Source organism: Aythya marila (genome assembly GCF_965140915.1).
Source record: "Aythya marila genome assembly, chromosome: 4".
NCBI lineage: Eukaryota > Metazoa > Chordata > Aves > Anseriformes > Anatidae > Aythya > Aythya marila.
In genome coordinates this window covers 53,036,135-53,315,843 of record NC_139045.1, presented here as the reverse complement: position 1 = coordinate 53,315,843, position 279,709 = coordinate 53,036,135, and the positions used below count along the sequence as shown (strand labels likewise).

Sequence of the window (279,709 nt, the reverse complement as noted above, 5' to 3'; positions counted from 1 at the left end):
TACTGTTCTACTAAAAAGTTCCTGTTGAAACCATTTGATTATAATGGGTTACTAGTTTCTATGACAATCGTATAAAGCTAAGCAGGTGTTACAGTGTGGTTTTATTTAAATGTACGCTGCCATGCTGCAGTGGTATTTCTAATGCCACATTTTGTCCAAATACGTTGTCGTCTCTGTCAAGGTTAGCAAAATATAGGTGAATACAAATCCATTTTACATATCTTCAGAGGGCTACACCAGTTTTCATTGTATTTTACAGATATTAGTACTTTTCTGCTATTTATGTACTTTAAATGTTAGAGGGTCAAAATAATCTTTCGGCTTAGCATCTCTCACCTGCAAATATAGCAGGGGTGTTATATTTACTTTAATACATGTATAAACTATGCAGAATTTTTTAATAAAATGTAATATATTTTATAAGCTAATAAGACTGAATGGGTAATTAAAGGTTTCTAGTGTACATTACTATAACTTGCAAATATGGAGACATTTTGGTAATCTTTCTTACTAAAGATGTGAATGTTTAATGTACTTTCACTGTTTCTACTTTGGTAGTCCGATGGGAATTCAGTAATGACATTTTGTCATGTCAAACTGTGAACATAAATTTGTACTGTACAGTCCTCATACTATATTTAGTATAAAATACATATGTATTATACTTGTTAATAAAGCCATCAGAATATTATTTCTGGTCATGTCATCATCTACTATACCACAACAGATAGTTACACATGCACAACGTTCATTAATGTGTCAAAGGAAGTGTGTAAAATCGGTACTGAATAAAAATAACAAGAACCTACCCTTCCCCCCAAGAAAATCCCACCCTATGAGAGTCTGTAAAATGTGTTTAAACACATTAATTTCTAATCCAAGGAGCCTGCCATTAAGAAGGATGAGGTGATTACCACACTGAGGTGGGTTGGACCTGCTCAATGTCAGTGCCTTGCATAGGCCACCTGCAGCCCTTCTTCCTTGCAGACCCCTTTATGGGCCAAGGTGCCAGAAGGGGGCACACAGGGGACGGATGTTTGCAAATAATGTGCAGACAGGACCAAAGCATGATGGTTTTCTTCAGCACATGCGAAAGGCCCCCACATTGTGAACCTAGGTGTTAAAGCAGCCATTTGAAGGGAGAGGGAGAAATTTTGGAAGCTGTGGATGCAGATTTGAAAAAATAAATAAATTCTCTATGGGCAGCACTGAGCAGTGCTCATCCCTTATGCACGTGCCTTTAAGAAGAAGGACACAGCTCTTGCTGTAGCAGACTGCCTTAGAGCACCTTCCCCAAGGGCCTCTCAGTGAGGTTATCTGCAGGGCTCGTTTGGTTTCAACACCACTGTCTACCTCGTGGGGTACACCCAGCAAGACACTGTGAGAGGCTGCAGGAATGGCTTCAAGACACGCCTGCTCAGCCCATGAGTAGGAAGGTTTGTCATCAGCTGCTCTCTGTGGGGCTGCCCAGGCCCCCAGGAAACCCCCTGGCTCTCTGACGTGTCTGGGGATCAGAGGGCAGCTGGGATCTGCAGCTCTGGACCAGCGCCACGTCATGATCTCCAGCCTCAGGGGAGACTTAAGAATGCTTCTTAAGCTTGCTTTGAGGTTTACGCATCGCTGAAACAGTGCAAAGGTGACAGAGAAGAAGCCAGGAACTTGTCCAAGATATTAATGTGTGCCAAGCAATCTAAAAGCAGAAACAGATGCTTTCTTCTTCTAGTCAAAACTAACACAGCAGCTAATGATTTTAGCAAGCATGCAGGTTACATATTTGGTTAAAATCTTTCAGGAGATACTTCCAGCCATCAGGTAGTCTTGGAGGGGGTAGAAAGGGAAATCAAGGCACACATACCCCAAGTTGGAGCCCTGCACTGGATAAGAGGCTTCTAAATAAATATGTAAAAGAAGTATGGGTTTTTGTCTGACAAATTTACGATGAGCAGAATTGAATTTTCATCACTATGAAAGAGCATGGCTCTGGAAGGGCTTCCCAGGGTAGGACAGGGGTGATGACATGCATGTGCCTGCTCTAGAAGAATGGGCTCCTATTTTGTGTGAAGAGAACTGGCTTCCTCCCTCAGGGGTATGAGTGTATGATGGGCAACTGAGAAGTGGACCACTAAAACAGGGTTATGGGCCACCACAGCAGCTCCTAGGTGACAGTGGACAGCAAAGTTAGGTATGTTTTTTTGTTTGTTTGTTTGTTGACATTGGTTTGGTTTGGTTTTGGTTGTGGTGTTTGTTTGTTTGTTTGTTTTCCCAGTTAATTGGTGAACTCTATTTTCACATGACAAAATTGAGTACTCAAAAAATGAAATATTCTCAGTGTTGTCTCAAGTAATAAAAGGGATTGACGTTTTCAGTTTTGTGACAGCATTAAAAAATCATAATATAATGTTAATCAGCTTTAAAACCTTTTTTTTTTTTTTTTTCCTTTAGAAAGAGGCAGTTTCTTCCCAACAATGCCTCAGATCTCTGATATTTTCCTTGCATCACACATTTTGTTGGTGTTGCTAAAACAGGACAAAACCAGAGGGCAGTAGGGTATGTTATTTTATATGGAGACCATGTGTCATTTGTTTTACTGGCTAGAGATAAAGAGATTCTGTCATACTACTGGAGAGCCTTTGACCTACCAATGCAATGGAAGTATATACAGTGGTATAGACCAGAACAATGACTGTGACTCTCAAGCAAGCTAATTAAGACTTTACTCTGCACAGATGTGACTTTGTCTGACAAGTTTCTATTACTCCTGTGACAGATGCTTTGGATTTTGTGCCATTTAGCTGACAGAATCACAAACACTAAATATAAAACATCCCAGAGCTTAAAGTCTCTGAAGATGTTCAAAAAGGAAAAACTGACTAAACTTGGGGCTTTCTGCTTCTGGTCCCATGTGTTTCACCTCAGCAAAAGCAGAGCCAAGCGCAGGCCTGGCCTAGGCCACCAGGCTTTTTTTTCCCAGGGGGGCTATGGGACTACAGGCTGGAGGATGCCAGGAGTGGATTGTAACCTTCTTGTGAGCTGTGAGATCACTTCTGGCACAAAACTGAGGGCAGTCTGTGTCTTTTTAGAAACTCTGGTGGATGTCAAACACCAGCTAGAAGTTTTGACCCATCCTCATAAAGATCCGGTAGGCCATGAGACGCCAGGCTCATACCTTCTGGTGTACTTTGCTGTAGGAGCCTATCTCAGCTCCAAGTCTCTGGATGCTAAACAAATGTATAGCTGAATCTGTCTCTACAAAAATGTGTTTTCCTAGCAACTAGGGATTTTTAATATAACTGTTCCATTTTCTCTGAAGTTATTTAGTTTTTTTGTCCTTCTCTAAGTGTCATTGCGTCCCTTAACTTTCTCATCTCTGTTCTTTCAATAATTTATATTTTGCCACCAGAAAAAGAAAAATTGAGACATCTAATGATATTTGATTAGAGCGAATGGTTATCCAAAAGTACAGAAAGGATGGTATTTATTGCTCCCCAAAACTGCTTCAATTAGACAATGGAAAATAAATCCTGAGTCAATAGGATCAGATATTCAAGGAGTGTGTTATCACAAAGAAGTATGAGGTAATCATGATTTGGGAGCTTTCACACCTCACCTGCAATTTGATCAGAGGGCCGGGCAGAGTTTGTGATCTGCTCTGAATAAACCCGATGAATATATGCTCTCTACACCCTACTTATTAGGAGCAAGCTATGGAGCACGGGACTGAATCACCACCACTGACTCAGCAGGAGAGCTGCAACCAGGAAGATCATCTCCCGACCAGGGGAAATACCCTCTTGTCTGATGTATTCCACACACATCTCAAGGGGCTCCTGAGTTTTCTGGACCAACATGATCATTTGTTTCAGTTTTGCTAGCGAAAAATGTTGTGTGTATTTTTAGCTTGAAGTGGAAAAATGTGTTGTACGTATTCTAGTGTGAGTTTTGTTTTAGGAAATGGTCCGTGATAATTTAATCGGCCACTGGGTGTCACCCTTTATCTGAGGAAAATAGCAAAATTTACGATGAAGACATTGTACTTTAAGAAAATATTTCTCCACGCACATGTAAGAAATGAAGCTGCTACATCTGTCTCACCTTCCATCACAGAGTCTGATCCTATCACACAGAAACCTACTCAAAAATTCGAGATTGATTTTGTGTCTTTACAATGATTTTTAGCCATAGAAACACATTTAATGTATTCTCTACAGTTAAAATTCTGGTTTGGCAAAACATGAACAAAGTCAATACATGATGTTGCTTTCTTGTGTGCTTTCAGGCCTGTGATTGCAGTGACAGCAGTTCTCAAATTCTTAATGAATACAGACGTTAGTGTGACAATATTTCAAGATTTTAACCAGCTATTCATATCCTGTAAGTTTTGAAAACTCTCCAAGAAACAACTCTATGAACACGCCTTGCTTAATGAAACCTATGAAGGTTTATGTAGAACCTAATTTTCTACATTTGGTCAAAAAAAAACAAAAAAAAAAACTTTATGAATTCACTGAACAGAAACAAGAGCTTTAGGGAAGGGGGAAAATAGTTCCAACAGAGAAGTGATGAGAAACTCCATCAAATGCTAAATTAAAGAATAAAAAAACCCCAAAGTCTATTTTACATGGATACAGGGTATGCTACTGTGTGCAAATAACTAAAATTCTTGGTAAGAGTATGAAAGATTTGTGAGGTAGGAAGGACAGAGGATAAAGGGAACTCACAGGGTTAATAACTTGAAACAATATACTTAGCAAACCTGAGAAAACAAATAATTTCTTTCACTTTTACTTATAACTTCAGTTTCAGAACAGTCTAAAATACGAGGCAATCTTCACAGGCCCAGAATACCACACGCATTATTTAGTATGTTAAAAAAAAAAAAAAAAAAAAAACAGCTTGCTGACTGCATTACATTTATGGAGACCGGAAAGTCTGATTTGAGAAATCTTACTTCTTCTTTTCTCATTGTGTGGACAGGGCAATGTGTGCTCTTTGCAAGATTTCCACTAAATATGAATGCTAGTCATATCCTTAGACTTTAAAGGTTTGGAGGGGAGAGGAAGAAGCCTGCTATTAGGGAGGAGAAAGTTTTCTTGTAGCGTTCTCAGCTGCAAAGCTCAGAGGAGCCCTGGAGAGGTAGCAGCTATCAAGCCCCTCACCAGCTTAATGCATCGGCCTATATTCCTGAATGATTCCTTAAGTATCTGAGAGCTGTAGAGCATTTCAAACCTTAAATTATAGGCATACTTTGGCCATAGCTATTATAAAGCAGACACTAAAGTTTAGGTAGACAACTGCTTAATAGCAGACAGCAGTGTTATTGAGGAAGCAAATATTCTACACCAGGAATGATGTTGTACAGTCAGGGGAAACTTGCTAAGAAGGAAATGCAGCAACTCCAGCTGTGCCTTCTGGCTGCAGCTCCAGGCTGAACATCAGAGCTGTTGTGGAAAACGCCCTGCAGCCTGCCATCACAGGCCGACTGACACATGAGCTCTGCCATTCGTTTCCAGTGCCTGTTCCCTGGCTGCTGAGTGAGGTTTCCATGAAGCACAAGTGACTCAGAGGGCAGGGCGAAGCCTTGCTGACATGACCTCCTGCAGAGCCCTAAGCTCCCATTTGAGCATCTCCCCTGCTTGTAAATAGCCTGCTTGTCAAGCACGCCACATCCACCGGCTCCCACCAAAGTTCTGGGTGGTTAGCAGCCTGTGTTAGGGATCACATCCTCCTACAGGCTTACTCACTTCATATGCCACTCACGGTTGCGGTCAGAAGGCTTCTCATTTCCATCAGGTGGTGTGTATAATTACACAGCTCCTCGCCACCAGTGACACGACACAAGGAAGTATAATAACAGATTTAAAAAAAAAGAATGAGACATCTATTAGTTTATCAAATTAAATCCAAGTACAGCAAATAATTAGATGCCTCCTATCAGCAAGTATCATTAGTTTAATTAGATTGATTTTAGCAGAGAGGTTATTTCCCAGTGAAGCACACACTTTTTATCCTGAAAGGTGACTCTCAGTGCCTGGTGATGAAAGGGCAGGATAACAGAGTTCAGTGAAACTCTAGAGATAAAAGGGGATTTACCTCAAAACATCAGCCTCCTGAGTTTAAATACTTAATAGATGACCTAATTCAGTGACAGCCCTGGTAATGCAACTCTTTCACAACGGTTATGCAAGTTCTGCTTCCTATTTTCAGTAAGAGGGGCTTTTCTGCAATATTATCACATGGTACACATTCTGAATACCTACAAAACTACTCTGCGAAGTAGGTTACTTACTAGCTGATCCAGAGAGATAGTAATAAAATACATTTTATAATTTAACAGAAGAATTACAGTGGTGTAACTGAGATAATTTTTTTAATGAAATTGTCACAGATTGAGACATATTTTTTTTTTTTAACCCTTACAGTTGAAAGAGTTCATAATAAGAGAATATATTACTGAAGTACTTATATATAGCTATACTTCTGAAAACAAGCAGCCCAATACAGCTTGATATGAGCACAGCAGAAACAGTAATAGTATAACACAATAAAACCCATAAATTCAGATATTAGCTATTATTTTGAAAATAACCAATAGCAAATTTTATTAAATGATTGCTTGATGGGTAAATCTATGCAAGCGGCAATGTATGGTACAACAAAGTAAGAAGGATATTAAACACGGATTAATGGCTCCAACTTCCAGCTTTTACCCAGGGCAGTCTCTGTCTGTGATCAAGGGAAAGATTTCCCAGAAGTGAAAACAGGCTTGGAATAAGTTGCAGGGAGGTCTGAAGGTGTAGGAATACTGTACCCTTGGCATCTGTTATGCTAGAATACAGAAATTGACTTAAACAAGAGTTTTGTTCCTGTTTGTATTATTTAATTAAACCTAAGGAAGAAGACCCCTAACATCTTAACTCCAAAACATCCCTGCCAGAACAAAGACTAAGTACATGACTTTACAATCCCAATGACATTGAGCTTTTGTTACTTTCAAATATGGCTAGAATCAATGGGAAACATCCAAAGCAAAGGCAACACAAGCTTGGAAAAAAAAAAATTACTAGGAAAAAAAAAAAAGTGAAATTACTAGGAAAAATCCTCTCTCTTCCTCTAGTCGATGATGGGGAAATAAGAGGAAACTTCTGACTACTTTCACAGTTAAAATAAGCAGTAGTAATTTCCATATGCTTCACAACTACATTTTGCTACAAACTCAAAATATGGAACATTCTTTAACACAACTTAATGCAGGACAGTCAAGTCACTTAATCAGAGGCTGAGTTATACTATCAGTAGAAGTAACATCATCGTCCTCCTCATTTGCTTCAAATGACATTGGTAGGTTAATATTAATAGCTGCCCTCAGGTTAGCCCAGAAAAGGGCACGCTTGCTCCTCTCCTTTGGCCACTCCAGGTACGTTCTCTTTGCCATGAGAGCCTTCAGCTTGTGGTACCTCGCAGGGATAATATACGGAGGGATAGGCTCCAGCAAAATCAGGATCAAGCTGTTGCAGTTCTCGCTGAACAACTTGTGATGGGCAAAGTACAGCTCGTAGTGACACCACTCGCTCTGCACAAAGTTGGGAGACAACACAAAGATTGACTTGTAGCTCTTGTCTATGCAGTTAATGATATTCTCCACAATGCTCTTGCCGGGAACAAAGTTTCTCTCGTGCTGGCACAGCTGAACGCTGCCCTCCCCCTTCTCCAGGTTCGGGATCAGCTCGTTCTTCACCCACACGGAATCGCGCTCGCTGTAGGAAACGAAGGCGTGGAACTGCAGGACGCTTTCCCGCTCCTCGGGGCACTCGTGCCAAGCTCTGCGCTTCGTCTGCGTCCACTGCCACAGCATGCGCACGTACCACGGCACGTCCAGGTAGATGCACACAAAGGCCACCACCCCCACCAGCACCAGCGTCAGCAGCAGAGCCGTCACAAGCAACAGGGTCGTGTTGCAAGCCAGCTCCGTCAAGTGGAAGTCCTTCAGCTGCGTTCCCTTCAGCTCCTCGGGGTACTCGCACACGTATGCCTCCGGCCAGCCGGACAGCTTCCCCCCAGACTGCCTCTCAAGACGCATGAAGGCCTGCAGTTCACAGGAGCACTTGAACGGATTGTGCCCGGCTTCCAGCTCCCGCACCCTCTGGCAGCTCTCAAAGAAGTCGGCGGAAGGGGTGAGGATCGAGTTCATCTCCATATTCAGGATCTCCAGGGCCGAAAAGCCACCGCATCCCGGCAGGTCGGCCAGCCTGTTCGACGCCAGGTTCAGCTCTTTCAAGGACTTCAGCTCAGCAATCCCCTGGGGGATGCTGGGGATCTGGTTGTTGTGTAGGTCCAGTTTCTTGACATTGACCGGCAAGCACCCGAAGACGGACTCTGTCAGCTGGTTTGAGGACAGGTCCAGCTCCTTCAGAGACTTGGTCCATTGGCAGTGCTCCTCGGCTCCATCGTTACGCAGCAAGTTGCTGCTCACGTCCAGATACCTCAGTGATTTCATGTACTTGGTCATGGAGCTCACCTTGGAAAGGCTCTCAAATTTATTCCTCTTCAAAATAAGTAACTTCAACTCTGCCAGAGTACTACAATTCTGGAACAATTCATCTGTCAGGGCATTGCGAGAAAAATTTAAATATTGAAATGAGCTTGCTCTCTGCGGACAAAGCATGTGTGGCATATATGCATCACATATTGTCAAATTGGCAATATTCATCTCTGAAAACTCTCTGTATAGAATCTCCTGGTTGAAATAATAAACCTTATTACGAACATGCTCTAAAGTTAGCGCTTTCATGGAGACACCCAAAGACATTACTTGTTCCAGAGAGCTTAAGAAGGGTACAAATTTATATGCAGTCAACCCTCCTATTGGTCCCCGAAAAATCAAATTTCTCACAGTCAGATGCTCCACAGGTGAATACCAAATAAGCAGGAAAATTTGCAAAATGATAGGCCATTCTAAGTCCACAGTGTCAAGCATCAGAGCTGTTGTCTTGATTTTCTTCAGAAGCTTTAAAGTAGGAGAGGGGAAATCTTTGTAGCTCAAGGTATATCTTATATTAACTATTTTTAAGTTTTCTGAAGTGCTCATCCCATCATACAAGAGGGAAAAATTGAAGTTTTGGTTTGCTGAAAAAACAATGTGAAGGCTCTTTGTATTTAAGGCTGTTAGACTTTGAGGCTCGTACAGAGAAAAGTTTTCCAAGGTAAGGAAGACAGTGTTCAGCTGTAAATGTGTGATGTATCTGAAGTCTGACCTTCGTATCATCATGGCACTTAATCCTAGATATTCCAAATGAAACATGGTCCCAAATTCCTGACAGATGGGCAAGACAGTAAAATTATTGAAAGAAAGATCTAAATGTCTAAGACATGCAAGCGTTTGACAATAAACTTTCCAAATGTTATTATGAGATAGATCTAAGTATTCTAAATCTTGATTAAAAATGAAGACATTAAAGTCAAGCTCTGTAATTAGATTATGAGAAAGATTTAATACCTGAAGGTCAGAAAGAGAAATAAATTCAGAGTTACTAAGTTCAGAGATCCTATTATGTGATAAATCTAATACATGAGTATGGAGTGGAATGTTTTTTGGAACATCAGTTAGCAAAAGGCTTGAATAGTTTGCAATGAATTTGTTTTCCACAGTTGGCTGGACATTATTCCAAAGTGTGAGTGTAAAGACACAAGGAAAGACATAGATACTTGTAAGGGATCCCATTATGCCTTCTAGAATTATCTTGGTTCTTTAGAGAAACACAGAAGCATATCTTTGTTTTTTGTTCAATATGTCTCAGTGAGAAGTCCAGCCCTGTGAAAAGAAAACACATGGAATTTTCTGAATTTGATGAATTGTTGAATTTGTTGTTTATTATTAAAATAAAATTCAATACAAAAAATATGTAATAAATATATATTTTTACTTACTTTCTCTAAGTTATTACCAATCCCCGCCCAAAACTCCAGTTATTGATTTTGTCAGTTATGTAGAAAATAATTTGTATATAATGGGAAGAATACAATAAGAGGAATGTTTTAAAAAATGCAAAGATGTTAAGGAATTCAAATTTCTCAATCATCTTAAAAAAATGACACAGACATCAATGCATTTAGGAGTAAAAGAGAACACAACAAACCTCCCATCTGCTTTTTCCCTACGTCCCATGTCCAGACACATCTGGTGACAGAACTCCAAAAGGCCCATGGACCCTCACAGGAACCGGTGCAAAAGAAACCTTTTCCCTCAAGAGCTAAAGGATATTCTTTACACCATGATGAGATAGGATATGGCCATGCAACCCCTCCAAGTTCGCAGATCAAGGAAGTACAAAGACATAGGTGTCCATTTTTCAAGTAAGACAAGGAGCTTGAGGACCAGTTTTACTGTCTCGTTACTATTGTAATGCCAGTATGTACAAAAGCATGCTAACAGGAAAACCACAGCATAACTGGAGAATCCATATGAAGGAGCAGTACTCAATAGCTGAAAGAAAATACTTAACACTTCAAAGACTCCAAGATATTCTAGGTGTCCTAAGACATTTCCTCCATTTTCCAAAGTATCCCATAGTTGCCAACTTGACAAAGAACCTCCCCAGAAATGGTGAGGAGTGAGGAATCCAGTTCCAGAGATCAAAAAGCAGAATGACTAAATGTTTGAGCCTATCAACAGCCTACATAGACTCAGAACAGCACCTGCTCTACCATGAAAAACCATGCTTTGGGCAGTACTATTGTGTTATCTAGACAAGACAACATAGACACCACAGACAGGCAGCCGGATGTATGAATGACTCACCAATTCTTTTAGAAGACAAAGAGACCCATTTTTTTTCCTCTGCTGGTTGTGAAGTTGGGGTATTTGGGAAGGGGAGGAGGGGGAGGGATTCTTCCTCTGTGTAATCTTTTAGTAATAAAAAATAAAAGCCTATTTTCTGTCAGTTCTGGGTGATAATAAGTTAGTCCCTACTGATTTGATTGCCTGATATCAAAACTCTTTCCTTTCCCTTCTAAATCTTCTGCCAAGCTTAATCAATTTTTTTTTCCAAATAAATAAAACAAAAATATGTGTAATTAACATATAGAGCAATATAAGAATGAATCTTATATGCTTATATTAGCATATAAGAGCAATAAAAGCATGAATAATTAAAGTATAAAATTAGTTCTGGAGAATCAAACTGAGAAGTCAAATTCTATCTTTCAGAAAGTTGTACTAGGCAATCCAAGCACAGAACAGATCCTAAATGAAGCTGAGATGGTTGGTCAAAGTACAGTATCACTCGCAAGAAGAACCAAGATTACTTTAAAGAGTAGCTGACCCTGTTCTTCAGACATTATTCCAAGAAAACCCTCTTGAATCAAATAAAATTTGGGGAGATGGGAAGTCAGGAACAAAACAAGACTTTTTTTCCTGATGGAACAAAAAAATAAAATAATAATAATAATAATAATAATACATTCTCTGGTCCATGCTCGATTGCCAGATGAATTTTAGTTTACTATACACACCATGCTGTACAGTGCAAGGGACAATCCACCCTGTAGAGCAGTGAAGTGTGCCAAACTCAAAGAATAGAGTAGATCTATACAGTGAAGCAATATTAAGGATCAGCAGTAACCCATCCAACACTATTGTATGACAGTATTAAATCAGAGTTGGTTGAGAATGAAAATTGCCTTTTTTTTTTTTTTCCTTTCTTCTGTGTTGAAATTCAACATACAAATGAGCATTTCCACTGAAATTTTAAAATGCAAGAATATCTTCCCCTGGTGAAGAAAGACAACACCTGAGATCTGATGGACTCCAAAACAGCCATAACAAAAAATTTTGAATGTAAATAAAGTAGAAAATATTACCCACCTTTTGAGCATTGAATTCTCCTCCAAGTGAAGAACCAGCATAAGGCTTCGGCATACTCAGTTAACAACCTCAAGACAGATTTTCAAGCACATGTAATCTTCAAGCTAGAGAATCTTATACAAGATGTTAATTCCTTAACTACTGTGCCAGGAAGTAGAAAGAACAGTTTTCCATCTGTAAACTACATAATTCCAATAAAGAATAACATTTCCCTGCAATGCAGGTATTAACAGCACAATGAAAGGAAATTTTTAGCAGTTCAAACTCAAAGTACATTTACTTCTGCAATATTTACCTAACTGTATGGTTTAGGAACCTATCTGCAGTACAAGATGTTCCCCAAAAGCAAGAATATTTAAATAATTCTGCATTTCTAATTTCACGTCTGTTTCTGATGGTTACACAGATGTTCTGGAAGTTCATCAACTGCATCTCCTCTTTTGCACGCACAGAAAACAGGAAGCAGAACTTTCACAGCCAACTTCTCTTTGTATCAAAATCTCTTGCAGAGATCTACCCTCCTGAGTTAGTTTCCCCAACAAGCAGATTAGTTAATGTAGCACATTAATTAATCTAATTAACTAATACTAGATCCAAATCTAGTAATGGGGCAAACTGATGCAATTCAAAACATTTACAGGTCAGTCATCTTTACACTAGATATGGCTTGGATGGTTAAATCAGGGAAAACTCACATTGTACTTTAATTCAGAAAACTGGAAAAAAATAATAATCTAGAGATAGTATTTTCTATATGAAAGCTGCAGAGCAGCCATGAAGACTAAAGCCATAGAGGGCAATCTGGGAATGAAGGAATCCAATAAAGCAGTCATTCAATTAAAATTTTGAGCAGGAGCACGAGCCTAGTGAACAAATCAACAGAGCAGAGAGTCAGTGCACTTCAGAGGCACATGTAAATAACCAAAACCAACATCTCATTCCCATGAGCCTCCAAACTAACACAACATGCTTCAGTAAGATTAATCAGAAAGGAAGAAAGACGCCAAGATAAATAAATGAACAAAGGTTCGTTTATCTTAATAAATTTTAAGATTAAATTCATGACGTATGTAATGAATCCCTCGGGTATGAGCAAACTGGGGCATCTTGGATGACTCTGGACTCCATCAAAAGCTTACTCCCCACCACGAAACAGCACCTTGGAGGAGGCTTGAAGGCAAGAATGTATTTAGCTACAGAAAGAGGAGAAGTATGACAATTTATGTCAGTATGAAGTATGACAACTAGTTGTGCCAGGTATATCTGAACCTTGCATTATATTCCTCTAAAATTTTTCTTTTGCCTTTCCAGTTTTGCAAAGAAGAATGTAATATTTTTGCTTTGCTGGAAGAAGATTTCTGGCTTTCAATTTGAGATTGATGAGGAAGATAGTCTTGCTAAAACCTGCTGACAGCAAACCATTCTGCTTTCCTCAATGCAGTGATCTGAGTAACTCATTACAGATTGAGACACCTGTGACCATAGACAAGGCTGGAGATCATGAATGGTTCCATCTGATTGTCAGCTGATATTGTTTTTTCTTCATGTTAAAGGAGAGGTTCCCACTGAGAACATTAATCTATCAAAATGAATAGTCTAAGGCACTTGTTGACAGAACAATGGCAGTTTTCCTTCCAGTATAACTATGGAAAAATCTTTGCTGTGTTGACAAAATCAAATATACCATCAGCTTTCTTCAGAACTGACTCCAGCGCACATAGGATTGTCAAATGAAAAAGTACCCACACCTTTATTTATAATATGTTTAATTTCCTTACCACCCTTCTTTAGGAGATGTTAAAGTACATTCAAAATGCAGTTTTGTGCTGCGTAAAATACAATTTTGTACAATTGCACAATAAAGAAAATTTGGAACTACTGAAAATAAAACTGACACTCCTAAATACCTTTCTTAATTAATTAATTAATTAATCAGTTAATTAATTAATTAATTAGGGGCATTGCACAATGTTATTTTTACTAACCCATTCAGCAAAGGTTTGTTTGAGGGAGGTTTCAGTTTACTGATTAAGCCATTTTGCATGATAGCAAAAACTAAAAAGCAGTGTGTACCTGTTCACACATCCTGAATGTAGCAGGTAAAGACCATCCTTTCTGTCCTGAACATATCTATACTCATGCAGATACCTTGTTCCATTTGTTAAGATTATACTGCTGTATTTTGGGGTGGTTCGTTTCTGGCTTTGGTGAAGTTTTTTCTTTTTTCCTTTTTTTTTTTTTTTTTTTTTTTGTTTGGTTTTTGTAGCTTATTCTACCAATGAGCACTTACTTTCACAAACAGCCTTTCCTCCATGTATATCTCACACATCTGCCTCTATATTGTGTTTACTTACCTAGGGAGGAACTGCAACCACACTCAGCTGAATATCAGAAGCTATTTAGGATCAGTGCTGTCCTGAAGGATCAAAGCATTTCCCCAATAGGAACTGCTAAAGGGAACTTACATGTGCAAAACATTGAGTTAAAACAGCCAGAGCAGTTAGACTCATCCAAGCACTTACAAAAAATTAACAGTTACCAGAAATTGCAAGTGGCTAGGTCAGTATCTGGTCATACAGAGGACCTTAACTTCAATGGCAGCTCTGTCATTGTCACAACTTACTCCCATGGGTCAAGCAGGCAAAATGAATGCTAAATGCCACCACAAGTTAAACCGAGCAGAGATTTACCACATTTAATGCCTAAACCTATTTTGCTTGGGCAAAGACAGACACCAGGATTGAAGCATGGAAATCAAATACAGCTCTCAGCAGGGCAACCCCTGTGTGCATTGTGACTTCCATTCTGTCGTAGTTTGGTTTCCTTTATGCTACACACTACATAAATACATATATATATATATATATATATATATATATATATGCATGTGCTTTTCACTGCATTCTGCACATTTTCTAGGTTTTGGAGGGTGGTTAACACCCACATTATCAGTTTTGTATGTTGATATTGTTCTGTATGTGAAATAGCATTCCTGCTAGTCACTGAGATGACTAGTCAAAGGCCAGGAATATGCTGATATGGTATCTGACATCAGAATATATTTACATACACCCTTTTTTGACGCATGGGAGCTACCTTCCAGAATGCACATGCACAAGTGCCAGAAAAGAGGCTGACAAGGGATGTGAGGCTAACACATGGCCCCACGTATGGGAAAAAATCCTCCTTGGACTAAAACTGGTTTTATATAAAGTGTTCGGAGTATGACAGAGGCTAAACTAATTATTTTGAATATCCTGATATATCTCTTGAGAAATCTCTGCTAGGGAATCTGAGAAACTGGATGCAGTAATTCACAGCACATGTAGCCGTTTGGTCAATTATTTGGCACATAATGTAAACGTAGCTTATCCTTCTGACTTCATGAATAGAGGCTTGACCATTTGTCGCAAGACTTGGCAAATCTTTTCAGCCTCTAACTGGTTATTGCCTTTCTGATCAGAAACTCATAGCTGCACTGCAAAAGATGCTATTTCAGCTGAAATTGACAGCTTCTTAGAATCATGAAATCATAGAATCATCTAGGTTGGAAAAGACCTTCAAGATCACCAAGTCCAATCATCAACCTGACCACGGAGTCCCATCATGTCCCTAAACACCATGTCCACACACCTCTTAAGTACCTCCAGGGATGGGGACTGAAGCGTCTCCATGTAATTCTTGTAGTGAGGGGCCCAAAACCAAACACGCTGCTTGAGATGCAGTCTCACGCAACTGGACATGTCCCATGGGCCCAGCCTGTCCAAGTTCCTCGCAGAGCCCCCTATCCTCAGGCAGATCGACGCTGCCACCCAACTTGGTGTCGTCTGGGAGCTCAGAGAGGGTATGCTCAATCCCATCATTCAGAGCAGTGCCAGTCTACAGACACCAAAAGGCAAAGTAGCTCATCCTTCTTTTTATTCTTGAAGGATAAAATCCCCCTTCCTTCCCCAGTAAGTCCTGTTCTGTCACAGCCACGCCTGTTTCCTTGCACGGGATATTCACAGAGTTCTGTATCTGGGTCCCGTGCTTTATGTTTTTCAATCTGAAACTTAACCCAGGAACCATCTCAAACTCTGGACTTCTAGATACCTCAGGATATGCAATTTTCTTTCTTGCAACCTAATTTTCACAGAGGTCCTATGACCAGCATGTCTAAGCCTTATGATTAATGTAGTTATCTGAAGTCACCAACAATTCAGTCCCTCTTCTACAGGACTATACCAAGTGCTCCAGATTTTATTCCACTGAGAAATATTTACTACAATATTTCAAGCACAGTTTCAATAAACACGTTCAGGTTATATCTTGGTGTCAATCTCAAGTGACTTCTAGTGAACTGGGCTAAATTTTTCCTCTAGTAAGGCAGCATAGACAATTCTGTAGAAATAGTATTCTATAACACAAAGTGAAATATACTGACAACAAATAGAAATCATAAAATATTTATTGTTTCATTAAAAAAAAAAAATAAAAGAAGAAGAAACTGCATTAGAAAAGTTCTTAATCTCTTTCTCCACACCTTTGCCCCTCAGCCACTGGCAGGTTAATATTAATAGCTGCCCTCAGGTTAGCCCAGAAAAGGGCACGCTTGCTCCTCTCCTTTGGCCACTCCAGGTACGTTCTCTTTGCCATGAGAGCCTTCAGCTTGTGGTACCTCGCAGGGATAATATACGGAGGGATAGGCTCCAGCAAAATCAGGATCAAGCTGTTGCAGTTCTCACTGAACAACTTGTGATGGGCAAAGTACAGCTCGTAGTGACACCACTCGCTCTGCACAAAGTTGGGAGACAACACAAAGATTGACTTGTAGCTCTTGTCTATGCAGTTAATGATATTCTCCACAATGCTCTTGCCGGGAACAAAGTTTCTCTCGTGCTGGCACAGCTGGACGCTGCCCTCCCCCTTCTCCAGGTTCGGGATCAGCTCGTTCTTCACCCACACGGAATCGCGCTCGCTGTAGGAAACGAAGGCGTGGAACTGCAGGACGCTTTCCCGCTCCTCGGGGCACTCGTGCCAAGCTCTGCGCTTCGTCTGCGTCCACTGCCACAGCATGCGCACGTACCACGGCACGTCCAGGTAGATGCACACAAAGGCCACCACCCCCACCAGCACCAGCGTCAGCAGCAGAGCCGTCACAAGCAACAGGGTCGTGTTGCAAGCCAGCTCCGTCAAGTGGAAGTCCTTCAGCTGCGTTCCCTTCAGCTCCTCGGGGTACTCGCACACGTATGCCTCCGGCCAGCCGGACAGCTTCCCCCCAGACTGCCTCTCAAGACGCATGAAGGCCTGCAGTTCACAGGAGCACTTGAACGGATTGTGCCCGGCTTCCAGCTCCCGCACCCTCTGGCAGCTCTCAAAGAAGTCGGCGGAAGGGGTGAGGATCGAGTTCATCTCCATATTCAGGATCTCCAGGGCCGAAAAGCCACCGCACCCCGGCAGGTCGGCCAGCCTGTTCGACGCCAGGTTCAGCTCTTTCAAGGACTTCAGCTCAGCAATCCCCTGGGGGATGCTGGGGATCTGGTTGTTGTGTAGGTCCAGTTTCTTGACATTGACCGGCAAGCACCCGAAGACGGACTCTGTCAGCTGGTTTGAGGACAGGTCCAGCTCCTTCAGAGACTTGGTCCATTGGCAGTGCTCCTCGGCTCCATCGTTACGCAGCAAGTTGCTGCTCACGTCCAGATACCTCAGTGATTTCATGTACTTGGTCATGGAGCTCACCTTGGAAAGGCTCTCAAATTTATTCTTCTGTAAGATAAATATCTCCAGTTGAATTAATGTATCACAGTTTTGAAAAAGCAGATCGGTTAAATCATTGTTTATAAAATTTATGTATCTAAAGGGACTGTCAAATGAAGGACATAGCATATGTATCATCTCTGATCCTTCTACTGTCAAGGCTTCAATGTTCATGTCTGCAAATATCTGGTACAGGTCATTCTGTGAAAAGTACAGGTCTGTGACTAAAATGTTCTTCAGTGCCAGTGCTTTCATGGAAGTACCCGAATACCTGAAGTTATATTTTTTAATGTCCGACAATTGCGTAAAATTGTTGATATTGAAATATTCAATGGATGATTGCCATATAGTCTGAAGAAGTTCAAGAAAAATATTCCAGTCCACTGACACATTCGTCAGTGTCAGATTTTGTAGCCTGGAGCCTTTTCTGAAATCAGACAATAAAGTTATTAATTTTTTTACATTGCCATTTGTGATTTGTGACAATGACAGGCTTTCTGTAGTGTTTTCTATTACAACCCAATTGTAATCAACTTTGGACTGCTGATGATGTTCATGCAACAGTGGAAGGCTCATGATGGTTTTGTCAGAACCACCTTCTGGAAAATTATTAGATACAGGTGTAAAGAGTTCATCTTCCACAGACAGGCTGATATTGTTCCAAAAAGTTAATACAAACAGACACTCATAAACAAAAAAGTGCTGGAGATATCTCATTTTCTTTGTCATATTGGTTTATGGTTCCTTGCCAATGCTCAATATTTATCCATCCCTCTTCGTTCTTATCCTGTAACAACAACAAGAAAAACATATCGTATCATTAAGCGTCTATCCAACAGCCATCAAAGACCAACTTTTTTAAGGTTCATACTTTCTGCCTCTCCCTTTGACTCGGAAAGCAATTATTATAAACCTATTATCATTCAGGAGAGGAGTTCCTGAATTGTTTACTTAATTTTATTATTTAAATAAGTGTATTAAATTTTATTAAATAATTATTTAATTACGACATTCCTTCATTATTTAATTATTATTTGATGGTGTATTTTCATGCTTTATGATAGGATAAGCAGGCAAAAAAACAGGAACCATATCTCTCTCCTGTTCCACAGCAGTGTTTTGATTGGGTTAAACAGCAGACACGATGAGAACACTGGGTAAGGTGATATTTGTTTTTATTTTATTTTTGAATTAAAACAGACAGCACCTTCAGTATTGAATGCCAAACACTGGGGTTATTGTCCTGGCAAAGACATAAACCACTCTCTCTTTATTTCTGTACAACACTGGTGAGAAAGTCCATCTTAGCTGAGGTCTGAATATGGAACTAACTCCAATGGAACTAATCTATTTTTCTGGATTAGCATACTATTGTGATATATGGAGTAATAATTCGTGTCAAGAAAATGGTTGATATTAATAAAGAAGGGGGAGATGTGGGAGTGTGGCCATGGGGGTCAGCAAGCCCCGTGGTTGATGATAACATCAGACTCTTATTGATGAGGCCATCAGGAATGTAAAAGAGCTTAGAGGGAACAAAGAAGGGTGATTCAGGAGATTCCATGCAGTCTCGGGTTCCTTCTTCTCCAGCTGTTAAGGCATGGAAGTTTCTGGGTGTTTGCTGTTGTTGTTATATGCAAAGTTGTTTGACCAATTAAAAGTTGTTTTTGAAAAGGACTGCTGTGGGGAGAAGGGTAGAAGAGGGGAGCCTGTCTTCGAGACGAAAAGGCAGCACGATATAATGAAGTTATGGCATCAATAAGGAAGTAGAAAGAAGGAATGAAAAAGAACAGGCTAGCAGAACAGGGACCAGGACAAGAACAGGCACATTGATCGCCTCATGAAGATAGGTATGGCCAGACTCAGCAAACCGCTCAGAGAAGCTCGCACAGAAAGTCGCTGGAAATGGCACACCAGAGCTAGAGAGAAGCTCAAGCTGAGAGAAGCGGAGCTGTGCACACAGCTGCCCCTCGCTGGTAAGCAGCTGCACATTATGGGGAACCATATGTCCTTAGAAACAAACTGTCCTGGTAACCTTACAGCTTATTCTCCTTATTAACAATCAGACAGTTTATGATCCTGAAACATGGGACCAAATTGAGGTCAAGGTGTGGGACTCTGCTACTAAAAACGACAAGGTTGTGGTGGGACTGCTCAGCACCTGGCGAGCAATCTCTGAGGCCTTAAAGAGCCCTGTGGGACCACAGTCAGAAACGCGTGGCTTGCCAGACAGTGAGGGAGCTGCGGGCTCCTTTACTGATCCCACTGCTATGCCATCAGCCTCTCTGCTGCTACAGCCATCGAAGGCCTTTGCTGCTACGCCCTCTGGTGACCTGGACGTGCCTTTTGACCCAGGCCATATTGGCCTTGAAATGGAGCCAGATCTGTTTCCCTTCGATCTGGGAAGAATAGGATACATAAGGCCTGAAGGCCGAGTTGCTTAACAACTTAAAGCAAGACATATTGTTCGCATGAGTAGCCATGGAACTCTCCGGAGTTTGTAATCAAGAAAAGGAATGGAAAATGAAGACTGCTATAAGTCATGGAAGATATGGTAGCACTTCAGCCAGGCCAACTATGCTCCCCCAGTCATGGACATTACCTTTTCTGATTGTACATATGTAAAGCCGTACTCAGGTTTAGTATGTAAAAGCAATGTTCTGTATATTTAGAAGGTTCGATGTTTGTGTGTGTGTGTTGGTAGAGCATAGACTCCCCGCGCACCCAGCACTGTTTACTTGCCTTTTATAAATATTACTAAATTCAGATTGAGTTGAGACTTCATTTATAACACTATCGTGTATTAACATTTCAGTCAGTCTGGAATCAGAGGAAATAATCTTAAAAATTACTTTTTCACTTTAAAGCTTATTCTATACATCATACTTCATTTCGTAGCTACACGTGAAAACAAGTTATCCAAAAAAGAAAGGGAAAGATGGGAGAGACAGCACAAAACAGAACATGGGCAATTCATACTCTCTACTGTCGTGCTGATAAGCCTTATGGTGGTACTCTACGATACTTTGTTTCTGTCAATATAAACAAGAGAATTCACATCTAGTTTGCAAGTGACACTTTGTACCATTGTTACACACAAGCCACACTATTGTCTGTTCCTGACTGAAGAGGTAAAATCTTGTGGTAAGCCCTCGCTTCTATCAAATGTTCACTCTTGTTTTAGAATATTTAACCAGCTGAATGTAACACAGGCATTATTCTGTTGAATACAGAATCAGATGCACATTTAGTTAATGTAAAAAACAGCCATAAATTAGTCACCAACAACAGGCTCTATCTCCTTCATTAAATGACAGTATACTGGCTGCTGGCATAGTGTGAGTCCTCCTGTTCTGCGTACATACTATAAAGATTAAGCATATGTTAAAAAGCAGAAGAAGCATTTTAACATAAATTGCATGCCACTAGTCCTCACTTACCACTCTAGTGCAATCACTTGAAGATGAATATATTCCCCAAATGTCTTGATAAAACTAGCCAAATTAAGTCATATAATGAAGTTGTTTCCTTCCATTTTTTAAAATATATTTAACTATTTACTAAAAGGCAATATTTTTTTTTCTTCTGAAGCCTACCAAGCACCTATTAGGAAGATGATTGCACTCAGAGTGATAACAGACTTCAGTGAAATCCAAGGTGAGTAGAAGTGTTCTATCTCTGTTTATTGCTCATTTTCTGTACTAATTTTTCTGTTACAAAACCATTTGCAACATTTCTGCAGTCAGAAAATACAAGCAAAATGAATTACTGAAAAGTGAAAGAGAAAGAAAACTAGTAAACACAAGTGCTAAATTCAGTGAAGCCAATTAGGAACTCGTGAAACTCATACAATGTCCTACCTCACAGACAGACATACACACACATTTACAATGTTCTTTCATCCTTGAGTAGCAACTTCCTATTGAAATACTGATTAATTACTGTAAGATCTATTTTATAGTCAAAATTACCAGTCATGACAAGGAAAAACAAACCCCCAACTATTGAGCTTCATCTATTATGATTCCTACAAAGACAATGCCTTTACTCTATCACAAGCTCCCTTAAAAAGAACATGTGAATCCTAATGAATACATCTACACATTAATCAACCTAAAAGACACCAGAACTTCCAGCATGCCCTGATACTTACATTCTCATTGTAACACCTAAAAATAAGCTTATTGTTTAGAAATACGAGCATGTGTTCTGCTATCACCTACCTTAATGGGATACTTCAGATTGTCTTGCTAAGTCACGGAGCTTTATCCTCATTTGTGAGGCACACTTCTGAGAACTGAGGTTTTACTTCATGACCTCCTACAGCAGCTCTCCTCAGTGATTCATAAGAAGTTTTGTTATGCTTCCTGTGCCGACAGCAATTTTTTTTTTTTTTTTTCAACAAAGGAAGTCTGGTGACAGAAACGATGCGGCAACAAATCCTGGAACTGTAAGAGGGTATGCTTTGCCTGAAAACGAAGCAGCAAAAAGAGGAACAGGCGTGAAGGATCCGACAGTGACCAGAACCGCAAGCTGTTTGCCAAGAGCCGAACCACGGCTCCTCACAGGGCTGCGGGCAGCACCGCAGGCACTTACTGGAAGTTTGCGTACGCACCTCCCAGCTACTTTCGGCTGCATTTCCTAGATATGCAGCCAAGGTTCAGGGTGTCACCTGAAAGGCTAACTCCCAGCAGTGCAATCCTACAGCCGCATATTTCAGCCCCTTTCTGCCTCCTGAGACAAGTGGGGCTGTAAGGGGTTGGTAATGGTGGCTGGGGTGACTCTGCCTGCGGCGGGGCAGTGCTGCCGGCATAGCCTCCAGCCCTGGGCGCAACAGGCAGCTGCTTTGGAGGGACATGAGGGAGAAGGACTGAGGGAAGAGCCCTCCCTCCTCCCAGCGGCCCGGCATGGCACAGCACGGCACAGCAGAGCCGGCCCGTGGCCGCCCGGCCATCGCTTCCTCCTCCCCCCGCTGCTGCCGACGTGGCGGGGCGGGGAAGGAGCAGGGGGCGCGCCGGCAAGGGGACTGCTGAGCGGTAAGGAGCACGGCGATTTCTTGGGTTGTTTTGGTTTCCTGACACTTTCCCGCAGGCTCCTCACTCACAACTGAAGCCCGGAGGGGATTAAACCAGGAGAAGAAAAAAAAAAAAAAAAAAAGAGGAAGAAGAAGGGGGAAGCTGTGGGTTTGAGGGAGCGGCTGCTCCTGCCTCGCCCTGCCCATGGGGGAAAAGCGACCCGGCGGGGAGTGTGGCGTCGTGGGGATTGCCCCTGGGGGGCAAAAACAGACAAAAAAGAAGTTATCGAGTTATTCCTGAGTGAGGTGGTGCCAGTCGCTTTTGGGGCGGGATGAAACTCCACAGGCGGCCGCCGCACCTCAGAGGTGCTGGTGGTCGCCAGGCTGGTGGTCGCCTAGAGCTGGCCTCGATGCCTTCCTCTGGATCCCAAAGGGGAGATGACAGAGCTGTCATGGTCATGTCCTGTCAGTACAGCCCGCAGCGACGCCATGCCCTAGGGTCAAGCACAAGTGGATGACTTCTTGGTTTCTGACTGATTTTAGGAGTTTGCTGTTAGGTGTTGAGGTCCCCAAAGGCAGGCTCAGCAGAGGACTGCAGGGACTGCGGCAGTCCCCAGAGATGAACCAGTCTTCCCACTATCTGTGTGCACATGTGAGCCTTTAAAATTTATGGTGTTGTTGGGTATTTGATCATCCAGATCCAATCCCAATGCGAAACCGTGATATGTGTATCTACAGGTTTTACTGGGTTTAGTAGAGGATCCTCATAACTGACACAAATAGAAGCATTTTCTTGAGGTGATATTACCCATCACACAGAGTACTGTAAAATTCTAGCAATATTTGCCTACATTATTTGATGGTATTTGCTGTATTTGTAATAGGAAACTTCAAATGTTTGCAGCAAATGTAAATATTCTGACTTGTAAATGCATGTTTGCTAAAGATAATTAAGTTACAGCGTAAGCTAAAGTAATGTAAGTGGCATCAAGTATTTGTTTATTTATGCCTCTCATTCACTGATCCTAAACACTATTCTTGGTACTGTTCAAACAGCTGCTCTAATTCAAATTAGATAAACAGGCTGCTAAGGCCACAGATGTACATGGTTGTATAGACTTTAATAAAAGGTACTAGTAGAAGTACATGCTTGACAGGCAGGTGTCTTACTAATCCCAGTTATATTCTGCTTTTCACCCTCCTTTCTTGTTTGCCAGTCTCTTTTAGAACCTCAGTCGTTCCAATGGGTATGAAGTTGTGGACTGTTTTTAGTTCAAATGGGAGTCAGTGAAAAGACAGCATCAGCAGACAAGGTTGCTTGAGTTTATTTTCTGCCACTCAGGTCTGCATGTAGACAAGACCTTGCAATGACAGCCCTCTGTCAAGGTTTGATTTTCAAGTACAGTGCCAGGCATACCGTTATTGTCAACAAGTAAATAGTAGTAATCGCTACTAAAGTCCAGTGCTCTTGGACTCTGCCAGTGAAGCTTCCTAATCAGCTGCAGAGCTTACTCCATGGCCATTTCTTTCTCTGTGTGGGTCCTTCATGCAATGACTACAATGTTGTGGAAAATGCTTGGAAATCCATCAATAACTGTACGTCATGCAAGCTTGCCTTGGCTTCAGAATTGAACTTTAATCACACAGAACTGATGCCTGACATTATAGGAATAGGTGAGAGATGTTGTGCTCCCCAAACAGTAAGCTTTTGAGACAAGCAGTACAGACTCTATGTGAGCAGCAAATGTTTCCTATCTGTGAATTTGCTGTAGGGACCCTGGCCTGTTGTGTCTTCAAATTATGACCCATCTCCAATATATTAATATTACTGAAGCTTTTACTGGTGCTTTTTTCAGCTCCTTGGCATCTTCCTCTCTATCATTCAGAAGATGATAGGAACATGTGTAAGTGGAGGTGATGAAAATAAGAGCAAGAGCTGCTTGGCCATTATGTTCTAGAGCCATTGCAGCTCAGATTATCACATTTTCCAGTATCCTATCTGTACATCTAATAACGAACATAGGAATTAACCATGTGGAAGCTCTTATAGTTGACTTCTCCAGGCAAATGAACGTGCTTTCTCCCTCAACAAGAAGTATTTTGGAAAACAAAAGAAAAATGCTGCTCTTTGTATTAAAGTGCAGTCCTGCAAGGTGAATCAAGTATTCAAGGTATAATTGTGTCAGGGTCAACATGCTGTATGTACCACAGGGCTCCGTGCTTCAGGAGACCTTACATCAAGGCTACGTTGTTTTTCAGCAGTAGCTTTTGGGAAACACTCCGTATTTTATGATTATTCATCTAAAAAGACTACCTTGTTTTCTGTATTCAGAATTGAAAATGTCTGAAGACTTAGGTGATGGCATCCCACCTGAAGAAAAGCCTGAAGTAGTGGAAATGCCAAGCAATGATGTATTGCCTCACAAGTCGGTACCAGACCTTGTGGAGGCTGAGATCTTGCCTACATCTTCACACGAGGAACATGGACAGGCTGCTCAGAGTGCCAGTAATGGACAGAAAGGAGACATATTTATTAATGAAAATCCTTTGACTGAAAAAATAGCTGAAAATCTGCCTTCCAGTGGAGAGCTGGCTGAAGATATGCCCACTGAGTGCATTGAGACTGTAAGCCTTGATGCAGAACCTGAATCTGAAGAAACACCACCTGAACAAAGCAGTCCAGTGAGTAATATTTTCATTTCCATAAATTTCCTTCCCTCCCTGCTCTGTAAGAACAGAGTTTTGTAAAATTTGTATACTGCATTTTAGAAAAAACTAAGGAGTTACGTACAGAGAACCTGCATGGGAATAAAATCAGTTAGACTGCAGCACCAAGCCTTTGGAAACTAGGAACAGTTGAATTTCTCTATTTATATCCCTGCTGGAACATTTTCAGGTATCCACAAATTGGAAAAGGTTCAAATGCATTTGTTTAGTCTCTCTACCAGTAACAGGGCCCTGCCTTCAAGAGGTTACAGGGGATGTATACAGTGCAGAGCTGCTTGGGATACTTCAGCTTTTGTTCATGAGTTAACTGTGCAGAGGCAATAAGTTACATGCAGTTGAGACAACAGTTTCTTAGTATGATTTAAATATGGAGTAGTGATACTTGCTCAATTCCACACATTAATGGAAAAAGGTGGGCGGCACCTCTTCTGGCTGTGTTTTGATTGAACACAGTTGTTAGGAATTCCCTGTGCACACCTACTGGTTTACACCTATGAGGAGACTGAGGCAGAGAAGCCTCTAGCTCTGTCTCCCTATGGAACAAAAAAAAGGAGATGGATGCCTGCCTGTCCCAAAGAATAACCATAATACATTTGCATGGCTTTATAAGGTTAGGTGCCTGAAGAAATATTAGGACGTCCATAAGACATCTCTAGTTTTGTGTGCTTTCAGGAATAGGTGCTTTGAATTAAGCTTCCTATTGTGCACAGAGATTTAGATTTCACATAATACCCAACCTAGCACTGTCTGTAAGTGATTAGGATCCCATTAAGAATCTGTTGCTCTTTCAGGAATTAAAAAGACTTTAAAATTTGGCTTCTGGTGATCAAACTCTGAACATGGAGGCAATATAAATTGGGCATTGTAATAGAACTAGAGAAGTGCATGTCTGTCCAGGGACGGTATATGTGAAATAAGCTAGAATGACACTTCACTGTGACACCAAATTCTTAACTAATCCTTGGTACAGACACTCTTATTTCTTACTGCAGTTGTAGACGCATGTTCACTGCACAGTCAATTATTCCCAGTCAAATGTTTCAGTTCCTTAGCTAGAAGGTACCGTACAACAGCAGATCCTGCAGAACCCATTACACGACCTTTCAGCTCAAAGCCTGCGGGATTGGTTTAACCCACCACAGAAGACTCTGAGTTAGCCTGACTTTGTATTGAAATAGCCAAATTATCAGTGTCACAGATTTGGAGTGAGCTTGATGACTATGGTCTCTTCCTGGAGGGAAGAAAAGGTGAGGAAGGAATAGAAACAGTCCTGCAATGTAATAAGAATGATACCTTTATGCATGGACTACTTTGCTAAAAAAAAATTGAGCATCTGTTAGAGGAGCTAGCAGCAAAGTTTTTGTCAGTAGTCATTCAGGGCTATTTCTCTGTATATTTTGAATCTAAAGAATCATTCTTCAGAAGGTATCACTGTGATAACATGACTTTTAAACAGTAAAGTAATATATTTGTTCTTGTAGGCCACAGACTCCTCATCTAAAGCAAGTAGGTGGGGAGCTTGGGGTACCTGGGGCAAGTCTCTCCTGTCATCAGCTTCTGCCACAGTGGGTAAGTGCTTAGTCAGTAAGCGATATGGAAATAATTTTAATATGCTGTTAGACATGTTAATGTCGTATCTTAAAAATAACTTCTAAAGGCAAAACTGCTTGTCTTGATTAATAAGATTTGTAGGCAGTTTTCTCGTGATAAGCTTGGCAAGCTGATAGTGTGCCATGATTTATTTTTTTTTTTTTTTTAATAGGATGAAGGACTTTCCTAAACTGTCAGGGCATGTAAATACTTCTCCAGGTCAAATTATGGACAATGTAATAGGTTAGTTTGTAAAGTGAGTGACTTATTATTGTGTCTGCCTCACAGAAAGGGTGCATAGTATGATGCAGTGACTACCAGTTGTGGGTTTTGAAGCCAAAGCCTTCCATCCCCAAATCACGCACATGCATGTTTGTGGTATATGCATTATGACTTCTAACTGCACAATATGAATTCATTTCTCATAAATTACTCTGGCTTTCACTGACACACAGTGAAGCTGGTAATCTTATCACACCAGAGTTCAGGGAGTGAAACAGCACATCAAAACATAGACCCTGTATTCCCTCTCCCTATATGCTCATTTCCAACAGTATGTCAGCCCAAGATATACTCACGAAGACTTCAGGTAAAACTTAATCATTATACCCATTAAAAACTCACATAGACAAGAAGTGAAGCATGCAATAGATAGTTAGCAGCAGGAAATTGTTTCTCACAAAACAGCTACTAAGCTGTTAGCTAATGAGCTCTCATCAAGGATCCACAAAATACCTTCAAAGGATGAACTTCGGAATTAAAATTGATCGCTAGTTACTAAAAATAATGAATTTAATGGAGTTATGGGGTTTGTGATCCCATATAAGGTTAAATAATTCTCCTCCTGATCCTTTTTTGTTTAATGGGCAACAAATTATTTCTGTCTATCCCTCAGAGAAGGAGGGAACTTCCCTATCATCTCTTCTTTCAGTAACACCCACACTCAGGAGTTCATAATTATCTTTTCCGTCAGACAGTCCACCAGTTAACATGTCTAATAAACTTCGAATGGGTTTCTAAGATGTCTTTAAACTGATGTAAATAAAGGCTCCTGCTGAAAGGGGCAGGCCTGCCCTGCACTACCAATGTATTTTTCCTTCTCCTGTGCTAACGATAGCCTTTATGTAGCAGTGCATAGAGCTGGATTCTGGGACTGATTTTGAAAGTACCAATGAAGTGAGAGCGGGTTCTTCACCTGGATTAATTTGTAAATTCCATAATGTGGTTCACATTTTAATCACCTAAATGCTACTGCTAGTGTGAGGGAAATGACGAGAACATACAGATGGGGACAAGGACAGCATAACTAGCTGTGGAACTGCGTAAGTGTTGGCAGTTTCTATTAAACCATAAAGTTCAGTGCTTCTCTTTCAGACTTGTAGAAGAGCCTGTGTGTTGAAAACCTTGCTTATTTTGTTCCCAGCAGCATTAGTAGGTGTAATAAAAGATGCTGCTGTCACAGATTTCTATGGGCCTTGCCTCTCACACATTCTCAACATAACAGTATAGCTACAACGGCATTCTGAAAAGAATTTGGCCTAGTGTAAATAACAAAAGAGGTCAAGTTATGTGCATGAAAGTAATTCCGCAGTTGATCAGTTGAAATTGTAATGGTGATGGATTAGTTCAGTTCATTTTTATAGCTGCAGTAACGGGTTTCTTGGAAAACAGCTCTTTTAGGTGTTTCACTTTCGCCTATGAGATAGCCCCATTTATAATCTGATCAGGTTTTGCAGTAAGTAGTAGTATATCAGATGGAAATTCTAACATTCCTTGTAAGTTCTAATACTATTTACTACCAAACAGACATTGTTTTTGCAGGCTTTCAGTGGCAATCCCACTTACTGTCTTCTGTTTCTTAGCAGTCTCGGCTTCACAGAGCAATCAGTTAATATCACAAAGCGTATACTTTTTCTGTGGAGCAGCATGGATATTTTCTTGCAAAACTGACACAAGCTTGCCTGAAAGTGATGAATACTGTTGGAAAACAGTATTGTTGGGAGACAAACAATAATGTGCATTATATCTCTTCCATCCCTTCTTATTGCCTAATAAGTAAACAAGACATACTATTTACAGCTGTTTGCTGCTTCTGTCTATGAAAGCTGCTGCCAGCATTGTATATCTGTGAATTTCCATGGGCTATTTTATGATATGATCTTTTTTTATAGGCTGTATAAATATTGGTTCATATACATTTAAATCTCGTGCTTCATTGACATTAAATACCACCTGACTCTATCAGCATTGTTGCTGATTTTCAGTGAGTATAAATATGCAAACAATTTTGCTGTCTAGGCAGTCTGACTTGATAAGACTGTGTGACGTCTATTTAAAATAGGCGTATGATCACCATGTATATATTTGCAGCATTGATGTTATTTTAAAATGAGCGCGGTTGGAACAGTTCAAGTTGCAAAGGAGCATCCACAAGCAGAAAACAAAACAAAAACAAAATTTTTAGCTGTCAATTATTGCAGTTGGGAAAGAGTGTAAAAACCAATGTCTATATGTACAGCAGCACTTCTGCTGTTTTTTCTGGAATTTACAACTTAGAGAAACTTTCTGACCCTGGAGTCAGGGTAAGATTGAGTTCCCATATTCTGATCTAATAACTGTGGATTTAGCTTTTCTGTATGAATTTATTAAATAAAATAGGCATTGAATGAAGCAGAAAACAACTGACATTCAACTATCCTATAGTCAGATATACTAGGTCTCTCTGGTTTTCCTTATAAGATATTCTAAGGCTGATGTGGATACTAAGTCTTAATTAATAGCATTTGAATTTATTGCTTGGGTTGCTAAATCAAACATTTTAATACTGTTCACATAACCCAAGATAACTTAAAACGCTACATACGTAATCTTAGATTTGCTCTAGGAAATCAATACAGCAAGTAATAGTGTATATTCCTGATATGGAGGGCTTATTTCCAAGTAGTATGTTATGGAAATTCATGCTTGATCCTGTAAAGTATTTTCTGCCTGCTACTGTAATAGACAGGGTGTTGGGCTGGGTATGCCATATATCTGATTCAGTAAGAAACAGAGGAAAAAAGCTATTGGGAATTTCTGTAAGCTTCCTTCTTTTTATTAAATATTTATTATTCCCCTCAAAGTTACTCTATTTAATATCTGAGCAATTCAACTAATATCAGAGCAGCTTCATCTCCTGTTCTACATCAGAAAATGGATTTGCCATGATGCAGTCCATTTAATATTGCTTATTGCTTTAGTGCATGGTATAATGGTATAAGTAAAGCTGCTTTTCTGGAATTAGACTTATCAGCAACACCTTCAGTATGTGATTTTTCTGTCTCTGTCATTGTTTCTGTATAGCACAGCTGCTTGTCTTGTGAAACACGACAAATATTTACTGTTCCTTTTTTTTCCAGAATTATACAATGTAAAAATAGCAGAAACAATCTGTGATGGACTAGAAAACATATTAAAGGCCTAACCAAATACATTCAGCTTTTACCAAATACTTTCCTTTCTCTTTAAGTCTAAGCTGAAACGGTTGTTCAAGGATCCTAGTTGCATTATTCATCAAACCCTGATTTAGAGCTTCCAAACAGATTAGCATTTTTATTGCATGTCTATATGTTTAGCATTGCTGATTTTAGTTTCCAGCAATAGTTTCCGTATAATTTTATCTTATCTCTCTGTAACTAACTTCATGTGTCGCTATTGATTGCTTTGGTGATAGTTTGTCTTCAGGACAAAATGTCTGTTGTCTTTAAAGTGACTGACGTTTTTTGGATCAAAGCCCCTTTCCCTGGCATTTCTGCCTGTGAAAGGCTGATGTGATGCTCCTCCACACAACTGATAACACAGTGCCTTTGGGAGAAGCAGCAAGCACTGCCTGAACCATGCTCAGTGTCTGACACTAGGTGTCACGCTAAGAAAGTTATTGAATCTGCCTTGTTACTGAGGTGAAGGGGGTTGTTTTCTTCTTGAAGAAAGAAGAAGTTTGTAAGAAGTTTGGCTTTCCCCTTTGTGAAACCACAGTGGAGCAGATCCACTGAAATAGTTGCTGGGATGATAGAAAGGGAGAAGTAAGCTCAGTGTGATCTGGAGATAGAACTTGTAGTTATTGTCATCTTTTTACCCTCTTTCTTTTAAATTAAATTGTTTCCTAAATCAGCAATTATACAGTCCAGTGTTTTAGTAACAGTGCTGACAAAACTCTACCATGGGGTCCCTCCTGCAAGCTAAGCCCATCTGATGGCTGGCAGCCACTGAAATGTGCAGTCCTGCACCTCTGTTCTCCTTGCATGTTCTTCTTTGTCCATGTGCCAGCACTCATGCTTTTCTGAGCACCTGGTAATCCGGTTCAGGAAGCTAAATCGGCATACAAATAACCCCAGAGGAAAGAAAAATCAATTTTCTGCCTCTTTAGTTCCTTGAACCAATTTGCTATGGAATGAGGTAAGTGCCAGGGCAAGCAGAAGAACAGACAGGAGCAGGAGCTCCCTCACCAGCACCAGGAAGCCATTAGGTCAGCCTAGCAGTGACATCAAACCCTGAGCCCCAAGGCTTAACTGGGGCAAAATGTATTCTCAGTCTGTTTTTGAAGCTTGTGACTTTTTTTTTTTTTAAAGAACAGCTTGAATGGTTGAAAACTTACCTGTTTGTTTGTTTGTTTTTTCCAACTAAGTGAATCTGCTGGTTTAATGAAAGCTGTTATCTTCCTACAAGCCTTGTCTTTCACATGGTAGATTCTTTTATGTGGATGAATTATGCCTTTCATGTATTTGCAGAAGTTAGAGCACTCAACAGGCTGCATTTCCAAGGAAAGCCTGTTGTAGATCAGCCTGTTCTATGATTCGGTGTCATGTTGTACGCATACGCTTCACTCCACACAAGTTTGCGTGTTTTGTTCTTTGAAACTCCAGTGCCCTTGATTAGGCTGTCATGTATCATTACCTCTAATTCAACAGAAATAATAAAAATAGAGCCCAGCTAGTTAATTCACATGGTCTGAAACTCGTATTATAAAGCTGCATAATGCACCTCTTTCATGCGTTGCTTTAATTATATTCTGTTTTCTTGGTAATTTTGTGTTTATGTACATTTCTCATCTAGCTCATCACCAAGTAGAACCACACACAGAAATACCCGACACCCATAGTTTTCCCCATATGCTGAAAATTTGGTTTTCCTGTCTTGTGTATGAGGGAAGGAAATGTCACTTTGTTCCTGAACTTGGATATGTGTATTAGTCAGCATTGCATAGCTTAAATTTAAGCCTGTGCTGAGCAGAAATGCAAATGCTTCAGATAATGTCAAACTGAAGCATTGGAATGATGTGAATGTCACTTCCATTCTCTACAGATTCTGTTCCCCTGTTATGAAATAAAGAGTTACATAAAAAACAAAGGCTTAATGTTATGCCTTCCTTTTCTGCGGTCATAAAAAAGGACAGTTAATCTCTTCCGAAGACGTTTTTTTTTTTCATTGCACAATTCAATTTTTCAATTGATTCAAGGAAAACTATTTTTGTGCCTGAAACCACATGGTGGTCACTCAGCTATTTTGTAGATGGCACATTACAGCTGCAGTAGCAGCAAACCCCTTTTACAGATCTTCCTTTTTAAGAATCCTGAGTGCAAGTAACAAATGGGAGGAACTGTCGACATGCTTTTGGGGACTGTAGTCCCATTTGCTTTCTTTGTCTTTTAATGTGGGCTTATGATGTACCAGAGGTTGAGAACCAATAAAGTGTTGTAACAGCCTTTATGCCTATTGCTACTTTATTAAAGCATTTTATCAATTCAGGTAAAGAGATCTGAAACTAGTCTCATTTATGGGCTTAATTGGAATTATTTCTGATTTACAGACTGGATGGTATAAGTATGGTAAGAATCTAAGCAGTGTATTTGTTTTAGCTGCAGGAAAAGTAAATTTGCTAAAGCCCTGAAGTGAATGGAGTGCCAGTTGTGAAGCCGGAAAGTGAGCACAGTGTGCTCCCACTTCTTTAATGCATATGAGCAGAGTCCAGCTGCCTTTTCCACATACCTATATGCATACAGTGGGGTGATGCCTTCCAACAGTGTTCAGGTTCCTCAGTTTCCCTGTCAGTTTCAGATGCTAACTGAAGGCCTTAATCTTCAGCTTGAACTGGGAGAAGCTTCGTTCATTTTAGTAGGTTAAATTTCTATCAGTAGTTCATCAGGGACACCCCCAGTGGTACTATACAGGTTACAGACTGAGGTAGCCAGAAACAAAATTGCAAACTCATCCTCCCTACCTGTACCACGGAAGAATGGAGTCCAGTTGCCTGGGAGTGCGAGATTGACAAGGCATGGAGTTTCTTGCAGGAATGGCTGAGGTTTCAGATGTGCGGAACCACCCTCCAGAGAGGTTTGTCTGCCTCTTGCAGCTCTGCAGGGAACCCAAAGCTGCTCAGCCGGGAGGCGGAAGATGAGAGTGTCTGAAGTGAGGTGGGATGTGTCTGACTAAAGCATTTGTGATCGCTGCGATTTGGCCTTGGGCAGATCAGGCGAGCTCAAAGGTAGGCCATGATTTTAGGCAGTGCTCACAAAAGCTGCCTTTTCAAATGAAAGATTCCACCCAGGAAGCTAAACAACAATATTCTGCTGAAATTACCAGCCAATACAACGAAAAAAAAAAAAAAAAAAAAACAGTCAGCATGTAGGCAAGAAAAACAAAACCAAAAGCACAGAAAAACAAACTTAATGAAGCGTGTGGTTTTCTTCTTAAGCAAGCACCCATAGCTCTTTCACCTCTGCTGTTCAGATGACTAAGTGGGGGCATCTGAGGTGCTCCTAAGTTGACGGTATCAGTTCAGTTGGTACCACACCCAGTGTAAGAAAAACAGTGCGATGTTATCTAAAATGTGGCCTTATCTCCCACAACCACTTTTATTTCTGTGCTTTTGGAAATCAAAAATTATTATTTTCATTTCCAGCGCAGCATGTAGCTGTGCAGCATTTGTGCAAGTATGTCTATCTAACAGTGCTGCATTGTTTTACTTGCGATATTCTGATGTTTTGTTGTTGCAGTGAAAGATACGTGCTATGCAGCTTCCTTCAGCAAAAACACTCCCGGCTGACCTGAAATATTTTCTTGTCATTCTTGTGCATGTAACCCCAGCCTTGAAAATGCTGCCTAAGACTGTAAATAGTAGTACAGCTCCTATGTGAATGCAAATCTTCTTGGAGGTGTAAGCTCATCTGCAAATCCATGACAGCCAAATCACAGAATGTTAAAAAAAAAAAAAAAAAAAAAAAAAAAAAAGAAAAGAAAAGAAAACCAATGTATATTTATAGAGAGAAAAAAAATGAAGAACTAATCTGAAAATCATTAACTTTTTCACAAACACTTTAAAGGAAATTTTAGCCTAATAGTCATAGCTAAATTTTTATATGATTAAAGGACAATATTTTGTTATCAAGTCAAAATCTTTAAGCAGTTTATGTCAATGGAAAGAATGGAATGCTTTTTCTCATTTAACAAAATGTGAGCAGGGGAAATGGAAAGGAATGTGACACCAAGTATCTTTTACTTGGTATTTAAAGATAGTTTACAAGTATCTTTACAAGTATCTTTACAAAGATACTTTACAAGTATCCTTAAAGCACAATTAATAATTATTTAAGTGAGTCTCAGGAAACTGATGAGTAAATAAGTGACTGAAGAATCTATTCATGCAGATATTTTCACTGAGCCAATTAAAATGTGCAGGAGGTTGGGATTAGACAAAGTAGTACTCCATTCTCCAGTATCTGCACTGAAGCAGACCTTACAAGGGGCACATTATTCAACAATGATTTATATTGCTGTGGCAGATAGCCTAGCATGCCCTACGTGGTTGTAAGACATGAGATGAAATAGGCAAAGGCCGTATTTTCTTTAGACAGGTAAGAGCATTTATGTGCCTTGTTTCTCTGTTTCAGTGTAAAACATCAGGGCTCCATGTAATTTATACTCTCATATGGAAAATCACTTGTTTCTGCTGGTCTGTTCCTTAGGGAACATCTGTTCTTTACTTTGTGTTTTCCTGCAGATACTCCAATTTTCTTGTATGTCATCTTTCAGTAGTGCTGCTTCACATATGGTTTCTGGAGTATATTTATTATCAAATCTGTAGAGCACCTGATACACAACCCATCTGGAAATCCCAGAATCATAAATTTAAGCTTTCCTTCTTTCTACTCCTTTCCAAATAGTTTTGATGCATCTTTTTAATCAGATTTTCAAGAAGCATATCTGTATGACTGTTGTCGTGGTTTAACCCGGCTGGCAGCTAAACACCACGCAGCCGTTCGCTCACCCTCCCCCCTCCCTCTCTGGGACGGGGGAGAGAAATGGAAAGTGAAGCCCGTGAGTTGAGATAAAGACAGTTTAATAAGACAGGAAAATAATAATAATAATAATAATGATGATGATACAATGGTGATAATACGAAAGTAATAATAGTATGTACAAACAAGTGATGCACAATGCAATTGCTCACCACCCGCTGACCGATGCCCAGCCTAACCCCGAGCAGTCCGGCCCCCTCCCCCCGGCTAGCCACCCCTATATATTGTTTAGCATGACGTCAGATGGTATGGAATACCCCTTTGGCTAGTTTGGGTCACCTGTCCTGGGTCTGTCCCCTCCCAGCTCTTACTGCACCCCCCAGCCTGCCCGTTGGCAGGACAGAGCAAAGGCTGAGATGTCCTTGGCTTAGTATAAGCACTGCTCTGCAACAATTAAAGCATCGGGGTGTTATCAGCACTCTTCTCATTCTAAGCCAAAACACAGCATTCCACCAGCTACTAGGAAGAAAATTAATTCTGTGCTAACTGAAACCAGGACAACTGTATATACACATACATCTATACATGTGTATATACATATATGAATATTTATATAGATTATAAAATAGTTCAGTTGGAAGAGACATTCAAAGATCCAGTCCAGCTGCCTGACCACTGGCAAATGATAGGCTGTTTTGCTGTAATTAGCCCAAAAAGATGTTTTGAACTTTTATAATAGGAAGTGCATGCAATTGTAAGAAAGGTTGGGGAACATGTGATGAATTGTTACACTTGACTTCCTTCCTTAGATGTCTAAGTGTCTGCCTAAGCATCTGTATTAACAGCTTTACTGAAATTATTTATGTAGTTACCATTCAGTTTAAGGTAGAGAGGCAAAGAAGTGCTGGATCATCATTAATACTTCTAAGTAGTTAGGACAGGTAACTAAAGTACTCTGTTGCCCTACTGCTGGAAATGATTGACTTTACAAGCGATGCAGTAGCTGTGTACCATGCAAGACCTGGGAAAATAGGGGCACTGAAGCCATTTCATTGTGTTATGGAATAAACAGGAGGGCTTGCCTGGCTCATTGGTTACTGACTGCAGTCAGCTGATGTGCAGAAGCTTCCAGCTAAGGCAGGTGTGCTAGCTGGATCGTTTGTGATGAGATAAGCACATCATGAGCATGACTGCGTAGGGTTATATCCAGAAGCAGAATAGGCAGATCATTTCAGGGTAGTCTTTTTTTAAGGCAGCATTTTTCAACTACAGCTGATGCAGATGAGGAAGCTACTGCCTCCTTTTGCTGACCACCTGCCAATCTCACTCTATCCTATAGTGGGATATTAGCAGTCCATGTAATCTGCTCTAGAAAATTCTGTGTAAAAAAGCATGCCAAAATGATTCAGATAAAAACACTAAAGACATACGTATGTTCTTTACATAAAACTAGGCCATTTTAGTAGAACAGAGTTAAGTAGTCACTACATGTGTATCTGCACAGAGGGCACAATCTCTGCAGGAGATTGTCCACCAGTGGAAGAATAATTCTTTGTCCTTTAACACCTACAGACTTTAAAAAGTGTATTTAAACATCAGTTTTGAGGATATAACTTTAAATTTGACTTTAAATGAGTAACTGAGAAACATAAGTCATGAAATATCTTTGAGAACTTGGGTCAATATTCCTAAAGTACTTAGTGAAGAATACTGAAGAACAGATTTCTCACCTCAACGCTGCAGTCATTCACAGTTCATCAAAAGGCAGATAAGGTTAATTGTTCTGGACCTCTGAAAATGAAATAATGCCAAACCCTATGGCATTATGAGGATTATCAGGTTCTCTTTAAACTTTCTAATAGAATATTCAGCATTTTGAAAAGTAGGGAACTAAATTAAACTTATTTGTGCCACTGAAACAAGTTTTACAACATTTTTGATCCAGTGTCATTTGTATTATATTTTAACTTTATTTTTTCTAGTCAGCTAATGTACTGGACTTAGTAGAACAAGTGAATCATTAACCTAGAAAATAAGTTAAGCAAGTGAGGTAGGTTTAATACTTACCCTGATTATCAGGTTTTTTGGTGATCATTCATGGAACATAAGGATACTACACACTGTTTGGAATAAGTTTTCAAATCACATAATCTAAAGTATGTTCTTGCTGCAGGTCATGGGATAACAGCAGTAAAGGAAAAAGCAGGAACTACCCTGGGAATTCATAATGCAAGTTCAGCATCTTCAGAAGCAGCAGAGCATCCTGCAGCTGAAACATCAATTATACGTAAGTTCAAGTTGACACTGCCAGATTAATACAATTCACAAATTTTAATATTTTGATCACAAGATCCAGTTTACTGTAATTTTTGACTCGTAGGGGTGAAAGAAAACTGTAGCTTGCTCTTTTTTTGTTGTTGTTAGAAGCAGAGGATTCTCTGGACCAAAGCTCTTCTGAGAATATTCCTTCTTCTCCTTCATCTGGATCCCGTGGGATGTTGTCAGCTATTACTAATGCTGTACAGAACACAGTGAGTCATTTTAGCAGGCCTCTCCTCTAGGTATTTTTTATCATTTTTAGGTGTAAATTCACTGCAGGTGACATTTAACGAGTGGAGTTTGTTGGGTTGTAGGTCTTTGTACAAACAATTCTGTTGTAAGTCTGTTTCAGGTTTCTTCCAGTGAAAGTGAAATCATTAGCCAATGAAAATTCTTCAGTGTAGCTGAAAAATTTTGAGTGATGAATAATTCTAGTATGAAGACACAGGAAAAACAACTGCATTTCTATAGACAGAATTATCATGTCAAAATTTTAGAAATCAAGTTAGATAAGGCAGCCTCATCCTTTTCATTATAGACTTTGGCTCCATATTTTTCTTACCTAAAATATGTTTCTACTGACTAGCTGCTACTTAAGATAAAACAAAAGTGGCATTGCTCTTAAAATTTTCATTGGCAACAGGTGTTACGTTTCTTCTCACGTGAGTCTTTCAATTAACTGCAAATATTTGTATGGTTAATTTTTTTCATTTTGAAAATGTATTCAGAACAAGGTAGCATAATTTTATGAGCATATAAATCTTAATGTTAGCTAAAGCAGAGAAAATCTAGGGAGCTGAATGTTCAAAGATGGTATCAGCAAAAGTAATACTCTTTATGGTTCATATTGGCATAAACTAGAAAGGAAATAACCATGTTTCGTTATTTTATACAGGGGAAAAGTGTATTATCTGGAGGCTTAGATGCTTTGGAATTCATTGGAAAGACAACCATGAATGTCCTTGCAGAAAGTGATCCTGGATTTAAGAGAACAAAAACACTGATGGAAAGAACAGTTTCTCTCTCTCAGGTTGGATTTATTTTAATACGGCTCTGTCAGTGTGGTTTCAGATTCTTTTTGCAGAATTTCATGTGCCTCAGGGAGAGGCTTTATTTATTGCAGTAGATATTGGCTAGGCTTACAAAAATAAATATTATGCTTTGTGTTTGCTACAGTTTCTTTTTCTTCACAGAACCACAAAAGATGATGTAAAATCATCCTTTCTGCTTAATTATGTGAGGAATAACTGATTTTGATGAGGTAATATATGTGGTAATAAATTATTATACTCTGGAGAACAATCAAATTGTTAGTGGTTTTGTAACAGCTGTAGATAGATGTCCTCCGGCACAAACATCCCTATACTAATTTCCCTGGAAATGAGTAATGCAGGAATATGACGTATGTTTCATTAGGAGTTAAAGCTGAGAAAAGTTATATCTTATGTCCTTTTAAACTAAATGTACCCTCGGAGAGGAGTCAAGTCAGGACTTGTATCTTTAAACGTTCAGAGATACGGTGATAATAGAACAGACATATAAGTGCTGCCAGTACAAAATTATTTTAGTTCTCCAGGCACTGAGGGGAGGGAAGCTGTGGAAATCAATATACGTGGGGAAAAAAAAAAAAAAAGTTTTAATTTTACTACACTTACCACCCAGTAGAAAGCAGTAAAGGATCTCTCCTTTGATGTGATGTTTCATCTTTAGTATCAGTCCTTGTAAATTGATGCAGACGATTGCTGTTGTGGTAGGCCAAAAGCAACTAACTCTTGTACAGAATGTTATTGGAATTACACATATTACATATGTCTGTTGCAGCAGCACTCTTATTTTAAAAAGTCGCTGTTGATAAAGTGGAAATGCATGCAGGCATAGCACACTGCAGTCTCAGCATCGTAGCTGAAGTCTGCACCGCAGTGTGGTGCTGAGTGTGTGGCCAATTCAGTAACGTTGGCTGTTGTACTAAGGCTTAAGCTTGTAGAGTGTGTTTTGTGGAAGGCATCCCAAAGCACTTCAACAGGGTAATAGCATTAGATCTGCAGTAATGAAAGTGGCTCCTGCTTTTTATAGAGACTGAAAAATTTGATCTATCTGGGAAAATTAGTGCAGATTGTAGGATTCATGTATTTAAACATAAGGCTGTTTATACAGGTGTATTTGATACCATATATGAAATGCTGTCTGTAGACATGTAAAACAATGGGACTTTGTTGTTGACTTAACCGAGGCATGCATTTGACTTCTTTTTATAGTTTCAACATATAAAATGATTTTATACACATCAAAATTAAGGAGACAAGTGGGATCGCAAATTACTCAAAATCAATCTTAAAGAATGCTTAAAATAAGCCTGATACAATGTAGGATAGATCTTTCAGAAGCAACAAAATTTAACATTAAAAATGATCAACTTCCAGTGCCCTAGCCATGCCCAGTGCTTTGTAATTTGCTGCTTTTCTCTACCTGTGGTGACTAAACTGGGCTTGGGCTCTGAGTTGGCCTGTAAGCAGTCTGAGCCATTCCTCCAACTATACACATAGTCAGGCACACAGGGTTAAAATGAGCCTCTGACAATACCTACCTAACAGTATGTGTGAATCCACCCATAACACCAGATGCAGAAAGTTGTATAAATCGGTTCTCAGGGGTCTCATAACATAGTGCTTCCTTTTAGGTGATTTGTACATAAAACTTTATGTGTGATTTTGAGGGTGGAGACTTTAAAAAATCTGTAACCATAAGAGATATGTAAAAAATGAATAACTGAAGACAATATCATAGAAATTTTTTGAATGATGGAATGGTGTAAGTGGTGTGAGTTTGCCTGTATTCAAAGGTTTGTATGTGATTTAAGATGCAGTTGAGGTGAATTTACCAGAATTTATGGTGGCAAATTCATGCAAGCGGCCTGGCCTTCCTGGAAATTCTGCTGTATAAGAAAACTATTCCGAAATATCCCAAAATATATGACATATACTTCTGCCTCACTCTTTGAAAAGACATACCTAATTAGTCAGATCTCTTTTGTCAGTCCTGCTGTCACATAAAACTGAATTCAGTATCTACTAAAAATATTTTATGTATGTAGGAAATATTTATGTAGGTGCATTACTTATGCAGGTAGGTAGGTAGGTCCTGAAAATAATATTCTTCCCATTTTGTGGCCTGTGGAATGGATTGCATGAGGCTTTAATGCTCTGTATGAAACAGTCCTTTTTATTTTTCTTCCATTGCAATTGGTGGCTAGATTTATGAGATAGTATTCATAGCTGATATTACTTCTGAAAACATAAGCAAGATTATTTGTTTGTTTATTGTTTAAAAAAAAAAAAAGAAAGAAAAAAGGTTAGTGATTACCATTGGGAAAAACATGCTCAGAATACTACTTAAATATTTTAGTAGAGAAGTTTATCAAAAAAAAAAAAAAAAAGTTAGGTATTTCAGCTCTGTAGGTATTATATTGTCCCAAATTTTATTACTATTTTCTAAACAAGCAGAAACAGAAGGGAATAAAATGTCATACCTGCAGCACCACCAATAAAACAACAGGAATGATGTATATTTTTGCAGCTGTTACGAGAAGCTAAAGAAAAAGAGAAACAGAGACGGGCCCAGCAAGTTACAGTTGAAAGGACAGCACATTATGGACTGCTTTTTGATGAGTTCCAGGGTTTGTCTCATCTTGAAGCTCTGGAAATCTTGTCAAATGAAAGTGAAACCCAGGTACAGTATGCAGACTGGATAAGTCACAATGGCTGGTAAAAAATTGTTCTTTACATTAATTTTGCTATGAAGTTGCATGTGAAAATGAACAATAGTGTTCCATCAGCTTCAGAGAAAGCTGGATTGGTCCCATGGGAAGTCTGTGGCTTCGGGAAATTCATCTCAGTACATTTAGAATTTAAATCAAAGGTTAGGTCAAAAGAAACAACTTCACAACTGAAAGTTATTTTTGTTAAGATCATGTATAGTGTATATCTTGCAGCTTGTAACACTGTGAAGATGTCTTTTCAGAATTTGCAAGGAGGTTCAAGTCTTTTGGTTTGTATCAGGCACTGATACTTATACTCAGGTATTTCAGACCTACTATACTTGGAAGCTAGTGAATTAAAATTAATTCCAGATTAATTATTCAAATCCTGTCTTCTTTTTGTGTTGGTTTCTAAACTTACAGAAGACTACCCCAGGAAGTATACTGAAAGTATACAAGTGCTGTCTCTCCAAAGAACATGCTAAAGCTGCTGATACCTATGTGATACATACATTTTTTAATTTCAGCTGTTGAATTAATGACACTGCTTTTAGAACAGTAGAACAGCAACAGTATATTACTAGAACTTTTGTAAATTTGCATCAGCGGTTTCATAATGAAACATTTTTCTGAATAAATTTCTTAAAATACATTTTCTTTCATTTTATTTTGGTAATTAACACTCCTTGCCCTCTGGGTTATTTTTAATAAAAAATAACCAACTTAATTTTTTAAGGTTTTATTTGCTCTCAATAGTAATAGGAGCTCGCTTTAATAGCAGATAGGTACTTACTCTCTATGTTTTTTTGTTTTCTGTAATTATGTCTAAAAGCAAAATTATACATTCTAAGCCTACAGATGAGGTTCAATAGTCTGCTTTTGCAAGAAAAAGAAAAAAAAATACAACACAGAAAAGAAATACAGAGAGAACAAGTTCAGGCTGTGTCTGTCAACACTATTTTTCTTTTACTGTGAAGTACTGCATGGTAAGACTTGTGCAAGTTGTAACTTTGAGGTTTCTGATAGTGCTGCATGTTATGTCTTAGATAACCCATAGATTACTTGTTGAAAGTCCTACTTTGTCAGCTATCTAGAAGATATAAGCACATTCGACTGAATGCAACTGTCTGGGTCTACAAGTCCAATTACCTGATATATATTCCAAAAAGTTTAGAGAATGTATTGAAATTGCACAGTACACACCATACCACGCACACTCATACCACACGCTCCCAGTACTTATAAGCTTGGGACCATAATAACTGCCTAAAAGCCACACTCTGATGGGCCCACAAGAAGAATGCAACAGAAACTGAAGGCATTGCTGATGTCCTTGGTCCTTCTGACAGTAGGGATTTAAAAATATATATATTTATTAACTTCTATTTTAAAAAATCACAGTTATCATATGAAATGGGCAATGCTATTGAGAGGGACACAAAAACCCTAGGTAGTCCATCTCATCTTGAGGTGGGTCTCCCAGCTTTATTTTGTATTTACTCTGAGCATATGAACTGGAGAAGCATTTTGTGTCTCTCACTGAGTCAGTCTGCACTTCTGTGAAGCAAGATAAAAAAATAAAATAAATAAACACCTTTAAACAAACCTTAAGTAAAATTTTGTAACAAGGAGACAGAAGACATTTCTTTTGGCTTCCATAGGTAAAGAGTGGGATCATGAGACTAACACAACAACTGTAGTGCAAACAGTGATTCAAATAAGCTGTTTCCATCTCTCTTGGGCATGCCACCCTGTTACATATGCAGGGACTTGCAGATAATCTGCAACTCACAGTTAGCTCAAAAGATGTCTCGATACATTCTTTGGAATGGGCAGATCAGTACACTGTCAATAAATTTTGGTGGGATTCTGAAGGAGGAAAATCAGGCTCCCACGAATGTTAAGCTAAGCATGAATTGTGTCTGCTCTTCTTGCATGCTGTCTTCATCCAAACAATCCCAACTGTTTATTACAGTTTGCAGATTTATAATTCAAAATGAACATTCTTGGAGAAGGTAGAGACCTGGTGATCTTACAAGGCTGGTGTAATTTTTGTGATACTTAATCAAATGTTGATGAGAACTAAAGACAAATCTACGTAATTTGGAAATGGAATTAGTGGAAGTTTCCGTTCTTAGCCTGTTTTGGTATCAGGCTCAAAATTAGCCATTTAACAAAGTCTGTTTCATTTTGGACTGCTTTATGTCCCTTCTTTTACAGATTCAGTCATATTTGGAAACACTTGATGGAGAGCAGTTGGAGACTGTGAAAAATGATTTAATTGCTATAAAAGAGATTTTCGTTCCAAAGGAATCAGATGATGAAGTTGTGCAGGCACAGAAAGGTAATCAGAAATACAGAGACTTAACTTGTGTTACTTCTGTATATAGCAATTTAAAAAATTAAAATCCAAACTGTAATTTCTGTTATCTTAATATTCCTTGTAAGAAACTCACTAAAATGCTTACACTTGAAGTTCTGTAACTTGAAAGAATGCTTAACTTTAGATTTATATTGTAATTGAAGTATGAGATAGAGAAAATACAAGACGCGTTATACTATTTTGCTATGTCATCAGTGAAAACAAAACAAAAATGAAAAGGGAAAATTACTTTCTGGATGATTGAGGTTTTGCTACGGTCTGTTTCTAAAGTTGTATAATTGGAAAATTTAGGAATATTTAACAATGCTTTTCTGTTTAGTAATTTCATCCTAACTTGCACCTTCTCTTGATAGATAGGGAAAAGATTGGAGTGTTACTAAGGGACTTGAAAAATCTTTAGTCTTTGAACAAAAGGCACTTTGAAACATAGTGGCAGTGCTGCCTTCTAGGTATTGCTTGGCAAGGTGTTGCATATGGAGTGTTAGAAAGAAGTCAATATAGCAGAACATGCCTTAACTATCACAGTGCGCAGCATTAAAGAGGGTGGGACCAGTGTGGTAGTCCATAAAATAGCTCACAAAATACATGGATCCTCTGGTTAGCAGGAAAATGGGTGTCTTAAAGCAATCACGACTCTTGGCATTCCCCTGAGTGGGCTCGGGTCAGGAAAAGTTACCATAATTTATACATCTGGGCCTGTGAGATCCATGCCAAACCTCTTCTAGCAAATAAAAAGAAGACTGAACACTGAACACTCGACTGAACACTGTCTCAAGCCATTAAACATAGTATTCAGAACCTTACTTTGAAAGATCTTTCTTCACATCCTTTTGATCTTCTCAGGAGTGCTTTGCCTATATTCTGCAAGATGCTGATGTTTGATTTTTCTAACCTTCGGAAAAGTTAGAGAAATTGTGTTAACATCCATGTATTCCAACTGGAAAGTATTTCCTCATCAGACTGCGTTCTTTCAAGCAGTGCTTGCTCAGTATGCCTGATGTCTCTCACAGGTAGCTTATTGCTTCTCAGGGGAATGAATAGCAAGTGTTCAGTGTAAAGTCTTAGTATGGTAGAGTTTTGTGCTGTGTTTTCCCTTGTTACTCTTGAAAACTCCACTTCTTTCTATGGGTTTGTGACAAATAGAAGTGGAGAAAGTGTTTTACCTGCTAAAGATTGAGGATTCATGAGATGTGTGTTGTACCTTAATTTATATGGAAAATAGCTTTTCTTTGAAACCAGCCTCCAGAAAAATCTCTGCTTCTTGCACAAAGTGATGTTTCCTCTGGTAGTTAGAAATTCAGTTTTTTTCAGTGAAGCACAGCTGCTGAACACTTCTTGAAACATTAACCGGCCTTCTAAATGTGCTGGAACCAAGACAATGAGCACCTTAAAAAAAAAAAAAAAAAGGACAAAGTGAGAGTTTGCTGCAGGTGTTCCCCTGCAAAAGTAAGTCAGTCAACAGTGAAACATACCCTCCTCTGTGTGACAACAGAAATAATAACCACGCACAAGATCTCTCCACATTACAGTTAAATGGGTGTTACTTCAGGCTGCGATTCAAAATGACTCACATCCTTTAGTGCAGTCAAACTCAAGATTTATTAGTACTTGAACTACAGATAAATTTCATATATTAGTACTAAGTTGGATAAGTTTTAGTTCCACTAGAGGACACAAAAATAATAGAAAAGTTAATCACCTTTCAAAGTAGCTTTCTGTTAGAATGGAGCTGACAGAATGTGGTCAGACTACTAAGTGGGGACTTGTGGCCTTTCTTCAGCCTCTCCCATAGCCAGTAGTACATGCAACACTGCCTGTACTGTAGAGAGAGTGCTCTCAACACCATGTAGTGCTTTTACACGTCTCCTCTAGGCAGTGTCCTAGTCACAAAAATATGTTGTCTTCATTAAGATCTGTCAGAGTGAGTGAAGGCTTCTTAGGAGCTTCATAAAACCTCCTGAGTCATGGAAAACAGACCTTTTCCTGAATTGTTAATGCACAGGAACTTCAGTGTTTTTAGTAAGAAGAGCAGATGAATAAAACCTCATAAAACTTACAGAATTCTAGTAATAGTCCCATACGTGACAGTTGTATGCCATTTTCAGATAAAAACAATACCCAGCACCTTTACATATAATGCTGCATGGAATTTGCATGTCTGTTTCCTCTGATGGAGCACAGTTTTAGTAAACTGTTTCGTATTTCGTTTGGACTTTTCCAGCCTTTACATAATTCAGGTTATGTTCTAGTGATACTCTATTGACTGCACTTCATGTTCTGGTCATATTTTACAATTCAGTTTAGCTTTTTGGAGTGCGTCAATATGTATCCTTCAGGGAGCACACTCAATCTTCTAATTTACACTAAGAATATGTGTTTAATGTTAGGGGAAATTTTAAATATAATTTGGCATCCAGCACCGATGAAAGACAGTACAGTTTAACAACAGGTTGGCTGATCAGGGTTAAGTGCAGCTCATGTCTTGTTCTAAAGAGAAGGCTTCATTCTAGGTTATGTTCTTAGCCCAGGCTAACTAAGGTCCTGTTAAGTACATTCGTAAGTTTTATACTTACAAAGTCAAGCCAGCAAGCCATATGTTCTTTTAATGGCATATTTTTATTATAGGAATGTATAATTTCACTTCAGCTGGCTCATCTAGCAAGAGGTAGCAGGCTATGTTAAAGCCTATGGAAGAATTTTGAGTTTTAGTCCTGCTTGCTAACTAGTTTATAGCTATAATGAACTCACCTTCCATAGGATTTTAATTTGTGCTTCTTATGTTGATAAAAGGTGCATGGTTTTTTTTTCTTTGTATGATGAAGCCATCCCCTTACAGAAGCCAGAGATTAATGGTGTTTGAAGATGTAAATACTGTTCACTGGATAGATAAAATTTAACAAAGAAGTTAATCACCACCTGTTGTCTAATTTGGTGCCAGTTTCTTTTGATCAAGGTCATGTTATTTATGTGGTGACATTTGTCAATGCTGTATATACTGAGCAGAACAAGAGACTAGCTGACAGGAAAACCAATACTTTACATTCAAATATTTGAAAAGGGTGGCTGCTTGTTTTATGTAAACTCTCAGATTCCATTCTTACCTTAGGCTCCCAGGATGTCGTTCAGAGGTGTTAGTGCTGCTTTCCATTTCTACAGTAAACACTTTCAGTCCTATGCAAGGTGATATTACTGCAGTTGTCTTTGGAGGACTGCTTTGGGAAAGGTTTGGGGCTAGGCTTTGTTTTTGACAACTTTGAAACTGGGGTTGGAGGTTTTTGTGTCTCTTTGCTAGGCTCAGTCCTATATGTGGAAAATCAGTATGAAAAGAAAGGGAAAGGCTATTTTCTGATGCAAGTAGGAGAAAGCCAAATGCATAGCCTTCTCTCTGGTGTTTTTCTCTTGCTTTGATTGTGCAATTCTTTCATGTAATTTTCAGTGCAGCTTCTTTTCCTTTCAGTTGATTATGAAATACTGAGAGGAGGATACCAGAAAAAAAATAGCTTTTCCTACATTTTGAAAGCCATTAACATCAAAGATTTTGTGTGCAAGCACATGAGGTTAAGGGAGAAAGTAACCAAACTGAGCATTGAATTGAATATGCCATTTATCAACAATTTTGCTAACACTGCAGTGATCCAGTGAACTGCCTAACAGTTTTCAGTGTGCTGTAGTTTAAAAAAACAGTTTGGCATTGTATTAAGAACAAGTGAATTCAGTGTATCCAAGACACAAAGTGAGAACATAGCAAGACATGAAATTCATTTTTGAAACTTTTATTCGCCTCAGTATGGGGACTTTAACTTTTTAGCATCAGCAAGCTAAAAAAAAATGGATTTTGCATATTCCATCAGGAAATGTTAATGAAGATTCCAAACTAATTCAATGCAGATGAACAGAACAACCAGATTAGAAACTTTTAGGAGCTTAGAGCATGTTAGAATATGGCATCTGCAGATACTCAAAGGAATGTATATAATGAAGGTGAAGATCAAATACTAGTGGTATTTACCTTGACCTTGTGTAATAAAAGCGCAGATTTAAGGCTCATTACTCCAAACAGAACAGAAAACATTCTTTATTTAAGCAAAGTTCAATCTTCAAATCAAAAGAATACATGCTTCTTAGATGTGGTTTGCAGACAGAACAATAGAGAACGTGTTTCCTCTGAAATTATATGAGGATCTGGCTCTGCTGCAGTTATTTTCTTTGTCATGAAAGAAGAGGTTAGTATCTCTTCTTTGGTTATTTAGTGGGTCATGTATTTTTGTCAGATAACTAGGGATCATGCAACTTCTCACCTTTTTGTCTCAGTGAAACTTAGTGGAGTTCAGAATGAAGTGGAAAGAATGGTCAAAGTGTCAAGCTAGGACATTTAGTTGTATAGTTATCTATACTGCCTTTACTCTTTCTCTTCTCTGAGCATACATCTCCCCCTCTTTTACTTCACCATCACTGGTTTTCAAGTGCTGGAGTGGTTTGGAAGCTATGTGACTAGATGTATTTGATTGTGTAGAGTTCTGTAGCGCTAGCACCCTAACAAAAATGTTGTGTTTTCTCTTGCAGCAGACATGGGAGAAGAGTTTGTGAGCATGCTTACTGAGCTGCTATTTGAATTACACGTGGCTGCTACTCCTGACAAACTCAACAAGGTTAGTGCCTGTTCTGGTCTGACACAGAGCAGAAGCTAGCTCAGATCAGACGGTTCAGAAAACACAGTACAGGAGGGTGGGACTAAAAGGATAAATATAGAGAAGTTGTCATAGGAGAGCTGAAATTAGGAAGGCAATCCAGTTGCAGTGTCTAGCTACTACACTTGGCCATATTAGAAAGTCTTGAACCGGGGTGTCTCAGCAGAACAGAGCTCAGCAGATCTGGTCTTACGTGTTAAGAATAGTGACAGCATTCATGTTCAGAATTACTTTTTCTTGTGCATAGTATTTCCAAGGGACTTCTCCAGATCTTTTCAGCCAGAAGGGAGGACTTGAATTTATCTCATCTAGCTTTAATCATTTAAAAGTTAGATGGCAAAAACATTGCTAGTCACATTTTTATTTTATTATCAGGCACTCTTAAAGGTGATTAACCTGTTGATCTTTGGCTCAGATGAATATTTATCTCCCTAGCATAGATAGACTACAGATAACCAGATTAGGCTTAGGTTTTAGCATGTTTTAATTCAACTTTACATTAAAAAAGAGAAACAATAAATTTCCTACTAACCATAACCATGTCTCTGAAGCTGTACACAATTTAAAGGTTTTTCCACTTTAATCTACTTTCTTGCCTGGGAAGGCAGGTGAAAATACAGTGATTTTCTAATTAGTTTTCCTTTAAACATTTAAGACAACTTTCTTACCTCTCCAATATTTTTTGCTTTCCAGTGTACCACCCTTTTAATTTTTAATTTGGGAAAGTTATTTCCATGTACATTCCTTTGAGTGCTACCTCATACAGCTGAAATCCTTGTAACTTTGGTATTAACAACTTGGTATATTAGTTGAAGAACGTCATACCTGGACAGGACTTATCCCTGGTTGATCCCTCTTTATGCAGTCAGAAATACCTCTCCCTACAGTTTCTTTAATATACACTTAACTAAATGCCACCCAAAGGCATGATATATTTAAAACTTCTGAATGAAAAAAAAGCAAGTAATTAAATGTACTATTAATTAACATTTTGGAATATCATTTTATATTCCCCATTTGAACTGTACTTCGGGGTTGGGTTTTTTGTTTGGCAGGCTAGGAAAAAAGCTCACGAGTGGCTGGATGAAGCCAGTTTTTCCACCTCAGTAGAAATAGAAGAGAAGATAAACGAAAAACCTGGAGAACCTGATGAAGAAAAGACTGAAAAAGGAGAAGATAAAATTGACAATGATAAAGCAGAAGTACATAAGAACAAAACTGTGGAGGTAAAATACCTTTTGGAGGATAAGTTTAATTAAGCAAATTTTCATACATTGTTAGATAATATTACTTCTTTATCTTCATGTGTTGGTATTATATGTTGTGCTTATTTGTTAAACTCATGGAGTTATTGAGAAAAATTAATATAAAACTACTCAATGTAAACCCAATAGGAAATTAACTTCCATAAATATTTTTAGTTAGTCTTTTCCTGTGAGTAAATATCAAAACATCAGGAACTCTGCTTATCCCTTCTTTTTCCCTATCTACATTTTTGTGTGTACACATGTTTATACACAACATACAGTGAACTGATGGATTCTGTGGTGTAATATCTTTAGGACTTCGAAGGTCATATGTCAACATTCCTTAGCATCTCTTTCTCCCGATGACAATACATGGGAAAATTTCTGCAACTTTATTTAAACTCTTGCATAGTTCAACTCACAAACAGACAAAGCAAATATTACTTTGGCAATTCACAAGTATTAATTCTCTTGATGGAAGATAGCACTGAAGGCTAAATGTATTTTGTCCATTTAGACAACCCCTCCTATTGATACGGTTAATTGTCATTGAATATTTTATGTGAAATTACAGCAATATTAAATGTGGTTTGGATCTTTGTCAAGTTTTTCTGAATTAATTTTAATTACCTGCCACGTTTCCTTACGCACAAAAAAAGTCCAAATAAGGAAATGGAGTTACATTTTATATATTAAAGATTTTTACGTGATAGTAAATTTCCAACTGGCACCAGCTTGTGAAAGTTGTGTTGCCAAAGTGCTAGGTAGAATTTTTTATCATATCTGATAAAAAACACTTTTTTTTATTGGGAGATTTATCCACTTCTAATCTGGAAATTCATCTGAGGAATGACTCAGTGCTTTTGGCTCCATATGGAAGCAATTATGACTTACTCTACAGTTAAGGGATCTTTGTTAGGAATAGACTTAAAAGCTCTATTTTCAAAAATCTGAGGGTCTGACAAAGCTCCCATACAAATAAATAGTAGATTTTTTCTTATTAATTTTCCAGGCTCAGCGTAACATCTGTATTTTATTACCAGTGGGTATTTCATTTTCCAGTATCATTTGTGAGGATAACTTTATGGTGCATGTGGTCCATATTTCTGTTTGAGGGCAGTGCGGGGAGAATTCTGTTTTACAAATTAGTTTATATTTATATATATATATATGTACATTTATGCATGTTGTTAATATTGATGATATTGTTCCCTGTTATTAATTTAATTTAAGGAAATCTACATGCTGTCCATTGAAAGTCTGGCTGAGGTAACGGCTCGTTGTATTGAACAGCTTCATAAAGTAGCAGAATTAATTCTACATGGACAGGAAGTAGAAAAAACAGCTCAAGATCAAGCAAAAGTACTGACAAAGTGAGTGTTATATATTTCATATATGAACATTTGACATTTGCTTGAAACTCAGGAAGTTCTGTTGTGTTTTTGGCATGTGAAGTCACAGTAGGTTCATGAGTTAGCAAACAACATTGTCTTTAGGGGTCCTGGTGCTGTATTTTCTCATATAATCAAGTCAGGTAGGCTACCTATAACTTTTCGACGTGGCTAGCATGTTTACAAAAACCTGTTTTGACCTGTTCAAATGCTAAAAGTTGTTGCTTTCCTAGCAAGTGAATGTATATGCTCATTTGGGATGTGTTTCCTGTCACCTCTGGAAAATATATTGTACTAGCATATACAGAATTTGCCTTTAGAGTGCATAATGCAGCCTTATTATCTGCCAGTAGAGTTTCATTATCTGGTGCTTATCTGCCAAAAATAAACAAAAATCAATCTGTGGTTCTAAACAGTAAGACCACTCTTGTCAGTAACTTTGTAGTAATACACAACATAACATACATAAATTTAAGAAGCCAGTTTACCCAGTGAGACTCAGAATTCAGATCTAAAGCTCTCTGTAGTAAGCAATTTTACTGGTTTCAGTGGGTTTTGCTTACTTCATAAAGATTTCACCATAAGATGTTGTAAGAAATTGAGTCCTAAGTAAGTAAAGCATGTAAGCAAATGTTTATCTTTAAGAATGGCAGTAACCCTAGCAAAGTCCATGGAAACACTTCAGTCCGAAGCAAAGTACTTGAATGAGTGTTTTGCAGAATTAGAGCAAAAGTCTGATGCACCTTGCAGGATGAGGTTCAATACAATTCACTTGTGAATATCTAGCAAAACAGTGAAAGACCTAGAAATAGAACTAGATCTCCTTGTTCTCTTGTGCTGTAACCACAAGGATACTTCCTCTTTTGGTACAGAATAGATGTTTTCTGTGCTCAGATAAGAAACTTCTCGCTATTCTCATTAAAGTTTGATTTTTTTCCAACAGCGTTTCTAGGAACTGTGTTGCAATTATCAGCAAAGTAATAATTAAAGTAAAGGTTTAGAATAAAAAAAAAAAGTCATGAAAAACAACAACAACAACAACAAACCACTAGTGTTTGGGTCAACATGACATCGTCCTGTAGTGTAGTCAGGACATTTTTCCATGGGGGAATATTTTTACCACTTTTACCATGAGTAAAATTTACGCCGAGATATTTTTAATATTACTAGAATCAAAATTGCCTTAAGAACATTGTTGGCTTCTGAGATGAAGTTGGTGCCTGACTTTTTATCCACTGCCAGGACAAGGATGTAATTTTATATTTGTCTCTCTTTTTTTAAACCAGTGTTACAAGTGCCATGTGCAATGAAGTTTCATCTTTATCGAAGAAGTTTTCTGATTCTTTAACAGCAGCTGGGGTAAGATAACAGCATTTTCTGTACCATTTGGGCTTTTATTAACATAGTTCACTTCTTAAAACAGAAATTATTATCCAAATCCTGTGGCTTTATATGAGATACCAGCAAAAAGGGCATTTCTTCCTTCAGATCATGAACACAGAGCATTCTCACAGCAGATTCCGTGCTGTAGAGAAAGTCTGCATAGATAGACTGCAGTGTGTCCCCAGCCTTCTGAAATTCGTCTTTCTAGACACCGTTCTCCCATTTTTCCTCATCACCTCTCAGCATTCATTTACTCTTATTGAAAGGGCCCCACATTTGAAGTCCCACCAATTGATGACATTTTATTCTACTTAGCCTATCCCTTTTGAATGCATTTGTGAAAAAGTCACTAACGGATAATACTTCCAGCACCTTAAGATGGTTTCATGAGCTGTCTTCTTAGCCTTTGCTAAATTTCCTGGCCCAGGGCCATTGTTTTTGCAAAAGGTTTAAGAGATTAGAAAATCTCTTTGGTCTTCTTTCTTAAAAAAAAAAAAAAACACACTGATTTATATCCCAAGATGGGCCATTTGGGAACATCCACTTATCTGTGAACATCTTTGCCAGAAATGTGATTTATTTCCCATTCCTATTCCCTTTCCTTTTACTAGCCTGAGGACATTAATCTGAAGACAAATGGGGAGATACTATGTAGGTGAGCAGTGAAGGCCTTTTCAGGGCCTGTAGTGCAGAAGGAGTTTCAAAAATGACTGACGTCTGAATATTCTGGCAGGATCCAGAGGCAAAAATTGTGCTGTTGCTGAAATTATTCATAATGTCAGAAAAGAGTTCTGGCTCTCCTGATTACTCCAGTAGAGGGTGAATATACATCAAAGGAAATTTCTTCAGTTCTCCCATGAGCTCTTCCAACACATCTCTGAAGAAGTTTTTTTCAGAGTTATTTGTAGAGAAGATGCCTTATTGGATTGCTTTTATTCTGAATAATTTACATTTTTTCCCGTTACTCTGAAAGAATCTGCTTATTTTGCAATTTGGGATTGTGTTTTAGCATATTTTTATGTGACACTTGCAATAAATACATGCACAGACACATAAAAGTAAATTGCACATGAAATATTAAGCTGGCACAACTCAGGAAAATGAAAACTAAAGCTTTCATAAGCATCGCACTAGGTTTTGGTCTTATAAACTCTGTACTCAGATTTTAGGACCAGACTGCTCTTGTGAACATTTGTGTGTAGAAACTGAGCATAAATACTGTTCTCAGTGCAAATATATTCTCTAGAAGAAAGTTTGAGTTGGGCTGCCTGATGGTCTTTTATGTGCTGTCCTATCCCTGTTAGCTTCTGGAAGAAGATGTGGGACTTCTGCTCATCGTGATCAGGCAGGTTAGCAAGGAGCACTAATCACACACAAGTCTTCACAAAGCTGCTTCTTCCTGCATGTCCCACTGGTTCAGTTTCCACCTTAAGCTGCCAGCAGCACTTGGTTTCACAAACATATTCCAGTATCTTGCAAAGTGCATTGACTCGTGTAAAACAGAAATAGTGTAGAACAAAAAATAGTGTTTTTTAAAACACATTGCTGCAGCTATTAGCTATATCCGTGTAATTCAGGTGTTAGTTAGAATGCTGGCTCTGCCCATAGTCTATAACATTGTCAGTGTTTCTAAGAGTGAGCAGTAATGCAGAAGTAAGAAATAGCAGTTTTGCTAGCTATGCAAGAGTTCTTTCAAACTTAAACTTACTATGTATACAGTCCATAGTATTTGATACTGCTCTCTGTCTGTTTCTGGACTTTATTGACAATGAACAAAACATTCTGTAATGAGTTTTCTAGTAAGTAACAGGAAAACTGCACTTTTTTTTTCTAACCATCTTCACTTTGTTCTGCCATCTCTGAGCTAAGATCCGGATGTATCGTGTTTCTTTAAATCTGTAATGTGAAAGCTACAATGCTCTAAGGGAACATCCTTCAGTTAAATTAATGGGTATTGTATTCCCTTTGTTCTGAAGAAGTCCACCACTGAGTATTAGAAGAAAACAACTCGCTTGAGATTAATATTGTTCTGAAAAACACAATACAAAGAATAGTGAGTAGAAAAATAAATAAAATTTGCCATTTTAAAAAGCAGAAGAGTTGATGAATCTGTTTTCCGGGGCTTTGATTTCTGTAGCCTCTAGTAACATCACTACCCATTGTACCCATTTTTATTCCTGTCTGGTGGTTGAGAAAAATGCTGTGCTTGCTGAGCTAGTTGCACATAGTTTCACTGATCAGCCTGTGTTGTCTAGCTCAATATACACTGCCTCTAGTTGAAGATCTGTTTCACGTGTTTTTCCTTCTGAAGGGGAACTAATCTGGGCCTTTTACATCTGCCTTTTCCTTAAACTTCTAAGAACATAATTATCTTTCCAATGTGTATTTCTCCTTGCTTCCTTGGAAATCAACCAGGGGTTAAAAAACTTTGAGGGGGTTGAAAAGGGCACAGGCAGACAAATGGGCAGACAATGTAATCACATCAATTTCATATCCATAAAAAACCAAGCCACTTGAAACTGTGTGGTACATGAATTAATGAAAAAGTAAAACCCTGGGTCTGCCTTAGTTCATTGTACTCGGTGATAGAAATACATGGGGTCTACTGAAGTGTGTATGAAATGTGGACGCAGTTATCAGGAATACTGTGATAAACAGCTTGAATAAGAACCAAGGTGAAACAAGGCCTGTCTAGAATTCATAAAACCACTGCTCAGATGCCAATATATTTCTGTTAAATGTCTCTTTTTTCCTGGCATTTCATTCTATTTTCTGGTTTACAGAGCAGTATGAAGGCAGAAGTTCTCAATCCCCTCATCGACAGTGTGCTGTTAGAGGTAAGCCTTCACCTTTTCCACATTAGGAAATACTGTAGGAAGATGAGTTTGAAATGAAATGGTCACATTTATGTCTGAAGAAAGAACTTTATAAAAAGTAATGGCGATATCATTCTGGCTGCTCAGTGCCAGTTCATAAACCTCTTGTTTTTTGTGTTCAGCCTCTCCCACAAATACTGTAGCAGTGATACTGCATTTGGAGAGGATTCTTACCACCTGTGACTGAAGTGAGACTGGCCAGCTCCTGAGTGTTACTGCTGCATTGGTCAGAGCACAACAGGCAATTAACAATGTGCTGCTTAGACCTTTTTTAATCTATGCACAAGTTGCCTGGGCTAAGTCTATTCTTACTTATTCTGTTACCTATTTCAAATCCTACAAGTATTTCTTACTCACAGATAGTTTCTGCCTATGTTTTTCTTTAAAGTTCGGGTTGAGGGAATGCTACGGTGTTTCCTGTCCACAGGCATTTAGATTTCAACAAAGATTCACAGTCTAGCTGCTGGCTTGGTCAGCACATGGACAACCATGCATCAACATCAAAATGTTCATGAGTGATTTCTTCTATTAAACATCACGATCTATTTTTCATCAGAAAAGCACAATGAGCAAAACGTGCCTCAGTTTTACTGAGGAGAGAAGAGGTCAAGAGGAAGTAATATGTTCATAAAGTACTACGTGTACTAAATGTGTACTATCTGCAGCATTAATCCTTTTAACTTAGCTGATGAGATCACATCTTTAAATAGACATATACATACAGTAGTAACTACAAATTGTAATTATGTATTTAGCAGCCATGATCCCTTAAAAATAAAGAAAAGGTTTAAAATAAGCATTTTTTTTCACTGGATTAACAGTAGCTTTAAGGAAAATAATGGAAAGTTGAATAGAGCTGTAAAGATTTCTGTACAGTTCCTTTTGTTACGGCATAAATTTGCTGTTGCAGCTGACACATCTTTGTATGGAATTGCAATGTCTGGGAATGTCCATAATTGTGGAATAAGCTATTTTGTAATTCTTAAACCTCATGATTTGTAAACAAATATGTACAGCCGAGGTTCACAGAGTATTAGAAATTCCATAAATAGTACAATGTTTTTAAACTCTTAGAATAATTCAAACTGTTAATTTCAGTGACACTTCCTCCTACACCAGATTCAAAATTAGTTCTCTTGATGGGAAGCCTGGCTGATTTGTATTACAAGAGTCAAACCTACTTCTGAACACAGTGGCATTTTATTCTACTCACATTACAAACAAAACTCTCCAAGACGCCAAACTGAAGGGAAATCAGATTTTTATGTAGGCTATGCTTATTCTCTGTAAACTCTTGTAATGCATTTTGTTATCTATGGATTGTAAAATCTTGTGTGAATACATATGCTAATATAGCGTGATGCAGATCTAAAAAAGGCTGTGTTTGTTAAAAAAGTACAATGCAATTCCTGAAATGCATGATAGCTATACTGATAAACCATGTGTTTTCTCTCCCCGTTAGGGTTGCAACAGTACTACTTATATCCAGGATGCTTTCCAGCTACTGCTTCCAGTTCTGCAAATTTCACATATCAAGACCAGTTGTCTGAAAGCACAAGAGTGACAGTTTCCCAGCAGTTGTGACCACTGGGCTTAAGATAAACCACAGACCTAATCCCTTTAATGTATGCAGATAGGAGAGATGGTATGAAAGACTTCTGGCTACTTAGAGTCCTCTGAAGACACTAAACGCGGTTTTGCACATACAATATTGAGCAACTTTTTAATACTCTTTCAGACTTTTTGACTCTAGAAGTATTTAGAAAAGTAATTTCTTTTCCGTTAGAGTATATCCTTTGCATTAATTTAAACAGAATCAATAGTTAGTTGATGTTAGTATTGACATAAAAACAGTTTCTAAATGTTTACCCTTTCAGTTGTAGACAGGGTGAAGCAAATTAGAATGTAGAGCTTTTTTAAACGTTTCAGCCCAAATGACCATTTTTATTCTTTGCTCCCTAACTGCCAGTTAAAAATGTATGTTTCAAAAGTTGGTTTCAGTATTTAATTTTAGCCAATAAGAACAAATTATCACGGTGTTGCAGTCATTAAATATTATTTACAACAGTAAATAATAACCTTGTAAAAATCAGTACCACTTACATAACACTTTGTGTTAAAGGAGTTGTACGGTAACAGGCATTAATTTTGCTGAATTAAAATTCTGGAGGCTATGCATACAGAGTTATCCTGAAAACAAATTGTCTGAGCCAGTTAGAGTACGGGTAAAGCTCTATATTTGCTGACCCATAATTTCATATTCATTTATGTCTATCTCTTAATTCCAACTGGCTGAACAACATTGCAGGCAAAGCAATTTTTCAAATATGCAAGGAACAGAAAACTTCTCTTCTTTTGTTTGTTCATGAAACACCCCCAAAATAATCTCATCTCAGATGTGTAACTAGAATTCCCCTTTGGGTTTTAACTTGGTGTTGAAACATTTTGAACCTTTTTATAAAATTGAGTTAATAACACCAGCAAGTCAGAAATACAGTTTTGGGCATAAAAAATGAAGTCGTGAAGAGACAATTGCTTTGGGTGGGGAGGTCATATGTCAGAACAATCACCTTTTCTCTGAGGCAGTGGCTAGACAAAATATAACTGAGCAGCAGGAATGACATTTCAGAATAACACTAACAACCGTGATAATTTGTCCATACCCTTATCTTAAAATCCTGAGCTGTGAATCTCAGAGTCTGTTTAGCCTAGCTTATCTTGAAGACAGGAAGAACCTCCCAGTATTTTATGTAGCCTGTTTTCGATTTTCATTGTTTAATACATTTCTCACAGCTATTTTTGTATTTTTTTTCCTCTTGATACACTCACAAATTGCATTTAAATGTTTTTAATTGTAGCTGACATCTGAATATGTTTAATCATAGAAGCATAGTTCATACATTGTAAAAATAATGGAATAGAACATGAGGAAATACTTTCCTGTCTGCTAGAAATGAAAAAACATGTATCTGCTTTGCATATGGTAACTTCTGGGGGTCCATAAGCAGTGACAGAAAGGTCTGTCTATATCACATGCTGTTGTGATCCCTGTTCTGCAGTCACATGCACTGTGACTTTCCAATCTTTTGGTATTTAAAGATGAAATTTTCACTATCACTGCAATACAGTTTGTTATTCAAAATGTATTTTCTTCCACCCTGTAATTTTAGAAATCAGAGATTTCTTTCTGGGCAAATAGAAAGGGTACAGTCTTCAAATCCACTTGCACGGAATGTTTAATAAAAGTACTGGGAACCAAAATAAGCAAGCCCCTTGGCAGCTGAAAAGGCAAAGAAAGCTTAGCATTCACTGGTATTTATGTCATATTGAACAGCTAACAGTACTACAACGTGGTAAAAAAAAAAAAAAAAAAAAAAAAAAACCACTAAAAATTGTAACTGGCAAGCAGACTCGCTAGCTGAAAGTACTACTTGACCAGGAGTCATTCCTCTATATACGCTTGGCCCAGAAGAACTCCTTAGTGTGGATTTCAGAAGAGTATGTGCTTTCTCCATGCACTTGGCCATGAGCAGTTTTCAGCTGTGGATCTGGACAGCAGTTTAAATATTCAGTGGCTTGTAAAAAGTCCTGTTTGTTTAAAGCTTTCTTTCTGTCGTTCTACACTGGCAAGCAGAATAATATATGTGGTTAAAACCTTGTTTGTTTTTCAAACAAAGACTGATAAGAAAGTCTAGTGCTTTCAACTATCAATCATTACACTTTGGAGTTATTTTTGCTTTAATTTGATCATAACTTGTTGTCAAGAAGCCTTTCTGCCCACATTGGAACAGAGCTTTACATCCATCAGGTACCTGTACGTGTGGTATTACTGCCCAGGGAATCATTCAAAGAACATAGCAATAGCTCTTTTGTATTGCTTCTATGCCAAGTTCATGTTTTCTGACGTATATGATTTTAGCAACTTTTTTCTTATGGATTTTTTTTTCTCTGAAATGTGGTGCAGAATATATAGTGTTAAACCTGTCAGAAAAAATGTGATAACTAACAGTGGTGCTTTTTAGCAGAGGCTGAACAATACAGTATTAGAAGCTTCAGGGGATTGTGTTTGAAATCATTGAGGCACATTCTTAAGACAAAGATTGCTTGTCTGACATATTCCTTAGGAGAGGTCTGTCTTGCTTAAATTATGTATGTATTGAGTAAGGTACCTTCCTTAAAGTAAAAGAAGTTATAAAAAAATAACGTGTAGAATTGAGTATTCACATCCATACAGTGTAGGAAGAGAAACAGGGACAAACGGGAGCACAGGGATACTCCATCTGATCTCAGATTTATCCCAGGAAAACTGAATGCGAAATCTAAATCAGTTTTAGGCAAACAATATTTCAGTAGAAAAGTACTGTGTAGATGTAACCAGAATATTTTGTTTACACTGGTTTGTATTTTTCCATCAATCAAATAAATCATTTGAGATATTGAACTGGGGCTGTGTGCTAAAAAATAATGTTATGAATAATGTGATGGGAGGATGCACTCAGTGAAGTCTTTCTGATTTTGTGATTTACATTTGGAATGAGTGATTTTATTGAGAGTCTGGCAAAGACAGATGCAAGCCTTAAACTTTTAAGGGAGACTGACTGTTCCTTCTTTCATCAACACCTTTTTCCAGGTCAGTGCACTGAGTGTGCTCTGGCATTTGTCAAACTACTAGGTTTTAGGTACTTATCTTAAAAAAATAACTTCAATTGTGAAATTCCCTGTAATCTCGAGCAGATCTCTTTTTCATAATGTTTTTCTCACTTTTGAGTACCTCTTTGTGTGCAGAGAAGAGAGCTTTGGCTGAGGCAGGCTTTTGAGCATGGAAAGTTGAGAAATGTGTCAAGGTGAAATGTAAAGCAGTGTCTGCACACCTACAGACTCACAGATAATCCGCCATCATACGTCACCAGCGAAGTAAACTATAAGACAGGTCACTTACTGTATTTATATATTAAAGATACTTGCTATTTTTTTTCCAAACAAAGCAAGCTGTAATTTGTTTGCTGCGTTTCAGGGTGTAGTCTATTCATGTGTAAACATCTCTTCCCTATGATTTGCTCCTACACTCCTGCATCCACTGCCTCAGACAGCTACACAAAAGAACTGTCTCTCCCGTTTCTTTCATGTTGCTTGGATCATCCATTGAAGCCATGAAGATCTTTCTCTAAGATGTGCCCTAAGCAGACAATACAAAATTACAGCCATCACAAGATGAGGTGTTTTTTAAGGATGTTTCCAGTGTCTCCCACCAGTTAGGATGCATAACAACTTCAATGAGTCTGAAACCCCACAGCATTTTGAGTGACAAATAGAGATTTTCACCTTTTTTTCTGAATCGCAGTAGTGGTTTTTAGCATACAAGCAGTCACCCTGCTCATAGGATTATCTTTGAGATGTTCCACTTCTATCTCGAATGACAGCCCTGTCCTTTCAGTTCGACTCAAAAGAGTGTAAAGAGTGGAAAATGACTTTCCCAAGTTCTTTTAAAAACCATCTCAGAGCAAGGCTTAACGTGACACCATTAGCCAGCCTGACCTACTTTGAGATTCCTGCAGTCTGACTGGAAAGCCCTCTGGCCTTTTTTTCTGGCTTGGGTCAACCTTTGTTGCTGAGACTATGAGGACACAAACAGCTGCTTTTATTGTGCAACCTGTGCATTTTCCAGGCTTGGATACCTGCCCCAGCATTCACAGCAGACAGTATTTCTAGAAGTGCATTGGTGATGGCGTGCAGCTTTGGAATTAAGAAAACAGAAAATAAAATGTCAAGAGTTGAGCTGTCTTAAACAGATAGGAGAGGCAAGATGATTTTTCAAAGGAATAAAAAAAAAACAGCAACAACATACTCTCTGGAAATAGGAACAATTTTCAAGGTTGGATTAAAGAAAAGACTTTTTCAAAGAAATTTTCAGCATTGTTCAAAATAAACAAGAGATGACATCTGATTAGTTCCAGCAGAACTGGAATAACAGCACTTCTGAAGTAAAAGACAAATCTGCATGAAGTTGAAGAAAGTGAGGCAAAGATAAGAACATTCAAAGAGATAAAACTGAGAGGAAAGGAGACAGCAAAATTGATCACACTAGGTCTGCAGAGCTCATTCTCCCTTTATTACCTGTACCCAACAGTCTCTGAGCACAGGCCTGCTAAGAACTTACAAGTCTCCCCACTTAAATCTCGTTTTCACGGCTTCTCTTACAGACTCTTGAGTCTGCTCTAGCAGACTCAGGAGCAAGCACCTGCCATTTGTTCTGCATTTCAGATATTTTACCCAGGGAGTGAAAGAATATTTCTTACACGACAGTACAATAATGCAGGAGTTAAAAAGTAATGAGAAGACAAACCCTTGTAAAAAGGAGACTTAACAGCAGGACCTTGCTGACAGGGAGGGGAAATGAAGGGGACTTGTATACATATATCCCAGCATCATGCTTCTTCATCAGTGATGTGAAGGAACCATCTTATCACTATGAGACTGACTGACCAGGGAGAGCTCTGCTACAAAGGACCTCAGGGCCATGGTGAGGAGCAATTCAGGCATGAGCCAGCAGCATGCCCGGGCAGAAAGCAGGCCGACAGCCTCCTCAGCTGCAGTAAAAGGAGCACTGCCAGGTGGATGAGAGAGTCGATTATCCACCTGGGCATGCAGGAGACCACGACTCCAGCACTGCATCTGGCTTGGGACTCCCCAGTACAAGAAACATGTCAGTGAACTGGGGTGAGCTCAGCAGAGGGGCACCAGGCTGGTGCTGGAGGAGCTGCCCCATGAGAGGCTGAGAGGCCGTGCTTCCCTGTGGCTTGGATCTTGCTTGCAGGACATGGTAAGCTCTACTCAACAGAGATTAAAGGCTTGTAAGAGCCTCTTGGTTCTACTTGTTGTTGGTGTTTTGCAGAGGTAACTCAGAAGATGCAAATTTCCAAGGTAGTGAGACCAAATACCTGGGAAGCTGGGGGATGACTGGGGGTTATAGTTACAGTTCAGCCATCCAAGGAAAAGAAAAGGGGGAGTTACAAGCAACAAGAGAAATAGAATTAAATTACGGGAGAAAGGAAATTAAATCGGGGTCACAAGGAGCAAGGCTGTCCCTGCTACCGAGATCCCTGGATTACTGAAGGGAACGAGTGATAGATAGTGCCATCATCTGAAGCATTTACACACTGGCTGAAATGGCCTTAGCAATTCTACAGTGGTTTGAGATAGGTATTTTGCTTCCATCTGTAAGGTGTGGTTTTACAGTAAGGTATGAAAAAAAATAATAATAAATAGTGTGAGAGGTTTATTTTATAGGATGCATTAAAAAGCCATTTCTGAAAAGCCTTACGTTATTACCATAGGCAAGTAATAAAGCCTCAAAAGCCCCCAAATCAAGAAAGACAGCATTTTCCTTGTCTGTTTGTTTGTTTTTTTATAAAAGATGGTAGCAAACAGTAGAAACAAATGCTTTCAATTTATCCAACTAAATTTTAAACATTCCATATGGTTTCAAATCACTCAGAAGCTAATGTTCACAACTATTCCTATTACATCTGAACTGCTTGGTGCAGTGTAATGACTGGATAAGCAATTTCAGAAAGCTTCAGGAGGGAAAAGCTATATAAATGTAAGGGATGGAGGTTATGAAGTATTAACATGATGCTAAATTGCTGCATATCATATTTGCAATGGGCAGTTTACAATCTGTTCATCCTGATGGATTTAGCACAAGGGAGTCTGAAGTCCTAGCTCTGCAATTTCTGTCTCTGCCTAGTAATTTATGGTCAGATTGTACCCACAAATAATGGGTTAGCACCGAATGAGTTTGGGACCCTGCTCAGCCCAAACAGCTCCACTACACTCAGAGGAGCAGCGATAAATGGAAAGTAAGGAAAAGTTCCAGGAGATAATGAGTCTGAATACTAATGACCTAAGCTAATACAAAAGATGGAAACTCAATTTATCAAAGAGTATAAAACCCATTTGGTGCCTTAATGAGTTATAAAAAAAATAATAACAATAATGATTTAGTGGATCGAAGCCAAATGTATAATTTTTTTCCACATTTTTCTTCTTTATCCACCAAGATGTTGCAGAATTTATGAGTGTCATTCTGGTTTACTGCAGAAATTAAAACATACTGCAGAATTCCCTCCTTCTCTATTCCTTTGGCCACTTTCCTCACCAGCCAGAAATTCTCTCTTAAGCATCTTAGTCACCTAGAGCATTAAAAAGGCTGAAAACTGTGTTCATTTCATGAAAATATAGGTTCATTTCTACCTTCAGTCAGGATTTTATCCTATGGAGAAGATAAATTTCTTCCCAGCTGGAAAAATAAATTATTGCGAGGATTATCTCACAGCCTTATGATTAAGCATTAAATCCTGAATGAACAGAAAATAGATGGGAAATCTATAATTTCCTACTGAAGTTGATTCTACAGCAAAATGTGTTTGTCCATTATTCATATTTTCTTAATACCAGGTAGTCCTGATAGATAAAATGAAGCTTCTCAACTAAACTGCACAGTTGGCATTCTTATGAGAAGACGGGATAACAGAGCTCCCCAGACTGGAAATGGATATGCTTTCTCCTGTGGTGTATTATGTTTCTCCTTTCATGCAGTTGGAACTGTACGTCATGTGGCGCCACCTGAAACAAGAGAAAACATGGCTATCAGAAATAAGAGAAGGTTAGGCAGCAGTATTTTCTACTTTACTTTAAATGTCATTGCAATGTAATTCACAAGTCTATGCTTCTTTTAACTTTTACAATAACTAATTTTCTTCTCCCATGGAAGGAAAAAAAAATAAAAAATAATTAAATAGTAGAAAAAACAGGATGTACCCCAGTTTGGAGCTAAAGGCCTGCAAATGATACCTGCCAATAGGGTGGTGCTGTAGGTACCTGCCCCACAAGACTGTGGTAAAGGAACCTGAGCAAGAAACATTGCACCTTGCTTTCGGGGAAGCTTGGCAGCACGCACCCCTCTAAAGCACTGGCCATGTGCACCCAGCTAAAGTGAGCCAGGAGGGATGTCCCTGAAGTGTCTCCAGCTGATTTCTGCAGTGTCTCCATCTCCACAGAGTTCTCAGGAACTCTCCTGTAAAGGTAGGCTGTGACCAATCTCTTTCTTTGAAATAACTGAGCAGGCTTCAGTCTCTTTTCTTCCCTCCCAGCAGCTGGATGAGGGGAGAGGAGTTTTGTGTGACACCTGCCTCCTTTCCACACTCTTACACTGTGTCAGCTCCTGGATGTCTCTTTGTGAACTGATCTATCTGCAGCAGAGAGTTCAGAAGTAAATTTGGGGTATTAAAAGGTCTTACTGCAGCTCAACCAAGATAAGCTAAATTATCTTAATGAAAGTTAAAAATAAAAAATAAAATAGAACAATCCAAACCACCAGCTGTAAGGAAGAATTTGCAAACCTGTGCCCAATTTCATTCATTTCATGTAGTACACTCATTTACAGCAGGATAAATTTGGAAATAATGAACTATACAATTCTGGGGGGAAAAAAGTACAGCATTTCTTTAGTCCTTATTCTCCCACTGAGTAAAAAAGCAAATGCAGCTTTCACCCATTCTGGTAGTTCGTGTAGCTGAGGGCCGAATAACAACATCTGTTTCCCTTCTCCTTTACATCATAAGAACTGGGATAAGAAGTGTTTCTTTGGCTGTGAAATCATACTGGAGGCAGCAGCTGCCAAAGCGAGCTAGAAAATGACAAGTGTAGGCAGGATACAATGCATCAAAAATTGATGCCAGCTAATGGAACAGAGGTTTTAAACAGCCTGTGCAGCACCCATTACAGTCCAGTTCTGCAAGCAGGCGGGAGTGCTTCCCTTCAAAACCCTCTGAGTGTCTGGTTTGGAATGAAACGAATCCTGGTATGCATTTTAAGCAGAGACCAATAATCGTGCCAAGTACCCTGGAACGTACTCAGCCATCTGATTCTGTGAGCTGTTTCCCAACTAAGGGGAGTTTTAGATTCAATGTGTGATTAAGACTTGAATCTATTATGGAAGCAGGAACAGTGGAGGAATTATCTTTTGTGATATTTTAAAAATAAATATATAATTGAGAGACTGCATGCAGTCCTCAAAAGAATTTAAAGCTGCATGCAAAACCCCTTTATTCATAGTTATCTACAGAAATTCATGAAAGCGTAAAAAATGACAGCTTATAAAAATGGCCAACTGTCAAATCCAGATGTGGCTGGCTGGAACTTCTGCCTTCAGCACCTTCACACCCAATGTTATTGTGACATTGACCACAGCGCATCTATCTATCACTTCAGAGAACCAACGTGATGTTTTCCAGAAAAAAGCATCAACAGGATAACTGGGAGGATCCCACAAATCTGAAATTGCAGCTACTGTTCTTTACAGACATATGATTTACAAAAACGCCCTAACTAATCTTGCTCTCGCTCCTGCGCACACTTGCTGTGTGCCTTTGCTAGAATGCTTTGAACTGTCGGTGCCACTGTTTCCCCTGCATAATTACTATCTTCTGCTGTTTGTGTGGGTGTCTCGCTTGAAGACACACCACAGAGGCGTTCTTTGAAATAGGAAAACATTTTTGTAATGCCATGATCACGTAAGGAAAAGCAAAAATATTTTTAGTTGCCCTTTCTGTTTATGCTACTAGATCCTGTACTGATGGTATTTGAGGCCTCTTCAGGACAGCAGAAGGGGTCTGAGCCCAAACCCAGGTAATTCCCTAGGTGGACCAGCACTGAATTGGCTATTAGCATGGTATTAGAGCAGACGTTGTACTACTAACTTTCTACATTGCAAGTGGAGGGCATCCTTAGAAAATGACAGCAGTAAGGAGACTTTGAACGTAGCTGGATAGGAATAAGGCTCATACACACAGTTACTTACTGAGCTCTTGTGCCGACCAGCCCACACGGGAGGTGGTGTGTCTGTGTGCTTTTAGACTGCAAGAGAGGAAAGGGAGGCATCAATTCTATTTTCTGCGAAAGAGGTTCTCATCCTTTCAGCCATACACGTTCTTCCCCAGTGCATCGTCCCTGTCAGTTACCTGTCATCTACCTTATGCTCCAATTTTATAATCCATTTCACCTGAAGATAAGATTGTGCCTTAAATTATGCATTCACTGAGAGGCCAACTTGTCTTGTTTAACTGTACAGCTACACTGCCACTCAGGAAGAAGTACAGAGCCGTGAAGCACCTTACGTATTCGAGGATCTGAAAGCTCTTCACAAAGAGAGATGGAGATGCCGATGGCAAAGGGAAGTGCACTAAAAATTGTTGGCAATTGCTGATGTGGAACTTTCATTAGCTTTTATGCAGCCTTTGACACCTCAACCACTTTTATTAAGAGAATTAATGGGAGGGAGGACATTAAGGTTATTTCATCTTGTCCTTGGGGAACTGACTGTCAAAAAGACTGATGTAGTAAATAAAGTGTTTGAGGTAACAGTGACCAATTTGTGGGAATTTGATCCAACAGCAGCTCAGAGCGTGACACTGGACAGTTTTTACTACCACAACAACAACAACAACAAGTCCACCACTGTAGGCTGTAAGACATGGAGTTTTCCCTCTCCCTTCTTTCTTTCCTTTTCTTCCTTTCTTTTTCTTTTTTTTTTCTTTTCTCTTTTTTCTTTCCCTTTTCCTTTTTTTTTTTTTTTTTTTTTTTGCTTCTCCTTTCTTTCTTTCTTTTCTTTCTTTTCCTTCTTCCTTCCTTCCTTCCTTCCTTCCTTCCTTCCTTCCTTCCTTCCTTCCTTCCTTCCTTCCTTCCTATTCCTCTGTTCTTTCTTTATTTTCCTTTTTCTTTCTCTTCCTTCTTTTTCTTTCTCTCTTGCTCTTATTTATTCTTCCTTCTTTTCTTTCCTTTATTTCCTTATAACATGGCAGCACTTCATCCCAAAGCTGTCAGTTCTGTGTCTGTCTCTAAGGTCCCCCAATAAGGCAGAACTCTGTTCTGTCCTTAGTCACCCATGAAATCTCTTAATGCTCCTTTTGATTTGGAGAACACAATGCTGCCTGGAAGGACAAAGGACAGAAATACTATAGGGGAGGGCTCACAGGTACTCTTCATGCCATAACACATGTGGTTATTACTCTGCCCTGATCACTGTAAGGCTGAAGTGCATCTGTGGTACAGAAAAGCCCAGCAAGTCCTGCACCAGTCTGCCTGGACTCCACACGGCCCCACCACAGGGGAAGGACAGACCACCACCAAGGGCAGAACTGGAGAGAAGTTGCTCCTTGGGACGTGCTTGCTTCAGCCTCAAAGGATAAGTTTAACCAAAACCTTTCCTACTTAACAGTGATTTCAGGGCTAACCATCAGCAAAATCATCTTGCTGAATGCCCTTTGGATAGTCTGTTTTAAAACAACATTAAAGGCATAAAGACATAGGGTTGTTTTAATGGGAATAGTGATTTGACACTTGCCCACTTTTATTCCTTACTGCAATAATTCTTTGCGTCCACTGTTTGAAGGAAGTGCCATTGAACCCAGTGCATTCAGAAATGTTAGCCTTCCTATGGTTTGCCATGCTATTTTCTTCAGGGAAAGGGAGCTGGTCGCCTAGCTTTCATACATAAATTCAGTATTTATTCTTCTGATCTGCTCTTCCAGATTTCTTGCTAGCAGTGCAGCTTCAAGTTTCTGTCTTTCCATTTATCACAAGGAGGATATTCGCTGCTGACGCTTCAGAAATATAAATAAATAAATAAAGCAGCAGACCCAGATATACATCTCACAGCATTTTAGAGCTGCTAAAAATAATAGTTGATGTAAGTAGAGCTCTATAAGTTAAAAGTACCGTTTGATGCAAGTAGTGCTTCATAAGTTAAAAGCACAACACAGTCTCTTTGTTTTAGCTGGGATAAACTGTGATTACCATGGTGCAATTAGTAATGAGGAGTCATGGGCAGAGACAAAAAAAAGTTGGGTCTCCAGAGCTTTATTCTAGCAGGCTGTCCCCTGAACAGCACTACCTCCTCACGCAAATATTTGCCCTGAATAAAATGTTCATGCTTTCTAACCAAATAAAAGCAGCCCTGAAATCTGCAGTAATTCTTATGTCACCGCTTGACAGCACTAAGGAAAAACATCTACAGCTGTCGTGCATAAACAGAGAACTGTCTTAAAGCAGCTGAGAGATTTGGCTCATTCATTTTTTCCAGGACAGTTGCTAATGTGGCTGTTTAATGAAAGATGGCAGAAACAGAGAGGGATTCTGAAGTTTAGCACTCACATGTAATAATCATATTTTCCCTGAAAATACACAGAGATATTCAAGTGACCTCTACTGAAAAGATTCTCCTTTGCCAAAGCTGTATGGGTACAGAAGATGGTGAATTTTTATTTGTGTGCCTGTTGGTGTATGTGTGCACAGAAATGCACGCACCATTACTTGCTGTTCGTTGGTTACTATCATACTGCCAGTCTTCGTTTTGTTTTTTAGGCATTCAGGAGAAGATCACCCTTATTTTTAGTTACTTTATGTAATATATGCTTGTCATGAACGAAGTTTAATGATGCTAACAGAGAGACCCACTCCTGCCTTCACTACATTTTGGATTAGGTCTTCTCCTACTAGGTTTAAAAGCAGTAAAGTCTAGTTTGTGGCTAACTATAGGCTACTTCTGATTGAAAAATCAATCATATTAAAAGTTCATTTCAGAACTCTCAGAGATACTGAGGTACAGGAAACTACAAAAAGTCCCCTCGTATTTCTCACCTTAAAAACTTACAGAATGCAATGTTGTTTGTTAAAAATAAGGATTGTTTATTTCTGAATCCTTAACAAACAAAATGAAGACTATTTCCTGACATAAAACAAAAAACTCAGCAGAAAGCAGCAATGTGTCATCAACTCTTTATCTGCCTCCATCTATTTGCAAGACAAATACTTTATAGCACAATGGCCAATGAGAGAGTAATGTGCCTTATGCTTTGCTCTCCTGTCTAGTCTGGATTTTAACTTGCTAATTTTCTGTGGCTACAAACAATGCTTTGGAGTCGTTCAGGCAATGTGTTGCCTATGAGCCCCAGGCTAAGGGATGTTGCTGAGGCCACCAGCAGGTTCTCCAGCTCATGGTGAGAAGAGCGAGCCTTCCTCTTCCTCCCTCTCGTAGCTGCTGTTACACCTACTGCACCGCTGCATAGCTAACCTCAGAAGAATCAGATAAACATTCTGTGCTGGGCTGTGGTTAATGTTTTCAACGAGCACAAATGAGGCTACCTGGAAATCAGGAAAAGCATGACTCAAAGACAAGTGGCTTGCCTGAAGCCCACCTCAACAGCCAAAGCATTTTCAAATGTGCTCCTCTACAAAGAAGAGGAAGAGATGTCCTGGTCAAGCCAAGAGAACTCAGCTGACAGCCTGGGCTGACTTAATACAGATGACCCTAGCACTCATGGCTCAAGTAGATCGCAGCCTCCTTCCACAGATGAAGTAACCCAAAGGTCCTCCAGCCAGCAAGCTGTCCTGTAGGCTGTCCCTGCAGCGCTGTCATCTGCTTAGCCACCCACAAGCACGGGTAGCAAGGAGCTGAATCTGACCCTTTTGGAGGAAGGGGGAAGTGTTTCTTTGCAGGAAATGAAGCAAGACTAAACAGAAAGTGCCTCTGTTGGTTCTGCAAAGTATTTAGCTTTGAGACAGTATTCCTGTGAGAAATATTATTCAAAACCCAGTTGCAATGAAAGGCAAGATCTAGATCTAAGTTCTTGTCTCTCCAGGCACAAGTTAGTCCTTCTCCAGCCCCACCCTTTAATAATCTTTCCACACAATGTTACGTAACATTAAAATACTATCAAGCATTAATCCCAAGCATCACATCCATTTCACCTCACTGCCAGCAGCGGTTCTGACAGAAGATTGTGTTATGCCCAGGAAAACAAGCCTGCTTCAGTGCAGCACAGCACTGGCACAAGATATTTGGGGTTTCTCAGGACACCTCATCTTTCACTGACAGGCCCAGAGTTTAAGCAAATGGATTACTTCATCCCAAAGTGTCCTGAATCACAGATATTACCTCACAAAGCAATCAAAAAATCCGCAAAGCTGCTCCATCTCTCCTTTTTACCCTTTAATACATAACATGCAATACAATAACAGCCAAAGGAGTACTAGCAGGTCAGTCTGAATGGTTACTCCCATTTCCAGGAACACTGAAGTTAAATTTGCATGGGAGTGGACCACAGCATTTTGCTTCCTGCTTCTAAAAGATGAGTTTTGGTGAAGCCAATATCCTGGACAGACACAGTTTGCTACTGGTCAACCATTATACAGGATAAATGAGGCAGTGAACACTACTGAGTACCCAACCCCTCAGTAATACATGCCATTGCAACCTCAGAAATGCCTATTTCTAACCCAAGAGTAAACGCTGCCTGTCTTCACAGGGAACAATTAAGGTGGGCAGGTACATGGCAGACGGGGGGGCCAGGAAGATACTACCTGCAAGATATTTCACACCTATCAGAAAAAGAAGAGGGCTTGTACTGAAGTGGATGGGAGAAGTCCCTGAAGAAAGGAAGGTGTCCTACAGAGAGGTTGATGGGGCTCTGAGAAAGCTCATGACATCCAAACGGCAAACAGATGAACATAGATGATCTGAGAACTGCTGTTGCCTATGTCACTGACTTCCCAAGTCAAGTTATCTTTCTCTGCCTCCTGATAGCCTTGTTTTAGGATGGTAACAATGCCAACTTTCCATCTTTGCAAGTCCTCGTAAGATCTATGAGTGGGTGCCATTAAAAAGCTGTCAGCATTTTTAATTATGACAATATGCTGTCCCGTAACACAGCTCGTCTCTCTCAGAAGCCAAACAATAGCCTAGCTCAATTATTAATTTATTGTGAAAGTACCTCACCTTTTGCCAACAACACTGTTCCAAATTGCTTCTTTAGCTCTGCTGTCAACACACAACCTCACTGTTTATGGGTCCATGTGAGGCACAAAAACCAAACCATACATCAACTTTTTAACATATTAAAAGGATAATATGATATGATACTGCATTTTCAATAAAACTCCATCCAGTTTAAATATATGTAGAGAAGGACTTCTTGTGTTTTCAGCCTAAAAAACTCACCATGTGCAATAATATGAATCTATGCAAATAGCCATAACCCCAAGTATGCAACTGAAAAATTATTGTGTTTTTTTCACTTATTTGAGTAATCTGCTTCAAGGCATTACAAGTATTGCCAGGAAGAGGTATCTCTTACTGTACATTTCTCTTCCAACTTGTTTCATTACATCTGGACTTCCTGAAACAATGACTGGAGTACAGTATGGCTGAAGAAAGCTAGAAGTGGCGTACTAGTTTTAGTTCCAAGCTGAAGCCAACTTCTTGTCACTTATTCTGGCTGGTGTAATAACAGAGCAATTATTTTCTTTTATTTTGTGAATTTTACCAGTCAACTATTTATTTCAAACACATGATTCTCTTCAGAGATCATCTGAAAATTGCTTCTTTCTTCTGCTCTTGTCAGAAACAAATGTCAGCACAATGCTGAAGTCTAGGACTTGCTGTTCTGCACCAGAAAAATAGTGTCAGAATTAGCAGGACTGCCTTCAGGGGCACACAGGGTGTAAAAGGCTAACAGATTAGTTTATAGGTCACTCTTGGTACCAGAAGGAAAATTGATTTTGTTTTCTTGCCATCTAGCTCTCACAAAACACATTTTCCAGTTTGTCATCTCATATGTTTGGCTAGAAGAAGTCGTAATTTATTTTGAGCAGATATTGCTTGTCCCTAATTCTGAAAATATGAGGCTAAACAAACAAACAAACAAACAAAAATCTGACAGTTGCAAGGTATTTACTTACCTTCTACAGCTGATGCACTCAGATGACCATGTTCTTGTTCAGGAATTATGGGCAGTATCTTCCTGGCCTGTGTGGTAAGTGGAACCTGTTGTTTGTTGGTCTTCACTAGGAAAAGGTAAAATATTTTTATCCACACTGCTAAAAAACAAATAGATCTGCAGAGGGTTACGCTTTGAATATGCAGGTTTGAAGATCACTGAGAGATATCTGAATGCGAGACAGAGGTGCACAGCCAGTTTTCAATGGGATTTCAGTGCCTATAGGTGCAGATACACATCAGGGAGTCCTGCAAGTACTAACCACGTTCTGGTCTTTCACTTCCTCTTGGCACTAGCCAGACTACAATACATTGATCCTAAGACTTCATGGAAAACAGCTTGAGGGTAGGCCACTAAATTGCTCTCAAAAAGTCTACTAGCAGTGAAAATGCAAAAGCATGCAAATATGGGGATAACTAAGGGTCTCCAGAACACGAAAAGCTACAGGTGGCCAGTTAAGCAGAACCAAGTGAAATTCAGAGCGTGAACTTCCCAATTCATTCTCACATAAGGATGGCCCAGACGGTGTGCCTCAGATAACTTGCCATACACACAGGGAGAGTAACTGGGGGTTGTACAGCACTTAACAGAGATGAGAGCATGCACTTCAGAAACAGGCAGAGATATGGCGATGCCGTTAGCACGCTGACACGCAGACATGGTGTCCTGCTGAGATACACGTTAGGAAACATAGAAGTAGAGATGCCAGGCTAATGACATTTTGATGCAATGCATTTTTCAAAGAACTACAGTAGAACACACAGCATTTCAACTCCAGATCCACCCTGTCCCTGACCATCCATAACTTCTGTTAACCTACAGATAGATTTCTCCTGAGTTCATAACAAGAGGAAGAACCGTGCCATTTATATTTAGCCGTATCCTTTCCCCACTTTCGATATCAACTTGGCTTCTCTCCTTTACAAATGCAGTTAACAAATGGGGTTTGGATCTTGGTGATTAAGCAGCTGAGTATGAAAGACAAAGTTAAAACAAAACTTGGGTAGGTTTAAAAATAGCAGTGGGTCATATTCCACCCTCAGGCTGAACCTGAAGAGAATGGGAACGAAGGCTGATATTCCCTTTGGAGCCCATGTGTAAGGCTGCTCTGCATGCATGCAAACGGAGCAGAGAAATTGCCCCTCATGTATCAGTGCTCTACTGAAAGCATACAGGGGCTATAAAAAGCTCCTTAAAATTACCTGTCTCCCATAGATTTTATTCTCCCTTCTGAAACAGCAAAAGACCCAAAGTGGTAATTAGGCTTCACATTTTTCTCTGGAAACATTGCATCTTAGAAACACGTACGTCTGTGTTGAATACTGAACACCGTGACAAGCTTTGCTGTTCTCAGCATTATTCATCTACGTTGCAGAGGCAGAGACAACTATACAGCTATGTCAAGAACTAACTAGGAAGGATCAGAATAAAATATGTGATGGTTCATTTAGCCGAGATTAAACAAATTTCTCCTTTCTTGGCTCTGCACATATTTGGTGCTGTAGAGGATGCGTCCTGCCTGTCCTCTTTGCTAAAAAGAGCAGGTGCCACAGAACACAAGGAGGACTGAGTCTGCATTCATTGAGATGCCAGCCCTGACACTGCTGAGACAGGGACTGGGCCTATTTCCAACCTGTCAACTAACCTGAAGCTGTAGCAGTACATCAAGATATGGCAGAATTTGGCCCACTTCTAATCTTCTAGGTCAGGAACTATTATTTTAATAGGGTAGCATAGAAAACAATATAGGAACTCAAATGACTGAGGGGAAATTTGTCTTATTGTTTCTTATGTGCAAATTATAGTTGTCAAGCGCACTTATATCAGATGCTATGGATGTCACAAAGTCTAAACAGTCCAGAAAACAACAGCAGGCCAGAAACCCTGAGGTTTTATTCTCTGAGTCTTGGTTGTCACCGTGATCCCATAACATTCTTCTTTCAGGATGAGTCATGAAGTTACCACCCAATTGCTTAGTGGCTGCAGGTCTTTTAGCAATTTAAAGCATGTGTTTTAACCAAGCTACCCCACTTTTCATGTTACTGGAAAGTCCAAAATTTCTGTATCTGAGAACTGTAGCTATTTCCCTTTGCTTCCAGCATCTAAGCTATTTTTCTACTTCTGCATTTCTCTTAGCCTGAACCAATTGAGTCAAACCAGATACTCAAATTTAACCTTTCCTCTAGGAGAAACACAAAACACCTTCGCAGTAGCAAAAGCCGTATCAACTGCTGACCATGTGTCCCAGCCCGACCCATGGGGATGGGTGTCTGCTGCTGTATCAGGAATGGCTGCTGGTCTGTGGGAAGACAACCATTGCTGCTGGGGGTCAAGGCCAAAACCCCAATTCAGGTCTTTGCTAACAGAGAACTCAGCAGGCCACAGAGTAGCCAGGTGCTCTGCATATTTGCTGACTCTGGGCTACATTCATTTTCATTAGAAAAAAGGTATAAGTAAGTCTAAGATTCCAGGTAAGTAGCATAGATATGAACATACAAAATTCATCTTGTAATTCACAGTCTATTGAAATCTTAATTAAATATGTTAGTGCTTCAACAAATACAGTCTACAGAATACTCGATACCATGAATAGGATATGTTCAAAATCTGTTCCAGCAAATGCAATATGAATATTAATTTGATACAGTTGAAAGCCAAGAGCATCATAAGATAATCAGAAGAAAACATACTCAAATACATCAGAATTAACTTTGCATTACTGTGAGCCAGACGAGTCAGGGAATCTTGTATTTGTATCCCAAAATGTAATGAACCAAATGATTACTTTGAGCCAATGGAGTATTACTGAAAACAAGAGAAGTAATACACAATTTCAGCAATATAGAAGGCATTATGTCAGAACTAAGGTTGCTCACATAGACTATAGAGTAGTAATATGATGATATTAACAATACGATTGCATGTCTGCACAGTCCCATTCTAGAATAGGAGTGGGAACAGGGTTTTTCTTTCCAACAGACCTTATGCTGCTTTCAAAACAGGACAAAAATAAATAAGGAAAGTAATTTTTATGCTACAGAAATAAGGTCTAGATGGGAATTTATAGTGGTAAACTTGTAGCGATATAAATTCACACTGCATCTTATAACCCACATACTTACATTAATGAAACTTCCAGTATGAAAAGGTCTGCTAGGCAGATTCACTCATAGCTACCAAAAGCACTCATTTATGCACTTTATTTTTCTTGTGCAATATTTTTCTTTTTTTTTGAACAGTGTAATGTATAGTTCATAGACGCTGGCCTGCTCCCAGCATCTGCCATGTTCCCAGGAGTTATTTTTTTTAGGATACAGTCATATAAGAATAGCTATACTTAATCAGTTCCTAGTAGTGGAAAGGGTATTTAAGTGGTTTAGGGAAAGTGGGTTAAGGAAAAGAGCAATGTAAATAGAGCTACCTTCCATTTCACTGGAACCAAGGCGATTTAAGCAGTGAGCTATGTGACAGTTTAGCAATTTCTATCAAAGCTCTTTTAAATCACTTTGGGGAATACTATCTAGTCCTTATAATTGCTATTATTAATTTATTAAGTTGTTCCAAAATCTCTTCAACTGGCTCTTCAGTTTGAGAAAAGAAAGTCTTGCAATAAAAGCCTCTGATGTGGAAATCTCCCTGACATTCTCTGTGATGAACACAAAGCAAGGAGTAGATTTTTCACCTTTGGTTTATTTTCCACAAACTACACTAGCAAGTCCTATTTGATATGAAAATCCTCTGTGTCTGGAAATACAGGTCAGCTGCTTAAAGAAGACATATTTCTTGCACTGATGAAAAAGCATCTTGTTCTCTTTCCCTTCTCTTGTGGCTGCACTAAAGGGCAACTGTGTTTTGTCAATCCAAACCACTCAAAGGACTATTTTACATAAATGTAATGGCAGAAACAGATCTAAAGTCTAGAAAACATGCACTGTACAGCTCTGTACATGCTCTCACACACTTTTTTTTTTTTAGCGTAACTGCACAGACATGATACAGTCAACGTTTATGACCAGAATGCTTTAAAGCTTCTCTATTTCCACTGTATGTGCCTAATCATTCATAGTACCGTGAATTTCTAAAGTTGGAAGGTTGTAATTTTAATCCTACCCTAGAGAATTTACTGTAGATTTCTCCTCCTCTCCTCCTTGGAAGAAAGGCCACTGGACTGGATGATGGTAATTTGTGGATGCAGAGACACTCACAGTTTCACAAGAGCAGCATACATGCTGTAAATTATCTATTTGTGGGACCACAGTGATATTGCGCCACTAATTTACTGAGCCTATGTAGGAAAACATTCTTATTCTCAAAGTGCAGGCTTCCTTCTTTTTCTCTCCTCAAACTTTCTGAACTTTGACTAACCTTTGGGAAATACCTTGTATATCTTTTCATCTATATGAGATACTGTCACACTGACTTACATATACAGTTATTTATCCTCATTGCAGTGTTTCCAGAATGGCTGTATTGTCTTCAGTGCACCTCAATGTCGTGTTCAGAGATTCCAAGCTGTACACTAATGATAATTACAATACTACCAATGGTTGTTGAATAAGTAATTGCTATTTATAATCTACTATCACAGTAGCAAATCTTAAACTTAGGAACTGGAAAAAAAAAAAAAAAAAAAAAAAAAAAAAAAAAAAGTAAACATTTTTCATATGGTCTTGATTCTACTTTTAATTCTATTAGTATAAATCAGGAAATTGACTGGATTGATTGGACCAATGATGTGTGAAATCAATGAATATCAGATTAGAATAAGGTCCATTATTGCAGTTACAACTAAGCATCTTTCTGGGTTAAACTGATAGGTTGAAGCAGGAGGAACACAGAAGTAAGAATAACAGACCAATATGTGATTCCTGTTCTCTTCAGCATAGTAAAACTAGATTTGAATTTCCATAAAACTTCATCATCAAAAATGCCTTTGGATATACAACATTAAAGATGTCATTGTGAACATGCTGATAAAATAGTTATGGTATTAGTGAAGCTACTAAAGACAAAAGGTGGCAGAGAGATAATTCCTTTCCTGGGGGATGAAAATAATGAGCTCATAAATATCTTAGACCTTAAATAAAATCTTAGAGGTAGCCAGCACTCTAAAACTGAGTAGCATAAATTGTACTCCCAGGAGAGTTCAGACAGACGGGGAGCTAGCTACTCACTCTTTTCTAGGTAAAATTGAAATGCTGTGAGTTATTGAATAGTAGATGGAAATTATCAAGCCTCCTCTAATTCTCAAGGAATTGACAAGACAAAAAGCAAGGTAACCAAACCTAGACAAATTTAAAACCATTTATTTCATTTGCTGGCTTTGTAGATATTCTTGTTTTGGAGGGAGATTTTTGTTGGTGGTGTTTTGTGTTTTTTTGTTTGTTTGTTTCTTTTGTTTTTTCCATTCAAAGCTATTATTCTTCATGTTCATGTTAATATTTAAAAAGCCAGAGCTCCCTTTGTGAAACCAGAACCCATGGCATTTATTGAAGCATATGACTTTTCCGGCAATATCAGTAACATTCAGAGCTGTATCTGATGATTTCCCCTCACACAAACATTTATGATCAAATTCTAATTTCTGCAACCAAAACTTGGAGTTTAGTCATGCCTCTTAATTTATCTGGGCTAGCCACATTATACTCTCAAAAGATCGCATTTTAATACCTACCTGAAACTATTAAATTGTACTTTGTTGGGATTTTTTTCTAGCAATATCCTACTGAATGCCAGCTGAGCCATTCCCTGAGTCCTCCTACAACTGTCCATTCCATTCTTTGCTAGCAGATTTTGTCAAGCCAAAAACACATAGAGCATACATAAATGTATGTACAGCTTTGTACACTTCTCTTACACACACAAAGCACTCACCTGCCAGAATTCAAATGTGGAACACAAGGTCACCAAAAAGTAAAAGAAGGTAAAAGAAAACAACAGCAAAGTCCTTAATGGAAAACATTTGGAAGACTGAGAGAAGCATTCCCACTTATATAAGTCTTTGTGGAGTTTCACTGTGAGAAATATTTATTTCCGATAGAAATATGTATCCATAACATAAGCCAGATCAAATTTGTGTAGGATCAAGGTAACGCTGAAACAAAACTGAAGCATCCTTTGACAGGAAAGTCTTAAAAGGACTTTCTTGAACTCCCCAGGCTTCACAAATTTGTTAGGTTTTTATTTTACTTGTATATTACTTACCAGGAAAAAGATGAATTTTAGTAGGAGAAATGGTTGTTGTTGCATGTCTGGAATCTTTTTTGCTTTGAATAGTATAAACTGCTGCTGCTCCTCTGTGTTTACAATCTGTTTTAAACAAAATGAGATATCCTCAGCTATAGAAATACATACAGCACTCATTAGAAGGAAAGCTGGTACAGCCCTTATGCCTAAATCGTTTAACACTTTCCCTGAAGAAACAGGAAGGTTTTGAAGTAAGGTCAGGAGGAAAACCTGGGGTCAGATGTTTTATATTTTCCCAAATGGCATTTTATGGCTCCATTTTTGCCCTTTTCAAATTATTCTTTCCTTCTCTATAGCATGTAACTCAAGCAGACTTTGGAAGATTATAAAAAAAGCAAACATGCATGCTCTGGTACAGGTTTGGAGTCATGCTTCTGACTGTGGAATAGCAAAGATGAAGTGTACTGGCTCCCTAGGAAGCCGACAGCTTCTTTGCAAGTGTGTAGTGTTTATCTTTGGGAGCACAGTACCAGAACAAGCTCTACACCACTGAGAGAAGATAGAGCTGGGTTGAACACCTCTGACTGCCCTCAGCACCCAGTGCTTTCCATCATCCTGCTGCTCTCTCCATGGCACTCTGCTACAGTGACAGCAGCTCAAGACTCAGCTTCTGACAGCAGACTTGCCCCACTTTTACACAACAGAACTGAGGTTTTTTTCTTTTGAGAATGCCAGGAAAAAAAAAATCATCTCTAAAAAATTCATTAAATTAGCATTATTTAGGTCATGATGTTTTTATGAATACCCAGGTGAGAGCTAATATGCTGAAGCCTTAAGTATGTGCTCTAACAGTTAATGTCAAAAGAAGCTCTAGAACTGGCTGTAAGACAAGAGTGGGAGAGTAAAGGCAAAAGGACTAATTTCTAATTTAGTTTCCTTGACATGGATCAGTTGTAACCTCCTCAAAGTTTATTTGGATATTTTATTTTATGCACTCTTGGAAATAACTTCATTAATGTTTCAGAGAGTCTCAGAGTCTGCCTAGCAGAAAGTCTTGGAAGGTCTCGAGAGGAAATGAATAATTCCATATTTCTTACCAGCTTTCACTAGTGCTCAGAAATAGAGAGGAAAACTACTAACTGAATTATGACTGTAAAAATTCTAAGCAGCTGTTTTAGGCACATAGTTTAGGCACATTATATTCTGTCAGATTCTTTAGGCACCATAGAAAAAAAAAAAAAAAAAAGCAGCATGTAGACTTTTTATTAATATATACATGCAAGAAATAAAACCCTTAAATCTAATTTTTATGTGCTTATCTTTTTGCCACTAAGATACTGCTGTTGTATATGATGTTATATATAGTAAATTTAAGTAATGAAAATACTATTCCTCTATGAACAGTAAACATATTCTAGAAGTAAATCAGAAATCAGAAGCCCAAAAAGGGCATCTTTTCCTCCCTGCTTGTGTCCACAACAATTCTGAAAAGCTTGCATTTAATAGAAAAACTATGTTTAAGGATAAAGGCAGTAAAATCGTTACTCATCACTACTAATGGTTCTGCATTAAAATGAGATGTTATGACTCAAAGCATAGAAAATCTCACTCGTGACATTTATGGAAGCTTTCAAATTGCAAGTGAAAGTCCTTCAAACTAGAGTAGTTAATGGCCCACTTATAAAGACCTATTTTACAGTTTGTGTGATCCTTATGTACATAAAATAGGACTCAGACTTTTGTTCTATCAATAAGTAAAAGATCATGCTATTCAATCAAGATACTCTGATAAGGAGTTTCTTTTCTTATTTGGAGGGGGTGCAACAGACATGTCATTTTAAGCAACTGTTTCGCTTAATTGATTAAAAATAAATGCATAAAATATTTACATTTTTAAAAATCACAGAAACATCTTGAGTGTAGGCATCCTTCTGCCTTCTGTTCAGTCATGACTAAATCTAAACTTTTATTGCTCTTTCATTACTAAACTACTTGTGGATACAATTAGGATGATCACGGGAATGGATGTAGCTTATCATTTTTTCATTACCCCTGTGATGAAGGTCTTTGTTCTGCAGCTCTGGACTACAAGGGGAATGGACAGCTGTCTGGTAATAGCAACTAAATGCTGGTTCTCCAGAGGCTTTCTACCCACTCAGGGCTGAAACGGGCAGAAAGTCTCAGGAAATTGCTGCGAAAAGCATCTGAAAGCTATTACCCCAGGTAGCAGGTTAAGTAACACTCGTTTCACATTGATGAAAGGGAGTTTGCTCCCTGTACCACCTACCTCTGACTTCTGATGAAAAATGAAGACCAGCAGCTGACAAGGTCAATTTTCTACACTGTTTTTGCACAGAGGACTTTATCTCGGTTGCTCAACAGTCTCATGCTTATGGTACTCCTACACGTTTATTGTTGCTTTCCCCATTGAATATTGCTAGAAGAAATACTGCAAACCCTGATTTCAGCCTCTATTCCAAGTGAATTGCATAGGAAGAGCCTGTTTTGGGTGGTGAATGCATTATGCACAAACAATTGTTTCAGTCTCTGAAGTAAGGACAAGTTCTTCCATAGCAAAGTTACTTTTTTATCACTTGGAGTAGTCAAACAGTGCTGTTTCAGAAATCACAACAATATTTTATTTGCTAAAATAACAGCACAGAAAAGAAATGTTATCTGAGCTTAATTCAGCTCTAGGACTAAGAAAGCACTGCTTGGTTGACCTGTGTGGTATTGCACCCCCACTGTGAATTCAGATGACCAGTTTTTGGGACAGACAGCTGAGTGTCTCTCTCATATCTAACCCCTGACTTTGCTTGACCATGACCTAGATGAATCATCTTCAGGAAGGAAAGGGTATTTCTATCTATTTCTATTGTCATTGGCATTTCTGCTTAAGATCTTCATCAAGGCTCAACTGTAATCACTTTATCTACTGAAATGACTCTGAAACCAGAAGTTCATTGGACTAAAGATCATAGGCCACCAAGCATCTGTCAAAAAAAAAAAAACATACTTCATTTACCACCAACAAGCTGGATTTGCATCCACAATTCCAAGGTGAAAGGGGATAGCATCAATCATCTGAGTATTCCAGTTCCTCTCTAAGAAACTCCTATCATATTACAATTAAAATACTGTTGTCTGAACCACATTAATAATCAACAGCTTCCTTATAGTAGATATTTCATTGTGTAGAAATTTAAATTCATGTAGATTAACTTTTTGTTACTTACAGTTTTGTCCATTTTCATAAACAATTTTGTAGATGACAATTGAAATAGTAAACACAATAATGACTAGAATCATACTGAGCCAAATGATCTTCACCATGCACATTGGATCTGTCCAGAAAAAGTAGGAGAGATTAAATAAAGCAGGAAAACACTGACAGAAAAGAAAAAAAAAATCAGAATAATTTGTCTTGATATTTTCTTTAACTATGCCTATCCCCACAGATGAAAATTTAAACAAAACATAAGGTTGTGCCTTTCTCTTTCAGCCTTCTTTGTTGTTTGCAACTGAGTTTTCCAACCAGAATTTAGTTTCATTTTCATTTGTATCTGTCTCTCCATGTCTGAAAAAGTTAAAAACTATACTAGTATCATAGAAAGGCCTACTTATTAAAAACAAACAAATAAACAAACAAACAAAAACCAAGACATAATCTGCCCTCTCTTAAAGAGGATTTTCCCTGGAATTATTTTACACTGCCTTAGCCAACTCAAAACCACTTATTCTTTTCCATCAAAGTTACAGCATAAAATGTATTTGCCATATAAAACTAAATGAATGTAATATACATGTAATTCACCAATTCCCTGATGGGAAGTGTTGCATATATGTACTGGAAGCCCTGATTGTGATCAGGCAATCTCCTGCAGCACAAAGTGAAACTTGAAAAGCTGACGGTTTGTCCTCTGGGAAAACTAAGCCTAGCTCAGTTGAATATTTCTCTTTTAAGTCAGGCTGAACATAGGATATTGCAGCTGGACATTAGGAAAAGTCAAACCTGTCTTCTGGTCCTTCTAGCTGCGAAGTTAACTGAAATTGTTTAATTTACCTCCAAGATAGCAGGGTATGCCATTAGGGGGGAGGGAAGAGGAAAAAAAAAAAAAAAGTAATTCTAGATTTTTTCAAATATGCATTTGGTAAGTCTGTCATTATTAAGTGGAGGAAAAAAAAAAAAAAAAAAAAAAAGCAAACCAAATGTACAGACACTTGTTTTGCTTTCTAGCTTCTAGGGAAAATAAAAGCAAAGCAAAACAGTTGACTATAACTGTCAGATGACTATTAAAGATGGTCTTTTTCGATGGGATGATTAAAATTGCATTGTTTTGCTGTGAAATACTTTCAAGTGGTTTCTGAGAGCAGAGAACTGCCTACTGGAGATTTTCTCAAACATTCAAATTGTTTCCGAGTTTGATTTCCCTTCTGACTCTCCTTTGTAACTTACATTCCACGTAAGACTCCAGCTGCAGTGAAATATTTATGCAGTCATTTTGGTCGTCAATCATGGCCACTAGACAGGAGTGATTTAGGTATTCCTCAGCTGCATTTCTTCCTCTGACTGTAGAGTTGGTGATGCGGATTTCCAGCATATAGAAGATACTATCCTCTACTTCTTCATTTGCATGAAGCATAGTGAAATTAAAATATTTGTAAAAATAAATAATATCTTCTGACTGTTCTTCCAATGAGCCTTTTTCTTTTGGAACTACAAATTAAAACAAAAACTGTTATATAATGACAGACAAAAAAAGACAACTCTTAGAAGGAGTGATAAATATTTTTTCTGTCTCGTTTGTGAAAACAAATAGTAATTTTTTACATTACTGACTATGATAAAAATGGACAAAAGGATAAAATGTAAAATCATTCTGAACAGATCTGAGGAGTATTGATTATCTACACAAAATATTTTTCCTTAGCAAATTATAGCCTTTTTTTTTTTTTTTTTTTTTTGCTTTACTACCAGCTTCAAAGCTTTTAAGATTTTTGTTGCATTGTCAGCTGTTGTCTAACACAGATAAAAATTGTGCTATGAAGAAAAACAACAACAGGAAAAGCTGTATGATGCTAGACATCTGAAGTGCACATCTAGCCTCTGTGCTATCACTTGCAGAAGGGTTTTGTTCCATTTCAAACCACAAGCTGTGAGACTCACAGAATGTTAACAAATACATGTGGGTGAGACTGTGTCAGTTGTGTTAGTCATATAGGTATAAATGAGAACAGAGATTGTCCACATACTTTTTGCTTTGGCATTTTCCACGCTTGGAAACACAGCTACTTTTTACTAAAGTGATGCAGTTTGGAAAGAATTGCATTTCTTATGCTCAGGGCTTGGCCTCTTGCCCCTGTTGCTGACAATGTTAGGAAAGCAAAATTCAGAAGCATCCTCTCCCCCAGATTTCCAGAGACAAGTGCATAAGGCACAGAAGGAATATGCTGCTACTGCTCTGAAAAGCTGTGGTGGTTGCTGAACTCTTTTTCATATTGCTGGGCCAGTCCTTACTCAGTACTGCCTTCCATAGAACAGGTAAAGTCATTTTGATGCTAAACAGTTGCGGATACCACAGGCAATAAGCAGAAAAAATGTTATCTTATTTCTTTTATTTCTTGTGTAGCTGCCACCTAGACTGTTAGCATCTTTGATTTAGTTCTTCAGATACTTGCTTTCATCATATCAGCCATCAACAAGCAGAGTTCCACAATGACTTTTAAAAGCAAATTCTTCAAGAAAACTCATCAAAAAGTACAACTCTTTATAAATAAATGAAATATTTTGGAAAACCCAGCAAGAGTTAAAGAACAAAGAGAGATATAAGAGTGCTCATAAAAAACAGATGACAGAGGTCAGATTTGCAACAGAAACATTCCAGGTGGCTGCTGGATAAGGCACTCTTTTCTCACAGCACCCTGCTTGCAGATCAATACAGATCCCCCTGAAGATAATGAACCCTCCCTCACACACATGGTTTTACATAAGATCCTCAAAGAGAACAAATTGGCATTTTGCTACCTATGTTTTTCTGCTGAGAATCTGGCATAAACTCTGCATTTTGTAGCAATGCAAAAAAAAAAAAAAAAAAAAAAAAGCTATTAAGGACAAAAAAAAATGTTCATAGAACTTAAAAAGCCCATAGAGAACCAGCACCGTGTTATAATTGTCTTTCGAATACCAAAAAAAAAAAAAAAAAAAAAAAAAACAAACACCAAAAAAAAACACCATGCATGTTGTAATTAACTACTTCCAAATGAAGTATTTTGCTTTTCCTACTTACTTTTTTTAGTTATCACTCCTGATCCTTGATGATCAACATCCACATCTCTGTTGGATTCACATTCCAAGTATTTAGTATGTGATTGTTGTTCCCTACTAGATGATTGGCAAATACATGGATTATTTTGGAAACTGGAATGATTTACAATGGTCTTCAGCAAGATAGTCTGGTTTTCTCTTCTTTGTTTCAGTGATCTTTTGCAAGAATTGTTAAAAGTGCAAAGTGGAAAAGTGGTGTTACTTAATGAACAGGTATCCATGCACGATACAACGATAGTGTTAGCTGAAAAACAAAGAGTATCATATCAGCAAAACCATCTCAAAGGACATAGACAAGTATGAGTGTTTATGTATCACGTAACATATCCTTTAACCATCATATAATGAGATGCACTTTCTTTCTTGAGAATTACAGCAGCATAGTGAATGCATCATGAACTGAGAGAAAGAAAGCAGAGAATATTCCTCTAGCCTACATGCTGGATTTTATTGCTGAACTACATGGAATATCTTCCAGTACCACCTTGCGTTTGTGGTCATCTCTAGTCTCATTCCTGTTTCAGAGTTGTTCAGATTTCATTGTACTTAAAGAGAAGATGAAACTGCTCATGTTTGAAAAGGGTAACACAGCCCTGGAATTGTGCAGTTGCCATACACCGGGGTGATCATGCTGCAAAAAAAAGCTATAATGAGGATGAAAACTTTCTTGTCAGTGACATTGAAACCTTACAGTGAAACTACAGAGAAATGCTGCTGGTCTGTCCAACCACACCCTTCCTGCTCTCTGATACTCAATCGTGAAACTTACTTATAACCAATTTTACTGTTAGTTGAGTTTCAGTATCAAATTACTGCAGCTGGAGCACATTAATGCAATTCTAGCAAATGACAAAAACCAAATAGTATTCATTATTAACGAGTGCTATTTTAGCTGTCCTCCACATTAGAGTAAGGCTTTATTGTATGAATCATGTATTTTTACTTGACTTAACCTTGAACTATTTTTTCAGCATGAAAGTAATTTAAGAGTAAAAAACTTCTGGGGCTCCAACATGAAATCTGTATTTATGAGCACAAATAATCAGGCTCATGTGTCGACGTGGCGCTATCCCATATTTTTCTGGCTGAGCTTCCAATTCTGGTGTTACCTTTGCATCTCTGAAAAGGAAATTTTGCATCTACCACTCATTATGAGTAATTGGGATAATATGTTCATAAATCCTTATGTAGAGGCAGGAACGCAGCCTTTGATTGCTCCAGTACTCAGCCGCAATCTGACAGTTTCAACAGCCATCTGTGCTCACATCGTAGCGGACTTGCCTCAGAAACAGTTCAGTGGGGGATTTTGGGCAGAATACGGAAATAAAATCTGAAATCCAGCACCACAGTCAGTTACTTTTGCTTTATTAACACCACGTTAGAATATCATAAACGCATAAAACGTAATACATTGAAATGTAAAATATAGCATGTGTAGGTAAGAGAAAAGCTAGGCTGTGATCTTCCCCTTAAGAAAGTCACAAGATTTTCCCGCAAGTGTTTTTGATCTGACCATCACAACCTGGAGCAGAGCAGGCTCTTGAGACCCAATTCTTCCAGCTGAAGGGGGTGTTTTGGGCAGCGATCCTTCGTGGAGATGAGCCAGCATCAGAAGAAAACTGCTTACTCTACCCTCCTGGCAAGGCATGGTGCATCTGGGCAACTAGTCTAAAACCACTGCTGCAGCTTTCAGGGTCAGCTAATGGCAATTCCCTGCTGTGCCCCTTTCACCAAGGAATTTGTACTGGCACTTGTGAATCCAGTGATTGTGCTGTGACAGTGGTCTATCAATGGTCACTCCGTTTTGCATTACATGCTCCACATGAGCAAACAGGCTCAAGAGCTGCCTAGCGTTGGTTGTAGGTATGTAAAAGGCATGTTAAACAAATGGAAAACCTTTAATGCTGTCCTGTAAGGGAGGGTATTACTCTCCTCTCAAAAGATCTTTACTGAGAAAGCCATTCAGTACCATTAAACCTCACATTCTCTCATCTCACAGGACTGTGGGCTTTCCAGGGAAGAATATGCATTGCTGAACAGTAAGCCAGGCTGCAAATAGGTGGGATTTTCCCAGTGGATTACGTGGCAGACAGACAGCTGTACCAGAGTTTTGCTGTTCAGTACAGGATTAGGAAACATCCCTTCCCAAATGTAAGCACCACTGGAAATGTGGAAAGGGTTTTGAGAAAAATGAATGCAGAAAACCTTACGAATTATGAGGATCACTGAGACAAAACCATGCAAAGCATCTCTAGGAAACTGCTTTATATTCAAAAATCTGTAACTCACATGCTTAATGTTAAGTGCTATGACTATGAAATTCCTTTACTAAACCTCTATTTACAAGTTGGGTTTGTTTGTTTGTTTTCTATAGAAAACCCAATTCAATTAAAATGAAATTATTCACAGAAAAAAAAAAAATAGAATTTAAAAGAAAAACAAATAACTTGTTTCCATTCAGAAAATCATAAGTATTTCACTTTTGGATTAGCTTAACTTTTTTTTTTTTTTTTGTATTTGATCTGTGATGCCCTGTTTTGAGTCAATTCAGCAGTGTCTAAAATTACATTTTTTATCACTTTCTTACAGAAATGGTAGCAATCCCATAATGTGGCAGATACAAAGCCTTCTATACAACTTTGGGAATGCGTAACTGAGATTATAGAAGATACAGCCTACCAAACTGTACAGGACTGGGACTGAGAGCCTCAGGCTCCAAGACAACAAGTTCCTGTTCTAAAGCACCATAGTTTAAAGTTTCAGAGACCAAAACTGGCTGGTTGCTTTACAGATTTAAAAGAAACTTTTCACTTTTGGCAACGCTGAACTGTGTTCTTTATGATAATTTTTTTTGTCTTATTTTTCTGCAAATTCCATTTCCCCAAAATTGCTGTAAAAAAAATAATAATAATAATAATAAAAAAATCTAAGATTCACTTATGTTATATTAAAAACCTGAAGCACCCACAGATTTAATGTGATTTTAGAAAATAGGATTAGGTCTCAACCACTTATTTAGGAAACACCTGTATCAGAAGGTGCAGTGGCTATGTTTCACATCTCAGAGATGATTTCTGACAGCAAATTTGTGTGGGGAAGTAATGTCCACAGCCTCATGTGGTAGACAGAAATCTGAAACAGCTACAGCAATGGAATTTTGTACATTTTAGGCTTGCTACAACATATGAATTAAAACCAGTTCCCAACAGAAGATTTTCAGTGAACCAGAAAATCCAATTCCTTGGAATTTCAAATTAAATTGCTCAGCATGTTTACTTCCTCACATAATTCAGACATTGTAATACAGTCCTATAGTTTTTAGAACATCCAAAATACGACAATGATCATGATTTTCCAAATATAATTCTGTGCTCTGTTCTGCTCGTATACAATTTACTTTAGACATAATGTGATTAAGACCATACATCAACATCAGACTTGCAAGGATCATGTTATTGCAGCATAAAGCAACTCCAAGGATAATCTGGGGCAAATATAATGGAAAAATGCAATTACTCTTTCATGTTTGACAGTAATATCAATGTTTTCTTCTGGTAATATTCATGCCATTGCTTATTTGTGTGGTCTGTGATAGCAAGTACTTTGGTTGCTTCTGAGTGGAAGTAAAACATTAGTTATTCCAACATCTTAAACTGTATGATTGTTTCTATAACATTTGAAACTTATGACATCTTATCAAGTGTGTTGGTTTATAATCTATAAATATCTATAAATTATCTAGTTAGTGTCACAATTACATTTTTTGGTGAATGAAAATAAAAATGTACATGGAAGTAACCTGGGCATGCTTTGATACTAATTTGTTTGCAGAAAATTATGCTTCATAAATAATTCAGTGATGTCTAGGAACACACCATTTGGCAAGGAGATTATTTTTTTTTATTAGATTTATCTTATACAAAAGCTTACTTAGGAACAGCTGTGACAAAACTGTTTTAATATTAATTTATTTATGAATTTTTAAGAAAGCACTGAATGCATTACTTATACATGTAGATTTTGCATTCATCCTAAATACAGCATTGACCTTTAGGGCCACCAATATGTATCTGGGATTTGGGTTAAAAGATTTGCTTCACTAAATTCACCTATTCGGCTCCAATATTTTTATCATGCTACAACTGCATATCTCTTGCATAAACACTATCTCACACCAGAAAGTAACTGTACAAAGATTTATAGGCATTTAAGTACAGGGATTTCAAAAAAGTTATTTTTTAAGACATGAGTAGCTGCTATGGAAGAACATAAGCATTTTAAATACTACCTTCATGCTGAAGATAGTAAAAGTACAGTTGCATGGAAATAGTTACAACGTTTTTGCTATGTACATAAATGAATGGCAAACTCCTTCCAAATTAACACATACAATTAAGTCTCTGGTTAAAAATCTAAAGAAAACAATCTCTATGTTTTACAAAGTCCATATAAGTCCATATGAGTCCATATCATAACTACCACTTTCAGGAAAGCACATGTCAACTTTTCAACTATAGAGTTTAGAATAAATAAAGGCTCTTTTAAAAGCTGATCACTCACCTTCATGGATTTTGAAAAATTCAGGTAAGCATAAAATAAACATGGTAAGTACTCCCAGTACTAATCTGAAGAGTTCTGATTTTCTCAAAATCAAGCACATGCCACTGAAGCGCGCCCATCTAGCATAGTGGTGGTAACTTCCTGGTTTAGCTTTTAACTTAGTGCAGGCTTTATGCAAAATAACATCTACCCATTTCCTTTTTCTCATACGACTTTTCTTTTCACTTCATCCTACGTTAAGTTGAAGAGAGGTAACTTCTGTTCTTACATTGGCATTCAAATGAATAAAATGAAGATAAAACTAATGTACCAGGATGAAAATGTGAGAAAAATGCACAAAAAGTATTTTATTCATTTGGGGCAATTTTGTTTTAGGAACATCACCCCCTAATGGCCACTTTCATATACCTTTTGAACAATAATGTAATCATCTTTGTGAAGGAATTTTATTCTCATTTGGCCAAGAAGATTCTTTAAAAAGTGAGTCAGAACCTCATTATAAAAATCAGTCAGAGCCAGATGAGTCAGATATGGAGATTTTATTGTTTTATTTATATACCTATGCCCTGGGGCTGGCATGTGTGCGTGTTATAATTTGACGTAATACAGTATCTTTAAGGCTTGCATAAACTATTAATTTGATCATTAAAATTATAATCTAGTAAATAAGCAATGTTTTAAGTACAAGGAACTGAGTGTGAGATGTTCATAGTACCACTCTGCTATATTCTCAAAAGACAATGGATGTGCCAATCTGTACTGTATCTTCAGTGTGTACGTTACTAATCTTTATATCACAGGAAGACTGGGAAGAGCCATTGCTATTTCTATACATAGTAGTCATAATTTTACAGCTAAACTTTCCAATTAGAAAAGTGAAGTCCACCATGATACTCCAGAAATTCTTTCTACAGATGAGACTGCAAAGAGCATTTCTGAAGTGTTCCATATAAAAGTACTCTGAATAATGCATAAGTAAAAGCAAACAATTTTACTCAAATACACAGTACCTATAGTATGAAGGATTTAATTAATTCAGAAATCTCTCTTCTGACACAGATTTTTCCCACAACCCATTTAGTACTGAGTACTACCAAACTGAAACAGTGCCACTGAAGTTAAAATAAGAAATGTCCTACAAACCTGAAATGCCCTTCTTGGCATCTAGCTGGCTCACAAGATGAGTAAGCCAGGTGGAAGTCAATACAGTATTCATCCTATACGAAGAGTTTTAATGAATATAAATTTAATACACTATTTTAAATGTGGCAATTTTATGCAATGAAAACAATATGATGAAAGCAAAATTTTTTATTTATTTATTTTTTTGATGGTATGGTGCAACATAAGTATTAAAGATACAGAAATTCATAGGTATGAATTTAAAACATAAAATACACCCACTGCACAATTTGTATTTGTTGTGTTATCAAATTGGCCCTACTTTGTGAGAGACTGTGCTGCCCCTTAAATATCTGCCATGTTAGCTACTTGTCCTTTCCTGTTTTCAAGGGTGCATCATGTTTATCCACCCTTTCTGCCCAGAAGGAATGAAGAACTCTCTTAGGAGGAGACTGCACAAGGATTTTGGCAAGCAGTATGTGTGTCTATCCCTTTCGAATACATTCAGACTTCTTTTCTGGCATGTTTTAGCTCAGTCTCTGAGTTCAGGAGAACCTCGTAATGACCTGACCCCACACCTCACAGGGATACCTTACAGACATTTAGCCTGAGATGGCCATTTGTGTGTAAACTAGTACCTGCCTGGACTGACTGGCCACCTGAAGTGAAATGTGTGGGTTTTCCTTCTCGGGGACACACTTTTCTCCACATAGCTAATAATTTGTCCACAGCGTGAAACAATTAGTGCCTTTGAAAACTGTACTCCGCAGTCAAATTTAGTTAAAAGTGGGTAAATCTTTTAAAGTCAGCCAGGAAGAGCACAGGCAGGCAAACCACACAAGGTAAGCTTCCTATGCTTAGTAATTAGGCAAAGAATGCCCTATGTAGATCATCGCAGAGTCAAACTTGTACCACCACGCCTCAGCTATGATCTCGCACTACCTTAGATCGGTTTTATCAGTAGGAAGAAAAGCTGACTCGTCACACAGGCGAAGGATTCTAGCTTTGGGTGGCAGAGGTAAGGCAATATGAAGGATCTGGCAAAGGCCAAGGTACGTGTGTCCATTAAAAGGGTGAGAACGGGTTGCCACAGCACCAAGAGGAGGTTAATTGCCGTGTCCCTGATCATTTATTCCAACTGAATGGAGGGAGGGGAGTGACAGCAGCGCTCAGCCTTGCGGTTTGCAGACAGACAGGGCTACCCCCGGCGCAGGACGGGGCCTGCCATGGGGCTAACCAGCAGAAACCCCACAGCAGGCCACGCACACCCCCGCCGCCAGGGCCTTCGGCGGCAGGAGGAGGAGCCGGCGGCGGGGCCGCCCCTGCCCTCCCCCGGTGTGCGCGGCCGGCCCGGGGGCCGGGGCCGGGCCGGGGCCGATGGGGACCCGTTAGCGACCCGCTAGCGGCGGGAGGGCTCGCCCCGGGCCCGCCGCCATCCCCGGCACCGCGGGGGCGCTGCCCGCCGCCGGGACGGGGCGGGGCGGGGAGAAGGAGGGGGGGGTGCCGGGGCCTCCCTCGGGATTTTTTTTTTTTTATCATTATTTTTTTTATTTTTTTTTTTATTTTTATTTTCGCGGCCGCTGCCAAGCTACCCCACACACACACATCCCGGACCGAGAGAGGTGAGAGGACGGCGGGGGCTTGGCGGCGGCGGGGGGGGGGAGAAGAAAGAGGAGGAGGAGGAGGAGGAGGAGGAGGAGGAGGAGGAGGAGGAGGAGGAGGAAGGCTGCCGCCCAGGGGCGGAGGGGGGGCACCGAGGGCACCCCCCTGCGGATGGGGAGCGGTGTGGTAGCGGGCAGGGGGCGGTTTGGGGTCTGGTTTGGGGTCTGCTGCTGGTGCTCAACAACTTGTTGTGGCGTTGCACAGGCTGGAGGCCGGTCTCGGCTTCGGGGAAGCTGTCGCTGGGGTTTTCTTGCTAGCGTGGATGGGAAGAAAAGCACTGAACTCGTCATCGTGTCAGTGTGGGCTTTACAGAGAGAGAAACACCATTTATACATATATATATATAGTGTGTATGTGGGGGGCGTCCTGTTTAAAAACAACTCACAAGACGTGTTCTCGTGACCGGCTCATTAATTTTGCCAGAAACGGTCGCGGTTCGTGTCCTGTGGAGATTTTTTTGCTTCGCAACTTCAGCAGCTGCGTGTGGCTGGAGGTTTAAACACCAAAACAAAAGCCACCACAGAACCCGAACTTCACGGCTGCGTTCCTGGTTGTGGAGATCGCCTTCCCACCGGGCGCTTTTCCTGTTTTCCACTCGCTGAACAATGCTGAGGAGCGTGAGGCAGGATGGGGCGAAGCTGCCCGTAACGGCCCCAGCCTGTGTCAGGCAGCCTTGTCCCCTGCCACGCTTCGGCTCCATGGAGTCATGCCTCGAGCGTGGCCCCTGGGTGAAGCCAGCGTGTCTGTACCCCGTGGCAGTGGATTTTAAAGCACTCTGTTTCACGGAAATGCAATGAGTATGAAGATGGAACGAGCAAAACTTGCCACAGAGATGTAAAGATCTTGCATTAAACCATTATGGTCAAGCTAACTGCAAGTTGTTGTGAGCTGGTGATTCATATTCATGAACCCGTTCCAGTTATCTGGACTTCTGCATCACCAGTGCTTTTAACAAAGATCAGTCCCCCGTTATTCTGATGTTCTGTGTTTTTTCTAGATGTATTTCAGTGTTTCAGGGTATGGTAAGGAAGATTACCTAAACATAATGTGACCCAATAATGAAAGTTACTGCGGTGCCCTAAAATCTGCAATATGATTTTACATTTCCTTTACAAAACAGAAGGTGATAGTATGACTTTTTCCACCTTTGGTGGAAGGTTCCTGCAGCTAGTAGAAAAGATGAGAACATGAAAGGACAGGATATTAGATATTCCCTTTATGCATGCATGCAAGTGCCTTCCAGCACTATGTTTTCTTTCTTACAGTGACTGTAGTCAACTTGTTTGGTTCCCAAAGTAGACACATACTGTCTCAGCAGGGCAGGTTCTTTAAGTAGAAGTCTTTCTTTCTTTAACCAAAAAAAAATTTGGTGGCCTGCAAATAGAAAAGGGCTGAGAACCACTCCAATGGTAAGGGTTTGAGACTTTGTATAAAGCTTCTCCATTTGTTGAAGGATGTTTAGTGGTGATACAAGGCTTTATTCACTGATGTAGTTGATGTTACTCTTTGGCAATACTTCTTAGCTTAAGTGGTTCATCTGTCAGAGCAGTTCTTCAATTCTCTGTCCTTTGTGCAATTATGGCTAGACAAAGATAGTGAAAACGCACTGTTTAAAAGAAAAAAATACTGTCTTGTAATGTGGTGTTTCTGGAGAGTTTATCTATTCAGATTTCATATGTGTTTCCCCTCTTTCTTTGCAGTATTTGTTGTCATGTATGTAACTTTGTAACTTGCAGTTGTGGAAGGAGCTGAGGTGAGGGTTGTGCAGGAACACCCTTCCATCTCCTTCCTTCTTTCAGCTTAGGAATCGCAGGACAAATGGAAGGGAGTTGTATCTGAATAGACTGAGCAATCTGCTTTCAAGATTTTTTTCAATGCCTGGTTCTGATCTTTTTGCACTGTTATTTTTCTCACTCTAGATTTTCTTCTGCCTACCTCATATTTTTGGAAAGAGGAAGACAAATGGAACTACATGATTCTGTGAACACCTAGAGATCATTCTGGTGTTGTAAGTAATTATTGTACTTACTCGATTCCAACAGTGTGATGCTACAATGAATACAATTTGAGCCCACAAATGTAATTTCCAGGTTACACCTTCACTGATTTTTGTGTTACACAGTTTGTGAGGGCTTCCTTCTGATGTGTGTACACCAACAGGAATTGATGTTGCTTTTATGGACTGCAGATCCTAGTGTTTGGAATGTCTTTCTTACCTTATTTTACTGGTTTCATCACTTACCACTTCTCAAAGTTACCTCTTTTATCAAAGCATGCTTTATGGAAGACTGTTATATTTACTATGAAGTTCAGTTTTAATCTTTACAAATGCATGAGAAACCTCTAACCTCTAATCTTTTAATCATTGTAGGAAAACCAGGCAAATTTGATACTGACTTTGTAAGAGAAAATATTTCTTTAGATAAATGCTTATGATAGAAGCCTACCAACTTCTCAGTCAAACCTCATTATGCCAGTAGTACTAACTGGCTTTTGCTTTCTTTCATTTTTTAGAAGGAAAGTAGTAAAACTTTTCTAAGCCAAAGTCATTTTCAAAGGGAATAGCTTTGACATTTACACAATGCAAAGGGGTAAAAGAATGTTGAATGCATGAATACATGCAAGAACCTGGCATTATATGAACTCTGTGGAGTAAAATACTGCTGAAAAAATAGTGGTATAAAATAGAGGGTAAGAAAAGCAGTGCCATTAATTTAGAGATACTAGGCTGTACAGAAATGAGAAAAATATGCTTTCTTGGCTGTGAGATATTCCTGTTCTGGGAATGTTGGTAATGCAACTTTTTTGAAATAACTGTGTACCTCTCTGTTGTCTAGAATTTGTTCATGTCACGATACAAATGCAGAAGAGAGGTGTTTTTTCTCACTGTTTATTTCATCATCTCTCAAGTCACTAGCAATTTACAATATACATACCATTTTTGGCAGTAGATGCTTTAATTTGTTCTGTTGTGTATACTTCTACTTACCTGGTTCTTGACAGTCTCTTTGGCACAGCATAGTGCATTTTGGGGAACTGCAAACTTTACGTAGCTTTCCAGAAGCAAACAGTCTTGAGGAATGTTGCAGTTCTACACACTGTAATAACAGAAAGTTCTGCTTCAAGTTAATTGAGCTCAGAGTGATTGCTGAGCACCAGATACAGTATCTTTTGTGGCTGCTTGCTGAGACGATTCTAGTTGAGAAGTACACAACTCCCAAGGCAACTTTTGTCAAGGGTGGTGACAAAATACTTGAGAATTCTGGGAGTAGTTATTGCAAGGTCTTATTTTTCTTTGAGCATTTTGCATGTTTTGCCATCACACTTTTGAGTTAAGACATCATGAGGTTTGGACATTTTGAGTCCATTGCCTTTTCTATTTCCTATTTCTTTAGGTCCTGAAGAAGAAAATGCTTGTTAAACATTTAAGTAGCATATTCCAAATTTAGCATTGCCAATGTGGTACAGATAGTGGCAAGTAATGGGCAGTCAAAATGCTTGCACGACCTATGGCAATCATCAATACCAACAGCAGGAGAGAATTAGGTGTTATATTAATCTACTGTGCATTTTGTGTCAATGCAGGCTCAAATAACACCAAAACAAGAACCTGTTTCTCGCTCCCCATTGCTGTCATCCATATCAAATGTTTCAGTATTGTAGAGTGGAAGGATGCTTTCAGTACCTGTTGCTGCAGACTTGGTGCTCAAGTGGAAAATGAGGGACACATGCTTAAGCTCCGTCTTCCTCTGCCTTTATTCAGGTCTGATAAGTTAAAAGCACGGGGTTATGAAGATCAGAATGAACCTGGCTTGAACAAGTGTCAATCGGTCTTCCTTCATGCTGGCTGCCATATTTTCTGGGAAATAGCAGGCTTTATTTAATTTCTGGTCTTACCAGAAATGCTCTACCTTTCTGGTCTACCCTGGTTTTACTGAGTGTCTCAGCACCCCCTCCTTAAGCATTCCCCTGTGCCTGAATATTAATCTGGGTCTGGGCTGTCACTACTTCAGCCTTGCCAGTGATCCACTCATTAGCAGTGCAATATCACAAACAACAGACAGAAAATATTGAGAGGATTGAATTCCAGTCGGTCTTTTTATCCCATTTCGTTTTTTTTCCTCTTCTTCTGTTCCCTTCCCCCAGTCAATTTATATTCTTGCTTGTATCTTCTACTGTAGATGACTTAGAGAATTTTCACAGCTTTAAAAATGATTGAAACCGCTAAGGTTTTAAAAAATTACTTTGAGAACTAAAATTACTTTGAGAACAGACTTTTTGTTTTCACTATTTTGCAGTAGTTCAAAATATGGCAGCTTCACTTATCAAAAATAGCCAGCCTCATCCAGATTTTCAGAATTTTTAGACTTGACCTGCACCTTTTTCTTTAGTGATTGTGGAAGTTGAAAAGAATTCAAAGGAAATGCCAAAATGTACTCAAAAAGAGGGAAGAAGAAGGAAGAAATACACCTTCCTGTCTTACTGCAAGGTAGAATAACTGTCAAGCAGGGATGCTGAAGAATAATTGTTTTATGGACTATGCTGGCATTTTCCCAGAGGACTAATTTCTATAAAGTTGATAAAGGAATTGATTTCAATCTGTTCAGAGATTGACACTTTGCCAATTAATTACCTCTTCAGCTGTAAGTACAATCGATGTTGAAATTTCGATGTCTTACTTGACAACAGGATTCATTTTGAAGAATTTTTGAACAGTAACTTGGATTCTTCCAGGAACATCCATAAGACTTTCAAAATTAGTGGAAAACTGTTCATGAAATACAGTATGAGTACATATATAAGTACATAATAAGTACAGGAAGTACTTGTAAAACAGAAATTTAAGGCACAAGAATGTCTCCTTCTCTTCTAAAATACATCCCAATAGACTTGTCTTACTGCCTTAGGTAATACTCTGTCAAAATAATCAGTGTACTTTGTATTGACTCAATATTGAAAACTTTAATAAGAAATTAACAAACTTGCTTGAAATTTTCAATGGTTTACAATTCAAGAAATTGTCGCTTAAATCACCATTCTACTTTTAGTTTGTGAAACATTCTGTGCTGTAGTGGTGGATTTTTTTGTTTCTGCAGAGTGTATTGATTTTTCTGGACATCCTTTTAGCTATATTCTAAGTGCTTTCCTATTTAAGGGGTACATACGTTTTTAACTTGGAGAAGTGTCACCCCTTACAGTTTCAAAAAGCTGCAATTTGTCGAAGTGTTTTGTGTGATTACAGCCTTTTGAGCCTGTGAGAAATACCTTGAAAATGTGTAAGGTGTTTCTCATTCTTACACATACTTGGTTTTACTGGGGAGAAGGACCAACCTCAGTTCTGATTAGCATTTAAACCTTTAAGACAAAGGGCTCTACAGGACAAACTTTCTTTAATACCTGAGGTACATATTTCTTCTTCTGAAATATCATATTAATAGCAGTTAGTAAAAAAAAATAATAGAAAAGGGCCATGACAATCCAGGCATGAAATATAAAAAAAATAGTTCAAATTTATAGCTGTACATTTTCAGTTGAGTGAAATGTTTTGATTTTAAAACTATTTCTGCTCTATTTGCTTCCTGCTAGTTTCCCTGAAGTTACCTCTTTTCATTTTTCTCTTTTCATCAGTTTAATTAATAGGTGATATATTTTAAAAGCTGGACTTAGATGGAGCAAAATGGATTTCCTATTCTTGCTTCCATATGTTTCACACGGTGTTTTCAGAATAAATGAAAGGGCATTGTACTGTAATCTGCTTATGGTTTGGTAACCCTTTTATGCTCTATGTTGCTTATTGGCAGCTATGTTCTCAGCTCCAGGAAATGCTTTTCTATAATGGCTTGGAATATGGAGATCTTGCAGCCCATCAAACTATTAGCTGTTTCAGTTTCTAAGGACTCCTGTTTTCTCCTGGCATTCTTGAACCCACTTGCTGTATATGTAATGTTCATAAAAAGGAAAGAGCAATGAAGAAAGAGAAGGAGAGAAAAGAAGAATCAGAACACCTCCTTCATTCTTTGTATTGTCCTGCTATCAAAATCTTATTTCAAAGTATGCTAAGCTGTCAAGCAATCAGTTATTCAGAATAAAATTGTAAAAAGGGAGCTACCTTGTCTCTCCTAGATTATTTTCTGGTGTATTTTTTCTGGCATATCTTCTGTTTTGTATCTTCTGCCTCCCCTTCTTTCTCTCCTATCTTAAGAAGTTCTAAGAGAAAATGCTGATGACGTTTTGGTATGGGTTATATGGGCATGATGAAGATGATAACATAATCTGTCTAGTATAGATTTGAGTTGACTTGAGGGGAAACAATATCATTCTTTTTTTTTTTTTTTTTTTTTTTTAAATGCACACCATTGTAGCCTCAATTTCAGAGCCAACAGAACTTGTCAAAAGGTAAAGAGTACCAATAGAACAGATGAAATATTCATAGTCTGCGGGCTAGGTACAATGTACAGTAAGAGAAAAATAGAGTTCAGAGAGGTTTACTAACCTGAGCTGTAAAGAATACAGGTAGAAACATGGCTGAATTACCGAAGTAACAAGTAGCATGTATGCAGTGAGGAGAAATGAGAGAAGCTCATGTGAACGTCAACTTTTTTCAGTGGTTCTGGTGATTGGTTTGTTTGCATGCAAGTTCTTATTTGTTGTCAGAGTAGACAATTTACATTGGTGTTTGTGCAAATAAGCTATTAGCCTGATGGTTGCCATTCCAGAGAAATATTCTGCAGTGAGTATTCATTGCATACAATGTAAGTAAAATGCATTTGGCGGGTAGATATTCTAAAATATATTCTGATAGTCTAAAAACAACTGCTTTTGAATATTAAATGATCACTCAGCCATTGCCAAAGATAAAACCAAGTTTTAAAGCTTGCTTTTCTACATGCAGTGAGAGAAATGCTATTTTGGATGTAAATATAATCACGAGCTTATGTATGCAGACTATAATTAAAACATTATGAAAGTAGAGCAGTTAATGATGTTATCATAACTTGATAAGGCTTGGCATGCTCTTCGCCGAGAACTAGCATTTTAGGCTTGGAAGTATTTTCCAAACAAATAAAAGTAATTAACTGAAATTAATCTATGCATTCATAAAAATGTAGGCAGATCAAGTGATAAGTAACAACTTCACTGCTCTCACTTCCTGATAGATTTTTTTTCATTAACAAATACAAATTTAAGTTGCACCTTTGCATAATAAATTGGCTTTTAGACTGAAGACCAAGTGCACTTAAAACAGACTGTGATAATTTCTGTAAGTATTCAAACATTATTTTCTGGAAACGTATAAACTCAGTAAGTGAGAACACTTTATATGTAAATACTGTAAGCTAGATAAGGAATTTTTAGAACTTTGAGCTAATGGGGACGATAGATGGGCAAATGATTGCAAACTATCTCAAGCTAATGACAGCTACATGCAGTAGTACAATATGTTAGTTTCATATTTTTCTTAAGATTTAGGTGGAGCCGATAAAGAAAAAAACATCCAGTATGCAAATAATGAAAGCTTTCTGTCAATTATGCCTTTTCCTACTGACAGTTTAGCCTACTGAGTTCAAGAGTTGTCACTTTTTTGACCACACCACCTAGATAGTGGATTAATGTCTCTAGGAATACCAAAGGTTCTTGTACTCCTGCAGTTTGGATTAGTATCCTGTGTTCCTCCTCACAGTTAATTTATGTTGCTCTTGCCTTGTTCTCATTTTCTGTGCAGAATAGGAAATATATTAGGAATTCTGTAAAGCAGGGGTGAGGCAGCTAAGATGATGGGTCAGTGTGCCTCTTGGGATAGCTGAACAGTTGACTCGGCAAGTGCTTTAATGATTAAAAGGTTTAATGGATGGCCTAGACTTCTACCATCGTTGCTTTCTTTCTCAAGGTCATTTTAGTTTTATGCAGCTGTGGAAAGGTAGGAGCTCATTGTTGTGTTTCAACAATGTCAGACACAGTGATTTCTGTTCCACTCTGCTTCTAAATCTTAGGCTTAGGTGATATGTAGCCATTCCAAGGTAAAAAGGAAGCTTGTGAGTCTGCAAGTTCCCGAGACAAGCTGGATTTATGGCTTTTGGTTTATCAATTCCTCCCTAATACCTTCGGTGTCTATTTGCCAGTTTCAGGCAAACTCTGACAGAACCGAGCTTTTCACATGCTTAAATTTCTGAAAGGTATTGAAAATATTGGGTAGGTAGGGAAGTCTAAGTAAGTAATACTACCTGACTTGCCAGCTGATAAGCCTGTCTGCATCTGGGTCTGATATGGCAAAGGATTTGCTCGTCCTGCCTGTCTGGTTTCGGGTTGGGAGCGATCTGTGTGCCTGTGGGTGAGGAGACCAAGTTAGGAGAAGCAGGAGTTAATGTTAGAAGAGCTTGTAAAATAAATAAAAGTGGGGAACCTAACTAAATAAAACTGTAAAATAAATATAAGTGGAGGTACTTTTGCACAAAACTGCAGAAAGAGAATGAAGAGCAAAAGAAATCAGTCTGGGCTAGTTTTAAAATTCTCAGATCAATTAATTTACTGCCATTGATTCAAGTAAATGTATATTTGATAAACACTATCCAGCAATTAACGTTTTCTCTTTACTTACTGTATTTACTTATAGTATAGGATTTGCTTTCTGGCCACAAAATTAAAAAAGTGGGGTTTCTTTCAGATCAGAATAAAAGAATTACTTCTATTGATGTTAAATTCCACTGTTGTTCTTCAAATGTGTCTTCCTTCAATTGGATGTAGGATCAGTGGTTATATTTAGGAATATGTGGTGATTTGACATAATGATTTAATCTGAAATTAAATAGCATCCAAATAGAGAATTAAAGGATATTTACCCTTATGTGCCTCAGATACATATTATTTTAAGCAACTTTGACTCAAGGCGGAAGACTAGTTTTGTTTTAGAGTGAAGGGGATAATTAAGTGTACCACGATTTGTTCTGCATTTTTTTTCCTAATAATACTTCCTTGAGCCAAATCACTGGTAAAATCAATGGAAACCTTTAATTAGCATCTCTAATTTAATCATGCTGATTTTATGACTTTGTGAAGCTTATTGTAACGTGAAAACCCTATTGTCAAGATATGATGCTTGTAATTAAAGCAAGTAATACAAGGCATTTTATTGTGTATTTATAAACAAATGCATATATGATCCAATTTAAAAGTCTAGGACTATTTGATTAAGAATACTGCACTCTGGTATTGATTTCACATTTTGCTGCTTTATTTCAAATGTGCAGTTACTGTTGTAAATCTCACTCATTATGGCAAAATAAGATTAAAGGGTTGGGTTTTCTATTCTCCAAAATAATGCTTTCTAGTAACATACATCTGCCAGCTACTAGTGTGTCTACTGCAGCTAAACAGGTTTTTTAGTAGTGATTGGTGTTGATGCACCTCACTAGCCCTTAATTGGAATAACATTTAAATGCTCTTTTAAAAATCTTCGCTGTAATACACATATTTCATAAGGAATTGAGATAATTTCTTTCTGCGGCATTTCTTGTGTAGTCATCTCTTCATCCGTGCTCAGTGAATTGTATAAAGAGCAATCATCATTCACAAGCTGAATTGGAGAGCTGCTGTTTTGCACTGTGCTGCTGTATTGAGTTAAATCTCATATATTTGGAGTTAGCCTAGGAAGTCTCATACCATACTGGAAGGGGGAGAACGCGTGCACAAACGGTATCCTCATGGTAATGTTCTAAGAAAGAATACTCCTAAAGTATTTGTTTAAGAAGTAAGGCATTTGTTACATTTGTTTCTATTGTATAAGAGATGAATGAATACTTCATTCATCAGCAGAGATGAGAACATCCTGTTCTGGAACAACACTTGTACGCCGTGAGTTTTGTGGAATTCATGGGTTGAATTCCTCACTTCCTGTACACCTAGTTACTATGCTTGGCACACATCTTCTGTACTTGTAAGGATCATAACCACAAAGTGGCAGTAGATCAAAATGTTTTTTTTTCTATCTACCCAGCCTTGAGCTTACCAAAATGATTTATTTCTATCCAGCTGTTATTTTTAAGGCTCTTATGCCATAAAGGCACTTTTCCATGGGAGTACACAAACAGAATTAGGATGCTCATTTGATAGATTGTCGCTTTCATGTTACTTCTGTGATTACATTCAAGGTGTTGTTAATAGAAACAAGTCTTTAATTGTCACAGCAGCCGGTCCTGTAAAGTCAGTATGAGGAGGGGGGCTCCCTCTTACCTCCACAGGATAAAGGCCCTGGGACTTTTTCCAGCAGATCCCTGAGTAGGCTCTCTGCTGTCCTGAAGTCCATGTTTATGATCTTGGGTTTTGCCCTACTCCCTCCTCTCAGGAACTGATACCACCCTGAAATCTACCATCTCACGGTCACTGCAGCCAAGGCTGCCTTTGACCTTCGTATCCCCAACAAACAGTTGGCTACCATTTGGCTTTGCCTACATTGGAAAAGTAAATTCAGAGTGCTTAAGAAAATACTAGAATTAGACAGTGGTGGAATTTCAAAGGCTTTCTTTTCCTTAGGAGAGTTTTATCCCATTTTTAAATGTAGTTCAACTTTTATAATGTAGAAAAACTGCAGATTAATTGACTTTTGAGTACTACAGCTTTTAATACAGAGGTAAGACACATTGCAAGGTTCTGTTTGACATCTGTAATGTTAGGCACAATTAGGTTCCTAAAATGCCACGTCTTGTGTACCAATACATAACAAATGTAACACTAATTCTTAAAATTAAATAAGAGTTCTGTTTTTTGTGTTAGTGAGACATTAATATGATTCTTATAGCCACTTATAAGATTCCCATAAGCATTCTATCTTTTAGTAAGATGTTTCTTTTATACTTTGATAATTTGTGCTGGCATTCTGTGAACCTCATACTCTGCCATACTATTTTTGAGTTACAGTTGTACACAAAAAAAAATCCAAATGAGGTCACACTGTTTATTTCAGAAGAATATACCTTATATCCCTTTTGCAGCCTGTCGTCTCATGGGGGAGTAGGGGCTTGTTAACTGAAGCTACTAATTAAGCAGAAGTCCTCACTGAGAAAGATCCAGTGAATCTCCTGAGGTGTCTTTTGGTGTTAAATCATTTGTTTAGGATGTTTACATCTCTGTCTTGAAATGCCTCACTTCAGCAACTGTGGCATTGTGTACCTTGACATTTAAATACACTTTTTGCCCACAGACATCTATGTAGTACTTCTTGAAGTTTATATAGTCTGTCACGGAGTGTTATCTTCTATTACCTGATGACATGCAAACATACTTTCTTCTTACTTTGTTAAAATCTGGTAGTTCACTACATGGGGCCTAACGCCAAACTGGGAGCACCTGTAATATTTTGCTGAACAAGCATCCACTCCGTTATTGACAACACTGGTAGTGGTGTTCTTTACTGATTTGTCTGTGGGTTTCTGAGGGAAACTCAAGATTTTGTGGTGAAATAAAGCTGCTGATGTCTTGGAAAAAATGTAAAAATACCTTCCTCAGTTTGCCTGCAAATTAGTTTCCCTACCTTCAGTTGGCCTGCAGATTTATTGTCACAGGTGACCTTGGCTGTGTTTGTATTATCTTGATAACAGGAAACTATCACCATGTGATTTTGTTTGGGTATCCCTTGTTCTTTTAATGTGTAGTATATGGCCTTTTGTAGCTTTTTTAGGCAATACTTTCCTAACCTGGTGCTAAAGATAGGCTTTCCTTTTGGCAGGACTTGTTAGCAATTTTGTGAGGGGAAAATCCTGCTTAACTGACTTGATTTCCTTTATGACAAGGTTGCCCACCTGGCTGACCAAGGGAAGCTAGTAGTTACAATATTTTGTAACTTCACTACAAAACACAAGGTACTGAAGGGCCTGGAGGGCAAGACGTATGAGGAGCAGCTGTGGTCCCTTGGTTTGCTCAGCCCGGAGCAGAGCAGGCTGAGGGGAGGCCTCATGGCGGCCTGCAGCTCCCTCACGAGGGGAGCGGAGGGGCAGGTGCTGAGCTCTGCTCTCTGGGGACAGCGACAGGACCCGAGGGAACGGTATGGAGCTGGGACAGGGGAGGGTCAGGCTGGGGGTTAGGGAAAGGGTCTGCACCCAGAGGTGGCCGGGCACTGGGACAGGCTCCCCAGGGCAGTGGGCACAGCACCGAGCCTGCCGGAGTTTTAAGTGCTTGGACAGTGCTATCAGAAATATTGGTTTGATTTTTGGGTCATCCTCTGTGGAGGCAGGAGTAGGACTCAATGATCCTTGTGGGTCCCTTCCAGCTTGGGATATTCTATGATTGTATGAAATAGCTGGAGAAAAGCATTTTGCAGAACTTGTCCATAGCAGTGAGGTTTCTAGAGGAGATGATTTGTGCTGGAGTGTTACTGTTTCCAGACAGATTTTACCTTGTTTTCATTACAATCAGCTGTATCAGTATTCCTGGAGCATACCAACTCCTTTGCTTCTCTTAATCTTTGTGTGACTTTGTATCTTTTGGTTGAGAAAACTTTTATGAGTTTGGGGATTGACACATCCTAGTGTTGTCCACCTTGTGTTATAGCTGAATTTTAACTGAAAAAAACACCTGATGTACTTGGAGTGCAAACTCGAGAGTGAGTAAACTTCAGGGTGCTTGCTGTGGTGTTACTCAGGAATAGCTCTGCATTAGTGTTACTTGCAAATGGTGCAGTTCTTGATAGTGCTTGGGTATCACTTAGACAGAAACCCATGCTTAATGTTTTAAGGTTAAAGAAATATAAACGTCTTGGGTCACAACATTTCTAATTCAATAAAACTGCAAAACAAGCTGTTGCTCTGTGCAGGTCTTTTCATGCTCATGTGAAGCTGTGTGCTGTGAAGGCAGTGTTTCTAAACATATGGCTTGTACCTCTCGAGGGGGATGTGTAGTGCTAAGTGGCAGAAAGTTGCCACGCAGTGCCCTGAATTTGGCAGCAGCTCATTTCTGCAAGTCAGAACAATGGCTTTACATACATACAGTCAGTAGCTGTAGTAGTTTTCTCTTTTTTTCCTGTAAGAATTACACTGTTGCTGCTTTAAAGGGACTTTTCATGTAAACATAAATCAGAAGTGTTTGCACTTACAAAAACTTTGGTATAGGAAGTAATTAGTGCTTTATAGAATCACAGAGCGTAAGTGTAGCTATCTTTCTGAAGTCTTTGTTGAGCAATTTCTATAATTTTTGGACTGCAACACAGAAAAAGGAAACATTTAACACCTCTTTTAACATAATTATACTTACAAGTGGAATTGCAAATCCATGGTTTGTCTATGGCAGTTTTCTTTGGACAGTTATTTTAATGCCTCCAGATATTCTAAAGTTTAAAATCCCTTTTTAAAATGTGTTACATTTTGAATGTCTTTTAATGCTGTAAGTATGCATTTGATTAATTGATGAACATCTTATAGTCAACGAACCATTCTTATGCTTCAGAACAAGTATCTAGGATCTTAAACATTGGCAATAATATAGTACCTCATTACCTCTTAATGAGTCTAGTTATGTCTCAAATTTATCTTTTTCTGTGTAATGCTTTTGTTAAGAAGTGTTTTTTTCAGGAGAGAAACAACTCTCCTGCAGTCAAAACAAGGACTTAATTATTTTGACGTATTCGTTCTTAATTGGCACTTAAAAGGATCATTAATATCTAGACCTTTAGTATAAAGACTAACTTAACCTTTATTTCCATAGATCTCCAATTTAAAAATTGGTAATTTTAAATTAATTTGACAGAATAAATACCTTGAAAAATATTGTATCTGAGTTGCCTTGAAGTTGGATGGCAATAGGTTTTTGAAGCCACACTGTAGCAGTGACAGTAAAAATGGTGCCATGAAAAGCAATGTTGAACTTCAAATCTTAAAACTACCTCAAAAATGTATTCAGTAGACGTATTTGCTTATTTGAGAATTTATCTGACTTCCTAGTAAAAAAAGGAAAACTTGTAATGAATAAAAGTTTTTAGATCTAATAAGTTAAACAATGATTTTTCTGCATAGCCCAGTGATGCACTTAGGTGTGTCTGAATATTTGGAAATTATACAGAAGGTACAGAAGTACATTAGGAATAAAAATGTTGCATAAATTTTAACTGTTTGCTGGGTTGCAATTTTCCTTTAACATTTGTGTGAATAAACAGATCATATGCAAATCAAAGAATGTCAGTAAAGCTAATTTTGCTGATTTTTTTTTTCTGCTTTCTCTATCTCTGTGTAGATAAACTGTTCTGAAAATATTGAAATGAGCAATTCATAAAGCTGCCATGCCATGTTCTTGGTGTTACTTATTGGCACTATTGGGAGTTTAACATATTTTAACATATTTTGCCTTAGTAAATGAAAAAAATGTTTTAGAATCTTTGCAAAGTCTGTGTATGCTGTGTTGAATTAAGATGCTACCATACAAGTTTGGTTTTTTTTTTTTTTTAGCAGTTTTCTACGTAATGCTTGAGTGCGTTAGAAAGATTTATGATGGGGGGGACAAAGGCTGGGTGTGAGTGTTCGGATCTGTGAGCACCCATAACCAGAAAAGATTTCAGAGGTGAGGTTTGAGTGGTCCAAGTAAGCAGCGGTCCTACCAGCTCATTTGAGATCTCAGAAGTCTGTTAACTGCCAGCAGGGGGACCTTATAAAATCTATCGTGTTAGTCACAATAAGAAAAATTGTTGGAGAACAAGAAGAGGACCTCAGTTATTTCTGAGCAATCTTACCAATTCACCCTGAAAAATTAAGTGCCACTTGCCTCATTTTGTCCTTCTTTGTATACAAGCTTGTATCTAATTTATATGAAACAGAAAAATATTTATATATATATAAAAATGTACTTTGAAACTGTAAATTGAGAGAGTTTATAGAGGAACGGGAGTTTGTATAATCTAGAAAAATGAAAGAAAATAGAAAAGGTCTTTTTTCATTTTTTAAAACTACTGCACATTCTGTTTTTTCTATTCCCTGTTTGAGCCCATAGCTGCACAGCTGGAAAAAAACAATAATTAGGCTGCATTTCCCAGTGAGTCATAAGAAAGTGCTGAAAAAGCACCAGAATTGGCAAATCTGCCATTGCTGTAGTAGACTTTTGCTGGGACAGTTTGAATTCCAAATGAGTCTGTTATACAAGAAAGAAAATTCAGGTCAGTCCTTATGTATAATGGATTTACCATACCAGCAGAAGTAAAGGTATTTAAAATTCACTTTTTATAGTCAAACAGATAATTAAAAGCCTACAACTGTGGTGAACATTAATAAATACACCAGTCGCTTACCCTGCTTATCCACCTTTGGGGAACACCAAACACCAACACAAACCGTAAGGAGAGGATAAATTAAAAAAAAAAAATGCCATTTTGTTAATGCTTCTTGAAGGATGCTGTGGTTTCACCCAACTTTAACTGGCACAAAAGATGGTGTTTGAACACTGTACTTAAGCTTTTGAAAATTGCATAGCTGTACAGGATGGATAGGGACTGCATTTCATGTCTTTTCAGTTCAACATGTGTGCAGATTTATGCTAATATGTTAAATCATTATCCTTCTAAAATATTTCCACACTTGGCTGTGCTTAAATGAAATCCCCAGCAAAGATGACTACAACATCATATATTTATGTGCTTTCTCATCTCACCTCGCAGGTTACCCTTAACTGTTTTCTGGGCATGCTACAAAGGCCACGGTACATATCTTCTGGTAGACCAAGATGTTAGCAAGGTAGAAACTTTGAAATTCAGCATCTCTTGTAGAGAACAGCTGGAACGCTGTTTCTATAGAAATGAGCTTTGATAGCTTTTGTGAGCAGCAGTTTCATAAATAACTATGTTCTGAGTAATGGTGGGTGAGCTTTTGAGGTTAAAACTAGCCCTTTCAGCATAGCTGCTCCCAAGAAAATAGCATGTTTTTCTCCTGACGAAGCAGAGCATTTGCTTTTTGGGTGGTGAAATTGGGCACTATTTACATTCACATGGGCTCTGCATATAGGCTGGCCTAAAGAACCCTACACAAATCCTAATCACAAGATGAGAGAAGCATATATTGTAGCTGGTAATGCCCATCTGAGAGGTAGTAACTTCCACTTCTGATGGTAAGAGTAGGTGGAAAAGAAGCAGGTCCTATAAACTTGTTGAATTTGTACCCTGGAGAGCTGAACAGACTAGCTGAACTGTGAAGATCAACAATGTAGTTCTGTTCATTAAGGGCTGATGAAATCCAGTGTCTTTGGCATTCTGAAATTGTTAGCGTGTGATTGCAACAAGTCCCAGCATTTTAGACCTATCTGGCTCCATATGTCATAGAGGAACAGGCTGGTTTTTCAGAGAAAATACAAATTGGTCACTGTGTATTTTGTCCCTTTGACTTGGTATTTCCTCGTTCAAATAAAGACACATTTGGATAGTTTGATACGTTACATACTCAGCCCATCTAGTGGGAATTCTGTCCCAGAAGTACACGTATGCCTTTTTCCCTCCTGTCACAGCATCTTTCCCCTGATCTGAAGCAGCTGACTCCATGTGATGAGAAAGAAGCAAAAGCCTTCTGCTGGCCATTTTGCAGGGGGTGTTTCTGGTGTCTTGGACAGTGACCAGTTGGCTTTGGTTGCTTCTGCTTTCAGTGATGTGCAAGTGAATGGCAACCATTCGCTCACTTCAAATGCAGAATGTGAGAAATTTTTGGTTACTGCAAACGTAAATTTGAATCAAAGCACAGCAAGATGAAAGGCTCTATAACCCAGTACCAGTCCCTTGAGCCTTCCAGGCTGTTCTTATACAGTATTTTTTGTATTTATTTTGTATTTTAAGTTAGTGCATGTCCCGTAACAGGAGAAAATTATTCAGTTTCTTCCCATTCAACACCCAGTTCAGTTTCTCCTCAGTACAGTCAGTTATTTTGGGCTGGTCTTAGTCTTTTCTGTGCATTTATTCTTCAGCAGTGCAGGAAGAATTTTGATTGCTTTGTGCATTTCCCCCCCAGCTCCCTGTAGTAGCAAGAGTTAACAGCGTGAGAAGCAGAGATTGTAAGATGCAGTACAGGAATTACGTGCATTTGTGGTTTAGGAGGAGGGGGTGGTATTCAGCTCTTGAAAGGGCTTTAATGAACACTGTTTGGTGTGTTTGAAAGCTAATGGTCAGAGGAGAGCAACAGAAACAGCCTCGGAGCTTTTAGGGTAAACTGATTAGCATTTTTCCTGATTGAGATGACTGTTTCACCTTCTCTTTTTACCATGAGATTTTTCATTCTCCGTTGCCTTTTGTTGGTACTGAAATGACAGACGGTTAAGGAAGCCGCTTCGGTGTGAATGCAATCCTTTCCCCCTCCTTCTCCTGTAGGATCTCTGCCTGCCACAGACGGGCAGAGCATGTGTTTCTCTTGTCTTGGTTGGGTGCACAAATCTTCTTTTATGTGTGCTGCTTCTTACCCTGTTGCCTAGACGATCACTGGCTCTCACTAAGGATGTCTGGCTCTCGTAAAGAGTTTGACGTGAAGCAGATTTTAAAAATCAGATGGAGGTGGTTTGGTCATCAGGCGTCAGCCCCTAATCCCACAATTGAAAGCCACCAGGGAGACTTCTGGAGCAGAGGACCAAATGTAACAACAGGTGGCACAAAGTTTTTAGATGCGGGTAACCTACCTTTAACAGCAGTTGGTTACAGAAGGTCTAGCCAACAGGATTTCCAGAATTCACCTCCTTGGCCAATGGCATCCACCTCAGAAATCCCTGCATTTGAATTCTCTGCAGAAGATTGTGGAGGTGCGCGTTGGCTTGACAGACAAGAAACAGATGATAGAGCAAGTGAAGAAGAAAATGAATCGGACAGCAGTTCGTGCAGGTTAATTATTACTTTCCTATTGTGAGCAATGTGTTTTCATTTCGTGTTTACAGATGGCATGCATGTGTAGGCTAGCCTTTATCCTAGATTGAAATGCTTCAGAAACCTAGCAGTTGCTGTGCATCCGAAACAGAAAATGATTTATAAACAGGTCTTGGTGTGTTTACTCTGACCTTTTTAGAAGGTAATCTTATTTAGTCAATGTAGATAAATAAAGTGCGAAGATGTGCATGCACTCACCGCTGGTTTAAATGTTATGCCTAAAAGTTGCTGCTATGAATAAGGTGATGTCCGATGATGATGTTACAGGATGCTTTTAAAATTGTTTTGAAGTGATACTGACTGTCTAGCTATGCTGAGAATCAGTCTCAGTTTGGAGAAAACCATGAAAATTAAAGCTACTTGTCACTCCTATCTGATGTTTCCATGTATTTCTATAGATGAGGGAGATGAAACAGTAAAGAATATTTAGGTTGTAAGACAAAAAATGTAATTTTTGCTTGTGCATGTACAACTTGAAGAAAGAAATAATCTATTGAAAGTCAGCTGGGTTGTGCTGTAAAGTAATACCAGAAGGTTGCTTTAAAACGATTGCAGTTGTCTGCTCAGGTGCCTTAAACTGTACCTAGCTTAAAAGAAAAAATAATGGTTTTATTGTGTCTATAAAGATGTTTTGGCGTTCTTCTCTTGTATATTGTTGCTAAAGATGAAACCTTACAGTTTGTTATTAAATGTGAAAGGTGTTTAACAGCTGGTGGAAAATTAGGTAAGGTAACATCTTTCTTGTTAAGTATTAGTTTATTTCTTTTACCTCCTTTTGGTGCTTAAGTCAGCCATTCTTCACAGAAAGTATTTTTCCTCTTTTATCCTGCATGTAGTGCATAGTAGTTAGCTTATCATTTCGAGTAAATTTTATGGTATTTGCTTTCTTGATTATAAGATAACTCTGCAATGATAAAGCGTTTTGGAAAGCATGTCTGTTTAAAGGGTACAGTGTTTAATAAAGCATGTTAGGGACAGATCAATCTAGTTAAAGCAGTTTTACTGTTTTCCATTCCCCAGGAGAAGAATTCATTTAGTGCAAGGGCAAAGCAGTGCAGAACATAAACACTAACTATTTGTGGTTTATGCAACCTTTAAAGACTGGAGGAAAAGAAGAAGGGTAAAAACGCTTAGGAGTCAATGCAGCGTATTTGTTTTTGGCACTTACTGCAAAAGTACTAAAATTACAGGGAAAGGAGGTAATGCCTACTGATTCTTCGTAACAGCAGCCTCATCGTGCTGCAACAACTACAGAGCTATAAATAACGTGCCTCTGAAGAGTTCTTAGTTTAGGTGATATTCAGGTATGTATTTTTAAATAGCTGTGTGACTAGATAATATATACGATATAGATGTAACATCTCTGTATCACATCTGTTAGTGGTGTGAAATTTTTATGTACTGTGTTACACCAAATAGGATGTTCTCACTGTAGCAAAGTAATCAATGCAGCAAAAAACATGTAATTCAAAGAGAGAAACGTGTAGGTCGAAATTAGTACAGATTTGGTTATAATTGTAGGAGAAGAATTTACATATGACAAAAGTAACTTGTCATTTTGTAGAATTGAAAAACTGCAGATACATATTGAGGGGGTGGGAGAAGTCTTTATAGTACTACTATTTTATTTATGGGTTTGGGCTGTTTTTTGTTTTTTTTTGCAGACGGAGCAGCAGACTTCAGTGCATTTAGGATTTGAAATTAGTCAATGTGAAGTGGCTTTTAATTATGTATTTAGTCACATACAGCATCTGGAGTTGTTTGGAATTTCTTTGTCTTGTAATTCTTGCTAGGGTTTTACTTACGTGATTTAAAATAAGTATTGTAGGTAATTTTTGAGTTCAGTGTTGGTACGATCTAATATGTTACTAATGGTAATATAAGGACTTGGTATTGTTGTCTGTGTTTTTGTTCTCCAGGGGAGATCATACTGACAGCATATCTTATTCATTCCCTTCATTAAGAATGTATAACCTACATATGTCTGCCCAACAACTGTTGTTTTCCTCTGCTAAGAACATGATAAGGTGGTCTTCTTTTCCATTATTATCAAATACAGCTGCTTGCCTGCTGTTCTTGAGTAAAGAAGACAGAACTCTCCCATGTATGTAGTTTTCAGAGGGTTTTTTATTCCTTTGTGAAAGCCCCGTGTTTCCTCCATTAGAAACAAATTGCATGCATGAAAAAAAATCCTTTAAAAAAGAGACTAAAAACTTCTTGTGGAAGCTACGGAGTTATCTTGCTGCTTCACTCCTCTGAACTTCTTGCCCAGTTCTGAGCCGTGAAAGCCTGCGGTGACAGCAGCAGCTTCGCTGCTCTGTGCGTACCTTTCTTTGCTGTGTCATACGGCACAGGTAGAAGAGCATTTTGATCAGGTCTGTGGCATTCTGCAAGCTTTGGATCATTATAGGATTCGTTTTGAGGAGAGAGGATGTAGAACTTTGTAGTCATTAGTACAGAGCTTGATGGCGTAAGGGTAAGTGAATTCCAGTTTGGTTCCCAATTTCTGACAAAGGCTGAAATCACAGTTATCTGGGATGCAAACAGATCATTCACGTTCAGGGATCAGGGCTAGCTGGCTGTAAAGCTGTTCACATCATGCTCTTACGTGTCGTGACCAGTATGATCTTCAAGGATAGTTTGCTGCATTTCATCTCTCTGATTTCCTCTCTTGCTGCTGTTTGTAGCTCTCCTGCATTCCTGAGGTGAGGGTCATCGTTTTGGATTTGTAGACGTTGTAAAATTCTCCCATGGGGTGCAGATCGCTGTATAGCAACCTAAAGCCTATTAGCAATAGATTTGTTTTTCTCTGCTTTTAGTGGGTGCCTTAGAAGCAGTCCTCAGCCCCTGAAGGCACCATGGGTAACAAGCTGAGAACACCGAGAGCAAACCTAGTCTGCAATGTGGTGTTTGGCTCATTTCACCCAGGCACACATTAAAGCATTGGAATTGGTTTGCTGTAGATACAAGCACAGAAATGTCATCAGCCGAGATTCTTGTCCTCCTAACTTTGAAGAAGGAAATATTTGACTCTGTAAAGCATCATAGTAAATAATGGAAGCTGGCAGATTATTATTTTGTGTCTCCACATGCAATAAAATGTCAGCTAGCCTGGAGGAAGCAGTGTAAGTAACAGAACTGATTAAAAAATGTAAATGTTAACAATATTTTGACAAGTTTTATGTAAAAACTCCAGGAAACCATCTTAATGCAACGGTAAAGATTACTTATCTCTACACCTCTTTTATGATTTGAACCATTTTGACGTGTGTAAACAAAATTATTATTGTTAGTCTTCTTTGAAATGTCATTAAGCTTCCTTTTCTCAATGCGTCTGCACTTTGAGGTATCCATATTGGCTTGTCAATGTTCTGTTTGTTTAAATGTCATAATTGAAAGGTTATGTTCTTTGTGTATTAAGATTTAAAATGTTGAGGGCTGTTGCCTTATTCTCTGAAACACAAAGAGGTGTTCACTGGAAGCATCTTAGTGATGAGAAAACTAAATTTGCATATAATTTTCAGACAGTGTTTTTCAGACCATTTTACACATTTTTCAGAAAAAGATTTTAAAATTAATCTCAAATTCATAGTTCACTCCTGCCCCTATGTTCCAAAATGAATAGTTTGAGATGTGTATTTATTTTTTCCCGGTCATATCGAAGTCTTTCTTGTTTGGTTTTGATTTCAAAAACAAATGTGGAGATACCAAACCTAAAAGATACCATCAGAAAAATAATTTAGAATGTAGAGCAGGAGGTAACATGCTTGGCAAAAAAAGTTTTGGAAACTTTGTTGTAACCAAGGTTAATGCTTACTGGAATTCTTAAGTTTTAACTAACACGTAACTGGTATGCAATAACTACTGTAACTCTTCCTTTAAAATAATAATACTTCAAAAGAAAGATGCAAATCCTCTTAATAGGAGCAGATTGTGCTTCTCCTCCAGAAACTGAGATACACAAGTCTTGTGTAGAAGAGAGATTTAGTAAAAGTGGGAGGAAAGAAGAAGGCTGCTATGTGTTTTGTTTTGTTTTTTTTTACATTGCAAACTGTGCTGTGGCTTTGTGTAAGCTACAGCGATGAAACCTCAAAAAACAGCAGAAGGAGAGGTGTGAATTCAGCTCTCCAGCCATCATCATCTATGCTCTTACTTCTGAAACTCATTTGTGCCTGTTTTGCTACCAGCTCAGTTAATTGCTTCGTTGCTTTGCGATGAGCTGTTTTACTGGGCACAGCTCCTTGTTCCAAACATCCTACTTCAAGAAATAAAATCCTTTGAAAGTGAATGGTTTTGTAGCATGGTTTGTACATAGCTTTGATTGTAAAGAGGCATGCTCATACACAAATCCTTTGTGAGACAGAGAAGTCAAAGAAACCCAGCATCTTTAGCATATTAATTTTTATAATAATAATAATGTTTGTCACCAAGATATTAAAATGTGTAGCTAGCATGGGAAAGAGCTTGCCCTTAGAGTAACTTAAGTTTTTATGATCATCCTAATGAATTATTATATTTAAATACTTAATAAAGTTATCAGTTGGTTAGTGTCAGGTAGGATCATTTGGCATAAATAGGGAATGAAAAGAAACACTAAAAAAGTGGAATTGAAGTTGAAAACTACAAAAAGAAAACCACTCTAACATTGAAATACCCATAATAAAAATACAGAAATAATGATAATTTCACTTTAATGTGGTAGAAATATATTTTAAATCTTGGAGGACTGTGTACAAAGTGTTCTTCGATACATGTAACAATCTTACATGGGGAAGTTTGTTGTGCTGTACTTAAAGATGAATCTGAGTTGAGAGATCCAAAAGGTTCCAAAAAAAAAAAAAGGGGGGGGGGGATCCAAATCCAAAAGGAGCAGGACTGCCGTGATGCTCTGAGGTGCAGGTCCTCTTCGGCTGGATGTTTGCTCAGAGCACAGAGACCACAGTCAGTGTTAGGTACCCAGGTTTCCTTTCTAGGAACGAAGGGTGTCAGGCAAGAATTTGGAGAGGCATTTCGGTGCTGGGAGGGAGAAAAACAGGGCCTGCCATGTGTCTCTTCTTGCAGCTGTCCTGGCTGAGGCTGTGGTGAACTGAGCTGGGACACAGATTTGTAAGAGAGTTTGGGGAAAAGAGGGGGAGATTTGAATTTTTCATAGGCGGCGATTGGGCAATAGGCATAAATAGCTCATATCCCCCCTTTTGTGCAAGCACCTCAACTATTCAGGTGTCTCTTCCGTGTTCTCTTTATAGAGCATTAAACTTAATCTTTCTTTCCCTTTCCTTTTCATTTCCCTATGGAAAGTGTTTTATAAGTTACTGGCTAGAAGAGAGGGCAGGTGTGGTGCTGAACTTCTTCAGGTAGGGGAACAAACTGGGCCTGGCTCTGCTGTGTCCTATGTGCTTTATCTTGGGCTCGTATTAAACAGACACTGTTGTGGTTCCTTTTCCATGTTGACCAAAAGCAGCACTGTCAGTGAGCCTTGCACAGAGGGTGCATGCATGTGCCCTGGGCACTGGCAGTAGCTCTGCTGAGGGTATCAGCCAGGACAGTGCTGGCTGAGAACGTTTTTTCCTTCTCCACACCGGTTTCTTCAGTCGTATCTGCACAGCTCTTTTATGAGGGTGTAATATAAGTCAGATCCCTGATACCTGGTAGATTTTCTTTTTCCTTTGAGATCGTTTTTAATGGGGTAAGTTGAGGAATCAGATTTAAAATACAGTGCAACAAAAGAGTTGCTTTCCCTGAGTACTGGCTCCTTCACTGTGAAACACCACCCAGTTTGACAACATCATGTTTTGCGTGGTTACAGAGTGAGTCAGGTCAAGGAACTGATATGGGAGAAAGGTAGGGTTTTTTCCTACCCTCATTAATTTTTCAGGTCTATGAGTTCCTTGATTCAGTTTCACACATGGCCACAAAGAAGACTTGTTCCAGCATGTCAGAAGGCCGGTGGTGGAGCAGAACAAGTGACTCATGGCGGGTGAGGAGAACTTGACACAGCTGCAATAAATGCCTAACCACAACTTCAGAGCATGTTTAAGATAAAGTCCTTCAAGGGAAGTAGGTAGGCAGGTATCTCATTTCTGATCCATTACTAGATCTGAGTCTCAGTGTCAGATTACTTGGCCTATTTAGCTATCTGCACACATACGCACACCCCTGAAAATTTACAGAACATCTTTCTGCTGAAAATTTAGGCTTTGGTATGTGAGGACCCCTCTTCAAATGAGTATCCCAAGCTAAGCATTGAGCTTTGTGAGAACAGGGCTCGGGATGTAGGGATGAACTCTCACGAGTTCATGTCTTTCCAAATATTATAGTAGGTCTAGAGTATTTTTTTTAAGTTGCCTTCACAGTGCAAAGTGAGAAGCAGTCAGTGAAAGAACTGTGATCAAGAAAAGGCATGCTTCCCTCAGTCTGCATAGTTAGGATCCAGTTCCTTTACGTCCTAGACCCATGCATTCTATTTACATTTTCCTTCCTCTTTTCTTGCAAACTGCTGTGTGTATGGACAGGAATGATTTTTCTCCCCATCCACCCTTGATTTCTCCCCCTCCCCCTCCACTGTCTTCTTTCTGCTGAATCTCATTTCAAATACTTAAGGCTTCATGCAGCAGGAGTGGTAGTATATTGATGTGTTTCTTCATGTGTTTTTTTTTTTTCCCCTTGCATCCACACTCCTTTTCTGGCTTCATATATGCCAAGTTTTGCTCTAGGCATCCTAAGCTAAGTGTGAAGTAAGATCTTAACATATGTGCATGATGGGGTGGCAGGGAGAGGTGTGATTCCTTATTGAATACTTTTCCATCATTTTTTCACTTTGCGGGGTCTTGGTAGATGCCTGTTCTTCCTCCTGTCTGACAATGATAGATGTGATTACTGGACTGATCGCTACATGCCCGGTAGTTGCAAAGTACAGCACCAAATTATTGTATCTGTTTTCATAAGGGTTTGGAGAAAGAAAGTATGAATATGAACAAATAAAATTGGAAGGGAGCATGGATGTGTTTTTCATTTTATCACTTGCACGGAGAATTGATGCACCTGAATGTTGTGCGGACTAAGATTTCTCTTATTGTCTTTGGCAGAACCTCCAACAGCAGCCATACCTTATCATCTTGTCAAACTATGGAGCCCTGTACATCAGATGAATTTTTTCAGGCTCTCAATCACGCTGAACAAACTTTTAAAAAGATGGAGAATTATCTTAGACACAAACAGCTATGTGATGTGGTGTTAGTTGCTGGTGATCGGAGAATTCCTGCTCACAGGTAAGTTTGTTATAATTTGGAGTAACCTTTTATCAGTTTACAAATGTGGTGTCAAAGTGTGTGTTTTGTTCTTTATTTATAAAACTTCCAAACACCCTAAACAGTTTGGAATACTTTAGACATGCTTATGTTTTTTTAACATTTATTTGGAAACTAAAAGTTATTTTCTGTCTGTTGTATGTGATAGAGCACCAAAAATGTTTGGGATATTTTCATGTTACACCTTCTGTCTCCAAGCATGTAGTAAGGTATTTGCATAACAAAGTAAGACCCCCAAAAAAGTCCCGATTGCACCCTAAGACCATTAACAGCAGCAGTAGTTTTTGTACCATTGAATGGAGTAAATACATATTCTTAGACTTAAGTTTTTCTTTCAACTTAATTATAAGCTGTTGGAGTCATAATTAGCAACAAGGACAGTCCCTTGTCCACGTGAAGTTTTTTGTCTCCTGTAGTAACAAGTCCTTTGATAGCAGATTACTGAGCACTGACAGTAAGTGTTAAAAGGCTGAATTTGATCAAACATTCCCATATCTGTCATCTGCGTAATTAACAGATAATACAGAATGCCGTTTAAATGCTAGGAAAATACCAAAGATTATGAAACAGAAGTATGAATAACTGAAGCATGTTACAATATTTAATGCACAGGATTAATAGTTTGAGTAGGAACCTAGGTGTAATTAAGCTGTGTTTTCGTAAGATTAGTTCTGTAGCAGAAATAGTAGCCTAAAGCATTCCTGTTTTCCATTGCTGATTTCTACCCCTGCAGTGAAACCACAGTTTAATGCTGTTAATAAAGTCTGGGAGAGGTTTCTGGTTTGGGTTTGGTATTTTTCTTTAAAAAGCCGGATTTTTGCTTTTATTCAGAAATCAGCCACACTGTTGTGCTGATGCAACTGAAGGAAGGACAGCATGGAGATGGGAACCGACTCGGGGAGCAGGGAGGTAGTTACAGTATAACTTGCTGTAGCTCTCAGAGTGAGCCTTCGTTTTATGAAACCTCATTTTTAAACAGTCAAGACTGTAATCAACATGGGAAAATCAGGGGTAAAGCAAATCTTACTGCAATTACTGTTAAAATGGGTGGTCCTGCTCTCCACCCAACCCCTAACCTCAATTCCTTTGTAAACACTTCTTCGAATGATGAGTATTTTTGGAGAGACAAGGGAAGTGTGGTTGAGCAAGCTGATTTGACTTTCCCTATGGCTACAGAGTTGCATAAGATCAGTGCTCAGCTTGATCAAATTAATCACAAAACTTCACGGTTCCTATGCAAAGAGTAAATCAGATGAAAACAGGGAATGCACGTACCCCCACTGGACTTGCACCCACTGAAGTAATTGAGAAGTCAAAGAGCTTTTTTACTGCTTGCTGTAAACTGCTGTAAACAGAAAAAATAGTGATGATAATAGTACAGAAATAATTTTACTTCCTTATGGCACCTTTGCAGTATGTAGTTCTGGGGTTGGGTTTATTTAATGATTAAAAAGTGTGGAAAGGGTGCAGAGGACAGCTGCAACTATCTTGTAAGGACTGGAAGATTCTGATTCAACAAGATAAACACAACATTCTGTATGCTAAAAAGTTCTTTAATATGTTTTTTTACCTGTTCCTCATTTATTTATAGAACTGACTTTGCTCCCTCGGTTTCTGCTACTGCATCTATTTCTGTAGTGCATTAGGCTCATGCTGCCACCTGTTACTTGCTCTGTTCTCCTCTTCAGGAGGAAAAGCATCTTGCTGTAGTTGGAGTATTGTGTTTTAAATATGCACAAAAGTTAAGGCCAAAGAAGCACACTGTGTGCTTGTAGCAGGAGGTGGGAGGCTTATGTTTATCCTTAGTTCACTTTCTTAATGTTGGAGCAGCCTACAAAGAAGCTTTGCCTTTTGCAACAGTAAGTTCTTTCTCTGACTCTTTTGAGTTGTTTTCCCAGGGAAACAGCAATAACTACAGTCTTCATCTTGGTACATTTTTCCATAGCACAAAATATAAAGATGGAAATGTCACATTTGGTTCAAAAATTTACAAAAAAAAAAAAAAAAAATCAGTGAGAAGATTGGCTTGATGTGTTTGTGGTAGCCTGTGTTGTAAGAAAAAAAATCTGTAGGATTTGTACTGCCTGCATCAACCTGTCCAAGTTCTGACTTCTTTAACATTGTCTGCAGGCTGGAATTCTCACTATATTTCAGAACAGTCGTTATTATTTTATCTTATGATTTAATAACTAACTATTTATTAAGTAGATACTAGATTAAAGGCTTAGCACACTAAGGCATGTAAGAAAACAAAGTTTGTTTACACTGAACAGCTTTTTAATTAAAAAAAAAAGTTTTTCTCAGTATGTGCTCACATAGAATTATGAAGAATATTTTTCATTATTATTAATCACTCATGTATAGAGCAGTTTGCAGATTTTCTGTTTTGAACCTGCTATTTTGAATAGTTGTATCTTTTTTCTTAGTTCTCTGTTTCTACATTTGATGATACCTGAATGTTCTGAATTATATGAAGTAAGTATATGCTTAGAGAAAAGAGCAGTGAGTTTGGTGTCTGCAATAGTAAAAAGCACAGGTAGTACATTGCTGTAAATTCTGAGAGGTTTTCATTTGAGTCTATTCAAAAAATTAGGGCTCTGAGTCTGCTACAGGTAAGAGTATCACACATAGCTATAATCTTTCTGAATATGGCATTTCCTGTTCTTGTAAGGCTGTTTATCTTCTCGTTCTGTGCTGAAATTATAGCTCAGAACTTATTTAAGAGATCAAAAAGTAGGTAGAAAAGGGAACAGTTCTCTACAAGGCAAAAAATACATTATACTTCTACTCCCTAACCTCCCTTAACTTCTGTATAGAACTGTTGCTGGACTCTTCTAAATGTGAGAAATGGAGTCCAGTTTTTTGTATCAGATGGTTTTCATGTGTCCACAGTGATTTCAGACATCAAGGTCATTTACTACGTTTCTGTTTATTACATTCATCTAACTGCAATACCCACAGTAAAAGTTTAGTAATAACTTGATGGTCAGAACTCACTTAAGGAATGGGAGATCTCTGGCCGGAGGGGATTTAAAGCCTGCACTGCATCACATTCTTTAACCAGCAGGCTGAAAATCTGTCAGAGCCTTTTTATTTTTTTCCTTCCTGTTGACACTGACAGATGAAAATATAAAAGGCATGGGACTGAAGGAAGGAAGGGAAATGGAAGCTTATATACTCTAGTGGCTAGTAAACTTGTTTGGAAGAGTACAAATCCTGGTCTGCAGACATTTTTGTATCTTGAGGTTTATTTATCTTTGTACTTCTTTTCCATATGGCTTAATAATACTTCCTTAATTTCACACACCGTATTACCTTACTTCCTAAATTCTTCACTGCAGTTTTATTATTGTTGTAATTAAATGTTTATAAAAGTTGAACGCACGGTGTGTTTCTGAAAAATCAAAATATATCTAAAAGCAGCTCTTCTGTGCTAGCTTTATGCCAAAAAGGTATCTGTTGCTACTAACTGTGATTATTCTGAAAGATTTTACAAAAGGAGTTATTGTAACCGTTGCTTTATGTCAGAAGTGGCAAAATAATTTTGAAAGGTTTGATTTCCCTGGAAGAAAGGTATAATTGGATGTCATTTCAACATCAAATTCTGCATGCTACGTATGTATTTAGGTATTTTAAACAAATTTAATTTCAATATACACAATGGTTGTATGGGATGGTACCACTTTCACGTAAACCTTTTATTACTGACTTGTTTTGTTATCGAGTAGCTGAAGCAACGTGGGGCTTCCTTGCAGGAGGTCGAGCTGTCGAGTTCCCTAGGCCTATTCTCAGCCGCTAGGCAGCCAGAAACCAGGAGGCGCCTCGGAACTGGCCCTTTTATCTTGAAGATGTTAGGAAGCTTCATTTCATTCCGACAGGTGAATCAGGTTGGGAGATACTGAATCTATCAAGTGCCAGGTTTGGCAGCTTGTCAGCATTTTACCTAATAATTGCTTTGAAGGCCTAGAAAACTGTCTAGATGAGGCACCTTATGGCCATTGCAGCAAGAAGTACACACATTTTATTGGCTCTTAGTAAATAACAATGAAGTTAGCCTAGCTCTTCAAAGTGAATTAAGCTGTCATGGTGCCTCTTCCTGGTTTTGGATCAGTACAAACCACAGAAATTGAAGAAATCAGTAACGCTAGAACCTCCCATAAGAACAGGAGAACATACTAAAACATGCAGATTTTGCCAGTGTTTAGTGCGTAGCCACTGAATGTTTCTCCAGAGAGATTAACTCTTCACACACCTTTGATTTTCCAGATGAAAAATTTTGGCATTAGCGTATTTTTTTCTCTGCATGAGAGACTGATCAGTAGGGCTCAGGGATCCTTGTGGGTGTCGTGGTTTTACCCAGGTGGGCAGCTGAACACCACCACAACTGCTCTCTGTTATTATAGTTGGGCCACTTAGGAAAGAAATCTTACTGATAGAAAAAAGACTGCAAACTAAGAATACAAAAAACATAACTTTGGTTTCTAAATGAGGAAAGGCAGCATTTTGTACCGTCAGTAGTTCCCAGTGAATGCTTGATTTGGTCAAATATTTCAAATGTAATGATTTATAAATAATAGAGAATCTCTCTGTGTTACGTACTTACGAAGTTCACATTTGCAGATGATGGCTCAAGCTGTCAGGGAGACTGTGGGTATTATTTATAAGTGCCATTTCTATAGTCATTGCACAGATTTCCTTCTGAAAAATTGTACTTGTCACGTAGCTATTTCAGAGCTTTTTTAGCAAATGAGAGTGAGGAAACCCTTCTGTGGACGGTTCAGTTATACATGAAGGTATAACTGCTTCACATGGTATGATCTGTGTGTAGGAATGTGGTTTATCTTCAGACAATCCAAAAAATTGAAAGAAAAATCAGTTACTAGTAATAAGATTAAGAAATCAATGAACAAGTGGGTGTCAAATGACATGAGTAAAGTAGTAATTGATTTTTATTGACTTCTGAGAAAAACATGGGGCAAAATAATGCCAGATGACTGGGAGTCTGCCAGTGTTTCCTTTTATGCTAGCGCAGTGTCACCTTGATGTGTTGTCACTGTATCTTTGAATCCTCTTTCTTTTTTGAAAAAGTTATATTTAGAGAACTATGTGGGTACCTCTTCTAAGACTTTTTATTGTGATCATGCTTGTTGGCTAAAATTGAAACTTATCCATGTAATATATGCTTCGGCACATTGCTTGTTTTAATCTACTCCTGCACTGGACCTGGTGTTTTGGCATATACATGTCACTCTCTGGAAAGCACATGACACTGTGAAGCATATATACCTTCTGGTCAATCTGAACAAAGTTAGCAAAAATATGAAATGGATTACATTTTGAATTTTAAATAATTTATTCTGGAGGACTTCAAGACTGGAAATGACAGGGAGAATTTTGCTGATACCACCGCAGCTAGTAGGAGGTGTTTGTCCAGAGCTTTGGGTTATTGCTTGGCATTTCTTCGACAGCTGTTGCTAAGATAAGTACAGTCCAACCATTTTGTATATAATGGTGCAGCTAACTAAAACAGTTGCACTGTTAGTTTAAAAAAAAATAATTCAATATTTGGTGTTGGGTTCTGTTTCCCATGGCACAGACCTTTCTTTTTCATGTTCTATTCTACATAGAAGTTCAAGACGATATTGCCAGAGTTTGAATATTTTGTTTGCTTTTTTATTTTTTCTTTCCTTTTTTTTAATTGGAATTGCAGGGATACTTGGATTATTTAAATCTGTCCATCTACACACTTTCCTTTGTGGTAAGAACTTCTATTTTGCACACACAGATCTAATCTTGTTAAATCAAAAGGCGGTTGTAGAAACTCTCCCATGTTGTTTGTATGAATTTACTGTAATTTCACTGAACTTCTGCAGATCGTTAGGAGGCAATATTCCCATTTATTTGTAGATGTCATTAAACGTGAGGTTAAAACGCTTAGAAGTGATGCGTTTAGAGATTCTGTTCTAATTTTTCTCCACAAATGAGATACAGAATAAATGTTGTATTTCAAGAACCGTGTATTCTTTAAAATAACAGAACCTTATTTCTCATTACAGAACTTTTTCAAATATACAAGATTTTAAAAAGACTTTTTTCCATGTACACTCTTGCAGAACACTACTGACTTAGCAAGTAGAAAAAAACAATTACCTGACTGTAGACCTGTCCAAATGGTTATTGTTCAAAAGACGTGCAGGGGAAAAAAGTAGTTGAGAGCAGTCAGTATTTATTACTATGCAGTTAATTAACTAAGAGACAGTTCTTTGCAGTTAATTTTGTAGTTAATTAAGAGGCAGGTTTTGTTTTTTTATAATTCATGGCTTCGTAAGTATACCTGCAAATCCTTGCTGTTAATACATTTGAGGTTTATTCCTCTGGTGCTAAAATTTTAAGTGAATTTTATTTTCTTTTGAGGTCCCAGATCTCTATCATCTTAACAAGCCAATGTAATGACTCAGGATAAACTGATGTTTCCTGAAGTATCGGATTTATTGAATATATGCAGATGAGCTGTGTAGCATATTTGCTTTAGGCTTGATTCTTGAGTTTGATGTTTCTGTGGCTGAGTAACTATGCAAGTGTATTTAGATTTGAATTCTACGTGAGCGAGACAATAGCGTGCTGCTGCAGCACAAACATTGATCCAACCTACAAGGCTGTTCCTGGAGGTATTTTGGGAACAAGAACAGCAGGCTTCCTCAATAGTTCTGGTAGGTTTCATACAGCAGAACCATGGATTGAATATTCTGTCTTCAGTGGATCTCGTTCTTTAACCCTAGCCCTGTGAACGCATACTGAGACATCTTCATTCTTACACGCATGGAGTGGCACTGAGAATAAAACATGAAATATATATATATATATATAAAATAATAATAATAATAAAAACAGTTGAGCAGATTACCACATTTACTTACTCTGTATCTTTAAATAATCAGAATTAATAAAATGCTCAGTACATATCCACAAAAGAGATTACTTTGTTAATTAGTTTGTTCTGCACAGCATATTTTCCTCCTTATATGGGGTTTTGTTGGCTGTACCATCTCCATGTTGACGGTGTAGTCCTGTCATCAGCATTAGTAGATGAATGTGTATGTGTGCACCAAGAGTAAAAGTGTTTTAAAGCACTTTGAAAAAGGACTAGCAAGTCATTCTTTCACATTTGAAAACTTAACCGACATAATACAAATGGATCTCAACTTTTTTTCAATTTCCATTATGTTTGTTTATATTCGATTTCCAATTTTATGTGGTTTTGTGGGTTGTTGCCACGTAGACTATCAAAAGTCACTGAGCTTTGAAAGAGTAATTTGTTTACTTCAGCAGCAAATATAGACTCAGTCACAGTACTTCGTTATTCATAGAGGGGAACTGGAGTGTGGAGCAGTTTGTCAATTTAAAAATGTTTTTCTCAGTACAACATTTTTTCAAGTTGTGAAGTAATGACTCTTAAATTAACAAACATCAGGTTGACTAAGCTTTTTTCTTTTCCTCTCTTTGTCTTTCTCCTTTTCTCCCGCATGATGTGCTCAGATTGGTTCTCTCATCTGTTTCGGACTACTTTGCAGCAATGTTTACCAATGATGTACGGGAAGCAAGACAGGAGGAAATCAAGATGGAAGGTGTGGAGCCAAATGCATTGTGGGCTCTGGTTCAATATGCATATACAGGTAATTAGAACGAAAATGGCAATTTGATGTAATGAATTGTCCTCCTGTGAGCATTATATTCCATTACTAGATTTCAAATGCTCTTTGGAATTATCATTCACATAATTTAATTCCGCATTTACATTAAAAAACCCATTGCTGTTACCTGAGGCAACCTGGTTAGATGTAGTTTTTCTGATAATACTATATGCAGATAGTTAAAAGATTAATTCAATATTTCAAATGTATTATGAATGATGAAAAAATGAAATCCTGATTTCATTAGGATTCCCTTTACTTGTATCATTATAGGTGCTGATTTGGAAAAGCTGGTTATCTAAAGTTGAAGGTGATATTTGCCAAGCCTTATGTTCTGTTACACAATCTGTAAATAATTCTGTTGCATCTGAGTTTGGGGGAATTTTACAAATCATAAAAGCAAAATTGTATCATCTGCTTTTTAATGTTGATAGGTCGCCTTGAATTAAAAGAAGATAATATTGAGTGCCTGTTGTCTACAGCTTGCCTTCTTCAGCTCTCTCAGGTTGTAGAAGCATGCTGTAAATTCCTCATGAAGCAGCTTCACCCATCCAATTGCCTTGGAATCCGGTCGTTTGCTGATGCACAGGGTTGCACTGACTTGCACAAAGTGGCTCACAATTACACTATGGTATGTTGTTCTTTTAAGAATCATCCAGTTATTTTAATAAGGAAAATACAAAATGTTTGTCTGAGTAAAATAGCAATGTTTTTCCTACAGAAAGCCTTGACCATTTTCCAAACAAGAATGCACATATGTTACCATGATGAGAAATGACAGAATAACTGTAAAGTTGCTGGTTTAGAGTTGGAAGAAAGCAGGCATGCATAATGCTTCCTTGTAATGGCAGTGGAATTGTGTGATACATGTTCAATAAAATCATTCAAAGGCTAGTTCGTATTTCTGTCAGTCAAAAACTACACCCTTAAACAGTGGGCTAGCTACCGTCATCTAGTCCAAAATAACAGATCAATAAATCAAAAAAAATTCATAATGAGCTGGAGTAGTCAGGTTCTAGGTTACACCTGGGGTATAAATGTAAGTATTCACCAAAATAGATTCTGTATTATACTTGATTTCTTAGTAATAGAATATCAGCATGACATCAAACAATTTGATCTTAGGCTATATGTGGCCAAATGCAAATTTGCCAGTGATATTTACAGAGTTCATTTAGAGAGAGAATGACCTGCCAACTTAATTAAATTTCATCTTTTCAATAATCATGCTTCTATTTTAATGTAAATGTTCTTTTCCTTCTCACATAGCATATTTTAGTAATGTTATCAGCAGAAGGCAGGATACTTATCTCTGAGTTAAGCCAGAGAGTCATCTGATATTTGCAGAGTTTTGTGAGGTATTTTTCTCTCTTCTTGATGAAATTTTGCCTGTGTAAGCTCCTGGGACCTGAATGAGGTCATGGAGATAATGCATTAGTGATGTGGGAATGGAGATAGCACTTAATTTGCCTGTGTAGTTTGGGGTTGCAGTGTCATTATGTTTAGATAAACCAAGAGGTTTAATTTTTTGTCCAGCAATTACTATTAGAAGCCCACGGCTTTCCTTCTGCTTTCTGAATTTGTGCAGTTTTAGAAAGTGCTGTTGCCTTTTTTGTTTCTTTTTGTCTTAAAGTAAATTTAGTTTAGTATTTATTACAGTTTAAAGTAGCCATCCCTTTTCCAATGATATCATTGTTCTTCCTCAGTAAGTGGATCTCTAATCTTTTAAAATTATGTGCACATAGAAATTTACGAAAAGAAGTCAATAAATATTGCACAGATTGTAACTTACATGGTTCCATTCTTGACCTTGATTATTGCTCAAATGAAAACGAGAAGACTTCAATTAGATAGTTAGATGAAACAGCAAAGATAAATGTGTTTTATGGCTTTGAGGACTATTAGGGTTAACATAGAGAGAAACAGTGACACGAAAAGCACAAAGAGAGAGTTCCTCCTTTGACCTGTTTGTTCTTTTTCAGAATAAGTCTGTGTTATTTCGATGGCCCTCACAACCTTTATTAGTCAACTGCAAAGCTCAGAAAGTTAATAAATGTTAGACTACTGTATCGTTAAGATCACTATTAGGGATTGTAGTTATACTACTTTGGCATTTTTTTGGCTTTTTATGGGAGAAGAGTCTATGAACTTCTCTCTTACAGCATCTTTCTTTTGCTCAGACTCCAGGAAAATAGTTCTATGCTTTCTGGCCGTTGTTTACTTCAGTGGCAAAATTGTTGCTTTTAAGGCTTTGATGTGGATGAAATTTAAATTAGGTGGATTTTAAAAAGCCATTTTCAAAACTAATTAGTTGTGCTAGATGGATTCTTCCCAAGGCCTCTTTTAATGTTGTTTAGTTCCAATGGAGACATGAAATTGAATTTTTGTAATAATGAGTAATAGAGAAGCAGCTTCTTTAGCTTGAAATGAATGTTGCTATGGAAACTGCATAGAAATATATAGTCCAATTGAATTGTCAATTAAAATAAATCCCCAAGTAATTTCATTTGTTTAAAAGCTGTTTGAAAGAAGCAAATGTTCAGCAGTACTAAGTGTTGGCCACTCAGTGCTCTTTCCATTAAGAAGTGTTAGAGCATAAGGGTTAAGCACACTGGTAGTACCTGTAAATTCTGCTTGTTAAAACAGTGAAATAATTATATGCTGCAATAATGAGGGATTATACTGAGTAGTTATATACTTCTGGCTTTTCCATGTAATTGTGCTCCTTTTTGAAGTAGGAGGTAATGAATAATACAAAATGGTTGTATTTTAATTTATATATGTTTTATTTGGTGAGATTTTCTTTCCCTTTTACAAAATGAAATTGTCATATACCCGTTTTTCTTCAATTAAAGCAACTTCTCAGTTTTAACAGTTTTGATGACACATGCATTATTTTGATTAGCATCTCACCAGCTTAATTAAAATATTTCTTTACATGAAGACCAGAAATTCAGATGAGATGAGCATTTGGTTAAACTGAAGGACCAATCAGTGAGTTATCCCAGTAGGCTTCCCTCTGTTAATAGACCTGCTCTGTCTAAATAATATTCATTAGTGTCACTGGAAAACATTAGCATGATTTTGTGGCATGTTTTTAATTGCACCCTACAATGTGATTAAAAATATAAACGAGTAAGATGGATTTGAATGCTGCATCTCTTCATATCAGAGGGTATAGATGTATGTTACGCTAAAAGGGTTTCAGTGTTGCGTTATTTTATTGGGTACTCTGTAGACAGTTAAGCTGTTTATTCAGAAGAGAGAACTTTTCAAGGTTATCACCAAAACAGGTCATTTTTTTGACACTGCAAGCTAAGCAAAGCTTGAAAAATCCTCAGGGTGCATTAAGTGAAATATGAAATAAACTGAAGTGATCAGTTGTGGGTGTAATGCTCTTTAAAGAGCAATTCTGTATTTGATTTTTATGCATCAGGTTTAAAATACAGTTGATGGGATCATGAGATGTGTTTAGATCAAGGTATCTTTTGTACAAAGATTATCCTGTTTTGTTATAGTTTTTACATAGTATTGGGGTCATACAGTTATAAATCTAGAAATTTTATTAGGCTAGGCAGTAGTATATCTGTTCACATTAATTCATAATGCCTTTTCAAACAAAGTGCCTTCTGTGCATTTTTCATGCCCTCTAGCATAATGCCTGCTGATGAATTTTAGCTGTCCTCAGGTCAGAGAAACAGCTGTTTTGTCTTCTTATTTGTTTGAAATAGTTGATAATGTACCTTGGATGAAAACCATTCACTCCTCTTTCACACAAAAGGGAAGTTAATATTTTCAGATGAGAAAACGATAGCCAATGTTATTTTCATAACATGAAATATCTGTGGTGAGTAGAGAGAGAGCTGTTCTTAGGTAAGTGTCAGTAATTTCATCGGTAGCCAAATTTGTACTTTCTTAATTACAAATTAAAAAAAAAAAAAAATACTTTAAACATTAAATGTGATAGTGCTTAAGACAATCCATCCGTAGACAGCTTTGTAATCTTTGTTTCTCACCTCTCCACACATTAAAGCATAGTGAAAAATCATGTTGCATTTAATCAGAAATCTCCTGGATATGAAAAGGCAAGAAATTTCAACACTTTTTTGTCTACTGAAGGCCAGACCCAAAATTTGTGTCAATGCCTAAAACAAGGATTTTATATTCTTGCACCTGAAATTGTAGTACCCTGCTCAGTGATTTTGCAAATAGTTGTACACTTGTTTTCACCTGTGAAAACTTGGGGTATTTCTGTCTTTTAAGTTCCCTGAGTACAGTTCTGACTAGCACAAAAGATCAGTATTGCCTTGGTGAGACTAAATAGTTTTCTGCATGCTGCCCAGCCTGTTTCAGAATCCCAAAACTGAGAGAGGTGCAAAGCTGCAATAGTTGTACTCTAAACAAACCAAGGGCATGCCAAGAACAGTTAGGTTGGTTTATTGCTAAACAGAGCAGTCAAAGCTGTCTAAAAGAAAAGTAGCTGCCATCCTCTCTGTGTCTGCCTATAACACTTTACCAGGAGGTCAGATAGCTCAGTTCTTGGTTAATGCATACCTCAGCTGACCAAAGCAGCCATTAGATGACAAAATTAGATTCTCCTTCAGATCCTGTGAGTCAAACACCTCTTGTTTTTCAGTTTTGCCCAAGTTTGGAGTTCAATCAGATCCCTGTGGTTAGAGCTTCCTGTGGGACTCCTGTGTACAGTTCGTCTCAGCCTGTGGGGTACTTTGATGCACTCTGAGATTTTAATCCTTCTGATACAGTACAGAGGGAGCCTTACTATCTACCTGGATTCAACTGTGGGGATTAAGTATCACTTTAAAATAAATACCATGACCTCCTTCATGTGCTCCTAATATTTTTTTGCTCTGTACCAAGACAGACCTCTGGTTAAGAATATCAGTATTATTCACTCTGCAGCTGCTGAAGGGTGAATTTAAGGTTATGGTCTGGATGAACAGTGCCACTGTGTCCCTGTTTTAGCCAGTACATAAAATTCAGGCTACTCATTTGATAAAGTTTCCAACCAACACTGCAGACCATTTGTTCTCTGAAATATCCTCTTCTTCCACAGAGAGTTCCCATAAGAAGAAGGAAAGCAAAGGCTACTGAGGAGGTTAAGAATGCTAGGAGATGACACACTGGCTCCTCCTTTTTGTCTTCAGAATCTCTGTCTGTAGAAGAAGAGGAATTGTCAGATTTTGATCCTTTAAAAAAAAAAAAAAAAAAAGCAAAACAGACATAGGCCAAAGATTGTGGCTGTATTCCCAGTGGAATGCTTTGATACTGTGCTCACAAGGAGTCTGCTTTAAAAATAGAATGGGAGCAAGAGGAAGTTGAATTTGTTCCCATCAGAAAGCAATTGTCTACAAGCAACAAGAAGGAAAATCAGGCTTTTTACACACAACAGCTGTTGAAGTGATAAAATCCAGTTGGAAAAAAGCTTTCTAAAGAAGATTGTTAACTGTCTTATACAAGATCAGCTTGTCATTGCCTTCAGAGACAAAGGAAACTTTCCATGCAGGTGCTTTCCCCTTCCTCTTCCTGTGATCCGGATAGACAATATGGGAAGTTTAAGGTAGTAAGTGTTGGCTTTTCTTTTTGGCACTGCTTTACATTCAGCGTGTATACTGCTGTAGATTTTGCAGTAAATTCAGCAAAACTGGAAGGACAGCTCCAGCTTGCATACGCTCTACTCAGATTCAACCAAAAAGCAGCCATGAAAGAAATGACCTCAGTGGAATCTGAATTTCTGTGAACGGCGTGTCTAAACCGGAAAAAAATTTGATGATTTTTCAGCTTCAATTTACTCCCAGAGTAAAATAAATAAAAGTGTGTGTGGGTAGTGCTACAGAGTATTTGTATGCTCCTTTCACCATTTTTAATATCTGTATTTATTCATTTTTTTAACTTCAATTTTGTAATACACGGAGTTAATTGAAAAGGAAAACAGAATTCTGTCTCCCTTGTAACCTATTAACAGTTTTCATACAGAAGCATTTTGTTTGCATAGCCAGTTGGATCTCTCTACTAGGAAAGCTTTTCAGATACTAAATCTCAAAGTTTCCTTTCCAAATTCTGTCCAGGAATACACAGTTATTATGTGCACAGATTAACACTTCCAGTTATTTTTCTAATGTTTCCTATTCTTAAATCAACTCCAGAGTTACCCATGTAGTGGAGCCACTTTAATCTTTCCTCTTCTATCTTCTAGCGTAATTATGTGTGTAGCTTTCAAATAAGATGGATTGTTTTAATCCTTACTATTTTTTTCCCTTTGCTCAATATTGTTCAGCTCATTAGTATTTTTGGAATACTGAGGCACTCCACTTTGAATTTAATGATTAGATTAAGCAATAACCTTTTTTTGCTTTGTTGTCATGGTGTCCTTTGGCATATGCAATGCCAAACTGTGCTGTGTGTTGTTTTTTTTTTCCATTTTGTTGCTAAATTTATACCTGTTTTGCAGTGCTGGTCCTGCTTCTGTTCACAACTTGATCCCAATTTTTCACCCTAAAGATGCTATTTTTTTCCCAGCTTCTAATGCAGAGGTTTTTCATTAGTGTGCATTTCTTTCTAAGTCAATAAACAAGACAGTAAAGAAGGGTGATTTTGGTATTTGGTCCAGTTAGACTTCCCCATCTGTGGATCTAACGCATTTTATCCTCCTCATATTTTATAAGCATAGGTAGCAAAACCAGAATGCAGTTGTTTAGCTATCTAGCAATTAACAACCCATTACTAAATTGATTGTAATGCTGTTTTATTGTAATGAATCTACTCTCAGTTTGGAGTATGAGTTAATTGGGTTTTGAGCTATCAAAGTATAAGAACATGTTGTGATTTATAAACTGCTTCTACTTTCCTTTCCTGTTCTGCCTTGTAAAGGTGTACAGGGAAAGAATATAGATCATCTCACCCTTTTCTCTTGCATTCCAAAAAAACATTCAGGTTTCTCACTGTATGCTCTTAATGTTGATTGTATTTCTATATTTTTCTGCTTTGTCTGTCTAAGCCTGTGAGAATCCATATAGAATATTCTGCAAGTCCTTTTGTTCTGTGGTAATGGGATATCACTACGAGAAGTGCTCTATATTGTGAACTTTCTTCCTTTGAAGTAAGAATCTGTTGCTGGAAATGACATAAGTTTAAAAAATTGAATACTCCTATCAAAGTAAATATTGTTAATAAATCAGACTGTACAATATTGTGGATTCTTTGTATGTTTTTCTCCCCCTCAGTCTATCAGATCAGCTGTATAAAACCTGAAAAATAGTTGAATAAACTTCAAATGTCCAATTGAAAATGAACAATGAAATTGTCAGTGTTCTTTATTTCCTCTGAAAACTTGAATCACCATAGTTTAATCTAGCAATAATGAAAACAGGTAAAAGCATACCCAGTAGGTGTTGCAGCATGTTATGCTCTTTGCTTCACAGAGCATCTCACGTTGTGTTCTACACAGACAACAGAAACAAACTACACCTTTTATTTTTTTACCATGTACTTCAGAAGGTATTTCATCAGTGTGCAGTGTCATGATAATTACCTCTACAACCAGTGCTTATTTCTGTCCGTGCACTTTGCCCTCAGTTGTTTCAGCACATTTGTTTGTGGGACCAGGTGGTAGAGCCTGGGAAATGATCATTAGTCAAAATAACTCCGTGCATATTTTTTTCTCCCAGGGCACCTCCAGTGGCATTTACTGGCACAGCTGAGAGGTAGCATGAAGGACGGTCAAGTGAGGAAGATATAGTAGGAGTTAAATAAACTCCTTAATAAATTATAAAAATAAACAATAATTAATTAAATAATTAAAAAAAAAAAAAAACTGCCTTCAAAGGAAGCTGTCAGCTGTATTCAAAATACTTTTCTTTTTATTTTTCAGGAAAATTTCATGGAAGTAATTAGAAACCAGGAATTTCTGCTATTGCCAGCCACTGAAATTGCAAAGCTTTTAGCAAGTGATGACATGAATATTCCTAATGAAGAAACTATATTGAATGCACTACTTACATGGGTTCGACATGATTTGGACCAGAGAAGGAAGGATCTCAGTAAACTCCTGGCTTACATTAGACTGCCTCTGCTTGCTCCACAAGTAAATTGCTCAATTTCTGCCTAGCTTATATCCTTCCTAGAGTATGATGTGGCATGCCTACAGCATCTGTATAGTGATAGTGACAAAACACAAAAACTTCTAAATTCTTTAGTGATTTATTTTTTTTAGAGCTGCGTATAAGGACTTAATATGTTGTATAGGCATGATAGTTATAATTGGCCTTGAGATACAGGAGATACAATTTGAATAAACTATTTTTTCTATTTACCCTTGGTAATACATCTTTGGGTACATTTTTTTTTCCCAGATGGTACTTTTTATTTTTCTTGAACATTTACACATACTGTTGAGGAAGTCTTGAGTTTGGTTTGTTTGAACAGTTGTAAATGACAGTTTTCCTAGTCTCGTGGGAATGACTCCTCTTGTTAGTGTCATGTGTAGCACTGTAGTTGTTATCTGTTAGCAGGCACATAAATTGATTTTTTTCCTTTTGTTAGCCCTCCTTGCTGTCCTTTCTTTAGTAATATTTAACGCTTCTTATAAATAAGTCAAAGGACTTTGCTGTGCATTTTTCCTGGGAATTATCTCTTAAATAAGAAGAGATCATTTTTTATGAAATGTTTATAAGTAAAGTCATTAATACAACAAAAAATGAGATTACTTGATTCACAGTGATAGATACAAAACATTTTGTGTTGTCCCTAATTCAGTATCTTGCTGACTGGTAAGATTCACAAGGAAGCATTTTAGTATTAGTGTTTCCGTACTGATTATTATATATGCATTGGCAGGATTTTCTCAAGTGCAGCCTTGACCTTGCAACTCACTTCTTCTAGAAACATAATACAGTGCAAGCCAGTTGACCTGGAGGAAATCATTCTATTTTTGCGCATTTAATTAATTGATTATTATGTATAAAGTCTGTAACCACTTCTGTGTTCCTTTCGTTTAATTAACTGCAATTGAAACATCTTTACAAATTGAAAGTAAAGCATTTTACCCCAGAGGTATGTACTGAAATCAAATTATGTCCAGTCAATAAGTGATTAGAAAAATAGCAGAATGAAACACAAAAGCCAATATCATATTTCATTAATTATTTTATCCTTAATTATTCATGTGTTATCCAAATACATACTTATATTTTTAATATAATATTTCCCCATTGCCTTTTTATTTATTACTTTAACAAGGTAAAGTGCTACAGCTGTGATTTTAATAAGGCAACAATTAGTGTGTTGAATAAATTGGGTTGAAGTGCACAAAAGAGTCTTAATGAGTTTTCAGGATCATGTTTTGCTTCATGATCACATGACGTTAGGCAATCTGACAGCGAGCCTAACATAATGAAAAGGTTTCCAGTGTTACGGTTGAAGAGTTAAAGCTGTTTGAAAGAAATTAAATTAGGAAATTGAACAACTTGCTGAAATCAATAATGTTGCAAGGAGAGATGTGAAGAATACTAGATTTGTATACTTAACGACAAAAAAAAGCTACAGGAAATACTTTGAAACTGCAGCAATGTAAGCCAAAAAAATTGTCTTTTTTTTTTTTTCATTCATGTTTTTATGCATCTCTTTGTATATAACATTGTTATTTCTTTGGTTAATGCAGCGTCCTAAATACTTGTAGGAGGCTAAAGATGAATATGTGTCATTTTCGTAAGTCGTAAGGTAGCAAGTGTTTCATCTCTGATAAATACATGAAAAAGATGATTTACCAGTTGCTGAGCTACAAGATGAGTTCAGCTTCCTTTCATTCAGGAACTCGTAGTACTCAAGTAGCTGTGCTACACTTCTCATCATCAGGTTTCCAGTTACTAGAGGTTCATGCTAACACATGCTCAGTTATAAATGCTTTTAGTACAAGGAGCTACATAAAGCTTGGAAATAATAAGAAGATTTCACTTAAGTAAGACAACTTACTTAGCACTTAAGTAAGACAACTGCGAGTACTTTTAAGTGAAGAATGTTTATAGAAAATTCTAGTATAGTAAGTTTGGTTTAAAGAGTGTGCAGATTTTCTGGGTACCAAAACAATGTTAGATTGTTTTTTGTTTTTTTTTTTTATTTTAAACTGAGATGAAGCAGCTTTCAGAGAGTGAGACTTTGTGCTATGAGAAAACTTCTCTGTAGGTTGGAGGAGGTGTGAAAACTGGGGGAAAGGTAGGCTGTGCACAAAACTCATGCATACAGACATAGTGTTGCTTTAAATATTAAATGCTCTTTGTCCATCAGATAAATTTATCAGGGATCTGAATTGGCAATGATGTGTACAAGCCATAATTTTCAGTGCATGCAAATATGACAGTGTTCAATTTAGGACAGTATTAATTCACTGATAATATATGTATATTTTAAACTACATAAAATTCCATGGCATTGCATACTGACAAGTAAAAATGGATTTTGGAGCACTATTTTATAGTCACAAAGTGGCCCTCTGAAGTGATAGAAGTGGTAAGTAGTGCTTTGTGTCAAGAGAAGAACCAAGAGAGGGAAGGACTGAAATTAAGCAATGAAAATTAAGTTCCTTTGGATAATTTATATGAGAACATTTTAATTTGCTATTACAAATAGAGCATTAGCTAATTAGAGAAATATTGAAAAAGTTGGGCTTAGTTTCCTTAAAAGTCTCTAGTGACTTTGAATGTTTAGTTTAGTTTTGTTTTTATTCTGTGTATGTAAATCCTGCTTTCTGTCATAGTTTCTGTTGATTTGCCTGACAGAGAAATGTCAGGTTTACCAGCCTGTAACTGTCTGTATCTCTTCTTGGAACCATGGATGTCATTTGCCACCTGACAGTCCTAAGGCAGTTTTAAGCCAGGGATACGCACACCACTGTATGCACAACTATTTCATCATGAGTTCCTTTAGTGCTCATGATTCCTGCTTTCACAGCATTTTTATACCTGTCAACAGCTCAACAACAACATTTCATCGTGGCTTGTGGACTTTGTATTTCTCGTATTTACAGTGTTTGGATTTTGTGATGGGGAGTGAGAGGCATTTATCTTGCTGTTCTGACAACTGCCAGAGTCCCAGAGGGGTGTTTTCCCTGTTTTTTTTCTTCTGTTACTCATGTCTTGCAGCTCAGAAGAACACCAGTTGTCTAGACTTCTAATAATTACAGCTGGGACTTATAACTTACTGATACACTTTTCCTGCAGCCTGACAAACGTGGAATACCAAAGGCTCCAGAATCTTCAAAGTTCAGAACTTCTATTAGTTTTTATTTAGGTTAGAGTTATAAAAGGTTTATAATAATTGATATCATACTGTAGGTCACTTAGAGAGTTACTAATAGATTATATATATTAAAATATTCAGCCTGCTCCTGAAATAGCTTTTATTGGCATCTCGAATGGGTGGGTTTGGAAATCAGAGTGAGGTTAAACTGACATGCATACTTGGAGTCTGATCCATTTCTTTGAACATACTTTCAGCGGCACTGAAACATGGGGAGATTTTGTTTTCTTCTTTGGACCATTAAGCTTAAGTCATCCATTAAGATCAGATGGTTTTCCTGTTTTTCATACCCAGTGTTTTAGCATCAAATGTGACTATTTTGTTTATCTTTACCCTAGTCCTATTTATACGACCTTTTTGAATATACATTTATTTTAAATCCAGCAATGGACATTTTTGGATAAAATGTTTTCTTCTAATCTTGTTTTTATTCTCCATGTAGTTTATAACAATTCAGCTTGTTTAATTTTCTTTCATATTTGCAGTTTCTGGCAGATATGGAAAATAATGCACTCTTTAGGGATGACATAGAGTGTCAAAAACTCATTATGGAAGCAATGAAGTACCATCTGTTGCCAGAGAGACGACCTATGTTGCAAAGTCCTCGCACCAAACCTAGAAAATCTACAGTGGGAGTGTTGTTTGCAGTTGGAGGAATGGATGCAACAAAAGGTCTTGGTTTATATAATGATTAGTTGATGAGCTGGGGAGTTTGTTTTGTTTTTAAGAAATGTTTGTTAGATGTTTTTATAACGTGTTAATTCTAAAAATCAAAGATTTTGCAGTATAGAGCACAAACATCATAAAAACCACTATTGGCTTAGAAAAACAGGTAGCATTGAAGATACTGTAAACATTATGGAAGCTAGAGTTATGATTGAATTGAAATTGTCAGGAGAATATTGGATTCCAGAGTAGTTAAATGTTGAATTGAGTATAAACTATATCCTTATTTACTTGTGTGGGAAGTAATTTGGAAAAGGGATAAAATGACAGAAAATGCACAAAGATGACTTGCACTTGAATAAAAACAAAAAAAAAATAGGCTTATTGACTAATTGTTAGATACCTCCGTCAAAAGCTACTTGATTTTTTTTTTCTTATATAACCTCCAGTACTCTGTAATTGTAGTCAGAAGGAAGGACTTCTTGAGGAAGTCAAAAAAGACTATTCATATACATAGAATTAAAAACATGCTGTAGGATTTTTTGCTTTCTTGTAGGATCAGCTAGAATAAAAGCTACCTTAACTCAGATTAAGCTTTTTTATAACTTGAGGATGTTGTCATTTAGGAGCTACAAGCATTGAAAAGTATGAACTTCGTACCAACATGTGGACTCCTGTTGCAAACATGAACGGCCGAAGACTACAGTTTGGAGTTGCAGTCTTAGATGATAAATTGTATGTTGTTGGTGGCAGAGACGGACTGAAAACATTGAATACTGTGGAGTGCTACAACCCTAGAACGAAAACTTGGAGTGTAATGCCACCAATGTCCACTCATCGTCATGGTCTTGGTATGTAGCTTTCTGTAAAGACCGAAGGCTTTTTTTTAAAAAGGTTATCTGTTTCTTCAGTATTGATTGAAAATCATTCAGAAATTAAAGTTGAAGGGGGGAGGGCTGTCTGTTTCATGCCAACTTGTTATTGAGCTTCCTTTCTTCTTCAAATTATATCCAGCATTGTCTTCCAAAAGGAATATTTTTGTTTGTTTGTTTTAAAATATTTTTTTGGTGCATGCTGGGCTGTTGCTAGGAAAATGAGGTATTTTTCTCCAGCTTTTCATATTTGTCTTTTCAGGAGTAGCTGTGTTGGAAGGTCCCATGTACGCTGTAGGAGGACACGATGGCTGGAGCTACCTGAACACAGTAGAAAGATGGGATCCACAGGCTCGTCAGTGGAACTTTGTAGCTAGTATGTCAACTCCAAGGAGTACTGTTGGTGTAGCAATATTAAATGGAAAGTATGTGAAGGCAACTTCCAATTTCTATCTCATTATTTTAATGTAATTACAGGACATCCTAAATGACTATAACACGCTCTTGGCAGCCTGTTCCAATACTTGACCGCCGTTGTACTGAACATCTTCTATGATATCATTGGAATTTCCTGTGTTTTGACTTTTCTCTTCTTTCACTGTGTATCTCTGATAACTGCTTTCTATATAACCTCCCATTAGGTGTTTGAAGACACCTCCTTAGCTGTCTCTTTTTAAGACTGCCCGATTCTCATACGTCATGTGTTCCAGCTCCCTTATCATCTTAGTGAGCATCAGCTGGACTTGCTCCAGTATGGCAAGATCTTTCTCTTACCAAGAGCCCAAAGATGGACACAGTATTCAGAAGCAGTCTTATATGTACTGAGTAAAGGAAATCAACTGTAATTACTTCAAGGGCATACTGTTAATTTCAGTTCAATTTGTTGTCTGCCAAGACCTCCAAGTCTATTTTTGCTACGCTGGTCTCTCTCCAGTCAGCTCCCAGCCCGTACTATTGCATGGAAATAGGCCATTCCAGGTACGGGACTTTGCACTCTTACAAAGTTCAACGAAGGCAAATTCAGTCAGCCCAGTTTTCAAGCCTGTATAAGTCGCTCTGAATAATAGCCAGGCCCTCCAGCATATCAGCTACTCCCCTTAATTTGATATTATCAGCAAACTTCCCAAGGCTGATTTCCGTTACATCTTACAGATAATTAATGAAGACATTAAGCAGTATCAAGCCACAATATCAGCCTGGGAGGAACAACACTGGTAACCAGCTGCCAGCTGGTTACTTCATGCTGCTGATCACAGCCCCTTGTGCCGAGCAGTCCATCCAGTTTTCCACCAGCCTTTTAGACGGTTTATCTAAATCACGTATTTGCCAGTGTGGCTACAGAATACCAAGTCAACCTAGCTTACTTACTGTGGTTATATCAGAATATTTACACTCTTGACAAGAAATTTTGACTTCCTGCTTATGTCCTATCTGACACGTCTCCCTTGAGCTGTTTGAGTATCGTGAGCTAGCAAAAAGCTTTTCACTATTTTTTTTTTTTTTTTTTTTGGAAGGTTAGTCACCTGCTAAATTAGTACAGCTGAAATGAACCTGCAAAGGGTCCTGTGAGATCTGGAACAAGTCCAGAAATGAGTGGAAATGCTCACCTGGGTGCAGGAAGGAGGGAAGAACTTGAACAACCAGCAAGCAAAGTGCCTTGGGCTGCCTTGGAACTGCAGTCTCAGATGCCTAAGTTAGGTCTGAAGCTTCCTATATATTCAGCAGAGAGTCCCAGGTGTGGTAAACAACACCAGAATTAGTCTCACATTTCTCTATTATTTTAGAACATAGCCTAGACTCTTAACATAGGCAGCAACACTAGATGCCTATAGCTAAACGGCTTGAAAGCACATGCAAATTTATTTGCCTTGAGCTGAGGGAGCAGTAACTTCTACATATTCCAGTAATATGTGTCTGTAACTTGATATATTTCAGATGACTTGCTCGAAATCTTCATGAAGAGAAATTAATTTATTCTCCATATTCTGATTGTGAAATCACTGCAGAAGTGATCAAAATTCTGTCATGTTTTATGTTTTTGGGGGAGAGAGAGCAGGGGGCTTCATTTAAATGCTGTGTTGCATAGCTGATTGATTTTTAGTCACAAGTTTTTTGGAACTGCAATATGATTTTTTAAATATACTTCAGTACATTCCTTATGTTAAACAATTTGTGTTATTAAACACGAGCCCTTCCATGGAAATACATTATTTAAAGAGTATTAACTTTTTTATGGAGAACTAGTAGGTCAACCATATTTACAAGAGGTTTATATTTAAGTTTGTTGGTCAATCTACTCGAAACAAACAAACACAAAGTGTTTCCCAAACTGAGGACATCTTAAGTAGTGCTTCATAGTAACTGTAAGACTATCATCATGTGAAGCCTTAGAATCGTTTAGGTTGGAAAAGACCTTTAAGATCATCTAGTCCAGCCATCACCTAACACTGCCAAGTCCACCACTAAGCACAGTACTTAATGTTTATATGATTATTGAGCTGTATTAATCTGCCTTAGACCATGAAGGGATTTCATTAATGATGCTTCAGCTGATCTCTCAAACCAGAATTCACTTCTGATGTGTTGCTTCCTTTTTAGATTGCATTCTGCAATCTTCTGCATTCTTACCTTTCAAAATAGCATTGCTTGGCATTTCTGCTTTTAAGCCTATGTTGCTCATAAATGTTGCATAAACTCTTTAAATGCATTTGATTAGTTTTAAAGATTCATTAGTGATGCATTACTCCTAAAACCCAACTTTTCCTTCCATCGTTATTTTCAAAAAAAAAAAAAAATCCTTTGTTTTATATCAAATGCTAGAAACCCTTATGTAAGAACTGAGCAAAATAGGCCACCTAGTGGGTATAAGGGACTTAACATAGTGCTGCCATTCATAAACTAAAGTTCAGATTGAGAAAAATACTTCAAGAGGCAGTTCTCACATGCATGCATCTATTACTGGATTTTCCCTGTGACCCTGCTAAAAATGCACCTTTGTCAAGTCACACATTTTGAAAATCTTAGCTATGGGTACAGGTTGGAAAACAAATGCTGCGTTATAGATATAATCCATTTTCTGTAAATGATCATTATTGTATACTAATCACAATACTAAAAAATTGGAGTGAAAAACGTACAATCTGTGTTAGAATGTTCTAATGAAAGTTCAAAGTCTCCTTCTAAACTTTTTAATAAATTTGGAAGGCCTTCATACATCACTGGAAGCTTGTGTAATTTGTGTCTTGTTCAGACGATACTTATTAATACCGTTTATTTTTCTTTTTACTTTTTAGGCTTTATGCAGTTGGTGGTCGAGATGGAAGTTCTTGTCTTAAGTCGGTAGAATGTTTTGATCCTCATACAAACAAATGGACTCTCTGTGCTCAAATGTCAAAAAGAAGAGGTGGTGTAGGTGTAACCACTTGGAATGGGTTCTTGTACGCAATAGGTGGTCATGATGCCCCAGCATCAAATTTAACATCCAGGCTGTCAGACTGCGTAGAAAGGTAATAACCTGATGAAGGTGTGTCCTGCTAGTAGTCCTAAAAATGCCAGTCTATAGAAAGGTTTAGAGAAAGAGCTGTAAGTAGAAACCCAATAAAATAGCCATATTTTTAAGGTGAGCAGAGGAAAGCCTGTATATGAAAACATACTGTGTAGTCATAATCTGATTCAAAATGTTGCCAGGACAGATTATTTAAAGTAAATGGATGATGATTGATTATTGAGAACAATTTGCAATTGAAGATGTTTTAAAATGGCATAGTTGCTCTTTCACAAAAGAAACCTGTACCACTTCATATTAGAACTTGAAAATGAATAATTAATCCAAGTTTGTGTATCCTTAAATATATTCTTCCTTGTATCCCCTGGTGACACTGGAATGCTTGTAATTCAGTTATTCCAAAGTTGGTATGTCCTTATGTAAAGTTATTGTGGAATTGCTGTATTACAAGTGGCAGAATCACGTGTGATCCATTAAAAAAAAAAAAAAAAAAAAAAGTAAAAATGACAGTAAATTCTTCATAATGCAATGCATTAAGTCTTCACTGTCATTTCAAATATTTCTGAAATATGCTTTAATCCTCTTTTCTTCAAATTTTATTTCTTTTTCCTTGTTATCTCCCAGCACTTAACAAGAATGATTCTTTGTTACTCATCTCCATTTAATAGATTTCCTTATCTGATTTGCCCTCTTAGAGAAAAAGAAAATACAGTAATTTTCAAACGTTGTGTTCCAATAGACCCCAAAACACACAATATGGTCCATACCACTTGAAATGTGAAAGTTGTTGAAAAAGGCTCCAGAAAGGTTTGCAGATTGGAAACTATCTCTTAGCTAATACCAAATTTTTAGAGGAGTATAAATAATTAATTGGCCCAAGAGAAAGCAATAGGTTCATGTATTCTTCTGCATCAGTATTCTCTGAAACAGTTACATAACATATTACTTTAATAATTAGGAATAATCTTGTAATGCATGTTGTCCTTGTTTTTTAACAGTGAGGTGAAGATGGAGGAAAATGAACCTCATGGGAATAGCTCCTCTAAGAAATTCTTGTTTCAAAAAATGGCATTAAGCTTCCAAATAGTTGTTTACCACTACATTCTGCAATAAAAGTCACTTTTCCTAGAGAAATACATTGATTTATAGACGAATTATAAACTAGCTTAAATTAAAAAATAAATTATATATGTAGCTCATGAATCACCTTCTTTCGCTACGTTAAACTTCTATTTGCAGCATACGCTTTGGGTGGTGTTTTTGTGTTACAATTATGCTCACATAAAACATGCATGTCTGCAATACTTTGAATATGGAACAAAAGATGAAATTGTTACCACTCATTACATCCACGTTCTTCATGCAAACAAATCGAGACCACTTGCTTCTAATAAGTATGGTCTTAAGATGGTGTTCTTGCAAATAAGTATTTTCCTTGTGTAGTTCCTTAGAGCCCTTCAGAGCCTGGGATCAGTTATGCTGTAAGCATCTGTAATATTACAACATCTCCTTCAGTCCGGTTACAATGTGTTTTTTGATATAAGAATAGCATGGACCCTCCTATCTAATTACTAACTTCTAAAGAATATTGATATTATTCTAGAATGACGTTTTTTTCATTAAGCTATCTGTTTTTACTGATGATTTTGATGATATGGAGTTATTATTCAATCAGTACTGTAAATTGTCTTAAGAATTTTGCATTTTTATACAGCTTTGCTCTTTGGAATGGTAATCTTCCTTGCCAAGTTAACTCTCTTTAGAACCATGTTCAATTCAAACAGCCTGTGCTTTGAAATTTAGTAGTTACTACATAATGCAAACACTTGCTGTACTGTAGTACAGCAGCAGGACTGTTTCCAGAGTGGTATATTTATCAGTGTAATAAAAAATATAGTAAGAGCGTCTGTATGCGTATGTGTATATTACTGTACAGAAAGCAGTACTATATAAGAATCTAGATAGTACTAGTAGGTAGCTAGTACTGACTGTTAACAGATGACTAAGGAAACACCTTAAAAGAGAGTGTCTGGGGAAAAAAAAGGCCTTTGAAATATTAACACCCAAGTATGTGATCTCCTAATAATACCTGTTGTCTAGTATGTTAAGTGTGTTGATTCCAGTACTTTTTTCATTAAATTTTGGCAACAGTTTTAGACGTTACACCAATTATCTTTTAGGTATGATCCAAAAACAGATGTGTGGACTGCCGTGGCCTCTATGAGCATTAGCAGAGATGCAGTGGGAGTATGTCTTCTTGGTGACAAGTTGTATGCTGTTGGAGGATATGATGGTCAGACGTACCTTAATACAGTGGAATCTTATGATCCCCAGACAAATGAATGGACACAGGTATAGTTTCTGGTTAGGTCACACACTACTAATTACTTTGCTGTTATTTCAACCATGCTTTGTTTTGCAAGGAGAAAACAAATACTCCTTTTCTAAAAAGCACTTTCTTGTTAGTCTGTTTTAAGTCAGCCAGTCAGTCTCTCTCTCTCATCTGCAAGTTCAAGTTGGTTTTCTTTGAACAGAAAATTGTTAAAATCTAATAAACCACCCTTGTTTCTTTGGGAATAATATAGCTATTTTCTTTGACAACTTCAGCTACTGTAAGAAAATGTATTGACATGTTCCCGAAATTGTCATAAAGGATTCTGTTTATGCTGAGGATAAATGATAAATGTAGATTAGTTTTAGCTCTAACATCTCTCAGAAGCTTATCAGTTTCTTCAAGGTTTTGGTCGTCTTTTCATAAATACTCCCTTCCTGATATGAATGCTATGTACAGTGTGTGCAACTTCCAGAAAGCCTTTTCCCATATCTTTTTACATATCTTAAAAAAAGATATCTTCAATTCATGATCAGAAACCATTACTGTCAATTCAAAGCTTGGTTACTTTTACGTTTTTTATAGCTCCAGGAATTTGCCTTACTGTGAGAGGAGCCTAGGCAAGCTGTCATTAGGTATTTTCTGGCATTTAAGATACCAGGAGTGTCTGAGACATCCACAGAAGGCTGGAGGATACAACAGGGAATCTGTAGGAGACAGAGGCCCTTCTGGAGTCCAGTTACAGGATGAATGTTCTAGATCATCTAGAACAGCATTAGACACCAGTATTGAGGCAGCTGGAAATAAATACTTAATGCTGACTGCTTTAAATACTTAAACCTGACTACATTTCTCTCATGGATGTTTTTTTGTTTGTTTGTTTTGTTTTGTTTTGTTTTTGTTTACAGGTTGCACCATTGTGCTTAGGAAGAGCTGGAGCATGTGTTGTGACTGTAAAGCTATAAATTATTTTCTCTGTGAAGGTGACAGTCTCCTCTGTAGGAGAATTTCGTATTTCCTCTAGCCAACTAGAAGTGCACCAGTAAACACCAGGTGCAGGATATCTACAAGAGCAATGTTCGGGCTCCAGCTGATGTACACCTACCTGCTGTTCTTATGGACCAATATTAAGCACTTTTAAAGAATCGTCTTTGTTACCTGTACATTAGAAGAGCTGCAAGGAAATCAGCTGCAACCAAGATGTTGCCAGAGGAGGACTTGCATTGAGGAAATACTAAGAAATGAGCAAACTCATTGTGAACTCACTGGGATAATGAAATGTTATTTAGGGCCTTGATCCCTCTAAAATTCAGAGGAGTGATGCTATTAATGGATATGGCTCCACTGATATCATTGAGTCTATCTCTGGGTGAAACAAGTTCCAGGATTGGGCCCCATATATTTAATTTGCCTATAATAAACATGTTTTGCTATAGGTATCTGAACTATTACAATGCAGGCTGACAAACCAATGCAAACCATTGTAAATGGCAGGTGTAACGCTTGCCTTAAAAATGAAGTTGTGTATTTGGTGGATCTTTTGCACTTTTATCATCATTCCTAGTTTAGAAAACTTTTTATTTAACCAAAGCCTTATTTTAAATATTGTCTTATTATGCTAACAGAAATCTGCTATTTAATAATATCTGCAGATTTTTGGTATCCAGTGTACTTTTTTTTAAAGGTTTTCCGTAAGATGGAGAACACCATACCTTTTTCTCTACTTTGGTTCTTATATTTACATTGTTATTGTTTTTAAGGAAAAAGCTGTAAGCATGAGTTATTAGTTGAAAAAAATCTAAAGTGTAATTAGAAGTTAACCAGTTTAATAAGAGCACTTTGGAATTTTCAAAGCATTCCATTGCATCTAGACTAAGAGTCTACTTTGATTCTCTTTAATTGTATTTTACATGAGGCTTTGCACTAATTTGAGAAGTACGATTTTATAAGATGAAATGAAACTGTTGTCTGTCTTTTTTTTTTTTTCTTCCCAATAAGATGATTTCAAAATGTAAACAGCCCAGTCCTACAAGATGCTCGACGAGCACCACTTAAGCATGTTCAGCATCTTAGAGGAGAGCTGTGTGCTCCTGGCGGGATTATATCATATCAGCCACCTTATTTAACAGTTAACTTTTTTCAGAGGCTTTATGATTTGCCTTTTCTGTCTCCTCTGCTATGTCGCACAGTTGCTTTGGAGGGGCTGAATGTTTCTGACAGTCTTTCTGTATTTGCTTTTCTGTGCCTTGCTCCCCCCGTTTTGACACCAGTAGGCGGTCGCTTGTAATGGAGGATGTGGAGATGTGAGCTCGCTGAATGTTTCCCAAATCGAAGCGCCCGACACCCAAAGTCTTTGTACGTTTGTAATTATAAGTCGACGTGTGTCAGTGCTCTCGACCAACTATTTATTGGTTTAAAGGAAATCGCCAAACTTTGTGACGAAACCTGCACTGTTTGAAACTGAATACAGCTGAACTTAAACTCAGTTTGGGCGGGCAGTGCCTTTTTTTCTGTATTTTTGGAGGGTAACTATTATGTTAATAATTGTGATTTTACAAACGGCCGTCGTGGCCTGCCAGCACTTGCGTAGTCTGCGCCCCCTACGCCGCCCCGTAACGCACTGTGCGTAACGCACGACTCTATGGCAGCCACCGCCTCCGCAGGCCTCGCTTTCCCATTGGCTCCGGGGCGGCACGTGGCCCCGCCCGCCTCTCTTGATTGGCTCCGGCCTTCTCCCGCCTTCCCCGTCTCCACGGCAACGCGGACGCCGGGCGGGGTGAGGGGGGTCCGGCTCCCTGCTCGGCTGGGGGGGGGGGGCGGCGCATGCGCACGGGGGCGCTGCGCGGCGAGCGGTGGGCGCGATGAAGGTGAGGCCGGGCGGGGGGGGGGGAGGGGGAGCGCGCTCGGCTGGGGCCTGAGGCGGGAGGCGGGGGGGGGGGGGGGGAAGTGGGCGCCGCGCCCCTCATGGCCGCCCCCGGCGGCTCCGAGCCGTTACCGGCGGCCCTGGGGCCTCCCGCTGGAGCCCCTCTGTGCTCCCGCGTTAGTCGTCGTTGGTTAAATGTTGGTTAAAAATGTGCGTCTTTCATTAAACTCGCCTCAAAGCTGAACGCTGTTGTCGGGTGGTCTCTGTGCTCGTGGCGCGCGGCGCTTGTGGTGTTGCTCGTTTTGTTCGCTCAAACGCAAATTCTGTGTAAGGAATGCCTCAGAAGAATGTGTAGAGACCTTTTAGGGGAAAAAAAAAACAAAAAAACAAAAAACAAAAACAAGCTTTCCTGCCCTTTGTGGGACGCCAGACAGTGGTGTTTAGCTGATGATGTGGGAGGGGAAAAAGTCCTAAAAGTTGTTGGGTTTATCCTACACCCTAGTTATGGAAAAAGTACGAGCATAGTGTGAAAGTTAAAGTTAATAAACTCAGTGAGAAATAAAGTTTTTACAGTTTTTAAAGTTTTTATTTCATAGCCCCAACTTTTAAGACCCAAGGATTTACGGAGATCAAGATACTTACACATATTTTAAAAGAGTAGATGTTGAGCTCTGTTTTATGCACTGAAGACGCTATTTGGTCCAGCACTTATGCATGAAATTTAAAGAATTAGATATTCCAGTCTGCAGATGTGAAGGGGGGAGTCTCAAGCAATCTTTTGATTCCAGTAACACCAAGTGGAAAAAATGGTAATTGTGGTGAGAGTCCCAGTAGCTCTCCATGCAAACACCCAGCACCAGAAACTTCAACTTTTCCAGCACAAACCAAAATACTTTTCTTTGGTGTTTTGGTACAATAGAATAGTACAATAGAATCATCCAGAAGTTGTTGTTGATTTTCTTCACGTAGAAAGTTCTGACGTTGTTTTATGCTTGTGATGATAAGATGTGCAATTTCCCTCTCTTTGTTCCCCAGCAAGTCTTCAGTCTAATAGAAAAATCATGGTCTGGTTCCTCTGTGCAGTTTGCTTGGCAGAAAACTTTGGGAAATTTCCTTGCTGTAACAGGGTAAGATTATAAATATTTGTTGCGTTTATTGCATAGAAATCATTGAGAGTAGAGGAAAAAACACTGTTAAATAGTTCTAAACCAAAGCAAGGTATCTGTCAACTCCTTACAAATGTAAATACATGATACTCCTGTTACTGCAATTATAAAACCTCAATGTGGAGAAAGTTTTAACCCATTATTTGCAGATGAAGAAAGGGAATTATTCCATGTGTTAATATTTTTTAGAGGTGATCGCACGGTGAGCATTTTTGATCGTCACGGTCAGAAGATAAATGAAATTACCTTACCAGGGTAGGTACTAAAATGGATTGAAATTGTTTTCTTCAAATTGTTTTCTTTAGAAGTGCTATTCTTCTGGTGAGGTGCTTATACGGTAAGAGATGTATAGGCATAGATACTGGCTCTGGTGTTTGTGCCTGGAAAAGAAGACAAACTGATGAGCATGTATGGAACATGAGACAGTAAAAGCTGAATTCATAGTAAGCTGTCACGGTTAGTCAGAAAAATACATCTTCAAACCCCAAACACTTCTTATTAATAGGAAACTCAATCTAATTCATTACAAATGTTAGAAAATATGTATCATGACAGTAAGAAAGAATATAGTAAGGTCATAAACAGAACATCCATGTTATGCTAATTGTGACTATACTACTGAGCATTTTGTGGTACTTTGTATCATAGTCTTACTGAGGAAAGATGTCCTATGTTTCAGTGTACTTTTGCTTGTACTCATTCTGCACAGCATTGCCCAGCAATTGTGATAAATGCTCATTCTGTCCAAAAAATGCCAAAAGAAAGGTATGCTTCTGCATAGCTTTCTTATCCAAGATCATTATACTTGTTGATCTAGGAGAAAAACAATTCAAACCCTGAATAGCCTCTGGAAAAATAGAACCATACAGGAGGTTTTAATTGTCACTTGAAGATTTAGATGTCAGTATTTCGAGTATTATAATGTAAGTAGCAGTTCTTTTAGTTACTGACCTTCCTTTCAGCCTCTGTCATTTTGATGAGGTTTGGGTAAGAGCACGGTTGCTATAAAAATAAATTTTCCAGATAAATCCACAGCTTTTCATGAGTTTTTACAGGGAGGGAAAGGGAAGGACAGGGACTTCAACTGGTTAATTCTGACTCTTTCTATGTATTTTCAAACATATTTTAATGTTATTAGTGAAACTCTACTTTATTTTTCTTCAGTAACTGTGTTACTCTGGACTGGGATAAAGATGGAGATACTTTAGCAATAATTACAGACAAATCTAGTGCCATTTATCTCTGGGATGCCAACACAAACAAAACAAGCCAATTAGACAGTGGCATGAGGTAAGAAAGTCTTGTTTTGTTTTGTTTTTAAAGTGTATTTAAAGACAGACCACTGTGTGCTGCTGCTCTTTATGCTCTCTTTTATGTCAGCTAAGAAACTGATATGAAGGTAGAATAAAGGAGTTTGGTCTCTAACTTGGTTGAATTGCCATCAAGACATCATACTCATGCTTTGTAATCTTTGGTTTTTGCCTGAGTGTTGAGTATGTGTTGCATTTAACTTGTAAAATCTTATAGTTATGCAGCTATTTGAGAAGCCTGTTAATTAATGCGTGTTTTTCTGGAAACTGGAATGCATACTGACATGTGAACCATGGGCCCATTCATCTGGTGTGAAAGCACTTACATTCTCTAGCTTTGAAGTCCAACTTCAGGCTTCCAGTAGAGAGAAAAAAGATAACCTTGGAAATTGGGTACCCAGGTGCTTGAGTTACCCTCTGAAGGGAACCTTACTGTTTGTAGGCTAAGAGTACAGAAGGGCTAGGAGATAACTAAGTTAGACATGTACAGTTGGAAAATAGGAGTTACCATCCTGTCCCATTTCTCAGCTTTGGAATTTCTTTTTTCTATTCTTTTTAAAGAGCTTCTTTAAAAGGCTTGTTGATTTGGAGGATATATTGCAAAGATCATCTTTTTACTGGAATCCTCATAGCATGTTTACTCTTAAGCTAATATCCTACAGTTTGTTGCTGGATTCTTTCTGGTATGATTTCATGGTTTTGAAGTGGTTATCGGTTGGTGGCGTTCATTTCTTTTTTTAGTTGTCAACAAGGCCAAAGTCCCAAGAGAGTTTCTCTTCAGTGTTTCCACTGTTTTGTAGCAGCAAGGATGGGTGACATCTTTTGGTATCTGCACAAGCATTCTCCAAAGTACTTCACTCAAGTAAACAGGAACTTAAAAGAGAGGTGATTTTTAGTGCTGTTGGTATTTGTTTCCCTTAAAGTTTTGAGGGGACTGAAATGGCATTCACAAAAGAGACTGTGTCAGGATGAGAGGGGTACTGAAGGTACAGGTTCAGATCCCTCTCTTTTTGAATAGGGTCACTGACTTAAAACAGTTCTGAGGCTTATGTAACAATCAAGCATTAGGTTAACAAATAAGTTTGGTTTAACAATTAAACTTGTAGATTTTTGAATCTATTCCACTAAACTGTTCTACTCTACATAAACATTGGCTGTGTGTAGGAAAGAGAGTGGAAATAAATCTGTCTTGTGGTTATTAGGGCACTCACCTGAGCAGAGAAACAGCTGATTGGGTACTGCCTCTGTTTTATTAATCTAAATGGAGACAAAATCTTCTGACTTAACCCTTTTTTTTGTATTTTCTTTTACTGTAAAAAATAGTCAAAGATATTAAAATGTGAGTGTTTCATCCACTAAATAAAAAAAAAAAAAAGGTCAGCTGGAAAAATGGAGATGGGGGAAGATGTTGGGTTTTTAGAGGATATTTTTTTCTCCAGATTTAGGTTGAAAACTCTGAGTGTAGAATATGGAAACATCCCATCTTTCCACTGGTGTTTACTTTCAAACTTGGAGTTTGAAATTTCAAAAGGAATATTGGATTAAGAGATACTTCTACATATTAAAATCTGGTACCATATATGAGTATATTAAAAATGGATGTAAGCAGAACAAGCACTAAGTCATATAAACCATGTGGTAGTTGGGCTTTTTTGGTATCTTCCTCTTTTTGAAATTAAAAAATCACAAGCAAAACCCCTCACATGCAAGACAAGTATGTATTCAAATGTCATTAATAAAAGAAATTTGTTTGAAATTGGTATCGTGTTCTTGCAGTAAGAGTGAAGATGATGTGAGAGGCATTGATGGAAATAGCTGTACTAATTAGAAAATTCTGATTAAAATTGTTTTGCGTTTTTAAAATGTCCTATGTAGTACTTTTCTGTGGGCCCATAAATATACACTAAAGCTATCTCTGCTTTATCAGAAAATTGAAGTTAAAAAAGCTCTTTCAAAGCTTTTATATTACATTGACTAGTAATCAGAGAAATAGATCTACTCATTTGGAATTGACTGAATTCACTGGAATTGAATTAAGTACAAAAAAAAACAATGCAGAAAGCAACTGGAAAATAGCACTTACCTACATTATATCTTAGAGTGCTTCTTAAAGCTGATTATTTGGTCAAATTACCCATGAATCCATCAAAACCACTGGGTTTGCAGGCACAGTTTCACTTGTACAGGTCTTATTCCATTACTTAATAACACTTTTTATTACTTTCACTATTTTTGGACACTTAAATAACTCTGATACTTGTTGTAGAGAACATTTGCTTCATTTAGAAGTTCTGCTTTGGTCTGTATGGTTTCATAAAACTTCAAACCAAGTATGCAAAATGCTTTTGTATGTAAGCATGTGAAAGGAAGCTGCTACACAAAGTGATTATTTTGTTTATTTTAGGGATGCAATGTCTTTCTTATTATGGTCTCGAGTTGGAACTTTACTTGCCATTGGAACCACGAAGGGAAACTTGCTTATATATAACCGCCAGACTTCTCGCAAGATTCCTGTTCTTGGTATGCATTGTTTTGAAATTAGGCTTGCACATTTGAAATGGTGGAATTTTGCCACTGTGCTTGCTTTTATTTTTTGTTCTGTTTGTGAGTATGCAAAACAAAAATGTGCTTATACTCAACTTGCACCTTCCATTTTTTATATTGGTGGTTTTATAGTTCAGTACATTAAAAAAAAGTATACACATATGTGATGCTGCCTCATGAGAAACCTGTGCTGTCTTTCTTCCTTTACAACTTGCAAGGGATTTATGTGGTTATTGTTGTTGCTAAGTTACTTTTCTTATCTGCTTAGGACACCTGTGGACAATAAAATTAAGGATAGAAACTTGATGCAAAGAAATGGAAGAATGGGGACTGTGCAAGTTCCTATTAGGCCAAAAGACTTCCATCTGGGCTTAGAAAGTACATAAAAAATTGTGTATTGAGTTTGTAATTTCTTTGCTAAGTTGCTTCACATTCTGATAATTTGAGTGGCCAAATAGAATGTATTTCCGTTCCAGATGTTTTCTGTGCTTGTGTCCATTTGTATAGTGTAGGTTTCTTTCTTTTTCAGGTAAGCACACTAAGCGGATTACTTGTGGTTGTTGGAGCACTGAAAACCTTCTGGCTCTAGGCGGTGAAGATAAAATGATTACTATAAGCAATCAGGAAGGGGATACTATCAGACAGGTAGTATTTATAACCCACATTTGATTTTACGACATACATTGATACTCCTGGTTCTTGGGAGAGCTACGGCATAAAGGAACTAGGACCTATGGGAGTCTATGCCTTTTCAGTCCCTCTGTTTGCAAGGATAGAGGCTTTGGGAAAACTCATATAGGATGAGGGCTTATCTAAACATTTGAGCCTCTGTGTTATGCAGCATGATTTATGATATTAGAATCTCTGCAGAAATTCTAACGTCATTATAATCCAAACTGACTTCGTTTTTTTTCCAACTTTTTTCTTTTTTTTTGTGTTACTAAATGCAATGACAGCTCTATCTATCCTTAACACTGAAATGTACAGGGCAGGAATAATGCAATTGTTTATCATTGGTATTTGCTGCATTTAGTACTGATTTTTCACTCTGAACTTCTTTCTTGCAGACCTCAGTGAACTCAGAACCCAGTGATATGCAGTTCTCAGTTATGAAGACTGATGAAAGAGTATCAACCAGGGAAAGCACAGTAAGAAGCTAATACAAAATCCTGCAAAAAGTGTTGATCTGCTGGCAATAAGTGTGGGCCAGGATTTTTTTTTCCTTGACTTAAAATTTGATAATTTGATGTTAAAGCTTTCATTTTGTTTTTAGCTATTATTTTTTTTCTTCCCCCCAAAACCTCCTTCCATTAAAGTAAAGCTATACCCCTTTGTTCACTAAGGATGTGTTCATAAAAAAGACAGACAGCAGTTTTGCAGTAGTAGTAAATATAATAGATGGAGATGTGTGCAGGGACTTAAAGAAACACAATATACACACCAGTATATGCAAAATGTAGATGGAAACAGTACAAGAATGTCAAACCTGCAGAGAATGCCTCCTTTAAGAGGCCAGTTTTTCAGCAGACGGCAGATCTGTCTTGGGAACAGACCCAGTGCTCTTTGAGCTTTTGTCTTGTGCAAACCTCAGCATTGGTGAGACTAGAAGCCTGGTATCAATCTTCCTTGTGAGCATGATTCTGCTTCTGTCTAGATGGCTGCATTTATTTTTTTGTCTTCGTTGTCTTCCTTGAAGTGAATCAAGGTCCATTAGATCAGTCAGTGGTGAAGTACCGAAAAATGGGGTAATGATAAGGGTTAGCAGAGCATGCTAGTAAATGATCAGCAGTTACGTACTAAAACCAAAATCTGTGGATAGCAAAGTGGTACTGTGTTACAGTTAGTCCAGATCCATACACTTAACTATAGGCAGATAATTCAATTTTCAAAATCAGATATAGTCTATGCAGTATAAGGGTCAGGAAAGAATTTCCCCTGTATTACATTGACAAGGGTCTGTAGTTTTTTTTTTTCTCTTTGCATGCACTGCAGTGTTCTCTGCTTCCTAGGGTAATTTTAATTAACAGATGTTTTGAAAATGCAGGAACTGAGGGCTTTGACACCATTGATTTCCTCTGCTGCTTCTCAGGATGTGCAGTAGGCTAGGCTTCTCTTTTTTGTTTGTTTGTTTCAGCACTCGAATTTGCTGTAAAACATCAGAGAACGTTCTGTAATTCTGTAGTTCTTGGTTTGTGCTTGAATGGTGTGCAGCAGTTTAAACCACATACCATTTATTGTCTAGGTGTCTGTTCTTGCAGGGGCATGGCTTGATAATGATCAATTCCAGTCTGTTGCTTAATCACCCTGGAAAAAAAAAAAAGCAAGTTGGATCAAAATAAGTAGTGTGTTAACATGCATTGAAATGTTAATTAGTGATGTGGTTTAGTGGAGGATTTGTTAGTATTAGGTCAGAGGTTGGACTAGGTGATCTTGGAGGTCTCTTCCAACCTAGATGATTCTGTGATTCTGTAATTAAATAATTCCTATAATTTCTTAGAAAAGTTTAAGAAATAGTATTTCTTAAATAGTTCATCATTCAGCTGCAATGGAATTATAAGCAAAATGTCTTAAGAGACACAAAACATACTTGAAAATTCGAGATAAATTTAGGAAATGCAGGTCTGAATTTGAGTTGTATTTCTGAATTGATAGATTTCTAGGTCAGCACATGCTCAGCTTTAAAATACCTGCTATGTCAAAGTACAGCTTTGTATTTCAGTCTTTCAGCACTTATATTACAAATAAACCATCCTCTTCTTTTTAGACAAGGAGGGCTGGAACAGAAGGAAATGTAAAATGAACTTGTAAACAGCCCTTCAAAGTATCTTTGTTAAAGAAAAAGGTGAAACAATCTCCCCCTCCTTTCTTTTTATAAAATGAGTGCTTTACTCTTGCCTGACAATCACACACGTTATGGTAACAAAAGTATTAAAAGAAAAAAAGTTCCATCATCCTGCTTTTGACTATGAAGTCTAACAACTCTTGTGTTTTTCATCAAAATAAATGTGCTTACCTAGACTGATATCAAACTGTAAATATGCATGTTTAATACAAACTGATCAGGCTGTTTCTTGTGTTTTTGGTTTGTTTTGGTTTGTGTTTTTTGTGTGTGTGTGTGTGTTCGAATTGGTGTTCTTGTGTTTGAAATCTCAGCAAGTTACTTGAAATAGCAGTGTTGTGATAGCCATCACTACAACCTTCCAGATAGAAACTCTGTAGATTGAAAAACACGTTGTTGTTCAACTGAGAGTAGTCCAACAGGATCCGTGTGGCCTGCTGCCTTTTCCCCTGAGGAAATGGGTTCGCATAATGCTTCTGCAGGGACAAATGTTGAATTTGAGATGTGTGCTTGCTTCTGCAGGGACAAATGTTGAATTTGAGATGTGTGCTCTGCTGGGCTTTTATTTAGATCTGTGAACTGCTGTCTCAGAAGGGGAATATCCTGAAAATCTCTTCCATTGTTGATTAAGGCTCAGGATTCAAATCCATGGGGCTCTTATGGATTCCCTTAAGTGCTGAATCTCATCTTTTAGGGAGAATGTAGGGCTTTATTTTAAAGTGATGCCATTCTTGCTGAGTTAATTTTTTCTTTTCATTCATTGGCAGGTAAGTGTAGTGGTCGGCAAGAAGACTCTCTTTCTTTTTAATTTGAATGATCCTGATAACCCGATTGATCTGAAATTTCAGCAGTCTTATGGCAGTATTGTAACCTACAGATGGTGAGCAGACTTCCTTAATGCAGCATTCTCATATTAGCAAGTTGAAGATTTTCCCAGTAGTTCTGATAAATGCTGGAAATGAAAGTGTATATCCCTTGCTTACACTGGACTTCTCTTGGATGTATGAATCTACATTTTGTAATCCTTTTGTTTAACAGTTCACTGGCTACGAAAGCAGTGTTGTCAAAATGTATTCGTCATTGGTATGCTCTGTTTTAGAACAATAATACTGTTGCTGTCCTGACAGTAGGTAAAATTGAGGGCTTTATAGGTTGCTCTCCATTTGGGTAAGTAAGTGATGAAAGAGCTGGGAGTGGAGTTGAATCTTTTGGCTTTTTTTCTGGGTTTACAAACTTAAGTAAAGTTCTTGTAGCCTCCCTGCTCGGTAATCTAATTGGTTAATATTCATTTGAAGAAACCCCTAACTAGAAGTTTCCCTTCTGTACCCAGAAGTAGCCATCTTGTTTCTATATCTTTGACACAGTCTTTGTTCAGTCAATGTGTTATTGACACTTACTGCTAACACTTAAACTCTGTAAGAAAATTTGTATCTGCACATTTCTTAATTTATGGCCACGTATCTAACAAGATAGATCTAACGGTCTGCTAGGAGGCAGACGGTTTCCTTTGTGATTTTTTTTTTTTTTTTTCAATTAAGCAGATCAGATACAGCATGTCAGGGTTAATTCAAACAAGTAACTATTTCTGGTTTAACCTGATTATTGGTACTTGCCACTATAAAAAGTAAACAAGCCATCTATTCACAGATACACACTGTAGCTTTGGTACTTTCACCGTGTTTGTAGCAGCATGCCTTAAGGGCAAAATGACTGCCATTATTGTTTTTAGCATAGCTTTGAAGTGACAGAGTCAGCCATAACCTTGAAATGGAATTTTCCATCTTCTGGCATGCTTATTCAAATGATGATACTCAAATTGCTTCTCCTCACATCATTGTCATGTATTCTGCTTGCTGAAAGTAGAAGGGCATTAAAGAATTTAGAAGAGAGAATAAAGAAGATTTAAGATTAAATGCTGAGCACGCTTGCATGAAAATTTTGTTTTTCTCCTTTAAGATATTTGTGGTTTTTTTTTTCACCTTAATCTGTACTATACTGTATTGTACTACACTATATATATAAATTCCCATACTTTTATTATTTTTCCCATTAAAGAGAGGCATTGACAGCTTTTCATGCTACATAAATATGTCTCTTCTGGTAATTTTTTAACAGGTATGGTGATGGCTACATTATGATTGGTTTCTCACGAGGGTGTTTTGTAGTCATTTCTACACACATTCGTGAAATAGGTCAAGAAATCTTTCAAGCTCATAATCATAAGGATAATCTAACCAGCATTGCTATATCACAGTCATTGAACAAAGCTGCATCATGTGGAGACAATTGGTAAGGGATGGTTTTATACATAACAAATAGGGTTCATCTCTTGTAACTTCATCTGTTTCTTTCCCACCCTGGAGGCCTTCCAAACTGGATGAGTTGTGCCTTTTCCTCAGATTTTAGTTCTGTGAACAAATCATTTTGTACAGTTGCAGCAATATCTATTTAGAGTGTTGGATAACGAGAGAGAAAGGAAGAGACTGTGTGTATTGCTCTTTAGGAAATAGAAGGCACTTTACATTCATGCTCTAATTTTTCTCAATTAGACTGTCTTGATAGGGCTGGATTGTGTTTATTCCAGTTTATGATGACTGAAAATTGTAGTAGTGAGAATGACTGTTTATTTTTGTTTCAGTATTAAAATCCATGATCTGTCAGACCTGAGAGAGATGTATGCTATAATAAACTTGGATGATGAAAACAAAGGTATGTTCAATAGTCCTCTGCTTGAGGAATTAAATTTTTACAGTCGGGTAAAACAGAATTTTGATGGTGACTCTGTTTACATTCATGCATTAATAAAAAGTATTGTTGCTGAAAAACTGTATAAATATAGAAATTACCATAAAGTCCTTCTTTCTCAATTAGTATACATTTGGAGACTCATGGCAAAATGGGAAAATGCAGTTATTACTAACAAGTTTTAAAGTATAGAGAAGTACAGCTCTAAGAATACTTGATTAATTACAGGCTGTCAGTTTTTCAGGTTTGGTTGTGGTTGTTTTTGTTTGTTGTTGTTGTTGTTTTTGAATATTATGTTCTATTCAGATTACTAAAATAATATACTTAACCGTTTTCTGCTTATTTCCATATTTTTGGGATGATTGAGTTTTTTGGTGCTTTTCTGCATCTCTTGGACTAAGGGATGATGCCTAATGTGTTCTCATCCTGATTTGTGCAAGTAGCTTCCAGAATGTTATAAGTTCTTGAGTAACAAGTTACTGCTATCATCTCCTGTTGAAGTATCAGCAGATATTGCAGTTATTATTATACTCACTCACTCACTCTTAGGAAGATGCTAAATTAGTAAATTGTGGTTTTGGTTTGAGTGATTCTAGTTAATCTTGGAATTATATTAATTGGTTAGGTTGTAATACATTAGTACACATATTCGTAGGTAGGAATTCCTGTCATTGTCACATTTTAAAGTGAAGTAATTGTTTCTTGGTTTCATTTCGGTAGTCCAATAAATGATTTTTTGCAAAAACTTGTAAATATTTTAGGTGTAGAACAGCTGGCTTGGACAGATGATGGACAGTTGTTGGCAGTATCTACACGAAGAGCATCCCTTCATGTTTTCTTGACAAAGCTTCCAATCCTGGGAGATGCTTGCAGTACACGGATCGCATACCTCACTTCTCTTCTTGAAGTTACTATAGCCAACCACGTGGAGGGAGTATGCTAGCCTCTTCCTTTTAAACTTTTTTTAGGTAAAAGTAAAGTAAGAATTAATAGCGGATGGAAATTGATACTCTTTTTCTTACAGGAGCTACCAGTCACTGTCTCTGTTGAAGTAGAGCCCAGTTTTGTTGCTATTGGTGTCTGTCATTTGGCTGTAGGAATGAACAATCGGGCTTGGTTTTATGCACTTGGAGAGAACAGTAAGCATAGATTTCATTCTCTTATTTTAAGCTACTGCATTGTGTGTCTTTTTTTTTTTTTTTTTTTTTTTGTAAGTGCAGTATTGTGTAATTGGTAAATGTTCGTGTTGTTTGTATGGTGTAAGGTGAAATTTGTTACGCTATAATCAGATTTTGGACAGTGGTGTCTATAGTTTTCATGCCTCTCTAACCAGAACCTTTTTTGAATAACAACAGATTAATCAAGACTGTAACAATATTAGTCACAGTTGCATAGGAAGAGATTCTCTTGTACTTTCTAACTAGTTTTCTGACTGCTAGGAAGAAAGTCTCTGTATGTATGACTTGTCCCTCTGCTTATTTGTGAGTTCTTCACATGTGGTTACTCAGCTTCAAATTTACATTATAATTTACATTATTAAAATCAAAATGCTTATATCTGTTTCTTTTCTGTTTGAAATCTGTAGATGTGAAAAAGCTTAAAGATGTGGAGTACCTGGGTACAGTTGCAAACATGCATCTTAATTCTGATTATGCTGCTGCTCTCTTTGAGGGTAAAGTCCAATTGCATATGGTAAGAGCTCTGGCAATTTGGAGTGCTGAACTAATGAGTAGATTTAAGTTAAACAAGTTTTAAACTTGAGAGAAAATGGTGTAATCTTCTGTTAAAGAAAATAAAAATAAAAACTCTTCAGGTATTTTTTTTCTGGCTAATTAAAATATAAAACTGAGTTTCTAGAGACTTTAGAAATATAAACTACTCTAGAACATGTGAGAGAAAATGTTTTCTTTTGAATTATTTCCCGTGGACAGGAAAAGTTGTTTTCATCTCATTTGCATACAGTTTGATACAGGTAAAACTTTGATACATTGTTGTTAACAGTGTAGTGTTTAAGTTCATTTTATTCTTTACATTTAGATAGAAAGTGAAGGCTTGGATGCTCAGGAAGAACGGGAAACTCGTCTCTTCCCAGCAGATGATGATAAATGCCGAATTCTATGCCATGCTTTAACTGGTGACTTCCTCATATATGGCACAGATGTGAGTATTATTTCTGTTTTTAAGTGTCTTTTAAAACAGAATATGTTTCTACCAAATGATTTGGATTATTACTCATTATATTTTTAGCAAGAAATTATGCTTCTGAGAAATTTAATGTGGATTATCTTCTATGCAAAAGCAGTCAAAATTGCATCCAACTTCCTTTACTATTGAATTTATATGAGATACTTTGGCAGGAGGGTTAAGTCTTGCTTTTACTAGTGTTTGGTGCAAAGGGCTGCTTTTTAATAAGGTCGTCGCCTCCTTTTTTTTTTTTTTCTTGTCCTTCCTGCCTCCTAAAAAGCCTCAAGTTTTCCTATCCTGCCCAATAACATCTGTGAAGGAGAAAGCCAAAAAAAAAAAAAAAAAAAGGTGGAAATACTTTTATTTAAACACTCTCCATGCTCAGAATTCTAGGAAGGGAAAAACTACAATCAAGTTAATAATCTACTTGCTATTTATTAGTGTCATTATTAGCTGTTTCTGTTATTGCTTACTAGACTGGAGTTATTCATTATTTCTACATTGAAGACTGGCAATATGTGAATGAATATCGTCATCCTGTTGGTGTGAGAAAAATTTTTCCTGATCCCAATGGAACCAGACTGGCTTTCATAGATGAAAAAAGTGATGGCTTTGTCTACTGCCCAGTAAGTTAGTGTGGGATACCCATGCCATTGTATTTACAAGTAAGCTCTTACATGCTGGAGTGACTTAAGTTTTTTTGTTCTCTATTACACACACTGTATGTTGGAAGAAGAAATTGCCAGAAAGGCTTGAAGATAACCTAATGGTAATGTAAGGAAATACAAATGTCACAGTAGATCAGGACAATTTAATTATACTAATTTCCTTGTCAGTAGTTATCAGAAATGAATGCATTTGTGTATTCAAATACAGATAATTTAGCCAGGTAACAAGTACTACCTTTCAGTTTCACTGCCTGTCTTAATACCCTTCTTCTAAGGAAAATAAATATCATGCTTATAACATGTATTTTCTCCATTTACTTCCTTTATGAATTAAACAATTTTTGTTTGTTATTCAGAGTCGCTGCTCATAAGAAAACTTCTTTGTAATATGAATTTCATATTTCTGCACTACTTTTATTTCTTTATTTTTATTCATTATTATGATGAAAATTTACCTTGTGTCATTAGTCTTGCTTCCTAGTAATTTGACTTTTGCATTATTTGTAGGTAAGTGATAGATTATATGAGATTCCAAATTTCTCACCGACTATTAAAGGAATCCTGTGGGAAAACTGGCCAATGGATAAAGGTGTTTTTGTTGCTTATGATGATGATAAAGCGTATACTTACGTCTTTCATAAAGATGCCATTCAAGGTACTGTAAATTCTTTTAAAATCTTACTAACTATTTCAGTTAATAAAGCAAAGCAAGTTCTATTTTTTTCTTTTCTGTTAAATATTTTCATAACTGCATATGAAAATGAACAGTATTACACAAGTTTTGAAGTGGAACTGATTAACAGAAAAATAGTTGCTGTGTAGGTTTCTCTGTAAAGTTGGTCTTAACCCTTCAGGCTTTATGCTACTATAATCTTTTGTCTGAAATGTACATGTTGTGCTTTAACTGAATTTTGAAATATTCATGAGAAACTCTTTGGATCGAGATGACAAAACTCGTATTCACTTACTGTAATCATAGCAGTTCCTGTATTTTTGACAAACACCAATAAATTTATCAACAAACATTTGGAAAATTACTGTAATAATTTAGAAGATTAAATTATGTATTTTTACTATGCTGAAAAAGCATACACTTGTACAGTAGATCATGACTTTGAGAATTAGAGATCTTGAGTCAATACACAGCATATCTACACTGACTGCTTATCATGTTTTTCACCAAGTAGGGATTTTTTAAAATGAAATCTTCTTTTCTTCCTGATCCTAAAATCTAGGATCCAAGGTTATATTGGCAGGTGGCACTGATGTCCCCTTTTCCCATAAACCTTTGCTGCTGTATAATGGAGAACTAACTTGTCAGACTCAGAGTGGGAAAACAAACAATATCTATCTCAGTACTCACAGTTTCCTTGGAAATTTGAAAGACTTTGGACCTAATGAGCTGGCAGAAATGCTTACTCAAACGTTAATGTTGAAAAGGTACATCTGTGTTTTAATTATATTGTGTAAAATGTTTTCTTCTGTGCTTATAGCTCTATACAATGTATCCTAGTGATCTAAAAATGTCATACTGAGTATTGATAAATTATATTGATCCCTCAGGCCTTGTAGTTGTCTATGCAGACCGAAGTAAGTGACAAACTGCTGCTTTATTTGTTTTTCCACTGTCAAGTAAAAGTAATTTTTTCAAAACTGATCTGTGGTTGTATGACAGTGGCTCTTCCAACACCAGCTAAAAGTGATTCTTGCCCACTCACCTCACGATGTAATGAAACAAAGAAAAATCAGTATAATGGAAAGAATGCCAGAATAGGAAAAGCAAGTGATTTCCTGAAAAAGTGTGGTAGAAATAGGAGAATACAGTGCAGTAAGTTATATATTTGTAGTTCTCCTTTATTTCTGGTAATTGTCTCTCCATGAAGTAGAGACTTCTTGGTTTTTCCCTGCCATAGTATTAGGAATAAAATGTGTTGAGAAGGAATTTTAGATACAAGTAATATTAGTTTTAAGTTACTTTTGTTTTCTGAAGGTTTTCTGAAGCCTGGGAGATATGCAGGCTTCTGAATGACCCATCTGGTTGGAATGAACTGGCCAAAGCCTGCTTACATCATATGGAGGTGGATTTTGCAATACGTGTTTATCGGACATTTGGTAATGCTGGGATGGTGATGTCACTAGAACAGATAAAGGTAAAATGTAAAGTCACTTTTAATGGGAAACATTATGCATTAATTCTTAAGAATTGCTGAATTCTTATTCTTTTTGTGGAAATTTTGTTTCTTTTTAAATAAAAGGTGAATTATTTTCAAGGGAGTTAGTAGTCAAAGAGGAAAAAAAACATTCAAACTGCAGAACTGTTGCCAGTTTGCTCTTCAAGTGGTTGCAGCATTCTACTGGGATGCACAACATTCTTTCCCACATTTGCGTGAGAGCAGCAGGATATGTCCATGTGTCAGACAAACTCTTTCCCTTTGTTATTTGTGAGAAAATGTTTAAGGCCACTAATATTTCCTAGGCAGATTGAAGTTAGATTTCTAAAAGTGTACGTGAAATTGTACCTTAAGAATATGCTTCTGCAAAATGCTGATTTTAGACAGTGATTGCAATACTGGCCTTGAGCTACAAAAAGAAAGTGAGGGCTTTTTCTGATTTGTAGAATCTGATACGTATAATTGTCGAATGTCCAGATGTATTGTTTTACTGTGTATAATAGATTTGTTGCTTATGACCTTTTTTTTTTTTTTTTTTTGTCTTTTCACATACTGTAGCACCTATTGTGTCTTTTTACAGGGAATAGAAGACCACAACCTTTTAGCAGGACACCTTGCCATGTTTACTGGTGATTTTAATCTGGCTCAGGATTTATATCTGGCATCCTCCCGTCCTACTGCTGCACTTGAGGTATTCAAGATGTGTGATTTTTTTTTTTTTCTGCAATGTTCACCTTAATGTTGGAATATTTTACTTTCTGATAATTTTTCCCTTTTATAGTTTTCTTCTTGCTCTTGTGTGACCACCTGACATTCTTTTAGGATGTATGTAGCTCTCTCACATTGTCTGCTTCCTTCTAGAACACTAGCTCTATAATTGTATTTATATAATATTGTAAGTATTATAAATATTATGGTCTTATAATTGTACAAGTATAAATTTCATATTACAATTCAGAATTTGATATCTGCATCAGAAAATGTTGCTCTTTTTAATAGATGCGAAAAGACTTGCAACACTGGGACAGCGCGCTTCAGCTGGCTAAGCGGTTGGCCCCAGACCAAATCCCATTCATATCAAAGGAGTATGCAATGCAGCTTGAATTCACGTAAGTTCTCCTAAAATGCTGCTGTATAAAAATATTAAACCAGTGCTCGTGCTAATTAGAAAAAAAATGGAATTGAGATATTTTAGCTTACGTTATTGCTGAAAAGGGAGCCTGTCAGTTCCCACAGCTATAGTACCTGGAAGACTGCTTTTGTGTGAATACATCATGATAGAGATGTAGGTTAGCAAATTATTGTTGATTAATTACAGTATATCTGCGTTCTTTTCAACTGGTAGGTCAACTGTATTATATAATCTGCTAGTAGTTCTTTGTTGCAGGTCAGTGTTTGGAAATAGAGAAAATTCACAGCATTTGACACTTCTTATGTTGGGTGAAAGCCTTGCATTTAAAACTTTAGTCTGTCTTTCCTTCAAGACCTAAGAACCTTCATCTTCTCACACATTTTAGATAGAGGAGTGTCAAATTTCAAGCCTGACAGTCTCTGGAAGAGAGAATGTATCATCCATTTGCCAGATATTTAAGTCTATTTTATAGCTAATTCTTTGCAGATTAAACACTTGGTTTAACATCAAAACCAAGGGGAAAATTCCTATATATTAGTAGAGTTTCTGGAACTCTACTAATATATAGGCATCTCTATAATGCCCCTAGAACTGTGGGAGGACGCTTGCTGGTCACAGAAAGGAGGGAATGGGCAGCTGAAGCTATGTGACCATCTGTAACTTGTGTTGTACTTAAGAAAACTGAATATACTGAAGAAAGAAAAAAAAGCTTTAATTTTTATGATGAAAAAATACTAAATAATTTTAGAAGATTGGTTTATTTTCCAGCAAAATGTGTGGAAGTAGAGATTAAATTATTGAGGTATATTGCACACTTGGGTACTCTTTGCCTGTCTTTTGGGGAATTTTATTGGTCTCAGTGTAAAGGAATTGAGAAACGGATGGCCCTTTTGACTAATTGCTTAATAAAGTGTGAGGAAAACACAATCACATACTGTGTGCCTTCCATCTTTTGTATGCCTTGCATCCTTGTATGTGATCTTTGTGTCTAAAGCAAGGCAGATTGATGCATAACCTGTCTCAAAGATCTGTTACAGTGGGAAGGGAATTATCACTTCCTGTTAAAACTGTTGTTCCATATAACTTTCAATTTTCTTTTAGGGGTGATTATATTAACGCTCTGGTGCATTATGAGAAGGGAATTACTAGAGACAATAAGGTAATTCCTTTTCAGTAATGATAGCATGTGTACTATCATACTAAACATTTAGTTGTCGTGTTTCAGATTTACTAGGTTTTTGTATTCAGCTCTAAATCTGTACAACTACCGCTTTGGGATACTAGTCTTTGCACTTCTGTTATTTTTAATACACAGAATGATGCTTTCTCTACTTTAATACTGCCATTGTATTAACATGGCACAACTAGACTTAGGTTTTTATCATCTGAGCAGTTTCATAATAGACATGCAAATGCCATGAGTAATATTGCCAGGATTTTCATTGGTAAAACAAAAGTCCTAATTATTCCTTCTGTTCTTCTTTACTGAGTTGTTATCTGCATAAAGGAAGACAAGGATTGCATTAGAAAATAAACATTATGTTCAATAGATTATCCCTTATTCTGGCATTATTTTCCCTGATATTTACAAAATGTCTGTTATGAAACAGATCAAGTGATAATAGGGAAATGTAATAGGGAAAATAGCAATTGTTTTCTGAATTCAAGACATGAAATTACCACCTTTAAAAAAATGAAGAGATACTGCAAGTGTAATATTTCTTTCTTTTTCTGTTTTTACTGTTGGTTTTGGGGAAAGAGGGGAGTGGTGCTGAGCCAACTGTAAAAACATTCTCTATAGGCTTGGCCTGGACAGATTTTTTAAGTAAAATGTAAAAATTTAAGACCAAAGGTTAAGAAGAAAACTAAGTGGAATTCTTCTTAATAAGTAAATAGTAGTTGAAATTAAGCAAGAATTGCTAGACAAAAGTTGATTTAACTGAGGCCATGTAATATTTTGTTAATTTGATTCGGTGCTTTGTTGCTATGGCTTTTGTGAGCTGAGGTTTCTGATGTATAACATATAGTTACTGCTTTTTATTTGATTGCTAGTACCAGGAACATGATGAAGCTTGCCTCGCTGGAATAGCTCAAATGTCCATTCGAACGGGAGATATCCGTCGAGGGGTAAACCAGGCCATCAAGCATCCCAGTAGGTTACTAAAAAGAGACTGTGGAACTATTCTGGAGAGTATGAAGGTATGCAGATGAACTAATAAAGCTAAGGTTGAATTTGTGAATACATTAAAATATTTACCTGTAATCAGAACTTACAAATGATATTATAATGATTTTCAATATTACAGCAATTTTCAGAAGCTGCTCAGCTGTATGAAAAGGGACAATATTATGACAAGGCAGCATCAGTATACATCCGGTGTAAAAACTGGTACGTACAGGTTCCAGGGAAGTGTTACATTTCTTGAGACAGAGGAAGTGCTGTGTGCTCTTTAGGAAAGAACAAATACGTTAATACTGCATAATGTCTTATATTTCATTGATTTTTATGGTTCTCTCCTTTCCAGCTTGAACAAGAACAGTGTTCACCAGATCTTCTCAAAAGCTTATGTTGGTTTAATTATAGTCTTAATGGAAAAGAAGGGTAGTCTTCCTGTTTCTTCTGGTTGTGTGATATGTTTAAATTAGTTACGTGTGGTTTTAAGTCGTTTGTGTGTGTGTGTGTGTGTGTGTGCACGCGTGTGCACTCTGGATTTAATCATTTTATTCTTGTAGTTACTGTTCAGTTCATTAAATTTCTTTGGTTGTAAAATACATAGCTGAGACTGAATATTCAGATGGTTGGAAACAATTCTAAGTTTGTGGTTCAAATGGAGTCAGTATCATGAACTGTAGGAGCTAACATAATGTTCAATAATATTAACGTCTTAAATGAATTGAGTTATCGTCAAACCTACAGTGGATAAGCACAATTTTTGGAGAGACTTAAGGCCTTAGTTTTTACCAAATTAAGTTTTATGCATTTTTAATATCAAGAGCACATTAAAAGATCAGAAATACCCCTCCTGTAGGTACAGTTTTAAAACTGTTCTGCTTCTGTAGATGAGTTGGAGAATAACAGAGACAAAAATGGTCAGTCTGGCACTTCTTATGCTCAAACATCTCAAACAAAGAAGATACTGTGCTACTTAAGGCCTGTATGCCTATGAAGCAGTCTGTAATTTCCAGTTCCATTTCTATCAAGTGCAGCCTTCTGAAAATATTAAAGTGCCTTCAAAGCTTATACATTATGTTCAATTACTGCTTTTTCTAACTCCTTTTCAATATCAATATAAATATTCGTGTTTTACTGGAGAAAATTTGAAATCAAAAATATTTCTTAAATGACTACTCTCTTGTCTATCTAGGGCAAAGGTTGGTGAGCTTCTTTCTTATGTTTCATCTCCAAAGATTCATCTACAATATGCAAAGGCCAAAGAAGCTGATGGCAGGTGTGTCTGCATGCTTATCTGCATTTATAAAATATATTATTAGTGTTTATGGAATACATTGCTCTTTCTATAAAGGACTTCAAACTTTGCATAAAACATCCTTGTGAAAAGGGATTCTGAAATCTGTAAGTTTAACTGTTACATTAAGATTTTACCATAGTCTAAGGACCTACCACTAGTATCAAAGATGTATTTTAATTGTTGTTTTGTTCTTTTCTCCCATCCAAGCATTACTGTCTTTTTACCAAAAATTATTAAAGGTTTTAAGGTACTGCACCTAATGCAGCATTTCAGTTAGTAGAGCATTGAAGTCTAATTTGTTTCTAACAGCTCCTTTCATAAAGCTGTGATTTTTAAGGTCATTCAAAGTGTGAGTGATCATGAAAAAAAATTCATTCTAGAAACAAATTACTGTTACATCTTAACTGCCCTTGCAAAATACTGAATAAAGTGAAACTATTGGCTGAATGATAAAGCCCCAAATAGGTTATATTTAATCACAAAAAGTAGTTTTCTGCTTGTCATTGTTTCTAAGTAAATGTGCTTCAGAATAATGACAGCTTATAATGTGAGACCACCAAAACTAAATGCTTGGATCGATAAGACTAGAAAATACTATTTATGTCAATTGCATAGTGTGAGAATGAGAAATTTCTTGAACTTGTTTACAGAGCGGAATAAAGTATGATTTTTGAAATTCTGCAGTTAGCTATCTGTTTGGATTTTATTGTTCGCTCAGTCCCAAGTGATTTAATATGGAACCGATGGAACATATAATGTTCACTGATGGAACAGATTAACTACTTCTAAGATATACCCAAAGGGATGCTGGCAGAATAGGTCAAAAATACTGTTGTGGCAGAAATTCTTCTGTTGTCTCAACCTTCCATCTCCCAAGAGAAAATAAAGTAAGAGAGAAAGAAGAAAATAAATAAAGAAAAAAAATATTGGTAAATGCAGAACAAGACTATTAAATGCAAACTGAAAAGAAGATGACATAGAATAACCTCTTAGAAGTAAAATACTCTTTCTTTCATACCATGCTGTAAAGAGTTACTTAAAGTTAGAAAAACTGAAACCGTTGCTTTTACAGTTACAAGGAAGCTGTGATGGCTTATGAAAATGCAAAACAGTGGGACAGCGTAATCCGACTGTACTTGGATCACCTTAATAATCCTGAAAAGGCCGTTAATATTGTGAGAGAAACACAGTCTCTTGATGGAGCAAAGATGGTGGCCAGGTAATAATACATGATATAGATTAAAAAATCAGTCCCCTTTGAGAGCTATTAACAATGTTTCTTTCTTCCATGTTGTTGTCTGAGACTAAAACTGTTCTCAGTATATACATTCCACCCATATACATTCCACAAAATACAGTATGTTTCTTAAAACATTTGGAGTATTATTCGTTATGTTACTTAACTGAAGTATTCGTTTGTTCGTTTTGACTAGATTCTTCCTGAAGCTTGGTGACTATGGCTCTGCCATCCAGTTCCTGGTCATGTCCAAGTGCAATAATGAGGCTTTCACATTAGCTCAACAGCACAACAAGATGGAGATTTATGCTGATATCATCAGTAAGTATTCCAGTTCAATTGTTTGCTTGCAATGTGTTGTGCTATTCTTTTCCTTGCTTTAGACCAATTTGAAATGATAAGAAAAGGGCTGTGAAATCTGGTTTCCATTTCTGGTCTATTTTCAGTCACCATGTTCGGATTTGTCACCCTGTGTCTAATCCAGACCTATAAGCTAGGGTTCACTTTCAGCTTGGGTGTCTCCCATGATCCCCAGCATAGGTTGTTCTTAAATTCTTGACTGTGTTAGAGCTTTTTCTGTTTATCTACAGAGGTAAAGCATTTGTCTAGACTGTTTTCCTGTGTCAGTCGTGGAATCGTTTTCTTTGACCTTGATGTATTTAGTACTATTAGTCTGAAACTTAGATTTTTACTAGTAAAATTGATTTTTATCCCCTCTTTTCCTTTTGTCATGGTTCTTCTTTTTTTTTTTTTTAACACATTTATGTTACTTGTCCTTTTTTTGTTTCCCCTTAAGGCCCTTCTTGGCCTGCTGTTGTCTCAGTGGGAGGCAAAAGGAGGACTTGCTGAGAAGCTCATTGTTACCTCAGGTTATCAAGTCAGTTAGTGGCTAGCTTGTTGATTTGCAACACATTTTCTGTTTTTCTCCACTGTCAGGCAGGCTTCTTTGTGGACACAGTTTCACATAAATACTTAAGTTTCTATGAAATTATCTCATGTTATTGTTTAATCTCTTCCTTTAAAAATCTATTCTTGCTATGGTAACTATAAAAGATTGACTACAGTGAGTTTGGCTTTCAAGGTAGACAGTATTGTCCTATTATTCCTTATTCTTTCTTCCTTCTCTCCTATCCAGAATAGGGTTTTCCAAATTTTAATTTAAGTGGGTGGAAAAACTCTTTAAAACTTACTCTGAAGAAGTGTCTGTCTCTGTTTCAGATGTGTACAATAAAATGGAAATTTGGTTAGAGGACTTGGTAGTATTCCCTGGTACTGCATGGTTAGATTGCTCCTGATAGTCTTTTACTCTGCAATACAGATAAACCCTCATATTCTTAAACTGTGAAAATAATCCGAGTGATAATCTCATAATTACTTGTTCTGTTTTATTGTTGCCAAGACATGATGAAAAAAAATAATAATTCCTGGGTCATAGTAATGCCATTTTATTATGTTCATTAAATAAAAAACAGAAATCCCATTACAGCGTAAAACCTATGGAAACAATTGTTACACTGCGTTATTAGCTCCTGGTGTCTGATATTTAGTCTTTGATTAAGTAGAAAAACAAATGTGTAAGAATTTGAGTCTAGTTGGCATTGTTTTTCTTTGTAAAATAGGAATTTAATTCTTTGGTAGGCTTTTGTCTTACTTAATAAAAATGCTCTGCTATCCTTGCTTTCTTTGTGTTGCAGGTTCTGAGAATACTAGCAATGAAGATTATCAGAGCATTGCACTGTATTTTGAAGGAGAAAAGAAACATTTTCAAGCAGGAAAATTTTTCTTGCTTTGTGGCCAGTATGCGCGGGTCAGTACTTAAAAGATAAGCCAATGAGAGTTAAATGGTCATAGAAACTGTCCAAAGTACAGGACTTCCAGATTAGAGAAGTTCATGGTAGACTTTTTATCTGCCTTAACGACTTAGATTTTTTTACACCTTTTTGTATCAGAGTAAGCTCTCTATATTTATTATTGGATTCTATGAATTATACAGTGTCATGCACATACATTTTTCAAACAGCAGAGGCTCCAGGTGAATCAGCAACACACTATTCTCTGTGAATCTCTAAATGGCGTGAATGTATAAGTAGAATTTACTTAGTTTATTTGCTTAATCAGTGAAGATTTGGTCACTGAAAAAATAGGTTATTAAAGAGTGTTGCATATCCAAACTTAAACCATTATTTTAAAAGAAGGAAGTATTTCAATTGATACTCCTGACACACAGGTCTGTCAGATAATGCTTACTACATGTAAGTACTCTTACTTGCAGGAGTATGAGCTGGTACTACCTATATAGCATATGTGGTTATCCTGATGGCTGTAAAATACAATCAAGATAAGCATCCAGTGTGCCACTTTTCTGTCAAAAGACAGAAAGAAGCAACTTAATAAAAGTGAGGAAAATGTTAACTTCATGTATCTCAGTTTTAACTCTTTTTTTCTATTTCATTCTAGGCATTAAAGCACTTTATAAAAAGTCCAAATACAGAAGATAACTTGTCTATAGAAATGGCAATTGAAACAGTAAGTAACTTTGTTACAACAACAACAAAAAAATCGTATTTTCAAGAGGTTTACTTTCAGTGTTGTTGCATTTTCTTAGTGTCAATATATCTAGTTTCAGTTTTTAATGAAAAGTCTCCTTGTGTATAAGTATTTTTTCCTTTCTCTTTCATGTCATAATAATATTTCATGATATGTCATAATTATATTTCATGATAATTTCTTCTGTCTTTATTTAATAGGTGGGACAGGCAAAAGATGAAGCCCTAACAAATCAGCTGATAGATTATCTTATGGGAGAGAGTGATGGCATGCCTAAGGTATTGGATTTCTATCACTGCTGTTGCATCCTGTTGCTGTAATGTAAGGTCTTTTGAGTTTATTTTGTCCTATTTTTTTGGTAGCTACAGATTGCTTTTCAGCTTACTCTTATTAAGGAGCAATACACATACGATCATTCTTTGATCCATTTCACCCAGTAACTCCATCTTCAGAAAGATAAGAAGGCAAGTAACTACCTTAGGTACAAGCATCTTTCTCTAAGCTTCGCAGAATAGGTCCAAATTAATGCTCACACTGAGGAAAAGAGACAAACTTAGCTGCTTGGTCATAGCAGCTAGCCAACTGGCAGCTGCCTTTCCCAGATGGTCAGTCAGCATGTGTGTCTCAACAAGCTATGGCATTGTGTTATTTTCTAGCAGAATGGGGGACTGGTCCTACTGCTGTTGCAGTGGAAGAAAGTAAGGTAGTAGTTAGTGAATGAAGGACAAAAACCATTTACACATCAACTTAAGACAAAAGTTGTGGATAGATTTTCAGAATTATTCAGCTCTCTGTTGTTTCTTAACTGATCAATGACCGTGTTCTCAAAAAGAGCTTAACGCAAAGCAGTTCAGTTTTAAAGTGGGAATCGAAGGGAAGATGTGCCACTGAGATCACCTGAAAATGTGCCTGCTTTGTGTGAATGCCCATATGACAATGAAACCCTTTTTTGAAAAAAATCTCATTGGATTTTTTATTATGTAGGAGGATTTAGGTTAAAGTTCAGATTGATTATTCATCAAGTTAATTTTATCTTCAAATAGAGGCTGCAGTTCTGTGAACTAAAACGGAGTTTCTGCTCTGTGTTGGGGAATACATAGTTATGATAAAAAGGAAAATGAAATAACAGGAAGTACATTTGAAGGTTTTTGGTGTCAGACCTTACTAGTGTGGAAATTTGATTAACAACAGGAAAATAAAATACTGTGGATGTTGATTTTTATGTTGTCATTCATAGGAAATCTTCCTTGGATCCTTAGAACCACTTTTTTTTTCTTGTATACAGTTTAGGAGGTGCTCTGTGTGCTAAGAGGCAGCTATGAGGCTTCTTTTAAAGTCACGCGATAAAATTTAGAAATGACCATTGCCCTTACTTCCAGTATTCCTACTCCTTTGTTAATTGCAAAGCATTCACTGGGTGTAATAAAAGGCTTTTGGTAGACTATTTCATCTCTTATGTGTAGATAGTCATGTGGGAGTTGAAAGGTATTTGCTGACAGATTTTTGTGTATTAGTAGCCAATATTGCTTTGGTAATAATAGAAAAGGATAATTCACAGCGTAAGCAGAACGTATGTTAGATTTATGCTTGAAACGCAAGAAGTAAACTTTGACCATACTCAGTTTGTGATTTTTTTTTTCAAGGAAGATTAAAACATCCACTGTAAATACAGTGTTAGACATCAGAACATCAGCACTGAGGTTACAATGACAAACAGCTCTTTCGCAGGGTGACTGCTGGTGTGTAATCAGTGAGCCAAATGGCACTGCACCCAAGGTTTTCTGCTGTGAAAGCCAGACCTCAGGTGCAGGCACTGCAGTCTGCAATTTATTCCTCTGTCAAGGAACTTAAGCTCTCGAGCTCAAACTCACAGTAAATATAGTCAGATACAAAATTATAGAAGAAAGTGAATTCTGCCTTACTGAGGGGTAAGGTTTGGTAATGATGGAGATGATGTGGTCTTGGCAGTAAGTCTGTTTCACCCCTACTGTTACAGATGTGGTTTTTGATTCTTTAGTGAGATTAAAAATTCTGTCTCTCTGCTCTCCGTGTAGTGTCAAGAGACTGGGGATTTGATATGTTAGATTTTTAGACACAACTAGATGGTTGATGGCTGAGTCAACCTGGCTTTGATAAAATTAAAATTAAGGAAAAAAATCCTGTGTCTATAGGATCTATTTTTATTTACCTTTTATTATTCATCTATGGTTTGAAAGTTGAACAATAATATAGTTTTGAGAGAAGCAAAACGTAATGAAGCAAATGGAATCCAACTGCAAGAGACCAGAAGAGAATGAAGCCATTAGAAAAAAAGTGTGAAAAATCTGAGCAGCATCTGTGTAAGCAGAAGTAACTTCATATTTATGCTGAAAGTAGGGTGGATAGAAACTGTAGCATCCTGTCTGTCTTCTGTGAGCAGCAGCCCAGCCATCTGGCTGAAACACGTAGTGCCTAGGATGGGGTAAAGGAAGCGAGCTAAAGCATAATCTCCATAGTGAAGAGGTTTTTAAGATTTTACAAGACATCCAGCAGTCGTGTGAATGCTGTAATTGCCATATTTAACATTGTTTTAAAATTCAATGTAGAGCTTTCTTTTCTGTGTTTAAAAGCTCTTTCTTGTTCTTCTGAATGCTATAATCCAATCTGCCATAGTCTCTCTCAGTGAGTAACATAATTTTACTTTATTGACTCATACCTATTTGTTTAAAAAATCGACTTAGAAAGCAATTCACCCTTATCCTTATTATGCTACGGAGCCCTACCAAGCACTTGGGGTTGGTTTTAGAGAATAGCAGCTTTTATGTGGTAGTATTTTTGTAAAGCTGAAAGTGAGAGTGAATTTAAAATAGCCATGCAGCAGAAACTTGCTAATCCTTTCGGCATTCATCTTCAAACCAGGTAATGGCTCAGAGCAGCCTGGTTGCTTTTCTCACCCAACAACCTTATGGGATTTTAATGAAGTACCATATTAGCAAAATTGTTATAGCTAGCATAATTTTGCTACACTACTGTCTAATAATGAACTCTTTCTTTTAATGTGTTATTATGTTGACTGTTGTATTTATTAACTTGCAGAAATTCTTAATTTTTCGTGTGTCCCCTGTTGTCTTTTTCAGGAAACATTAACTAGCAAGCTTCTGCTGTTTTATGTGTGCATATTTTCTAAGTACAAGTGGTTTAAAAAGCAAAACTAAATTAAAATTTTACCTATCTAAAATTAAGATCAGATAGATTGCAATAATTCTTTTTTTCTGAAGATTTTAGGAAATGTGTTGACAAGTGATTATTCCTTCCTCTATTTATTGCTTTTAAAACGACTAAGGTTATGATATGAAAGTAGAATGTAAGACTCACTTCTTCTTAAACACCTTCTACTTTTATATTTTCTTCTACATACAGCTGCTGTGTGAGTTATTGAAATATTTTATTTAATGAAAAGACAAATAGGGGTATGGCAAATACCATTGGGTGGCTGGTCTTCCCTGGGACAGGATCCTTCTTCCTGGGCAGGAGAACAGGGAGAGGTGCAACCTGGACAGGGAAGTGCAGCCTTCTGCTACCCTTGGTGTAGCAGCTGTCTGCGTCAGCATTAGGAGGTGTCAGGAGCTGGGGAAAATTACATCCTGATCTACCACTCTTAATATTTTTCTTTTGGCTCAACTCAGGGAACTCAGGATAAATAATATTCACTAATAGACAGAGTTGTGTTTACTTTATTGTCCAATCAACTGTTTCAAAATTGTTAAATTAAGGTACTTCTAATGTTCTAACTTTGGATTGAGTGTTACTTAAAATTCCATTCCATCATTAGTTTACTTTCAGTCACTTAACATTTTGCCTCATATGGAGAGTTAAAAAAAATTTTGATTTTCCCTTTTTCTTCCTGTATACTAGTCTTTCTCTCTTGCTTTTATTTCAGTGATTTTTTTCTTGTTTTTTTTTTTTTTCTTTTTTTTTTCCCTGACTCTCAAGTAAGAAGTTAACCTTTGCAGTTGTCTTCTTTATCAGGAAATTTATTTATACCTTTCGTATTTCTCTTCCTTTGAATTTCTTCTTTTTTGTGTGTTTGAGACTTGCATACAAAAGCTACACAGTGTTTCAGAGAACAGCACAATGTTGATTAATCCAATTATTTCTAAAGATTTTTTTGTATTATTTTAACATAAATATATACTTTGAAAGTGTTTGGTTTTTACTAATAATATCACAGAATTAGTTGTGTTTGGCTTCTTTTTTTTTGTTTGTTTGTTTGGTTTGGTTTTGCTAAGCTGTCCATAAAGCTACCAGTGTCTTGTTTTTTTTTTCTGATTTGCCTATATTTAAATTGGGAACATACCATTATGTACAGTACTGCAGATTAAATTAATCTTGACTATTTCAAAGAGTGTTATGCACTTTTTTTTTTATTCCATTTTTGAAATCACTGATATAAAATAGTGGTCCTAGGCCAGTTTATTATTATTTTTTTTAATAATTGTTCCTTTTCATCATAAGCAAGGCTATGTTACCTTGCAGTTTGTATCTTGGCCGTATTTTTAGGAATAACAAAAGGGTTTTGAGGGTTTTCTCAAAGTACTCATGGAAGTGCAGTTCTCTTGATGAGTGTGCTAGAACTTTGGATACCCATACTGCCATCTTGTTTTTTAAAGTTTTGGTTTGAAAAGATTTCACTACTTTTTTTGATGTTGGATTGCCAGTTCTTGGTTGAATCCTTTGATGCATTTGCCATTCTTGAGTCCTGTTATATTAACAGTATGTAGTGTAGCAAATCAGAAGGTTTATGCACTTCGTTAGCTGATTGTCCCCGTAATTTTCAACTCTTCTATCTGTCTTGGGTGTCTGCCCTATTGTCCTGGTGCAATACACACTTTAATGACCAGCTGTAGTCATCCTTATTCACGCTAAGCACTATCTGCATCTAGAGCCACAACACAACTTGAAGCATCTCGAGGAAGATTTTGGAGTCCTTTGGTTCTCTTCTATTGCCGTAGATGACTTTGGGTCGGAAGTTGTTAGCTTTCCACCCACAGGGGGGGCAGCTAACCCCGGGGCCCTCAGAGGGCGTTCATCTGGCCCTGGCCAAGCAGCCAGAGCTCCCGGGGGAAAGAATGCAGCATGGCTAAAGCCTGGTGGTGTGGACAGCACTTCACAAACAGGGCAGCTTGTCCACGGCCTTTGGAAAGCGTGGTGGTGGGATAGGCAGGTCAAGAAGGGCAACACCACAGTATGTGTTTAGTCAGTATTAATTGCTTTTGTATCATTTACTTAAGGATGCCAAGTACCTATTCCGCCTGTACATGGCACTGAAGCAGTACCGAGAAGCTGCCAGGACTGCTATCATAATTGCCAGGGAGGAGCAGTGCTCAGGTAAGCCTTTCTCTTCCTGATTTCACAACGTATCTGATGCTACAGCCTTGCAGTACTGCAGGTACCATTATTGATACAGGATTGCACTGTATAATATATCCTGCATAGCCTTAGAACAAATCTGTTCCGTAAATACAAGGTTTTAATTATATTCAAGTTTAGTTTTGATTTTGAAGTAGCCTTTGTGAAAAGACTGGGACTCGTAACTGCATATTACATGCTTGGAAAACAGAAAATTATGGAAGATAGCTGCATTCCTTATATTCAAGTAAATTTATTAATGGAGTCTAGCTGCAACTCTGCTTATCTGTATAGCACAGACGTTAGAACTGCAGTTAAACTACATGCAAGCAGTTTACTGATCCTTTAGTCTTTGTACGTTTAAGCTCTTGATTTTTTTCAGTGGGAGATGTGTACAGGAGATGTTTTCTGCTGAAGGATCAGATACCTGTTTATTTAAGCCATGTTTTCCCCTGAAGTTAGAAACAGAAAAAAATAAACTAGCTAATTTTGTTTCTAGCCTTTATTTCTGTCTCCTCCATTAGCTGCGTTTCTCTGTAACCATGGCGACAGCCCTACCGTAACACTGCTCACTTTTCATTTCATATAAGTTAAGAAAGATATCTCTAAAGGAAAAGTAGCAGCCTCAGGAACAAGAGGACAGTTATGCCCATGGAAATTAACATTTATGGACTGCTCCTTAGCATGGGGCTAAGCTGGGGGGGAAATCTCTTATGCCCTTGAAAAGCACAATTTTCCAATTCATCATAGCAGTAAATAATTCATTTGTGCTAATTATGTAAGCAAGAAATGTAAAGGCTCAGGGGGTTAATTATTCAATTCACTAGCTGCTTTGAATCTGAAAATATATTCCTAAAATGCAGTACCCTGTGTTGTATGGCATATTCCCTGCCAGTATCGATGTGTTCTGCAGCAGTGTGTACATAAGCAGTGCATTTTTCTCAGTAAAGTTACCTGTCTTGCAGTAACTGCTTCCTCTGCAGAAGCACAGGTTTAGATTTTCCCCTCTTCCTTCAGGAGATTTCAGCGAGTTTGGTTTTGAAATTTTCACTAATGTCGTTTATTCTTTTCCTTAAAAATCCATTAAGACTTAAACATAAGCCTGTACTGTTGGGTGTTTCCCTTTGGGTGTGCCATTTTATGTTCACCTGGTTTTAAGACTGGCCATGCTATACTGAGAGTCAGTAACACAGCGTGAAAAATTAATGCTGTTTTCCAGCAACCAATTCGGGAGTGACACTCAGCTGTCACATCAATACAGCAGCTTGATTCAGTGGCAGTCTGTAACGAAACAAAACAAATTGCTTTGTAGAGATGTAGAGAAAAACCATTGCTGAAACAACTAATTCAGCTGTGTTGATAAGTCAATGGAATCCTGTGGTTTCTGGAAAATCTGGGGCAGTAACCTTGAAGCAGTGTAATCTAGTGAAGTAACACTCAATGTAAATCATTTCTGAAAGGTTTGGGGCTTGTTTGGTTGCAGAGGGAAGGAGATGTCAGAGGAAATGATAAAGTAGAAGTTCTTTACATTAAAATTTAAGCAACAAATTTTAAATACCTGACACTGAAGAACAGAAAAAGGTAACAGGTCTCAGTGCTCTGATACCCTCATAGAACCTTTTCTCTATTGTGGGAGCGATGTATGGGATACAGCATCTTCCATTTTTTAAGTTTTATTATGCAAAATTGTCATTTACACGTGTATTTTGCTGCTGTTAGACATCTTCTGCAAGAGTAATGTTTTTGTTATTTAACTCCCTGGCTGATACCGTTTAGGATACTGTGACAAGCAGCTGCTTCTGACTTTCCAAAGAAATTGTCATGCAAAGGTTTTGCTCTAAGAGTCAATATAGCTTTCTGCCTAGCTTCTTTTTATGATATTAGTAAAGAAATTGTTATGAAAAGTTAAATTTACTGTTTGGTATTGTTTGTTTTTAAGGAAACTACCGAAATGCACATGATGTTCTTTTCAGTATGTATTCAGAATTAAAGACCCAGAAGATTAAAATTCCTTCTGAGATGGCTACAAACCTTATGATTCTACACAGCTATATTTTAGTAAAGGTACTGAACTTAAAAACTGAGTTTGCACATCTGTTGCACAGTGTCTGCTTTATTGAAGTGTAGGTATGGATGCATGCTCTCTGGAGGCTGCAGTTAATTTGCTGTTTGTTGTGTTCCAGGCTCATGTGAAACGCGGAGATCACATGAAGGGAGCGCGCATGCTCATACGTGTAGCCAACAACATCAGCAAGTTCCCGTCACGTAAGTACTGGCAGCGTAGAGGAGTTCGTTAGCCACTGTGTCAGAGCTGCATCGTCCTCCTGCAATCTTACTGCACAGGCGACAAAGAGCAGTCAGTGTGCCCTGCCCTCCTCCACAGCACAGCCCTTCAACACACGGCTTCCTCACCCCTCATTGACAGCCTCCTGAAACCACTGTGACTGCAACACCAAGTTAACTGAGTAATGTACAAGTCTCAGGATCGTATGTAATGAACTGATCCATTCTGTGACTTTATCACAAGGTTTTAATCAGCCTTGTTTTTGTAAAATACCAGTTTTTGTTATCTCGAGCTTTCTTAAAGACAAATTTTCTCTGAAACTGCTGTGTGCAGACTCCTGTCACATATGCCCACAGTACTGACAGTGAGTACATGTCTTTGCATGTGCACACAGGCCCTTCGCTGTGTCACAGGTCAGCTGTAATCCCAGTTTGTTTTATCTTTCTACAGCCACCATTTCCAAATACTTCATTAAAAATTATGTCTTTAAATAGCATTGACCAGATTTGTGAGAAATTCTTCTAATCAAAACCGTCCTGCTGCCAGGCTAGGCTTCAGAAGTGCAAGGCAGTGAGAGGTGAAAACATTTTTGGTTATGGGAATTGCAGATTTGTGCAACTGCACTGTGAGGCAGGAGATAAACACTGTCATTTTTCATCAATACATGTTAAGCCCTAGTAGCTCAAAGGCTTTCAACATTAATATTGGTAAATAAATATTTGGTATTATTTCATTCTGTTGCAGACATCGTACCAATTTTGACTTCAACAGTAATTGAGTGTCACAGAGCAGGACTGAAGAACTCAGCCTTCAATTTTGCTGCCATGTTGATGAGACCTGAGTATCGAAATAAAATAGATCCGAAATACAAAAAGAAAATTGAAGCAATGGTCAGGTGAGCAGTGTTAATATGTGTTTTCAGAGGTACCTAATATCAAGGTTTTATTTGCAATGTTATTTTTTTTCCTAAAGCCTATGGTCTAAAGGGTTGCCCTGGCTCCCCCCACCCCTTATATTCTCTTGTCATTTGGTCTCAAAGTTCTTCTGGAATTCTTTGATGCTGGCTGATATTAAGTCTCAATATTATTTATGAGCTGGCATCAACATCATATTTTATGAGCATGCTGAACAGAGCAGTGTCCTGTGAGAACCATTTATCCTATCCTGCTTAGTGTCTTTTAACCATTTTGTTTTAAATTCACGCAAGGTCCATCCCTACTGCTGGTTGATATTTCTTTGATATTTCTAGAAAATTCCAGGAAGCTTCTAAAAATAGGACATCGATTTTAAAAGTTGTGTTGACTTGTCCTTAGTCTATCATGCTTATCCATGCCTCAGGTATAAACGGAAACAGAAGAATAGGCCACTGCAAGGCACGTACATGCTCATGTTAAGTATATGTGAAATCAGTCTTCCTACAAACTGTCAGGATAGCATGGGAAGCCACCTTGTCTCAAAAATTGCTAGGCTAAGCATTAGAAAAATGTACCCCATTCATTGGTAAAATGAAAAAAATGCTGAAAGTAAATCTAAATTATTTATCTATAAATATGCCCAAGAACATTAAACATTAATAGGCCATGTAAAAGCCCTGGAAAAAAAACAAAAAAAAAAAACACACCCTTTTCTTCCACCTCCCCTTAATGAGGTGCAGGATGTCTGGCCAAGCAGTTGATGAAAATAAGCTTGTGATGCGGTATTCGCCCAGCAGGATGGCAGTTTTAATTCTTGTTACTTTGTGACAAGGAATTCTGAAAGAAAGCTATCAAAGTATCAAGATAGGCTAGGGCTTTAAAAGAAAAAAAAAAAAAAGCTACCTTGTTTACAATTAGACAAAAAAGAGACCCAATTATGACTTTATATAATGGTGATGAACCTCAGGCGATAATTGCAGGAAATTATCTGGTAGAACACAAAATAGCAACTGGAAGCCATGCAGCTAGCTAAAAGGAAAAACACTTGCTAAGTATCAAAAGCATTGTAAAACATCTTTATTTGAGTTCAGAGCTTGCATTTTTATTCCCACTGGTGCCTTACTTCTAGGCGTCCTGACACAACCGAGGCAGAAGAGCCAACGACAGCCTGTCCGCACTGCGCCTTCCAGCTCCCTGAGTGTGAACTACTGTGTCCCGGGTGCAAGAACAGCCTGCCTTACTGCATTGCCACCGTGAGTGCTGGCTGCGATGCTGAGCGCAAAGCTTTTTTAAATTCTTCTAGTACTTAAAAATAGAACCTTCACTGTGTTTGTAGTTTCAACATAAGGTTTGTTTGTTTGTTTGTTTGTTTTCCAAGCTGTTAACAAGTGAAGCTCATGCTTGCCTTCAGCTGTCACTGAAGGAACACCCAGCAGCGGCCTTGGCTACCACCTACCTGGTGCTGGCCCCTAGGGGCTGACAGTTAATATTAGAGTGGTTCTGGGAGGCTTCACCTCCCTGAGACAGCAGCTTGTGTGCCAGGACTGCCCTGAACACCCATCACCTGCAGAGTTGGGTGCAGCTCATGTGTGGCAGAGCATTACTGGTGGATGTGAAAGTTCCCCTTTGGTCTTTGGGCAAGTGCTTGTGAAGCTCTCCTCCCCTGAACTTCAAGCTGCCAGGACTGCTTTTATAAAAGGGAAAGGGACAGGCTCCTCAGAACTCTATTGTTAGGACCACCCAGAATTTAAACAAAACCCTGCAAGTGCCCCAAACTTTATTATTGGTTTGGTTTTTCAGTACTACTGATTACAAGAATGAGAAGCCCTAATATTTTTGTTTCAGAATTCTTTACAGTACATTGAAGAGGCATGGAGCGCATTTCGCAGCGGCAGCGCTATGCCTCTCACTGTTACCAGCATCATTACAAACACTGTTTTTACAAGGTTGAATTGATTTGTCATACTAGATTTACAGAGCAATCACAGATTAACTCCAGCATTCCATGCCTGCTTAAGTAAACATTCTTTATTAAAACTAAAGAATCAGTCTTACAAAAGATATTAATAATAGCTTTTTTAAAAACTATTGGATTACCAGAATATTTCAGAAGTACTATCTTAAGGGAAAAAAAAAAGTTTTTAAATACATCTTTGTAAGCCAAAAACCAAAGTACCCGTTCATGTACATTTCACGTAATTAGGCTGTCTCTTCGCTATAGCTCAATTACATCACAGCTAGTTGTAGCATCATGAGGACTGCAGAATTTTCTAGTATCTTTTGAAAGCATCAGAGTTTACTGTCGCATATTGTATTAGAGCATAAATTGCTGAATACAGTTCAAGGCACTGTTGCATGTTATAATGTTGACCAACCTATATAAGAATTCTCTGCATCAAGAGCAAATTGGAAACCATACCAAAAAAAGGAAATAATCCCTGCTTCAGGTCAAATGCACCCCTCAGGCTCAGGTGATGGGGCTTGGGGACATTTTTTGAATATCATGTAACACCAAAAAAACACCTCAGTAAATGTATAAACAGCCCTCTCCACACAGATTTGTAAATAGCATTACAAAATTGCCAAACTAAAATAATTTTAAAGAGGTAATTTAGTACTTATTTTTTGGAAAAAAAAAAAAAAAAGGAAATACAAATAGTAATGAAAAAGCTGTCTCCTTCAGAGCTCTTTTTCTAGTCACAGAATTTATGCAATAAGTAACAGCATTATGGTGGGGTGGTGGTGGTGTTTTTAAATTCAAGACCTTTAGGATGCTGTTGCTGAGACTTTCTTGCAGTAATAGATCACCGCCTCAGCCCCCAGCCTGCTAGGACAGTACACACCCTTTAATAACTCATTGCCTTTGTGTGCAGGGCCGGCACATGGTACAAGATGACTGGACAGTCTGCCCCCACTGTGACTTCCCTGCCCTCTATTCAGAATTCAAGAAGTAAGTTGGGATTTCTTATTTCATTTTTTCTGTTGGTGGATTCCAAGCTTAGTTTGTTCATAGTTTAGCAGCAAAGTTTCCTTTGGTACTTAAAAACAAGTAAGTCTCTGAGGGTGTAAAAAACCCTTACCTGAGCATTTCATCAAACATACTGCCAGAACATTACTTTCAAGTGAACCAGGCACAGCAGCAGCCACCAAAACAAGAATCTGCACATGCTAACACTGCTCCCACCACTGGTCCCTAACACCCACCTGTGTGGGAATGGGCTTGGGTAGCTTGTTCTGCAGTCAGGAACTGCTTCTCCAGAAACTACGTTCTAGCCCCAATGCTTTCTTTGTGCTCTTAACGGCCACATTTTCCTCATGCCCCTGTAAACAGCAACCTTCCTCAAATGTTCAAAAACAAAATACTTTTCTCCACCTAGACAGAAGCACGCGTTGCTCTAGCCTTTATTTTTACATACTGAAGGTTACAGGTTCTCTAGCGTTAGACCTACCATTTGATCTGTCACCCTTCTTTTAAAACAGCATGTTACAGAGTGAAAATATATGTCCAATGTGTTCTGAAAGAATTAACATTGTTCATCTTAAGAAAATCAGTGACTGCACACAGTACCTCAAACAAGAAGACACGGACCAGTAAGTTCAGGTATGTACAAGAGACTGTGTTCATGGTGTATTGTGTTTGGGTTCTTTTGCTTGCTTGTTTTTGTTTAATGGGGCTTATTCTAGAAGACATTTCAAGTCTCTCCCAGCAAGGAAAGCTCAGGATTCCAAGAATTTAACTTAAAGCCTAGGCCTCTATCCCTCAGATCACTCAAGTGCAGATTTATCACATATTTGCACTCAAGTGCACACAGCCCAGTAGTTTTTGGGACTGCAAGTAACCTAGCTGCTACATCATTCCCCCGTGAGGCTTTGGAACTGGTTTACCTTTATGACCAAGTTATCATCTGCAGCAGTCCGGTTTGATGCGTTCCTGGACCCCAGCTGTGTTTTAGTGGCACAGGGAGCAATTTGGAGATCTCAGCAAATCCTTCTACTGATCAGCCAGCAGATTTTAGGAGGATGGGAACAGGGAAGAGCTAACTAGAAGGAACAGAGCTGAAATGCAGGTTACGTGATCTTATGCTGTAGGGTTTCCATAATAGAGAAACAATCTGCACAGTAAGTTCCAAACGTATTTAACACAGAAGCTATCACAGGATAACAGCAACATAGTATTGGCTTGACACGCTTATTTCAAAGACTGAGACCCAGTGTCTGTACCTCACACCTGGATCCAGCAGTTCGGTTTTGAACTGGTAACTGAAGATGTATGAACAAAGTTCCTCATTTAACTCGAACAGTTGAAGGCTGATGCATTGGTGCAGATGCCTTATATGAAAACTTATAAAAGACAAAGTAATGGGAAGTGCTATGGTGCCTGTATATATATAAATTCACAATACTGACCTTATTTTTATACTATTTGCTCACAGAAAATCATGTAGTTTGCTATCAGAGTCTTCACTGTGGGGTCTGACTAACTGTTTGTTTGTTTTCAGAACAGCCTGTCTTGCTCAGCAAGCTGCAAGGAACTCTATCACTGCATCACATGTTTTCTCCACTGGGATTTAACAACAACCGTATCACTTCTATTTTGTGATAATCTGTAAATATTTAGCTTTTGATAAATTTTGTACTTTGATTTATTATAGTAATAAACCCCATTGATTAAATTAAAATCTTACCAAGCAAAACTTAAATTTCGTCTGCACCAAAGGCAAGGGGCACCTTGTGATGGGAGAGGCAGACGACTTAAGTGTTCTCTTATCCAAGATCAAGTGAGTTTTTAATCACTAATTTCTATTTAATGGTGTCTATTAAACAGGTCTTAATAGTTAGGTATTCTGTTCTAGCTTTGATTAAAGATATAACATTTAGTTCCAAACTTTGAAGAGGCAGTGCTTAAATCCCTCACTGCTTTTCTGCGTCTCTAACTGAGCAAAAGTAAAGCTAAGGAAAAAAAACCAACCACATCCTGACATATGTAGAGAAGCCAGAACCTCAAAAGGAAAGGAAAGAGACAAACATTCCAGGAACTTAAGCAAAATTTAAAAAACTTGCGTGAAACACCTTTTATTGTAATCTTATATACTGCTTAATTCCTATAATGTACAAATATGCAAATCAGATTTTTTGCATCATGTACTATTTACAAGATTTCACCACATAATAACAGGGGATTTATAAAAAAAAAATGGGAGTCCTACGAAGACGTAGCAAAACCACCAGGTAACTAAGCATCGCATCTGTATCACGTTCAGGCACCCTGGTGCTTCTTTTACAGGAATATTTATAGCTTGTAACGTAGCATGTTAAGAGTAAGTACAGCACTGCATAGTGTGAGAATAAGTAGCTACATCACCTCTATAAGAGGAGCATTTTCAACGCGCTGGTTCTACCTTCCCAGCTACATCAGTGGAGCGTTCGTGTTCCTGACAGAAGTTAGATAAGCAAAGCCACATCCAGAGCAAGACAGTGTTTAATGTCTTGTTTTCTCCTTCCTTTTCCCTTCTTTTTTTGTTGGTTCTTCGTTTTTCTCTCTTTTTGGAGGCTTGGAAGACTTCGCCTTCTTTTGCTACAAACAGAATAAGCGGGCAGTTTAAAATTCAACTGTAACCTGACAAAAAGCATGTGTCAAAAACGCAATCAATGGGGGAAAATAGGGCGGAGGTTTGCCCATCTCCCCCCTCCCCTTCCAGGAATCACATTATAGACATTTTAGTTAACTAAGAAAAAGTTTAGCATGCAGTTTAGCAGAGGATACTAAGTCACCTTAATCATTGCATCGCTTTCAACACTGTCTTGCTCATCCTCATCAGACTGGGTCTCATCCACATTCAGGTCCTCACTCAGTTCAGAGGTTGCCATGGATGTTGACTGCCTTTTAGATGCCTTCACAGAATTCAGGGAATACGGAGTCAGATGTGCCTCTTTGTTGTAGGCACGCGTAAAAGTGGCTTTGACCTGTGAAAGGTGGTGGGAAGGAGACACTGAGCATCAGCTTAGCTAACCAACTCTAGCCAAGAGTCTACCTCGCCTTTCCTTTGGGGGTGATGTGACCAGAAGGTTGTGGTTTTTGGTTCATTTGTTGATTGTTTTTACAAAAGGATACAAACAAAAAGTCTCAAAAGGAAACAGGAAAGCATTCAAGAGCAGTGCGAGAAGCTGATAGAGCTTGCAGTCCAGAGCCTGCATGTAGAAAGCTCCGGCATGATCCTGCTTTCCCTTTCCCTTCTCTGTTCCACTCCACCATGCCTCTGACACAGCAGACTCCCAGTGATCCTCTACCTCAGAGGCAACATGAAGGACTGCTGAATGAAGCACAGCCTTTATCTTTTAGGACACGTCCCTGAACCCTTAGTAGCATGTTTGACAGCTGAGCTGCAAAGGGCTTCCACAGTCTCAAATTATAGTTACTAAGATGTTTGTTGTTTTTTTTTTTAAATCTTCCCCAGCGTCAGCCTTTCAACAGCATACCATACCATGACTATCATCGTAAAGTTTCCTTTTAAAATACTTAAGATAAAGAAAACAATTTACTAGTAATTTTTTTTACCTTGGAATCCAGCTTTGAAAAAGGACTGGGTTTGCCTCCCCACATGCTTATTTCCATGATATTTTCAACATCTTCTTTCATCAGGCAGTAAGAGTCCATGAAGGTTATAGCTTGTTGTACGCCATCTGCTCCAAAGTCTTTCAAAGGCTGGACAAGTGCATCCCGCAGATAAGACAGGTACTCCATGTTTACTGTCCTCTTGCACATCTGCGTTCTTGGTCAAATTGAAAGAGAAGTCAATCTCTACAGCAGCTCACAGCTCGCTTCTAAACACAACCAACCTGTAGGTGGGCTCTCACCAAATGGTGAATCAGCTGCCTTAAGAGTTAACTGCAAGCTGAGTTGTACCATTTCTTTTGTCATACCTGGATTAGGAATAACCTGATACAAGGAACTCAGCCCCCAAGAAAGTCTGGGGAATCACAAAATGGCTCAGGTTGAGAAAGATCTTAAAGATTATCTACTTCTAACCCCCCTGCCATGGGCAGGGATAACACAACCCAACTTAAAACAAAAGAAGGGAAAAAAAACAGCCTCCAACAAAGTCAGTTAACTATATTAAAAGTGCCCCCAGATATCCCTACTGATATAAACCAGAAGAGTCAGTACTACCTGAGACTCATGTGCATTGCCAGTTCTTGGACAATACGCTCATGTTTGCCTGTTGATGAAAATTTCCCCAGCCAGCTGGGAAAGACAGGAAACTGGGACATGTAACCTCTCATCAGCTCCCCGGGGAGAACACTCGAATAAATAGCCTGGGAAAAAAAATGTAATATGTGCCAAACTTAAACCACAATGAATTTAGTCTCGCTGACACCAAGACATACTGCTCCACTTGTTTCATTGGAAGTAAGTAAGCGAACACAGAAAGCTCCTCACTCTAAATAGCGTGTTTTAAGAGAACTTTCCTTGTTTCTCATCTACATTCTACCACTTTCAGGTTACAGCTTCATCTCTTGTACCACCCTATTTGTTATGTTCTAAAATAGCTGCGAAGTGGTCTGGGTTTTTAAAAGCTTTTATTTAAAATGGCTCGTTTCTCCTGTCCAGTTCCAAGTACAGTCACGCAGACAGCTGACCTCACACAAATAAGTGAAATAAGTATTATCATCTCCAGCAGACAGACATGGTGAAGGAGACATTTCAAAAGAACACAGCTACTTAGAGATCCCTAGTACAAGGCTACATAAGCAACTTGTCACTTGGACCTGCACTAAGCAGGGTGGGCACGCACTCAGTGACCTCCCGAGGTCCCTGCCAGCTTATCTATGGTACATTCTTTGGTGCCAGACATGATCCTTTAACACAAATCTTGTCAACGTTTCTGTGATCACTGGAAGAGGTACAGCGAAGAAACTTCAGTCCTCTGTGCTATAGGAGAAATACTGGCCTGGTAAAAGGCTGGAATAGGAAACAAAACCCAGTAGGCTTGTAACAGCATGTCAGAACTCACACATGCCACACATCCTCACACTTGATAAAGAAGGTTCGAGTTTCAGTGTTTCAGAGACTTCATTTCATGAGACAGCATGGGTTCAACCTCGTACTTATGTGGAAGCTGCTCTACTGCCCAGCAGAACAGAAGAATACTACATGAAGCATGAACTTCAAAATTACACTGAGACCTCAGTTTTGAGGGATCAGCCTTCTATATTGCACACCCATACTGTAAACCACATAAAATGAGCGTTGAACACTCACCTGTGTTGGTAGAAGGTTCCAGTTTTGCTTGCTACGAATCTGTCTGTCCACTAGATCACCGTCACATATACTATCAGCTGCCCTACTCAAGAGCATCAAGTGCTTTTTCAGATCTCCCCTGAAGAGAAAAAATAGTTGATTTTATAACATAGCAGAAACATCCATATAGGTTTTAGTCTAATTTCACACCCCAGCATGAAACTGTCAATTGAAGGTATAGAGTAACTCACCCAGCAGCTGCTGGTTTCACATGTACATAGTTCTCTTGGACAAAAAGAGGTGCTAGGGAATAGTCATGGAAGAAAAGGTCAGATTTGTCTATGAGAGACATACGGGAAGCCTCCTCTCCAGCAGCAAAAACCTTCCGGACAACGTCAAAAGGACCCTAAGTAAATATTTCAAGAAGTCACTGGGTTGCAAGTCAAACAAACACCAAGACACAGCACAGAATTACTACAGTGATTGCACCCAACAATATCTGGACTCAGCAGCAAAAGCTCAACATTCTTTATTCTACTTTTAAATGTACTTTATGAATAGCACTTTGCTAGTTTGGAGAAGTGAGTTTTACTTCTGACATTATGAGAATTTTCTCCTAAATAAAAGAATCAAAGTGCAAAGTATGAGCTTTGTAACTGCATCTTTCTTAGAAGACCAGTATATCAAAAAACATACTCTGTCCTGGATTTACTGCTCTTTGACTATCTGTGGCAAGCTTGACATTTTCTCAAAAACATTACTCAGCTCCTTGCATCTAGGCTATTAGTGCTTTATTTCAGAAGATGCTTATAAAGCCCAGTATTTGTATCAAAATGTCACAATAAAAGCCAGTCCAGTATTTTACACTTACCAGTTTGATATCCTTCTTAGCTCTGCTGGCATCTGTTTTGGCCTCATCATAAGTCAATGATTTATCTTTCGCACACCACATATTAAGATTATGTAAAACCTAGAGAACAAGAGTGATAATTTGGTAGCATAGAAGCACTTAAAGGAAAGACTAAGACTTGAGCAGAAAAAAAAACAACAGGATACCTATACCTGAAAATAATAGCACCATTCAAATACCACACTGAAGTCACGGACTTCATACTTCTCTGAACTGATGCTAATGCTGAACTGGCACTGACCTGTCTGATGTCTTGATTTGCTGCCAGGATTATCTCATGCATAGCAGGTGGTGGAATTTTTAAGCCTTCTTTAAATGCAATAGACATCATGGCACCCTGTAACACATACAGTTCTCTGAGAAATTGTCACCAGAAAATTCCCATTAATTCCTTTCCACTACAGAACACATTGACACAGAGAGTTGCATTTTTTTTCCCTTTTTGAACCAAGTATAATTTAAATAATTTTCTTCTAAAACATAAGTCAGCCCTTCTCATTGGTATAAAAACCATAAAATGTTAAAAAAAAAAAAAAAAAAAAGATATCTAAAAAGAGTCTTTGGATATATTTAAGATAGGCTTCTAAATCTGAAAGGCTTTGGAATCCTTGAGCCTTTCTTCCCAAAGAAAGAGACAACTCTGCTGGTAAAGCAGATACTCAGTGAGGTAATCCATTAAGTTTCAAGCAATGTTTTCAATTCTGTAAGACTTCTGCCACATGGAGACAGAAGTTGCTGATGGTAATTCAGTGTAGCCCACAGAGCCTTCTTACCTTAATCTGCTCTAGACGAGGTCTCTGAAAACGAAGATCAAAACAGTAGTGGACCAAGGAACGAATTTTAGGATGGTTTCGATCATTACACATGCAGATGATGGGTATTTTTGTGTGTTTAATCAAACCAATCAACTCCTGCAATTTAAACACAACAATCGCATCAGGTACCTCAGAAGAATGATTAAGGTGTCATACCAAGCAGCATCAGTCCCTGCCTTAAATCAAATCCTTGTCACGTTCAAGCCTATAAAATACTTGCTACTGTGATTTCCACACTGAAAACTTTGCCCCCTTTTTCCTACTTTATCTGCTTGTTATTCTATTCAGCTGCAGCAGTACTGGTGCATCAATCTGCTTCCACTACCAGCAATCATGTTTTGACCATTTTTCAAGAAGCAACAAAGATAAATAGTCCAGAGTACAGCTGTCCACCAGAAGGACCAGATCAGTTCATCCAAAGATCAGTTTGACCCAGCCTGTGCATGCCCAGAGGGAGCACTCTGCTTTTCAAACACACCTTGCCACAAACAATAAGGAAGCCCAAAGAGCTCAGCCCTAAGGCTTAAGCATTAGTAGACTGACCAAAGCAAACTTTGTTTGCTCTAATGAAGGTGAAAATCAATTTCAGATTCTTGCAACATAAATACCTGTATTTGAGCTAAAGGTCTGTATGCCCTTTATTGTCAAAGTACTGCATGTGACCACAGGAAATCTTCAGAAGCTAAAACTGAGTTGCTGAAGAGAACAAGTACCAGTTGCAGAGCCCATGGGACAAATTCACCTGTCCAGAAATAAACATCTGCAGTGCACACTCTTGAGTTTGTTAATAGAGGGTGGGTTTTTCCCCCCTTCTGTTTTTAAAAGCAAACCAAACCATGTCTTTTCTCCACCTCTACCACTCCATAGTTCTTTCAGACTTCTAAAGTCTGAAGGACAGACTTCTAAAATAGGTACTCTGGAGAACTGTACTCTGGAGACTCTACAGACCACAGGCTAAGGACAGTAGATTTGCATGAAATATAGTGTGCACTCTCAGCAATGGCATAGCCAGTAACTGTAGCAGTTTCACCTGAATCCCTCCTCTGTCTTCATTGCCTGCCATACCATCCACTTCATCCATGATCAATACGTGTTTCCCGCTAACTGATGAGGATGTGCCTGAAAATGAACATGGACAAAAGAATAAGATTGCAATATTTTATTCCCACGGGAATAAAATAGGGGCTTGCTCAGAGTTCTACCCCACACTTTATACTGATGTGAGCCCAACCCACACAACGGAAGTGTTGATGAACCTTTTGTTCTTGTTCTACCACTTGCTGATACAGAATTTATGTTCACAGAACAGAGCTGGCATTGCGTATCTTCCAAGAATTAAACCCCATGCATCACAAGAGCAACTGCAGAGCTCCTTAGTAGTTTGGGCTACTGTTAATAACTGATTCTCTGATGCTCTTCCTAACACTGCTGTGCAGGAAGGAAGCTCTGTCCCTCCCGTAACCAGACACTTAGCACAAGAATCCTCCTTCAAACAGACATACCAGAACAGAAGTCTTTGATGCTGGTGTTATTAAGTGATTCAGCAACTACTTCCTTTAGACTGTTCTTACTCCGAGTGTCACTGGCATTCAGCTCCACGTAGCTATACCCCAGTTCCTAGTTCAGACACACAAAAATGAGAACACAGATCAGTGAGAAGAGTGTAAGCATACTCAATTAGAAACAGTATTTTGAGAGTCGAAGAAGAAAGCTCTTCTAACAGCATTTCCAGATCTAATTTGTGGCTTTGATTTCTTTCTCCCTTTGTACTACTATTCTCTCACACTCCAAAAATACTTACAACAGGACAGGGAAGAGATGTGCCCAAAAGAACATGATTTTTTAATTTATTTTTTTTTTGCATAAAGAAGTCAGAGGCACAGATTTAGCTGTGAAAGATTAACAGAACTATGAGCAGAGGCTGACTAAGCTCTGTACTATCTCCAGATACATACTGAGATCTTGTGTTCAGAGTCAGGAGAAGAAACATGCTGCATGCCTCAAAGCTGATGGAAATAAAAACTTAACTATTTAACAGCTAGAAAATACATGGCTCCCCCAGCAGTCCGATCACTGCACAGCAGGGCTGGGCTGGCTGTCACTCCCTTCAAGACCTCAACCCAGCTGCTCCTTTATCAGCAAACTCTCCTGCCAGGGGCACGCCGTGCCGCAGCAGCATGCTGCACACAGCTTTGTTCCTGGGGCCTGGATAACCCAGTTTTGTCAGTTGTGTCTGGGGAGCACAGTGAAATGCTCTGCAGGGAGACCCAAGGCAGCTGTGAGCATGCTAAGTTGCAAACTAAAGGCAAAAAATACCATGCTAGTGTAGAAATGAGCCCAAGTCAGCACACCCAGCTCCAGGTGCAGCATTAGCCAGAGAAATTCTTAATACCATATTTTACGAGAGTTCTTGCGAGTCACTTAAGAACAAAATGATCTACAAAGTCAGTAGTAGTGCTTAGCTTTAAGAGTGTTTTTACAGTATGGAACCCCCTGCTGACTCTCATGAAACAGTTGAGCACAGTGTAACACTAAGTTCACAAATTCCTAAATTCAGATTTAGCAACAGACACCAGCCCGGTCAACTTCTGTCATCCTAAAGAGACATTTGAATTTGAATCAGTCTGGGAAATATCTCTTTGTTAGATATATTAAAAAAAAACACAATTAAGGAAACTCAAAGTAAAGAATGTCTTCCTTTTATCTACTCTAAGCCTACCCCTTTTTAGTTTAAGGCCATTACTCTGTATCCTATCCCTACACACACCCCCTCAGAGACAGTCCTTCCAGAACTTTCCTGTAGGTGCACTTTTGGTAGTGGAAGGCAGCTGTAAGGTCTCCCCGGAGCCTTGTCTTCTCCAGTCTGAAGAACCCTAACTCCCTCAGCCTGCCCTCAGAGGAGAGGTGCTCCAGCCCCCTGCTCACTCTCGTGGCCCTCATGACCAGGTAGAGCTAGGCTGGGAGCAGAACTCGGTAATTTAGGGGATAGCCACCTGCACATATCCAGCTAAGGAATCAACACAAATCAGAATCAAAACAAATACTCTCGGGAACAACTCTGAATGTGGACTTACCTTACAAACTAAAGCAGCTGTAGTGGTTTTACCAACTCCAGGTGGACCAGAAAGTAATGCTGCCTTAGAGCTAATACCATCATCTTTGCCTCCAAGTTTGCTGGCCTTTGCTATAAAAGAAGATTCCAGCTTTTATCTACATATATATTACCAAATAATCTGCACATGTCATGTAAATCTTTAGGGACATCAACTATTACTGGAGTTCCGCATTTACGGATTGATATGAGTGTCAAAAAAAAATACATGCACATCTGCATCCTAAGCATATGGGGAAAAGCAGTTCAGGCCCTATTAGGTAAAACTTGCAGAGATTCTAAACTGAGAAATATTACTGGAATACAACTATTCCAGCCATTTCCTCACACCCACATCATAAAAGAACAAAAAAAACCACTACCTATTATGGTTGCAGTGAAGCTTATATGCTATTTTATCACAAAAAACTGTCTACAGGATTATGCACTATGCATGACAGTGGCTACTTGACAAAGAACCAGGGCCTTAACAATTCATCTCTTCCCCCACGTATGAGGACAGCCCTGCAGACGTACTGCTGTCCCACTTTTTCACCATGTGTACACAGGTCAGCACTGGCCAGCACTTCTCATGGTGAAAAATAATTCAGAGTGAGGGCATATTATATGTATTTTACATTTATACACACACATAGTGCGTGTACGTGTATATATATGTATACACACTGCCAGCTTCTTTTAGTCTATTTTGGTAATAGTCACATTTAAGAAAACATCACGATTCTGAAAAAACTATCTTCAGTTTGCTGTTCTGTTTTTGGGGGGAAAATGGAGGGGATAAGTGAACAACTGCTTCAACAAAACCCTCTGGTTCAACTGCTGCTAAAAAATGCACTTGACTTTAGACTCATTCCTGATTTCTGGAGTTGCTCCCCTCTCTCAAAGGACCTGTGTCAGCACACAGAACCAAGCAACGTGACTGGCATGGAAGAGCAGAGAAGTTAACCGCGCTGGTCACCTTGTCCATCTTCTGAGGTGTTCTTGTGCCAGTTTCGGAGCCATCGGAGAAGTTTGTTGGCACAGCTTTGCTCACCCTGCTGTCCAATGATTGCCTTGAGAGATGTGGGCTTGTATTTATCCACCCATAGCAATCTCTCGGTTCCGTTTTCATTAATCTCAGAGACCAAGTTCCCCTTAGGTTCTGGGACTTCTTTCTTCTCCACTGCTTGCTGTTTAAAGTCTGTAAGCTTTCGAACAGCAGCAGTTTCTTTCTTAGCAGATTTGAAGGTAGCTCCCTTCTCAGGAGTAGAATTTCTTCTTTTAGTATCAGCTTCCCTTTTGAGGGGGCTAAAACTCTTTCTGCCAGCTTCAGTTTTCTGTGGTGTCTTTTTATGTCTCGACTCTGTTTTCTTTGCCTTAGGAAAACAAAAGATAAGAAAATTAAAAGAAAAATTTCCAGAAAAAAAAAATACATTAAACAAACATGCTATGTTTGCACATATGCACAAGAGTGCTTAAAAAAGTAACAAATCTTCTGTATTGATTTAAAAAAAAAAAAAAAAAAAAAAAAAAACTTCCAAGAGGAGATCAAAGAGTGTTCTTTGAAAAATAAGCCACTGTTAAACATGATGTCACCTGGTTCTGTAGCACAGCCCACAGAAGAGGCAGGAAACATTCTGAGCAGTCCAAGAAGAATAAAAGTTCCAGCCATCTCCTTACTCACTGAGCCTGACATGTCATTAAACAAACTAATCCAAAACAGATGACTGACAAGGTGTAAAGAATGGGCCATCAGACACGCATGAAGCAGAAGTGCAGCTCTCAAAGCAACACTTCCAAGCTTGAGCACCAAAAAAAGAAAACAACACAACTTAATCCCAGTGACAGGTTGAAGGGAGCAGGAACAGAACAACCCATGTTCCATAAAGTGCTCTCCAAACACACACTGGCTAAAGAGAATCACAGTTGTCATTTAAAAATAAGCTGAAAGTATTCAACCCAAAGCGATTCAAAAGGGAATTAAGTAATTAGCTAGTACAGGCTGAGTTGCTTTTCCTGAAGGTACCAACCATATCTACACACAAACCACAGCAGCATCAGAAACAACAAAGCAGTATCTATACTGAACATCAAGCATGCTAGAGCTAACTGAATTTTTAATAACATTTTATCAGCCATTACAGGCTAGATTTAATTGTGCATAAAAACTTTATTATTGTTTTTTTACAGTAAGTACCACATAAAGATTAAATCCATTATCTATATACATGGTTTACAAGTAGCTGTCCCATATTTACAGTAGGAGTTTTTAATTGGCCTTTCCAGGTACCACATATCAAAGAATAAACAAAGGCTCAGTGTTTAAAACTGAAGCCTAATCTAAGAAGATACGATTACCCCCTCAGTCAGATACCTAAAAATGTAAAATGTCTGATTAGATTAAACCTTACCTCTCTAAAGCAGAACCCTTAAAGCCTGAGTAAATTTTTTCATTTCCAATACTTTTAACCTAGTAGGTCAAACTGACAATCATAGGATTGCTGTCCACGGAACAAAAGGGATCAAAGCTCCCTGCAATTTGGGGAACAACACGTGACACACAACTAAGTTTATAACAAACGCACAAACCTCTGATTCAGCTGCCAGCTCGTATTTGGACTTCTTGCCTGGCATAGTTCGAACAAGATCAAATAGGCCATCTTCATCAATAATTTTTGTCCCTAAAGCAGATGCCTAGGGAAATAAGAATTAAGAGGTAAATGAGATCTACATAATTCACTTCAAAGTCCTTTCCAGTGAAGGTTATGTTTAGGAACACAAAATAAGAGCAACAAAAAGCTGTTTTGGTTGTGTTGCTGTTAATCTCTGTATGTATATATAGAATCACAGAAAATCCCAACTTGGAAGGGACCCACAAGAATCATTGAGTCCAACTTCTGTCCCCCTTAGAACCACCCAAAAATCAGATCCCATGTCTGACAGCACTCCCTTTAAGAGGAGAAACTGGAAATCAATACAGTAACATACAAGATTCACATTTTCACTTCTGCTTAGCTCAGGCACAACACTACTCACCTTTTCACATTTAGATTGGCCACAGTCTCGTCCCATAACCAGGTAGTTTGTCTTCTTGCTGACATTCCCAGTTACTTTTCCTCCATAACGTTCAATCAGAGATTTGGCCTCATCTCTTTCAATAGACTCCAGAACACCTGTAATTACGAATGTCAGGCCTTCCAAGCAGTTTTCAGCTCCCTGAGAACGATAACATTGTAGAAAATGCCATTAACTGATGCAATTCTACACCTACTCCTTTCACCACAAACCTTTTTAAACTTCTACCATGTCAAGTGCTCAATGCAACTTTAAAAATGAGCCTAACCTGCCTGAATGTAGATAGTAGCAGTAGAAGTTCAAAAACTATTAAAAGGAGTAGCTGCCAATGAAACTTCACAGTTTACCTGTCCCTATCGTACCTATGACTAACATGCTGTGCTTAAAGCACAGCGTTAAAGGACTGACAAACTTACTGACTTCAAACTTAAAGACCAGTAACTATTTTCCATCATAATGGCTTTATAAACCAGGTACAGAGTTTCATTTCTCAGTATATTTCCTTTCATATAGTCACTGTTCTGCACTCCAGTTTAGCTTTTTTCCCCAATATATACTTTCTATTTGAAAAAAAAAAAAAAAAAAAAAAAAAAGATATATATACACGCCAGTTTTTAAATAGTTTAGTTAATACTTGCTAGATCACTTTTAAGAACTGGAGGGAAGTCTATGATGTACACCACTGCTACACGCAGAAATTCTGCTGTAGCCAAACTTACTTGAGGTATCTCTTTGGAACCCAGAGCTTTTGGACCCTCGCGATTAAGGAAGCTTCGGTAGGCTTGATAATTGTTTCGCTTCTTTTCAGAGTCCTCAGGACTTACAGACTTGGGCAAAAGGAAAAATAGATAAATACGTGGTATATATATTGTACATATACATATGTAGTGGTATATATGTACCAATGTACCATATATATGGTACATATCCTCAGTACATTTATCTGCATTCTGCATATACACAGTCACTTTATTAATAAAATTGTTGCTTTAAATTCACATCCTATTTGATTCCTGAATGATGATCAGGTATTGGTAAGATCTACATTTCCGTAAAATCTCCTTTTAGTATTTCTACTTAAGAAATCTAAGCTTTTTATTTGTAAAAATCTGTTTAAAGCTCATCAGGAACAGTTGCAGGCACTCCCTCCCAATTACAACTGTTATTTAAATGTCAAATAAATGTGCTATTTTGCATTTAAAATTTAAAAGTACATTTTTAAGTGGCCAGTAACAGCTAGAATACGTTCACTAATTATAGTGACTGAATCAGACAGTTAAGAATACACTAAGTTATTGTTAATGTATTATGTAGGAATATAATAAATATACTTCAGAAACATGAAATTGGAAATGGGAGAGGAAAAAAAGAATGATAGTGGTATTGATTTTTAACAGCAGTATAGCATTCACAAGGTCACCTAAGCTCACATAAGAAGTTTTACTCGCTAGTCAAGTAGCAGAATTCCTGCATTCTGCAAATTTTCAGAGAAGTTAAATGTGAAAGGCTAGTGAATTCATTTTTCAGTACACATGCACACCTTAGTGAGCATTAATGAACTCTCAGTTCCTTGATGTATTCAATTTATATTTTTCCAGCTAATTTCTTTCCTACATTTCTACAATTGCTAGGAACTTGAATTCTGGTAAGATCTGAAAGTCACTTAGAAGTACCTAGAACAAAGTACCAAGTGACAACAGTGATACATAAACAGTAACAACTGAAAACCATTTTCCTGTGAACTCTACCAAGCTAACTAAATATCTATGAATAGCTCCTACCTCAGCCTTCTTGGGAGAAATTTTCTCCTTCTTTGGTGTTTTCTTCTCTTCTTTTCCCTGAGGTTTTTCTTTTGATACTGAACTTTGAGTGCCTCTTTCCTTTTCAGCAATCTCTTCTTTTCGTTTCAGAGCCACAAGCTTACAGGTAGGCTTCAAAGGCAAGGTCTTATCAGTTGACTTTTCTGCTAGTTTACTATCAGTTGATTGTGGGGGTAAATGGGACCCTTTTGAGTTTTCAGATTTAGTTTGTTTTGCTTCACCTGCAGAGTTTGTTGCTTTCACTTTAAACAGTAGAGAAGAGCACACACATAAGAATGTATCTAATTGAAAATTGAGAACATTTCATCAGATCTGTAATATTAGTGTCCTACCTCTCTGAGATTGCTTGCATCCCTCTGTCATGTTAGGACTGCTCTTGATGCTCAGTACTGTCTGCTCTTCTGAATCCCTCCGAGCCTAAGTGAACAAACAATGCCAAAGTCAGACATGCCATGTCCCATGTTACCCTTAAGTCCAGATCTGTTAGGTTTCCCTTCTGTTAAGTATTCCAGTCCATAAATAAGTACATCAGGCTCAATGATACACCCACAAAAAAAAGAGACACACACTGATCCCTACCACAAGTCAGAATACAAACTCTATCAAAGGTGGGCAGGTGAGCAAATCCTACGCTCAGCCATGCACATAATTTCAAACACCAGACAAACTTCCAGGTTACATTAAGGATCAATTCTAACCAGTTTACTGAATAATCTAGAAGTACTAATGTTTGCTCTATTCAAATTAGCAATCCTAAATTATAAAAGCTTTGATGTACAACCTAACAAATATTTCACTGTGCCAGACGTAGTCTTGTGCCTTACAGCACAAGCTATGGAAACTGGGGGAACTCACACCACTGAGGTTAGAGTTAAAAACCTAAAACCCCTGCTTGCTCTGACAAAAGAAAGTATTCTCCTTCATTTTTCTCCCATTATTTTTCACCAACTTGTGCCTTTGACTAACTTCACTTGATCTGGTCCTCCTGAAACAGAGGAGCCATAACTGATCTAAGGCATCAGTCTGCAGCACCTCACTTCAGGTATTACAGAGACAGGCAGTCCACTCATTTGAGATGAGTCAAGATGAATGTGGAACTTCAAGCAAAAAGTAACCTACAGGATATGCTCCATTCCACCACAGCCACACTGTTCCAACTGCCAATTCCTCTGATGCTCTGTTGTACATACATTCCCTCAGATTTGCAATTGGTTCAACAGCAAATCTCAGTATATTGTGGGTGACTGCCCACTGTAAAAAGAATCTTGTGAGCTCCTAAATACATAAAAATCAAGCCTGGATTAAGTTAGTGACCTGGGAATGGCTGGAGAATGTGGAAGTTTAAAGGAGAAGCATTCTAGTACTCAAACCATTCTTATGCGTCTTTAGGTATATGCTTTCATTTACTGCAACTAAATAATGGGGGACATTTGACCCAGTATAGTGGATTCTGGTTATATAAATGCCATCATCACAAAAGCTGCATTCTTAGAAACTATAATATTATGATCTAGAGCCTTGTAAAATTTAAAAATCTTTTCATAACTGATTTACCTAAATATTTGTATTCAAGTACATATTTGATAAGATGATGAGCAACGGTGAAAACAAAGACAACAAAACAGCTTCGATATAACTTCAACATAATTGTCAGTGGGTAATTAGAACTATAACTTATATTTACATTTCAAGATAAATTGCACAGAAATAAAGTAATGTCTGTAGTATTATTAGAAATGAAACAATTTACTGTGTGAGAAAAATCCAAGAGGAAACTATAAAAAATTGAGCATGTTCTTTTCATGAAAACACCTTCTTGCTGTTTTTAAGGCATCTGTATGGAAGTCTCGTGACTTTAGACACAGATCAGGTGTCTACATAACACAATTGCCAATGCAGTTTCTAGAAAATAAAGAATTCAACCTTTTTCTTCTGTGGTGTTTCATCCAACATGGCCAAAGTCTTCGCAAATTCTTCATCTTCATGCAACTGTCTCTCCAGCTGTAATAAGGGAAAATAAAAAGTTTTAGATTCATGTCTGACAAGTTTTAACACTACTATATTTTAAAACTATTTACTGTTCAAGACAAACCAGTTATCTAAAATAAGACAGCACATATCTGGAAAAAAAAAAATCTTACCAGATGCAAATAAACTTCTGAAGGCAACACTGCAGAATGACTTTTTCTCTCCAAAAATGACAGAGAACTCATGCAAAGAGCAGAGTTTGGCTCTGTTGCACTAGAAACATTAATAGGCCTAAACAATCTGTTTTTAAAGACAATTTCTGTCCCTTCATAATTTTATTGCTGTGCATCCTTTCCATTTTAAAAAGAGTGATCAAAACTTGAAGACAGCATCTCACAACCACCAGCTTGCATTGAAAGGCAACCTGTTAGCTTCCAAATAACTTTTGACAATGGTCCCAATAGAAAAGTAGGAACAAAGGCTGTTAAGTATTATGATGTCTCAATAATGAGTTTTCCTCTTTGTTTACTACTAAAATTATATTAAAAAAATAATGCAGCAATTTTGGAGAAGTTAACTACTGCCCTTAGCTCTGTTCTTATTTTGCTCACTTCATGGAATTTAATTAAAATATATTGTAAGCTTTTAATATTGATATTTACTTAATTGATTTTCTTTGACAGAAAGAGCCATCAAGAACAAATACTGCATATAGAGTCTAAGAAAGTTACTTATTAAATTGTACAAAACAAAGTCAGGTTTGTTTTCACGTGTGTTTCACCTAACATAATGCTGCAGCATATACAGTGACGACTGATGTTCAAGTAAACTCTTCTACCCAACACAGCCTTTTGGGGGAAAACCTTTTCTCTTCCTTAATACAACATGCATTGTTGTCAATAAACATTGACCTCTGGGGAGGTCAAGGATAAGACCATATTTTGCACCTGTGATGTTTATTTCAAAGGATGCTCAATATTACCAATTGGAAATGAATCGATTTTCCCAGAGTGAAGGAAACATGTATGACAAGTATACCTGTCTCCCACATTAGCACCTATTCAAACAGGTACGTGAGATGCACACGTATCACAGAATTAGAGTGGCTTGGGTTGGAAGGGACCTTAAAGATCACCCAGTTCCAACCCCCTGCCCTGGGCAGGAACACCTCCCACCAGATCAGGTTGCCCAGGGCCTCATCCAGCCTGGCCTCAAACACCCCCAGCGACAGATGAGGCATCCACAGATTCTCTGGGCAATCTGATAGTGCCTCACCACAAATGAGGTATGGGTCATTCACATTTTTCTCAACTAAAACTTAGATGACAACAGGTGATAATAGTTTTTAGTTTTTAATCTGAGGGAATAGGAAAAAAACATGAAGAAGCAAAAAGTGAAAAGCAAAACTATTCTCAATAACATCAACTGCATAGGTAGAGATAGTCTGCACAGATGGAAAATAAGTTAGGTGAGACATGGTTCTATTTACCTTGCTGAAATAACGTCCGTAAAAATAACTGTGCGACTGTGTTTGCACACATGTGGAAGAGTTCAAGTATACAGATTACATGAGCATATTTATTTATATATAGCATAAATGGAAAGTCCATCTTTATTTCTTAAAAACAATTTTAAGTTAAACAAATTGCTTCTGGAATGCAGCAACAAATGTATACAGCTGTTACCTCTGAATCTTCTTCAAGCTGCAGTTGCCTAGCAATGGCCTCATCGTCCACTGTGCTGTCCCTGCTTTGTGAGGGCTATATTTAAGAGGGGAAAGAAAAAAAAGCATCAGTTCAGTTTCTCCAATACTGTGTAAACTGTAATAATTTAACCTGTGCAACTCATTTTGTGTACTTCTAGAAAAGGACAGGTAATTAGACATGCAGCATTTTATTCCTAGCTCTTTAACCTATACACTATTAACCAGGGTTGTTTTCAAGAGATTTTACTATTCAAAACAAAGCCACATCATCTAGATGTTGTTTTTTCAAAAAATGCTCCACACCTCTGATGCTACCACAGCTGGCCAGCTTGACAGAGACAAAAGCTACACTGTGAATTTTGAACTTCCTCCATGCTTTATTTGGTGCTCTGTTATTCCATGAATATATATGCCATAAAGCTTTGGAAAACAACATGCTACCTCTACCCTCTGCACAACTCCTCCCCCCGAGCTATAAGCTACCCCATCCACTCACTCCTCCCAAAAGACTGTGTAAAAATTCTAAGGAAAATCATATGGGAAAAAGTAATAAAGAAAATACTACTTTTGATTTTGTACTTCCTTCTCAAACATGGAAGTTTTACTCTGCAATAGTCTTTGAGGATTTAATATGCTCGTTACATACCATCAAAACTGTCCTTACACCTGAGGGTTATGAAAAAGTAACATTCAATAGGACAAGCAGCTAAGAAAGTTCTTAAAGTTATTAAGTTGGCTATTGTTCTGCTATCAAACACACAAGTAACCTAAAGGAACCTCATCAGTACTCACTTCCTTCCTTTTACTTGCTACCAGTTTCTTTTCTGATCGCTGGACACTACTTGTCCCAAAGTAATCGAGAGCTGAGGTGGGAGTCAGCTTCACTGGAGATAATGGCTTGGGTTTAGCTCGTGGTTTTACATCTTCCTTTTTCACTGTCGTTGATCCTGGGCAACTGATGGCTGATGCCCCGTTCTCCTTTGGTTTCAGGGAAATTCTCTTATTGACAAAGTCATCATCATCATCTAAACATGAATAATATTTTATTAATTCCAGTAGATGGTTCTTATTATTCTTAGTTCTTATGTCTTCTTATGTCAAGAGAAATATTTTGGGCAGATTCCATTAACATAGACCTTAATAAAACAGTACAGGTGTTTAGAAGTTGATTTGGAGAAAGAAAGAATAAGAAAAAAAAAAAAAAGTAAAGTTCCATAACATAATATTTAGCATCTTAATAGCACAGCTAGGTCTGAATAAATTGAGTGCTAAAATAGAGAGACAGAAGTCTGCTACTTGTATAAATGCACTACCTCTCATTTAGAAAGGTTTGCAAAGAATGCCTTCCCTTCTTATGTAAGAAAGGGCATCCTTATGTAAGGATGTAACAGAAATCTACATCACTGAAATTTGAACTCTCTCCTTTACCAACACAGCATCCAAATGCATAGCACAACCTTCAAATAAAAAGTATAGTTTTGCATTTCACATATATTTTATTACTTTGTAGTATTCACTAATAGAACAGATAATGCATGCTTTGTACACTTACATACTCTTAATCCCTCAACATTGTACTATCAAGCAGGGAAAAAATATTACAACATTGTATTTACAAAGAGCCCACATGGTAGCTTCTTGCATCCGTTTACAGGACAGCAGTTACTCAGTTATTCGTAAAGTACTGCTCATACCTTATGAACGTGTTAGTAAAATAACGGTGTCAAAATGTTTCTGCTTTGCCCCTTTTAGTAAGATTCTGCAAGACATTTTCTATCCTCTACGCCTCTGTACTAAAACACACCCTCCTTCCAGTACAGTCAGAAGCATCTCAAAGAAATGCAGCCATTTCACAGGAAAGTAGAATCAGACAAGAGTTCAGCATACAGAACAGATTTTTCAATTAAGAAAAACAAAAAATTAAAACACCAAATAACCACCATTAAACACACTAGATGGGGGAAATGGCTTACAGAACGTGTAGTGTGAGCCCACAGATCACTGAACACACAAAAAAATGAAACATTGCTGGACAAACTTTATGATCAGTAATAAAAGCACTTTCTTCGTGAAATCTCCAGATTTCAAAAGTGTGAAAGGGCTAAGAAGCAAACTGCAAGAGAAGTCCTAAAATTAGCAGAAGATACAAAAGGAATAAAGCACAAAGACTTGGAAGGAACAGAAGCAGAGGCAGTCTTATTTGCATGCTTCTAACTGAAGTCTGGTTTTACATTTCTCAAAATGTGGATGTTTTGACCAACCCCCTCAACATATCAGACACAAAGAATGTTTTGAACACGTTTTATAATTAAACTTCAATTCACATTACTATCACAAACATACGTTCATTTTCCAGTCACTAACTTAAGCCCCCATATTTCCTTTTTCATACATACATTTTTCTTAATCACTTCCCTAAGTTTAGCTTATGTTGTATGTCTATTGGATCTATAATTTCTTAATATATTAGACAAGCAATAGAGGGAATTTTTTCTTGTGTAATCTTTTCTCAGTAGATAGCAGCAACAAGGGCATTTTAGGCATCAGCTGGAACTGTCTGCTACTCATCACTTACTAAGCAGCAGCTAATATAAATGGGGATCCTGACAATTCCTGTGAGAGGAAGTTCAGACAAGGAAAAATAAAGCAGAGATATGATTGTAAGGGAAGAAATTCTCTCAGCATTTGAAATCAAGACACACACACACTCCCCCCCTCCCCCCACCCCACCCTCCCAAAAAAAAAAAAAAAAAAAAGTTATCTACCAGAAAAAGGCATTTTAGCCAATTTGATTCACAAAGACATGTGAAAGATAAAACTCAAGCCCAGGTCCCTCAAATGGCAGCAGCAGCAGCAAATTTTACCAAGAAGCTAAAAGCTTTACGATTCTTAGGCAAATTATGTACTTTCCTTAGGCAGAGGTAAATCTTTTACTGCCATTTAGCTTAATTTAACTGTTACATATCTGGGAGATTTAGACACTAGATGCTTTAGGCTCCTAATTTGTAATAGTTTGAGATCTGAATATAAGACTGCTTATCTCAAACCTAATTTCAGAATATTCTGCTTCTTTTGCTTTTTCCCATTTAAATGAGAAAATACGTTTGCAGGAGTAAAATGCACCTATTGCTAAAAATCAATAGTTAATGCAGAGATAATTATATTTGTCTGGGGAAAAAAAGAGAGATTCTGTTCTGTTGACCACTCATGCAATTTTCTTAAATGAAGGACTGCTACGATGCTAGGAAAGAATCTCTATTTATCATTGTTATCACATGGTCTGCACGCAATATTGATTTTTTTTCCTTATTCACTTGTAACCATTTAAATAATAAAAAACCAGGATATTGCTTTCTCTCAAGTAGAGAGATGTAGAGTAAATATAATTAAGTTTTTAATTAAAAAGGATGTGGATTTGAGTCATTTATGATGCCAGTACTAAATATTATCAATGGTTAGATATTTGCTTTAATTACGTCCTTCCTAGAAACAACAGAATTAGAAGCATTTATGGTCTGCAAGTAGTAGCTCAAGAAGAACAAGAGCACTTTGGGACAGTCATCTACAAATGTAAATACTGAAAGACAGGATGAAAACACAGGAGTGGTCATTAGGAAACAAAATTCATCCTGATCCTGTTAAGTGGGTTTCAACAGATGCTTTAGCAGACAGATGCTCAGGCTAGTTTCATCCCAGGTTCATGAAATCCACAAGGCACACCGCAAGTTTGCATGATCTCCAGGCATTCCCCCCTACTTCAAATACATAAGAAATTCAACTCTTACAGTGACCCTTTACCTTAACACTTCTTCCTTGAAGCAAACTGCTCACACATGCCTACTGCCCCAGAAGTGAGTAGCACGCTTGATCAATCAGTTGTACACTCTTTGGTTCCACTACAAGGATGAAGATGACTTAATCTGCAGCTTTGAAAATAGCAGGGGAGTCCCAGAACAGCTACTGGTCTGTTCAGATCTATGTTTTGCAACACAGCACCTGTAAACCACTTGCGGCCTGCAAAAGGGGGAGAAAGACATTCCCCTCCTACACAATTTGTGGGAAAGCAAGGACAAAAGTTTAGATTTTGGCTTATAAAAAAGTCAATTGTAGTTCAACTGCACTTTTATAACCATGGTAAAGAGCAATTGCTAAATGAACAGTTGAGATAGGGCGGTGGTGGGTTGTTGTTGTCAAGTCCCTGCCTCCATACAAGGTTAAGGAATGAGAATCAGTTTTATCATCAACTAGACAACTTTTACTTTACAAAACCTTTGTATAACAGAACACGACTATTCTCAGAATACTATTTGCTGTTTACATCCACATATTCTGTGTGCGCTATACAAAGAACAAGTACCCAGAAAATACACACCCAGGGTGTTGTCATTCCCCCCACCCTCGCCCAACCAGCTCTGAAGACTTGCTAATGCAAGCCAACAGCACGTCTTCTAGTCAAGGTTTCTGGAAATTAAGTAGATGTGACAAAAGAGCACGATATTCCTGTGATTAATGGAACAGACAGGCGTGACAGCCAGGAGATTGCTTTCAATTATTTTGGATGCAAGCATTACACATGAAGCAGGGCCCCATTACGCCAGGTAATTTCCAAGAACAAGCTTCCCTAGCAACATACAACTGTTAAATCCTGACGGGTTTGAGAACTATTCTGTAACACTAGAGCACATCTGGTTCTGTTTTATAGGCTGCTCTAGTAGCAGCACAACTAGGTTAATAAACTAATGCCTGCAGCCCACCTGCAACTGTTTGTTATTGTTCTTCTGCTCTTCCTCTTTCCTATCCCTGTACTTCCTCAACTGGCTCTCAGCTGTTGATTACAGAGCAACACATGCGACTGATCCCTAACCCTACTCCAGCAAAAATTATCTAGGATGTTCTACACATTTCATTAAATTCAGCTCACTTAAGAAGACTCAGATGCAAGAATGGACTCAGCCAATCTGAAAAGATAGTGACAACGGAAACAAGCAGCATAGGATGGTACCCTATGGCCTTCTGAACTGTGTGTTTATTCATTTGCATTTGATCCTGCTGTACTCTTGAGCTCTTCATCAGTATAGTGTATAATTCCCTGGTTCCTATCCTGTTTAGAATGCAAAATATTTCCAGGCAGAGACAACCTCTCACCAGGATGTTCTACAACCACCTGCAAACATAAGCAGTGCACCCAGATGTTAACAGTAACTAGTACTTATCAGGATAAATATATACTAAACCAGTAAATGTTTGCAGACCACCATATAAAGGACTTCTACATGGAGCTAGAGGACTGTATCCTATTCAAAAGTTATTAACCCTATACTACTTGCACAAGACAACAACATCCCGGACATTGATAATTTTTAGTGTCATACATTTACATAAGTATTTCAGGCAGCTCCTGCCCTAATTTGCAGTAGGTACTACTGCCCAAACTGGAATTAAGGTGGAGGAAATAGTTTGTACAAAGAGAAGTCATTGCATCAGGCTTTCATTATGTCAGTATGCATTTATCAGTACTTAACAGTCCCGATACTTGTAAGTTCTACATGTTTTGTATTCATCTTTTGGTTAAAGTAAGTCTTAAAGAACTGCAAGATAATCACCACCCCTCCTAAAGAGAAAAGCCAACAACTGTATTCAAGCTCATCAAGCGTAACTCTTCCCAAAATTAATTAAACAGATGCTATGTAAAACTGGTTAAGCGTGGTTTTTCCCTATTGTCTTCCTGCTCTAAAAACACAGTAGTTGCAACCTACCTTTTAAAAACTGGCCTGTGCAGTCATTTAGGTTTTCAATGTCATTTCTCAACAAGCTCATTGATTTTAGATGTACTACAAACATGCACTTTAAACCACAATTGTTAGCACTCTGCCTATATCCACATGTCAAGGTCGCATCCTGTTATAAAAATACAAAGCCTACTAGAACCATACAAGTTTTACTCCTCTGAGATCAGCTTACACCTCTTTGGCTTTTCCAATTATCAGAGATAACTTCAAGAATTTGTCTGTCACATTTTTCACTACGGGAAAGAGGTTTGGGATCCCCAAACTTTAATACAGTAACTTCCATGTCTAATTGTAACTGAACACCATAGGGCCTTCAGTGCCAAACAACATAGCTATATGAAGTCTTTCATCTAGCATGTGCCAAATCAAATTCTTAGTCAAATATGCATGTTTATTTTGTGTGTGTGTGTGTTTTTTTTTTTAAATCTTTAGAAAGACACTTGGCACTACAATATATCAGAAGGCTGAATGTATTTAAGCTGAAATAAACAATCATCATAAATGATCTGCAAAATCACCAATTATTGCAAGTTTTCAAATTAAGTGATCACACCTGCCATATAAAATTCCAGTTTATTACAGAGTTTATTCCAGTTCATTCACTTGAACTGGTTAGTTTTAGCATAATAGCAGCTTTATTCCCCAAAAGCAAATACAAGTCCCCACCACGCAACAAAACTTCCTCTTCTGCTTCATTGTCCAAAGTTAGCTGCGTGACAGGAATATTCAGCACTGTCAAAAAAAAAAAAAAAAAAAAAAAAAGTGGGAAAGGAACCTTGAAAAAATCCTGGCAAGTATAAATGTTTGTTGATTTTTTTTTTTTATTATTATTATTTTTTATTTTTCTCCCAGATGCAGCTCGGGCAGCTCGACATACTTAGCCACTCAGGTCAGACTGATCTACTTTAGACAAAATTAAACAGTCTAGCAAAAAAACACTAAACACTTTTAAACTAATCCAGCAAAATAATTGAGTAAAGTCAAACTCACTACTTAAGTAGCTCAGTAAAAATACCTGAAAGGAAGAAAAGGGACATCTCCACCAAGAAGAAAGGAATAGTCAGAGCAAAGCAGCAATATCTGCAGCTAATAAAGGTACTAATAAAGCCGCCATTCTGAAGCCACTATTGACAAGCCCCTACTCTGAAAAATGAACTTGTTAAGTGACATCAAAACATTACATTCATATTTAAGTTAATTTATTTAAAATAGGGCAGTCAATATGAACTATAGAAAAAGCTTCAGGCAACTTATGAGTAATAAGCAAAACAAGGCAGCTCATATGCTGGTACCAGTTTTAACAGAGAACACAAACCAACAAATACAGTATTTTTACTTTGGTTGAGGGTTACTCAAGTGGATAGAGTTGTATGTTTTTGTTTTGTTTTGTTTTGAAAAAAAAGATCTATTTGCAAATGTAATGGGCTACTGATGCACTATTTCAGAGATTTAAGTCTTTACACATGATCTGTTGAGCAGATCTCTAACTGGCTGCTTGATAAGCGCAGTCATGACAGAGCATCATTCCTCTTTAAAAGAGCTTTCAGAAAAATGTCAAAGGCTTTAACTCAAAAATGAACAAGTCATCAGAAACCTTTATACTGAGATTTTTAAGATAATATAAGAAAATTGAACTATAATACTATATTTTAAACGTAAAACTAAGCTTTCACTAGAAAGCTTCTTCAAAAACATGACAGTGTTATCAAAATTTTATTTTAAAAACCTATTTCATGTGAAATCACAGCTTAGGAAAGGTAAAAGGTCACTGTGTAAGAAGCGTTCTTCTATTCTAAATTGCAAGTCCAGACTGTTTTTAACAATAACTACATCTTAAGAACTATGTGGATTTTTTAATTTTTTTTTTTTTAAAGGATCTGCATTTGAGGTCAAGAAAGTTCCCTTTTATTACTAGTCTGAATAAAACAGGCTCGGTTGTTTTCTGATTTCAACTGATTTCATGTTGAACTTATTCCAATCCAATGGGAATAAGTAAAGCATAGAACTGTACACCCATTCTAAGAGATACTATGAATTCTGAAAGGAATTCTGCTAGTTTGCCTTTTTAAAAAACAATAGTCCTTAAAAATAACTTTATCCACAGAAAAACTGCAACTTTAATGCCTAACAGCATAACTCCAGAAAACCTTATTAGCACTCAGCACACTAATAATCGCTGCAAAGGAACAACAAATACATATCCACTACAAAGAAACTGAAAAAAAACCCTATTAAATTGTTCTACCAGAAGATCCAAAGGAAAGTTTTAACACGATAGGTGTGCCATGTGATATCTATACCAAAAAAAAAAAAGTAAACTCCGTACCATAACCGCTCAAAGTGGAAAATAAAAAGCAAAGGTACCTGCAAATAAGTTACCTGCATCCATGCCACTTCAGCACCTACAGTAACAGTGTACTAATCAGTGATGTAGTAAAAAAAAGTTTTTTTTTTAAATGGCATAGGTACTTTATAAACAGAGATAACCTGCAAGAGTCCATATATATGAAATTTTACTCCCAAATACTACCTGTATTATGATCCTAGGTTCTAGCTTAAAAGTGTGCTGTCCCGTACATGACACACAGCCTGAAGAAAAACGATTTGTTTTTACTTACAGGTCTAAAACCATTGCAATCTGAAGTATTCTATTAAGTGAAAAATAACCTGCCTAATCTGCAACTGGATTCATGAGTCATGCTAGAGGTGAAAAGGAAAATAGACATGAATTGGTTGAATAGATGATGTTTTCACGACTTCTGAGTGCAGTTATTACAGGATCCTTACAATGTACTGCTGGTATTCCTAAATTTATGCAAAGAGAAATGAGGCACAGAGACAAGTTATCAGGAGTAAAGAGAGCACCTAGGCACCTAATGAATTAAGTTTCTATAGGGCTTGCTCTTAAGTACCCTCTAACATTGCCCTCTGCAACGCCAGTCATTGCTTCTTCATAGCATTTCTGCCAGAACTGAAAACTCTCCTTCCTCAAAGTGCATTTTAAGACAAGCTCCCTCGAGGTTCAACTGCATACTCTCAACTGACCTTTCATTAAGCATTTTAAAGGAAAGCTTCTGCATGAAGAGCTGTTTTCCACGAGCATAGCAGATTCTGTAAGCATAAACTATGCTAATATTGATCAGAAAGTAAAAGTGACAATGACCCCTATTAGATGGTTCAATGCGAGACGTGTTCATTCACTGACAATCTGCTGCTAACTTGAACCAGTTTTTGGATTTGAGGGCTGTTTTGGTCACTAGCACTTATCCAACTCTTCCTGATTTTTCCTTTTGATATTCTCTATATTGTAAGTGGTGATATTCAGCCTGCACATTCAGAAGCTATTCTTCCTGCCTTGTATTCTAAACCCTCAAGGAACAACTTTCCAATAACCTACAATCCTACACACTTTCTAACACCTTCACTTCTCCTAGCTTTATAAATAAGTTAGCCTACCACCTAGAACAAGGCCAATTTCTTTTGAAGTTATATTTTGCAATATGCAGACTGTTAAGGCAATTCCTACATAGACAATCACTGTGACACAACATACATGAAAGACCAAGTGTTCACTAAAAGCAATTCAAGTCCCAGTTCCTGCCAAATAGTCACTTATGATGAAACCAGATGAGGCTCAATGCATCACAACAGCAGGTCATCTTCCACAAACAAAACTCAAGGTTCCATTCTTTATTAAAATAACACTTTGTTTGACTGTTTAACAAGTACAACAAACATTTGGATTTTTCCCAACCTGACAGACTGTTCTATCACAAGGCAGGCTTTTCTTTTTCCCTTGTTACCTGTTAAAACAGCCTCTACTCTGGACATCAGTAAAGGTAAGTCTTTAAATTAAATGTTTCAATAACAAAGTATTTCTTACAGAACCACGGAGAGAAACTACTCTTGCTTTACTTTGTCTTTTTTTGTATAAAAACCACATACTTTACAAACTAATGAATCCACTCTTAAACAAACCAAAAAGTAATTAGCACAACAATCTTCAAGAAAACTGTATCCCACAAAGCCACACAGGAGAGCTGAAAAAAGTTCAAGTAATCACAGAAGTTTTCAAACAAGACTCAAAAATAGGTTGTAACAATTGACTACCAAGGTCTGACTGACTACTAGATGTCAAAAGACTTTTCCAAACGCTTCTGAGGACGTAGCCCTGGAGAATGATATTGACTTTGGGGCAAGTCCAACAACACTATACTTGATGTCAGTTTTCAGCTGCGTAACACTAAAAACAAGAAGAGGACAGATTTCTACAGTGTCATTAGTATCTTATCTATATTCCTATTCTTATAAAATGTGTTTATCCCAAGTTAATAGTAGTGTCACGCTCACTCCCCAACTCCACTATGCTGTAGAAACAATTTATACAGATTAAATATAAACGAAAGTCAAGTGTTAAATCTCAAGATCATAAAGACATTGTTTTAGTCACAGACTGTAAGTCAGTTGTGTGTACTTAAGACACTTTAGATAACAGTAACCTTGAGCAGTGGTTTTCAGGGATTTTACTAATAACCTTGACCAGCATTCCCATGGTATCCTTATGAAGAAAAGCTTGATTACACCACCTAGAATTGCATAATAAAGCTAAAATAGGTACCGTTTATTCCTCAGGAATCTGATCTTTCATCTAGTCTGGCGTCAGTGCTATTAAATATCATTTATAATTAATTAGGAAAGAGTTGTTGGCAAAACTGTTAGAAGAAATTAAGTTCTGAGAAACAGATGTGGACATATAAGATAGATAAAGTGTTCAGGATAGTTTAGCAAATTGGGCTCATCCCAATATGTGACATGCTACAGTTAAGTGCCAGGTTAAATATCTAGGACAAATAAAATCATTACAATCCGTCTTAGAAACCATGATTCTGAAGAGAGCCTGGAGGAACAAAAAGGCTGGGGAGGAAGCCAGCTGAGTCATGCCTCTAATTGGTCACAGCAGCAAACAGTACTTTTTTTGTTTTAAAAATGAAAGGAAGGATTAGGGAGGCAATGTTTACATTCAGCAATTCTCTTACTAAAAGAGATACCAAACCCAGGGACAGTGTCCGATTTTCCAAGTTACGTGTTCTAAAACTCAGAGTGATAACAGAAGAATTGGCAATCAAACACTTATAGAAACTTGTTTTATACAAGGTTTAGTTTCATGTCTGCATAGGCCTTAAATCTGATCACAGTTTCTAAGAATATATACCAGCCAAGTACTGCAGCTAGTAAAGAACTACACTATGAGACAAATATGTAAGACCTGATAGTTAAAGCCTCAGCTAAACTCAGTCTGGATAAAGTAAGAAAGTAAAGTAAAGCAGTAAGAAGTGGACAGATGCATCACAAATGTAAGAAACATCTCTGTGACCAAAATGTGCCCACCCAGTGGGCAACTCTGAGGAGATTCTACAGCTGGTGTTACACAGGCTGAGTACAGTAACTGGTGTTTGGTATCACAATACCTAAGTTTATCTGCAATACAACACATTAACATGAAGTTACAATAGACCCAGTTCAAAAAAAAAAAACAAAAATATAATAAATTATAATTTTTTAAAAGCAAATCTGTCTGAAAAGAACAAACCTAACAAGACAACATTTTACTCGGGTAGCTCTCAGCTCAAAACAGCGAAACAAAAAAGCAGAACACTGTTTTCTATCTTATAAAGTGAACTTAAGTCAAATTTGAGATGTTTCCAATCTATGCTATTCAGTAAGCCATGAATAAAATTCATCCCACTGTCAGAATCTTAGTTAAGTGAATTCTTTCTGCCTGCATATAGTGTTAACCTAAAAATGCTCAATTCACACGTGAGACACAAGTCTGCATAAACTGATGTTTACTGGTCAACCAGTACTAATACCAATAAAACTTTTCATAACATCTCCAATTTAATAGAGGAAAATGCATGATATGAAGTAAAAAATTATAAGCAAAACTGCTTCATGATAGAACCAGGAAAACCTGAAGGAAAAAAAAAATCACTATCAGTACTTTGTTTTGGAAACCTCTTCAATGAGGATTCTGCAGGATAAATCTTCCTTAACAGCAGATGACTGTCTCCTTCAAGTTTGCAATCTAACAAGATTCTCCTCAAGAGCACACATATAAGGGATTGCACAAAAAGCAACAGTGAAAAGTGATACTAAGAACAACCATGCAAATAATCACCACAACAAATTAATGCACAATAATATTCAAACTGATAGAATTTGATCTCATCTGTTCCATTGAAGTGTGTTTATGGCTTGAATTAAGATTGTGGTTTTGGTTGAACTACACGGCTTCTAAAGACGAGACTAATTCTAGGCAAAACTGCTTAGAATACAGCAGTTAATCACTTTCATAATTCTTTTCATAAGACTACAGAAGACCCAAAAATGATCAAGAATGATTAATTATATCCACTCCTTTCCACAAAAAGCAAAAATCATAATTTAGGAAGCTGAAATGCAAGACTGAAAAGTATGGTACATACAAGTTCATTACCGTTGTTTCTCCCAATTACTGTTCTTCCTAAAAGGCTAATAGGCAAATAATGTTAAAAAAGTCTTATGTTGTTAAGGGAATAAAACACAAAAAAAAAGATTTATTTTTTTTCGGTCACCAATATATTGGTTAAAGGCAAAGGTTAAAGATATGGAAAAATCATATACCAAGTTAAAAAAAATCCAGGTTTTCAGACCTACATATGGTAACCACTTCACAAGATGTGCTAGTGAGTAGCTTAATTATATTAAAAAGATATCCTGTACTTAACTGCTTCCCCTAGATCTATGAAATACTCAAACAGAGAAGTTATATGCCTAATTAAATCAACTAAGCCACTACCCAGCATCACCTCAGTTTTACCCTGCTCTTTACAATATTGGAGGCTAACTTCTAAAGTGCTTTAGCTTAGGGAGAATCTAATTTTGTCCTCCATATTAGGTCTTACAGATGTATTTAAAAGTACATCAGTCAAACAATGCATCCCATCCGTAACACAATCCACCCCACTACAGCTGAACATATGACGCACTTCCATTACCTGTCTCTGAAACATAAACAACAGGATGCTGCTTTAGAACTTTACCAAGTTTTGAAGTGGCTGCTTTTTTCTCTGATGGCTTCTTGGACTTTTTCACTGACTGCACCTCCTCTTCTGAATCTGTATTTTGACCACAACACAAATGTAGATTTCCTCCACATACAATACATACTTTAAGTAACAAATCTTATAACATCAGTTAACGTGTTTACATACAATCAGCTGAGAAAAAAAAAAATATTATGTAGAAGGTCAAAGCACAGCTTCATTTTTCTCCATCAGCTAATATTCAAGCCATCATTTATTCTAGCATGTACATCGCTAAATCAAAATTTGTAGAGAACTCAGTCTAGCCAGTAGTTTTGTTGGGTTTTTTGTTTGTTTGTTTTAAGTAAAATGAAATACAGTTACACGTTTAAGAACTGCTACATCTATGCAAAAGCCTTTCCAAAAATTTGTACAATTAGCAGATTACCACATCAGATTATTTTAAAAAGAAAAAAAACCCACACCCACAACAACAAACTTTCAATACAGATTCATTAGCGTGATTAAATTTATATGGCAGTATATTATGTTGGTGTATTCCACAACATCTATTGCAAAAGCTAACATCAGGCTAGAGCAGAATCATTGAATGGTTTGGGTTGAAAGGGACCTTAAAGATCATCGAATTCCAACCCTGCTGCCATGGGGGGAGTGTATCATTGAGGTTCTACTCCCTGATTTTTCAGGAGAACACTGGTAGACTGCCACTCTCCTCAACATTCTCTACATCCCAAAAGCTGTCAAGAGGACAAACTTATCTCCCTGAAGATTATATATGCCAACATCCAAATGAGTATGCAGGACTAGCTGAAGAAGCTGAGAAAAATACCATGTTTAACGGATGGCTATTCTTCAGTGTCTACCTTTTTCAATGCTAAACCCTAATATATATTGTAATTACAATATACAATACAAAATTTATACACATATATATTTATATATGTCATCAGTTGACTTCAGTCCCTAAAGGGCTTCTCCATCATTATCTACTTAGAGCAGCATTTCTCTTTTTCTTTTCCAACTGCTAATGGGCTAGAAGTAACAAAATCTCCAGACGATAACAGCACTAAAGTGAAGGTGTACACATATTTCAAAGGTAGCAGTTGAATTATCTATTACTTTTGTACTCCAGCTCTAAATGCAGAAATATTTCTCCTACAATTCCCCATAGCAAAATGAACTGTTTTAAAAACAGTTTATCTGAAGATTTGAACAATTTCTCCTGTTTATAATAGCATCAATCTGACAGATGTCTGTCATTCTTTTTCTTATAGAAAAGAAGCAATCTTCTATTAAGTCACTAAAAATTCAAGCTAAAGGCTTCAGCAGAAGTCAAGAATTGTACAAACTCCTGCTATCTTTTCAGCTTCACAGCTATTCAAAACTTAGAATCCAAGCAAAGAAAAACTAAATCACCTAACAACTGAGAATAATTTAAAAGCTTCAAATGCCTAGATTATTTTAACTAACTTGACAGGTAAGTGGTCTTTTTGTTTGTTTGTTTGTTTTTTAAATACAAGCACTATAAAAAGTGTTTTCCTTAGTATTATATTCCAAACAGTGTTTTAGAACGTTTGATATATGCTCTAAACAATATTCTGGGTGTTCCACATGGTGAATTTACAACTATAGTATTAACATTTACAAGGTTTCTAATAGAGAAAGGCACATATCGAAATGTTACTCTTTTAAAATAGTCTCCTATATTATGCTGCTCATGCATTCTCTGTAATTGTGACAGTACAGTACACAATCATCCTCCCAAAGTTGATGTTATTTATCCCTAACACAGCTGCAACCCTAAAACTCTTCACATTTTATATACATCTTTGTAATCAAAAATGTTTTGGAATTTTGATAGAATTGGCTGTCTGGACTAGTTTTTATTTAACTTTTAACAAAGCTTCTGTTTAAAAAAGTAACTGTTATCTGGTATATAGTGTGCACTGTATATTACGCATATGGCGCACACTGCACTATTAAGAACCATTTTAACTATCCAACAATAATTACTATGAAGTAATAAAAGTCACCAGTGCATTCAAAGATCTCCTCCTCTCCTAGAAGAGTAGCATATAAAGTGTTTTTAACTGTATTTACCAAAGACAACAACAAATAAATCAAGCATGGCTTTCTTTCAGATGTAAAATTTACCTAATCCACCTTGAACATTTATGCAAAGACACAAAGGAACATTCTGAAACCACTGTGAACATTACCTGAATCATAGATTATTCTTTTTTTCTTGTTTGTCTGCTTTTGTTTGGGAACATCTTCACTGGGTGAATTCTTCACCTAAGAGTAACAGTCCATTAGTTCAACCAGTAAATGAGTCCTTCCAACTTTTACTCAGTTAAATTTATAAGTTTCAAACAAATCCTAGTAGAAATTATTTTATTACACTTATGAGCAGCCTTTTTCTAACTCACAGATGGGATAAGTGGTGCCAGGGAGAAGAAACAATGAACAAACTTCACTAGCAAAGCTCAATGTGATCAAAGTAAACAGTAGATTATTTTGAAATCAGGTTTAACGCCAATTAAAGTAAATCAAACAGATTTTCAAACAGTTCCGAGTCTTAATACAAAAGAGAAATTGCACAGTCCCACCAGAAACAAAGGTAGTACAGGTCAATATGTTACTTCTAAGGAATTCAGCCAGTACACTCTTGGTTCTATTCTGGATACAGCTCAGCCATAACAACCAGAATTTGACAAAACTTCAGGGTAATAGCTGATTGAAAAAGAGAAGGGGGAAAAAAAGCACCATACACAACAGTTGAAGCTAGACTGACTTCCTATTCAGCGTCCTAGTTGCTTGCACCTTCTCTCACAGGTTACACAGTGCAACTACCAAACACACTGCACCAATTGTCACAGTGGACAAACATGTTTTATCTGACAGTAGTTGCTATTAATCCATCTTAGGGATTTATTTTTATTATTTAAAAAAAATAGTTTTAGGTATTTTGAAAAATCACAAGCTGCACAGAAAGGAAGGTTTGTGCTTGGCAAAGTAAAAAAAAAAATATATATATATTGGTCATGCTGTTTTGGTAGTCACGGCTGTCAATGCTTTGAAATATTTAATCCTAGATAAACATAACTGTATATGCTTCATAATTTGCATCCAATTCTAACCTGAAGCTTGTTAAATTCTTGATATAATTGGAAAAGTGCAAAGTAAAAATAATAGATCACCGTGTAATTGCTATGTCTTTCCATTCCATTGAAAGGTCCTCTATATTGACATTGAAACACTGAAATTACATGCACACACGCTATACTTCTTTATTTTTTAGAACACCACCTTACTTCTTAATTTAGATACTTCAGATTAAACAATCCTATTAGCAATCTTTCCTCCCTCTAAGTGATTTTAAAGCCCTCTATAACCACTCCTTTCTGTTTTATAACAGTTCAGGTGACTAACATGAAAAGTACAGTGAATCTAGAGCCCATTCTCATTTCCTCATTTAACTTGTCATTTTACAATATTTGGTCTTTGCAACAAGTTTGCATAAGTGCCCCCTCCAAGAAAGGTAATGTTAATGCCTCTCTCACAGACATTAAAAAAAAAAAAAAAAAGAGAGCACCTTCCCACAGACATTTACCTGACTTCGTGATATATCTACTGTGCATAAGCATCAATCTTAATCAAAAAATAAAAGAGCTGCTTAGAGAACTATGGACCATAGCTAAGATAACTTCAAATGCATCAGATTGTTCCTATATTAGCACGTAACCAGTTTAGCTTCTACCTACCTTTCCTTTTTCCTACAACCCAGATATTTTGAAGATCAGTCATTCTCTTCATCACCTACAAAGTTTTGCTGCTAGAAGCAAGCATTAAGTGACAGTTTATAGCCATACCAATAAAAAACTGACATAGCATATTGTTTTTTAAGTACCTGAGAAGAATCGTGACTTTAAAAACAAGATACAAACAACTGCATATCAGAGAAACCAAGCACTTTACAAATAAGAAAAGCAAAAAACTAACCTTAGTCTCTTTTCCCCTCTTTTTCCCACTCGAGTCTCCTTCCCCATTTTTTATTTTGTCACTCTTTTTCACATTCTCGCATTCTTGTCGCTTCCCAGGGGGTACAACGCCAAAGAATTTCCGGATATCCTATTAAAAAGAAAATTACTTCATTAAGTTTTTAAATACAACTAACTCTTAGAAGTTTCACCGCAAAACAGCGGTGCATTTAAAAGAAAGATACTCTCTCAGCAACTCCTGTTACAACATTTGTTGATCCACAAGTTTTGTTTAAAATTAAGAAAACGAATACCAACTTGTCAAGAACAGCTGCTCAGGCACTGCACAACCTTTCTCCTGTGTCTGAATCACAAAAAAAGTTTGTTTTCCCTTTCTACCAAATTCTTCAGCAATACACAATTGAAAACTTCCATTAGCAATGGCATAAAGTAACTTTAAACAGATGTCTAACTAGATTTTTTTTCTTAATTAGTTATCACAAACCTAGCCCAAAGCATTTTTATTGTTGAATTGACCAACTCAGGTAGGAAGCAGCATACAATGTAAAGCAGAAAAAAGCACCAAGATCTAGAAAGCAGTCAATTAGTTGGACACACTGTATCCTCCAGCTTTTGATAAATTTAGGTCAGTACATCTGGTCTCACTAGACTTAGCTAACAAGAAATAAATTGAGAAAAAATACATTAAGAATATAATACAAAGAGCTCCAGAAATGTCAGTTTTTTAATTTTATTTTATCTTACCAGAGTACAACTATAAAAAACTTCCTAAATAAGTAAGATTAGTACCTGAAGCTTCAATTACATCATGCACTAGCCTACACACAAACACCAATCTGTTATCTGTTTAAAAACCTCACATTACAGTTCCATTAAAAAACAGATACAAAAATGGTACCTTTGTAGTACCACTACCTCCAGGGGTAGCTGCCATTGTAAAGAAAGACTGAAAGTATCTGGTATGGCCTAAATACATGGCAGGTAAGGGGAGTGGCTCAGGGCCATACTCTACCCAGCTGGCAGCTACTCCCCATCAGAGTGAGAGCTATCACACAGGGAGGTCGTGCTTCCTTATAGGATCTAGGGGTAAAGCAGTAAATTGTTAAGAAAATGTTATTTAAAATCTCCATAACACCATGACTGATGATTATGTGTGTATCAGGCTCCTTTTCTCTTATCAGGCCTGTAATGGTTTGGATTTGGATTATCAAAGCTTATAGGGTTAAAACCGATGGAATACATGACTTGAAAGCATGAACAAAGTATGGGACACATTAATTTATTTAGTATATTTAGCTTAAAACAATATTCTAGACTCAGAAGTATTATTTCCTGGGAAAAAAATGGTCTGTTTACATTTTACCTGCATAAAATCTTATTGATTCAGCAACTGAAAACTGGCAGACTGAGAAGCAGTAAGACTACACACGCTTCTGTCTATGAAATTCATGCCTGGAGGTATAAATTTTCATCACTTAGCTATTTTACATGTACTCCTACAAAATAAACACAGCATTATACATCTCTGAAATTGTAACTGCAGATACCTGTATTCAAAATGTCTGACGAAAGCACCTATGTAAAAAGTTACAAAATAGACTCATGGACTAGATCACTCAATCATCATTACTGACTTCCTAGTCATAAGGTTACACAGGCAACAATTCTCATTAGATCTTTTACATAGTAACATAATTTAAATACTTACTGCAACACTGCAAATTAAACTGATCTTAAAATAGTTTTATTTCCATTTTTTTTTATGATAATGTTACTTTAAGCTTAAAATATTTGGAGAACAATTAATTTTAAATCAACAGTAACTATTCATTCCAGTCATTTAACTAAAATCTCTGAGCTAGTAAGTGAGCTGCTCTGCTAGCATTATATGCAGTAATAGTAGATTTTTATTTTATGCACTGAAATCTTGGGTTATATAGCACTGTATCTTGGGTTATGAAACACAGATTTAATAAAAAAAATATATGAAATTGCCCTGTCAATTGGCCAAAGACCCAGCTACTTCCATTATTTTAATCCCAGTTCCTCAACTGCTGAAGCCCAAATTATACCATGTAGATTATTCTTTTCTGCCTCATCAGATCTCATTGTTTTTTTGTTTTACTCAAACAGTATCTTCTAACCACCAAGAAATCACCGTCAAAGTGCTACTTATTCCTTGAAAATACTGTTGTGATACAGCATCTAGACTCCACAATCGCCTCCCTGTGCTAACACTGCAGAGTCTATTCTCTTGCTGCAAATTACACCCCAGTTCTCAAGAAATTGCAACACTTTTTTTATCGTTATGTGTTTGTGTTTAGTTATTGTTGTTTTTTTCAAAAATACTGTAAATATAACAGCACAGAAACCACCATTTTTGAGTAAAAGATTCTGTATGGGTAATAAATTTTCATTTCCTCTGGTGACAATCTACTTAGGAGTGACTAAACTACACAGCCCTGAGCTACAAAGGAAATTCAGCAACTATGGACAATCTTCTTCAATCTTCAGAGTTATATATTCTCCAATCTTCTTCGGCCAGCCTACTCTTCAGAAGAAAAGGTAACCTTGTTAGACACTGCTGGATGGTAACAGATTGTGAATTCAGAATTGCTTGGGAGACAAGTACGTCACAGTACAACATGAAAGTTATCTTTCACAGATGCTTTTATGTGAGATTCAAAAAAAAAAGATTTTTTTGTGCTATTTATTAAGTGATTCCAGATGAATAATCAATTAATTGCACAACCAATTGCAGAAACGAAGCAATGTATGTATCTGTGGAGACACATACACCAGCGTGGCTGTCCCAGGCGATCCCCTTTGCCCATGGGACTGGAATTAAAGAGCTGGGGCTGTATTGGTCTGGCTCCTCACAGAAGCTCCAGTAACAGCAACGCTAAGTGTAACTTTGAGCAGTTGTACCCAAGTAAGAGGGAGGGTCAAGAGTTTTTTACTCTGGTCTGTACCAGTCAGATCTGAAAATAAACATGATGAAATTACTACCAAGCACTTCAGTTTAGAGGCATCTTTTAAACCATGGCTAATGAATCAGGGATTCCGATCCACATTTTGACACCAAATGTCGCAGAGACCTAGCCACAGCCCCAGATAAGGCGCTATTTCTGATCACTCTCACTAAATTAGGGAGGGAGCTCATGCATAGCGTCTGAACAGCCTGAAAAGCTGTGTTCAGGTGCACTGCTTCCTGCCAAGCTATCTGCACAGCGGTATGACCTCAGTAACGGCTATGCAGGCTAGGTCTTGCCAGCTCTGACTATTGTTTCAAATCCTCAATCTTATGCAGTAACAGTAGACAACAGAAATTAATCGTGGTAGGCTGCAAGTTTTCTCTTGGAAGATTGTTATACATCAGTTTTACTGAGGAGAAATAAGGCTAGTAGAATGAAACCTATTTGTTAGGTAGTAGAAAGGCTCAAAGAGCTTGTCAGGGTGACCTTTCAGACTTCAGTAAGTACCTAATTAAAAAAAAAAATGGTTTATAAAAGTCATAAGCATTCCATATTGGCTTTCAGTCACATTTTTTTCCTGCATTTCAAAAGCACCTTAGACCCAAGACCAACACCTAGATGATGGAACAATCTGAAGACCGTAAAACCCATTAACCATAATAGGCAGTGTTTTTAGAAGACAAGTGTCCAGTAAAGCAGAATATTTTCCAAAATACCATAACTAAGTTTGCATCTCAAAACTACACTATGAGATAGAAAATTGAATTTTATCAACCTACCTAGCTCTATAGGAAGTAGCACAACTTCAGCTACTCCAAAGGGTGTCTGTAAGAGCCTTCCATCTAAAGAGTCATTCGGATGTATTTACTGTCTGCCTATTTCATATTTCAGTACAAGTTTTGTGCAAATACCACCTCTGATACCTGGCACATCCAGAAAAATTGCTCTGGCTGAAATCAAATTTGCAGTATCACTTGAGTTAAACAAGTAATACCTGCTTGTTTAATCATACTAAATTAAAGATAAGAGTAGTAACTGAATCAGAGAATGGTTTGGGTTGGAAGGGACCTTAAAGATCACCTAGTTCTATGGGCAGGGACACCTCCCACTAAACCACGCTGCTGAAGCACAGGTACCATGCAGTATTTTCAGAGCAGTATCACAGTTCTGAGTACATTCCAGCTGATGCTAGAGCCCTCCATATGACTGCTTTTCTCAGCTAAAGGCAGCTCAAGGAGCCCCTGCTCCCAGTCACTCGTTCCCCTCAGCTGTACCAGTATAGATCTTTGCATGGGAACTGGGTCACGCAACTAATCTGGGTAAAAAATAAATCCACTCAAACACAGATCAGTTTGTTGTGTAATTCCGCACGCATCCGCTCAGCACAGCTGAGAAGATGCTGCAGAACCAACCCGACAAAGGCCACTTGTGTTTGGCAGTACATGAAAAAAGCCTGTTTTAAAGAGTCCGATAGTAAATCCCAGGAAGCCTGGGCTGTCACTGCACGTCACCAAGCTGGGGACGAGGCTACTGCCATCTCTGTATTTTTGCCTCTGTCTCCACAGCAGCAGCAGTGATAGTTGTGCTGCCTCTTTTCAGCACTAATTAAAAAAAAGGGGGAATGGACTGAGGCAACTCATACGTTTCCAAAATGATTGCTACCTTCCTCTCTTCTAGGAAAGTGCCAGACATTGAGAGATGGTTAACATCCAAAAAGATACTGCACAGGGAGAGGGTGCCTTTATACCCGGGGGTCAGGAAGGAGGAAACAAGTCTTCCAGCAAGCTGTTCTCTAACAAGGTGTTGGCAGGGGAGCAGGGGAGTCAGCAAATGCCTCACCCTCCCACAGAACTTGGGTGGTTTGTGGCTGATGACTAAAATACCACCGCTTGTTAGCTTTAGGACTCTTAGTGCTGGCAGGCTGATATGGTCCTGCCCATCATGGCTGAACGTTGAGTGTGCGATGTTTATAATAAGTTAAACTCTTTGTGTAGGGGCCAAAACCAAAGGTAAAGTAAACTGGCTTTGAACTGCATTTTTCGGTAAGGCAGCACCACATCTGCACAGACTCCACCAGAGCAGAGGCAAACGTGTCAGAGTGAGAGGCGACGAGGGGGATACCATCCTGTAATGGCCGCGTTCGTGAGCAGCACTGTGCAAAGCACGCACGTTTTGGAAAGCAGACACGCACACAGAAGTTTATATTTTACAATCCCTCCACGCCCTGTGCAGGGCTGCACCCTCCGCTGTTTATCATCGAGTTCCAACCTCCAAGTTATTTCTGCCCCCTTTCTGCACAACCACTGCCCTGTCCGCTGACTGAGCGGGGCCGGGGCTGCAGCAGGGGCAGCTGCCTCCCCCCGGGGCTGAGCGCACGGCCTGCGCCTCGCTTCCCCTCCATGTTTTGGGATGGGGGCAGCAGGACGGCCACGGACACCCGGGGACGAGCTGCTCCCCTCAGGAGAGGGGGGGGGGGGACGGCGCGTGCCAACGGCTCCAACGGCCGCAACGGCTGCAGCCGCGCGCGCCCGGGCAGGCGCCCACCGGCCGCCGCGCGCCATCTGCGCAACGCTCCCGCACCCAAACCCAACCGGCGCCGGGCCGGGCCGGGCCGTGCCCGTGGCCGCGGCCATGGCCGGTCAGCCCCCGGCCCGCCTCACCATGCTGCTGGCGGCGCGCTGCCTCCTCAGCGGGACGCCTCCGCCTCCATGGCCGCCGCCGCCGCCGCCCCCCCCGCACCCCGGAACCCCGCCAAGCTTCGCGCCAACTCCCGCCACCGCGGCGCGCGCCGCTGTCGTCACAGGCGCGAGGGGCGGGGCGGAGGCCGGCCCGGGGCCGTTAGGGCTGGGGGCGGGGGGGGGGCTCCGAGGTCGTGTGGCGCAGCCGCCCCCCGCCAGCAGGGTCACCCCGCACCGTGTCCACAAGCACCGCGCGCAGCCTCGCCTTGAACGCCCCCAGGGACGGGGACGCCACCACCTCCTTACAGCCCCAGGGAAGCCCCAGGCCTTGCTGGGAGGGAGTCTTGTGAGAAGCACAAGTTACAGGCCCGGCACACCCAGCCGCCTCTTCGCATCCATTTCCAGTGAAATGGTGCATGGTTTCTTCCATTTTCTTCTCTGCTTGCGAATTACTGCTCTAATTAGATCCCCTCTCAGTATTTGATGTTTAAGTTCACCCCCAACCTAATCTCAAAATCATTGCCAACCTTGCAAGAAAAAAAAAAAAAAGAAAAAAGAAAAAAAAAAAGAGGACAAGCAGAATTTCTGACATTTAAAATACTGCCATTCATATAGAAAATCACTCATAAAACAGCAAAAAGTCCAAGTTCAGTTTGTACTTGTCTCATAGTCCTATTTCCCATGTTTCCCATGCTATCACTTATATACCTTCTGTATTTATATACCTTCTGTATTCACCTCTTTTTTTCTTTCCCCCATAACAAGATCATTCAGTGACATGATCAAACTCCAGCAAAGATACTTACACAGATAAAAGACAGATCCATTTGCCTAATCTGAGAAATCATGCATGTTAATGATACATATTAGTGATCAAGTTTACTTCTTTAGGTTGAACTTCAAGTAATTGAAAGATCCTGTTTGTATAGATGTTGCTGGTGGATACTTTCTTTTATATTCATAACATTAGCACAGCTTGTGAATTTGGATTAATGCTTAAGAAGCACATAAGAGAGCAAGCAAGTAAATGTAGACCAGAGCACAGGCTACACTTTTCAGTACTTTTTGCAAGCTATTCTATATCTACTCAACTATAATGGCTATGCAAACAAAACCAGTATCTCTTTAGAAAAACATCTCTAGCTATATGTTTGTATTTATCTGTTTAATTCTTACGTCATTTTTAAAGCTGTGCATGTCCCGGATACGAGAATTAAAGAGGAGTTAAAAAGGCTGACATTTGTAAGAGCCACACGAACTGTTTAAATAATGCTAAAAGAATTATTGCAGGTGGTTATCTCTGTTTGTATTTGATAAAGCTACCGAGAATAACATTCAGCAGAGCAGTATCTGCTTGTGGGCTTGTGACATGTTCATGTTTCTTGGAAGGCATGAGTTTAACCCTTCATGAAAAGTAGATTAGACTGAATATTTGGAATTCGTTTCTGGGTACAGCAGGGGGATGATCTGTTTCTGCATGCACAGCTGTGAAACCACTGCAAGTAGGACAAAACATGTACTGCCACAGGAAACAAACCTGAATAATCACGGTATTATGATGTGCTTTGCAAGGTAAAATGAAGTCAGTATCCTTCCTGATCCTGTAATTGATCATGGGTTATGTTTAAAGACATATCCCATTTTAAATGCTGTTTGTTTTTTGTTTGTTTGTTTGTTTTAACATAGCAAAAGCACACTCAGTGTCATCACTGTATTTATAAAACACAAATAATAAAAAATCAGACCTTTTTTCTACCTTTTTGAAAATCAGACCATTTGACTTTTCAGTTAATATTTTCCAAAATATATGAAAAAAAAAAGCTGAAATGTTAACTTCAGCTTTAGGCTTCTTCCCTATTGAACAAAACTAGTCTTACTGTTGTTATTAGGAAAGGCCTTTGCAAGTTTATAAGGAAAAGCATTTTCTTACACTGATAAATGAAAAATCATCTGTTTCTTTTTATTTTCACATTTTTGTATTTTACTATGTTACCATTTTGGAATTGAAATCAACTTTCATTGTAACTATCTTGAGGTAATGTTTTATTTTCTGCTCTACAGATTTTAATTACATGAAACTTAATTGAAGTACAGAATAAATAACATGGTACCATAACACTGATATACTTCTGAAATCCATAAAGCAGTGTTTCTGAACTGTTTTAGGGGACAATTCATGTCAGTCACTTAAGAAATCTTTATGATTTATCATGCAGCAGAGATGTTCTGAGCTTCACACATGTCCAAAGAACCTCAGAGGTTAGGAATTGCCCTAAAGAAGTACAGTATCATAATTCTGTGGGAAAACACAGCAAGAATGTGTTTCCTGAAATTAAAATTTCAGGTTGAATTCTACATTTTTTAATGGCATTAATAAACATTAAAGTATTCATTTACTAGATGGTAGTCTGTATTTTGGATGAATCCTGTAGGTAATAGTCTGCTTACTAGAGTACCTAGTTAAAAAATATATATATCTATATTTTAGAAACAGGAATTTGCATTTTGTTGCAGACCAAAAATTCCTTGTAAATCTGTGCTCTAGTTTCTATTGACGTTAGGCTTTCTATAGTAGCCATCACGATTATGTGTCTTCAGAGAAGAGTTGATCCCACCTCAAACAGTTTCTGCTGTATAAGGCAAAGATAAGTTTTAGGCTTGCCTTGCAGCGTGAAGGACAGTTACGTAAGTCATGCTTTTGCAGCACTTAACATTAGCAGATATGAGCAGCCGATGCTAACGTAAACATCACACTTTTTCTAAGTGAACTTTGTCTTTAAGTCTTTCCTCTATCTTCATTTGAATATCTAGACAGAATGAGTGTCTTAACTCAGAAACTCACACTGACATTGTGTACATTCAAACTTTGTAAGTAACGTGTTCAGTGTTTCTGCAGATGAAACCCCAGGTTTTCAAGCTGAACCCCTGAAACAAGAAACATAATCTGTGGTCAAGTGAAAAGCTGGTTTCATAATTTGAATCACTTAATCTTGGCAGAGGCAAGGATAGAAAAGGAAATTTGATAGATGGGAACTGAACTGTGTAATTATTAGGCCTCCCAACTACTGTAACAGCAATGGCAGGTGCCCCGGAGACCACAGCCTGTCCTAGCCATGATTCATTCTGAAACCAGGGCCATTAAATGCACGGCTGGGGGCAGGAAGTCCCACTGTGCAGCATCTTACTGACATCAACAAACAGCATCAGGGCTGGAGCCTGCTCTGACTCTGCCACTTGAGCTAGTGGAGTAATTAATTCCTGCCTCTTCTCTTCCCCTCCCTCCACACCCTCGCCTCTCAACAGTCCCTGATCACATCTCACTAGCCTGTGTTAATTGTTTTGCAAATTAACAGTCATATATTTCCTTTCCCCATCTCTGCTCAGCTAGCTAATCATAACCCCTTCCAAATTCAAGTTACTACATGATTCTCATCGGTTTAATTGCTTCCTCATTAACTTTATGAAGTTACATTATAGACTGAACAGTTGAAGTGACAAAACAGTAAGAAGCTAGATTTGGAGTCTTGTAGTGGAAGACATTTCAAAACCTTGATTAGGGCATGCTCCAAGTCATATCAATAATAAGGAAAGAAATCCAGTTTGTAGCTTGGTCCAGATTAAGCATCTGGGAGCATAAGTCTCTGCTGCACCTTTCACATCTTATGTGTATGCACCCCATTGTCTGCAATAAGATGCAGGTTGTGCTAGCTCTGCTCTAGTTGCTGGGGAGAAGCCTGTTGGTTTTACCTCATCAAAACAAAGCCACAGTGTTACAGAGCTGCTATGGGCGTTGTGAACTCAAACATGCAGTAATCGTGGTAACAAACTACCTTAGCGATATAGCAGCATCTGCATAGACTTGTGTTGCATTTCTGTTTCACAGCATACAGTACAGTAGAGCCCAGCCAGTAGAGATCTGCAGTGCAGAAGAAGTTGGTGGGAGCTTTCTTCAACAATTATGATGAAACAGTTTATTGTACAGGCACTGCAGAGAAATGTTTACAAACATGCATCAAGGTAGATGTTCTGTTGTTTATCTTAAAACAAATATAAAATGTCAACCATCTTCCATTGTCTTGATCAGCTTAATTGTTAAACTCAAGGTATGTCTGAATGGCATTATGCAATGCTGGCCAAAGACACCCAGGCTGCTTGCAAACATGCTCGCAGAGGCAGCAGGAACAATAAAGCAGCAGTAGCCCAGCAGTCCATCTGGACTTTCATCTCCTACATGTCAGCAGGACTAATTCATCCAAACGCGGTGCTGTACTTACGTGGTAAGTTGTTCCCATGCTCAGGTTTCAGCGTGTAACTGTCTTGCATGTAAAGATGCCTCATATTGCTCTTGAGCAGCTGTGATCTGTGTGAATGCATTTTATATTACTGTACCTGAAGAAAAGCAAAAATAGCAGGCATCAGCCTTACTGTATTTAGTAAATTTACCATGTCTTGACACATGTTGTTTTGTTGTAATTTGAAATATGTTAAAAGATGAGATTATAAAATACTGTCTAGCTGCTCTGTAAGATACTCACTGTACTGATAACCCAGCTGCATTGACCAAGATTGTTAAATTAATCAATATAAAAATAGCATCTCTCAAGCCTAATTATCTTTGCTAATTATTTTTATTTAAATAAATTAAGGAAAATTGCTTAAGGACTAGAACAGACCTTGTTAATTTTGTACTGTTGCTGTGCATAGAGCTGCACAGAGGACTTTTATAAGGTTGCATGTATTTGGAAGAAATATTGACCTGCTTTGTGTTTATACATAATCAGTGGGATGTGCATATGTGTAAGTGTTGTAAACTCAGTTAAGTCACCAAGCTGTGGGGAGAGACAAAATCTAATAGCACTCAGGGGTCTCCCCAGAAAAGGAACAGGCTCGGTCTTTTCTCTGAGCAAATGATGTGAGGAAATATTCACAAGATATTGGTAAATATGTGGAGATTTGTACCCAAATAAAAAACTTCAAAGAGAAATTAATATGGTCCAGAGACGATTTTGTTATTGAGTCTGTCTTGGTTCTAGTAATAAGCTGTATCTTAATGTTGTATGTTAAACTTCACATAGGTAAAATTAAACTGGGAAAAGACCCCAAACCTTTCTGGCATACTCTTTTTATTTAACATGTGATTCATTAAAAATTGATAAATTGCCTTTTAAATGGAGACTGTAGTCTGAATTCTATTTCTTCTCCCTGAAACAGCTGCACGAGGAACAAAGAATGGGATAGCTTCTGAGCACCCTCTGTCACCTATATGCTCCCATTGAGTGACTGAGCTTTCCATATTGCTCAGGTAACATGTTTTCCTGCAGAAAGAACGCAGCCTAGGTGTCTCGGTGATCATACAGAGGCCACCTCCCTAAAAATTACGCTGTTCTCTGACCCACTCCAGGTCTCACAGTTCAGGCTAATCATTGACAGGGCTTTTACGATCGCAAGCTTTTAGTGAAGCTTTGATAAGACACTCCAGCAGTTAGTGGCAAATGAAGACAGTCTGCACAGCAGGGACTCCAGGGAATGAATGGATTTTTTTCAGCGGCAGTAAAGGAAATCTGACTTTTAACACTGGCGTTATAAAACAGCATAATGTGTGGCCGACGGCTGAAGAGATTTGTTGCTTTTTGGACATTAGTTTTCACAAGGATAGTCGCTGGGCTTGCCGGAGAGGGAAGATCTGTGTGGAAAAAGGACCCTAACTCCAGTCCCGTGAGTGAAACACAGATGTTTTTGTATGACACCTTCCCCAAAGAGTTTCTCTGGGGCGTAGGGACAGGGGCGTTCCAGGTGGAAGGCAGCTGGAGGAAGGACGGGAAAGGATCCTCCATCTGGGATCGCTTCGTCCACACGGAGTTCAGAGATGCTGACAGCACGGACGTCTCCAGTGACAGTTACACCTTGCTGGACAAAGATCTGTCAGCTCTGGATTTTTTGGGAGTTACCTTTTACCAGTTTTCGATTTCGTGGTCGAGGCTTTTTCCCACTGGGGTGGTAACAGCTCCCAATGAAAAAGGACTCCAGTACTATAACACCCTTATTGACTCTCTAGTCCACAGAAATATTGACCCCGTGGTTACCCTGTATCACTGGGACCTGCCCTTGACACTGCAAGAACAATATGGGGGATGGAAAAATGAATCAGTAATTGATATATTCAACGACTACGCCACCTTTTGCTTCCAGACTTTTGGGGATCGTGTTAAGTATTGGATTACCGTCCATAATCCTTACTTAGTTGCTTGGCATGGGTATGGCACAGGTATTCATGCTCCCGGAGAGAAAGGGAAAATAACCACCGTCTACGCTGTGGGACACAATCTGATCAAGGTACAGTATAGTAAGGTTTTACAAACTGATCTTGCACTGTCATGGGAAATAATGGGAGGAATCAATCACGTAATCAATGTTAAAAAAATAATCAAAGAGTGTGAAAACATCAAGAAATAACCCTTAGCTAAGGCAGTTGTTTGGTTTTTTTTCAAAACCTCGAATTGATTTCATTGTTGTAGTCACAACAGCTGACTCGGTAATTACTTGTTTTAAGGTGCTTGTTTATTACTCCATTTAAATTTCTTTTTGCCTACAACATCTGTGTATTAAAGACCATGGTTTTCCTTCTTTTTTCTTTTCATTCAGCTACACTAAAATGACTATTCTATTAGTTTATACAGAGATTTAGTTCTATTTGCATATTGGATCAGTTTTACTAGCAGTAGAAGATGTGTATATATAAATATGATTAGTTCTGGCTTAGTAGGATCATACTGAAAAATGTTTATCACTGAATTAGCAAGGTCGTCAATTCTTGGCTTGAGAAGTAAACAAATGTCCCTTTCAGTATTTAAGAGTTTCAGAACTGCATTATTTCTGTAGCACTTTCAGCATTTTAATTTTTATGCTGGTGCTATTTTATGTATTGTCTATCTTCTACAGAATTACACATCTGAAAGGCTTGATCCCATGATCAATTGCTTCAGCAGCTGCAGTACTGGGTCCTAAGTTCATGGTATTCTTTCTTTGGAAAGGACAAAAAGAGAAGTCTGAAGTGGGTCATATCTTTAAGGAAAAATGTGGAGACATTTATGCTGGTGCTTTACAGAGTTTACAGCATCTCTGATAGATTATGAATTTCATTCTACAGAGTAGCTTGTCTTGATGCATAAGAATATATATTCTTATTTTCTCATGCTGTTCTTTAAAACAATTTCCAGTAACAGCAGTTTAAGATAATTAACAATATAAATATAGCTTTTTTTTATCTGTAGTGCTCAAAGTACTATAAAGAGCAAGTCATGGTCCTGTCTGTTTGATAGAGAAGCTAGTATAATTCCCACTGCTCAAATAATTCCTAGCTGTCACAAAGAGACTTTTTGTACTACATACCCTGCACTATAAATACAATTAAGAAATACATCTGAATATATTTGTCATACAGAAAGAAGTATTTGTGTTGGGAAATATAAACTACCAGAGCAGTTAAAACATTCTGTAACTTCTATTTCATGTATTAGTTTCCAGGCCTCAACTGGGAGAACATCCTTTTTCAGAAAACTCACTCTGAGTTTTATACAAAGTTTTATACAAAGAAAAGACATTGAGTATCTAGTTACTGATTTCAGACATAGCACAAAAATAATCTAACTATAGAGATTTGTGAAGCATCTCAGAGAGAACTGATGTCCAATCATTCTTTTCATTCTCAAGTGCTATATATGATACAATACATGTAAAAGACACAACACGAGTTTATGGTATTGCCTGCCTGAGTTCCTGAGTGGCACAATCAAAATTGGGTTATCCACTAGGCAATTTCTAAATTTTCCCACTCTAAAATCCATGTAAGCAGCACACAGCACAGAGAACAATACCTCTGCTGGAGAATCAATTAGATGTGCCAGGAAGTCAAGCACAGCTGGGTTCTGATATACAAATTACTAAATTAATTTCCTAGTATAATTATTATTTAACTCATTCTTGATCTAGTAGTTCACTCTAGCTTTAAAATCTGTGCAACCAAGCATAAAACAAATTACTTAAATGAAAGCTTTAATGACACTTTTCAGCAACACACAATCCATTAACAGTTACTGTTGTTGTTACTGGGCAGAAGTTATTTTCATATGGCATCTTTCTCACAGAACCATGAATATTGCCTAATGTATTAGCAATTTTCTCCTGTGACACTGTAAAATTCCTGATTTTATTTTATGAAATTTTAATGAAATTTCATAAATGAAATTATGAAATTTAATGAAATTTTAGGTCTTCATTACAAAGTATCTTAACTTTGTCATAATGCATTTGAGGAACTGGAGCATGATGTTTTGGAGTTGGAGCTGGAATTGAAGCTTTTGAGGAACCTGTTGACATGAGTCAATTCTGTTGTAAGAATTCCCATTTATGTCAGTGGCTTTAGGAAGAACCAAGTTCTTGCCCATATGAAGGCTTCCTTTTTGGACAGCCTGCTGAAAGACAATATTCTTATCCCACCCTAGGTACATTACCAGGTCTACCTATTAAATATGCTGAGCAGGAAAACCAAATCAGTAATGCTCAAGAGAAATTACTCTGGTCATCACTCTGTTACTTAGCGAACTGCTGAATAATCATTCTAAAGCCTTTTTATAGAAATATACAGAGTACCTTTAGATAAACCATAGATGAGTCCTACTTTTAGTTTAATTTGCCAGTGCACTGTTGCAGTGTTGTGAGAACTAACTACCAGTTGCATAAGGGAGTGCCTTTATATGGTATATCAATTATAAACTGAAGCTAGGTGTCAGGGAATCACAAAAAAAAAAAAAAAAAAATATATATATATATATATATATATATATATATATATATATAACAAACCATAAACTGCAGCCTTCCTGGACTTTGGATTATTTTGTTGTAAGAACAGTTTGAAAGTCACTGGAGATTTTTGTGTCTCTAGAAGAGGGCTGAAGAAATTTTCTCTTAATTCTTAACTGAAAATTTTAGTAGATTAAAGAAACCCAACAGCTCAAAACTCAAATAATTGGGTGGCAAAAGGAAAAAGTCCATACAATTTTAAACCAATAAAATAACAGTCTGCTTTCATGAATGAATTCTGGTAGGTCATTAGGTAGATAATTATCTTATTAAGGATTTTCAACAAAAGGAGGGCTTACGTGTCTTCATCAAACTCAAGACACACGTACTGTTGTTAGCACAAAGTATTATGTATCAGCTAACATGTATGTCTTCCTTCTTTCCAGCTTGCATCCCTCTAAGGCAATACCCCAGAGGCATCTACTAAAGAGACAGTCTTGCCTTTTACATAAATAAAGAGGGCTACTGAACATAGAGGCAAAGGCTGCTAAGCAGAGTGTTTAGGAACTCCACACAGGGAAAACAATATATTGAAGAGCTCAACATTTCAATTTAAAATACACCTTGCATGTTACTGTGTATGATATACACAGAGGGTCATAATGGCTGCTAATCATTGTAAAGGACCTGGTACTACTTACCTGGAAATGAATAGGAAATCTGAAGTTTGAAGCTTATGAATTGCTAAGGTGTTCACATAGGTAGAACTCTATTCAGTTGGATGATCATTATCACTAATATCTGGAACACATGAAATCTTATACCATATGGAGAGTGACAGTCAATCTGTATCTCCCTTATTCATTAAAGCAGACTGCACTTTACCAAAGCAACATTGCAAAGCAATTAATAAAATGTAACTTGCCATGTGACACTTGAAAGACTCATCAAAGAAGACACAGAAACTGTGAGCTTACTTCTGAAGCAGCTGTCATACTGAGATAGGGAAGAAAAAAATTGCACACAGAAAAATTACATGGATTTCTTTGATTTAATAGTAACTAAATTGGACAAGAAGCAGGAAAGTATAAAGCAGGTGAATCATTGTGACTGGAGCTAAATCAGATATTTTCCTGATCTATCATCACTATTAACTCTGGATCTAGTTATGTTCTTTCTATATATTACTTAGACTGAGGTTTGTAAATATCACAAACTACAGACCAGGCTGCCTTTTCGTCCTCTGTTTTGGTGCCCTCCAGGCACTTATGCCTTTGCTAAGTAACAGGCAGATACGGGCTTGATTTTTTGTTTGTTTGTTTGTTTTCTGTTAAAGACCATTCACACCCCTCATTCCCTTCCATCTTGCAGAAAACCCCAGGAGAAAACTATCAGAATACAGAAATCTCCCTGCATTATTTATTTTTTTTTCCTATGGGCTTGGTTTCATGATATACACTGGGAAAAGGCAACACATTCCCTTTCAAATATGATGTCTCCATATAAATCTGTTACAGATCAGGTTCATCTCTGAGCCCAGCTGTGTTACTCCCTGCTCTTTGGTAGCAGTCTCTATGCCATGGACACCATCATCTTTGGGATGTTTGGATGAGTTTTTCCCAAAGAAGCACCATAATTCATTCTCTTTAAAAACAAATTTCTACTGAATGAATGGGGAATCATTTTTCTCTCTGTCTACCCAGATGTTTTCTTCCCTTTCTGCAAAGGGGCCTCCTCTCCTCAGGATCGAGAAAGATGGAGCTAGACCAGTGCCCGTATTTCTTACTGGGAAATTCGTCTCCATCAAGCATAGCTCTAGGATGGAGAGCAGAATTGTCTATGCTTGTAAATGTCGTTGTCAGAAGATTTTTCAAACAGTGGCCATCATAAGTGATGACAGTATTTTGCAAGTTTTGAATCAGAACTGATTCACAGTTTTTTATACAACTAGTTATTTTCGGCCTAGCTTCCTTACGCTTCTTGGAAATCATCAGGAAAGATGCAGGCCAAATGCAAGACGGATAGCATACAACAAATTTGATATTAAAACCTCAGTCCTTCAGACCACTCTTTCAGAAGCTTAGTCACCCGCAGGTCAAGAACCCTTTTTTTTCTTCACAAAGACTCAGCTTCAGTCAGTTTGACAAAAAAAAAAAAAAGTTTTAGCTCTACTGACCACATGTCATCTTTACCACAGACCAAAAGTGCCTTGAACTGAAATAAACTCTCCAAATAAGCCCCACACACCTGCTCTTCTTCTGAATTGATTTTTACACCATCATCATCAAATTTTCTATTCTAGCTCCTCGTGGTTTGAAAAAACAAACAATGCAAAGTGAGAATCATTTTATTAGGACTTTTTAATTCTAATTCTAAATGCTCTTGTTCTCTAGCACTCTGAAATAACTCCGTATACACCTGGCTTTGTTTTGTGTGCTCATTGCTGAGGCATTCAGGGAAAGCTGCTTTACTTTAATAAACTTTATGAACTTGAAAGTGTCAGTCTTTCAAGAATAGGCTTTTTGTCTACATACAACATAATTTACAGGAGCAGAGTTTGAAGCACGATGAGAATATTTCAAGAGGGGGGCAGAACAACACAGTTGTCTTTATTTTATTAAATCAACTGATTCTATTTAGCCTTTTTACAGGGTTAATGCTAACTGACATAGCACTCGCTGTGACTTTGAAGTCTATGGAATAATTGCTATCCTAATACCAGGACAATATGCTGAAATTAATGTCATACGTATCTAGAATAAATACACAATATCGATCCTGCTTTCACTGTGTACTTAGCCTTGACATTTGTCCTTGATCTAACAAGGAAAGTGAAAGATTAGGGATTAAACTGTAACTGAAAGGGGGGGGAAAGAAAAGAAAAAAAGTAAAAAAAAAAAAAAAAAAAAAAAAAGATTAGTCAAGATTTTCTCAAAATAGCCACTATAATGGCTATAATATATATATATATATATATACAAGATAGAGCTTTTAAAATGATGTTTATTTCATGCTTTGTCTTACAGAACAAATGCTAACAATCAGTTGGTTCCATCAATAATAGTGTGTTTAGAGAACACCCTTCATCTGAGAGTGCTAAGCTGCCTTACAGACAATTAACTAAAACCAGAAATATTGACAAGCAGATGCTATTGCCTCTGCTACATCTGTAAAAACCTTAATATAGACCAGCCACAATTATTTTTGAATAGATGTAACCCTTGGAACTAGGAGATGACACATATGAATTTGTGCTGTGAAAATCCTACCTTGACTTACCCTAAATGTACGGATTTGTATTTGTACTAGACGTCTGCTCCTGTACAATTGTACCTGTGGCTGTTTTCACAGGTGTAGGCAATGTTTTAGTAGTAACTTTACTTTCTTCTAATCAACCTCCTGAAATTGTGTATGAATATAATGAGTTCTCCCTGGTTGTTTTGTCGGTAATGCATGCTAATGAGTTGCTTTTTGGCAAAGACTTCTTTCTCCACTTCATTTAGAAACATGGAATTGCTAAGATTTACCTGATGCCACTGTCACGCTGCTTGGCCCTGTGAATAACACAGTTGATTTCAGCAGGAATTTTCTTGTTAAGCCAATGCAAATATACACCTTTCGTTAAACAGTGGTGGTAGTAGGCTGTGTCTGGGAAAAAAATGTATATTAACCATGTGAGAAATCACTTGGGACAGATGACTGTGCAGATTAACACCAAAACAAGCCTGGCCTCAACAGCCATCTGGGACTGGAAGGACCTTCAGGAGAGGACAGGAAGGTGATGGCAGTGGCCACATACAGTTTCTGACGAGACCAGTAAGAAATCCCTTTTATAATATCAAAACTGTATCTTGGAGTTTGCCTCCTGAGTACAACTTTGCTGACTTCTCTTTAGCCTGAATCTCAAAGGTTAATGTTGCTTTATCAGTACTTTCAAAGACAGACCTTGAACGAATGTTACGAGCATGACCTTAGAAACCATAAACAACTGATACACAAAATTTCACAAACAGTAATTCTGCAGTAGTCCTGAGTTTAGCTAAATATCTACCTGACACCAGTCCATTTGTTGGTTTGGGGCTTTTTTAAGCTGTCAAGGCTGTGCATTTCTAGATAAATTAACTGAAATTATTGTCAAATATAAGCAAGGCTGTTTGGTTTGGTAATGATGACACTCTAACTCAGCACTCTAAGTGTTTCACAATGCTTCTCGATGTTTTTTTCTGGGTGCAGTTATTTTCTTTCCAGCTTAGCATATGGAGCCACACTTCAGGAGCAATGTAAACCTTGAGTTATTTAACAACTCATCAGCTGGAGAGAGGTCAGCTCCTCTCCTCTGTCACATCCTCCTCCTTCACCCTGATCCAGAGCCGTCCTTCTCTGACACCCTAACAATCCTGTTTCCCTACAGGACTCAGTGGTTCCTAAATCTCCCATGTATTCCTTTTAAATGCATAGGCCATGGAAATCTCGACTGCTGTGATCTCTAATTTAAGCAATTAACAATGTGACTTTTGAAGGTAATTCTGATGTGTGACAATGTTAAGCCTTATAAAACATGATGATGATTGGAAAAATTGAATTAAGATGTGATACAAGGCATGCGTTCATTGCCACTAACACTCTTAGCAAAACTTCTGTCTGTCCTAGAGAAGTCTGTATTTGGCCTGTCATGAGTACTGAAACATGCCATAATCGATAAAATTTAGGAGATGCGGCTTACGGATTTTCTTTTCAAACCGCAGGGGTACTACTCTCAGAATTAATACTTAAAATGAATATTTTGCTCTACTTCACGTACTGTCAGGAAAATTACCACATCTTCAAAGGAGAAATGAACTAAAAGCCTGGATCAAAATTCTCACACAGATCTGTAAAACTTGACTTTTTGTTTCAAACTTTGCAAATGATTAGTCCAAATTTAAACAAATGGAAGTAAATGGCAAGAACAACAATATGGGGTGGACATGGTTTCATCAGAGTAAATGCAGATTGCTCTCATAGTACAGACCACTCAATAGCACAGAGCCAATGTTGACCAAGGAAACATAATTTGAGGTTTATCATTTATGTAAAAATTGGAAAAACAGTTTAAAATTTTAACCGTGTCAGCAATCATTGTTTTACAGAGAAAGAACTAGCTGGGACTCTGCTCTCTCAGTTCAAATCCCACTGTCAACAGCAGTTTAGCCCCAAAGTGTCTGGAAGAGCTGTTCTACATACCTGCTGGGACATCTTGCAACCTTCAGACCCATGTTAAAAGGCAAAAAGCCACAAACATGATGTATCACAGGAACAGCACACAGGAGGACCTTGCATTGTAACAGTTATTGCCCATTGCAGCTGTGCAGTGTGGTTATTGTACCTTAACCAATCATCAATATTGCCATAGAATTTGCAGCAAATCAGATCTAGCTGCCTGCACAGTCAGGGATTTATTAAAGAGTAACAATTTAATGTTATTTTTCTCTTACCAGGCTCATGCAAAAGTTTGGCATAACTACAAAAAACACTTTGAACCATATCAGAAGGGGCTGATATCCATAGTCTTGGGATCCCACTGGATCGAACCCAACAGATCGGAAGATGCTTTGGACATCTCTAAATGCCAGCAGTCTGTGGAGAGAGTACTTGGATGGTTTGCTAAACCCATCCATGGGGATGGTGATTATCCAGAAGAACTGAAAAATGAATTATCCTTTTTGCCACGCTTTACTGAGGATGAAAAAAAGTACATAAAAGGAACGGCTGACTTCTTTGCATTTTCCTTTGGTCCTAATAACTTCAAACCTCCAAACACTCTACCAAAAATGGGACAAAACTTGTCACTCAATTTGAGGGAAGTACTGAACTGGATTAAACTGGAATACGACAATCCTCGGATCTTGATTGCGGAGAACGGCTGGTTCACTGACAGCCATGTGAAAACCGATGACACCACAGCCATCTACATGATGAAAAACTTCATAAATAAGGTTTTACAAGGTTTGTGCGCAAGTTAGTTGTTGGATTTTTGGAGAGTTTTAAAATATCATTTCTAAGCTTTTTAATGATTTAATCTTTTTTTAGAAGACATAATGGTGACTAAGTTAATTATTAATTTTTTTCTACCGCACGAGTACAAGTCATGGATCAGGATCCACTGGTGCTAGGTGTTGTACAAACAGAAAAAAAAATGTAGTCTCTGTCCCAGGAAGCTAAAGTCCAACATCTGGGTACAAAACTGAGTCAGAAATGAATGTAAACAAATACATTGCATATCACTTTTCACTGATGGCAGCCCAACTGTAAAATCTTCATGTGGGTACATACCTTGACAGCAGGAAAATGAGCCAGTGACAACAGGCTGTCATCGCCATGCTGAGGTTCTACTCCGGTGCCAAATGCACAGAGTAAATCAGCAGGAAAACAGCAATCATTCCTCAGGATTACGGAATGGCAAACAGAGATAATGTGTTTTAAATACACAGTTTTAATCTCAGTATTTTCCCTTCATAAAGCCAGAGTGCAGGGTGTGCTGTCTGAAGGCGAAAGGTTTAATATTATACAAAACTATTATGCACTGTTTATACACTTATATATGTTTATATTATACACTGTTAATAACTGAAGCTTCTGCAAAACCAGTATTATTTTTCCCCATCCCATTTTTCAGCTGTGGTGCTGGGAGAGTGACACCTGCTGAGCCTTAGAGCAGGGCGATGCCTTCTGCATCATACACCACGTGCCATGTTGTTGTCATGGGTTGGCTCAGATCCTCCATGAAAAATCTTTCTTATCAGAAAAGGGAAAACGTGAGAAAGCATGAAGTCAGGAAAATCTGTATCACCAAAAACAAAACAAAACAAAACAAAACATAATTAAGCTTCTAATGAAGATTGTCCAGGTAAAGCTGGTCCAAACTGTAAACTTCACACAACTGTAAACTTCACACATATATGATTATGGCCTAACTTTACTAGATTTTGAGGAGGTTATGTTCCAGTACTCAGTTTACAATATTTTAAATACTGCATTGATACAGCAGGGAATCCTAGGTGCAGGCCTGGATTTGAAGATGTGTAGCAGGTAGATTTCTGGACACTTGTGTAAGAAAATCCACTGCATGCTCTTTTTCCATCTTCTAGAGCAGACCTGTCTGCAAAAAACATCTGTGGATCCAAACTTTTGAAATATTTAGTTCAATGTTCAACCAATAACCACAAAACTGTAATCTACATTTATATGTATGTTGATACTTCAACCTCTGCTTCAAAATACAGGGTTACCTCTTAACTAACACATTTTTTGTGAAGCAAACTTTGCCTAATCAGGAATACCATTTGCAATATATTCTCATATTTGTACTGACAGAGAAGTCAGGTATAACAAAAAGTTACTCCTTGCAGCAAAACCAATGAGATCTTTTTAACCTCAAAATGTCATTTATATAGGCCAGATTGTAATGGGCTCCTGGCTATTTTTTGTGTGGTCCTGTGTGGAGCCAGGAGCTGGACTCAGTGATCCTTGTGGGTCCTTTCCAACTCAGGAGATTCTGTGATTCTAATTGAAACTATAGCTTTTTAGTGGCAGCCATAAACCTGTCAATATTGAAACCAACACTTCTACAGAAGGACCCCAAGACTCCGACTATAGTAGACACATAAATGCCTCAAGATCTGCTTCCATAGAAGTTACCTCTGGTGACACAGGGAGCTTACTTCACCCCTGACCTCTTCTACCTTCAGCCCCTTGTTCCAGACCCTTGGCCGTACCTTTAGTTTTTAGGTGGACTTTTCTCCTTCCAGCTCCAGCTTTCAGTGAAGATCCAGACTTCTGTTGTCTTCTCCTTCTACACTGTATTCTCTGCATAGGCAACAGACACCAGTTCGGTGCTATCTCTTTTTTTTGTCTAAATGCAAAACTTGGTCTTTATCTCCCTGGTGTCACTATGAAGATGGTTAGGTATTAGTAAAGCTAGTAAAGTTAGGTATTAGTAAAGCCAGGCAAGTAGCCAGGCAAGTAGCCCTCCTTCATTTCTTCACCACATTCTGCCATCCCCTTTTACTGCCACTGCAAACCGTGTAAACATACTCTTGCTCTGACCCATAGGATCGCTACCTATCATCCATCTAAATATTAATTATTTTTACCACAAAATATACATAAAATAGTGTGTGGTGTTGTGTGTTTTTTGTTGTTGTTGTTTTTTCCCTAGTCATTTAAACAGCCAAAAACTCTCATCTAGGCATGCATCATCACAATTACTGCAGTGTCTTTTGCTCAGAGAATTTAATTTAGCCCCCATCTATTCAGAGTGCTTCTACAAGAAATAATTTTTTAAAAATGTCACTTAGGCTGTCCCTGTGTGCCTACTTCCAGTGATTCCACCTTCCCAATTGCAGACATGAAGTACTCATCTTTGCTTTCAAGGACATTCTGGCCTATTTCTCTATCCGCTACATCACTCTCCACCTCCAGCTTTTGCATTTGATATTCTCAGAGATTTTTGTGTCTTGTCCCATGGTTACCCTAATATTTAGAAGTCACTTCTCATGAAAATACATGCACTACTTCATTAAATTCCCTCATCTTCTTGCCAATGCTCCATCCTGATCTGTTGCTTATGCTGTCCTGAGAAAACAAGGCAAGATACTGTTGGGTGAGAAAAAGGCTTTACATTGGAATACTTCTTCTTTATTACTTGCCGGACAGGTAGAATATGGCAGTCCATTTGTCTGTGTCAACATCCACAGTAACCCTGCTTGCTCACTGCTTTGCCCTTGATATTCCAGCCCTTATGGGTTAGCGTGAGGAGTTACCCTGCATTAGTTGCTAGCTAAAAGGTGGCAATTAGCCATTAACAGGACTGATTGTGGAATTTGGACTTTTTTCTTCCAGGTTGTCAGTTGGCATGTGGTGTAAGTGTGTGATGAATGTTCTTATTACTTGGTGTCTTATTACTTGGTGTCCAGCATGTGGTGTAAGTGTGTGATGAATGTTCTTATTACTTGGTGTCCAGCAAGAAGCTGGTTTGGAAGTTTTACTGTCCTTCCTAGTGATCAGTTCCCACATCAGAGAAAGCAGTAATTTTGTTATCTTCCTCACATGCTAGACATAAAAGCATAATATTTTACAAAGTGTAGAGACAATAAGAAAAAACATGCATTTCATGTGAATAAACCAAGCACTTCCATCTCTGGGTTGATCAATCCAGTTTGTTCTGAAGTCACTGTATGTCCTTACTAACACATTTAATTTTTCAGTTAGAAGCTGAAGAGACATTCATGAATGTTAGAATTTGCAGGGTTACTTTAAGTAAAGGTGGACAATAAAAGAAAGCTTTAGCCTCATGACAAGTACAAAGAAGCAATCTAAACCAAGTGATTTTTAGCCTTACTTTTTAGTCAGAATTATCTAATTTTATTGGCATGGATTTGTTATGGAAAAAACACCAAATGCAGCTTAAAAAAAAAAAAAAAAAAAAGCATTCAACACTGATTTAATTTCTTAAAGAACCAGTGATTTTTGGTTGGTTGGTTGGTTTTGGTTTTGTATTTTTACGGAGTAAGGACTAGGCTATACAATTTCTATCACAGTTTTGCAATGACTTACAATGGGCCAATAACCCTCAGCACTGAGAAAACCCTCAAGATTTTCCAAGCGAATAGACCTTTCTTGTAAATCATCCCTCATATATGTTAGAGTCCTAAATATACGGCTCATGAATGTTAATTTCTCTTATGCAGCTATTAAATACGACAACATAGATGTGTTTGGCTACACAGCCTGGTCGCTCCTTGACGGCTTTGAATGGCAACATGCTTACAACATCCGGCGTGGATTATTTTATATAGATTTCAAAAGTGAAAAAAAGGAAAGGATTCCCAAGTCATCTGCACGGTATTATAAACAAATCATACGAGAAAATGGCTTCTTCCCAAGAGAGTCTACCCCAAGTTTGCAAGCTCAGTTTTCCTGTGACTTCTCCTGGGGTATCACTGAATCTGTTCTTAAGGTAAGCGTGAAAATACCGAAAAGATCAATGCTGGCAGGGCAATTCAGTTTTACTTTGTGAATAAAAGACTGGCTATGGCACCTTTCATTCAGGAGTCTCAGTGCACACTACAAGCAGACCTTTTAAGCCTAGTCATAACTGTATAGGTTCAATTTTATCAATTTGACAGGTTCCTAGAGTTAGCTAGTCACAGGGTGCTGGGCATGTGTACTTGGCAGCAGCAGACCCTGCTCCTTTGCTCCGTTCACCTGCTCCCAGCTGCGGATCTGATCAGGGAATTTTAGGCCAAGAAAATGCTCCAGAATTTTTGATGTGATTGCCCACAGCAGCACAAGGGAGAGGGTGGCACAGAACAGGGAGAAGGTGGCTACCCTGGTGCAAGGAGAGTTTACCTTTGCTCTAGAGATCTCATCTAAAGCTATGAACAAGACAGGAACAGATTCCTGGGTTGAGCATGGCCACTTACACAAGTGGGCAATAAGCCATTCTTTAAAAAGACTAGGCCACAGGTGAAGATATCCCACATCAGCACAAGTAGCCTTTATTGTTTTTGCTCCCATCTAAAAACAGATCATACCATCTTTTTTCCAAACTTTTTTTTCCCAGAGTACCTAGTTCTGCTCCAAATTTGGTAGATAGTATGACCAATACCTACTGTCAGTGTTGAGATGCTCTTTGTCATCGTGTACAGAAGGGTAGTCTAATGAAAAATATCAGCTTCAAAAAATACCAACAAAACTTTGTAATCTCACATATTTACTGACAACTATAGAAAAAAAAAAAAAAGCTTAAAAGCTTCTATGTATTTTGTTAATCATTCCATGTAAACACACAGCACAGAAAAGTCCATTTCCTTAAAAAAAAAAAAAAAAAAAAAAAACAGATTTAATCTAAGTATTTTAAACTTCACTGTATGATTATAAATCCTACAAAAATGTTTAAAATTTGGAATAGTAAAAAAATACCTTGTGTGACACAGAGTGCTGTTAACTAGTAGAAGATAGCAAGGATATAACTCATACTAAACACTACAAATTGTGTCAGATATTTGCACAGGCAGAAGGACTACCGGTAAGAACAAGGACCGCTGCACCATGGTTTCACAAGACTGATCTCAGCAGCAGTGCCTAAACAGTCCACGTCCACCTTTTGCATCCTCTATTGCTTCTTCTTAACCACCTCGTGGGCCTGTCAGCACCATGAGAACCCCTCTTTGCGTGACCACAGAGTGGACCCCATGAGAAAGATTTATCTGTGTGAAAACGTATGCAGTGTAGGCTGGTGGCAGGGGCAGTGTGACCCCACTTTAACACACTATTTTCGATTCTACAGGCAGAATCTGTGGCTTCCTCACCCCAGTTCTGTGATTCAAACCTCTACCTGTGGAACGTCACGGGAGACGGGCTCCTGCACAAAGTGGAAGGGGTGAAGCTAAAAACCCGGCCCGCACAGTGTACGGATTTTGTCAGTATTAAAAAGCAACTCGACCTCCTGGAAAAAATGAAAGTCACCCACTACAGATTTGCACTCGACTGGTCACTGATCTTACCCAAGGGAGATCTGTCGGTGGTCAACAGGCAAGTGCTGAGGTATTACAGGTGTGTGATCAGCGAGGTGCTAAAACTCAACGTCCAGTCCATGGTCACCCTGTACCACCCAACGCACGCCTACCTGGGCCTGCCGGCCCCTTTGCTGCAGACGGGAGGGTGGCTGAACCACTCTACGGCCCACGCTTTCCAAGACTACGCAGCTTTGTGTTTTCGGGAGCTGGGTGATCTGGTGAAACTTTGGATTACAATAAACGAGCCCAACCGACTCAGCGATGTCTACAACAGGAGCAGCAGCGACACGTACCGGGCAGCGCACAACTTATTAATAGCCCACGCCATGGCCTGGAAGATATACGATGAGCAGTACCGGTCCCTCCAGTACGGCAAAGTGTCCCTGTCCCTGCACTCGGACTGGGCCGAGCCTGCCAACCCCTACTTCGAATCCCACGCCAAGGCTGCCAACAGATTCCTTCAGTTTGAAATCGGCTGGTTTGCTGACCCCATATTTAAGACCGGGGACTATCCGGCTATGATGAGGGAATACATTCTCCTTAAAAACAGAAAGGGCCTCTCGCACTCTTCTCTGCCGTCTTTCACGAGCGAGGAAAAGAAGCTCGTTAAAGGCGCAGCTGACTTCTACGCCCTGAATCATTTCACCACGCGATTTGTGATTCACGAGCCCCAGAACGGGAGCCAGTACGAGTTTGACCGTGACATTCAGTTTCTGCAGGACATCACCTGCCTGAGCTCCCCCTCCCGCCTGGCAGTGGTGCCCTGGGGCGTGCGCAAGGTTCTGAAGTGGATTAAAAGAACCTATGGCGACATAGATATTTACATCACGGCCAATGGAATAGACGACCAGTCCTTAGACAATGACGAACTTCGGAATTATTACTTAGGAAAATATGTACAAGAGGTTTTAAAAGGTGAGTATATGATTCAGTCTCCTCAGAGCTGTTTCCGTGGCATAGACCCAAGCCTTCCCCCAGGCAGTGCAAGCAGCTCTGGTTGGGATGAGGTAAGAGGCCTGCATCAACAGAGTAGCTAGCCTCTGAACATAGAAAATGGCATTTCAGACCAACAAATACCAAGAGACAACTCTAATTTCTGCTTTACAGAGAAAGGCAGGAGCGTCCTTGCTTGCTTGCTCACATAGAGTCATTGGACAGTGCAGCAGAAGCAGGCCCAAGGAGACCTGGAGGGACACACAGGAAAGGTGGCAGGTCATCAGATTTTAAGGAGCTCCTGTTGAAGGGAGAGTCCCAGTTCCTGCTCCACTACTTGCTCTTTGCTCTGCACCTACAGAAAGTTATTCACTTTAAAGAATAATTAATAAACAGTTGTGGAGGTAGAGAACAAAACCCAAGACTCTTTCTTTGTCCAAGGCAATGTTCTTCAGCAATAGCTTACTGTATTGTAGCAATGCCATGGAGGCCCCATTCCTCCCATCCCTTCTCCTCCAACCAGACATTAAAAAGGAGCAGTGAGCTCTGCACAGCTTATCATGAGAAAAACAGCAGAGCTCAGCTGATAGGCTGGGACCCAGGCAACTGCAAAAATTTACCTGAAAGGCAGTAACTGAACTATACACCCAAAATAAGACTTTCAGTACATCACTGCACTGCTTCCTACTGGCAGTCACTGAAGACTTACCTGATCAGGACATAGGGTGTCTAAAAGCTCTGCTGAGGTGCCTGTCCCCATACACAGCCTGTCTATTCTGGCTTCCTAGAAGCTCGCTATGTAAAAAATCAAATTACTCACGGCTAAACATTGCTTCAGATTACTTCTGGACACTAACAATAACCAGAGCATTCCCCCTCCAGCACTTAGCTCTTTCCCAATCACTACAGGACTAATGAGTATTTGCTGATTTACTTTTCGTGCTGACTTCACATTACAAACAAGAGGACAATAAGTTATTCTGCTGTTACCCAAAGGAAAAGGTCATTTAAAGGGCACTCGACATAGTATTCCCATTTTGGTTTTCAGATAGCATGATACTTCAGGTACTTCATAGAAAGGCCCCCCAATTTACAATGCTCTTGTTGAGTCTGGCTCACATCCCGTTATGCTCTCTGCTTACATATGAATTGCAGAGACCTCTACTCACCAAGGACTGCTACTTCTGATTTGATTAAAGTATTTTCACTCAGTGCTTGCGTGCAGCAGAGTAACAGCCATGTACACTGAGGGGCTGGGCAGCTGAGTCTGGAGTAAGGCAGGAACTTTGTGAATGCTTCTCTCAGGACCCAGATGAGCAGCTGCTCCCTGTGGGTCACTGCAGGTGGGTTCAGGCATGGTCCCTCTGCCCAACACAACACGGGGTGGGAGGGAGGCTGGCAAGCACTTACCTTTCAAAGTGCCATTAATAAATGCAGGAATTCAAAGATACAGGTTAAGTATCTTTGTAAATCCACCTTTCACAGAGTAGGTCCAGAAAATTCCCGAATTCTTTTTAATTATTATTTTTTAATTATTTTTTGGAACAGTCTAAAGATAGTTGGAGCTGAGCATTATTAGAAGCACTTAGTGTAAGTAAATATTTTTCTTATGGTTATGCTTTTTACATTGATAATCATTCATTTCTCTTTTTTTTTTTTTTTCCCCTTCCAGCATACTACATTGATAAAGTCAAGATTAGAGGTTACTATGCATTTAAACTGACTGAAGAAAAATCCAAGCCCAGATTTGGATTCTTCACTTCTGACTCAAAAGGAAAACCTTCAATAAATTTTTACAATAAGCTGATAAGTAATAATGGCTTTCCTGCCGACTATTCAGTCTGTGATCCTTCCAACAAAGAAAAGGAGTGTAGCTTCTGTTTATTTATTTCTCAGAAGAAGCCATTAATATTCTTTGCCTGCTGTCTTTTCTCTACTCTTATCTTGCTCTTAACCATCATTGTTTTTCACAAAAGAAAAAGAAGAAAACGTTTTAAGGTAAAGAACATCCAGCGCATCTGTGTGTCACTTTAAAAGGGGGCATGAGCCCGCTTTCAACAAGATTCAGTGCTGCGTGCATTCTACAGAGGCCCACACAGAATAAACACTTGCAGAAAAGCACTACGAGTCACTCCAGTTATACACACCAAGCATTTCGTTTGGAAACAGAAGGTAATTGCATGCACAGGAAGAAGAGCTACGACATTTGTCTCTTGTTAAATTACTTTTCTCCACCTTCTGTACATAGAAGATAAATTCATCTATTTAAAGAAAAGGAAAGAAGAAAATTTTATGACTCTCCTGTGCCTTGGAATAACCTCACAAACAGTCTGACTTGAAAAGAGATACTAAGCTGTGAGAACTGATGCGCACTTTTATATGAACCTCTTTGGACCAGAACTTTCTGTGATGTATATTCATGTTGTAAATGTTGCTGAGCATGAAACTGCAGTTGTTAGGATTTATAAATAAAAGTGTTATTAAAGCCCACAGGCTTTCGAGTAAGTACAACACCAGGAATGAAATGTGCTGGGCCAGCATCTGAGGATACGTCTACAAGAACAAATCCAGGTTAACTCCATTACCGACCAACATACTTGTATCTCATACATTAGACAGGGAGGTCAGACAGGAAACAAGTCATAATTACATATAATCACTGCCTTTCCTCTCTGAAATGGGGCAGTCATCAACTTTTTATGAGCAGAGAACATGAAAATAAGTAGTAAATATTAATCTACTCGAGAGGGATTAATCTAAACTGCACTTTGATAGCTCATCAAACATATTTTCAATAGAAAATCAAATATATATCATCATTTTAGCTCTCGTAACGTACCATCGCAAACCATGGCTGGTATAAATCCCATGGGATACGCTTATTATTTTGAAGTATTTATCCTGGTAAGAATTGTGTGCAATCTTTTTAATGAAAATGACATTTAGCAATCAGTGCATCAGGTGCACATCTCCAGTGAAACTGTGCTGACAAGAAGTCCTCTACATTTTGACAGGGTTTACTGAGCAAAGATCCAGACTGGACTTGGGAATGCTGTGTTTGTGGATGGAGCTCATCATGGAATCTCCTACAGCACCCTTCCTGTTTAGCATCAACCTAAAGCAATTGTTTGTGTGCTGCAAAACTGGTCTCGATATAAGTGGCCTCCAACAGCCTATAGAGGACAGTGAAACACAGGATATGGTTGGCCTACATGGCTTCCCTAGGTTAGACATTATTCAATCTCTTCACTTCCTTTTGAATTCTCTCATAATCTAGCAAGGACTTTGAACTGTTGAGCAGAAAACAATACTGAAGCTGTGTTACAATTTTATTTCTGTCCTCTAGGCTGGGTTTCATGATATCACTGCATTAAATGAAAGCTACCAACCTGGGCATAACACACTCCAGGGATAAATGAACATTCTTTTAATTTTTCATGGACCAGAGCTTCCCCTTCGTTTGTTTTTTGGCAATCTCAAAGCAAGTGTTTTTGGGTTTTGTTTTTTTTTTTCCCCTCCCCATGAGCTGTGCAATCACTTAAACTCACCTTTGCCAGCCTTTTCAGTCACTGCATCAATGCACTCAAAATGCCTGCGCAGATCACACTTGGCTGTGCAGGTACAACAAACCCAGGGTGTGGCAGGGAAGCAGCTCTAGGTATGTACTGACATAAGAGGCAACTGCTTTTGTTTCCACCTACAGTTTCCTATGCTAGAGTGGAGAAGTTCCAGAGCAGCATATCCCTATCAGCTTCTAGAGCTGAACTGTTTTTTTTGTTTTTCCTCTCCTCTTAACACCTGACTTCCAGCAACTGTTGGCCATGTTTAGCCCTGTAACAGGACTGACAGAGCACTGGTGAGGCCAGAACCACAGCTTGAGGGCAGAGCTGAGGGGTGCAAGATGCAAGTAAAAGCAAGAGCAATCCATTTCCTACCACCTTTCTCCACTTGACAATGCACAATGACTGAACCCCAACTCCCACTACTTGCCCGAACCTTGAGTGTCAGTCCATACACGCACACTGCTCATTCCATTGGATTTCAAGCACTGGCCATCACGGAAGGTTCATTTACCCAAAAGGTAAGTACCAGACCAGAACCTCCCTGATCATTTGACTGTTTTACACAATAAAGCAGTCTGTGTGGCAAATGGCACAGGTATTGGAGGTGCACACATCCTTCCATTACCCAAAGTCACAAATTATCACTCAAAATACCCCAGGACAAAACCCCTCTTGAATTCTGTACCTGTCGTACAGAATTCAGGGACTGGTTTAGTGGGACAACTTGAACCTTCTAAAAACAAGGCTTTCGCTGTTTCTTAACACTCTGGTTTAAAGCTACCACTTCCTGGCTTTACATGTCACGAGGATTCCCATCCATCAGCCTTCAGTCTGAACCTTCTGAGCCAAGGCTGCAAACACGTGCACAGCATTGAACTATATTTGCATCACCCTGTGATAACCTGCTTCTCCAGAAGACAGACCTTGAGCAGGTTCTCATCACCACCATCTAGTTCTTAAAAGAAGAGGCCAAGATATGAAACAGGTTTTCTTTTATTAAACCTCTCATCTCGTTCAGTTTTTATATGAGATGCTTCGATCTGGCACTTGCTGATACGCTGTCTCATGGTGGTTTGTTTCGACATTTAGACAACTGCAAATAGAAAGTGAAAAAGCTTTTAGAAAGGCTTCAGCACTGCAAATGTGAAATTGAATGTTTATGGACATATGACAAGTTAATTGATCTTTTTCAAGATAAAAGTTTAAAGCAAGGCAAAAATTAATAGCTCAAAAATGTACTTAACTTTATGCAGAAAAGATTACTTGACAATGAGAAATGGTTCAAAATTGCTTAACAAAGGTAACAAGTCATCCCGTCTCTCAGGAAACTCTGAACAGCACTAAAAATATTTTTTTTCAGTAGCCTGTAAGCACCCAGTATCTGGCTGCCACTAAGATTTAGTTTATGAAAGTGACTTCATGACAATCCTGTCTCCTGCTCAGGTTCAGAAGCCACACAACATTTATTTTAAATACAACTCAGCCTGACTCATCCCACACAAGTATTTCATACCACATATGGAATCATATGTAGCTGAAATGTCTCAAACTAAACTAGTTAAAATTCTTAAATTAACCCCAAATCCCTGAACTCAACTTCAGTAGCAAATGTAAATACACAATGATCAACAGTTCTCTTTGTTACACTGACCTTTGTTTACAAGAATTTATACACAGTACACAGAACACCTCTCTATATAAATTAAATACTATCCGCTTTTTTTTTTTAAATAAAGTCTGTGTCCAACCAGGAAGTCTTCCGCATAAATAGCTGGAAACTGCTTTCATCCCAGGTCAGTTGGTTTTAGTTCCCAATAGCTACCACAACTGGCATTCACAGCACAGAAATACAGCGCCTCCGTTAGATGTTTATCCCTACAGCAGTGTGAAACCAAGTTATTAAGAGATGCAAAGTTATTGCCAAGAAACCTGGTAAAAGTTTTATAAGAGGCCTTACACCACTGCATCTCTACAGGGAACGTGGTTCAGCACTGCCTCACTGAAGCAGATGAGCCCTGTCAAGCTCCCCGATTCAGGCAACCATCTCTAGGCGTTTGCTTCTCAAGCACGCTGCCTCACATCCCTGTTGTCCCCAGCTCCCACATTCCAAAAATCGTAGACTTTAAGAAACAAGCTAAGGCGCCAGCCTTGTCCTCAGAAAGAACTCAATGCACCTGACAAACACAGCATAGTAACTTCCAAATAACACCCATCTCCCTAAAATGACGCCAACCTGTTAGAGTTTTACTCATCTGCCTGCTGTACTGTTCCTTTCTCGGAGACGTAGATACCGTCCAAGAATTTCCTGATATCCTTGTTCTTGACCGTAGTGGCCTGCTGGATCAAGGCAGCTGCAAACAAAGCAAGACCATTAACCTAAAACAAGAGGTCCAGCCTCTCCAGTATTTCAACTAATAAATAGAACTGTCACTTGGAGAAGGGAAATAATAGCTTGAAAAAACTGTCAGGTGATTTAAAAAAAAAAAAAAAAAAAAAAGACATTTCACTGAGCCTAGCTTGGCAACTTCAGGCAGAGACAGTCTCTCACTGCATACTTGTACAAATGAAAAGCTGAAATTTTCTGCCAAAAAAGCAATCAATGTTAACTAGAAGAAAGGTCCTAGAGATTTTTGAGAACATCTCTAAGCTTTAAAAAAGCATAACAACCAATGAAAAGCAAATTACATTGACTATATTTAAAAGAACAAATACACTGAAGTGTCATTTAGCTCAGTATTAGAGAAAAAGGAAAACAAGTTTCTGAAACTGACATCTTCAGGTAACAGTGACGGTACCATTAAATCTCCCCCTGCATCAACTTCACAAACCTGAATTGGAGACCAATTCAATGTCATTTCCTTCAAGGATCAGCTCGTCTTTCTGGGCCTGAGATACTGCACAGGTAACACCTACAGAAAGCAAAACACACAAACCATCCATCAACGGTGAAGACAGCAAAGATGTATTAAGGACTCAGTGCTTGTGTCCTGTCACAATTCATGGATCCAAACAGCATTACTCTAGGTAATAACAAGCTTCAATGACTTAGTTAAAACTGCCCCCCAAAAGCTCTTCCAGGACTGCCCTCTCTCAACAGCTCCAGCACACACAGATGAGCTGCCTTCAATCCAGAACATGACCCGCACCGAGTGATGTTCCTACTGAAGTGTTCCTGCGTTAGGGCATTAATCACCCCCACAGCACATAAACTAGAGGTTTTGCCAGTGTGACATTGTCAGCTAGGTGGTGCCATTTTCCACATTCTTATGCTCACTAAGACAAAACTGGATTCACCCCAAGGAAGAGTCATCAGGAAAAACCCCACCCTCTGACTAGTTCAGCACCACATCACCAGACACACTGGAAGCATTCATGGGGGTAAGCACTGCCATGCTCAAGAATTTAACAGGAAACTTTCACTTGCAAGGAAAGTAACACAAGTAAGACTTCATAGCTTGATCTATTTAATTAACAGATGTTAAGCTAGCATTTTAACTAACACCTATCTTTGAAATAAAAGCCAATTAAAAAAACAAAAAAATTAACATTCCCCTATAAATCAAAGTCACAGCTACTGTAAGTCCCTCCACATCATATCACATCAGACCAATCTCATCCTTTCATTTAAATACACCCTAAATCACCATCTGTCACACCCATACCTTCCTTCATCAGCAGTGGATTACCAGAAAAAACATTTCATCCGGAAAGTATCTCCTACAATCTTAGGGTAACTATGGTTAAGAAATGTTTAGGTTTTTCCCTGAAGAAGTTTAATAAGATACATCAAACATTTTCCCCATCAGACACCTAGCTAAAACTCCAATTATGCAAAACTGGGTAAGATGAAAATTACCACATGTGCTCCTGCCTAATCAAGATACTCGGAACACAGTAACGCTTTAAAGACTAAAAATATGATGTACTGTAAGATCAGTTCATGTACAACATTTGAAACAGAAAGACCAATTTAAAATTGAGCACCAGCAGTTTAATGTCAACTAACACTGTCAAGATTGAATGATGATGACATTAAACTGAGATCCTTCTAACTCCTATTGCAGTTAAGTAGCTTTAAGCTTTCTCCCTAGTAAAGATTTATTAAAAGCAAGTTACAATCATTACTACTGTTCAGATTTATAATTGATAAACTTACCATAACGTTACATATGTTCGGACAGACTGGAAAATTCTGCTTTGACAGTTGCTTGCCATCTCCTGCTGTCCCTGGCAGCACCCAAAGAAGACCATTTGGAAGCCACCCACCCCCATTAGAAATAATTCACCTGCGGGTGCGCTCACCTGGCCTCATGCGCACCCTGCGGATGTACTTCTCTCCCAAGAAGTTTCGGATTTCCACAAGTGAGCCGTTATCCTGGATAACAACGTTGATGGGGAAGTGAGCGTACACAGACCTCATCTTGTAACGGAAGCCCTGGGATAAAGGGCATTGTTAGATACTGAAATCAGAGCACATCCAAGAAAAAATCCCAACAGGTGCGTAATGCTTACTGGATACATTTAGAACAAAATATATCCAAGATAATTTCCTAGTAAAGACAAATTGCTAAGCCCAAGAAACATCCAGAACTTACTGTTCATACTTTTCTCTACCTGCAGAACTTGTTTGAGAGCAAGGGGGGCGGGGGGAAAGAAGCATACGTGCACGGTAATTTCAATACTTATAGGAGCTCGCATGTAAAAGGCTATGACTAGTGTAACAAAAATGACATAGTTCTTCTACCTTCAAATACAACTTACCAGCGTAACACCCTTAATCATGTTCTGTACATGGCTGCAAATTGTGCGAACTGTTGCCAGCTCCTTCCTGTTACCCCACCACTTGTCCACACGCAGCTGGGTTAAGAAAACAAATAACAAACCTTTCAGCTACATTTCACAACTAAAAACACAATTTTGTAACAAATAAAGAGAGAGAAGTCCAAGTTAACTACTGGAAGCGTAGAAGTATTGTTCAATGATTGTTAAATGCCCATCCAGCACACGCCTTATGTCCTAACACCCAGCACACAAAGTTTATCTTCTTTTTGCCCCATTACCAACAAAAGTTCAGAGAAACTAGGAGAGGTAGTGGTTATAAAAAAGCTCTGACCCCTTAGCTGAAGAATGCGATATCCTTCCCAATAGTACACCAGTTGTTCTGGGGTCAGTCACCTCAATGTAATCTATCAACTTCTTAATAATGCACTGCTTAAGGACCCGGTGTTTTTATGATCCAGCAGATACTTGTCAATAAGTTACTGAAATCACCCACTCCTCCCCTTTTTTCTTAAATCCTTCAGATGATAGAAAAATATTATGCACCTATGTGGAAAACATCAGCTCTCCGAATATAACTTGCCAACTCTGAAAACTTAAATACAGAGAACTAATTTTATCTCGTTTAAACAAAACAGCTTAAAAAACAGCATAGAACAGGCAACCCTTTGCTTGGTGATTATAACTGCAGTGATGAAGGAAATCAACCAACAACGTCATTCCAAAACATGACAGAACTTCAGGCCTGTCATGGAGCCTGAGTGGGCCGGTGTTCCACAACTCCATTTTCTTTCAGGAAGCACAAAAATAAGCACTCAGCGATTTACTTGCAGCACAAAAGATTTATTACCAGCTCCCACCTTCTCTCTACGGGCTCAAGTTAATCCCTCACCTTCTTGCGTTTCTTCCCCAGCAGCGACAGCTCCACGTTGATGTGGTTGAAATCCCTCCGCAGGGTTCCCCGGGGCCCCTTGACGATGACGGTGCGGCCCTTCAGCGACACGCTGACTACGAACCGAACACAGAGGCGCGTTAGGCGGCGGCGGGGCCGCTTCCCGCGGGCTTCCCGCACGCGGCCCTACCTTGGTCGGGGATGTCAACGGTCTGGTTGCTGAGGATGGTCTTCATCCTAGGGGCGACAACCACAAGGCGTTGGCAGCCGCGCGGCCGAGCCCCCTGCCGCCCCCCTCCCCCCCACAGCTACGGGCGCCCCCCCCCAGGCCGGGGCTAGGCCGCGGTGAGGCCTCCACCAGGAGGGGGGGGGAGTAAAGGAGGCGCCATCGGGGCGGCTCCCGGCCGGCAGCGCCCCATCAAAGCGCCGCGATGGCGGCCGGCGCCGCCCCGGGGATCTGCCCGCACCCCCCCCGGGGCGCTGCGGGGGCCGCCCGCGGCGGATGGCGGCGGATGCGGGGCGGCGGCGGGTGCGGGATGGCGGCCGCGGGCTCCTCCTCACCTGGCGGCGCGCGGGGCGGAAAGAGGCTGCGCGTGACGTCATCGCGCACTTATACCCCCCTCGGCCTGCTGACGTCATCAGCGGGAGGCAGGCAGGAGCGAGCGAGGCTCGCTGCGCGCCAACGGGCGCGGGGAGCCGAGCGCCGAGCGCATCGAGCGGGGGAGCTGTGAGGGGGGGGCGCCGCCGCCGCCATGGCGCTGCTGCTGCTGAGGCACCGCGCCCGGGTGAGGGGGAGCCCCGCGGGGTGGGGGGGGTGTTATGGGCCCGGGGGGGGCCGAATGGGGGTGTTTGTAACCGGTGCGTTTGTAATTGCGTAGATTCTGAGGTTCTGCCTTGTTCTATTAAGGTGTCGGCGAGGCACGCGTGTGCCCGGTGCGGGACGGCGGGCTCCCTGCCCGAGGAGAAGAAGGAATCGCTGCGGAGCGGCCCGGGCCTGCGGGACTTCGTCTGCGGAGAGCTGGCCGACAGGAGCGCCTGGGCCGGGTATGCGGGAGCCCTGAAGCGCCAGAAGGGCGAGAGGTAAGTGTCAGGCAATTCTAGGCAGCTGCGGGGGCACCCCTGCGGTGCCTCGCCTGCTCAATGCGAATACAGAGCACACACAACGCGCTTCCATTGAATTATCTCCTCAAAGTGCTCGCCAGTCTGATTTCTGAAGGAAAAAACACGGTATTCGCTTTAAATACACACCAAAACGGTAAGGCACTGTGGTATTTTTCTCACCTGAGTGCTTGCGCCATACCCTGTATCTAACTATAAGCAGGCGTCAATGAAGTGGTAAAAAAAACTATAACCAGTATTGAAAAATTAATGCAGAGTAAATTTTTAAATGCTTAGAACATATATCTAGTTAGCAGTTTGATCAGACTTTGTGACAGGCATGCAACGTACACCACCATGAATTACTGCGTTCCCCACTGTGAAATCCCCCTGCTCCTGCTAACAGCTTTAAACCTCCCAATGAGCACAAACTCCCAATTTTGAGTATTGGGATGCTAATAAGCATGGAAGACAGAAGTCTGTTGTGACTATGTGTGATCTTAACATTGGTCACTGAGCTGTGTCAATATCCAAGAAACCTTTCCTCATCGTGATATGTAACAAGTTGACATAGATCTAAGAAATTAATGGAAACTTATGTAAATATCTTATTAATTCTGTTTGCTTGATTTCTTTTTCAGGCTGCAGCTTCCACCATGGCTGAAAACAAAGATTCCCATGGGAAAGAATTACAATAAACTAAAGAATACCTTGAGAAGCTTAAATCTTCACACGGTAAGTCTAGTACTAACTAAATTTTCTGGTAGAAATGAGGCATTTTTTAATGACACAGAGTTATTTTTTTGTGGAAGACAGGTAGAAATTATGTCTTGCATGGTCTTTGATGCTGAAACCAAGCCCAAAGCTGGTCCTTTTTGACTGGTGAATTTTACCCTTAATTAAAAATAAAATCCTCTAGAGAATTTCATGTTTTTATGCTATGATTTAAAATATTAGAGTTTACTACTTGCATCACCAATGAGATCAGAAGATGCTGTGTGTGACTGTTTTTAATGGAAATACTATTTCAGAGATATGTAACTGGTTTGTAAGAAAAGACATTCTAGAAATACCCATTTCATGAAATATATGTTCAAGATGATAAAAAGTGGTGGGTTTGCATGGAGGGCTTTTTTTCAGAGTAAGATCACACTTTGATGTATCAGAGATCTTGTGAATATTGAATCTTGTGCAATTGGTAAATTTAAAATATTAATGACACTGTGCTAATTAGTAAGGCAGTTACTTGGCTGAGGAATTTTTGAAATTGTGATGGAGGAAAGGAATGGAAATGGATGTAATGCACCAATGATTGTCTTTCTAGCAATTCTGCTGCTTCAGTAACGGTGTGTAACTCTGTTAAATCTCATTTATCACAGAAGGACTTGGGTTTGGTTTGTAGGCTACTGTTGAAATACACATTGCAGGACTGTCTGTTTAACCTCAGGTGTGTGAGGAAGCGCGTTGTCCCAACATCGGAGAATGCTGGGGAGGTGGCGAACATGCTACAGCTACGGCTACTATTATGGTAAGCTGTTAACTGTTTCTGAAGTGGTTTATTGCTGTTTGAGCTGAGTGTTGTATCTCTGACAATATGCTACAATCTCTGCTACAGTGTTTTGGGTCTGTTATATGAAATTTAAGGTATGTCACTGTCCTTATTGTTTCCCTTATTAGTGGGATTTGTCTGCTTTAGCACGTGCAGCTCATTCTCGGCTGAACAGTAGTGATGTGTGACATGTCAATGTAGGGATGCCTTTCTTATTTCAGCTGATGGGTGACACGTGCACCAGAGGTTGCAGATTTTGCTCAGTAAAGACAGCAAGAAATCCACCTCCACTGGATCCCGAGGAGCCTTACAACACAGCTAAAGCTATTGCTGAGTGGGGCTTGGACTACGTTGTATTGACATCCGTGGACAGAGATGGTTAGTACATTGTCATAACATCTTCCAGTGTAAGCTCTCATATGCGTTACATGGGGTACAGACAGACCTTGATAAACACTTACTCCTCAGCGCAGTTGTTGAGGATTCCTATTTTAAAGGAGTCAACAATCTGAACCTCTTCTGGTGCTACTTGAAGATGTTGCCTTGTGTTCTACCACTCACCATCTGAGAAAGGAGACTGACACCCTCCTTTTAGGTAGTTGTAGAGAGCAACAAGGTCTAGACATTAAAAATACTACAATATTTTATTAAATATTTTATAACTACTTTATTTTTTTGCAAAGTACAAACATGTACGCTGTTTTCTGTTACTTAATGAAAAAAAATCCACATTCATACAGAATAATATTACAGAACTTCTTCCCATCAGCTAAACCTAGAATAAATTATTCTTAACAATACTGAAAGTTGCTTTTTTTTTTTTCTGTGGTTGTAGTAGCTCGTTTGTGGTGACACCACATAGGTGGGCAAAACTGTTGCAAAGACTCTTCAGTGTACTTCAGTTGAAAATCTAGTAGCTTCAAAGTAGCTTACAATAAAAGAGCAATAATACTTAGTTGGAAATCTTTTTTTTTTGTAAGTCTGTTTGTAAGATCAAAAACATAAATGGTTCAAGTCATTTTGTGCTTAGGCTGACAGGGCACCCACAAAGCCAAGTAAATTCAGAGTAAATGTTTGAAGTCTGCCCTAAATGATCTGTGTCTGTGTGCAGAATGAGGTTTGGTAGAATATCTGTTATAAACTTTTGGCGTAAGCAGTAAGATAAGCCTGGTGTTTCAGCTTTTGACCAAGAACTGCTGCTTTATTTGTTTGTATTTAAATGTGACTCTGCATTTTTCGTGGCACTGCTAATAAGTGGATACATTTCTTGAACAGAAAGCTTAACTGAGTAATTGAAATGCTTCTAGATATGCCTGATGGTGGAGCAGAACACTTTGCCAAGACAGTCTCTCATCTGAAAGAAAGGTATATTAATAATGTATTACTATTACTATTAAACCTTTAGAGAGTTTTATGGCATGTAGGTCAAAATTAGCTTCAGATGAATTATTTCAGGGACCACACATGTACAAAAGTCTGCCTTTGGCCTGCTTGTATACCTTTTTCCCCTGTTTTTCATCTTTCTGGTGTAAAGGTCCCAATGTATGGCCCCAATTTTAATACATTTCCAATTTGGATTTATTTAAAGCTATGCTCTGGATTATTTCTTTAACCGTGTGTCAGGCCAGGAATATATCTCCTCTGTATATTGAAGCTACGATATTAAAATAATATTGAAAACCTTGTTAAGTTAACCTGCAAGTGACAAAAAAATCACGTACAGACCGTAAGCGTGATTGTTTAAGAGACTGCAAGAATGACTTTTATATAATTTGACTTTCATTCTGTGTTAGCTCACATCAGTAAAATTGGAAATTAAACACATTGTTCTGTTTGAACTATAATATTATTAAAGAGCAATAACCCTTAGTATTTGCAGAAATCTCTTGTTTTAGCAATGTATCCTGAATTAACTTTGCTTTTCTTATCAGAGCATCGTTAATTCAGGTTTTTGTTCTGTTTTTGCTGTATTGGGCTTTTTAGCAACAGAGATACGAATCCCATAGATTTGTTCATTTTCTATCTCTCTTTCAGGAATTCAAAAATTCTAGTGGAATGCCTAACTCCTGATTTTCGAGGGGACCTCAAAGCTGTGGAGAAAGTGGCGTTATCAGGACTAGATGTGTATGCTCACAATGTGGAAACGGTTCCAGAATTACAAAGGTGAGCAAAAGTAGTATATATAAATGGAAGTAGAAGACTGTATAAAAACAAAAGGGATTTCGTAAAAGGGATTCTTTGTGAGAGAGAGTCAGAGCTAATTTTTTTAATTGTCATTAAGGCTTTGGCTGTCGGTTCCTTACATTCCATTCACAAGTGGTACTGACTCCCCTACATTTTCCTGTCTTGTATAACCTGCCAATGGAAAAAATGTTACATATCCGTCTACCCTGGGGTTTTATGTAGGCTTTTCAAGGGAAAGGATTGTCCTAAAAGTAAGAAATCATATTTTGTGAGGTACTCTACTTGCAGAACTTTCTCAGTAAGTGTTTTTACCTAACTCTAGCCTACACGCAGGATTTTTTAGGATGGAAACGTGCTTGCTTTGTTTGTGTCACTCTTTAGCGCGTTGGTTTTCTGGAGTTGTAAGGGCACGTCCTGATCATCATCACACCTCAGCATGAGAAAAATTTTGACAAAGCCGGGAAATTCTCGAAAACTAGCCCAACGTGAGGCGTCAGCCCTCATCCCTGACACGGCACAGGGACTAACTCCCAGCCCCAGGCTGGGCAGGCTGAGGAAGGAGCCGCTGAAGCGGCCACCGGAGCCCCCAGCCCAGCCCTGCCCTGCCGGGGGTCGCCTCAGGGCGCGGGGCGCGCTGAGGAGCGGAGCGGGGCCGGGCCGGGCCGCGCCGGGCGGCGAAATGGCGGGGTCCGGGCGCAGCTCCCGGCGTGCCCCGGGCTCGGCGGCGCCTCCCTGCAGCCGCCAGAGGGCGCCGGCCCCGCGCCGCGCTCCTGAGGCGCCCGGGGGCCGTGAGGGGACCCGCCCGGCCCGGCCCGGCCCCACAGCGACCCGAGGGGCCCCCGGGGCTCCGAGAGGCTCCAGGGGGGCACGGAGAGGCCCCGCTGGGCCCCCTCGCTGCGCCCTGCCGGCCCGCGGAGCCTCGCCCTCAGCAGGGGTTGTCAGCTGGGGTCAGACCCCTGCGTCGAAACCTCTGAACTCTCTCTTTTTCTACATGGAATTCAGCAGGATTAAGCTGTCTCGGCATGTCTGAGTTACCTGCCTTCTTCCTCTCTCTTTTTCTTCTTTTTCCTTGCGCTGGAAATGCCAAAAAGGAAGGTTCGCGACCCCCGAGCCAACTTTGAGCAATCATTGTGTGTGCTGAAGCACGCCAAAAAGGTGCAGCCTGGGGTTATCTCGAAAACCTCCATCATGCTGGGGCTGGGCGAGACGGACGAGCAGGTGTACACGACGATGAAACGTGAGTGGGGGCCGAAACGCACGTTAACGTGGATGAACCTTATTCCATTGGAGAACTGCTGTGAGCATCCTCGCAAAACAGTTTCCTGGAGGAAATGCTTTCAAGGCTTTATGGGGAAAAAATGTTTGGTTTAAAAAGACCAAACTTCTGAATTATTTCGCTTTCACGTGGCTGTCAGATTTTTAGAAACAGTTTGACACGTAGATCCATTCCCTGTTGATGTCAGTGGCAATTATAACTCTCTTTCTGCGACTATTTTAACATCCATAGTCCTTGCAGTAATCAAGCAATCGGCTTGCAACATAGTTGCTTTAGTGCACATTTCTTTTAGAAACGAAAGACATTATTGTTTAGTTTGGCTTACTTAGTTGTTAAAAAAAAAAAAAAAAGGCTATCCTTGGAGTTGTAGCATATTTTTTTCAATCTATTTTTAATAGGAGAAAAGTTCACAGTGGCAAGTGAATACAATGCACTTTTAAGAAGAAATGCTTTAATTATATAACATTTCTCCTCCATCCAGCTGAAAGAATGCCTACCTGGTACTTTCTTTTGTGTACAATAACCCATAGTTGGAATGCAGTGATACAGTCTATTTTTTCTACACCTATCCTACAGTCTGGACCATAGATACAGTGAAAAGCAGTAAAATAAAAAAGAGCGTGTCATCTCTGCAGTGAGATGAGTGACTGCAGTGCAGAGTGATGATGTTCTCCCTGGCTCTGAGCAACATCGGGTCTTGCAGGAGCCGGGGTTGCAGAATGCAGTGCGTGGCTACTGCTCATGGAGACTGCAGGACATAACCCCCCAAGATGCTGCAGGGTGACCCTGGTTCAGCCTTGCGAGTGTGGGGTGTTTTCCAGCTGCTGACAATCCCTTTTGCCACTAACAAGGAATTTTCTTTTCACAGTATTGCGTGAAGCAGACGTGGATTGTTTGACCCTAGGACAATACATGCAACCAACAAAACGTCACCTAAAGGTAAACATGCCTTTAATTTACAGGCAGTGTTTTGGTCTGTACCTTGCAGTAAAGTTTCCTCTTTCTGCAGTGGGGTTTGATGTGCAGCCTTAACTGTGGATGTTGGGAAAAATTTCATTCTTCGCTGAAGTTGATTTTCATCTGTTATGGGCCCCTTGCTAGAAATGACTTCAACTGTCTAATCCTTTCCGTCTCCTGCAGACTGCACATTGCTACTTGCTACTATTAGCTGGGGAGACAGCTGGAGCTGAGGCATGATTCTGCAGAACAAGAGCCTCAGTGTATGCCTCCAACGTAATGGCTCAAGCCAGCTCTCATTCGCTGCCTCATAGGCTGTCCCGTAATGGTGCCACTTCAGCTGTGAAAATTACCATTTTCTCCTTCTGTAATCTGTCCAGAGCCAGGGTCTTTGTTCCGTTCCACTGAAATAACTGTTAGTGAAGAGATTTGTAGGATTATTCTGGGGTGCTTTTTTTGTTTGTTTCTCTTGTGGTTTTTTCTTTTTTTTTGCAAACTTAGGACAAAAAAAGGTTTGTGCAAAAGGACCATTCAAAAACAGTAAAGAAAATGAAGCAACAACTAAAATTACATTCTAAACTTTGAAGCTATATCTGAAAAGCAAATAAAATACATTCTTTGGGTAAAAATCAGAGAGGAAAATAGTTTTCATGACTTGACTTGAAAGTTTTGGAATGTAATGTTTTGAACTTGAGATATTACAGTTTCATGTCATTACGTGCTGTCTATATTTTTCTTTTATATTAAGACCTGATCAACGTGAATTCTTTTTACCTAGGTTGAGGAGTATGTAACTCCTGAAAAATTTAAATACTGGGAAAAAGTAGGAAACGAGCTTGGATTCCATTACACAGCCAGTGGGCCTTTAGTGCGTTCCTCCTATAAAGCAGGTAAATTACTACAAAGCGTTTGATTATTTGGGACATGACTTTTTGTATAACAATTAAAAGTGTGAAGTAATAGGCAACAAAGCTCACTTTTGCACAAGGGCAACTTCTCTAGTCATCCTTTGGTTTTTATTATTTACACTTCCTGCCTTCTGCACTTCATTTAAGTGCATCGGTGTGGCACTACCCTGTATTCATACAATAGCTTAATGCAGGAGACAGGATCCCTTTAGAGGGGGCACCAACTTCAAGGTTTCCGTTACATTCTGCCTCTTAAACACTTCAGGGCTTAAGGGGGCTCTTCGTGATACAATTTTGTTTCTGTTGGCAGAATTTATTTGCAGTGCCCTAGAAATAATTAGCCGCACTTACGGCAGTGCGTTTTCTGACAAAGCACTGGGTGCTAAGTAGCAGCTGATCTTACTGAACGGTTGTGCAGGTCCAGCGTCCTGCCTTTTCCTAAGGAGAGAGCAGGGAATAATCATCTAGGGGCACCCTGCTTCTCAGACGATTTTAATGCCAATTCAAACAAGATTTTTAGCAGCTTTCACTACAGGTTGCTGATGCTTTATAAAATAGGAATTAATTTTTAATTAAATCAATTCACCTTGGCCTGTTTGAAAGCACAGAGCAGCAGAGCTTGTCCATAAAATGGGGCACGAAGAAAATTAGGATTTTTAGGGGGTGGAAGGTATTGCTTGTTGGATTATGGGTTTGGGTTTTCTTACATCCCTGCTGCACATATTGAAAGCAGCGTTGTGTAGAATATAATTGCTACAGAATAGTGGTAAGAGCAATTGTATTGTAGAATACAATACTCATTAAGTAAGAATGTGTATTCTTTTGCTTTATTTCATGGAAACACATAAAAATCACTTTGGGTGCTTTTTCTTTTTCCCCTTTGACTAGGTGAATTCTTCTTGAAGAACTTAGTAGAAAAAAGAAAGACAAAAGTCATCTGAAAATGAGAGTGAACCTATTTAAAGCAGTCAGTTTTAAGGATCCTTTTTTCAGCTTGTAATTACACTCAGTTCCAGAAATACAGAAGACCAGATGGTGGAGGCATGAATAAGCTTACTATCCTTCTAGAACACTTCCCTCTCGCCAAAACACTTAACGTTATTTTACCGAATTCCTCCTGGCAGTGCTACAACTACATAGTACTGGTGTTCGGTAACAAGTCAGAAGACAGAACTGCTTCTGAAAGAGCAAAGGAACTGAGGCGGAGGAAACATAAGCTGAAATAATCAGACAGGTTTAAATAAACAGGTGTGATAGTACCATCAATATTGCTGCAATTAGATCCTTGTTAAGATGCTAATAACGGGTAATTCAGAAGGTACCAATCTCTTGACATATCCTACTATTATGCAATGCAAGCTTGCAGGGACTCGGGGAAATAAAGAGGTGTATATGTCAAAGGACCACATAGGGCTATGGTTAGCCACACCAGAGGAAGTACTGTTAATGATCTTGCAAGAAGTGGTGTCTCTTATCTGTATCTTACAAAAATTAACTGTGCCCTTCTGCTAGCTAATGCTCTTCATCTGTACAGAACCGTGGGTGTTCCGTGCTGTGTTTGTATGCCATAGGTATTGTCTGAGCACTGAAGATTTCAGTACTCAGCCTAAGACCAGGGAGGTGTTGTTTGATTGGTGTGGTTACCTGCCCCTTAGAGGCCTGATCAGGCTGTTAAATCTGAACAGAGATGTGGATGAAATGTACTAAGCTCAAGTGAAATTAAAGCATGCCTTATGGTAAACTAGCAGTTGTAAGTTTTTCTCTTTTCAGTCATGATAGCTTTGCCCTAATAATTCTCCATTGTCTGCTCTGAACACTAGATAGCTCTTGAATTGGTTTAAGCTTTTTTCTTCATGAAATTGTTTGGGAAATGTTCCAGGAATGGGTTGTCTAGTTCCAAACCCTCCTCGTTGAAGTAATCCTGTAGCTGGCTGCAATACTTTTGTTTGCTGCTGTGGTCTAGAGGAAGGAGAGTGGACCCTCTCCACACAGCAAGATGTTAGAAGGATGAGAGCTAATTAGCAACTTAATAGAATAACAGAAACTTGGTATTGTCACAAACAACAGAAGTCAAGTTATACCACAGAGGTCAGTGCTGCACAATTAACTCCTCACAAAATTAAGTAGAGCAGTATTAAAGCATTATGGAGACAAACAGTCTTTAGGCAGTATTAATTAAACAATATAATGGTAGCGTAAATTAAGGGGAGACATACCTGGGTCATAAAGAACGTAGTAATAGCTACATGTTGTAATGGCAAAAAATGTGAATTATAATAAACTGCCTGCCCGTTAGTCTTGGAAAGACCAAGCACACTATGAGCCTGGCCAGCTGAAATACACCAACTACCAGAGCAGGGGAAGGTTATCACTGGGGTAAGGAAACTGAATACTCCATCCACACCACCAGGATACCCACATTTAACAGCTGCCAGCCTTTAGTAGAGGTCCTGCTGTGAATAATGTTGTTGGCTTGCCTATAGAGCACATTTAAGAGAATTTCTGTAGCTTTTGTCAACTTAGTACTCTTTCAGCATATTGACACCAGAAAAATAGAAAAAGGAAATCTGAGCCACACAGCTATTTTAAAGCTGATAAGAGGACATGGCACAATAATTATCCATGACTTTTTTTTTTCCCCTAGTGAGAGAAATAATGCTTCTCTAAACCCAGTAATGTTATTTCATGTTAGAAATATTTTATGAACTGCCCATGGGCGGTTCAGATGATCTCATGCTTTTACACATCTGTCTGACAGGAAGCAGCAAGATACACAAGCTATGTAAACTATTTTCTCTATTTTCTAATGTTTTCCTATGGTTTCTATAGAAAGCAGATCCGTTTTGACTTTATAAGTGAGTATACAAAACAGAAAAAATATAATTAGTCTTTAAAACCTCTGACAACTTGTGCAATAGAAATGACGAGTCTTAGAATTATTTTCCTAGTCGAGAAACTGGTTTTACAACCATCTTTCTTCTCTATTGTCCATTTTTTTCTATAACTACATATTTAAAGGCACCAAATATTCCAAGAACTCACAACTCTTCCAATTTTGTTTCTGATGAAGTTTCATGGTTAGTGACATTTTCTTTCAGTATGTCACTCTCTTCCTTCTGTCAGCGTTTCACAAAACAGCCATAAAGTATTATAACAACAATAATTTTCCTCACAAGCAGGAAAATAAACACTTTTGGGAATATGATCTCAAATCGACACAGATTCTTTAAGAGAACAGCTTTTTTTTTTAGCATCATTATATCAGTCTACTACAATGTGTGAAGCATAATTAAATCTTATGCAGCTGACTGGAGAATTGCTGCATGTGTGACTTAGAGTCTCTAGGTTAAATCAACAAAGCAGATGTTCATTTAAGAATAGTTTTAATTTTTCCCCCCCCCTACTTGATCAGGGAATAATACTGCTGTCCCCTTTACATAAAAATTAAAAAAGTATGTTTCTTTACTATAACATGGGACAAGCTCTTATTAAAGATAATGATCAACTTGCAGTAAAAACTCTCAGCTTGGAATCGGGAGGGGAAAAAAAGTAATTAAAAGTGACACTAAGCAATGATAGGTAGCCCATTACTTCCTGCATTATTTTTACAATTCATTTAAAGTTTGAGTTGTTGAGCAAGATTATAGAATACTATAAATTCTAGATCACCTCCAACAGAAGAACTTTAAGGGATGAAGAGAGTTATAAAGTTATTAGCTGCTAGGAAAGTTTTCCTCTAACTATTCCTGGCTTGGTCAGAAATGTGTTTGTTCTATTCATTTGCAGTATTCTTGACTACCTCATGCCAGGAACCAGACTAGTTTTAGCTGGACTAAGAGCTAAATACATACAGAAGAAAAAGCAGTACATCTTGTCTGGCACATGGATTTGTCTAAGTACATGTTGAGTAAGGCCGTGCATACGTGCAGTCCATATGCTGTTAGTAGGCTTGCATTAAACCACATTTGCTTCAGCTGTTACAGTCACGCTTTTGCGATGGAAAGCCATATTAATGTTGGATTATATTTTATTTAAAAAAAAAAAATCAAAAAACAGAGCACAGAAGTCTATTACTCATATTATACAATTCTCATCAAGAGTTACATGCTCTAATATCCCATAGACACAGACTCAATCGCATTAAGAACCACCTCATGCATTACTTGTGAGCACAAACCCTTCGAAGCAGGAACACAAGTCATCTCCAACTCTATTTCCCTGGCAACCATACTCTGAAGAGGATAACTGGTTATTCACAGTGCTGCAAAAGCTTCTGAACGTGTTTCTTTTGGCATGTGGCAAGGTTCTCTTGCATATATGCAAGGTATTTGGTATCCTGAAGGCATGCACCACCAGCTGTTCAGATTGCTAAACCTGACTCATCCCACAAGCCCAGTGTCCCGCTGAAGGAATGCAGCGGATGAAAAAAGTTGACTGAAGAAAGCAAGAGAAACACCAGTACCAGTCACCACCTAGTGATCTCCAGAAAGCCATCTGCCACTCCCCGGTTTAGAGTCATCCCACAGATTAGTGTGATTTTCACAGAGGAAGTTTTTAAGTGTTCCATGTTTCTACTTCAAACCTCTTAATGCCCAAGGAGAAGTTACTGGCTTGCCCTCTGGTACTGCTGGGGGAAGCCCAGAAGGTGTCTGCCTGCTCAAAGGGTGTGATTTCCCCTTTTGATTACAACTACACAGACCACAACGGTACCACAGGGTTGTCCTTGCTCTCTGGGTGTTGCATGAAAGCAGCACTAATGAATCAGGAAGAAAAGATGTCCTGATGGAAGATAGTTGGAGTTTAAGCTCCCATAATTTCCACTCTTTTTGGCTATCTTATAACATATTCAAACAAGAGTCTTGTGATAAGCAAAAAGTTTGAGGCACATTTGCCCAAAGCACTGAACAATTGCTACTTAGCAAGTCCTCCTCTAGAAGCCATTGAGGTACAGGATCTGAGGGCATCTGGCACAGGAGTACAGCTATTGCCACCAGAACAGATAACACTGCCTTGCATTGTCTCCTCAGTTTGGTGTAGAAATTCCTGAGGTCTTCAAAGATCTGTCCTAAAGCTCACATTGCATCTGCATTGCTGTGGGTGAAGAGTTACAATGACAGGACTCATTACCAAGTCGCTGATCTTGTGCTCCCAGTACAACTATTGACATAGCACACTTGAAGGCACAGCTGTTGAATAAAACCAGGAGGTGTTCTGTGACTAGTTACAGGATTTATTTATTTTTTAAAAAGACATCCCAACACTACTATTATTCAGCTAAGACTTCTATATGCCTTCTAGTTCAAAACCGGTTCATGGTCATCCTTCTCTAGAACTGCACTCCTTTTCACAACCCCATGCAACAAGCCAAACACAAACTTCATAATCTCAAGGATTTTAATAGCACTGGCCAATTGAGAATAAAAACAAGTAAAAATAAAGTAAAGGCAAAAGTATCAAGATACATAGGAACCATTAATTCCTGCTAATTAAATGAGGTAGAAAGCTGACTAACGTATGGGGCTGAATTTTTATTTTCTGAACAGCAGAGGATAAGTTTTGCAGATTCATTAAGAAAGCTGCTTTCAGTTGAAGTATAAGCAGAAAGGACGGGAAAAAAAAATAACCATCAGGTAGCTTTGAAGCTACCATTTGCTTTCTGCTTGGGCTGATACTGGATTAAGGTAATTCTGCTTAAATTCAACGTTCAGACAAGCAGCAAGCAGAATGCTCCTCTGCTGAAGATGGGTTGTATTGTGGTAACCGAGGAAAAACTTGCCCCAGGAATCTGATTAACTCAATAATTTACGTGCTGCACATGGAATGTAGGCAAGACAACCAAGAATCACAAGCGAGATTTACCAGTGGATCAGTTCATGGCTGCTAGTCCACTGCCAATGACATGATAGATGTCTGCAAAACTACCTGGCCTCCCAACAGATGCAGCTCAGACCACACCTGTGCCCGTTGATCCCAGTCAGGATCAGGGCATTACAGCTGCAGTCAGCTCTGGGTTAGGGCTCAACCCAAACCTATTAAGAGAGGAGTTCTAAGCAAATTTGACTCCACTGCCATTTAAAGCAGGCATTCAACAGGGGAAAGAATTAACCCCAGAGGAAAATTTTAAAAAGCAAGGCCAAAGTTCCTGATCACTATCTACAACTGGACTGAAGTAAGAAGATGTTCCATTTTTTTCTCCCCCTCACATCACTTGAAACATTTAAAGTGCAATTTAGGAACATTTCTGGAAGCAAAAATTTGCAGTTTGATGGTAACTTTTCCACTTAAAAGGTTGTTTCATTATTAAAAACAGGTCAGTACCATCATCAGTAACCAAAAAATTGCTATAAAAATAGAGATTTGAAAATAGACTGAATTCACATGTACCGGGTACCATTTCTAGTGTAAAATTGCTTTTAGTTTATGAAAAATATTTTTCCTTAAAAAAAGCATAGGCTTACAGTTATTATCCTTAAGAAGGTCCACATAGTTCCTTTAGTACCTACTAAACATTATACTCTAGGCTTTTTGACAGGTGGGTCCTGCAGGCTGAACTTGGGAATTTCACAAGAAGAAGCAAAAGGGATTCTTTTGGCTGACACCTTCTTCCCAATTGTTTCAATCTGAAAGAGAAAGCACATTTAGCAAGTGAGCACAGCAAAGTAGCAGAGTCATATAGGCAGAATTATGAGGAATACAGAAACTAAAGCCAGGGTGATGACTACATTTGATGAACGCTAGCATAGTAGAAGCTATAAAGCAGTGTGCCCAGGGACAGTTAATGGAAGTATTAATACAGAGGCTGAAAATAAAAGTGCAAAAAGTTAAAGGAAAAGAAAAAGCCTTTCAGGGGTTCCCACTTCACATATCTAAAGAGCTGCATCCTGCAAATTTAAGCATTTGTGCGCCTTATCTTCCATAAGACTATCAGTTCAAAAAAAAAGGAAAAAATATCAAGAGGGAAAGTCTATGGCCATGATAGAAGTAGTCACTGTGCTGTCACAAATTCTGTCTCTACTAGACATTTTTCAAGGCGTGCTTATACTGTTGAATGTTGATGGCAGAGTCTAACATAGCTTGGTGTTTAGGAGTATGAGTTTTCAAAGTACCAGAAAGGTACTGGAGGAAAAGCGCACTAGTGAACAGAGACTTAAGTACAGATTGATTTAAATTTAAAGCCTCTCCTGAAGAGAACAGTTTCTCCTACCCTCCCCCCTTGCTATTCCATCATTTCACTGTGCAGAAGCAGAAGAAAAACCCCAGAAGCATCACCCAGCTGGTTACCTGGAAGCCAATGACTTGCAGCTCATTATGAAGATCATCAAGAACTCTCCTACCATCAAAGATAAATGCAGGCTTCAGCATCTTCTTGTGAATACGTTCATAATCCAGCTCCTGTAAAAAGCAATTAAAGCATACAGAATAAGTATGTAGCTTGACACTGTTTATTTTCCCTTAGTTAAGTTTAAAGATGATATTTTTACCTTAAACATGTCCCATTCAGTGCAAATTACAAGGGCATGAGCACCATCACAGGCTTCATAAGGATCTTTACTTATAGTCACCAGCCGAGACACTGTAACAGAAGGAAAATAAAGTTTTGTTCTGCACACATCTGTGGCAATCTGGTGCACTCATGGAAAGAGAGTCTTTGTCACCCTATTCAAACAAGGTGAGTTTTGGGTCACTTATCTAGAGATGTCTTATGTCATTAAATAATAACAAAGTCGCAAGCTGCTTTCGTTACATTTATATCTGGTGTCCAAAGAGAATCTGGTATTTTGATGTTTGAAATTAAGCACTCAGATTTGATTTAAACACAGTCAGGAGCATTTCTAGAACTGGAAGTTGCTATCAACTGGTCAGATGCCAACTCTCAAAGGTTATAGACTATACAACACCAGCACACCACAGTTGCTGTTCAATGCTCACTTCGCACTAGAAAATACATGTCTCATTGCATACACTAAAGGCTGCCTTTATCATACCTGCCTCAGCAGCTGCCTAGAGGCAACCCTCCCATCATCCTCAAATTCAAGGACATGTCAAATAACACACACCTTCCTCACCACAGGTCATTTCCAGCCACTCTTCACCACTAGAAACAACCCAGGAGAAAGCTCTACAATGAATTCTGGAATTATTTACTTCTGCTTTATATGGGCAGGCAAGATAGGATTCAGCACACGAAGTTGTTCACAGAATAACACTAATCTCTCCTACTACTGGACCTTCTTGTTTCTCTTCTTTTAAATCATGCAGAGAAAACTCTTTCATATATTCAAAGGAGTATTTGTTAAAAGAAATGATACAATAGAACAGAATTAGCCTTTGCCTATAAAGGCTAAGGGCAAAGGGAGATGCGTTACAGTAATCTTCTGAACCACACCAATCTTCTACTTTAAGTGTAACCAGCAGCACATCATTGCCAGGGTGAAATGAATACACGGTATTTAAACAGGCCTTGCATATTTTGAGAATAGGGTGGGGGGTTTCTTCTTGTTGCAGGGTGCATGGAAACTTTACATGAGCATTCTTACCTTGGTTATCTTCTGAGACACCTGGGTGTGAGAGATCCAAGATGATTTGTTCCTTAGGTACTTTGGGATCATAGATGTGGAGCTTTGCTCCTTCATCCATTAAATACTTGCTAATGTAGATACTGGATGACTCCCTAGGGAAGAGAATTAAACAGCTGAAGAACCTGATGTTATGTTCTAAATAATGCAAATCTTCAAGTGTCATGATATGCAACGCCAGAGCCTTTATAATGGTTTTGCATTAAACGTCTTAGTGATAATCCATGCCAACAATAAATTAAAGATCTTGAGGGAGGCCAAGAAGAATAATACAAAAGAAAAATATAAAAAAAGCTTTCATCTCTTTCACTGAATCATGTAAGAAAGACAGTACGCCCCAGCACTCCTACTGACCATAAGTAACGAGGCATCACTCTCATAAGTGTGCAGTTGGGGAGAGTTTTATCATCAAGTCTGCCCTTTACAGAAAGAGGGAATTAAACATCTTTGGGGAAACAAAGCTGAAATTTTGTTTTCAAATAGCAATTTAGAGTCAGTTGAAAAAATATTTGCATTCTTTACTGTGGAGAAGGACAGACTCAAACAATTGTTCCCCGTGCAAGTTAAGGACTAAACACAGTGAGTTATCTGTTCTAGCTTCTGAATGATTCAGGTATGTTACAGAGATCAAGAATCAGTTGCCTCACCCATTTAGGAACCACTACCCATAAAACAAAGCAGTTCATTCAAAAAGAGGTTAAGGATCCCATATTTGATCTGTTTTCATTAACAGAATTGAGCTGGTTTAGCTGCACAGCTGTAACAAGAGTAGGGAATCCATATTAGCACGCTGATTTCACCGTCTTACCTGGTATCCCCAGTATCCTTTTTGAATGCAAACCCTAGAATAGCAATCTTCTTATCAGTGACAGTATTGAACAAACTGTCAATAATACGGGAAGCAAACCTTCGCCTCTGGTAATCATTCATGTCTATTACCTGAAATTATAAAAACGTCGTGGTTTAAAAGAGAGCCATTTTACACCGTAACTGGATTCTGCTAATAATCGAAGCCAAACTAGCCATGCAAGTTTAAAAGAGACTTGAAAGAGAAAGCCAAGTATTTTTACTCAGCATCATAAATAATCCAAAGGTAAGTTTAGTTCATTTATCACCTTGAGATAAATACAATTTTAATCAGTGACTACAAATGCATTTATATACATACACACCCCATCTTGTATCAGCTAGTTCAAAGGCTAGGCTTTTTCTGGTTTGTGATGTTAAAAAAAAAAAGTTACTACCTGTTCATTCTGGGCAGAAACATGGAAAACAGTTTCAGTGTTAGGAGTACCTAATGTCACATGGACATCCCATTGCCAGATGTATACTTTCCTACCTGCCTTGCTGTGAGAACACTTTAGATTTATTTTTTTTTAATACGCTTTAACTGATTTCAGTGCATAAAACTAGTGTGATTAAACTAGACTTGAAAGTGTCTTGGTTTTGTTATTACACAGAAGCAGGTTCATTCAGCCTGGCTGCTCTAGTGCTTTCCTCCCAGCCTGCTTCAAACTTTGATCCCCAGCCTTGGACACATGGGGCACCAGATCGCTGGTAGAACAGGGAAGGCAGGTTCCCCACCTAGTCAATGTTTACCATGAACTGACATGGAAGTGTCAGAAATCAATAGGAAAGTAAAATCCAACTCAGAGCAGGAATTAACAGAAGCTTAACATAGCTGGTGGCTGATGTTATGCAACATAAGGTATAAACAACACAGAAGGATATTGGTGAGCTGGGTTTCTTTGAGGAAAGGAAATAAAAGCAGGGAGATTATTCAAGTCAACAGGGTAATGTGGTGATGGGGAACATAAGCCTAACAGGTGACAGGGCAAGAGGGATACATTTCTTTCTCTATGTATGTTGTCAAGTGAAGAAGACTTCAGTCCACTGACAGTGCCATATTCATGCTGCAGGGACTGGGTTCACAGCTGCTTATTGCCCATGCGCATTACGTGGGCACCTGGGCACTGTGGGCTGGGACAGATGGACCTCTGCAAGCTGACAGTGCTCTGAAGAAGAAGGTGCAGGTAAGGGATCACACACACTACGTGAGCACAGCACTTTGGCTGCTGCAGGGTTAGGATAAGGTAGTCTTTCTGTCTGATCTGTCCACAGCTTAAGTCATATGGAAACACTGCAAAGAATTACTCTTAAACCAGAGTAATAGAACTTAAAAGCAATAAAAGTTTTAAACTAGTTCATTTATGTTAACATAAGCCTAAAGGGTTCACTGCTAATTAAAAATCACCCCATACAGAGCAAGCCATAAGTGTTCATACACATTTGGGCTGCCAAGACTTCAGCTAGGTTGCATAAGGGAAGTATCCTTATGATCTCAGAGGACAAAGAACCAAACCAATTTGTCTCTTGTCTCTTTAAAGACTAGTAGTTTTACCATTCTTCACCAGATTATCAAGTCACTGTGGTTAGTTCCTGCAGCTCCCACTGCTCCAGGGATGGTCTGCTTTCATTTTATGCTGAGTAAACTGAAGGATGACTAAACTTCACAAGTTTGAGGAGTTATGAGTAACATCCAGCCACATTTCAGATAATTAGAAAAGAATACTTTTCACTTTTGGGGGAATAGACTCCTGCAAAGCCAGAACTAGGAGTTCAGATACACGTGTACTTTGCATTTTCTATTGCTACTTCCAAACAACTTCCCAATCCATTTGGTTCAGACAAGTTAATTCACTCCAAATAAAGCCTACAGAGTGTACATGTGGACAATACTCAAGAGCTGAAGAAACAACACCCCATGGAAAAAAAAAAGTGAAAAGGAAACTTGTACCTGTTGCCAGTATCTGGCTACTTCAGGTAAGTTCAGTGCCTCACAAAGGTACACTAAATTCAAGACATCCTTCTGAAAACAGCTACCTCCAAACCCTGAAAAAAGAAGATTGTTATTTTACAGGTGGCTTGCATTAGTAAGGTACTATTCTAACAGTCTTTATAATCAAGTAGTTTTTGGCAATCACTGACAGTCAGCATTATAGGTGTTTTTTGTTTGTTTCCCCCCATCCCCCCAGGATGTCACTGCTAACAAACGAAAACCCCTAGGGATCTTTCAGAGTCCAACACCTGGAGCTACTTCATCAGTTACAAAAGCCTTAATGTCTGCTTCAGATCCCATTAAGTCAATAGAAGTTTTAAACCTGTCTCAATGGATCACAAGAGTCTCTAGATAATAGGATATTTTTTATCAATAGAAGGTAGACAAGCTCCTAGGTTTGCTCACACCCCACCTAGAGATGCATACGACTATTTCTCAGAATAAGCATGCAGAGGTTAGGTTCTTCCCCTTCCCCACAGCCCCAAATGACTGTTTAATCATAGTCGAGAATCAGAAGATCACCACAGCAAAGAGAGAATTGAAATAATGAGTAGAAAGATCCTTGACTCCTAGAACTTTGCTCAGAGTTCCAGAAGCAACACATTGTAGGATGAATTATAATAACCAAATACGATTTGGAAGTGTATTTACTGTATGCTTCCACTCTTGCATGGATTTCTAAAAGAGGTTAATTTAATAAGGTTATTTTGTGTGGATTTTGTGCTTCACATTACCCAGTCTAGAACACCCTCCATCCTAGACATTTCACCAGGAAGTGTTTTTATGCTGGCACTTCACAGCAATATTTTTCTGTGCTGTAGAAGATTTTAGATTATCAGATTATGTATTTCAAAACACTATTAGTAGACCTATCGCAGTAATAAATGGAAGCCCAAAAGGAGGAAAAAAGAGTTTCCACTTACCAACACTGGCTTTCAGAAACTTATTTCCAATTCTTTGGTCTGTTCCAATAGCTCTTGCTACTTCTTCAACATCTGCCCCTGTAGCTTCACACAGAGCACTGATTGAGTTAATGCTGCTGATTCTTTGGGCAAGGAAAGCATTAGCTGCCTGTAGATAAGAAAAAACACAGTATAGAAAATTTAATTCCTCTGGAAACCAGAGAGCCCACAGGTCAATGAGTGAGATACTAAAGTAATTCTTCCTCCAGTACTATGTAGCTCTGTTGAGCGACTAAATGGTAATAAGCAATGCCAATAAATGCAAATAAATGCCAATTAATGAGATCTAAGTAGAATAATTTAATATTTAACTTGCAGACTTGGAAACATTTCATGAAGGTAGTCAGCTTCTGCAGTACTGATGGCTTATTTAGTAATAACACAGCAATAAATGTGAGGCAAGGATTTCATGGAAAATTGATATCATCTATTAGATCAACCAAGATCATTGGAAAAGATGAATATCCTTTGACATCCACTGGGTCCTCCAAACCCTGTCTGTCTTTCCTAGCTACATCACTCAGTTTCAGTGAACTGCTTAAGAGCTTCATCTCACTTGCATCCTTCACTCACTACAGAGACAAGTGCTGAGTAGTACTAACCAGTTTAGAAAGTTCTGATGACCAGGTGTTGGTGGTGAGGATTTTCTCTTTGGGCACCCAGTGCTCATAAACAGCACAAAGGGCACGGACAGCTTTCTGTCCCTCTGGAGAGTCATCTCCACCAATAAGCACTCTGTCCGGGTTCTTCAGGTCCTTGATGGCTGTTCCTTCTGCGAGGAACTCTGGGTTAGACAGCACCTGCAAGCACACAGGTGAAGCGTAAAATAAAGAACAGCTAAAAAGCAAAAGCCAGCACCCTTAAAACATAACTCAAAGATTATGCTTACCTGCAAATCCAGGTTAGGCTTTGTATTGGCATCAAATATCCGACGAATGCTCTCTGCAGCACGAACTGGCACTGTGCTCTTCTCAGTGACAATTTTGTAGCCATTGGAGTTTTGTACAATTCGTCTAGCACAAGCTTCAATGTATTTCAGGTCAGCAGCTCGGCCTTTTCCCATCCCATAGGTCTTTGTGGGAGTGTTAACCTAGTTACAGATACATAGGCAGAGGAGAAACATCATAGGTCTCTCAATTTCACCTATTCAGTTGGTCCTGTGTTAGGACAGACACTTTGTTTCCCTGAACCCAGTTTGGTTCTGCCCCTCAATTACTCTAGTCGCCCTATCAGATGAACAGCGATTAGCTTTCTCAATTACCCATCTTGTCTTCCAAAGAAAGCTCACTGGCCTCTATTCAAACAATTTAAACAAAAGCAATTCATAACAGCTCTGCAGGCTTGTAGGAAGCTTAGGCCTTATCCTGGACACAGCAATAATTTCTTTATTGCTACAGACAGACTTTTTTTTCTTGTCCAATATAGGAAGTGTTAAAATTCACATTATTAGAGTCTTGCAACTAGTGAGGCAGTTAAACCCACTTTGCATTGGTTTTAAATCTAGGTGTAGAGCTGCTGAAAATCACTTTATACACAAAAGAAAATGTTTAGATTAAGACAAAGGGTCTTTTTTATTAGAAACTCAAGGAAATAGCAACAACACAAGAACTGCTGTGATTTTACAAGTCAGTTACAGGAACCCAGGTGGCCACACATGGGTTGTATTAGTGGCAATATTCCAGCCAAGTAGCATTCATCTTAGCCTTCATGAATGGAGAAAACTACTATCAGGAGAGCTCTGCACTGAGGTGCCCAACAAAGAGAGGATCTCAAGAAAAGAGGACTTTAGTAACAAGTCTCAGCTGTGGCCTACCAAGATGAATAGAAGCCAGTCCTTCTGGACTCTGCATTGGGTACAACCTTCTCTACTAAGAGAGGTCACACTGCTTAATGTTTGACTGGATCTGCTTCTTAGAGATGTCAACAGCTTAAAAATATTAGGGCCTCCTAAAGGATATTAAGGAAAATTCCTGCCAGCTCCTACCATCAATACACAGCTTCTAGAAGTAAGTCACCTTTGTAACTAGTGCTCACTATATGATTTTGCATCCCAGTCTCAGAATCATATCAAACTCCCATGGCCTTCAGTACACTACAGTGACAGATCTGCACCAAATCCTGCTCTAGGGCCCCAAATACTTAACCAAGCTAAACATCAGCATTATCATTTTGACTTAAGGCCTGTTGGCCTGCCAAGTGTTCTGCTGGCTACAAGAAACCAAGTGCAAGATAAAGATAAAATAAAAAGCTTACTGCTCTTCCCCACAGCGTGCAGAAAGACAAGGAGAAATCTGTGACAGTGACATGACTAAGTGAACCCATATGATAAAACAAAGGCCTCTTCCCAACATAAAAAAGCAACATATAAGATACAAACATACACAACCCCCTAAACTTACAGAAATAAATACAAGGTCAGCTTCTCTAATGGCATCATCAATACTGGTAGAAAAGAAGAGATTTTTTCCTCGGCAGGACTCTACCACTTCTTTTAACCCTGGCTGAAAAGAGCAGAAAAAAGAACAGTTATGGTTAATGCAGTACATTAGTCTTTTGGGGCATACAGAACAGTAGAATTACATGCCCAAACAGGCAGCATATAATTTCAGATAGAGACTTTTCTGCTCAGTGTGGCATATTTTCAGTCTGTCAAATGTAAAGCAAAGCTTATGTAGCTTTATACAAGGGCAAAAATAAATAAACCCTTTTCTTAGTCAAGACACTCAAAACAGTCTCAGATTTCAGCCACACTGAGTTGCTATTTACACAACAGGTTTTAGGCTCCAGTTATTCACATGCTTAGCTCTACTGCCATGAACAACAATTAACATCACTCTACAGGTTCTTTAAGTAGATTCAGGAACAAAGTCTTACAATATTCCCAAGGCTGCAGGGAATAAAAAAAGCATTTGCAACTCTCCTTGTCCCTCAGCTACACATTCCATGATCTCCCAAACCAGTAAACTCAGATCTAATAAACTGATTCACTATTTAATAACAAAAAAACCCCACAGAATCAATTTACACTTAGTTAACAACCTCAACTCCAATGAAAGAGGCAACGGATTGACAAAAGGAGTTGTCCTTCTCTCCTGTGTCTACCACACATTTGTACCAGATTACCAGACTAAATACTAAATTTATCCAGGAACCACACCTGCAGTGTGGAAGAATCATGGGCACAATCTGATGAGATTCTTTCCAGATACACAGACAGTGCTAGAACACTTTTCCTTCCCTCAACACCTCCACTCAGGCAAGGGGAGCAGGTCATGTGTACGCGAACAAGCCTCTGTACTAGGATGGACTATAGAATGTTTTAGTTTAGATATGTTTGTCATAGATAAGAGAAGCCTTTATATTCTGTTTGATAATAAATTCACACGCACTGTAACCTGGCAATCAAGTCCCTAACTTGTGAGATGCCTATCATGACATGAGGTATTTGAATAAGTGCCAGGAAGGCAAAGGTTCACTGTAGGGAGAGAGAGGAAAATGAAGTAGAAGCTTTCTTATGCAAGGCATTTTTGCTGTCTCACTTTATACCAGATATCTCACTGAAAAGGAAAAGAAAGGTCAACATAGGCAGAATAACCCATCAAATATTTCATCTATAGCTTTATTGGGATGTAAATAGAGAGGTAGCTCATAGGGAGTGAAAGAATTTCATTGTACCTTCTGACACTGGGAAGAAAAAAAAATGAAATAAAAAATACAAAAACCTCTGTGTGCAATGACTCAAATTTACAACTGTCTGAACTAGTTCTTGGCAGTTTTTATACATTCTTTGTAAGGAAAGGACAGTGCCAGGAAACAGATGTTGTGCTGTTTAGTTTTTTTCTTGTGTGCGCTTTTAGCTTTAAAAAAAAAAAAGCCAAGATTATTTTTACTTAAACTCTAAGTGTTGTAGTCTACGTGTTAATACCAAATGAAGTACTTCCTTTTGTAATCTTTTTTCAAGTCTTGCCTGCTAATCTGAGCATTACACACATTTTCCTTTGAATATGCTTGACAAAGGAAGTCTGCTCATCTCTGTGTAGTCGCACTATTTTTTTTTTTACTACTTTTACAAACTAAGTGTTACAGCACAGACAGGATTCAGAAGACTTCTTATAGCCAGAAGAAGCAGTAACTGCTAGTAACAGCACCTTGTCATTAGGAGCCAAATGAGATAAGTTTTCATTCCCACATAAGAATGGAACCTGAACCTAGAACAATTATATCTCATGAAACAAAGAAGAAGAGAGAAGAATGAAGGGCAGAAATCCTTTTGAGCATTAGGGAAGTACTTACTACACTTTCAAATTAAAGGCCTTCTGTAATAAAGGAAAAAACAGTATGATGCTTTTAGAAATCATTTTAATATGTCCTAAGATCCCTAGGCTAAACTGGAGGTTTATAGTATAAGTAAGACAGGAACATGACCATCCTCATCTAACAACATGGTTAAGATGGGCAGCACAGGCTGGATTTTGGCAGCATTCAGAACAGAACAAGCTTATCACCCACTATTACACATTAATATTGTGCAATAACACAGCAGATATCTATAACTGAGTAAGAGCACTACGTTATGGTTAAATAGATTGCAGGAGAAAGTCAGCATGATTTAGCACAACTCACTAGGAAAACAGTGATGTTTGTCATTACTAGGCCATTGGTAGATAACCCTTAAGTACCCTCCCACACCAGATACCGAATTCTTGTTTCCAAAATCTGACTGAATGAGCGGCTGTTCCAGAACGCTCATTTTGAAGGCCGTCATTGTGCTACTCTGAGCGAGCTTCAGAGGTGGGCCACGAGGAAGTGCCATGCGGTGCAAGGGAAGCAGACGCAGGGCTGGCTGGAAGGAGAGATGCCAGGGAGATGCCTTTACCTCGTAAATGGGGAGCGTGTCCGAATTCCAGGCGTTGATCCTGGCCTCGTTGACGTCCACGACGGTGACGGTGATGTTGGGGCACATCTGGGCGATCACGCTGCAGGTTGGCCCCCCGACGTAGCCGGCTCCGATGCAGCAGATCTTCTTGATTTCGAACATGATTGCTCTGGCAAGAAGGGGAGAGGAAAGGCGAGAAGCGGGGGTCAGGAAGCCTCAAAGCATCCCTGCTCCGCCGCCGGGCTGCCACAAAGAAGCGCGTCCGTGCAGCTGGATCCTAAATGCGAGGCACAATTAATAGGCAAAGCTTCCAGATCCTGAGCGCCCAGGAGGCGTTTCTGGAGGCCACCCCGCAGCACAAACACCCCCCTTCAGCCGGGGAAGGGCCGGGGGCGGGGAGGGAGGGAAAGGGAAGGGGAAAGGAAGGGGAGAGGCGCCTCGGCCGCGGCCTCCGCAGCCCGGGGAGGGAGCCAGGCCGGCAGCCGCGGCACTTACAGCCTGCGGGCAGCGGGGCTGAGGCGATGGATGCTCGGCGAGCTCAACGCGACGCTCCGCTGCCAGCCGGGCGGCGACTATTTAAAGGGCCGCCGCGGGGCTGAGGCGGCCGCTTCATGCCGTGGAAGCCGAGCGAGGCCCGGCCCCGGTTCCTCCCTTCCCGCGGGGCCGGGGCGGAGCAGATCGGAGCGGAGCGGAGCGGGGCCCGCCCGCCTCCTCCCTCCTCCCGCCCTCCTCTGGCCCCGCCGGCGAATGGGCGCCGGACACCTCAGGCGCCGAGCCCGCCCCGCCCCGCCCTCAGGGGCCGCAGGGCCCCCGGGCCCGCATGGGGTCTCCGCGGCCGCTCCCCGCTGTGTAGGGGCTACGGGCAGCTCCGAG

General features: G+C 38.5%; 11 protein-coding genes across 21 annotated transcripts; 5 read left to right on the top strand and 6 right to left on the bottom strand.

The window, feature by feature from the left end:
• Positions 1–6,555: 6,555 nt before the first annotated feature.
• Positions 6,556–12,248, bottom strand: LOC309877662 (toll-like receptor 1). Of its 3 annotated transcripts, none has more exons than XM_082759256.1 (2): positions 11,861–12,248; positions 6,556–9,808 (listed from the first exon to the last, which is right to left on the bottom strand). In XM_082759256.1, exon 2 carries the CDS (start codon positions 9,716–9,718, stop codon positions 7,262–7,264), a length of 2,457 nt encoding a protein of 818 aa, XP_082615382.1. In that variant the 5' UTR covers positions 9,719–9,808; positions 11,861–12,248; the 3' UTR covers positions 6,556–7,261. The 3 variants fall into 3 exon arrangements, with proteins under 3 accessions (XP_082615382.1, XP_082615383.1, XP_082615384.1); XM_082759257.1 differs by having other exon boundaries at positions 6,556–9,310; XM_082759258.1 differs by lacking the exon at positions 11,861–12,248 and having other exon boundaries at positions 6,556–9,310; positions 9,703–9,808.
• A 3,899-nt stretch (positions 12,249–16,147) lies between these two features.
• LOC309877517 (toll-like receptor 1) lies at positions 16,148–21,991 on the bottom strand. Its single transcript, XM_082758909.1, has 2 exons — positions 21,820–21,991; positions 16,148–18,383 (listed from the first exon to the last, which is right to left on the bottom strand). Exon 2 carries the CDS (start codon positions 18,323–18,325, stop codon positions 16,364–16,366), a length of 1,962 nt encoding a protein of 653 aa, XP_082615035.1. The 5' UTR covers positions 18,326–18,383; positions 21,820–21,991; the 3' UTR covers positions 16,148–16,363.
• A 218-nt stretch (positions 21,992–22,209) lies between these two features.
• FAM114A1 (family with sequence similarity 114 member A1) lies at positions 22,210–59,680 on the top strand. Of its 2 annotated transcripts, none has more exons than XM_082758908.1 (14): positions 22,210–22,632; positions 24,943–25,292; positions 26,819–26,906; positions 37,374–37,487; positions 37,625–37,731; positions 38,415–38,549; positions 41,093–41,245; positions 43,494–43,617; positions 48,223–48,305; positions 49,400–49,570; positions 50,825–50,964; positions 52,269–52,341; positions 55,149–55,202; positions 56,704–59,680. In XM_082758908.1, the coding sequence occupies exons 1-14, from the start codon at positions 22,362–22,364 to the stop codon at positions 56,803–56,805; spliced, it is 1,965 nt and encodes a 654-aa protein (XP_082615034.1). In that variant the 5' UTR covers positions 22,210–22,361; the 3' UTR covers positions 56,806–59,680. The 2 variants fall into 2 exon arrangements, with proteins under 2 accessions (XP_082615034.1, XP_082615033.1); XM_082758907.1 differs by having other exon boundaries at positions 48,220–48,305.
• Positions 59,681–62,516: 2,836 nt separating this feature from the next.
• TMEM156 (transmembrane protein 156) lies at positions 62,517–89,257 on the bottom strand. The gene is made up of 8 exons (XM_082758910.1): positions 89,148–89,257; positions 84,550–84,831; positions 82,719–82,979; positions 81,499–81,606; positions 78,281–78,385; positions 72,039–72,143; positions 66,103–66,158; positions 62,517–63,866 (listed from the first exon to the last, which is right to left on the bottom strand). The coding sequence occupies exons 1-7, from the start codon at positions 89,245–89,247 to the stop codon at positions 66,154–66,156; spliced, it is 966 nt and encodes a 321-aa protein (XP_082615036.1). The 5' UTR covers positions 89,248–89,257; the 3' UTR covers positions 62,517–63,866; positions 66,103–66,153.
• A 2,361-nt stretch (positions 89,258–91,618) lies between these two features.
• On the top strand, positions 91,619–146,220 carry KLHL5 (kelch like family member 5). 4 transcript variants are annotated; one of them, XM_082760365.1, is made up of 12 exons: positions 91,619–91,891; positions 93,851–93,939; positions 116,874–117,056; positions 124,632–124,768; positions 125,269–125,417; positions 132,675–132,887; positions 136,582–136,768; positions 137,389–137,613; positions 137,897–138,059; positions 140,928–141,140; positions 143,320–143,491; positions 144,380–146,220. In XM_082760365.1, the coding sequence occupies exons 3-12, from the start codon at positions 116,914–116,916 to the stop codon at positions 144,434–144,436; spliced, it is 1,659 nt and encodes a 552-aa protein (XP_082616491.1). In that variant the 5' UTR covers positions 91,619–91,891; positions 93,851–93,939; positions 116,874–116,913; the 3' UTR covers positions 144,437–146,220. The 4 variants fall into 4 exon arrangements, with proteins under 4 accessions (XP_082616491.1, XP_082616489.1, XP_082616490.1 ...); XM_082760363.1 differs by having other exon boundaries at positions 91,636–91,891; positions 125,221–125,417; positions 144,380–146,218; XM_082760364.1 differs by lacking the exons at positions 91,619–91,891; positions 93,851–93,939 and adding an exon at positions 111,002–111,092 and having other exon boundaries at positions 125,221–125,417; positions 144,380–146,218.
• Positions 146,221–146,305: 85 nt separating this feature from the next.
• On the top strand, positions 146,306–183,573 carry WDR19 (WD repeat domain 19). Of its 2 annotated transcripts, none has more exons than XM_082760161.1 (37): positions 146,306–146,338; positions 147,370–147,461; positions 147,690–147,755; positions 148,665–148,790; positions 151,215–151,330; positions 151,884–151,999; positions 152,422–152,502; positions 154,961–155,073; positions 156,309–156,482; positions 156,832–156,902; positions 157,700–157,872; positions 157,963–158,077; positions 158,524–158,630; positions 158,976–159,098; positions 159,599–159,748; positions 160,298–160,445; positions 161,026–161,230; positions 161,781–161,940; positions 162,542–162,652; positions 162,961–163,070; positions 164,195–164,252; positions 165,146–165,292; positions 165,400–165,482; positions 166,459–166,542; positions 167,636–167,782; positions 167,997–168,121; positions 169,495–169,607; positions 170,258–170,326; positions 170,548–170,625; positions 175,618–175,714; positions 177,675–177,799; positions 177,919–178,000; positions 178,764–178,914; positions 180,063–180,186; positions 181,807–181,883; positions 182,414–182,534; positions 183,438–183,573. In XM_082760161.1, exons 1-36 carry the CDS (start codon positions 146,333–146,335, stop codon positions 182,526–182,528), a joined length of 4,038 nt encoding a protein of 1,345 aa, XP_082616287.1. In that variant the 5' UTR covers positions 146,306–146,332; the 3' UTR covers positions 182,529–182,534; positions 183,438–183,573. The 2 variants fall into 2 exon arrangements, with proteins under 2 accessions (XP_082616287.1, XP_082616286.1); XM_082760160.1 differs by having other exon boundaries at positions 183,433–183,568.
• RFC1 (replication factor C subunit 1) lies at positions 180,582–223,175 on the bottom strand. 4 transcript variants are annotated; one of them, XM_082760163.1, is made up of 25 exons: positions 223,067–223,175; positions 217,433–217,561; positions 215,650–215,725; positions 213,428–213,502; positions 201,349–201,581; positions 200,537–200,611; positions 198,807–198,884; positions 197,216–197,300; positions 196,845–197,125; positions 195,783–195,890; positions 195,025–195,204; positions 194,578–194,682; positions 192,968–193,364; positions 191,972–192,081; positions 190,400–190,514; positions 189,928–190,016; positions 188,856–188,993; positions 188,324–188,419; positions 188,044–188,142; positions 187,424–187,578; positions 187,194–187,311; positions 186,102–186,247; positions 185,490–185,703; positions 184,706–184,897; positions 180,583–184,508 (listed from the first exon to the last, which is right to left on the bottom strand). In XM_082760163.1, exons 1-25 carry the CDS (start codon positions 223,067–223,069, stop codon positions 184,413–184,415), a joined length of 3,393 nt encoding a protein of 1,130 aa, XP_082616289.1. In that variant the 5' UTR covers positions 223,070–223,175; the 3' UTR covers positions 180,583–184,412. The 4 variants fall into 4 exon arrangements, 3 of the variants coding, with proteins under 3 accessions (XP_082616290.1, XP_082616289.1, XP_082616288.1); XM_082760162.1 differs by having other exon boundaries at positions 180,584–184,508; positions 213,383–213,502; XM_082760164.1 differs by lacking the exon at positions 213,428–213,502 and having other exon boundaries at positions 180,582–184,508.
• A 5,401-nt stretch (positions 223,176–228,576) lies between these two features.
• KLB (klotho beta) lies at positions 228,577–246,897 on the top strand (the record flags this gene model as incomplete). Its single annotated transcript, XM_082758570.1, is given in 6 exon segments — positions 228,577–228,672; positions 228,674–229,417; positions 237,364–237,871; positions 241,615–241,883; positions 243,216–244,359; positions 246,050–246,897. Coding segments are annotated over 6 exon segments (3,123 nt in total). The 3' UTR covers positions 246,412–246,897.
• A 2,018-nt stretch (positions 246,898–248,915) lies between these two features.
• On the bottom strand, positions 248,916–254,196 carry RPL9 (ribosomal protein L9). The gene is made up of 8 exons (XM_082760195.1): positions 254,173–254,196; positions 253,802–253,848; positions 253,612–253,727; positions 252,702–252,797; positions 252,243–252,375; positions 250,769–250,849; positions 250,174–250,291; positions 248,916–249,033 (listed from the first exon to the last, which is right to left on the bottom strand). Exons 2-7 carry the CDS (start codon positions 253,845–253,847, stop codon positions 250,185–250,187), a joined length of 579 nt encoding a protein of 192 aa, XP_082616321.1. The 5' UTR covers position 253,848; positions 254,173–254,196; the 3' UTR covers positions 248,916–249,033; positions 250,174–250,184.
• Positions 254,197–254,278: 82 nt separating this feature from the next.
• On the top strand, positions 254,279–263,314 carry LIAS (lipoic acid synthetase). The gene is made up of 11 exons (XM_082758710.1): positions 254,279–254,396; positions 254,519–254,691; positions 255,351–255,444; positions 256,157–256,237; positions 256,480–256,636; positions 257,566–257,623; positions 258,293–258,421; positions 259,534–259,679; positions 260,587–260,657; positions 261,454–261,565; positions 262,472–263,314. Exons 1-11 carry the CDS (start codon positions 254,364–254,366, stop codon positions 262,522–262,524), a joined length of 1,107 nt encoding a protein of 368 aa, XP_082614836.1. The 5' UTR covers positions 254,279–254,363; the 3' UTR covers positions 262,525–263,314.
• A 2,299-nt stretch (positions 263,315–265,613) lies between these two features.
• Positions 265,614–279,507, bottom strand: UGDH (UDP-glucose 6-dehydrogenase). Its single transcript, XM_082758709.1, has 12 exons — positions 279,332–279,507; positions 278,837–279,005; positions 276,360–276,461; positions 274,850–275,050; positions 274,563–274,760; positions 273,922–274,069; positions 272,957–273,051; positions 270,968–271,098; positions 270,121–270,254; positions 269,065–269,156; positions 268,865–268,975; positions 265,614–268,203 (listed from the first exon to the last, which is right to left on the bottom strand). Exons 2-12 carry the CDS (start codon positions 278,996–278,998, stop codon positions 268,093–268,095), a joined length of 1,485 nt encoding a protein of 494 aa, XP_082614835.1. The 5' UTR covers positions 278,999–279,005; positions 279,332–279,507; the 3' UTR covers positions 265,614–268,092.
• Positions 279,508–279,709: the final 202 nt, after the last annotated feature.

Excerpts from the sequence above, each read along its gene's own strand:
- RFC1 (XM_082760162.1), bottom strand. Across the intron at positions 201,582-213,382 it reads TGTTTATGTTTCAGAGACAG|ATGATGATGATGACTTTGTC; the intron begins GTAATGGAAGTG and ends ATTCATGTTTAG. Across the intron at positions 184,509-184,705 it reads AAAGCGATGCAATGATTAAG|CAAAAGAAGGCGAAGTCTTC; the intron begins GTGACTTAGTAT and ends TTCTGTTTGTAG.
- LOC309877662 (XM_082759256.1), bottom strand. The coding sequence starts at position 9,718 with ATGGGATCCCTTACAAGTATCTATGTCTTTCCTTGTGTCTTTACACTC.
- TMEM156 (XM_082758910.1), bottom strand. The coding sequence starts at position 89,247 with ATGTGCTTGATTTTGAGAAAATCAGAACTCTTCAGATTAGTACTGGGA. Across the intron at positions 84,832-89,147 it reads ATTTTTCAAAATCCATGAAG|CTAACACTATCGTTGTATCG; the intron begins GTGAGTGATCAG and ends TTTGTTTTTCAG. Across the intron at positions 81,607-82,718 it reads GCTGGAGTCTTACGTGGAAT|ATCCAATGTGCATGGTGAAG; the intron begins GTAAGTTACAAA and ends TTTTCTGGACAG.
- WDR19 (XM_082760161.1), top strand. Across the intron at positions 159,099-159,598 it reads TCCTCATATATGGCACAGAT|ACTGGAGTTATTCATTATTT; the intron begins GTGAGTATTATT and ends ATTGCTTACTAG. Across the intron at positions 159,749-160,297 it reads ATGGCTTTGTCTACTGCCCA|GTAAGTGATAGATTATATGA; the intron begins GTAAGTTAGTGT and ends CATTATTTGTAG.
- FAM114A1 (XM_082758907.1), top strand. The coding sequence starts at position 22,362 with ATGGTGGCTGGGGTGACTCTGCCTGCGGCGGGGCAGTGCTGCCGGCAT. Across the intron at positions 38,550-41,092 it reads GAACAGTTTCTCTCTCTCAG|CTGTTACGAGAAGCTAAAGA; the intron begins GTTGGATTTATT and ends ATATTTTTGCAG. Across the intron at positions 41,246-43,493 it reads CAAATGAAAGTGAAACCCAG|ATTCAGTCATATTTGGAAAC; the intron begins GTACAGTATGCA and ends CTTCTTTTACAG.
- LIAS (XM_082758710.1), top strand. The coding sequence starts at position 254,364 with ATGGCGCTGCTGCTGCTGAGGCACCGCGCCCGG. Across the intron at positions 256,238-256,479 it reads CAGCTACGGCTACTATTATG|CTGATGGGTGACACGTGCAC; the intron begins GTAAGCTGTTAA and ends TTCTTATTTCAG. Across the intron at positions 258,422-259,533 it reads ACGGTTCCAGAATTACAAAG|GAAGGTTCGCGACCCCCGAG; the intron begins GTGAGCAAAAGT and ends AATGCCAAAAAG.
- UGDH (XM_082758709.1), bottom strand. The coding sequence starts at position 278,998 with ATGTTCGAAATCAAGAAGATCTGCTGCATCGGAGCCGGCTACGTCGGG. Across the intron at positions 271,099-272,956 it reads TAGCCAGATACTGGCAACAG|GTAATAGACATGAATGATTA; the intron begins GTACAAGTTTCC and ends TTATAATTTCAG. Across the intron at positions 269,157-270,120 it reads TGTCTCAGAAGATAACCAAG|TGTCTCGGCTGGTGACTATA; the intron begins GTAAGAATGCTC and ends CTTCTGTTACAG.
- RPL9 (XM_082760195.1), bottom strand. The coding sequence starts at position 253,847 with ATGAAGACCATCCTCAGCAACCAGACCGTTGACATCCCCGACCAAG. Across the intron at positions 250,850-252,242 it reads CAGGGTGCGCATGAGGCCAG|GTGTTACCTGTGCAGTATCT; the intron begins GTGAGCGCACCC and ends TGCTTTCTGTAG. Across the intron at positions 250,292-250,768 it reads TGAATTGGTCTCCAATTCAG|CTGCCTTGATCCAGCAGGCC; the intron begins GTTTGTGAAGTT and ends CTTTGTTTGCAG.
- KLHL5 (XM_082760363.1), top strand. The coding sequence starts at position 116,914 with ATGGAGCCCTGTACATCAGATGAATTTTTTCAGGCTCTCAATCACGCT. Across the intron at positions 141,141-143,319 it reads CTGTCAGACTGCGTAGAAAG|GTATGATCCAAAAACAGATG; the intron begins GTAATAACCTGA and ends ATTATCTTTTAG. Across the intron at positions 143,492-144,379 it reads AGACAAATGAATGGACACAG|GTTGCACCATTGTGCTTAGG; the intron begins GTATAGTTTCTG and ends TTTTGTTTACAG.
- LOC309877517 (XM_082758909.1), bottom strand. The coding sequence starts at position 18,325 with ATGACAAAGAAAATGAGATATCTCCAGCACTTTTTTGTTTATGAGTGT.